This window comes from Mustela lutreola, chromosome 2 (genome assembly GCF_030435805.1).
Source record: "Mustela lutreola isolate mMusLut2 chromosome 2, mMusLut2.pri, whole genome shotgun sequence".
Lineage (NCBI taxonomy): Eukaryota > Metazoa > Chordata > Mammalia > Carnivora > Mustelidae > Mustela > Mustela lutreola.
In genome coordinates, this window is record NC_081291.1 from 212393377 (window position 1) to 212628960 (window position 235584).

A 235584-nucleotide genomic window follows, 5' to 3' on the forward strand; every position below is an offset into this window, starting at 1 on the left:
GCTCATTGTGGTTTTGATTTGTATTTTCCTGATGATGAGTAGGGTTGAGCATCTTTTCATGTGTCTGTGGCCATATGTGCATCTTCTTTGGAAAAATATCTATCCATGTCCTATTCTCATTTTTTAATTTGATTATTTGTGTTTTTTGGTGTTGAGTTTTATGGTTCTTGATATATTTTGGATATTAACACTTATTAGGTAAGATCTGCAAGTATCTTCTCCCACTCAGTAGGTTGTCTTTTTGTTTTGTCGATGGCATCAGCTGTAGAAACATTTTTCTAGATATGTCTCTTTTGGCAAGGAAAACAAAAGCAAAATAAAACTATTGGGACTATACCCAAATAAAAAACTTTTGCACAACAAAGGAAACCATCAACAAAACAAAAAGGACGACCCACTGAATGAAATCAACCTTTTCATTCTTCAGGGAGAGTCCCTGGCTTGGTGTGGAATCTTTGAGATCTAGAAAATTCCACCATGAGATTAGCAGATTTAATAAAATAAATATAATTATATAAATTATTAATCCATTAAATTAATGAAATAAATCAGACTTAGTTAATGTCCATTCTGCCCCATATTCTGCTGAGCTCTACTTAATAATTCATGAAGAGACCATCGGTTTACCCCATATTGTTGGTTCTTACAAAGATAAACTGTGTTTAATAAGGTTGATTATAGGGTTTCTCAGCAGTTCCTAAAGCCAGATGGGTCCATGCAACATGGCATCCAGGATCCATCCTCAGGAAGCTCCCCAGCCTGGCGGAAGCTCCTTCCCTGGGGCTTTCTGCTTCTGCATGCTTGAAGCTATAGCTTTTGATTCCATCTTTTTTTTTTTTTTTTTAATTTTTTGAGGTTTATTTATTTATTTGGTGGGGGAGAGACAGAGGCAGAGAGAGTCCCAGACAAACTAATTTCACATAAAATCTAACTTTCCAGATTCTCTTACAAAAATGATGTGGCAACACTAGATGCTGTATTGCCACAAGGCAAGTGGTGACTGGAACAGATTATTACTACTGTGTTTTTTTTGTTCTTTAAATTCAGTTAATTAACATAGAGTATATTATTCATTTCAGAGGTAGAGTTCAGTGACTTCTCAGCATTGTATAACACCCAGTGCTCATTATACCACTCCTTAATGCCCAAGAATCTCTTATGGTTTATCTCCCTCTCTGATGTCGTCTTGTTTAGTTTTGTCCTCCCTTGCCCTATGACCCTCTGCTTTGTTTCTTAAATTCCACATATAAGTGAGATCATATGATAATTATCTTTCTCTGATTGACTTATTTTGCTTAGCAGGATACCCTCTGGTTCCATCCACGTCATTGCAGATGGCAAGATTTCATTCTTTTTGATGACTAATATTCCATTGTGTGTGTGTACCACATCTTCTTTATCCATGCGTTTGTTGATAGACATCTGGGCTCTTTCCATAGTTTGGCTATTGTGGATGTTGCTGCTATAAACATTGAGATGCAGGTGCCCTTTGGGCTCACTACATTTGTTATCTTTGGGGTAGGTACCTAGGAGTGCAATTGCTGGGTCATGGGATAGCTCTATTTTCAACTTTTTGAGGAGCCTCCCTGCTGTTTTCCAGAGTCGCTGCACCAGCTTGCATTCCTGAACCAACAGAGTAAGAGGGCTCCCCTTTCTCCACATCCTCACCAGAATCTGTCATTTCCTGACTTGTTAATTTTAGCCATTCTGATGGGTGTGAGGTGGTATCTCATTGTGGTTTTGATTTGTATTTCCCTGATGCAGAGTGATGTTGAGCATTTTTTCATGTATCTGTTGGCCATTTGTATGTCTTCTTTGGAGAAATGTCTGTTCATGCCTTCTGCTATTTCCTTTAAAATTTTTTTTTAAAAAGATTTATTTATTTGACAGGGAGAAACACAGCGAGAAAGGGAACACAAGCAGGGAGAGTCGGGGAGGGAGAAGCAGGCTGCCGCTAACCGGGAAGTGTGCCCTGCGGCTGGATCCCAGGACCTTGGGATCGTGACCTGAGCTGAAGGTGCTTAATGACTGAGCCATGTCACTTCTGCCTATTTCCTGATTGGATTATTTGTTCTTTGGTGTTGAGTTTGGTAAGTTCTTTATAGATCTTGGTGATTCCATCTGTTTGGATTCTCTTTGGGAACTTGGTCTTCAAACTCTCAAACTCCTCTTGTACTCTCACGTCTCAGGGAACGGTTACTGTCCGTGCAGAGTTCCAAGGCCTGTATCTTGATGCTTCTAAGGGAAAGCAGTTGGCATTTTCCTTCATTATTTAGATTTCAGTTTGTCAAACCGAAATTATTGCCTTTGGTGACAATAGTAATGAAGTCGATGAAGGAATTAATTGGGCATTTATTCATTCAGTGGATTTCCACTGTAGCCATAGTGATGGTTAATTTCATGGGTCAGCTTGGCTAGGCAATGGTCCCAGTTGTTTAGTCAAACACCAGCCTTGATGTGTTTGTGAAGGTATCTTCAGACTTTGAGTAAGGCCAGTTACCCTGCACAAGGCGAGGGGACCTATCCAATCAGTTGAAGACAATCAGTTGGAAGACCTTAAAAGACTGAGGCCCATAGAAGAGGAGGCAGTTCTGCCTCCAGTCTGACTGCAGACTCAAGACTTAACTCTTGCCTGAGTCTCCAGCCTGCCTTGCATCTTTCAGACTTCCCAGCCCACAGAATCATATGAGCCAATTCCCTAAAATCAATCTCCTAAAATCAATTTAAAGGGACTTCTTAGAATCAATCTCTTAAAGTATATGCATGAGTGCCATGCTTGTGTGTGTGTGTGTGTGTGTAAACATACATACTGTATAGGGGTTCTGTTTCCCTGGAGAACCCTGACTGATACAGCCATTCTGCAGGATAAAAACAGCAGACTCTGCTTTCTCAGGAACTTAATTTTAAAGACTACATAAAGGCTGGAATTTAGTATTGCCAGAATTACCTTCATGAATCTTGGGTTCTCAGTACGGGACCATCTTACACAATATGCTGATGAGTGACATATTAGCTGTCCAAAATAGTCCTCTTCTCTGATACCAGAGATGAGCAAACTGCTGTTCTATGTTTATTTTCAATTGAGCATCAGTTGAAATAATCACTTGAGGATACAGGGCCTTTTTATATCAAAAATAAGTACCTAAACTACATCAAACTGAAAAGCTTCTGCACAGCCAAGGAAATAATCAACAAAGTGTAAAGGCAACCTACTGAATGGGAGAAAATATTTGCAAATCATTATCTGGCAGAGTTCATATCCAAAATATATAAAGAACGCATACAACTCAACAGCGATAAACAATCTGATTTTAAAATGGGTGGAGGGGTGCCTGGGTGGCTCAGAGGGTTAAGCCTCTGCCTTCGGCTTGGGTCATGGTCTCAGGGTCCTGGGATCGAGCCCCGAATTGGGCTCTCTGCTCAGCGGGGAGCCTGCTTCCCCCTCTCTCTCTGCCTGCCTCTCTGCCTACTTCTGATCTCTGTGTGTTAAATAAATAAAAATCTTTAAAAAAATAAATGGGTGGAGGATCTGAACAGACATCTTCCCCAAGAAGATATACAGATGGCCAACAGACACATGAAAGATGCTCAACATCAATGACCATTGGGGAAATGCAAATCAAAACCACAACAAGCTATCATCTCACACCTGTCAGAATGGCTAGTCAAAAAAGACAAGAAATGACAAATGTTGGTGAGGATGTAAAGGTAAGGGTACCCTTGTATACTGTTGGTAGGAATGTAAATTGGTGTAGCCACTGTAGAAAATAAAATGGCAGTTCCTTAAAAAAAAAAATTGAGGGGCGCCAGGCTTGGCTCTCAGTTGGGAGAGTATGCAACTCTTGATCTTGGGGTTACGAATTCAAGTCCCACGTTGGTGATAAAACAGGTATATTTGGGGGTGCCTGGATGGCTCAGTAGGAGGAGCACATGACTTTTGATCTTGGGGTCGTGAATTTGAGCCTTACATTGGATATATAGCTTATTTTAAAATTAAAAATAGCACTACTATATCATGCAGCAATTCCACTTTTGGGTATTTATTCTAAGAAAATGAAAACACTTAATTTGAAAAGATATCTGCACCTGCATGTTCCCTGCAGCATTATTTACAATGGTGAAGACATGGAAACAACCCAAATGTTGATTGACAAATGACCAAAGGTGTGGTACACAGCAAAATCCTGTTATTTGTAACACATGGGTGGACCCTGAGGGCATTAAGCTAAGTGAAATAAGTCAGAGAGAAAGGAAAATACCATATAATCTCACTTATATGTGGAAACTAAAAAAAATAAACAAATAAACAAGCCCATAGATACAGAGAACAGATTTGGTGGCTGCAGGCCAGAGGAGGAATGGGTGAAGAGGAAAAGTATGGTCTTGCGGCTATAAAATAAGTAAGTTCTGGCGATGTAAGGTACAACATGGTGACTACAGTTAATAATACAGAGTTTCATATTTCAAAGTTGTTAAGAGAGTAGATTCTTTAAAGATTCATCACAAAAAAATTTATTAACTAGGTTTGGTGACAGATGTTAACTGGAAATCTAGTGATCATTTCACAATGTATATGAATATGGAATAATTATGTTGTATGCCTGAAACAACTGTAACGTTATATGTCAATTATATACCTCAATAAAACTTTCTCGTTTCAGAGAGAGAACATGCATGTGGGGGGGGGTAGGGGAGAAGAGGGAGAAATAGAGAGAGAGAAAACCTTAAGCAGGCTCCATGCCCAGCACGGAGCCTGACATAGGACTCCATCTCATGACCCTGAGATCATGACCTGAGCCGAAACCAAAAGTCCGACGCTTAACTGACTGAGCCACCCAGGTGCCCCAAGAGTGAAGACATTATTTGAATCTAAAGGAACAAAAATTGATTCCATACCTGCTGTGGGTGAAGTACTGTGATAAAACCAAGGTGAATAAGATGTCGCTGCTCTCTTCACACAACACAGTCTAGCAGGAAAGTTAAGACACGTGTAGTACACAGGCCCACATTTTGGTGTCTAAATCCCATTACCAACTAAGAGGAACCTGGGATTCTTTGACAAAGACCAAACCTCAGGTCTTTGGCAGGGAATGTAGAAGAGGAGTGACATTTCTATCACAGAAAACAAGATCAAAGACCAGTGGTATCCTGTCATGAAAACTTAGAACCAACTTGAAGGAGTGCCCATGGCTCCAAGGTGAGAAAATCTGGGCATCAAAACCAATAAAGCACAACCTGAACATCCACTGATGGGGGATAAACGAAATGTGCTTTATACATGCGACGGAGTATTATTCAGACTTTAAAAGGAAGGAAATTCTGACACCTACTACAACACGGATGAATGTTATGCTAAGTGAAATAAGCCAGTCACAAAAAGACAAATTAAGTGTTAAGTGTGATTTGTAGAGACAGAGGGTGGAATGGTGGATACAATTGCTGGGGGACAGGGATGGGGAGGTCTTATGTCATGGCTACAGAGTTGGAGTTTGTGATGAGAAGGTTCTGGAGATGGATGGTGGCCATGGTTACATAACAGTGTGAATGTACTGAATGCCACAGTGGCGTTTCACTATGGTGTATTTTACCACAATTTTAAAAAAATGAGTGGCGCTTGGCTGGCTCAGTCTGTAGAGCATGTGACTCTTGATCTCAAGACTGTAAGTGCGAGCCCCACATTGGGTGTAGAGATGACTAAAAAATAAACAAATAAATGGATGGATGGATGGATGAATGAATGAATAAATAAAAAGAGATGATTACTTAGAGCCAGGAATGATGTGTCTGGAAATGGATGGTGAGGATTACATAACAATATGAGTGTACTTTACCTCCACTCAAGTGTACACTTAGAAATGGTAAATTTATGCATATTTTACTGCAATTAAAAGGAAAAGAATCCTTAGAACTGATGATCGCCAGGAAAGATGCTCTCTTAATCTAATAAATATATTGTAAGGGTAAAAAAAAAAATAGACCAGTGACCATAACTGATTGAAACAAGGGGATTATACACAAAACTGTGAGCAGAAGGAAAGCGTGCGTGAATGGAAGGCATATGAACTTATGCTCACTTCCACCAGAGGCAAAGATAAGGGAACGCAATTCCAATACGTGTTTTCTCCGTCGCCATGGCCATGGGCAGTTAGCTCCATTCTGACACTATCTACCTGCAGACAGTGTCAGAATAGTGTCAGCTCCCACAGCTTAAGGGCTCAGTCCCACTAGGCTTCCCCTCCCTCTCCCACCACCTTTCAGATGCCAGCTGCAAGTCCAAGCTGTTCCCTGTGCTTCTGGTGATTGGCTATTAATTGGAGGATCCCACAACTCCTTCCTTGGGTTGAATTAACTTGCCAGCAAGGCTCACAGAGCTGAAAGGAACTTTTTACTTACTATATTATTGGTTTATTAAAGAGTGTAATTCAGGAACCGTTGGATGAAAGAGATGCAGAGGGCAAGGTATGAGGGAAGGGGCGTGGAGCTTCCACAACCTCCCCGAGTGCACCGCTGTCCTAGCCCCTCCAGATACTCACCAACCTGGATGCTCTCTGAACCCCATCCTTTTGGGGTTTTATGGAGGCTTCATTACATAGGTAGGATTCATGAAATCACAGGCCGTTGGCAATTGATCCAAACTCTAGCCTCTCTCCCTTCCCCGAAGGTCAGGAGACACAGGACTGAGAGTTTCAGCCTCCAGTCACACGTCTGTTTCCCCAGAAACCAACCACCAACCTTTGGGGCTTCCCCCAAATCCCCACACTGACATAAACTCACATGGGGCCGAGAGGGGCTTGTTCGGAATATCAAGACACCTTATGGCTATTGTTACTTATGAGATTCCCAGGGTTTTAGAAGCTCTGAGCCAGGTGTGGGGACAAAGACCAAATATGTATTTCTTTTCTTTTTTTTTTTTTAAATTTATTTATCTGAGGTGGGGAGGGGTGAAGGAAGAGGGAGAAGCAGACTCCCCACTGAGCATGGGGCCCGGATGCAGGGCTCTGCACCAGAACCCTGGGATCATGAACTGAGCCCAACTGAACCACCCAGGTGCCCCCTAAATACGTATTTCTTATTATAAATTACAACATCACAGACATTTTCAAGGACAAGTCCTACAGTTGAGTGTGTCTGTGGGAGCGGCTGTCCAGGCAGAGCACGCAGCTAAGGGCAGGGCTTGAGAACCAAAGTTGTGTGGCTGAGGAGCAGCACAAGGCCCACTTGGCTGGAAGCAGGAGAGGGTCGTCTGAGAGTGAGAGATGAGGCCAAGAGCTCATCTCTGAATGGGTGGCTAGCGAGGAGTGTGGGACGTGAGTTCCTGTGGGCACTTTGATCTGTGTGGACTTCTGGCTAAACGAAGCCAGTAAGGCTGTGGGGCAGAAAGGAAATGCCATAAACTTAAAAAAATGCAAATACAGTGTCAGTGAAAATGTGAGGCATCAAAAACTCTCACACAGGGGCGCCTGGGTGGCTCAGTGGGTTAAGCCGCTGCCTTCGGCTCAGGTCATGATCTCAGGGTCCTGGGATCGAGTCCCGCATCGGGCTCTCTCTCTGCTTCCTCCTCTCTCTCTCTGCCTGCCTCTCTGCCTACTTGTGATCTCTCTCTGTCAGATAAATAAATAAAATCTTAAAAAAAAACAAAAACAAAAACAAAAAAACTCTCACACAGCTGCCATTGTGTAACCAGGTTCATCCGGTCTGGAGGGAAGTGCCTTGGAACACAGAGAAATTAAGTGTGTGCCTGCCTGCCCATCATGTAGCAAGTTCATGCTTGCACGGGGACACAAAGAAACACAAGAAGGTACATCTTGGTAGCAAAATTCATTAGTCAGGGAAGGAACTGGCTCACGTGATTATGGAGGTTGAGAAGTCCCCGGATCTGCAGTCGGTGAGCTGGAAAACCAGGAGAGTGGATGTAAGTTGTAGTCGGAGGGCAGGAGAAGGTGGACGATCGGACTCACCAAGTCAGGCAGAAGTTCCGTCTTAATTAGTCTTTTTGTTCTGTTCAGGTCTTCAGTGGATGGCACGAGGCCCACCTATATGGGGGAGGACAACCTGCTTTACTCAGTCTACTCATTCAAGTGTTATTCTCCTTAAAAACAACAACACCCTTACAGACACAGAATAATGTTCGACTAAATGTCCAGGTACCCAATGGCCTGGTCAAGCTGAGGCATAAAGTTAACTATCATATGAAGTATGGGTAGCTATACAGGTGCCCAATCCAAGGGGATTTATAATCAAAGTGTAGCAAAGGGAAAGCATAAAGTATACTACTGACCAGCGCACAATGAAATTGTCTCATATCACAATATGGATAAGATGGAAAACTAGAATTATGAGTTAACAAGGTAAAAAACAAAACAAACTTGTTTTTACTGAGACTCTAGAATGAGACCACCGCCCCCCACAAGGAAACCCCCAATCACGAACTCATGATGATATTCAACAAAAAGAGAAAGTTCTTTTGTCCCTAAAATAATGCTTCGTCACCACTGATGGTAGCTATTGCTCCAAATTCTTACTTGGAACATGAATCGTTAAAGGGAAATATGTGGATATTTATCTTGCCTTTCCTACAGAAATTGTATTTCAGGGTGACCAAATAGGCCCGAGTGAGGAGAAAGGCCTCCGCTTTACAGAGGACGCCTGCTAATAAATGTAGAAAAATCACAATATAAAAAGTCACCATTGTGCAAACTTTAACTTTCTTCTGTATGACAAAGAAATTACGGTTCTGGAATATACGGTCCTTTATTTCAAGTTGAGCTGCTATGATGTTTGTATAATGCTTCGGGAAATGATATAAAAGGAAGCATGAAGCAAAAAAGAAAAAAATGGTAATTGTTGGATGTAGGTGATGAGTTCATTAAATCATTCTCTGTACTTTTCTGAATCGTTGGCATTTTTCAGATACGGAAATTAGAGAGAGCCAGTGAGGTTCTTGGGAAGAAGAAATTCAGGGGTTTTGGGAACCATTTTATGTGCAAATGTCACCTCCGAACAGAAACTGGCAGGTGTAATTCTTGCTGACTTATTTATCTTTGCATTAAGCTTGTCTTAGAAAGATTGTTTCCTCAATCCAGTAAGAACACAGAAGTCATAGTTGTTTGAGAGAAATTCCGGGTCATAAAGTGGCGACACCCTTGGTGTTCTATAGCGTACTGGGGACTCCAGGCCAGCGACCAAAAGCCTTCGGTTCCAACCCTGCAGCTTCTCATCTGAGCCTGCCTGTTCTTACTCCAGAGTGGGGATTTGCATCTATTCAACCCCACAAACCTAATTTATAACCGTGTGCAGTGTTCCAGCATGTGGCAGGGAGCTGCTAAGATGAAGAACGTCCCTAAGGGTCTTCCCATCCAGTCAGGAAGACAGGAAAGACACGAGCAAACACAAAGGGAAGGAATCATTTGGTCTGGGGTCATGGAAGAGCAGCAGGTTTTCTCTCCTCTCCCCCCCAAGGCCACATCCTGAGCCACTGAACAAAGCTGTGTTTGGGTAGGGCCAGAAACTGGAGACCAGATGGCAGCAAACTTCCAAGCAGTTTCTTTTATGCTGGTATCTAAACCAGCAAATGCTAGAAAGCCATTGGAGGAAAACCAGGAAGCCTGGTGTTTTCAAAAGGTTATCCTGGGCAAGTAAGGAGGGCCAGCTGGAGAGGAGAGAGGACGGAGGCAAGGGTTGTTAACCTTTTTTGTGCGATGGACTCCTGCTCAGGATAATGTTCCCAAGTGCAGCTATGGTCTGGTTGCTTGTGTCCCCCACAGATTCATCTGTTGAATTCCAAATGCCCAATGTGATGGTAATTAGGAAGCAAGGCCTCTGGGAGTTGCTTATGTCAGGAGAGTGGAACCCCCATGAGTGGGATTAATGCTCTTATAAAAGAGACCAGGCAGAGCTCCCTGACCCTTTGACCACGTGAGGACGTGAGGACGCAGCCAGAAGATGGCCTTCATCAGCATTTGACCTTGCCGAACCCCGATCTCAGACCTGCAGACTCCAGAACCGTAATAAATAAAGATCTGTTGTTCATAAACTACCCAGCCTCTAGAATTTTGTTGCAACAGCCCAAACACATTAAGACAAGTGCATAAAATAAAATACACAGGTTTACAAAGGAAATATTGTTGAAATCCTAACACCAAAATGTATTTAAAATCTGATGTGTAATATAAGTGCCTTCTTTCTTTCTTTTTTTTTTTTTTTTAAGGATTTTATTTATTTATTTGACAGAGAGAGATCACAAGTAGGCAGAGAGGCAGGCAGGGAGAGAGAGAGGAGGAAGCAGGCTCCCTGCTGAGCAGAGAGCCCGATGCGGGACTCGATCCCAGGACCCCGAGATCATGACCTGAGCCGAAGGCAGCGGCTTAACCCACTGAGCCACCCAGGCACCCAAAGTGCCTTCTTTATTAATACACTGAATAGCAAGATCTAGTGGGGAGTCTAATTAAACTGAGGATTTCCAAGGTATAATGAGGGTAAATAATTTTGTGTCAGTTGTAATGCGATATAAAAACATTTGTAATTTCCAATGGCACAGCCACTGGCACTGCTATGCTGTTGTCTCATTCATAATTGAAAAGAATAATGAATTTTACTAAAAGGGTGGTGAAAATATCAACCTAATTGCTTTCCTAGCCAAGTTCTGAATTCTATCCAAGAACCCCTTGGGGAGACCAGCTAAAGACTCCTGAGCTTGAGGCTGTCCCGTTTACTCTGAAAATAGATATCACACTGATGGGCATATTTTTGGGATCTTGCCAAAGTCAGGGGAGACTCCATTTTCTTTACAAAATCCGAGTTCATTAACTGATTTCTTTGGGGCGAGGCAGTTTGGAGAGGGGTATAAACGAAGGCTCTACGTACCTCCGCACAGGTAGTTATTAATTATACAGAGGAGAGAGTACCTTTATCGTGAGAACTATCCCAGACATCATCACGTTGACTACCACATCATGTGTCCAATACTCAAACACTAATAACAGGACAAACTGAAATCACATTACTCCAGACCAAAATGTGGAACCAGAATAAGCTCAAGGAAGCAATCAGATAAGCCCCAACCGAGGGGCCCTCCACAAAACTAGGCACTTGTGCTCTTCGGAAATGTACATGGCATGACAAAGTAAGATGGAGAAGTGCTTCCAGATAGATCATGGGAGAGTAAAGAGATTCAACAATTAAATGTCTTGCTTAATCCTTGACTGGAGCCAAGCCTGAAAAAAAAAGGTTTATAAAGGGTATTACTGGGACAATTAGCAACATGTGAACATGAACAATATATTAAACAATAATACAATAATTTTTTGAATTTGAATCTGAGATTATGTAAGAGAATCTCTTTGTTCTTAGGAGATAGATTCTTGGGGCGCCTGAGTGGCACAGTAGGTTAAGCCTCTGCCTTTGGCTCAGGTCATGATCTCAGGGTCCTGGGATCGAGCCCCACATCGGGCTCCTTGCTCAGCAAGAGCCTGCTTCTCCCTCTCCCTCTGCCTGCAGCTCCCCCTGCTTGTTCGCTCTCTGTCAAATAAATAAAATCTTAAAAAAAAAAAAAAGGAGATAGACTCTGAATTATTTAGGTGCAAAGAGTACAAATTAGTCTCAGTGATTCAGCAAAAATGCCTCTATATTAAATAAACACACAGGTAGACACATACATATATACATGTATATCTAGACACAAACGTACATACATGGAAAGACTGTTCATGAGCAAATGTGACAAAAATGTTAACAATTGGTGAATCTAGATGAAAGCTATAAAGAAGATATATATGGGGGTTGGTGACTAGGATAGTACCCAGAAGTGATATTTCTAGGTCAAAGGTAAATACTGTGTACTTTAGTTAGATGTTGCTCAAGTCCCTTCATCAGGGGATGTACCCTTTTGTATTCCCATCAGACACGTGCGAGTGCCCACTTCCTCACAGCCTCACCACAGAGTAGTTTGTCAAGATTTTGAGTTTTGGTCCTGATGACAGGTGTACTGTGGCTTCAATTCGTGTCTTATGAAGCGCACGGAGCTTGCCTTCTTCCACCAGATTAAGCGGCTCCTAAGACCTTATTTTTTTATTTTTTTAAAGATTTTATTTATTTATTTGACAGGCAGAGATCACAAGTAGGCAGAGAGGCAGGCAGAGAGAGAGGGGGAAGCAGGCTCCCTGCTGAGCAGAGAGCCTGATGCGGGGCTCGATCTCAGACCCCGGGATCATGACCGGAGTCGAAGTCAGAGGCTTTAACCACACTGAGCCACCCAGGTGCCAACCACTCTTTCCTCTCTGTCTAGACAGACACAGTCAGATTGTAGGAATGGGGTCCTCAACGTCGTCACCATATTACCAAATTTGCCTTGACGAGGGAGGGCGTCTGATACATGTGTGCCAGTGGCGCACTGACATGGACCTGGACAACGTGCCCAGCCATTTTGCTTCCATCTCCGTCTGCACAGAAGTCGCCTCTAGAGGGCACACAGACAACACCCTCCCCACTGAGTGAGGAAATGGAGGTTCAAGGAGATGAAGTGGCTTATCCAGGCAGTAAGTGACGAATCCAGGACAGGCGAGCCCATGTTCAGATTCCTAGTAAGTGCCTGTGAAGTTACGGAACAGGTCCCAAGACTATCCTTACTTCTGACACCCATGGCAAGTCCAGGGATCCTCACAACCACCTTAAGAATTCACAAGAAAGACTCTCAGAACTTGCTGGAACCCATTGTAGTCACTGTTATGATTTATTACAGTGAAAGGATATGGATTAAAATCTGCCAAGGGAAGAGACCCATATGGTGGGGCCAGGAGAGCTCCATACACACACAGAGCTGTCCTCTCCTAGTGAAGTCATGGAGAGCATTAACTCTTAGAGATAACGCGTGACAATATGCATGGAGTATTGCCAACCAGGAAAGTTTACTCAAGCCATGGTGTGGAGTGTTTTTATTGGGGCTTGATCTCAAGGGCATGGTCAGCAGCCCGCATGGCTGACCTCAGTCTCTAGTCTATCCAAGGGCTAACCTTATACTGCATGACCAAAGCCCTCGCCACAAATCCCATTGTTGGACTATCTGGCATGGCACAATGTACCCAAGTAAAATCACTCTTATCGGGCAGGACATTCTCAGGGTTTAGAGATCGTCTCCTGGGGGTTGGAGGGCAAAGACCAGATCCCTCTTTGGGCACAGTTCAATCTCTATTGTGCAATGCCCTTTCTTTGTAATCCATTCCAACAAGTGGGGTTACCTGCTCACTGGGACAAGTAATGGAAACTGGGCAGAACAGAAGGGAGGAGTGGCACAGGGGAGCCCAGAAGTGAATTTAATGACGGCCCTCAAGTGCTAGCTTGAGCCCACTTGTCTCTGGGGTCAGGCCCGGCTGGTCACAGTCTCGTTCTCTGATCAGTGCATGCAGGACCCCTAGGTGGCACACATTTTCAGTTTAGGCAGCAAAAAGGGAAAAAAAAAAAAAAAAAAGGAATCCAAAAGATTAACAAACCTCACTCTTCTATCAAATTACATTTCCCGGTGAGGTACTGTTACAGTGGAAATTGGCCTGCAGTTTGTGCAAAAGGTGTAAGTTCACCCTCTTTATTCGCTTTTTAAATTTTAGCCGTGGGAATGTTGTTGACGCTTGGAAAAATAGTCTATCCCCGAATAGGACAAAGTTCGATAGAGAGGAGGGCAAGCCTTACAACAGAGGGGTGGAGAAGAAGGAGGGGCAGGCAGGAGCTTGGAGTGCAGAGAAAAATCCGGTTCACTTCGCCTCAGAGCTTTCCCTAAGAGCCCTGGTGTGTCCCGAAGGAGGGCAGAAGGCCTTCTTTCCAAGCCCATCCCGGATGTTTTCAGGATTTCCATTCTCTTCCAGCCTTCCGTGGATAGGAAGCCACAGTCATGGGCAACTGTTTTATTTCTTCATACCAGACAAAAGCTTGGAAAGACCCAAACCTAACTCCTGGATTACTAAAGCCTTGTTGGGTGCTTATTTTGGGCACAAGACTGAAGTAATGAGAAGACTTGTCATTAGTGATTTTGCTCCCTCGGTGCTCCCTTCCTTTTCTCACATTCCTGCAAAGAAATCAGAAGGTTCCTCCCAGGGATACTTTACTTATTGACAAATATTTACTGAGCATCTATTAATGCCAAGCACTGGTGGGAGTGATGATGGGCAGACACAAGTGACAAAATAAACCAACTAGAAAAATGCCAGCAGGTGGTCATTTTTTTCCAGGAGGAGTGAAACAGTGTTTGGGTGATTTTCCCATGGTCACAAATGGTCTCTTTAAGAGGGTGACATTGAGGGACACCTGCTTGGCTCAGTTGGAAGAGCATGTGACTCTTGATCTTGGGGTTGTGAGGTCAGGCCCCACACTGGGTATAGAGATTACCTAAAATAAATTTTAAGAGAGTTGACACTGAAATAGAGACTTGAAAGACAAGAATGAATCAGCAATTAAGAACTTCTGTGGGAAAAGGAAAGGGAGGCGACCTTTGACTTGATGAAGAAGCCCTGACTTGCCCCAGAAAGCGTGCAAGCAACTAAGGTGAACTGAACTGGCTTAGACGAGACTTCTGAGTGTTTGAAACAGAAGTTTTTCTCCTTTATATGAAAATTAAGAAAGCTACAGTCCTCTCCATGAGGAGGGAAGGCAGGTTACAGAACAGGGCCCTGCTCTACTGAAACCCACCAAAAAGACCCCAGGGTCTTCCTCCAAGACTTGCCGCAGCGGCGACCCTATGATTTTCAGCAGAGTGAAGAGGTCACGAGCAGGGACTCTGGCATCAAAGGGATAAAGCTTTGACCCCTGGGTGTGTGACCTTGGCCAAAAATTTAATAAGATGGAGCCTCTGTTTCCTTGTCTCTAAAAGGGGTATAATGAACCCTGCCACTGAGGGAGGCCAGGAGGGCTTGATGCAATGGTTTGGTACCCAGGACCCCCCAGTGTGAGGCATGGCCATACATCAAGGGTCCCTGGCGTGGCCCAGGAGGATTGCTCAGTGGGATAAGCAGGGTTCCCTTTGGTGACCCAAGGGGAGGGTTAGGAAAGGAGTAAGGAACGGCTTCACTCTGGTGGGCTCTTTTCCAGCAAATTCCTAGTAAAGGACAAAGGACACTATCTCAAGCTGCTGGTTATGTAACTGGCTACGTAACTGCTTAAGGGGAAACCTAACTCTATGGGAAGCTGTGATTGAACAGAATCATTTGTAATTGTTTAAAAACAAACCATTTCCCCACACTAACACAGAAACAGCCAGCATAACAGGCAATGCAGGTGGCTGGCGACCATCTACAGCGTTCTGATTTCCACGGGTTGTCAAGATAAACTAAAAGAAAAGGCGAGAATAAGCCCATCTTTTTTTTTTTTTTTTTAAAGTAAACAGGTAGATATATTTTATTTGTCGAGAGTAAATGTCAATCTATTTCTTTATTTGGGACACAACAGGTCAGAATTCCAGAGCTGGTTGGGTATCCTTGGGCAAGGAGCTTAACACTTGCTACTCAAGGTGTGGTTCTCCTGCCAGCCATAGAGGGTCATCTGGGAGCTTGATGGAAACCTTTAGGCCCTACCCTAGATTTGCTGAATCAGAGCCTGCATTTACTGGAGCTCCAAGTGGTTTTAGGCACCTGAGAGCTGGGGTAGCATTCGTTTTATTGCATACCTGAAACTAACGTAACACTGTATTTTAACTAACTGGAATTATTATTATTGTATTTTTTTTTAATTTTTTAAGATTTTATTTATTTATTTGACAAAGATCACAAGCAGGCAGAGAGGCAGGCAGAGAGAGAGAGGAAGGGAAGCAGGCTCCCCGCTGAGCAGAGAGTCCGATGTGGGACTCGATCCCAGGACCCTGAGATCATGACCTGAGCTGAAGGCAGAGGCCTTAACCCACTGAGCCACCCAGGCGCCCCATTATTATTGTATTTTTAAAGTAAGCTCTACACCCAACGTGGGGCTTGAACTCACAACCGCAAGATCAAGAGTCATAGGGTCTCCCCAATGACCCAACCCCTTAACTAGCTGGAATGAAATGAAAACTTAAAAAGAAAAAAAAAAAATACTGGGGAAGCATTGATTTAACATCTCCAAGTGTCACTCCCCTAAGAGAGGGGCCAAAGTGGCTTTGAAACAAATTAAATATAAATATAACAAGCTTTTTTTATTTTTAATTTGCCAAGTCATTCTCACCAATTTATTCTTGCAAATAAGCTTTCAAATCCTTTGTCAGCATTCCACAAAAACAAAACAAAACATCCAATCACAAAACCAAAACACCACTGGAATTCTCATGAGAACTGCATTAAAAATGTAAAATAATTTGAGAAATGATATCTTTATAATATTTATTCTTCCTATCCAAGAACATGGGCTGTTTCTACATTTATTCGGTCTTTTTATTTTTTATTCAAGTATAAGTTAATATGCAGTGTTATATTAATTTCAGGTGTACAATTCTATAATTATTCAGTGCTCATCATGATGAAAATATGGAACATTGCAAATTTGCATGTCATCCTTGTGTAGGGGTCATACTAATCTTCTCTGTATCGTTCCAATTTTAGTGCTGCCAAAGCAAGCAATAAATTTAATCAGCTTTTTAACAATTAAAAATTAAGTGGGGGTTGCCTACCTGGCTCAGTCTTGGAGCCTGTGACTGTTGATCTCAGGGTTGTAAGTTTGAGCGCCATGTTGGGTGTAGAGATCACTTAACAAAATCTTTTTTTTTTTTCTTTTAATTTCTTTTCAGCATAACAGTATTCATTGTTTTTGCACCACACCCAGTGCTCCATACAATACGTGCCCTCCCTAATACCCACCACCTGGTTCCCCCAACTTCCCACCCCCACCTTCAAAACCCTCAGGTTGTTTTTCAGAGTCCATAGTCTCTCATGGTTCACCTCCCCTTCCAATTTCCCTCAACTCCCTTCTCCTTTCCTTCTCCCCATGTCATCCATGTTATTTGTTATGCTCCACAAATAAGTGAAACCATATGATAATTGACTTTCTCTGCTTGACTTATTTCACTCAGCATAATCTCTTCCAGTCCCGCCCATGTTGCTACAAAAGTTGGGTATTCATCCTTTCTGATGGAGGCATAATACTCCATAGTGTATATGGACCACATCTTCCTTATCCATTCGTCCATTGAAGGGCATCTTGGTTCTTTGCACAGTTTGGCGACCTTGGCCATTGCTGCTATAAACACTGGGGTACAGATGGCCCTTCTTTTCACTACATCTGTATCTTTGGGGTAAATACCCAGTAGTGCAATGGCAGGGTCATAAGGAAGCTCTATTTTTAATTTCTTGAGGAATCTCCACACTGTTTTCCAAAGTGGCTGCACCAACTTGCATTCCCACCAACAGTGTAAGAGGGTTCCCCTTTCTCCACATCCTCTCCAACACATGTTGTTTCCTGTCTTGCCAATTTTGGCCATTCTAACTGGTGTAAGGTGGTATCTCAATGTGATTTTAATTTGAATCTCCCTAATGGCTAGTGATGATGAACATTTTTTCATGTGTCTGATAGCCATTTGTATGTCTTCATTGGACATATAATTGGAGAAGTGTCTGTTCATATCTTCTGCCCATTTTTTGATATGATTGTCTGTTTTGTGTGTGTTGAGTTTGAGGAGTTCTTTATAGATCCTGGATATCAACCTTTTGTCTGTACTGTCATTTGCAAATATCTTCTCCCATTCTGTGGGTTGCCTCTTGTTTTGTTAACTGTTTCCTTTGCTGTGCAGGTTTTGATCTTGATGAAGTCCCAAAAGTTCATTTTTGCTTTTGTTTCCTTTGCCTTTGGCGACCTATCTTAAAAGAAGTTGCTGTGGCTGATATCGAAGAGGTTACTGCCTATGTTCTCCTCTAGGATTCTGATGGATTCCTGTCTCACGTTGAGGTCTTTTATCCATTTCGAGTTTATCTTTGTGTACGGTGTAAGAGAATGGTCGAATTTCATTCTTTTACATATAGCTGTCCAGTATTCCCAGCATCATTTATTGAAGAGACTTTTTTCCACTGTATATTTTTTCCTTTTTCTTTTTTTTTTTTTTTTTTTTTAAGATTTTACTTATTTAAGAGAGAGCACAAACAAGGGAGAGAGGAAGAGGGAGAGGAAAAGCAGACTCTCTGCTGAGCAGGGAGCCCAATGTGGGGCTCGATCCCAGCACCCTGAGATCATGACCTGAGCTGAAGGCAGACACAACAGACTGAGCCACTCAGGTGCCCCAAATTTAAAAAAAAAAAAAAATCTTAAAAAAAAAATTTAAGTGGAACAGAAAGTGAAATGAAAAGCAAAATGTCCCTCCATCCTCCAACCCATCCTCATTCCATAATACCTTCAACTCCTGACCCCCACCAGCCACTCTCTGAACCTCCTCTAGTTTGGCCTGGTACTGGGTCTTTCTCCTTTGCAGGTGGGCAACCACCACACTCTAGGCATTATTTGCCTTGAGTTTGGGTGGGGGGAGGAGTAGAAAATCACACTTCCCTCCCACAAGCCAACATGCTCTTCAAAAACATCCTCACTCTGATCAGGCTGACAGATCCTTCCCTTTCTCCTGTTAAGCTCACAGGAGGGCAGAGCTGCAGGTCAAAACTGGCCCAGCCACCCCTCTTAGCAAGTTATGAGGGGAGAATGAATGTTAGGGTCTTGGGGCATCTGTGTGGCTCAGTCAGTCAAGAGTCTGCCTTTGGCTCAAGTCATGATCTTGGAGTCCTGGGATGGAGCCCTGTGTTGGGCTTCCTGCTGAGCAGGGAGAGTCTGCTTCTCCATCTCCCTCTTCCCCCTGCTCATGCTTCCTCTCTCTTAAATACATAAATAAAACATTAAAAAACAAAAACAAACAAAACCCCAAAGAAAGTTAATCACATGTCACTGCTATTCTTGGTTTGGGGCTTCAGCTGATACTCCCAGACAGGAGTCTGTTAGTCTTCCAAATCTGGCAGTCTGTGGATTGACCCCAGAGACAGATCTGTCTCGATCATTTCATGGTCAGCTCCTTCATTATGACTGACATGATTGAAATAGGACTTCTCTTCACATGGGCCAGTCCAGCTGCTCTAAAGGGAATCGACCAGCATCTTGGGATTCTATGACTACTTAGATACCTTCCATCTTTCTCTAGTTTTAAGAGTCTGGGCATCTTGGCCCAGCCTAAAATTTGAGGTTCTCACCCATCATCTCAATTAATGAACAACAAATATTTTATACTCAGCTACTTTCTTTGTAAAATGATCTAGTACCAATTCCCTGTGTGAGAGAAAGAGAGAGAGAGAGAGAGAGAGAGAGTGTGTGTGTGTGTGTGTGTGTGTGTGTGTGTGTGTTGAGGGCAGGTGCTCCCCACACTGTTCAACAAGTATCTGGACACCAGCTGGGTGTCCTACAGATTGACTCAGTTGTGACAGTATCTACCCAGAGAGAGCATCAGACGCCACAGGGGAAGGCCTCAGTCTTATATGACTGTCTCCCCACCACCCCCAGCCTCAGAAGCCAATCATAAGTCCAGTTTATCACCTGGGCTTCTGACTGACCAGCTATAGACTGAAGGTTCCATTGACCCTCTCCTTGGGCCTGATTAATTTGTTAGAGCAGCTCATAGAACTTAAGAGGAACATGCTACTTACTGGATTTCTGGTTCATTATATGAGGATATAACTCAGAAACAGCCAAGTGGAAGAGACACACAGGGCAAAGCTTGGAGAAAGGGTGTGGAGCTTCCATGCCCTCTCCAGGGCGGCCACTCTCCCTAAATCTTCACATGTTCACCAGCCCACAAGCTCTCTCAACCAGTCCTTTTAGGTTTTTACGGAGACATCACCGGATAGGTTTGATTGATTAAACCACTGGCCACTGGTGATTGATCCAATGTCCAGGACTTCCCCCTAGTGTAGGTCAAGGACTTCTAGTTCTAACCCCCTAATCACATGGCTGGTTCTCAGGCAGCCAGTTCCCATCCTTAGGTGCATCCAAAAGTCACTTCATTAATGCTCTTAACACTTAGGGAATTCTAAGGGCTTAAGGAGCTCTGGGCCAGACTTGAAAGAAGACCAAACATATATTCACTCACAGTATCGTACTTGACGCAAATATCCTTTCCTTAGCAAAACACAGAACTGAGGAACATACGCAGCTTGAATTTTCTTTTGATACCAATTAATTTATTCATCAAATATTTATTAAGGGTTTACTCTGTGGCAATGCTCTGCTGGCACTAGAGAGAGACTTAATGGTGACCAGGTGAAGTCAAAGTCGAAGAAAGGCACCCCTATGAGATGGCTTTCAGTTATTTTTAAAACTGGAGGAAAAAACTCTGAGAACTAATAAGTTTACTTTAGTCTTGTTGAAAGTAAACAGAGGCATATTAAACATTTTTAGACTTTCAGCAAAAATCGACTGGAATCAGACAGCATCCAATCTAGCAGATGGGAGCCCTGAGGAGCTGCACAAAATGGAAGAGTGTTACAGTCAGAAGTGAGCAGGAAGAAGGAAGTTGTACACGACAAAAAAGCGGGTTGGTTACTGCAAGGTCACTTTCCTTTTAGAAGACGAAGGGGGTCTGTCAGGCGGACTGCCTACTAGTGCTGACCTGACTGGTTTAAGAGTCCCTTTCTGGGAGAGCCAAAACTGGAGTTCGGTTAAGTCTTGGTTTGGTGATGTGGGGTATAACATAAGCTCCCTGATTTGGGGCTGGGTGCCTTGTAAGTCCCAGCCAAAGATGAATCTTATAACTTGTAAAAGTTTGCTTAGTAGTATTTATTTTATTGTTTAATAATTTTTTTAATAGTTAAGCATTTTTAAAAAAGATTTTATTTATTTATTTGACATGGAGAGAGAGATCACGAGTAGGCAGAGAGGCAGGCAGAGGGAGAGAGAGGAGGAAGCAGCTCCCCACTAAGCAGAGAGCCCGATGTGAGGCTCGATCCCAGGACCCTGAGATCATGACCCGAGCCGAAGGCAGAGGCTTAACCCATTGAGCCACCCATGTGCCCAATAGTTAGGCATTTTTAAAAGCTATAATAATTTTGGAAAAGTTAACACAGTACGTGAACATGGCAAAGTCAAAAAAAGCTCTAAAGGGGACACGGGTAAAAGTCAGCATCTCCCTCTTCTCCTACCCCATCCCCAGCTCCCTCCCCCAGGGCTGGTAGCTCAAGTTTGGGCTTCAGGCCCCAGTGGGGCCTTCTAGGCAGCTCTCCTTCTTCCTCAGTCCTATCCAAGATCTCTGGACCAGAGGATCTTGGCTTGCTGGACAAAGGGGGCAGGGGAGAAGACAAGTGTCCAGTCCCTGTGTGAGGCCTTGAGTTCTCATATCCAACCAGCTGTTTGGAGTACAGGTACAAGTCACTCATTCTCAAATGCTTACTGATTGCCAGGCACTGATCTGGACATTTGGAAAACACCAGGCAGTACAATAGACAGGAGTCTCTGCACTCATGAGAGCTTACATCCTGACATGGGAGGACAGAGTGAAAAATAAATATCATAAGTAAATTATGCGAATTAGCCATCCCTCCTTGTTGGAGGTGGAGAGCTGGGGAGGGGTGGGTTGATGAGGGCCTGGTGTGAGAGCCAGGGCAAAAAATCCTCCTTCTCGAGACTCTAACTGCAAACTAAAGGGCTTTAAGCTGGGAAGGGCAAGTACCCTTTCTCCTTAATCATCTACAGTGCAAGGACTTTGTGGCCACCACCCACGCCTCTAATTTGAACAAGCGATCCCAAACGTTGTTCTACAGTGCTTTCCTTCAACGACAAAAATGGGACCTCGCAACACAGGGGTTCAGTGAGTCACCCATTTTTTGGCTCCAAGCAGTGCTCTGCACTACCACTTCTGGTCAAGGAGCCATCTCTGGTTTCTAGGAGGCCTTCTTGTAGCCAGTGGGTTGGAGTAGAGAGAGAAGGACGAGCAGAATCCCTGATGAGCGCACAGCCAGACGTGAGGGCTCAACATGGGGACTCGATCCCAGAACCCTGAGATCATGACCTGAGCCAAAGTCTGACGCTTAACCCACTGAGCCACGTGGGCCCCCTGACCTGAGCCATTTTTAAGTACTCAGTTTAGTGGTACCAAGTGCATTCATACTTGAGTAGGCACAACCACCATCCCACTCCAGATCTCTTCTAGTCTTGCAAAACTGAAACTCTGTACCCATTTAGTAACAGCTCTCCCTTCCCCCCACCCCCGGCCCTGGGCACCCCAGGCCCCAGACACCCTACTTTCTGTGTCTACGACTTGACTACTCTAGGTCCCTCCAACAGGTAGAATCATCCAGTATTTGTCATTTTGTGTCTGGCCTATGTCACTCATCAGAATGAGAGGTACCTTCACGGTTCATTCATGTTGTAGCAATTGTACAGGATTTCCTTTCTTCCTTTTTAAGACTGAATAGTATTCCACTGTAACTTACTTATGCCATGTCGTGTTTACCCATGCATCTGTCCATGGAGACCTGGGTTGACTCCAACTTTTGGCTACTGCACATAGAGCCGCTGCTGTCAACATGGGTGTACAGATTGCTGTTCGGGTCCCGTTTTCAGTTCCTCTGTGTATATGCCCAGAGGGGAGTTGCCCTCTTGCTTTCCTTAATTACAGACTAAATGACTCTGTTGCAAGAAAAAGTCAGGATGGACAGGTCATCTGTTGGATGTTTGCCACCAGTTTGATGACCCAGCTGAAGCCCTCTCATTTAAAGAGAGAGAGAGGGATGTGCCTTCTCGCAGGTTCACAGAAAGTCCCACCTACAGACATACTTTCAAACACATCTCGTTTCTGGTGTAACTATTTATGCCCTGCAAGTGAGTGTGTCCAGAAACTGCACCCAGCCCAGAGCCACAATCTTATTAGGTGCTTTCAATGCCCACAGCACAGCTGCATCCAATGATTTCAACACTGAGAAGCTAATACCCCTTCACCGGAGATATATCCTTTCACACAATCCCTTGCCTTAGGTTTCTGTACAAGATCAAGTTCCAATCAAGTGGCAGAACAAAGAAAGGATGGTGGCCTAAAGAAAGAAGCCCTTAAAGTGTCTGAAATGGAGTAAATAAAAAGCAGAACAGCAGCTCAACGCGGAACAGGAAACACCTAGTAATTTGCAGACTTATGGAGACAGTGAACACGTGTAGGTGTGCTCATTTGCACGAATAATTAAGGAAATGGAAATTAAATGAGATTTTAGGGGCTCCTGGGTGGCTCAGTCGTTAAGCGTCTGCCTTTGGCTCAGGTCATGATCCCAGGATCCTAGGATTCAACACCCCCCCACCCCCACCCCCCCCACCCCCCGCTTCGGACTCCCTGCTTAGCGGAAGCCTGCTTCTCCGGATCCCACTCCTCCTGCCCTGTTCCCTCTCTCGCAGCGCACTCTCGCTCTCTGTCAAATAAATAAAATAAAATCTTTAAAATAAATAAGATTTTATTTTTAAGCTCTGATGGGTAGATAAAGACACTGGTCCTACAAAGGTCTGGTGAGGCTCCAGGGAAACAAACACTGAGGGTGGGAATGAAAATAAGAGCAACCTTTTTTGTTTTTTAAAGAAGGGATTTTTCCTTTTTAAAGATTTATTTACGTATGAGGCAAGTGGGTGTCCGAGTTGGTGAAGCGACTGCCTTCAGCTCAAGTCATGATCTCAGGGTCCTGGGATTAAGCCCTGTGTCAGGCTCCCTGCTCAGTGGGGAGCCTGCTTCTCCCTCTCCCTCTGCCTCTGCCCCTCCCTCCTGCTCATGCTGTTCTCTTTCTCTTTTATTTTTTTTTAAAGATTTTATTCATTTATTTGACAGACGGAGATCACAAGTAGGCAGAGAAGCAGGCAGAGAGAGGAGGATGTAGGTTCCCTGCCGAGCAGAGAGCCCGATGTGGGACCTGATCCCAGGACCCCGGGATCATGACCTGAGCCAAGGGCAAAGGCTTTAACCCACTAAGCCACCCAGGCACCCCTCTTTCTCTTTTTCTTAAATAAAATAAATACAAAATCTTTAAAAAATTATTTAAAAAAGGATGATTTATTGGAGAGGGAGAGTGCAGGAACAGGTGGAGGGACAGACTGAGAAGGAGAGAGCGAATCCTAAGGAGACTCCTAAGGGCAGAGCCAGACATGGGGCTCGATCTCACAACCCTGAGATCGTGACCTGAACCGAAATCAAGAGTCGGTTGCTCAACTGACTGAGCCATCGAGGCATCCTGATGCAACCTTTTCCAAGTACAATTTGGCAAAAACCTACGACTCAGCATGTATACCTGCAGGGATTCGTACTTTAGAGACGTTTTGCAAGTCCATGAGACTATGCATGCAAGTCCATAAAAAAATACGCAGCATCTGTTCTACCAGCAAATCATGGGAAACACCAATAAGTCTGTCCAGACGTGTAACGGGTTGACATATTACCCCCAAAGGATAAGGTAAGTCCAAACCATTAGTACCTGTGAACATGACCTTTTTGGAAATAGGGTCTTCACAGATGTAGTTAGTAATGATGGTAACATACTGGATTACAGTGGGCCCTAAATCCAAGGACTGGTGTCCTTATAAGAAGAGAGGACACACAGACATACACACAGGGAAGAAAGCCATGTGACTACACAGGCAGAGATTGGAGTGAAGTAGCCATGAAATGGAAGAGGCAAGGAAGTGTTCTCCCTTAGAACTTTTGGAGGAATCACAACTCAGCTGATACCTTGATTTTAGACCTCTGTCCTCCAAAACTATAGGAGAATAAACTTCTGTTATTTTGACCCACCAGTTTGTGGTGATTTGTTATGGTAGATGTAGGAAATTGATACAAAAGGGATCAAGTCAATAAACGATGGTATACACACATGACTCAGGAAGGGAGCGAGACCCTGAAGCTAGTTCTTATTATGTTCTGGTTTTTGAACTACATGAATATAGTTCCCTTTAAAAAATAAAATAAGAAGTGCCTGGGTGGCTCAGTCATTAGGCATCTGTCTTCGCCTCAGGTCACGATCCCAGGGTTCCGGGATCAGGTTCCTTGCTCCACAAGAAGCCTGCTTCTCCCTCTCCCACTCCCCCAGCTTGTGTTCCCTCTCTCGCTGAGTCTCCCTCTGTCAAACAAATAAACAATGTCTTTAAAAAAAATAAAATATTATGGGGCGCCTGGGTGGCTCAGTGGGTTGAGCCTCCCTGCCTTTGGCCCGGGTCATGATCTCAGGGTCCTGGGATCAAGCCCTGTGTTGGACTCTCTGCTCCGCGCGGGGAGCCTGCTTCCCCCTCTATCTCTGCTTGCCTGTCTGCCTATTTGTGATCTCTCTTTCTCTGTGTCAAATAAATAAATAAAATCTTAAAAAAAAAATAAATAAAATTCAGACAATAAAAATGGTTCTATTTCTTTATAACCTAGTTATTTGAGCTTTATTTATTGTGCTTTATATTTTAAAAAGCTTTATTTGAGAGAGAGAGAGAAGAGAGTGTGTGTATGCGTGTGTGTGCAAGAGCAAGGCGAGGGGCAAAGGGAGAGGGAGAGAGAATCCCAAGCAGACTCCCTGCTGAATGTGGAACCCAGTGTAGGGCTCGAACTTACAGCCCTGAGCTATGACCTGAGCTGAAATCAAGAGTCAGACACTTAACTGAGCTACTCAGAAACCCCAGCTTATTTTTTTTTGCCCTTTAAAGCCAAAGTAATAGTGGACATTTATACTGATTCTTTTTTATAAAATTTTGAGCTAGAAAGAGCTAAGAGATTGCCCAGTGTAGTAGGCAGAATAATGGTTCCCAAAGATGTCCACATATTAATCCCTAGAACCTATGAATATATTAGGTTACGTGTCAAAGGGGAATTTAGGCTGCTTATCAGCTGACCCTAAAACAAAAAAGATGACTCTGGATGAGCCGGATCACTATAATCTTGAAAGGAGGCCCAATGCCATCCCTTTAAAAATCAGAGAGGGGGCGCCTGGGTGGCTCAGTGGGTTGGGCCGCTGCCTTTGGCTCAGGTCGTGATCTCAGGGTCCTGGGATCGAGTCTCGCGTTGGGCTCTCTGCTCGGCAGGGGGCCTGCTTCCCTTCCTCTCTCTCTGCCTGCCTCTCTGCCTACTTGTGATCTCTCTCTGTCAAATAAATAAATAAAATCTTAAAAAAAAAAATCAGAGAGGGAGGCAGGAAAGTCAGTGTCAGAGTGACACGATGTGACAAAGATTCAACTGGCCATTGCTGCCTTTGGCTTTGAACATAGAGGAAGTGGCCAGGAGCCAAGGAAGGCAGGCAGTCTCTAGATACTGGAAAAGGCAAGGAAATGGATTCAGTCAAAGTGACTCAAAAAAGAACATGGATCTGCTGACAACTTGATTTTAGCCCAGTGGGATCCCCATCAGATTTCTGACCTCCAGAAATATAAGAAAGGAAAGGTGTGTTGTTTTAAACCAGTAAGTCTGTGGTAATTTGTGACAGCAGCCTTAGGAAGCAGACATCTTGTTAACTCCTCCTTTTCCAGAGGAAGAAACTGAGATCCAGGAACACCAAAGAGAAGAATCAACACTCAACCCCAGATCTCCTGGGTAATGGTGTTTTCACTATAAAATGTGTTACACAGGGCACCTGGGTGGCTCAGTAGGTTAAAGCCTCTGCCTTCAGCTTGGATTGTGATCCCGGGGTCCTGGGATCAAGCCCCACCTAGGGCTCTCTGCTTGGCGGGGAGCCTGCTTCCCTTCCTCTCTCTCTGCCTGCCTCTGCCTACCTGTGATCTCTGTCTGTCAAATAAATAAATAAAATCTAAAGAAAAAATGTGTTACACAAATAATAAATAAGAAGATAAACATACTTTCAAGTCAAACATGTTTTGTTACAATTGACTTCACTGAAACATTTAAAATATGAATTGTTCTTTGGAAAATTCAGCCTTTTAGCATTTCTGGAATACTTCTCATCTTTTTTTTTAAATTTTTTAAAAAAGATTTTATTTTTAAAATTTATTTTATAAATAAGTAAATAAAATTTTATAATAAATATTTTATTTATTTTTATTTTTTAATAAGGATATTCCATACTCACTCTCAATTTATAAGACCAATTTATAAGACTCAATTTATAAGACCAAGGATATTCCATACTCACTCTCAATTTATAAGACCAATTTATTAAGAACCATTTTTTTCACTCAGTTAATCTGGTTTGACTTATTATCTTCCTTGGTAAAACTGGACTAGTTTCTCACTTCAAGCCGATTCAGGGTTTTCAGTCCCGTGCACATGAAGAGCTCCGCAAGAGGAAAAACCGATCGTGCCACTACGTGTACAGTTAATGCATGTGCAACAGGTTGCTATAAATTTAAATCCCTGTTCACTGTCAAGAGTAATAAAAAGATTGCTTCTAGAATTAATGTGGTTCTGAGCCCTGTTCTCTAAGGCACCGAAAGGTTAACAGAAAGCACATGTTGTAAGAAAACGGTGAAAAAGGAGTCAGAGCAAGTGGCATATGAAGGAAGATTACTGCTATTTTGGGAAGGGGGGGGCACCCGGCTGGCTCAGTCAATGGAGCGTGCAACTCTTGATCTCAGGGTTGTGGGTTCAAACCCTACACTGTGTAGAGATTAATTAAAAATAAAATCTTAAAAAAAAAAGATTACTGTTAGGGTGCCTGGGTGGCTCAGTGGGTTAAAGCCTCTGCTTTCAGCTCAGGTCTTGATCCCGGGGTCCTGGGATCAAGCTCCGCATCGGGTTCTCCGCTCAGTGGGGAGCCTGCTTCCCCGTCTCTTCCTCTGCCTGCCTCTCTGCCTACTTGTGATCTCTGTCAAATAAATAAATAAAATCTTAAAAAAAAATATTACTGTTATTTTTGGACAGTTTGGTAAAACCAAACATTTCCTACAGACCTTAGGTACTCAGTGTGTGTTATGTTTGAATCAAGACTCATGGAATCTTACTGAGTTACTTTAATCGTGGTTAACATGCAAAATTAGAGCAATCAAGCAAGGACAATGATAAGATGTTATTTTAGACTTTAAAACAAATTCCCTGGTATTGTTGAAGGGTGCTGGCCTAGAATTTAGAAAGTCTGGGTTTTACCCTTTCAAGGCTATGACCACCTCCTTGAGTCTTTTTTTTTTTTTTTTTAAGATTTTATTTATTTATTTTTAACAGACAGAGATCACAAATAGGCAGAGAAGCAGGCAGAGAGAGAGGGAGGAAGCAGGCTTCCTGCTGAGCAGAGAGCCCGATGCGGAGCTCGATCCCAGGACCCTGGGATCATGACCTGAGCCGAAGGCAGAGGCTTAACCCACTGAGCCACCCAGGCGCCCCACCTCCTTGAGTCTTAATCCCCAATTTATAAAATGGGAATTATGATATCATCCTGGCCTTCTAACAGGTGCTTGTGAGTACAGCATGGGATAAGGAGCATGAGAGCAATTTGGACTCTTCTCTGGATGCCAAGGAAAAGCCCGGTGCAGGAGGGGCAAGCTAGGAGTAGACACCCACCCCATAAGGGCCACTGGTGCAAATGCCCTCACATGTGGAAATCCTGCCCTCACTGGCAAAAAAAAAGTACAGATCTATGACCAAACAAGCAGTTTCTTGTGAAAGTTCCTGAGCAAGTCAGGTCCTTGCACTGGAAATCCTCCTGCTGCTGCACTGGACTGACTTTGCCGGTAATTACCTGGACCTCCTACTTTACTGCCTGGCTATGGTTTCCTCCTTCGGATGACCTTCCCCTCATATGTTGTGTTAGGATGCTTTAATGGGTGAGCAAAACTCATCTAGAAATGGCTTAACTGATGAAGAAGAGGTATATTGAAGAAGAGTTCTGGAGATGGGTGGTTCCAACTAGTTAATCAACGGGCTAGAAGATGCCATCTTTCAGCCTGGCCCCCCTCAGCTTGTTTTAATCAGTTTAGCTCAGGTCACATTTGCAAGACAGTTGTCGTAGGACATCCAGAAGAAGCTGACCAATTCTTCATTTTGCAGATCTTTTTTATAGAAAGGGAACATTTCCCAGAAGCCTCCACATGCATGCTCCTCGGGTCTCACTGGTCTCAGGCTTACCCCTAAACTCATCACTGACCTACAGAATGGGGTGACCCTGGCTGGTTTAGACAATCAAGATTTCCTATTTCTTCCAGTCACAGGGGAGGACAGACTCTGAAACAAAATCTGGGTGGTTGGGCTGGTGATCAACAGGGCCTGACGGAACTGGAAAATAATTTTTTTTTTTCAGGGGGGTCAGGAGGGGGAGAGGGAGAGAGATTCAGGGCTTGATCTCATGACCTTGACATGATGACCTCAAGAATAGGACGCTTAACCGACTGAGCCACCCAGGCAGCCCTGGAAAATAATCTTTAAAGTTCAGTTCGACTCTGTGTCTATGGTAATTGTCCAGACGTTGAAAAGGAAGGTCCACTATCACTTTCCTTTCCTTAGATAACTAACGGACACCATGAACTTAACTGTATCCGAGATGAAACCACTGCCATTTTCTTTCAGATCTGCTCCACTTGCAGCCTTCGCAACCACCTTAATTAATAACAACCTCATGCATTGGGCCAAAGCTCTGAAATCATGCCGGACCTCTTTCTTCATGTACCCAACATCCTAACCATCAGCAAATCCTACTGATGTTGCCTTCAAAATATATCTAACTTGGGGCCCAGGAAACAGGGATATGGGGGGAAGGCTTGCATAAAACCCAGCTACGCTCCAGCATCAGACTAAGGAGCATGTGGAGGCAGCATCCTTGGCGTGCAACTGGGTGTCCTCACGACGGGTAGTAGCGGAGATGAAACTTCTCCAGGTGGCTCCGCGGACTGTGGATGGGGATAAGGAGCCAGAGCATGTGAAAACTGCAGCTGATACTCTGATTTTGTGGACACACGTGAGCCGATGCTCTGGATATGCCCAGAAATAACTAAGGACACCTGGGGATGAGGCGAAAGGCTGATAACCAATGGAGCTGGTAGGGACTTGTGCCAGGAGGAAAATGCAAACTGTCTTTATTTATAGTGGCTACAGGCTATTCAGGCTCTTCAGGACTACAGGTGGATAACTATAAGTATGTATGATGCAGATGGTGTTGTGAAAACATGAAACTACTGTGTTTTTGTTTCTCTCTGAAATCACATTCCCCAGTAGCCTCCCACCTGCAAGTTTGAGTCATGGGCCTTTTTGTCCCAGAAAAGGAGAGGCTGTTGAGCCCCAGAACGAGGAATTAATTGCTTTAAAAAAAGCTGATTTTCCTGAGGCTGTAGCATGAGGCAACCAGCCATCCTGGTTTGTCTAGCACAGTCCCATCTATGCTTGTGGTCTTAGCATTATTATTATTATTTATTTATTTGACAGACAGAGATTACAAGTAGGCAGAAAGGCAGGCAGAGAAAGAGGAGGAAGCAGGTTCCCTGCCAAGCAGAGAGCTGGATGCCAGGCTCGATCCCAGGACCCCAGGATCATGACCTGAGCCGAAGGCAGAGGCTTTAACCCACTGAGTCACCCAGATGCACCAGGTCTTAGCATTATTTTAAGTTATCAACTGATTTCCCCACCAAAGGTGCCTCAGTTTGGACAGTAAGCTATAGAAGATAATAGTTTGAAAACCTTTTCTTGAGAGAAAAGGATTTTCTAAGTTCGTTAGCATCCATTAACAAATCAAAAGTCAACCCTTATAAAAAGATGATAGAATTTTACTATAAATCAGGGGTAAAAAGAAACCAGCATAGAAGGTAGAAATCAGTGGTTCTTTTTTTTTTTTTTTTTTTTTAAAGATTTATTTATTTATTTAATTAGACAGAGATCACAAGTAGGCAGAGAGGCAGGCAGAGAGAGAGAGAGGAGGAAGCAGACTCCCTGCTGAGCAGAGAGTCTGATGCGGGGCTCCATCCCAAGACCCTGAGATCATGACCTGAGCCAAAGGCAGAGGCTTAACCCACTGAGCCACCCAGGCGCCCGAGATCTTAAAGTGTGAATAGCAGATCAGTAGCAGCAGTTATCTACTGGGAACTTGCTAGAAATGCACATTCTTGGGCCCCATCTCGGACCTGCTGAATCAGAAACTCTGGAGGAAGGGGGCTGAGTCATCTGTGCTTTAACTCTCCAGGGGGTTCTGATTCAGAGAAAGTCTGAGATCCTCTGAGACAGAGCAAGTGGAACACTTTTTCTTCAATATTGTGGGGAGAGGGAAAAGGAGAGCTGGAGAGGAAGCAAGCCACATGGATGAGCCACATGGGTCCTTTCTTTCTCTTTCCCTGGGAGGTTTTTTTTTTTTTTTTTTTTTAAGATTTTATTTATTTGAGGGACAGAATGAGTGAGAGCGAGCAGAGGAGCAAGAGGGAGAGGGAAATGGAGAAGCAGACTCCCCTCTGAGCAGAGAGCCCGATGCGGGACTCGATCCTAGGACCCTGGGATCATGACCTGAGGCGATGGCAGACACTTAACCAACTAAGCCACCCAGGTGTCCCTTCCTGTGAGTTCTGAGGTAGAAACATCTAGATAAAAATAGAAGATCTTAAAAAAAAAAAGAAGATCTTGAGAACTTTAAGAGTGTTCATGGTATGCATATAAGAGTGGAAGAAGATCAAAAGTCTGGGATAGGGCCTGTGGGGAGACATTTCAATATGGTGCCAGGCCAGCACATCCGGGTGTGAAGGGAGAAGTCAGGAGAGGGAAGTCTGAAGAGCTTCACATTGACTATGCCTAGCCATCTACAGCATCCAGAAGATTCTGTGGGCCCAGTGTTAGATTACAAAAAGACCAGGTCAACTGGTAGACCAGCAGAAGATTGAGAACAGTGCAAGAAGTGGGCACTTGGAGACAAGGTAAATGGTCTGAACCACAGTTGACAGTGGTGGGACCAGCCATATCTGGTCATCACCAGTCCAGAACCAGACTGGACCAGGTGCTCTGCAGCAGAAACTTATAAGGACCTTGGTGACATCACATGAGTAAGAGGAGCTCTCCTCCAGTGCTGCCAGTGAGATGCCCTGGGTCCATCCCGGAGTGCAATCACGGGAATGGGAGGAAATGTTGCATCTACCAGTGACATAGGAAACCGTCCACAGTCAAAGGAAGACGGTGTGGAGCACTGTGGTGTTTGGGATAATTACAACCTCCTCTGGAGAGTAACTAGCATTTTTGAGAAAATGACAGAGCAATTTTCTCATAGACTCTGATGAGATTAAGAGCCTCTGTAGACAGTTAGATTTACCTATGCTATCTTGTTATGAATCACCCGAACAGCTAACCATCAGGCTGGCACCGAATAGACAATCATTCACCTGACAGGCCTTTTTGAACCTGAGGCTAACAATATTATTTAGACACATTTACTTCTTTTTTTTTTTTCTTTAAAGATTTATTTATTAGACACAGAGAGATCACAAGTAGGCAGAGAGGCAGGCAGAGGGAGAGGAGGAAACAGGCTCCATACCGAGCAGAAAGCCCAATGTGGGACTCGATCCAAGGACCCTGAGATCATGACCTGAGCCGAACGCAGAGGCTTAACCCACTGAGCCACCCAGGCGCCCTAGACACCTTTACTTCTATCAAAAGTTCCTACCAGGGGTGCCTGCCTGGGTGGCTCAGTGGATTAAAGCCTCTGCCTTTAACTCAGGTCATGATCCCAGGGTCCTGGGATCAAGCCCATGTTGGGCTCTTTGATCAGCGGGGAGTCTGCTCCCCTGCCCACTCCCACCTGGTCTGCCTCTCTGCCTACTTGTGATCTCTGTCAAATAAATACATTCTTTAAAAAAAAAAAAAAGTTCCTACCAAAAAGAAATCTCTTAACTGGCTTTATTCTAGGTCTTGTTCCCCTGCAGCACTTTTTTTTTTTTTTTTTTTAAATAGTCTCCATGCCCACTGTGGGTCTTGAACTCACAATCCTGAGAGCAAGTCAGAGTCTACTGACTGAGCCAGCCAGGTGCCCAACTCTGCAGCAATTTTATGTTATGTTATTTTATTTTTTTTAAAAAGATTTTATTAATTATTTCGACAGACAAAGATCAGAAGCAGGCAGAGAGGCAGGCAGAGAGAGGGAGGAAGCAGGCTCCCCACTGAGCAGAGAGCCTGACTCGCGGGGCTTGATCCCAGGACCCTGAGATCATGACCCGAGCCTAAGGCGGAGGCTTAACCCACTGAGCCACCCAGGTGCCCCTCTGCAGAAATTTTAAATAACATTTTGTGTGTCCTCATAATGAGTTTATGAGAAAGCTGTTCTAGTATCTAAAAGACTCTGAGTTAATCTAAAGCAGTGGTTTTCAGAGTGTGGTCTTTGGACCAGCAGCATTACCTGGGCCCTCACTAAGACGTTAATTCTCCAGCTTCACCCAGGTCTAATGAGTCAGAAATACAAGGGGACAAAGCTGACTTCTGGCTATGGTCAAGTGGAAAGGCGAGCAAATCCTCTCCCCAGAATGCAACTATCATATAAAGCTAGACAAAATTGATAAGAATGACAATTTCAGTGTTCTGGAAACCAACCAAAGGCATAGGACAATTTGAGAAGCATTTATGCTTCAAAACTGCTGAACTGTAAGAATAGTAGAGGTCTGAGGCATCCTGGCCTAGCACTGCTTCCTTCCCCTCCAGCCCAGTGGGTGGTAGAGGTTCTCCCAGGGAAGGACACGTCGTGAGGGCTGGTAGCTATGCCATTGTGGCTGAGGGGGGCTCGCAGGATTTGCCGTAGTGGGTGATGCCCATGGCCAGTGGCACTGTCAGTGGAAGTCATGAAAGCCTTGCCTTTCAGAAAATGCTATAGGAAATCCTTCAGACTGAAAGGAAGTGACACCAGCTGACAACTGGATGCGCAGGGGAGAATGAAAAGCACTGGAAATGGTAAATACGTAGGTTAATATAGAAGACTCTATAAATATATTTGCTTCATTTCTCCTTTTAATTTCTTTACAAGACATAAGATTGTGTCCAACAATACTCATAACACTGTATTGTTGGGTTTACAGCACATATAAATGTAATAACAATAATAATACAAAGGAGAGGGGAGAAAATTGAGCTATACTGCAGTAAAGTTTCTATATTTTACCAGAATTAAATTAGTATTAGTCTCAACTAGATTTTGCTGAGTTAAGATGCTGAAATCTAGGGAGGAACCATTAAGAAAATACATTTTAACACAGTAAGAAAAGTTAACAGGAGAATTTAGATGATATACCCAAAAGTACTTATTTAACACAAAAGAAAGCAATGAATGAGATACAGAGAAACAAAGATGAGAAGAGACAAACAGCAAAATGGAAAATGTAAATCCAAACATATTATGAATTACAGTAAATGTGAATGGCCTAAACATCCCAAATGAAGAGTGGAGAGATTCGGATTGGATACAAAAAGCAAGGTCCAAACATATGTGGTACGCAAGAGACACACTTAGATTCAGAGACAGAACGAGGCTGAAAGTAGAAAGATGAAAAAAGATACACTGTGAAAAAAGCAACCATAAGAAAGTTGCGTGGCCCATGTGGATATTAGCTAAAATAGATGTAAAGACAAGAAATATTACTAGAAACAAAAACAGATGTTTCCTAGTGATAAAAGAGTCCATAGATCAGGAATCTACAAAACCCCATTTGCAAATAAGGTCACATGGGGTTATCTTCAAGTTATGAATTGTGGAGGGGGCACAATTCAAACCACAACAAATCGAAATGTCCAGCAACTTGAGGGGAAAAACAAGTTGTGGTATATCCATATAATAAATTACCACTTAGACATAAAAAGGAATGATCTACTGCTACATGCTACAACACAGATTAAGCTCTAAAAAATACGAAATCAAAGAAGCCAGATGCAAACACTACATATTGTATGGTTCCATTTATAAGAAACACAAAGAAAAGGCAAATTCATAGAGAAAAAGGCAGATCAGTGGTTGCCAAGGGCTTGGGATGGGAGAAGGGATTAAGCAAAAACCAGCAGGAGGAAACTTACTGGGCTAATGGAAATGTTCTAAAACTGCATTTTGGTAATGATGGCCAGCCACCTAAATTTACAAAAAAAAAAAAAAAAAAATCACTTAAGTGTACACTTACAATAGATGAGTTTTTAAAATAGTATATAAATTATATATTAATATGGGCGCCTGGGTGGCTCAGTGGGTTAAGCTGCTGCCTTCGGCTCAGGTCATGATCTCAGGGTCCTGGGATCAAGTCCCGCATGGGGCTCTCTGCTCAGCAGGGAGCCTGCTTCGCCCTCTCTCTCTCTCTGCCTGCCTCTCCATCTACTTGTGATTTCTCTCTGTCAAACAAATAAATAAATAAAATCTTTAAAAAAAAATTATATATTAATAAAAAAATTTCCTTTTTTAACAGTTTCTGAGGGTAGGGACCAGCCATCTGGGTTTTAATAAGCATTCCCCCTAATTCTTATACTAAGTGTGCAAATCACTGGTCTCAAGGACTATTTAAAACCAAATGAACTTGACATAACATCACTGGCACATCCAAGTCATACCTGATTCTTACCCACCCAAAGTAGTAGAGGATCATGAAGATAGTGACATCCCCTAGAGGGCATAAATAACTACATTAGCTTTACCTGAATAGCATGTGCGTTAAATTTGAGACAGAGGCCAGACTTAGATGTGACCCTGAGATTCAGACCCACAGCCAAGTGGACAATTCCACCTTGGCAATTCTAACTCCCTCAGGTACTCCAGATGCACCCTTTCCTGAATGAGGATCTTTATCCCTCTACTTGCTTTTCTTGGTAAATGGCATCACCATCAACCCCGGTGGCCCAAGCCTGAAAAAAGGGAACTACATTTGCCTTCCCCCACCCTCACTTTAGATAGTCACTGAGCTTGCATTGCATTTCAATTATCTTTTTTCCAGTAATGGCCATAGGCCAGGACCTTATCGTGGCTCCCAAATGGGGACTCGCTGCCTTCAGTCTCACCCCACCTCCTGTCAGTCCACACACTCAGATATCCCAGGGATCATTTTTTTTAAAAAAGATTTTATATATTTATTTATTTTAAAGAGAGAGAAAGAGGCGTGCTAACGGGTGGGGGTGGGTGAGTTACGGAGCAGAGGGAGAGAAATAAGCAGACTCTGTGGAACATGGAGCCCCACACAGGGCGAGATCCCACAACCCTGGGATCACGACCTGAGCTGAAATCAAGAGTCCAACACTCAAATGACTGAGCCAGCCAGGCTCCCCAAAACACTGTTAGATTCTTATGTCTTACAGCAACATGATACGCATTTATAGTTCATGTATACATACAATTTGAAGATTTGAATGTAATTGGGCCCAAGCCCAGTGTTTTGTTTTCTTTTTTTTTTTTTTTTTTATGATTTTATTTATTTATTTGACAGACAGAGATCACAAGTAGGCAGCGGAGGGGGTGGGGAAGCAGGCTGCGTGCTGAGCAGAAAACCCGATGAGGGGGCCCAATCCCGGGACCCCGAGATCATGACCCCAGCCGAAGGCAGTGGCTTAACCCACTGAGCCACCCAGGCACCCAGTAAGCCCGTGTTTTCAAAAAAGCTCACAGGTAGTTCTAATGTGCAGCCCAGGTACCTCTGATTTATAGCTGAGGTCTAGAGGAGGATATTCCAGGAAGACACAGTGGGCCAGATGGAGCCAGAGCCCAGGCTAGAACTGCTAAAAATATAACCTATGACAGAGGTTCTGACAAGATTATTAAATATATAGTTAACTTGCAATTACAGTTTGCAAACTTCTAATCACAGACTGTTCACTCCTGCTTACTAACAATTTACATTAATTTTTACCCTTTTCACTTTCCAACTTTTAAGAATGCCTCAGATACTTCATGGTTCTGTGATATAATCTTCCTACAGGGTTTACTGGTAATAGGTGTCAGTTTTGGGGATCTACTGACATCGGGGTTTTAGTATAGGCCGGCAGAACTAGCTAACGCCACTTCTGTTTCTCCTTGGCTTCCTAGTTGTTAGTGCATCTGTTTCTTAGCATTAAAAAAACCCCTCTTTGTACTTTCCTTCTCTTGGATTTTCCCTAGCTCTAGCATTTTCCTATAGTTCACATAAAAATATGCCTTTTTGAGGCTGCCTAGGTGGATCAGTGGGCCGAGCGTCCAACTCTTGATTTCTGCTCAGGTCATGATCTCAGGATCCTGAGATGGAGCCCCACGTTGGCTCCGGGCTCAATGGGGTGTCTGCTTCAGATGCTCTCTGCCCCTCTCCCTCTGCCCCTCCCTCCAATTCTCTCTCTAAAACAAATATATAAATCTTTTTAAAAAATATGTCTTTCATAAGCAAGGGCCGTGGTAATAATCCCTTTGTGGCATGTGATGTAAAGGAGATTAACAGAAAACTATGTATTTACTGAGAGTGATGAAGGTATAAAGAGGAAATTGCCTTGAGTCACAGAAATAAGAATGATTTAGGGAAAGAAAAAGATGAGATAAATGAGAAAAAGTGGAGAAAATGAACCCTGGGCAAAGAGGAGGAGGAAGGGGAAAAGAAAAGAAATGCAAGACTGAACTTCTGGTCTACCTCCTCACTCACACCCTAACTGCAGAAGTCCCCAAACGTTGACTTTCATTCTCAGGAATGCCGGAAACACAGGCCGTAAGCTGCTCAGTCATCCACACAGGCTGCCTGATATCTGAGACATCTATCCCTCCCCATCATTCCCTATAAAATCAAAGCCTCTCTGGATTACCTGGACCCCATTCTGACTGTCAGATTCTGACCACATTCTGGGGCTCAAGACAACCCAGGCTACTTTCGGATTTTTTCGAATTCTTGGGGATAATGACTCAGTAGCATTGGCCTGGTACGACAGTGACTTTTCAAAATCACCTGAGTACCCTGGTCACACCGCAGTTTGAAACACATGAACTCTGGGGGATGAAATTTTGGGGCAGAAACACTCCAAAGCTACCATGGAATCTCAAGGTTAAAATGAATAGGCCTGCCTTAATATTTACCGGACTGGGGCAAGAGCACAAATGGAGGCCCTCACACCATACACTAGATATTTAAATAATATAAACCAAGTTAACAGCCAGATAAAAATACATCCTATCTTCTGTTTTAACAAATATATCTTAATAAAGACCTGCAAGGCAGGTTCAAATATGGCATTCTTGGGCTTCTTTGAGTTCTAGGTAGGAACTTGGTAATAGGAGAAGAGTAGTTCCCTGTCCCTGGTCTTTCCTTTTTTCCCCACTGCAGGTTCCCTGTTGCACCGAGGGGTCAAACTTAGATGTATACCCACGGTGGTACCATCTTTAGCCTGTCTAGGTCCTGGAAATAGGCTGAGGATGCTAAGAAATCGCAAAGTCTTAAGTCTTCAATGAGTGTTCTAGAACAGTAGTTTCAACTGGGGGCAATTTTGCCCCTCAGGGAACATTTGGCAATTTCTGGAGACCTGTCACGGCTTGAGGAGATGGGTGTTAAGGGCCTCTAGTCGGGGGGCGCCTGGGTGGCTCAGTGGGTTAAGCCGCTGCCTTCGGCTCGGGTCATGGTCTCAGGGTCCTGGGATCAAGTCCCACATCAGGCTCTCTGCTCGGCGGGGAGCCTGCTTTCCTCTCTCTCTCTGCCTGCCTCTCTGTCTACTTGTGATCTCTCTCTGTCAAATAAATAAATAAAATCTTAAAAAAAAAAAGAAAAAAAGAGCCTCTAGTGAGTAGAGGTCAGGGATGTGTAGACATCCTACAAGGAAGGCACAGGTCAGCCACCACAGTAGTTAACTGACCCAAAATGTTACAGTGCCACGACTGAGATGTCCTGCTGTAGGTGGACACAAATACTGTTCAAGATCACAAGATACCTTGGAGATACTGTGGGTTCGGCTCCAGACCACTGCAATAAAGTGAATATTGCAATAAAGCAAGCTGGGTGAAATTTTTGGTTTCCCAGTGCATGTAAAAGTTATGTTTACACTACAAAATAGTAAGCGTGCAAGAGCATTCATTATGTCTAGGGGCGGCTGGGTGGCTCAGTGGGTTAAAGTCTCTGCCTTCGGCTCAGGCCCTGATCTCAGGGTCCTAGGATCAAGCCCTGCATCCGGTTCTCTCCTCAGTGGGGAGCCTGCTTCCCCCTCTCTCTCTGCCTGCCTCTCTGCCTACTTGTGATCGCTGTCTGTCAAATAAATAAATAAAATCTTAAAAAAAAAAAAAGAGCATTCATTATGTCTCAAACAATGTATATACCTTAACTTAAAAATACCTTATTGCTAAAAAATGCTAACCATCATCTGAACTATCAGCTAGTTCATAATCACAGACCACAGATCATCATAACAAATATAATGGGTAATAAAAAAGTCTGAAATCCTGCAAGAATTACCAAAAACGTGACACAGAGAAATGAAGTGAGCAAAGGCTGCTGGACATACAGTGCCCGTGGGTACCTGGCTGGCTCAGTCAGTGGAGCAGGTAACTCTTGAGCTCAGGGTTATGAGTTAGAGCCTGGCACTGGGTGTAGAGATTACTTAAAAATAAAATCTTTGGGAAAAAAAAGAAAGAAAAGAAAAATGGTGTCCACAGACTTGCCTGATCAGGGTTGCCACAAACCTTTGGTTCATAAAAAAATATGTTTGCAAAGTGCATTAAAGTGAAGCGCAAAAAATGAGGTATGCCTGTATTTAAATTCCTTAATCCTGTTCTAGGAGGGGTAAGGTTCTGGGCAGGAACACCCTCTTGGCTCCACAGACTCTCCCCCACAGGAGATCGGGCTTAGGGAAGGACAGAACAGGGCCTTCTAAAGTACAGGGCCCAGGGCCAGGGACTCCCTTGCCCCGGTGGTAGGGGCAGCACTGGCAATGATTTTAGAGTATCTCCAGGGTCCTTGAAACCTGTAGGAGACAAAGCCCTTCCACTGAGCAAAACGGGGCTGTCCCGGCTTCAAGGGAGTATCTCAAAGAGGACCAACTCCCTGACCTAGGGCTGCTCTTTGTATCCAGGGGTTGGTCCCTGGGCTGGTCCGCTGGCAAGTTCATACAATGAACTGAAACCAGACTCTCTCACTTCCTGGAACCCAAAGAAACTTAGACCTTGGGCAAAGGCCCTTTGGCTAGCATTTGCACATTTATGCAACTTAGTAGCATATGCCAATTATCTGGAGAATACTAGTAAGTACAAGCAGGAAAATTACAAATATGTGCACTTTCTAGAGGCTGATGGAAAAATGTGGATTGTGTATCTCTGACGCCTTAGAATCAGAGGATGCCTTAGAATCCGAGGGTCTTAAGAAGTAATTGAGAGAAAGTGTAGCCCAGATGAGGCTGAAGCAGCCCCTGTCTTTGTTCCACTCTGGCACTGAATTAGGCCTCAGTATTTTGTCATCCTTACAAGTGAATCCTGCATTAGAGGGAAACAGGGACTGTGGTGCAGAGTTGTCAGGAATTGGGGAGGATCATACCACAAAGCAAACAGCACAGAAATCCCCAGGAGGCAGACGGTTCTTCTCCAGTCTGTCCCTTCTTGGTCCCTGTCCTGGTCTCCCTGTTTCCACTTTTCTTTTCAGGACTCTTTCCCCATCTCTTCTTTGGAGTCAGGTATGTCCAGCTCTTGGCCCCAATTTGCCTGCTTCACTGGGCAAGAGGAACACCTGCGAATCACAGGATCTCAAAATGAGGTCCTGGACCAGCGGCACCGGTGTCACCTGCGAGTGTTAGAAGAGCAAGTTCTGGGTTCCCATCCCGGACCCACCCAGTCAAACACTGCCACCTGCAATGAAACGCGCCCTTTGGGTGAGTCTAACGCCCGCTGCCACGTGAAGGCGAGCTGGGCACTTCCTGCAAACACAGTTCAGCCGCCTTTGCTTGCACTCCCTCAGGCATGCCCTGTGGAGTTGGAAGGCGAAGGCTCTACCCCCTGCCAGGCTCCCCAGCCCCCACGGCTTATCAAACTACTCCCCCAACAAAAGTGCGGGTGTCAGGGGGGAGGGTGGGTGGCATTCCCAAAGCGCTATCGCTGCAAACAAAACGGCCCGTTGTGAAAAAAAATATTCTAAGAGAACTCAGTAAAAGGTGCTGCAGTCTCCTGTACATTTTTCTAGACATTTCTGAGCGCACAGTGCGTAGGTTTATCCTCAAAATGCACACATTTTGGACTGTTGGCTCATTTCATAACATGTTTTTGAAGTATTTCCCTTGGGGCGCCTGGGTGGCTCAGTGGGTTGAGACTGCCTTGGGCTCAGGTCATGATCCCAGGGTCCTGGGATCGAGCCCCCCCATCGGGCTCTCTCTGCTCAGCAGGGAGCCTGTTTCCCTTCCTCTCTCTCTGCCTACTTGTGATCTCTGTCAAATAAATACATAAAATCTTTAAAAAAAAAAAGAGAGAGAAATATCTCCGTTGAAGGCTGAGTGAGCCTGCGGGTCTGGAGGAACGACTGGCGCCCCGTCGAGGCAGTAGAGCCGACAACACACGAGCGAGGTGCGGGAGGCACGGCGCCGGCGCTCCGGTGTTTTCACGGCGGTGGGCCTCGTCCAGCAGGGAAAAGGCGACAAGAACACAGGATTCCGCTCACCAGATTGGTAACGCCGCGCGCCAGGGGCTGAGGAAACTGCAGGGAAGCAAAGGCGGGGCGGGGAGAGGACGCGCCGCTTCCACACCGTCGCCAAGCCCAGAACGCAGGACGACCAACGAAACGCCAAAAAGCGCCGCGCTCGACAGTCCCAGTTCCTGAGGCACAGACGAGACTATGCCCTGACAACCCCTGACGCTTCCACACAAAGTGACGTAGAGTATCAAACGCGTGCCACGTGTACCTCATTTTTCCCCTTTGGCGCACAGAGATCTACGGACTGGAAGAGAAAGGCCGAATTTTTCCACAGTTCCATGTTTCCGGGCGGAGGGAGCCGGCGGCGCGGGACGCAGGGTTCCCCACGCGGCCCCGTGGCCCCGCCCCCGGCCGGTCACTCCTGGCCACTCGCGCGCCGACGCCCCGTGGGGAGCGGGCTGAGCGCGCGGGCGGCGATTGGTTCCAGGCCAGGGTGGGCGGGGCGCGGAGCGCCGGCCTATAAGAGCGCGGCGCGACCACCTCGGTTTGCGTCGGCGTCTCCTGCGGCGTCCTGCGTTGTCCTCGGGGTCCCTGCCGCCCTCGGAGCCCGGACCGGAGCGCTCCCTCGCGAGTCATGGAGATGAAGGCCGTGTGCGTGTTGAAGGGCCAGGGCCCGGTGGAGGGCACCATCCACTTCGTGCAGAAGGCAAGGGCTGGGGCGGAGGCCAGCGGCGAGGCGGTGCCCGCGCACCTGTGCCCCGGAGCGGCGGCCGGCGGGCCCTCGGGCCGCCCTCGTCACGCCCCCGCCGCGCGGGGTTTGCGGGTTCGCGCCGCCCGAGGCCTCTGCCCCGCGGCGGTGTGGCGGCCGAGTGCTGAGTCACCGGGCGGGCCCGGCGGGGGCGGCGGTGCGTGGCGAGGCCTGGGCGGGGGTGCAGGGAAGGAGCCGCGGCTGACCCTAGCGGGCCTGTGGGTAGGGGGAGCTCAGAGAGCGGGCCCGGCGGGGAGCGCGGAGGCTGGCTGGCCCGCGGGCCTGGGCCGCCGCCCCGGCGTCTGTAGGTCGGGCGGAGGAGGTGCTTGAGGCGGCTGTGGCCCTTCCTTGCGGGGTCGTTTTCTGGGTCCTGAGGCTCCAGGATACGGAGTTGCGCAGTCTCGGGCCTGGCCCGCCCTTGACGTCCGGGGCGGGGGTGGGGAGTGCGGCGGGGCCACCTGGGCTCGGTCGCATCCGTAACCCCACTTCGGGGCTTCCTTTCCGCCCAGGGGTCTGCAGCTTGCAGCCTGCGGGCACAGCCGGTGCCGGGGCGGGTGTTGTGCAGCCCCGGAGCTAAGAGGGTGTCCGGTGCACGGTTCGTTCAGAAGGTCCTGAAAAACAAGAATCATGCGACTGACAAGTCCGAGATGAAACCCTTGAGTCCCTGAGGTAGTAATTAGTAAAAGCTTTATTGTGCACACGCCGGGAGATAGTCGGGACCCGGGAGCGCTCAGACCAAACCATGGAATGAGGGGGTGTATTGCCGTGAAGCAGCTTACAGAGTGAGAAGGCAGGGACTGGACTATTTTTCACAGTCATGGGTCGCCACAGTTTTCTTAAATAAGAATAAGAAATTGGTTAGTGTTTACCAAAGACCGGCCTTGGGATGCAAACAGTTTGACCTTTTGCTTAGGATTTTCAGAGGCATAAATAAGAAATGACCCAGGTCAAGTTAGTCTTACAAAATAAGCCAGTTAAGCTATGCTTGTGTGACTAAATTGGTTTTGTCTGATCAGGGAATTTTCAAGGCTGGTCTCGGTTTGTTTTTTGACTTGAACAGGGCAGAGACCTTGTGTGGCCCCTTACAGAAAAGTTTGCTGACCCTTGCTCTGGGTCATGGTCAGGCTGTAAAGGCAGAGAAAATGGCCTTGGACAAAGCTCCTTTTCCACCTGCAAAGCTCCAGAAGCAAGAGAGCTAATGGACTCCCCTGTTGGTTGTTTTCCAGACCTGTGATTTTTTTTGTTGTTGTTGTTTGTTTTTTTAAACCCTGGGTGTATAGTAGGCTTGTTTGGGGAGCTTTTTAAAAAATGTTGATTTCTGGGGCCAACTCCAGATTAGTTTTATCAAAATCTGTTGGGGTGCAGTCTGAGCTTCGCTGTTTTCAAAGTTTCCACAGTAGTACTGATTTGCACCAAGAATTGAGAACTGTTGGTAGAGGGAAGTGGATGGGGTTTTTAGGAGTTGGAAGGCAGGAGATGTGGAGTTCACTTAACTCTGTTGTTGGAGCATTCATTTAACCAAAATCTCTGTAAAGTGGTTTTTGAAATTGCTCTACCAATAGGCCCATTACTGAAATGGTCAAAGAATAAACTATACAAAAGTGCTCATTAATAATATTGCAAAACACATGTTTTACAAGGAACGTGCTTGTGGTAAGACTTGTTCCCCAAATCTTAGTGAGGTTAGGAACTGATGGAAAATTGTCTGTTGTACTTGGCTTGATAATCATAACAGAATGCTTAATACATGAATGAGATTTAATATTTCTTTTAAGACTTTTTTGTTTATTTATTTGACAGAGACAGGGAGAGAGGGAGAAGCAGGTTTCCCGCTGAGCTGGGAGCCCTGATGCTGGGCTCGATCCCAGAACTCTGGGATCCTGACGTGAACTGAAGGCAGATGCTTAATGACTGAGCCACCCAGGTGCTGAGATTTAATCTTTAAAGTGGCATGCAAAAATGTGAGAGGACGGGAAAAGTAATCTTTGAAATTTATGCGAGGGAGCTTGATTTTTTCCTTTAAGTGGTTTCCAAATTTTCTGGAAAAAGGCTTTGTCATTGACTAAAATTTTGCTGTTTTCACTTGCCAGACTTTGTTTCACTCTTCTTCGCTTTGTAATTCTGCCAGTACTAAAAAATCTCAGAAGCCTCTGTGGAATACCTTTCCTTTGGCCTTGGAGAAATGGCATGGGTGTTACCTTCAGAAGTCAAGCTGTGAATCCATACATAACCGAGTTTTTTCCATCTTCCCTGAGTCTCTTGTGGGGCTCCCTCTTTTTCTCAGTTCCAAACTTCATTTTGGTGGTGCTGTTTGTACCTAGTGTAGTTAAGCATTACAGCTCTACGGATATGCAGGAATGTTAAATTGAAAATAAACTGTATTTGTTTGGTGTATAGTGTTTAAAATTTTGGATTCATTTCCAATTTCTAAAAATCAGAAGTTTGACCTATAAGACCAAATTACTAGCTTCTCTTGAAAAAGGGAAGCCACACTGAGCCCTTATTAGGTCAGGACAGCACCCTGCAGGATGAGTTTATGCTTTTTGCTTCCCTGACCTGTTTCAGTCAGTTAAGGTAACTGTCTGGCCCTATAGGGTGGCACCCAGGTCGCTGACTGTTGAAATGCTCATGTGTGCTCTGTGTATTACCCATTAATGGCGACTTGGAAGAACCTGCCCTTTTGTCTCTGTGCTGTCGGTAACACAGTGCATTTGAGGGACTAACGTTCACGTTTTAGTTTTTCCAGAGCTACAGCTTAGAAGAATCCTAGTCTGTTCTCAAAGAAAAGCAAAGAAGGGCAGAAGTTGACATACTACTTTCTTGAGCCACGGAGGCTAACACCTCTTGTAACTGTTGGCCTTGGCTATTTAAAAAAAAAAAAAAAAGACACCATCATGTGTATAACTGTGTGGTATGGATACTACTTGTGTTTTATTTTTGTTCCTAAGATCTCTTAGCTGCAAAAGGTCTTTATTTCTGTATGCAGCCCTGCAGCACTGTTACCTATCACCATTGCTTTCACGGAGATAGCGGTGTGCTGCTGTAGTTTGGTTTTTTTAATTTTTTTTTAAAGATTTTATTTATTTGACAGAGAGAGATTACAAGTAGGTAGAGAGGCAGGCAGAGAGAGAGGAGGAAGCAGGCTTCCCGCTGAGCAGAGAGCCTGATGTGGGGCTTGATCCCAGGATCCTGGGATCACGCCCTGAGCCAAAGGCAGAGGCTTTAACCCACTGAGCCACCCAGGCGCCCCTGCTGTAGTGTTTTTAACTGCCCTTTCTTTTCGGTCTCAAGTGGGGAGGTGGTTTTCTAGGTTTGAGGGCCTAAAATGACTTTAGGAAACAGTAACTTGGCTTAGACCAGAATCAGTCTCCCGGGAAAGTGGGATAGGATATTTTCTGGCTATTAATAAAAAATAGCTATGCTGGAGACAGGTAAATACCCCTAGTGAGAGAGTGGAGAACCGGGATCCTAGGGTAACCTGTTGGACGTTTCCAGGGTGTCTTTTTCTTTTCTTTTTTTTTGGGTGGCGAATCTGAATGCTTGCTGTATGGAAGAGTGTGTGCATGAAGAAAATGACGTGTTGTCATGTGCTGCCAACATTTGGGTCAACAAGTTTGATACATACTCATATATTCAGCAGGTGCAAATGTATTCAAAAAAGTATTTACAAAAGTCATGAACTTATTCATATAAATAGCTATATTCTGTGTGGATATGGTGTCCGTTGTAAGAGAGTCAAACCCTACAACATCCACAAATCCACCATTTTAGTGCTCACTTGCCATTCAGCTAAGTGCGTTTTCTTGGCTATTAATTGTGATGCTGGCTGTAGGGCTCCTGGGCTGTCTGTGAGTGTTAGAACAAGGTCACATCTCCCTTGTGTTGGTCCCCAGCCTTAGAACAGTTAAATAGCTTGCTAGAAATTGGTGGGCCTGCGATTTGGACAGATCTTTTGACTCCCATGTCCGTGTTCCTTCCACTTCCCTGTGATTGGTAAAGATTATTCAACTCTTTTCTTTGTTCAGAAGCACTTGCTCTCTCAAACTTTTTGCACTTTTCTTTGACTAAAGGGAAAGGGGCCCGTTGAGGTGTCAGGAACCATTACAGGATTGACTGAAGGCGAGCATGGATTCCACGTCCATCAGTTTGGAGATAATACACAAGGTGGGTGTTGTTTTGATCTAGTGGCTACTTGTTTCAGCTAGTAAGATAAGTGAGACTGGGTAGAGCTACCCCTAAACATTAAAAACCCTCAACATGCAGAGAAAAAAAGTCAATAGGATTACTATGGTCAGCCTTAGGGAAATGACCCGCAAAACTGATTCTTAAGTGTGGAAAGGAAGGGGAAGAAGTTGATTTTTTTTTTTTTTTTAAGATTTTTATTTATTTATTTGACAGAGATCACAAGTAGGCAGAGAGGCAGGCAGAGAGAGAGGAGGAAGCAGGCTCCCTGCTGAGCAGAGAGCCCAATGTGGGACTCGATCCCAGGACCCTGAGATCATCACCTGAGCTGAAGGTAGAGGCTTTAACCCACTGAGCCACCCAGGCACCCCAAGAAGTTGATTTTTTTTTTTAAGATTTTATTTATTTGACACAAAGAGATCACAAGTAGGCAGAGAGGGGGAAGCAGGCTTCCTGCTGAACAGAGAGCCCGACTTGGGGCTTGATCCCAGGACCCCGCATCATGACCTGAGCTGAAGGCTTTAACACACTGAGCCACCCAGGTGCCCCAAGTTGTTGATTTTTTTTTTTTTAAATCATGATTATACCTTGATTATGAGAGCTTCAAGTATTTTTTTTTTTTTAAGATGTATTTGTTTATTTGACAGAGATCGCAAGTAGGCAGACACGCAGGCAGAGAGAGAGAGGAGGAAGCAGGCTCCCTGCCAAGCAGAGAGCCCGATGTGGGACTCGATCCCAGGGCCCTGAGATCATGACCTGAGCCACCCAGATGCCCTCAGGTATTTTTTAAGAAAACAAAAAATTAAGCTACTCTTACCTTCCATAGTAATCTCAGGCCTTTGTGAGCTGGGTTGAGGGTGGGTGCTGCCAGCACCGGGTCTGCGTTTATTGGCATTACCTGTAAGAGTAGCTTGTACCTCCAACACAAGAACCTTAGTAGGACAGAAGTAAGATACAGTCTGAACAAATAGTGTAAACTGTTGGTGTTTTTGTTTGAGTTTCGTTTTCTCACTTTGGGATTAGAAGCAAGTTAACAAAAGCTTATATGCATTTAGTCATCTTTTACCATATTCGAGTAATGTGAACTCAGTGTTTACTTTTTATGATGAGAACTTGATTTATTCGTCTTGCTGGATTTGTTTTTCTGTTCTGTAATTTGGTTCCTATAAAAATTGTGATTTAATGACCAGCTTTGAGCCAGTTCGACAATTAAAATTCCTCAGGTTGCTTTTTTTTTTAAACCACTTTGTGTTGGGTGGCATTTGCCCTGTGTCTTTGATTTACCGTGCTACTTCCTGTGACCTGTGTGTCTTCTCTCTGGGGATGCTGGGTAGAAGCTGTAAGCCATGGAAACTCCGTCACCTGCCAAGTGAAGAAAGCCTGTCACTAACGAGCCTTCTGCATTGATGATGTCGTCTGTGAGATTGGCTTTCCGTGAGGCACAGGAGCGCCATTTTCACAGACTATTCTGAATGGCACTCTGTGGAGTTCTGTGAGGCAACAGCCTGGGCTCGTAGCTCTAAGGTGCCGTGTCCAGTCTGCTTGCCCCAAGTAAAGGGCACTGACACAGTGGTTGCTGGTTGTATGTTGCTGGGGTGGTCAGCTTCTTGTAGGTATGGTATGCCACCTCACAAACAGGATCCTAATCATGGGATTTTAATAATAGAAGAACCATGATGATCACGTCCTGCCCTGTTGTTTTACAGGGCAGTGAGGAGATCAAAGCCCAGAGAAGGATATTACCTTTAATGGTGTTACAGAGTAGTTAGAACTTGTTTCTACTGCTCGCCTATTTTGTTTATACTGAGGTGTTGCTTTCTCTCTTTATGAACCTAGAAGTCATGATGTAGGTCAGCATTTTCTGTATTTGAGGTTTTAGCAATGACCAGTTTCTTTTTAGAATTTGTTTTGAAATTCTGATTCCTAATTTGGCTACCTTTTTGTTTTTGGTAAATAGGCTGTACCAGTGCAGGTCCTCACTTTAATCCTCTATCCAAAAATCACGGTGGGCCGAAAGACCAAGAGAGGTGAGTGACGAAGTGCTTTAACTCTTAACTAAAATTTTGGCGATGGCTTGTTGGGGTCAGGACGGGTATCTACTTGCAGATTGCATGCTGACATCACTGAGTAGGCCTTCCCACCTCTGCTCTTGAATTTGTTGCCCCCACCAAGTAACCCCTTTGCCCCAGGTACTAGAGCAGCTTACTCTCTGGGCTGAGGAATTGACACATGGGGACTTGATTTGGTTTTGTAGCATTTATTGAATATAGAACTGATACAAGTGCCAGAGGGAACTAATACAGGAAATGTCATGAGTAACAGTACGTCAACCACCAGCAACATAAACCATCATTGTGAAACATAGGAAGCCTTGTAGGTAAAAATTTGATACTGAAAATTCAGTGAGTCCATTTGCATGTGTGTTTCCTGAGAGCCTTTCAGGAAAATATTAAATTTAAGGACAGGGCTGAATTTATTTTTATAACAGGCCTGAGGCATAGCATTCTTAGCCAGGCCAAGAATTAACAGGTGTAACTCAGTAACTTCAAGTTTCCCCTTCAGTACTTTACCTCTGAAATCAGAGATGTGTCCCCATCCCGCAGTTCTGCCCATAGCATTACCTTGTAGATTGGAAGCTTTGAAGAGCAGCGTGTCTAGAATGTCAGTTGTTTCTAGTTTGTATGTCCCAAAATTCTGTCGATCTGGAAGAGTGGGTCCTGTTTGATACATACCATACCTACCCTTATGTATGACTCAGTCATTAACTTAATTCACCAACTAGCCTGATGTTAAATGGAAGTCAGCCCCAGTTCCTGATGACTCTTTCCCTGTTAGGCATGTTGGAGACCTGGGCAATGTGACTGCTGGCAAGGATGGCGTGGCCATTGTGTCTATGGAAGATTCTCTGATCTCACTCTCAGGAGACTATTCCATCATTGGCCGCACAATGGTGGTGAGTTTTTGTATGCTAGGATGTGCATACCATTTCTTCTAATACACAGACATGTATCTTTCCATGGATTCATGATTATTATTCCTGGTTTCTAAGGATCCACACACATTGTACCTTCAGTCCAGATTAAGAAAAGCAATTACTTTGATGATCACAGTGAAGGTGAATTAGGTTGATGTAGGTTGGTTGTGACACTGTTCTGCAGAGATGTGGTAATTAAGTAGGTTTCATTTGGTCGTACTAGATCTGTATCGTGGAGAAACAGTAGTTGTCACCGTCTGGTTTTAAAATGGCCGGATTTTCCTGCCGTGATTGAGTGTCCCCCTTGTAGTTCCACAGAACATTTCGTGACGTCCAAATGAGACAGACCTCAGTATTGGTATTTGTTCATATTTGCAGGTCACCACCATTTGTTAAACTTGTGGGAAGCGATTGCCCTGAGTTACCCATGGGAGCTGCATCTGGTTCTCGTAGTCCCCAAGTGGCGTGGACTCTGTGTTGCCTGCCCCAGAGGACAGTTAACCTTCTGTAGTCCTTTCCTTCCGGGTGACCCTAGAGTTTTCTTCAGCTATGGTTGTGAAGCAGAAAAATCATTGATCAATGTTTGAGGAGCCAATTTTAAAATACTATTGTTTAAATAGTTGAAGATACTTATTTACAGACTGGTAGTTCATGAGGCACGTTTTTGGGTTTTTTAAAATTCACTTTCCTTTTCCTTTTTTTTTTTTTTCTTCTAAAGTGTTTATTATGAAAGAAGGTTATTAACTCAGGCTACTAAAATTTCTCGTGGAGGATTCAAACTGGCACATGGCAGCTTGTAACACTTGTCCCGGGTTTTTAGTATTTCATTTAGAGATAGCAACACTTACCTAGTGTTTACAATGAACTTAGTCTCTATCACAAAGAAAAAGCTTTGAATAGTAGTTTCTGTTGTTTACCACTAGATTAAACATTAGTGTATTTCCATGCTAGGATTATTTTAACATGGTCTTTTCTAGTATTAAGTGGTTCTTAAAAATCTTTTGGGTATTGTTGGGAATAGGTGGTAATTACTTGATTGTGCTATGTTAATGTTCTCAAAACTTTTTAAAGGTCCATGAGAAACAAGATGACTTGGGCAGAGGTGGCAATGAAGAGAGTACAAAGACGGGAAACGCCGGGAGTCGTTTGGCTTGTGGTGTCATTGGGATCGCCAAGTAAACATTCCCTAGGATGTGATCTGAGTCCTGGTAGCTCCTCTGTTACCTTGCTAGTTGTAGAAATTTAACTTGATAAACATTAAACACTGTAACCTTAAGAGTGTAATTTGTGTGACTTTTTAATTGCTTTAAAAAGTACCTGTAATGAGAACTGATTTATGATCACTTGGAAGATTTATATAATTTTATAAAACTCCTATTCAGTTAAAATGTCTGTTTCAACAATCTCTGTATTTTGCCAGGCTTAATAATCATATGTGGGTATTAAACTTAATTGTGTGAATTTCTTCAATTCTCATTCAAGCCCGCAATAAATACACCATATGGCACTGCATCTTGAACCTGTTCAAGTATCCAAATTGAAACTCTACTAATAATTAGCTCTTGATACTCCTACAGAGCGCTCGAATGGAACAGTTAGTAATGTGTTGACAGATACGACCTGTTTCATAGAGGTTGCTTTTCAAAGTGTTTAGAATGATGGAAGAGGGTTTAAATTTCTAGCAGCTGGTCTTTTAGCTAACACCTCAATTTGAATCTTGGTTGGACAGCTATCCTTTGTCAGCTTCAGGGAAATTAAGGTGGTTTCCCTGGTTAGCTACTTAGCATTTTGATTCAAAAAGTATTTTAAGTTTATTTTAAAAAGTAAATGTTATGGTTTGAGAAAGCCCTTTGATAACTTTTAGTGAAACTGTGAATAGTAAGCCTCAGCTAAGAGTAAATTTATCTACCTGCCAAAATGGCACATATTCCACGTTTCATACACCTACAAACATTTATTTAGTTTATAATAAAAGTAGAGGTTGACACAGTCTGCTTTCAAATTAGCCATTTAAAATACCGTAGCATTTTAAGATGGGACCAAGGAAATGTTTGAATGTGGGTTATGGGTACTTAAGAATTTACGCATCCAATTAGTAAGTTTAGGTGTAGTTCTCCTGTTGTAAATATTTAACTATGTACCCATGAAAAACTACTTTTAAATGAAATGTTAACCTAATTGAGGTTTTGGACTCTGGATTACAGTTATCAATTGGTAATTGTAGAGTATTTCTGATAGGGAAATCAGAAATAAGGTACAGTTCTGATTGATCATAAATATATGCTATACTTTTACCAAATGTAGGATATTGGTTAGGAGAAGAAAAGCCAATTTGGAAAAGGACAATTTTGTAGTGTTCTCAGTTTTAAAATTGGTGATAAAAAGAACAGAAGTGGTTAAAATCACTGTCAGAATTTAGAAACCGTAACGGATTTCACTAATAGACTGCTTGGTGGTATGTGTGTGGGATAAGACTGAAATATAGGGCCTGGCTTGTGAGCCTCAAGTGTGATCATTACCACGTAGTACTTCAGGGGAGGGGTGTTGTCATGTGGAAATAGGATGGTTCCAATACTTAAAATTGGAAATAGGGGTTTTAAGTCTTTGAAATCTGAACACTAAATCAGATGTACTATTTCTTTCCAGAAGCAGTTTCAGTTAGGACTTTTAAACCTCTCAGGTGGGCCAACATCAAACGGAGGACAAGTCTTATAATTCAGGTGCAGATAACAGCCTGATTTTCTCTCATTTTCTCAAGCCAGGAACACATGAACAGTGTCCTAGATACATTCTCCCTGTCGAAACAGAGATCTTGCTGCAAAGCACTATTTAAAAACCAGAGTAATAAAGCAGCTTTACCTGGGGATGAGGGCAAAGAAAAAGCTACCTGCTCAGCACACTAGAACTAGGACAGTTTAAAAGGTAATTTAAGGGAAAAAAGCCTCAACAAGGCCATAAACACTTGGGATTGTGTAACAACAGGTCTCTTCCTTGGCACTGGGGAAAGCAGTTTTATGGAACCGCTTTTCTGTATTATTTTAGATACAGGTTTGATTTGGCTTTGGACGTCTCCTCGTAATAGTTCTTGGATAAACTACATCTACTTTTCTAGTTATCCCAACAATTTTAAGCAAAAGAGAAAATACTTTATATGTTCTTATATGTGACAAAAAGTTCAGTCTACCTCTGCCCAGCAGGGGAGTTTAACAAATGGTAAAGAAAGGCAACAGTCAAGGCTTATAAGGAAACAATAGGTTGCATTTAAGTCCTTAAACATAGAAGACAGAAAGCTTTTAGGTTGCAAATGTTAACCTTGATTTTTTTTTTTTTACCCTTCTGAAAAATTTAATGGGACGGTAAGGAAACGCTCAAACTTACTTCTAGTAAGTAATATCCAGGCAATCAGATAATTCTATAGTACAATCGGGTCTTTGGGATCCAGTTTTTCCCCCAGCAAAATTTCTCTTTTTACAAGTTAATTAGGGCAACATTTACCATAAAGCCAATGGCAAAAAAGAAAACCTTGATTGAACTGAACTAACAAGCTTTTCAGTTAACATGAAAACAACCCTTTAAACCTTATGATTGAAATGTTATAATTCAAAAATAGTACAAATGAAAGTGAGAATAACTACATAAAGATGTCTATTTCCATCAAATAAACAAGTCTAATTTAGACTCCAGTACAGTATTAACAGCTCAAACTTTGATGGTGAACAATCCTTTTCCACCTTAATGCAGTGTAGGAAGAATAGCACACATTAAAGTTTGTTATGAAAATAGAGTTTATTAAAAACATCCCTATTGTTTTGAGGAGCTTTCACCGTTACCTTGTCTTAAATTAAAAAAAAAAAAAATAGAGAGCACTTCTAATTACGATTTGTAAACTTTTTAAAGTCAAAACTTTTAAAAAGTTACAGCAAAAAGGGTAATATTTATTCATATTTTCAGTATTTTTTGTTATTTTGTGGCTATTTTTAAATAGAAGGGAAGCAATCAAATTGCTTACAATTCCCCACCAACTACTGCGGGGCTGCGGTATAGCAGGAGCAATATAATACAGCATCTGTACACCTCAAGCTCTACACTCCGGAAGTGTCACGGTCACATTCCACAAATGCCAGTCTCTAACGAGGAGCCTCTGCTGCTGAGCCAGAATCCTTTTCGGGTTCAACGGATGAGGTAGCCTCAGCAGGTAGCTCTTCAGAAGGTTTTACAACGGCAGACTCAGACTCCCCCTTACCAAGTTCTGAAACAGTGTCTACGGTTCCCACTTGGCTAATGGGAGGTTCAGCGGTTTTGTTACCACCTGCCCTGTCTGTCACCTCGGGCTTCTCCTTTCCTCGGTTTTCTTCCTTATCTCTACGAGACTCTCTATCTCTAGAATCTCTCTCTCTGTCTCGATGCCCACTAGAGCGTCTATTTCTCTCTTCCAAGTCTCTGTGCCTGTCCCGGTCAGGGCTCCTTCTTCCCCACTCTCTCCTTTCACGGTTACTATTATCTCTATCATCATTACGGCTCCCATACCGTTCCCGGTCATTTTCCACCCTATTTCCAAAAGATCTTCTTCCAAACCTCTCTTGGTCTCTACCTGAATTGAACTGCTGCCTGTTATCATTTCTAAACGGCTGTGGTTGTTGCTGTGCAGGCGGTGGCTGCTGCTGCGGCGGCGGCTGCTGCTGCTGCTGCTGCTGCGCGGGTGGAGGCTGCTGGGGCTGCGGCTGCGGCGGTGGGGGCTGCTGCGGCTGGGGTTGCTGCTGCCTTCCATCTCTGTCTTCAGGACCCCCTGGGCCTGGCCCTGGGCCCCCGAGCCCTGGCATTCCGCCAGGCCGAACAAAGGGGCCATGTGGTGGAAAGGGGCCTTTCATTCCATGAGGTGGCGGCATTCCAAAGCCCCCCGGTCCTGGAGGGGGACCTCGGTGCATCATATGCGGCGGCATGGGACGAGGTGGCATCAAAGGGAACCTCTGTAAGTGAGGTGGAGGCATTCCTGGAGGGCGCTGAAGTGGGATCAGGCCAGGTCGGGCACCGAGAAGACCAGTGGATGGTGCCTGGAGCCCAATTACAGGACCAGGTGCAACTCCTTGAGTACCTAAGAGAAAGTAAAAATAAAAATTATGTAAAGCAATGCAGAAGATGGCATTTAATTTTCACCTGTTTCCTGTGGAGCTTCAATCAAAATGAAGTTCAATCCAGAATCTTCCAGTTTTGCGTGGTTTGCCAGCCAAGTCTACCCTGTGAGAAACTCAATGTGAGGGTCTGCCCAGTCACAACCACGGGATGCAGTCTTACAGATACTACATTATATATATATATGCTATGGAGATACTACAGGTCTATATAACCAGTGTACAGGTGATTAGGGTCTCATACTGGTAGAGGTCAAAATCAGCTGGAAAAGGAAATTGCAGTCTACCCATTTTGGAAAGTCTCCTATAGTCTTCACCAGCAGCTGTTTTGGCGAAAATACTTAAAACACTCAAAATACTTAAAACGTTTGAGAAATACAATGTACTAGGCCTAATGAGAAAGCGCTGAACTATCTGAGCCAACTAAAGGCCAGCTCAGGTGTACTTTTAGGAAATTTTACGTTTTAAACAGCTCAGGTGTACTTTTAGGAAATTTTACGTTTTAAAGTCAATACTAGAAACAAATGGGGGTCACGGGCCCAGAAAATCCACTGAAGAGAGAGGGCTCTGATTCCTTGTCGTTAGGATGCCTTACTATATGGTACAGTAATGCTTATAAAGACTGACAGACCAGCGGAGAGTTCATTTTACAGGTTCTTGCTAGGCCCCAGTGATGAAGTATGCTCAAAGTTCAGCCATTCTTCATCTACTCATTCTTCCTAAGGCAACAAGATGGATGAAGTTGGTGCTGTTGACAGCGCTGAGGACTTACTGGTTTTATTTCCCATTTACATGAGGCTTTGCTCATGTTTTGGTGTTAAGTCATACAAATTCAACAATCCATCATTTAGAATGATCTGGCAAGCAGTATGCATGTCTCAGTTCACCACTTAATAACAGAAAGGCATCATCTATTTCTTTGCAAATATCAACATCACAAGGCAAATATACTATATGACCAATGGGAGTTAACTCCTGTTACTGTAACACTAACACTGGAAATTGTTCCAGAGGTTAGAATATGTACTATTTCCTCATGTACCTCATTTGCCTTTGAGCAAATTATGGGTTAGGACTCTTGATCAGCAATGGTTCACAGAAATGTTTGGGTGACACAGGTAAAAAAAACTCAAGAGCAAACCCCATACTTTAAGTATTCCCCACGCCCCCCAACATCAGTTTGAACCACTTCCTTCCTCCAATGTGGTTCTGGCTCAGCAAACATTTAACAAGTACTGCTCCCTCCCAAATTTTTTGTATGAGTTTCTAACTTCAGTTTCTGCTCCTCGCAATATGTGGTCCGATAGAATTCTGTCAGACTTAAGGACTAAACAGAGTAGAACTGAAAATACATATACAGCGATTTATAACTTTCAACATGAAAACTCACCAGCTTTGGTATTTACTTAGACACACCTTCTTTCACATGCTTAAAAAGAAGTATGTTTGGTGAAATATAATCTCACTTAGGAATGACCTTGGACGTGTGCCCCAGAAATGAGATAATACCTGCCTCTTGTTGAGATTAAATGGGATAAAATACACATAGTTAAATATGCTGAAATTACTATATCTATTTTGACAGGTGATAAATATTCTAACATTAAATATTTAACTTCATTAAAATGAGTGCGTTCTTCATTTCTGATTTGGATCTTATTAACCTCTCGTGGTTCCCCAATAGCCACCACAATTTAAAGTCAATCACTTTGGCAGTTGGGAAAAATGTGAACGCAGTGAGCTTCCACATGTCGGGTCTAAAAGTAAAATACTCTAAATACCACAGTAAAAAGGTAGAATTTATGAAATGGACAAACGAGGCAAAGACCTTGTCTCTTCACACACTCTTCAGACTCGCCTTGAAACCCCAATGAACATATACAGAACCTATCCTCCGTTTCAGATCTAAATGAATTCACAATGGCCAACATTATTCCTATCACTTAGTAAACACTGTGGTATGCCCAACAGCAGGGCAACAAAAGCACCTAAGATACGTCCTTTCTCTCACTTTTAAAAGAAATTAGTCCCTACATTTGTGGACCATAACTCAACATAAAATGTATGTACCCAAGTTACTGCCCTTTTCATAGAGATACCACACAGAGATACACTCAAACTACTTTCCCACCAGCCTTTAAAATGACCACTGTTTTACTCTGTTAGAGAGTTCAGTGCGGCACATTAGAGTACCTCTCTTTAAGCTCCAGAGGCCAATGCCAAAATTTTAAATATCACTAGAAAAATGGGAAACGGGTTCAGAGCATCTTATTATAACAAAAGAATCTGGTTCAGATGAATCTTTAAGAGGCAACAGGGACAATGGAAAGGTCCTATTTCCTGGTTTACGTAAGACTGGCTTCCTCAACTACCAAGCTGACAGTGGCCAAAGGATGCAAGGCCACCTCAGCCTTGTACAGAACAGATAAACTGGCAATAATACTCTTTAAAAATATAAACCTGTTTCCAGGAACACATCTCCTTTATAACATGCATTTGAGTAAACAGATTGATTTAATATGGTTAACATTTATAGTAATCATATATTTAAACTTCAACATACAATATTTTTATAAAAGCAAAAATATCGCCTAATTCATTGATTCTGTAGGTGTGGCTGTTTGTATTTGCCTAAAATACTACAAACTCAAATCCCTTCTCTCATTTGTAAATAAGTAGATTTCCATTTAATCCTTCATGGACAAACATTTACATTCCCCTGACAGAATATTCCCATAGTCCTAAATGTTGACCTTCAGGCCACAGAAGTGGTAAAATTATGGATTATTATTCTTTTTTTGCTGTCAACATGTGTTGCTTTTATAATCAAAATTATAGTTAACTAAAAATATACCAGGTGGCATAAACCATTGACAAGCATGCTAGCTGAATTTCATTTTTATTTAGGAAAGCTGACATTATACATACATCAGCAGACAATGTAGTCAGTTAGTCTGGTCTAAAGGGCCTTCAAAGCAATCGTTCATTATGTCATGGAAGGATTTCATGCAATACCACTGACAAGTTTTCTAGTTACAGATTAAAAAAATAATAATTCACATATATTGAACACTTGAGCTTTACATTATTGACTCATTTCAAGTGCTAGAGACATAAAGATAAGTGAAACATTGTCCTTTCCTTCAAACAGGATATAGCCTAAGTAGAAGGAAACATGCCGGCTTTAGGAAGAGATGGCACAAGCTAGGACAGGGGCAAAGGCGGGCCTGCTGACGCTTGTGTGTACGAATCTGAGTGTGAGGCTTAGGGTGTCTGAGCAGGGCCCAACAGCAAGGACATCACCAGTCAGGAGAACTGCAACCGTGTGTCTTCTGACGAGAGAGAAGACAGATCTGCAAGATGAGGTTTATTACTGGAGCAGCAGGCAAGAATCTGTGTGAATACAACTACCATCCAATGGAAAGAGGTTCAGGAGGCCGAGCAGGCTGGCTGGGGCAATTCAGAAGTGTGAGACGCCACAAGAGAAAAGCCGGACTTTGGCTTCAAGTGATGGGGCAATGACCAAGGCATGATTCGCAAAGATGATCCCATGTTCATTTTTTAAAGAGCTTTCTAGCAAGCAGTGTAGAGGAGAGCCAGGAGCGGAAAGACAGCAGAGAGCAGGTGGACTCTTATCCCCAGAATCCAGGGGACAGAAAGAGAGAGACTGAACCCAGATAGGGAGGACAGAGAGGAAGAGCACAGCTCTCTGGTCTGAAGGAGTAGACAGAAGCATCACGCAGTGCAAGAATTTAGGAAGAGAAGCTGTTTTGGGGGAGAGAGAGGACAAATTTCCACTGAGCTAGAGGAGACTGGGTTAGACCTGGTGGGTGTGTGCAGAAGAAACTGGTGTGCATATCTAGAGCTCCTAAGAGAAGTCCCAGTGTCACCCTCAGTTCAGGTGAGGAAAAGGAAGAGTTCAGACCTGAGGAGAGACTACCTTAAAGTCTCCAAAATTTTAATACAGCAGACTTTAATGCAGGAAAAGGGACAGCCCCAAACGTCTATATTCAAATTTGAGAAGTGTTAAGAAAGACACTTGAGTTCAACTCAAAATAACCAAGACTTAACTGTGAATATTCCTGTGAGTCAAAAACCAGACATTTCACAGTTAAAAAGTCAGTCAAGATTAAAGGGGAGGTACACTGCTATCTTAGAGCAAAGCTGTCCAGAATTATGTGACTTAAAGAACAGGTGTTAAAAGGCTAAAGGAGCAGCGAGGAAGAGGAAGCTGGTATCACGGGTGGAATCCAACGTGGACCTTGAAATCCCAGAACATAAACAAGGGACACAAACAGTAACTTTCTGCCCTATAGGCAGCTTTCTGCTAAGGACTGTAGGGGGACAGGGAGGACAAGGAGACACACATAAAATTACTAGAAGTTTGAATGAAGTGCTGAGTGATCCAAATGCATCAGTTAGCTGGATGCTTTGGAAGAGGATGAAAATTCAAGGGGGGTCCTTTAAGGAAAGCAAGGACTTGCTAGGCGAAAAGGGGAGGGAGGAAAAGGATGAGAGGGAAACATCTAGAAAGGCAAGGCAGTTCTACCTCTTTGCCAACAATCTCGTCCATCTTACCAAAACCACCGCTTCTTTCAAGTCCTGGACCTTTCGTTATAAATACCTGTATTACTTCCAAATTCTCATCTGCAAGCACCCCACTCCCCGAGCCCCTTCTCGGAGTAATTGTTGATGTCACGAGGGTTAGGCCCCCACAGTGCCCTTCACTGTCTTTACCTTTCCCTCCTTAACTTGCCTCAGAGTCCATGGTACCCCCTCACCACAGCTGGCTTGGAAAAACCTTGACTCGATGGTTCTGAATGCAACTTCTACCTAATCTGTACCCCGACAGGGCTGGGGGGGGCATCCCACCCCCAAGACGTCAACTGGTCTCATTTTAAGTGGACAATTAAAACCATAAGTGCTTCCTTAATGGGTTAGTGATCCTCATTTTCCTAGTCTGTTTTCATTCTCACTTCCCATGATACCTAATTCACCTGTTCCTCCTTAATTCTGCTTATTCTTAGGAGGCTTTATAACAAATTCAGTGAGATAAAATACACACTGTTTATAATTCACTTACATACAAGTGTTTCTAACTCAATGGTTTGTAGTATATTCAGAGCTGGAAAACTGTCACAATCAACTTCAGGATATTTTCATCACCTCAAAAAACCCACTCTTACCACCCCCATTTCTGGTGCCCCACCCCCTGCCCCCTGGCAACCGCATACTCCAGTTTGTGTCTCTATAGATTTGCCTATTCTGGACATTTTCTATAAATGGAATCAAACAATATGCGATCCTCTGGGACTGGCTCCTTTCACTTAGTTTATCTTGTTAAGATTCATCTATCTTGTAGCATGTTTAAGGGCTTCATTTTTTAAAAAATTACCAAGTACTATTCCACTATATGGTTTATAATGGAAACCATTATAATGAAAACCATATATTGTATATATGTACCGGGGTTTATCATGAAAAAAATAAAGGTCGTTGGAAGACTTTTTCATTACCTACCTACCACCACATCTACCGATTTACCTGTATCCGTATTACTCCTGAGAACATTATGCTCCAAGGGCTAAGCTCTTTATTTGAACCCTGAACCCATGCATGTCCTCAGCAAACACCTCTTCTTTCTTCTACCAAAAACTTCCCCTCTGCTGATTTTCCAATAAAGATGCTTTAGTTTCATCCACCTTTTAGAAATTTAAAAAAAAAAAAAAAAAAAAAAAAAAAAAAAAAAAAGCCTTCCATTTCCTTGCATCTCCTTCTAACCATCACCCCATTTCACTGTTCCTCTAGGTAACACATATCCTCAGTGATGTCCAGAATGACTGCACCCATTCCTTCAGCTCATTCTCTCCTGACCCTTCGTAATTGGGCTTTTTGGATCCATCATTCCAAGAAAACCACATTTCTAAGGTTATCCAGGAGCCTTCATTTTGCTAAATCCAGGCAGCAACCTTCAGTGTCCTTCCCAGACCCAGCAACACAACCGACAGTTGATCCCTCCCGCCTTCCTAGTAACTGTCCTTGGCTTCCAGAATACCCACTCTACTTTGCCTGCTAGCCCATTGGCTGCACCTTCCCTAACCTCTGCTGAACAGAACAGTACAGAACAGTGGTTAAAACCACAGGTGTTGGGAGCAATGCTAGCTTCAGCTCTGAACCCACCGCTTGCAGCTGTTGACTTGGCCAGGCTACTTCCTTCCTTTTTACGCTTCAGCCTCCTTATCTATAAAATGGGGTAACTGCACCTACCGCTTAGGGCTATAAGGCTCAAATGACTGATACATACAAACTCCTCAGAAGAGTTCCTGGCATACAGAACTGTGTCTGCCTTAGTTCTCAGTACCGTATTCTTAAGCACTAGGTACTAAGTATTTCCTGGGCTCATCCCTCTAGGTCTCTACATGCCCTCAAGTCCTCTCACAGGCTCCTGTGGCCTTGCCGATGTGTTTGCAGACGATGCCTGAAATCACATCTCGAGACATTATTCACCAAGTTGTTTACTTACCATCTGCACGTCAATTTCAAAGTTAAAATACCCACCATTTTACCTTGATATCCTCTCTGCGAACCCACTCCTCCTCGACATACGTTCACCTCAGGAACAGAAATCATACCCTACTGAGTGCTCAGGTCAGAGACTCGTTCCTGACTCCCTCCTCTCACATCTCGTATTCAATAAGGCAACAAGGAAGCCCTCTATTCAAAATCAATTCTGGGTCCAACCAATTCATTTCCTTCACTACCACCCCCGATGCAAGTGGTCAGCCTGCATCTCATCGACTGCAACAGCATCTGGTGTCTTCTTTCCACTCTGAACAACTCCTGTAGTCTGCTTTCTCTGAAACAGCTGTTACCTTTATAAAACACACATCGGATTAGGACCACAACATTCCCCATTGCGCTCATAAGCAGGCCCTTGACAGCCTTCTCTGAACTGAGAGCCTGCTGCTCTTTCCTTTGTTCACCCGCTCCAGCCACACTAGTGTGCTGGAGTCCCTCAAATAAGCCATATTCATTCTCAATCCTAGCCTCCTTTTGGCCTTCTACATGAAATGTCTTTTCTCTAGGTCTATGCCTCTTCCCCACCATTTCTCTATATATTACCTTCTTAGATGCCCTCCTCAGCTGTCCCATTTAAAAGGAGCACATCGCTGGAGCGCCTGGGTGGCTCAGCGGGTTAAAGCCTCTGCCTTCAGCTCAGGTCATGATCTCACGGTCCCGAGATCGAGCCCCGCATCAGGCTCTCTGCTCAGCAGGGAGCCTGCTTCCTCCTCTCTCTGCCTACTTGTGATCTATCTAATAAATAAAATCTTAAAATAAAAGAGCACATCGCATGTGACACTCTTCCAATGCCTAAGTGTTCTCTACTTCACTCTTCACAGGATTAACTCCATGTGAAACTATTACTTTTATCAGAATAGAAGTTCTACAAAGACGGGCTTTTGTCTTGTTCATTCAGGTATCTCTAGTATCCAGAAGGGTGCCTGGCACACTGTAAGTACTGAAGAAATACATGTTGAATGTACGAATGAATGGTGGTGGCAGAGTCGTGATGACCAAATTCATCAGCAGATGAATTCTCTCTTGGGGTGCAAGAGAGAAGCTCTAAGTCCAGGTTTCTCCCCCAGGGTACAGAATATCTTTCCGCTGTTCACCTACAAAGATCTGAAATTTATTTTCAGAAAGGCTGCAATTTTCTTTCACAACCTCCTTTTCTGTTCCTAGTTGTGGTTCCACCTTTTTTGATCTGATCCCAATAAAATGAATGTCACTGTGGCATTTGCATGAATCTAGAATGAAACTTTCCACACAAGAAAAAAAATTATCAACCACCCACCAATACCACCAATCCCTAGGTTTGATAAAAAATTATCAACCTCCCACCAATACCAAAAATCCCTAGGCATGTGCATGTGTATATATATAATTTTTTAAAAAAATCACTAAATGTCTTTTTTTCATTCCAAACCTTCAGAAAATGGGAATACTGGCACAACCCACATATGTCTTTCTTTTGCTCAGATTTACCATTTAGTAACATTTACAGCGCAACTATTTTGAAAACACTCCCAGGCAATTCTTATAGCAGTTACTATGTTGGGAGCTGAGGAGAACAAAAGAGTAAGGAGCTAGTTTTCAAAGAAAGAGAAAACACATTTTAGACAGCATTATACCAGTATCAAATCGTGCCTAGAATGTTAACAAGAGATCTTTAAGAGAAATCGGAGTTTTCAGTAATACATAATGCAGGTGTACCGAGAGGGGGATCTATTTTTAGTATAGGGGTACATTATGTTTTGATAAAGTCCAATACATGAAAACCAGAATTTCAAATGAAGAGAAATCAGATTATCTAAAAGTGAATGCATGGCTTTTTGCAAAATAATGTACAATAGGCTCTGGTCCATGTCCCATAGTTCATTTATAGTCACTTTCTAGAATTTGCACACAAATTGCTCTTTTAGTATAACTGGCAAAGCAAAACAGCTCTGACTTGGAGTTAAGAGTTGCAACGTTCAATGTTAGCTGGAAAAAAATCTTACCTGCAATTCTTCATAGCAACATCACTGTCTACTAAAATCAGTTCAGAGCCCAGAGTATATGCCCCTCCCATCTTCCTCAAACCCAAAGTGATGTATGTCCGAAGATTTAAATTTAAGAGTCACCCGTTAGGCCCTTTAGGCTGGAGTTCTACAGCCCAGGAAGCACAGAGGGACATGGAGACAAAGTGATAAACAGCTTTCAGATTTTTGTACAAGACCTTCCCTGTTATGTTTCATTCAAGTACTTCACCTACTGAGAAAATACCGTGTATTCATGCATCAACTCATATCCAAGGCAAGTATTTGTTGTGGATTAATAGCTATTAAGCATCTGCTGTATCCACTGAACAATGTTATATACTAAACCCAAGGTAGGGGACCAGAATGTGGGAACCATTTCTACTATGTAACACTAGTGAAATAATTACCAATGTAATATTTAGAGTACCAATTCCAGTATTTTAAAGCTTTCAAAGAGAACACATTATAGGATAAAGTCAACAGGCTTTTTGGGGGTACCAAATCAAACACCTCATAGATCCCTCTAGCTTGTAATTTAAAATAACCAAATATAGCAAAGTTCACAGTAAGAAAAAAACCATTAAAACATAAAAGTTGTATTAAAAATTAAATATTATCATAAAAAAATGACTCTAGGATTTCTTCAGGTTTTCTTTGAACGTTATTCACACTAGATTGGTGCTCTAATGTTCTAATTTAAATGTTAAAAATTACTAATATAAAAATAATTAAAATTCTGGGCAGAGAAATCCAAGCTAAGTGAAATCACATAAACCAAATATGAATTTTAAAGTAATCACTGAATGTGATGGTAAAACTATTCATCTTCTAGGCAGTTTTAAGGATCTTAACAATTGCATGAAAGCAAACACAGTTATTTATGTATATAATTCACAAACCAAGTCTGTACACTTAATTTCTTGAAGCATCCAAATTTGGGAACATCAACTCAAATACTTATTGAGTTTATGCAGGGATGTGTAGAAACCAAGTATGAAGGGCATCATACCACTGTCTAGCAATTCAGCCTGGAGGCCACCAATATGTGACTTCTGCTTTAGATCTTTGGTAACCAAAATTATCAGTAAGTAGGAAGCAATCTTAGAAATACCCATTTCTTACTTACAAATTTCACCATCATCTATAGCAGTGTGACAAAACTAGGGAGAATTTGCATATTAGCAATTAATTAAAGTAAATGTATCTGACAAGAGAAAAGGCTTTAATTTTCCACCAAAGGAAAGAGTTCAAGTTAGCGTAATTTTTCCTTGAAAAGATATTTTGGATATACTGGTAACACAGTAGAGATATGTAACACAAACAAACATTTTTTTTGTGTATTTTTTTTATTGTCTGGAACACCAAAGTAACCCAAATTTCACATTTACAATGAACTTTTTAATAAAAAATATGCTATACATATTAAGGGATACATGTTATACAAGTTTTTGAAAAGTAAACACATACACTTAATACAGTAAAGAGAATAGACTGTATTGCTATCATTAATATTCCCTTTCACCTAAATGATCAACCACCTCTACCAATAGCTTTTATGAAACCACCGTCCTAACTAGCTATTTTGGGGTGTGAGGTACGAAGAATGGATTTCTTTAAAATTAAGTGATAATGAATTATTACTGTGCATCATATAACTTCATATTTTCAGAATGTCACTAAAATAATATAATCAGAATCTCTACAAGATGGAGATTTAGTTCTCTACAAATTTGGTAGTGTGGGGTACCTAAGCCCAACTCAAGAAACAGGTAGTTAGTTACCACTTCCAAACTAACACCCACACTTAAATTTGATCACTCAGAAAATTCTTTAAGCCAATCCTTGCAGCACTGCACTGCCTCCTCTCCGTATAATCAGGCCTTACTACTGAATTTTGGGAGATGTGATGAACAGTTGTTTGGCCCATGCTATTTTAAAAATACTATTGCCATGTTTCAGATATTAAGATCCAAGAACTCAGTTAAGTCCCAAGGATAAGTTCAGCTTCCCTTGTAAGAAAACTACCTGTGTATCATTAATGAGACTATACATGTATCATATTATGCTATTTCAACGAAATACCACTATGGCCAACTCTTTCCCTCAGTAGGCCAAGTGATGGAACTTGAAAATGTGTGAACTTATGACCCAGTCTAATCCACCAGGAAAATATGAGGCAACTGTGTCAAAGTGCATTTTTTTCTAAAAAGCCTGTTTCCTTTGCCAACAAACAGAACAGTTCAAAACTAACTATAGCTAAAGTAATATAATTTTAGAATTACAAAGTAGAGATCTTGTCTAGGTATTTTAAGTATCTCCTAGGACACTCCTTACCTGTAATAAGCCCCCACCATTCACAGATGGCCTACCCTGTGGCAGGCCCCACATGTCAGTCGTTTTATATACACAAGCCCATTGAATCACCACAACGCCTGGTGTGTCATTTTTATTCCTCCCCCACCTTTTTTTAAAAACAACAACAACAAAAAACAAAACAGATGAAGAAACTGGAGTTTCATATCACCTTAGAGGCTTAAAGTTTCCTGGTACAGCACAGCATTTCTTTTTATTATAAGAGAAAACATTAGAGCACCAAGAAGAAAGTTGAAAGCATCTTAGTTCTAATATTCTACTACTTGGGTCAACATCAACAATATCCCAACCTAATTAGCAACCCTTCAGGGCTACAGTATTACATGTGATTACTGCATTTCTTTATCAGAATGATGGAACTATGATTCCTCTTTTGGATGAATTCTCCTTTATTTGCATATGTGACCTTTCTCTTAAAGGCCAAAATTTATAGGATATTCTGTTCAAGATTTCTAATTGATGGAACATGAAAGGCTTTCTTTCTCTTAACTGGAACTAAACTACTGCATTTCAGTTAAAAGTACTTATTTTAAGAAAACAGTTTTCATTTTTATGTTATTTCACATTTTGATCTTTCCAGATTTGGAACAGCCTTCAATTTTTTTTTTTATTATTTTTTTAAGATTTTATTTATTTATTTGACAGAGAGAAATCACAAGTAGTCAGAGAGGCAGGCAGAGAGAGAGAGGGAAGCAGGCTCCCTGCTGAGCAGAGAGCCCGATGCGGGACTCGATCCCAGGACCCCGAGATCATGACCTGAGCCGAAGGCAGCGGCTTAACCCACTGAGCCACCCAGGCGCCCCTAGCCTTCAATTTCTTAATTTTGTTTGGAAAGTTACAAAGATCATCATCAGAGGTAAAGTATAAACAGCCCTACCTTGAAAAACCATCCACTTAATCAAATCCTCAAGTAACAAATGTCCCTCTCTCATGGAGTTTCTATTCTAGTATGTATTTGGGAGGGAGAAGAAGGGAAAAGACATACAAAGGCGTGTCAGGCAATGATAAATGCTGAAAAATGTAATTATTTTTCTAGCATTGCCTAACTTACTAAGTTTGTTTTTCAAGCTCACCAACTTTTGATCTGTGCTTTAGTTTGTTTCACACGTTGGATGCAGAGTTTAAATTAGGCACCTCAGTAGTGATAAGATAAAGGGCAGAGTCTTCAAGACCTTAATGTTAAATCAGAGGCAGTCTACTTAGTCTTCAAGGTTGTTTGAAAGTAGTGGTTATTAAACTCTTGGGGATGAAGAAAGCTTTCATTTAGTGGATTTACTAACGCCAGAAAAAAAGCACAAATGCATGTCACTTTGTAAATAGTCTCAGGTGGCCTAATATCCACGGATGCTAGTCTCGGAAATTTCATTACAAAGAGAATTCACAGTCAGTGTGAGGTGGAGGAAAGGGGTAGATCCGAAAATACTATCCAACTCAGATTCTGTGATTCTTATGCAACCATCTTATTACAAATATGAAAAATAAAATGCATAACAAAACTGAGATCCAAAGATTTTAAGGCATCCTGGCTCCCAGAACAATGTTCCTTCTACTACATGATTTTCATTATGGTGTAGACCTTGTAAGCAACTTCCTCATTAAACAAACTATTTGCCATCATTATGATGACTATTGCTGCATTACTGGTGACAAAATTTTAATCCTAAATGCTCTTTTACCATTACCCAGTATGTATACTAAAGGAGTTGAAAAATCAAGTTTATTTTCAGACTAAGCTCAGTCTTAGAGAAGGCAGAAGACAGCATGCTATTTGAAAACAAATTGATTTTTATTATAAATGTAGTATATGCACCAAGTAAAAAGTTCCAACAGCACTGAAAGGTGTAGGTGAAAAGTAAAAAAACTAATGTTTTTTTACTTTTGTAAAAAAGTAAACTAATGTTCCACAGGCCTACATTTCAAAGGCACCTAAGGTGCTCTCTCCTTAAAAAAAAAACTATGAGTATGAAAGCTCATATGTGCGCATACATTTACTTCTGAAAAATGCAATGGGGTTATAGGACTACGATGTTATAATACTAAGGAGGAATTAACTACCCATTAGGAGAATCAAGTGTTAATTATACTTGGCAAAACCAAGACACAACAATGTATTAATTTAGAAGATGGTCACTATAACAAGTATATGAAATAATCATTTATAACTCAAGCAAGCAAGGGTAAATAAAGCCTCTTAAAGATGGAAACAATCTAAATCATACTTCCCTTGATTGCAGTAGTAAAACTGTGGGTAAAGGGTACAACAGATAAACTAGCCAGAGGAAACTGAGGGGTGAGAAGACACTGTCCCAGGCTGTGCAACTGTCACTCAGACAATAAAGCCATTTTATTACAATGTATGAAAGGTAATTTCTTTGATAGCCAACAGAGATGATCACAGCCCAGGATTTTATAAAAACTGGTCCAGACAGGAAAAAATTCCGGGTTGTCAAAATGCTATCTCTTACAACGCTGGATGTCTGGCGTTACATCAGTCACGGACTCTGTACCAATTCCGTCTCACAGAGATTAGTTAACCTTCCTACACCACATTACAATGTACAAATCCACACTTTCATTCAGGACAACAAACATGATTTCATCTTTGAGGTTTGTCTCTTGGGCTACTCTTGGTAAAGACCAAGTGTACATATTTAAAAGGAAGATCTTCCTCAAAGAAAAGTACGAGTCTCAGAAAACATTTCACCAAAATTAGCATTGTTTAAAAAAAAAAAAAAAAAAGTAAGACACCTAACTTGGGTGGGGCAAAAAAAAACTAATGATAAAAAAATTAACTTACCAAGAAGTGAAACAGGCTGGGTTACAGGAGGGGTGGGCAGATTCGTGGGTGCAGCAGGTGGCACGGCAGAGCCATACATTTTCACACTGTCACCAGACTCGGCATTTCCTCTAGCCCCAGACACCACTGTTGGAATGGGATTTCCAATAGATAAGTCTTTTGTAGTGTCTTCATTTATACCAGCGATAGTAGCTAAGGAATATAATTACATCAACATGTGAAGCTGAATAATTATCTCCCCAGTCAACATTCTTTTGCCATACTATAGACCCTATTACTGGTCCATTCTCCCTCCTACTCCCAACTCCAAGAGGACGAGTGAACACAAAGGAAAAACATGCTTACAGTTTGGGATGCTTATTGGAGGAGTGTGAGGAGGAGGAATGGACACTGGTGGAGTTATAGGAGGTGGGGGTCCAGGAGGAAGAAAACCTAGAATAAGAAAAATAATGTCAACTTACGTTGTGTCACCTTACTTTGGGCTCTAAAAAGAATGTCTTTTTAAACAACTCAGTGTACCTGGTGGTAAATGCATCGGATTAAATCCTGGGCGCAAAAATGGTGGAGGAGGTGGTGGAGGAGGAACACCAGGACCAAAACCCGGAGGGGGAATGCCCAAGGGAGGCGTGAAAGTGGGTGGCTGGAGAGCACCAACTACAGGAGGACCCGGCTGATGTGGTGGGACCTAAAAACAAAGAAAGAAGAATGAAGCCACATATCTAGCCACCTTCCCATCCATATAGTTAAGTAGAGATGAAGAAAAGATCTTGTTGAAAAAGCTATTTCTAAACTTATGCTTATTGTGTGAACAAATTTACCTAATGACAGGTGGTAATTAGTACCTACTATAAACAACACTTCAAATTTTTGTTCACTACTCTATGACAGCAAATTCACATTTTGTCTCACGAGTATCTATTAGTGTTCTGATAGAATATGACATGTTCCATCGATAGGTAAGCGTGAGAAATACAAGTCTAAGAAAAGATACCTGGTAATTTACAGGGATTAAGATCCCAGGTTCTGGAGTCAAACTGCCTGTCCCCTCTCCACTTCTAACTAGCTCTATGATCCCGAGTAAGCTATTTACAATCTCTAGACATCAGTTTACTTATCTGTAAAATGAAAAAATGCCAACCTCACATAGTTAAGGGGATTAAAGAGGTAATACATGTTTAAGAGCTAGTGCCTGTCACTTTACAATACACCCAACAAATGTTAGCTATTATTTAAAAAAAAAAGTATGAACAACTTTAACAGATTAGTCAGGTTTCTTTAAATGAGTGGTGATATACACTGCCTCTTTTTTGTTTTGTTTTCTTTCTTTCTTTATTTTATTTTCAGTGTAACAGTATTCATTGTTTTGCACCACACCCAGTACTCCATGCAATTAGTGCCCTCCTTAATACTACTTTGGGTAATCCCATTTGGTTTCTGTTTTTTGTTTTTTTTTAAATTTATTTTTTATTTTCAGCATAACAGTATTCATTATTTTTGCACCACACCCAGTGCTCCATGCAATCCGTGCCCTCTCTAATACCCACCACCTGGTACCCCGACCTCCCACCCCCTACCCCTTCAAAACCCTCAGGTTGTTTTTCAGAGTCCATAGTCTCTCATGGTTCACCTCCCCTTCCAATTTCCCTCAACTCCCTTCTCCTCTCTAACTCCCCTTGTCCTCCATGCTATTTGTTATGCTCCACAAATAAGTGAAACCATATGATAATTGACTTTCTCTGCTTGACTTATTTCACTCAGCATAATCTCTTCCAGTCCCGTCTATGTTGCTACAAAAGTTGGGTATTCATCCTTTCTGATGGAGGCATAATACTCCATAGTGTATTTGGACCACATCTTCCTTATCCATTCGTCCATTGAAGGGCATCTTGGTTCTTTATACAGTTTGGTGATCGTGGCCATTGCTGCTATAAACATTGAGGTACAGCTGGCCCTTCTTTTCACGACATCTGTATCTTTGGGGTAAATACCCAAGAGTGCAATGGCAGGGTCATAGGGAAGTTCTATTTTTAATTTCTTGAAGAATCTCCACACTGTCCTCCAAAGTGGCTGCACCAACTTGCATTCCCACCAACAGTGTAAGAGGGTTCCCCTTTCTCCACATCCTCTCCAACACATGTTGTTTCCTGTCTTGCTAATTTTGGCCATTCTAACTGGTGTAAGGTGTTATCTCAATGTGGTTTTAATTTGAATCTCCCTGAGGGCTAGTGATGATGAACATTTTTTCATGTGTCTGATAGCCATTTGTATGACTTCACTGGAGAAGTGTCTGTCCATATCTTCTGCCCATTTTTTGATATGATTGTCTGTTTTGTGTGTGTTGAGTTTGAGGAGCTCATTATAGATCCTGGATATCAACCTTTTGTCTGTACTGTCATTTGCAAATATCTTCTCCCATTCCGTAGGTTGCCTCTTTGTTTTCCTGTTTCCTTTGCTTTGATGAAGTCCCAAAAGTTCATCTTCGTTTTCTGACTCTTATTTTAGAACCTGTGCTGGATGTGCATATCCAAAAAACCAGCTAAAGAGTTTGCCAATTTAACCCATGTACAAAATATCACAGCTAAGTATGTATCAAAGCATGTAATGTTCTCCTTAGGGAGGGAAAATAAAAAGGCTAGGTACTTGAAGGGAGGAGCAAGATGGCAGAGGAGTAGGAAATCTAAATTCTGTCTGGTCCCAGGAATTCAGCTAAATAGTTACCAAACCATTCTGAATACCTACAGACTCAACAGGAGATCAAAGGAAAGAATACCAGCAATTCTATGAACAGAAAAGCAATTACTTTCTGGAAGGCAGGATGTGTGGAGAAGTGAATCCAAGGCGACATTTGGGAAGAAAAGACCATGGGGGTGGGGGGATGAAGCCTCTGTCAACCAGCTACTGGCAAGTGACAGAAGAGTGGAGCATAAAATTGGAACTTTTAGAAGTCTGCTCCACTGAGGGATGTTGCTCCAGTGGCTAAGGGGTTGGAGGGGTGGGAGGGATGGAACCCTCGCTGGGATCATGTAGTCCAGGACCCTGAGGGTCACAGAAAGAGCGGGGGTGCCTGAGTGTGGCAGAGCCCCTAAGTATTGAAGTGGGGAAGCAGCTGCAGAGATGGACCTAAGAAGGGGGCTCTCAGCTCAGGGTTCCCATAAACCATGATCTGATGCACAGTCTGGCTACTGCTCTTCGAGCAGGGACCCAACAAGTGGGGAGACTCCCCTTCCTTCCCCAGGAAGAGCGGCATGGGAGCACACTGCAGGAATCTGATGGGTTTAGAAACCCTAAATGGGGTCATATGCCAGAGACAGAAATGCTGAATCACAAGCCTGGTCAAAGGAGTGGGGCCCCGAGCCCTTGGCTCCTTTGGGGCCAGAGACTGGGAGGCCGTCATTTGCATTCTCATCCTCCAAAGCTATATGGAAAGCTTTCAGGGAACAAAAGCTACTGAGAGCAAACAGGAGTAGATTACTTAGCTAGGCCCCTCAGCCTCAAGCAAAGACACTTAAGAATCACTGCAACAGGCCCCTCCCCCAGAAGATCAGCAAAAATATCCAGCCAAGACCAAGTTTATCGATCAATGAAAACTAAAACTCCAGCACTAGGGGAATACAGCATATAGAATCATGGTTCCCCCCCCGCCCATGATTCTTTAGTCTTTCAAATTAATTTTTAAAATTTTATTGTTAAAAATTTTTTCTTCTTTTTCAACCAACACCTTATCAATTCCTTTTTAAGAATTTTTTAGTTTTCGGGCGCCTGGGTGGCTCAGTGGGTTAGCCGCTGCCTTCGGCTCAGGTCATGATCTCAGGGTCCTGGGATCGAGTCCCGCATCGGGCACTCTGCTCGGCAGGGAGCCCGCTTCCTTCTCTCTCTGCCTGCCTCTCTGCCTACTTTCTCTCTCTCTCTGTCAAATAAATAAATAAATAAAATCTTTAAAAAAAAAAAAAAAAGAATTTTTTAGTTTTCACTTTTACTGTCCTATTCTATCCCTTCATTGTATTTAACCTTATTTTTGGTATATATGAAAGTTTTTTCTTTCTTTAAAATTTTGGGATACAGTTTCTTCCAACAGACCAAAATACACTCTAAATGTAGTGTATGGCTTTGTTCTAGTCTCCTGCCTGATCACATTCTCTTTCTTTAAAAAAAAAATTTTTTTTAAAAAACCAATTTCTTACGAATTCCTTTTTTTAAATCTTTTTAAATTTTCATCTTTACAATCATATTCTGTCCCTTCATTGTATTTACCCTTATTTTTGTATATATATAAATTCCTCTTTCTTTAAAATTTTGGGAGGTAGTTTCTCCTAAAAGACCAAAATACACCCAAATTCTAGAGTGTGGCTCTGGTCCATTCACCAGCCTGATGATATTCTTTTTTTTTTTTAAACTGGGCAGTTTCTTTTCTTTCTTTCTTTTTCTTTTTTTTAAAAGATTTTATTTATTTATCTGACAGAGAGAGAGATCACAGGCAGGCAAAGAGGCAGGCACAGAGAGAGGAGGAAGCAGGCTCTCTGCAGAGCAGAGAGCATGATGTGGGGCTCAATCTCAGGACCCCGGGATTATGACCTGAGCCGAGGCAGAGGCTTTAACCCACTGAGCCACCCAGGTGCCCCCAGCCTGATCCTAATTTTCTTTTTTAAAAATTCCCTTTTCTTTTCGTTGCCACCCACGCTCCCGCCCCCGATTTTGGGCCTCTTCTGATTTGTTTAGTGTATATTTTTTCTAGGGTCACTGTTACACTTTTTGCATTTTCTTCTCTCATTCATCTGTTCTTCTCTGGACAAAATGGAAAAACTTACCTCAAAAAAAGAACAAGAGACAGTACTGACTGCCACAGACCAAATAAGAAGTGGGAACTACAATTCAGAATGACAATTATAAAGATACTAGCTGGGCTTGAAAAAAGCATAGCAAATACTAGAGAATCCCTTTCTGGAGAAATAAGAAAACTAAAATCTACCAAATCGAAATCCAAAGGCTATTAATGATGTGTAATCAAAAAAGGAGGCTCTAACTGCTAAGATAAATGAGGCAGAAGAATTAGTGATATAAAAGACTAAACGATGGAGAATAAAGTTGAGAAAAAGATAAATGGCTACTGGATCACAAGGGGAGAATCTGAGAGATAAATAATACCGTAAGATTAAACAATATTAGAATAACTGGGATCCCAGAAGAAGAAAGAGAGAGAGGGGAAGAGGGTAGGCATCAGAATCCAGGAGACACAGAGAATCCCCCACCAAAACAGGTCAACACCCCGACATCTAATAGTAAAATTTACAAGTCTCAGAGACAAAGAGAAAATCAAAAGTAGCTCAGCAGAAGATGTCTGTAACCAACAATGGTAGAAACATTAGATTGGCAGCAGACCTATACACAGAGACCCGGTAAGCCAGAAAGGACTGGCATGATATATTCAGAGTCCTAAACAAGAAAAACATGCAGCCAAAAACACTATATCCAGCTAGGCTGTCACTGAAAATCGAAGGAGAGATAAAAAGCCTCCTCAACAAACAAAAACTAAAAGAACTTGCAAATACTAAACCAACCCTACAGTAAATACTGGAAGGGAACTTCTAAGCAAAGAGAGAGCCTAAAAGTAAGATAGACCAGAAAGGAACAGAGACAATATACACTAAAAGTCACCTTACAGGCAATACAATGGCACTAAATTCATACCTTTCAACAGGTACCATGAACGTGAATGAGCTAAATGCCCCAATCAAAAGAAACAGTGTTAGACTGGATAAAACAAGACCTGGCAATATGCTGTCTGCCAGAGACTCATTTTAGACCCAAAGACACCTCCAGATTTAAAGTGAGGGGGTGGGAAGCCATTTACCATGTTAATGGACATCAAAAGAAAGCTGAGGTGGCAATCCTTGTATTAGATGAATTAGATTTTAAATCAAAGAGCATAATAAAGAGATGAAAAAGAACACTATGTCATAATTAAAGGGTCTATCAACAAGAAGATCTAAAAATTTTAAATATCTATGCCCTTAACAAGGGAGCAGCCAATTATAAAACCCAACTAATAACAGAATCAAAAAAACACATCAACAATAATACAATAATAGTAGGGGACTTTAACACCCCCCCCCCACTGAAATGGACAGATCATCCAAGCAGAAGATCAACAAGAAAATAAATGTTTTATTTTTATTTATTTTTAAAAGATTTTATTTCTTTATTTGACAAACAGATCACAAGTAGGCAGAGAGGCAGGCAGGAAACAGGCTCCCTGCTGAGCAGAGAGCCTGATGCGGGGGCTCAATCCCAGGACCCTGGGATCATGGCCCGAGCCAAAGGCAGAGGTTTAACCCACTGAACTACCCAGGTGCCCCGGAAATAAATGTTATAAATGATACACTGGACAAGATGGATTTCTGATATATTCAGAACATTCCACTCCCAAAGGAAGAGAATAAACATTTTTCTCTTGTGCACGTGGAACATTCTCCAGAATAGATCATATACTGGGTCACAAATCAGGTCTCAATTGGTACCAAAAGACTGGAATCATTCCCTGCATATTCTAAGGCCACAATACTTTGAAACTAGAGCTCAATTACAAGAGAAAAGGTGGAAAGAACTCAAATACATGGACGCTAATGAGCATCCTACTAAAGAATGAATGGGTCAACCAGGAAATTAAGAAAGAATTAAAAAAAAAAAAACAAAAAACAAAAAACAAGGAAACAAATGAAAGTGGAAACACAACTGTTCAAAATCTTTGGGAGGCAGCAAAGGTGGTCCTAAGAGGAAAGTATATAGTAATACAAACCTTACTCAAGAAACAAGGTCTCAAATACACAACAAACCCTACACCTAAAGGAGCCGGAGAAAGAACAGCAAGTAAAGCGTAAAACCAACAGGAGAAATAAAAAAGACGAGAGCAGAAATCAATGAAATAGAAACCAAAGTAACAGTAGAACAGATTGACAAAACTAGGAGGTGGTTCTTTAAAAGAATTAGGAAGATTGATAAACTGCTGGCCAGACTTATCAAAAACAAAAGACAAAAGACCCAAATTAATAAAATCATGAATGAAAGAGGAGATCACAACCAACACGGAAGAAATACAAACAATTATAAGAACATGTAATGAGCAACTAATGCCAACAAATTAGACAATCTGGAAGAAATGAATACATTCCTAGAGATATATAAACTACCAAAACTGAACCAGGAAGAAATAGAAAACCTGAACAGACCCATAACCAATAAGGAGATTGAAGCAGTCATCAAAAATCTCAATAAACAAGAGCCCAGGGCCAGATGGCTTCCCAGGGGAATTCTACCAAACATTTATAGAAGAATTAATACCTATTCTCCCAAAACTGTTCCAAAATATAGAAATGGAAGGACGACTTCCAAACTAATGAGGCCAACAAAACACTGAACCCAAAACCAAAAAAGACCCTATCAAAAAGGAGAATTACAGACAATATCCCTGATGAATATGGATGCAAAAATTCTCACCAAAATACTAGCCAACAGGACCCAACAGTACATTAAAAGGATAAGTCACCACAACAAAGTGGGATTTTTTTCCTGGGCTACAAGGTTGGTTCAACATTCACGGCAATCAATTAATGTGATACAATACATTATAAAATAAAAAGAACCATATGATACTCTCAGTAGATGCAGAAAAAGCATTTGACAAAGTACAGCATCCTCTTATCAAAACTCTTCACAGTGTAGGGAGAGGGTACATACCTCAATATCATAAAAGCCATCTATGAAAAATCCTCAGCAAGTATCATTCTCATTGGGGAAAAACTGAGCTTTTCCCCTAAGTCAGGAACACAGCAAGGATGTCCACCATCACCACTGCTATTCAACATAGTACGAGAAGTCCTAGCCTAGGCAATCAGACAACAAAAAGAAATAAAAGGCATCCTAACAGGCAAAGATGAAGTCAAACTCTCACTCTTTGCTGATGATATACTTTATGCGAAAAACCCAAAAGACTCCACCGCAAAACTGCTAGAACTCATACAGGAATTCAGTAAAGTGTCAGGATAGAAAATCAACACACAGAAATCAGTTGCCATTTCTATATACCAATAAGACAGAGAAATTAAAGGAGTCAATCCCATTTACAATTGCACCCCAAACCGTAAGATACCTAGGGATAAATCTAACCAAAGAGGCAAATAATCTGTACTCAGAAAACTACAGAATACTCATAAAAGAAATTGAGGAAAACACAAAGGAAGGGAAAAATGTTCCATGCTCACGGATTGGAAGAACAAATATTGTGAAAACATCTATGCCACCTAGAGCAATCTATTACACATTTAAGGCAATTGCTATCAAAACACCATCAACTTTTTTCAAAGAAATGGAACAAATAATCCTAAAACTTATATGAAATCAGAAAAGACTCTGAATAGCCAGAGGAATGTTGAGAAAGAAAGCCAAAGCTGGGGGCATCACGATTCTGGACTTCAAGCTCTATTACAAAGCTGTGATCATCAAGACAGCATGGTACTGTCACAAAAACAGACACATAGATCAATGGAACAAAACAGAGAATTCAGAAATGGACCCACAACAATATGCTCAACTAATCTTCGACAAAACAGGAAAGAATATCTAATGGGAAAAAGAAAGTCTCTTCAACAAATGGTGTTGGGAAAATTGGACAGCCACATGCAGAAGAATGAAACTGGACCATTTCCTTACACCACACACAAAAATAGACTCAAAATGGATGAAAGACCTAAATTTGAGACAGGAATCCATCAAAATCCTTGAGAACACAGGCAGCAACCTCCTAGACCTCAGCAACTTCTTCCTAGAAACACTGCTTAAGGCAAGGCCAGCAAGGGCAAAAATGCAATATTGGAACTACATCAAGATAAAAAGCTTCTGCACAGCAGAGGAAACAGTCAACAAAACACAAAAGACAGCCAACAAAATGGGAGAAAATATTTGTAAATGATGTATCAGATAAAGGGTTAGTATTCAAAATCTTTAAGGAACTTAGCCAAACTCAACACCCAAGGAACAAATAATCCAATCAAGAAATAGGCAGAATACACGAACAGACACATTTTAAAAAAAAGATTTTATTTATTTGAAAGACAGAGATCACAAGCAGGCAGAGAGGCAGGCAGAGAGAGGGGGGAAGCAGACTCCCCGATGAGCTGGGACCCCGATGCGGGGCTCGATCCCAGGACCCCAAGATCATGACCCGAGCCGAAGGCAGAGTCTTTAGCCCACTGAGCCACCCAGGCACCCCACAGACAGACATTTTTGTAAAGAAGACATCCAAATGTCCAACAGACACATGAAAAAGTGCTCAACATCACTCAGCATCAGGGAAATACAAAGCCACCGTGCGATACCACCTCACACCAATCAGAATGACTAAAATTAGTTAGGTCAGAAAATGACAGGTGCTGGTGAGGATGCAGAGAAAGGGGAACTCTCATACTGTTGGTGGGAATGCAAGCTGGTGTAGTCACTCTGGAAAACAGTATGGAAGTTCCTCAAAAAGTTGAATATAGAGCTACGCTATGATCCAGGAATTGCAATACTGGTATTTACCCTTGAAGTACAAATGTAGTGATCTAAGGGCACATGTGCACCCCAACATTAATAGCGGCAATGTCCACAATAGCCGAACTATGGAAAGAGCCTAGATGTCCAGCAAAACAAATGAACAGATAAAGAAGATGTGGTGTGTATATACATACATACACACACTCACACGCACACACACAGGAATGTTATGTAGCCATCAAAACCCACCCCCCCAAATTTTGCCATTTGTGAGGAGGTAGATGGAACTAGAGGGTATTATGTATGCTAAGCGAGTAAGTCAATCAGACAAAGATAATTATCATATGATCTCACTGACAGAAGGAATTTGAGAACAAGACAGAGGATCATAGGGGAAGGGAGGGAAAAATGAGAAAAAACAAAAACAGAGAGGGAGACAAACCATGAGACACTCAATCTCAGGAAACAATCTGAGGGTTACCAGAGGGGAGAGGGGTGAGAGGAATAGGGTGGCTGGGTGACGGACTTTGGGAAGGGTATGCGCTATGATGAGCACTGTGAATTGTGTTAAGACTAACGAATCATAGACCTGTATCGCTGAAACAAATAATATATTATATGTTAATTTAAAAAAAAAAGGCTAGGTGGTAGTTTTTTGATAGTTCAGATTTATCTGACTTAATGTGAACAACTGAAAAAGGCACAGGAAACACGCTGAGTAGTTAATATACATTATGTCATTTAATTCTCAAAACAACTCTGACCTAGGAAGAACACCAGAGCCAAAGCCAAGAAAGGGAATTTGCACACTTACAGATAGGAAATGAAAGCTTAAATTAGGTGCCTTGCCCAAAGTTACATTGTGAAGAACAAATAATGGAGCTGGAATCCAAACTACGTTCTGTTAGAATCCAGATTCTCTCCTCTGAAGTAATGCACTGAGTGACCAGGCAGCAGACATTTAAGAATATGCTTTCATTTTAAGTGGACCTCAATTTATTAAATAACTGATCCATTGAAAAATGTCACGATAGCACCACACAAAATGAAAATTGAGAAACCCTCTTTCCCTCAAAACAGCTTGTTGGGATATATACTTTAAGTTCCCTCAGATCATGAAGTCTCCAAAGAATAAAGATCCAATAAAGGAAGACAAGAGGAAACAGAATGTAAAATGCTTTTAGGTTTGGATCTCAAGCCTGAAACATTATAAAGACATTTAATAATCTAGACAGGTGTCAGGCAATATGAATTTACTTTGATTTTGTTGGTGTTTATGGAGAATGTATTAGAGTTTATAAAAAGTAGGTCCGACTTACCAAAATAGGAGTATGAACATCTATGGATTCATTCATGTCTTTGAACACTAATCTAGACATACATCTAAATAAATGAGATTTAGAAAGGTTTATCTTTCAGACACAAGTTTAAGCAATGCTCCAAATATTCTTACCTGTGGAGGTGGCACTGTTATAGGTGCGGGGACAGGAATAGGAGGGACAGGCACTGGTAAAGGTTTAGGTATGGGTGATACTGGTTCTGTATGTGAAGTTTCTGCCCCTCCATTTTGAGCAACTTCATTTTCATGCTTCTTGGGGATTCCTTTCCAATCTATAAGAATTAAAGAAATTTAACAATATAAGTTTGCCATTTTCAGTTTATAGCTTTAAATATAGAAATCATTTTTAAAATGTTGATTATACAAAAAACCCAGCAGTATGATTATTAAGGAAATGCCTATGCTAATCTTATAAATATTAAGCGAATAAACAATAACAAACATGCAAAAGAATGCCAATTGTGTCTCAGACACAGTTCTAAGTAATATGTATTAATTCAGTGAATTCTCATAACCACCTGTAAGTAGGCCCCATTATTATTCCCATTTTATAAATGAGAAAAACAATTTGGAAATTAAGGAAAACAAGGTCAAATACTGCTAAATGGCAGAGGCGGGATTCAACATACACACATTTGGCTATACGGTCTATGTTCTTGACCATAATAGCGTACTGTCTGGAGTAAAGGTCCCAGGAGGGAGGAGCAAGATTCTTTCTACCCGGACCAGAATGCCTGGCACACAGTCATGCCCTGATACCTATTTGCCTGAACAGAAACCTAGCTCTACCCTCAAGTGAAGGCACCATACACTGTGGGAAACAAGGTCAAGGTATGGGAATGGCCCAACGTGGTTTCACCTCTTTTTGGCTTTCAAACCAACTCTATTTGCTTCAAACTCCTTTAATCACTCGCTCCTATTTTGCCACAGCACCCTGTACTCCACCTTGTCCAACTATCTAGCAATCTCCAGCTCATGCCCACATCTGAGGCTATTTCACCCAGTGTAATCCTATTGTTAACCTGGCATTTTTAATGCTCATCGCACAGGTAATTCTACCTCCTTGTCTTATATGTTTATTACGACTGTTTCTCTGGACATTTAAATGTTCTCAAAGAAATTATTATAAAGCACTGGATTAAAACATAATACCAGTAATGTTCAGTTTAAGACTCATTTGATCCATTAGATTTTCACAGTGAAAAATTCCATTTTGATCTACTTACACTGTAATTAATAATTTAACCCCACAATGAGTATTATTTCATTTATGTCTGAATCTGTCCCACTAAACAGAAGTTGCCTTAAGAGTAAAGATCACATCTGTCTTATCTACCACTTTTTCCTCAGTTTATTATGGATTAACACATATAGGGTACTTGAAAAATCTCAAAAATCAGTTCCTACTGTGAAAAAACATTTTTCATATGTACAGTCAAGAAAACAGATGAATTTTAAAAGAAATTAAATACTGTTTTACCTGGATTAAGTGTATCACTGTCCAACATTCCTCCTTCACAAAAACTCTCCAGTTCTTCAGGCTTGACTTTGTCCCACGGAATATAAGTAACACCCAGTTCTACATCCCAATACTGCTTATAATCTGCCTTTATTCCTTTGTTTAAAGCCCACGCAATCTGTATCACCATTAGTCAAAGTATAAAAAGAAAGAAAAGGAAAAGAAGGTCAATTTTGAGGATTAACTGTTTCTCGAATTTCTAGTCACTCAGACTTGGGGGCAAAAGGGAAATAATCTGGCCTTGCTATCCCCAGATTTCAATTTGATGGCAGGAAACTGGTTAACCTTTTCTCCCACTTTATGCAAATTTAACTGGCATTGCCTCCTTATCCACTCTTTGAACCACTCACTTCTCAATTCAGCCAACATAAAACTCAGAGAAAAGGAAAACAATGTTTAGCAGGGAAGGCTGAATGAAGTTCCTTGCACAGGGACCACTTTCAAAGTCTTGGGTACCTTGGAATTATTCCACATTAGACAAAATCCTTTTGCAGTGCAGTCAAAGGGTAGACTGTTATGACACTAAGGAAATGCTGACTCTGGCCCCTTACAGGAAGAATATCCATGTACCTACATCTTTTCCTCTTTGTTGAATTTTTTTTTTTTTTAAAGATTTTTGTTTATGTATTTGACAGAGATCACAAGTAGGCAGAGAGAGAGTCTCTAGAGAGAGAGAGGGAAGCAGGCTTCCTACTGAGCAGAGAGTCCGATGAGGGGCTCGATCCCAGGATGCTGGAATCATGACTGAGCCGAAGGCAGAGGCTTTAACCCACCAAGCCACCCAGGTGCCCAGACTATTGATTATTTTTAATAGTCAGTATTCTAAGGATGAGATAGCAAACTTTAAAAATGTGTAAAATTCAGAGGCACCTGGATAGCTCATTTGGAAGACCATGTAAATCTTGATCTTGGGGTCTTAAGTTCGAGCCCCATGTTGGGTATCAAGGTTACTAGAATAAAACTTTTTTTTTTTTTTTTTTTTAAAGATTTTATTTGTCAGAGAGAGAAAAAACAGAAGCGGGGGAGTGGCAGCAGAGGGAGAAGCAGGCTCCCCACCAAGGAAGGAGCCCAATGTGGGACCTGGGCCAAAGGCAGACATTTAACAGACTGAAGGCCACCCAGGTGCTCAAAATAAGTAAAAATTAAAAAAAAAATTTTTTTAAATGTATAATATTTAGAAAAATATTTTAAAAATGTATAAAATCCAAAATATCTTGAATGACAAAATGAAATTATATTTAAAGCACCAATTAATTAAAAATACCTTGATGAATTCCACATGAACCTAACATTTAAAATGTTATGTTAATATTTAGGAGATAAGCTATATATAGGAAATGCTTCAGTGTCCAAAATTAGTTTTTAAAAAGCCAAGTAATGTTATGTGTTAAAATTTTTAAAAAATGAACTACAAGGTATAAAAACTGTACCTTTATGGATTTCTGGTTTACTTTATAGTTTCCTCGGCTCAGTTTCTGCAGGGCACGATAGGCATCTTGCCTATGAACCATAACAATATAGGCACAACCTCTGGGAGGAATCATCTGCTCCAAAATATTTAATAAAATAAAATAAAAGAGCAACAAAATTAAATAAATACTAAATAACCAATTCCAACAACCCCAACTCCCCTGACCCCTACCCATCCCATGAAGCCAGGTTCTATAATCTGAGATTAAGGTATCATAAACTGGCAATTCAAGTTTGGTCTCAGCTGCCAGTTTATAATGAACTTATAGTTCTCCAAGCTTTGTTAATATAGATTTTTGTAGAAAAGGGTTTCAAATTAAACTTGGCTTATCTAAGAACTGTGGTTAAATGCAGAGAGTGCTAAACTGGACTTAACACTTAACACTAGCCACATCCACAAAGCTGGGCAAATTTTAACTTGGGTCTCAGGTCCTTAATTTCCTATGACATTAATCACACCTGTCCATCATTACATAATTTAATAAACACTCACATTAATTGATTCAATTGGACCGAACTCTTCTAAGAGACTGGCAACATCTTGTTGAGTAGTCCTTTTGTCCAGCTGTCCCACCCAGAGTGTAGTACTACAAACTTAAAATAAAATTATCATCATAAAAATACACGTATTTTCATAATGAGCAGCACTGTACTTTTTTACAATAAAAAGAAAATCGTTATAAAAAGATGCACAAGTCACATGATACTGTAAGATTAAGTAACAAATCCCATACACATCCAAAAATACCCTAGAAAACTGTGGTAGTACTTCCAGAAATGGAATAGGATAGCTGAACAACGTAAGAGTTGAAAAAAATCTGGCCCTTTTGTGGACAGGTCTAAACTGGGGCCAGAGATACAATAACTGGTCCAAGGCCACCCTTGGCAAGTGAGTAGCAGAAGACCCAATCCTAACTCTCTCGATCAACAAACAGTCCACCTGTCTCTTCCTGACTGTTGAGTATACACGAATGGTTTTTCTCTTATGTTGTATCCTAGGTAATATCTCCCAATCAGAAGCTCTACATATGCCCTACTTGTAGTATAAATAAAAATTTCAATAGTAACTACAAACTTCTACCATAAATGTGTCCAGCATACCTTATTAAACATATTTTAAATACATGATGAAATTCAAGAGATAATGCAAGCTAATACATTCTGTAAACTGTAAAACCTCTCCATGTATAGAAGCACTAGTTCATTGGCTTGTATTTCATACATTAAATTCAAGACATGCTATCACTTTATTCTTCATCACTATTAGCTGGGTTCACTCCTTACTGCTGCTTTACAGCTAGTTTATTTTTTTATTGTGTTATATCAGTCACCATACAGTACATCATTAGTTTTTGATGCAGTGTTCCAAGATTCATTGTTTATGTATAACACCCAGTGCTCCATGCAATCTGTGCCCTCAATACCCACCACTGGGCTCATCCATCTCCCTACCCCACTCCCCACTAAAACCCTCAGTTTGTTTCCCAGAGTCCACAGTCTCTCATGGTTCTCTCCCCCTCCGATTCCCCCTCGCTTCACTTTTCCCTTCTTTCTCCTAATGTCCTCTGTGTTATTCCTTATGTTTAACACATCAAAGCAAAGTCAAGGGTGTATGCCAAAGCACAAACAAAAAAGAGAAAATAAAGCATGTCACTATAATAATATGTCGAAAATAAAATATGTCGCTAATAGTTATGAAACATTTTATACCCAAGATACACAAAAAATAATGCAAGAAGTCTGAATGTAAGTTGATTTACCACTCGCAGTTTCTGGTTTGATTTGGGGAAGGCCTTTTTGTCGGCGTTCTCTTTCTTTTTCTCTGTCTCGCCTTTCTTGGGACCGAGATCTAGGAGAATGTCGGCGTCTATCTCTGGACCGAGATCGAGAACGTCGATGGCGGGACCTTCGAGATCTAGAGCCAGATCGAGATCGCCTTCTTTTTGGTGACCTAACATTTTCATGAGGGGGAGAATGGATAGAATACAGAGAAAGAACTGAAAACGTAAGTAGGTATTAATCTGAAAAAGAAAAAATATAACTAGGTAGTTTAATCTTTAGACATGTAATAATTCAAAAGCAGAGAATTCATTTTTAAAAAGTTTAATATGTTGCAAGTTAGAAAGCATGCACATATTTTAAATCAGATAAATAAGGCTGCTAGCTTATAAAAAATTCTCTCATCTTTGGTAACTTGATACTATACTAAATTATGTGCCTGGGAGTGTAAGAAGCTGTCATCACTGAGACAGACTGCTGCTACTGGTATCTATCTTCTCAGTTAACTTCTTTTCTGCAGCAAATAAAAATGTTATCTGTTTATAGTATTGTTTATTACCGTTCCACTTTTGTTGGCTGATCAACTTGTAAAGGAACTGTGAATACAGAATACAGAATTCCTATCATTCTATGCATATATGCATGTAGGCACTGGAGCAACTCCAGGGGAAAAGCACGGGTAAGATGACAGGTCTTAGTTTTCACATCACTACTTCTGCTCCCACTCTACACAGACATACAAATACACTAACTGTTACTTTATTAATGTTGTATATCTAAAAATAATCCAGTTTGATTTTAATTTGTCTCCTAAGACACATAGGATTGGAAAAATATTTTCTATCGATTACCTGGATGCTGACCTAGATCTTGACTTTCTGTTATCAGACATGTGCCGCTTAACCTCTTGAATACAAGGCTGTTCGACTTCCATTTCCTTTAAAAACCAATAAAAACAAAAAGAACTAAAACAACCACCCATCATTAAATTATAAAGGCAAGAAGACAAAATCTAAAAAATGCTAAATTACAAATCCTTTGCCTCGACAGTTTTATTCTGGTTGAATACTTGACACCACATTACTAGTTTAATAATGACTGTCCATCAGTGAGAGAAAAAAATTTTTGTATGGTTTACAAGATTAGAAGAAACACTTCTCTACTTCTGGAAATTCATATAGGTTACATAGAATTTTATTAAACCATTGATTACAGTGGTAAACTAGGCATTCTAGTTAAGCATTCTGGACTCTGACTCAATCCTCACAGAATTCTACGGAAATTGGTTATTACTATGTCCACTTTCCAGATGAAAAGCTTTAGGCACAGAAAGGGTGAATATGTGCCCAAAGAAGTCTTTCTTCACATTCAAAAATGAAGATAACAAAGCAAACAGGCAGGAATCTGCACATAAGTCAAAGCAACCACAAAGATAACCAATCGGAGAATAAAGTTTTACCTGATGTGCCTTCTGTGTTAGTGGTTCACTCTGTGCCTGAAAAGAAGCTTGGAAAGGCTGTTGCACAGGTGGAGTTGGAGGAATCACAGACTGAGCCATGGGAGGAAATGGAGGTGTAGGAAGAAGGCCAAATCCTGGCATCTGTCCATTAGGAGGAAGTGGAACCTTTTTTTTTTAAAGAAAGCACGTGAGTAGATTTTAAGTAAAAGCTACCAAAAATAATTTGGAAAGTCCTTAGTTACTCGATGTAAAACTAAAATATCTTCAGGCAATTTTGATCAAGCAAAAACCGTGTAGTGACATACAATAACGATTAACAATTTCCCTAAGTGTAGTATTTATCTGAAGAATTTACATCACGTATATAGGTTAAAAATTCTAGAACTCATTTTTAAAATTATGAATACAAAGGCTTGACTTCATATATTTAAAGACATAATTTCATTTATAAGAGGAACAATGTGACTGAATAAACTTAAAATTCAGAGAGGTACTGTACTGCAATCTGTCTCCCTTCCACCTCAAAGGCAATTAAGTCAATTGAGAGGGAGAGTAGCTATAGCACTGATGTACAGGTTCACTTTTAAAAAATTTACTCCAAGGGGAATTTCAATAAACATCCCTACTTTTAGGGTTCAAAAAGATCATATTATTAATGAGAGTAAACCACAACATAACGTATGTCTGCATGTGCCATTCCAATATGGACAATATTAAAAGTATAATTATAGGGGCTCCTGGGTGGTTCAGTTGGTTTCAGTTGGTTAAGTATCTGCTTTTGGCTTAGGTCATGATCCCACAGTTCTAGGATCAAGGCCCACATCAGGTTTCCTGCTCAGTGGCAAGTCTGCTTCTCCTTCTCCCTCCTCTCTGCTTGTGCTCTCTTGCTCTCTCAAAATAATAAAATCTTTTAAAAAGCACAGTATCAATTTCCTACTAGCAAATTACAGAATGGATCAAACACGATACACATAAGAACATGAACATACTCTTCAGAGTATTTCTCAGAACCCTTTCTAAACCAAGGATACGAAGTAGTACTTCCCAAGGCTGGTTATAAAACAGAATCTGTACATTAAAAAAAAATAAATACAGATTCTTTAGATTTGACTTTAGCATTAGATCCCTACCTCTGTCATTTAGCTGTGCAGTCAAGTTTAGGAAACTCTGAATAAAGGATTTGCTAAAATAAACCCAATAGCAAACCCCTACGAACTTCTTGCAATTTTCCAGAGTTCCTTTCACTGCAGATTTCAAACTACACTCCTGAATGTGGAGAGCTAAAAACCCTCTAAAGCATCTCAAACATCTAACTCCCAAAAAAGATCCTCACAAGGGAAAAAGCTACACCATTAAGCAGGTCAGGTACCTAAAACAGAGCTATAATCTCTCTCTAAATGGTTTTAACAAAACTACCTGTTATTAAATTATAAGCATGTAATATTTAGTATGCTTGTTTTAATTAAAGTTTTTTATAAATAATAACTCAAGTCAATCTCCTGCACAACAGCTCTGACTGTGGCTGCAGTACTACTTAGCCAAGCACACAGCTAACTAACAGTGGGCTGGGAGGGGTAATCCGTATGCTCTAATGAACAGATCCTCACATATTAAAACTCAGTGGCAAGAAAAATGTGTATACCTGATGATGCACTGGGTCCTGCTGCATCGTCATCATTCGAGGCTGAAACTGATCCATAGTCTGATGCTGTGTGTATGCTGGCTGCTGCATGCCATCTCCAGGAAACCCACTAAAAAAATAGGAGCTATCTTCATTTTGTCCATTCAAAAACACGTAAGATTCTAAGCCACATTTATACTCAGAGACATTAAGAATGCTGTTCAGGAGTCATTAATAATTTACATCTTGGGGGTGGGAGGTTGGGGTACCAGGTGGTGGGTATTATAGAGGGCACGGATTGCATGGAGCACTGGGTGTGGTGAAAAAATAATGAATACTGTTATGCTGAAAATGAATTTAATTAAAAAAAATTAACATCTTACTGAATCATGTACTTGCCTACATTAATTTACACATCGAGCATTATTCCCAATGTAAACGCCATTTTTAACTATAAATCTGATAGCATCTCCTCCCCATTCAAAAGAAAACCCAAGTATCATTTTAAAAAACAATGACTATATGAAAAATGACTTTGCTACTGAAGTTATAGTTGACCCTTGAAAACATGGGTTTCAATTATGTGAGTCCACTTACAGTTTTTGGCTACAGAACAGTACTGTAAACATATTTTCCTGTTTTTCCTCTAGCTTACTTTATTCGAAGAACACAGTATGTGTACAGGTTTGGCTTCCAGTGAAGAGTAGGCTATGTAAAGTTTTGGGGGGAGGCAAGTTATAATGCAGACTTTAGACTCTGGGCAGGTTGGCACCCCTACCTAATCACCATGCTGTGCCAACGATCAACTGCACTTGTCTTATGCCTGATTACGATTCCCAACTCTACCCATGGAGGAGCGTAGGAAAGAACTTACAAGGGTGCCTGTGGAGGGGAAGCGGCAGGTGCGGGGGCCGGCGTGGTAGCGGAGGGTGCGGGAGGCGCAACAGCCATGGCAGGTGGAGCGGCGGCAGCGGTGGCACCATCTTCCTTCTTGGATTCCTCCACAGCCTCTGGCTCATCATCATAATCAAATCTATCGAGTAGCTTCTGGAATAGGTACATCAATATTCCATTTTAAAATTGGGATTGGAAAAAAAAATAATAAAGTTGGGCTGGGATACACTAGACAAAAGACTTGATAAAAAACAACAGATATCTCCTATCACCTATGATCTCAGCACAGTAATGTACTATCTCATGTTTCCACTCGCCCCTTAGCACCCTGGTTCACAGACAAACCAATGCCACACAAATGTCATCTGAAAAAGAATTTTTTTTTTAAAGATTTTATTTATTTATTTGACAGAGATCACAAGTAGGCAGAGAGGCAGACAGAGAGAGAGGGAAGCAGACTCCCTGCCAAGCAAAGAGCCCGATGTAGGACTCAATCCCAGGATCCTGAGATCATGACCTGAGCCGAAGGCAGTGGCTTAACCTACTGAGCCACCCAGGCGCCCCAAGATTTTATTTATTTATTTGACAGGCAGAGATCACAAGTAGGCAGAGAGAGAGGGAGAAGCAGGCTCCCTGCTGAGCAGAGAGCCCGATGCGGGGCTTGATCCCAGGACCTTGGGACCACGACCTGAGCCGAAGGCAGAGGCTTCAACCCACTCAGCCATCCAGGCACCCCTGAAAAATAATTTTTTACTGTTTTTCTTCACCAATTATAAATGCAGTGTTTTCTGATTATTTTCTATACACTTATTTTATAGTTAATTTAGCAATATAAATATTAAAATATTCACACACTAAAAACGTTTAGAACTTTGCACACATGAAAATGGGTGTACATTTTCAGTTAACTGTAAAATGTACTGAGACCGTCTTATCCAACCACTATAAATCCGTAAAGAAAAATGTCCACATGCTGCTTGCTCAAAAACACACTAATATGACAAAGGAAAAAGAGAATGGCACAGACACGACCATGAAGAATTTACTTCCTGGGCACCAACTTCTTCCTTAAAACTTCAGAGCTCATGTCAGAGTACCAGAAACATGGAAGGAAGGAAGGAAGGAAACAAGCAAGCTAGCTCAACACGTCACAAGATCACATGTCTAGAAGAGCCATTTAAAAATAAGATGACATTTGTTCAGAAAGGAAGGAAGGTAACATCACAAACACCTACTCCTACCACCATCTACTGTTTACATATCTATGTATGATACTTCATCCATCACAAGAGGCCTGCAATGTACACATAGCTTAGATATAATTTCTTCTTTTTATAGACAAGGAATCTAAGACCCAGGTGATTAAGAAACATTACTCAGACCACAGAGCCACCAAATAGTAGAACTAGGATGTGGACACTGCTCTTTTTGACTTCAAATCTCCCAATCTCTGGCATTCAAACAAGCAGTCTTTTCCCTCAAGCTGTGCCCATTCTGGTCATGGATTTTCAACCTCAAATTCCTAAACTTGTGTTGTTCTGTGGTAAGTTCTGCCTAGAAATTATGGTTCTAGTTTACTGGATAAGAGATTTCTGAATTGGGAAAGGAAGTCCCCTTCTTGGATAACATTGTTTCTTTGTAATGCCAGGCCATGTCATTAAAAGTTCTTACAGTGGGCGCCTGGGTGGCTCGGTTGGTTAAGCGGTTAACGTCTGCCTTTGGCTCAAGTCATGATCCCATTGGGCCCCACATCAGGCTCCCTGCTCAGCGGAGAGCCTGCTTCTCCCTCTGTCTCCCTCTGCCTCCTGCTCTGCCTACTTGTGCATGCTCTCTGTCAAATAAATAAATAAAATCTTAAAAAAAAATTCTTATAGTAACTGAGTGATCGAATTACAACCCAGACACCTTGTTGTCTTACACACATTAGCATATCATCTAACCCTCAAAGCAGCAAAGCCTACACACTGCCGTCACTTTTACAGTGCTGCACAATGAATACTTAAGTGACTCAGCATCAAGACAGAGTCAATGATGGGAGTCAAAATTAAAACTCAGGTCTAGACTATCTACAAAAAACAAAACTTCTGGTCTTTACTGTTTTTCACACATAGATATGTTCTTCAAAGTTTTAAGATTTAAAGCTATTGCTTTGAAAATGATTTGAAAAAATTAAAACTAAGATTCAAAGACATTTTTGTTGCTTTTTAGGAAAGTGAAGATCTGTGAAGCAGCTGAAGCTGTTCTACTAGCTTAAAACAGACCTTTTAGTCAATGGAAAATCACAGAATTTCTTTTTCTGAACTTCATGTAACTGACAAACACTGACCAGCCAAACCACTTGACAAACAAAGGACTCCATCAGCATTACTATTATTCAGTATTTTTTGAAATCCCAGCCACCAGTACAATAAGAAAAAGAAATAGGCATACATATTGAAGAGGAGAAGTCAAATTTAGCACCTACCCAGAAATCTGAGAACCAACTAAAAAACTAAGTGTTTAGTATTATGAACATTTAAAAGATAAAAGAAACAAACAGGAAAAATGACTAAACATCTTAGAAATAAATGATGTAATAAATGTAAAAGACTTGTATGAAAACGGATTTTAATAAATGGATATTCTGTGTAAAGCTCTTGGTACTTCTTAAATTAACTTATAAATTCTAAAATTTATGTTAAAGTTCATCTTGAAAAGTATGATGTGATGGTTAATTTTATCAATTCCATGCCCAGTTGTTAGATCAAATATTCATCTAAATGTTCCTGTGAAGGTCTTTTAAAAATGTGATTAGTATTTAAATTAATAGAATTTGAATAAAGAAATACCCTCCATAATATGGGTGGGCCTCAACCACTCAGTGAAGGCTTTAGAAGTAAGAACTTTGGTTTCCCCAAGAAGGAATTCTCAAGACAGCAACATAAAAACCTTGCTCTGTAGAATTCAGACTCAGAACTGCAACATTAACTCTTGCCTAAATTTCCAGCCTGCCTTCTGCCCTACAAATTTCAAATTTGCCAGCCTCCGCAACTGTGTCAAACAATTCCTTACAAATTAACCAATCTGTCCCTCTCTCACTTTGCATGTGTGTGGGTATGAGTGTAATACTTGGAAATGAAATAATCTAGTACAGAAGCTGCAAGTAGTTAAACTGTTATGATGCAGAAATAATATTAGGAGGACACAACAGAGTTCAAATGCCCAGAAACAGACACAGAAACAAATGAGAATTCAATGTATGACAAAAATAGGGAGGGAGAATTGGCTACTTCCAAAAAGTTCAAGATACAACTATCTTGAACCATATTCTAAAATAGGTTCCAGATGGAAGGAAGAGACAAACATAAAACTACGAAAAGAAAATATAAAATTAAAAAAATATATGTGAGTGGAGAGTTTTCCTAAACTCTGAAAAAACATACACAAACCTGTTCCAAGCAGGTAATTGCTTCCCTTTTCACTTTAGAACTTCCTGTATTGTGTTCTTTTCCCTATAAGCATGCACTCTTTTTCGACTTCAAATTTTATCCAAACTTCTTTTAGTGAGTTTGTTCATAAATCATGAAGATATAATGACAACTAGTATTTACCAAATGGATTCTTAATTTGGACTACCAGCAATAAAATTATGTCTTAAAATTAAAATCTGGAAAGAATAAAACATTTTACAGGTGATTAAGCTAAAAGATTTCACTTAGTTCTAGGGTTTTCAAACATTTAATATTTTTGGCGGTGAGACCAAAAAAATGAAATTTTATATAGTCATAAACTCAATAAACAGACAAGACATAAAACAGGTAAGACAGAGTTGTCTGGGCTGACATTTCCGCAGGAAGCTCTGAGCTCTATGAATCCAGCACATCTCTATCCTTAGTTGCAGCTCCTTAAACATGCCTCCAACAGAGCAGCTGGAAGACACTGAATCAAGGAAACTCTCAAGTTATATACGGTAAGTTCTAAGAGCAAAAAGCAAAAGGCAACCTCAGTCTCTGTCAACAGGGGAATGGCTAAACTGTGAGGTGCACGTGTAATGAATACTCACAGTAGGCATTCAGTAAAAATGTAGACCTAAATCTAAACCTTCAAAATGACAAGAGAATTAAGATCAAGACAAGTTAAAAACTGTGTGCGTATATATTTATATATTATGCATAAAACATGCATATATTATATATTATAATATACATACATACTATGACCCAATAAAGAAAAACCTATCCACAGGAAATTAGTTCAGAAGAGACATACAGCAAAAACTTACAGTAGTTATCTCTAAGTACAGGGGTTAATGGTGAAAGTTCTCCTGTTGACTTTCCTACTTCCAATTTACTTAAAATTTTTGCACTGAGTATATAGTACACACTTACAGCCAGGAAAAATAATCAGTGTTTTGCTGTCAAGGAGGGGTGGAAATCCTTTAAGCCACAAAACAACAAAATGAACAATCCAGAGGGAAAGAGAGAAGTAACTTCCATATGCTAAATTGAGTGGTATGAACAGTCAAGGTGGGTTATGTAAGAGAAGAAAGCCTACCTTGTCAAATGCAGTTTTTTGCTCAGGTGGGGGGAAAACAGCTTTTTGTTCAGGCGGCTGTGCAGGAGCGGTCTTTAACTGAGCTGTGATAGCCTGGACCTGAGCCATCACGGCATTGTCAATGGCCGGCGACTGCGGTTTTGGAGGCTGTTGAAAAGTCTGAAGGATCTGCTGAAGCTTAAAGAATGGGAGAACTGATAAACCACATAACAAAGTATAATCACAGTATCAAAGGTTGATTTACTGGAAAAAAAAATCTTAAAGGTAACTCAAAACAGCACAGGTACAAAGTAAACTGGAAAAAGAATACACCTTTTAGTAAAGGTTAAGTCTGTTGTAAATACCAGGGACACAATGTGTGTCATTTAAGGTTAAACATGTATGCTGATACCCCAACAGGCAGAAAACAACAGTCAAAAAGAGAAAATACACTGAACTGTGAACAAGGTGAAGAAATGTTTCTAGGAAAATGTAAAAAGTATCTCCAACCCAAAAAGAATTTTGAAGTCAGTCTGAAATGCTAGAACCATGAGCAACAATACCAACCAGCCAGCAGTTCTGAAGTTCTCTCCGCAGGGCTCTGCTACTGCTCAGCACACAGCTCCCTTATTTCTCACCTGCCCCTCACTGCCCATTATCCCTATGCTGTTACCTGCCTTGTAAATGCTTTTCTAGGTGAAAAGGAGAAATATTTCCTCCCTTGAACATGTTCATTAGTTAGGAATGGAAAATAAAAACTGAAAATAGTACCTAACTGCATGGAATTTAATCTTGAGATGGTAGTTTACCTGTTGACCTTGAGTTGTCTGAAACAGTTGGGCCACAGCAGCAAAAGCATCAGAGCTAGGCAGCTGTGGTACAGTTGGTACAGAGTTTGTAGTGGCTTGGGGCGGTTCAGAAGAAACTTTAACTGGAGGTGGAGGTGAACCTAAAAAAGAAAAGGCCATGAAGACCGGCAAAAACTTTTATCTTCAAATTTTCCTTTTTAAACTCCATTAGCTTTTTTACTGAACACTGCATTTAGTTTAACATACAGGAAAAATAAAGATCATGGTACTAGATCTGTACTATAGCAAATACATGAAAGAGCTTATTTTTATTAGAAATAAGAACTGTGAAAAGAAAACCATTCCTTCCAAGATGTAAATTTAAAAGTCTTTGTTATGGAAAAATTCCACCAATATAATCAGACCACAAACTTCTCATGTACAAGTTATACAAGTATTTTTCTAAGTTGACAGATATACTTGGCCATACCTTCATTATTAGTAACATTTTCTGCTACTGGGGCGGCATTACTGGTTCCTGCAGCCATGTCCAAAAGAGGCTGAATAATTTCAATTTTGAATACTCCATTTTTTTGCCAAAGGTTCAGCACACGAACTATTTTACTCTGTTACGTGCAATAAAACATGAATATACAATAAATATTTTCACAAATAATGTATTATACCTCTAAAAAAGAAAGAAATCTCTAAGCTAATAATTCCATACTAAGTCTGTTTCCTAAATAAAAAAAATTTATCTTTAGAATTACCACCTGGTTAAAACTACCCTAATCAGCCTTTCTTCAGTAGTATAAACTAAAAAGCAAGGGGGAAAAAGAAACAGAAAAAAATATAAGCTAGATAATAAAAACAAACATGATAAAAAATCTACCTCAGGCTTTCATTGTATTTATGATTACAAAGAAATACCGTCACTGACAAAAAGAAGTAATTATCTTAGAAAAGTAAATGAAGTGAAGAAGAATTTCTTCAGGATGATTTTAACCGTTAAAATATTTAAGAAAATGGCCTTTAACCGATAGCTAAGTCATTTTATGGCCCAGTAAATATAATGGCAATCGAGAGAAGATGTGCTATTCATGGGAAAAATAACTCTTATGTCCTACTCAGGAAATGATTTTTTTGTCTTGTATATTTTTTTCCATTAAGAACATTCGTCTAAGAATATAAATAGAGAATCCACAACACCCAAATTTATACAGTGTTCACTGTAAATGTCTTCGTTCTTCTGAGTGGATTTAGCAGTGTATTTCTCCCACCTGCTGGGAGTCCAGTTATCATGTCTATAATATTCTTTCTTCTACCCTTTTTATAGTACATAGTAAAGTCAGCTGTAAAAATGAGGAATTAAATACTGTAGTCTGATTGCTAATGAATACCATTTATGCTCCAGCCTCTCAAAATGCTAGGAAAAGCCATCAATTATTGGTCCCTTCTTTCTGCAATAAGCAACAATATGAGATAAATACTGACTTTTTCTATGGCAGAATTTATCACTGAACTACAAGTCAATCTTTCCAACTCCCTTTTCAACAGTACAACATTCCAGAAGAATTTCACAAGAAAATACATAAACATGAGATGGCCACAAGAGAAAACACTGGGTTTTATTTCAAGTTCACATATAATTCTCTTTCAAATATATAATATACATTTTCATACATTTAAATATAGAAATAATACAAGTTTTAATTTAAAAATTATTAACTATACCTTATCTTCAGATGGACAAAGATATAAATATTGGAATGTGGCGGTTATGTTTTTAGAGAATCTTGGTCCAAAAACATCTTTATCAGTTCCAAACTGATGACGAGACTGTCGCACAATTGAGTCAATTACATATAATCCTGGAACCTTGTATTCTGGTTTACACTACAAAGATAAAGATGCAAAGTTAATACAAGAAAAGCAAAATCACAATTTGATGCCCAATAATCTCTCTTTTATGTGGATAAACTCTGTGTATCCAATGACTGTTTCTATTTAGAAACTGTTTGAGTGTTTGGTTCTTTTACTGGCTAGCTTGTCAAATTTCCCACAGGCCTGTACAGAACTACCAATTCTCCTGACTCTCCAGATCCCCAATATTTTACTTTCCTCTGATCCCTCTCTCCCCCGACAATTTCCCAAAATCAACATTACTTTTACCAATCCCTAAGCCACTTCCACACAAATCCACTTATGATACTTTCTACTCCCAATTCATCCTGCTTAAAAAAATAATTTCTACCTCTTAAAGTTATCAAAAAGATAGTTTTAGTTACATCAATTTTAAATCTACTCAAGTATAGTACCAGAGAAAAGAAATACTGAAAGGAGAGATCACATTTTTCGCCCACCAAATTAATAAGAAGAAAGGAGAAACAGACACATATATATTTCTGGTGGTACAACCTTTATGGATGATGATTTAGCAATAAAAGCAAAGCCTTATTTGATCCTACAATTCTACATCTAGAAATTTATCAAAAGGAAAACCATTAAGATGTGGCTAATTTTTTCCTTAAGGCCAGCCCCTGAAGTTGAAATGTCCAAAAGGAACTAGCTGAGTAAATTGTGGAAACAATCATGCAATGGAGTACTTTTTGCAGACATTTTATGATAAATTCAGTGGGAAAGCAGCTATTGATGTCACCAGTTTCTTTTATGAATGTACGTGTACAGAATTAAAAAAGGAGTAGGTCCAAATATAAATATCATAGTAATTTGGGGTGGTGGCAAATAGGTAATTTTAATTTTTTTCCATTTTACTTATTGGTACTTTGATTTGCTACTATAAAAACTTCTCCTGATCATTTTTTTGGTCTGTTGGGACTCTAACTCCTAACTCTCAGTTATTATTCAAAGGCCATGGATTAAAGACAATGCCACGCACATTTACTGGTTTGTACTACAAAACACAGCTCCAGGTTTTGGGGAGGGGAGGGGAAGACAGAGAGGTTTATTAAGTCTCTGTTCTCAGTCCTCCTCTGGTGAGATAGATGTATGCTAACTGCATGGTTATAAAACCAGATACAACTGTAGAAGTGAAAAATGATTTAATTATGATAGGAGCAGGAAAAAGTTGGAAAATTTTACAAACTGATTTCATTTGAACTACTTCAAGATGAGTTAAAGGTCAACGAAGTAAACAGGGCAAATGGCACAGGAGGCGTATCAGACTCAGAGAAGAGTCATGCTGAGTACACAGGAAACTTGTTGAGTGCCCACCTTATACTAATTAATAAACAGCACTGCTATACATTTTCGGTTAAAAAACAAACTCACGCGATTAATAAGAACACCCAGTGACAACTTTTTTGGTAGAGTGGCTTTAGAAGCAAGCAACCAAATTACAATTTACAAAGTAAATTACAAATACTGATCATAACTAAAATGAAGTAATAAGGAAATGGATAGTTACCTTTTTGATGAACTTTTCTACTATTTGAACTACATGCTTATAAAGCTGAAAAGAATTAAAAGAAAATTATTGTGCAGTTTACATATTTCTACATATTCAGTAATATAATTAGAAAATACTTCAAACCTTAAAATTTGCACAATGTGAATTCTCAAAATACTGAATGAACCATGACAAATAATCCCTAATCAGTAAGTGAACATTCATGAATCAGAAGAGAATCAATCAAAACAGAAACTACAAAAATACCCCCAAAAGGTCCTTTTATTAAAGATTTTTAATCAATAAACCTTAATAAGGCAGTGTATTCAGGCAACTCTGAGCCTGATAAGAACAGTAGAACTGGAACTAAATAATGCAGTTTCTAAAGTGAGTCAGCTACTTAGGTGTGATCTTGAGGAAAGCATTTAACTTCGTGGAGACTGAGTTGTTTTTTTTTTAAAGTAAGTATGAGGCTAATACTCAGGTGATTTATGGCAAGAATTAACTAAAACAAAGAAAATATCCTTTCATTCTACTCTCTACTTCTATTCAACTTTCTGACACACACACAACAGCAAATACATGAGGCAACAGATGTGCTAATTAGCTTGACTGTGTTAATCATTTCATAATGTGTATCAAACCATCATTTAAAAAAATAATGTATTTAAACAAATATTTTAAAATAAATTTGATTTTGTCAATTATACGTCAATAAAGTTGGAAAAAATATAAATGAGAGATACTAAAACAACAAAAAAGGAAAAAAGCAGATTTTGAAATAATGTATTACATTTCAAATATATTGTACTGTATTATCACGTGTCTTCAGCAAAAGCTAGTTACTTCTTTGATTCACACCTAAACTTAGAGGATGAATTCTCACGTTTAAAAGTATTTTCAAAATTTCAAAAACATTTTTTGAATTAAATATATTTTATTCTTACCTTAATAGCTTTAATAGCAGCTTTAGTGATAAGAATCATCTTGGCTCGAGAGATGGGAGGTTTCATATCCATAAGTGAAAAGAGCTTAAAAAACAAAAATAATTTAGAAATTAGAAGTTAGAGGTCAATTCCTCCCACTTCTGCAAAGATAATATAATTTATTAATCAAAAGAATAACTTTTGGAACTAAGCTGAACAATTCAGCTCGTAAAGAAAATCCAAGCACTTTCCTATATCCCTGCATCGCTACCAAGAAAATACAATGGAAAAGATACTAAAAAGAGCAAGAAAGAAAAAAAACCACCTAGAAAATTTTACTGGAGAACTCAGAAATAATTTGAATGGAAACATACCAGGGGTTTCTGAGACTGGCAATAGTATGACTCAATATTTAATGCAAACCTCATTGAGATTTTGGAGAACTTCAAATAATTCTAAGGTTCATTTGGAGAAAGATGTATTAAATTAGGCAAGAAATTGAAAATGCTGGAATTCACAATTTCTTGATTTAGTCAGGCATAAAAACAGCACCATATTTACCAAATCTCATGACAGTAAATCCAACAATAAGGTGCTCCCCATGAGATTCAACCACACATGCACACTTTTCCCCCCAATATTTAAATCAAAACAAGACATAATCAGAGACCACAGAGAGTTACAAAGATAAAATCCTGACATTAAGAAGCTTGTATCTAGCTTCTTAAATTCTTTTGTTTGTTTCTGTTTTGGTTTAAAAAAAAAATTTATTTATTTGAAAGAGGCCATGCTCACATACTCACAGGGTGGGGGACACAGAGGGAGAGGAAACCAGCAGACTCCCCACTGAGCAGAAAGCCCATGTAGGGGGCTCCACGCCAGGACCCTAGGATCAGGACCTGAGCCTAAACCAAGAGTCAGCTTAACCAACTGAGCCACCCGGGTGCCCATTTGCATTTTGTTTAATCATGGGCACACACTCACCCTAGGACTTCTATAAAGATAATCTGTGGGATTTTTTTTTTTTTTTAAAGTAGGCTCCACCCTCAATATGGAGCCCAACACAGTGTGGCTTGAACTCACCACCCTGAGATCCAGACCTAGCTGAGATCAAGAGTCAGATGCTTAACCAAAGGAGTCAACAAAGGCACTCCTAAAAAGATACTGTGAAATAATTAAGTTTCAGGGCTATATATGAATCATATTTCCAAACAATGTTGATACTCCACATATGTAATCTCTAAGACACAGATCTTTACTAGATCACTAAGAAGTTAACCTAAAGTACAAAAGTCTCTTTTTGTAAGGTAAACAGCCCTATTTGGCAATATACCCCCAAAATTCAGAAAATTTTCACAGCTTTTCACACAACTATAGACACAACGGGACTACAGATAACAGTAACAGTAATATTAGAAAAGGCATGGAATGCCAGAGATAATCAATACAAGAATTAGATACTCTGGTTTAAGCAGAGAAAAGTAGAATTCTTTCGTAAGTAATATTAAGATTTTAAAAATTGGGGAAAACATCGATAGTAAACAAAGGAATTAGTTTTAAAAAATGTTATTCTCTGAAGAGGGTCACAGTTCTTTATTATTTCTTTACCAAGGTAATAAAAGTTATCCTTGAGAATGCTCATTAACAGAAAACAATTAGAAAGGAGACAGTAATCTTTGAGACTAATATAAAATGATGGGAAATGAAAAAACAATTTAAAATATTAAAATTTAAATACAAATTCTAAAAATATAAACACTGCATAAGATATATAGTATGCATTTTTATAAAGGATATTTTCTTACCATTTATAAGTCATAAAATTTATTAAGGCAATTGTTATTACTGCTGTTCTATTTTCTTCTCTGTAACTTAATGTAGAAAAAAGGGATGCAAAAAAGTTTATACATGATCTTTAGGAATGAACAACAGTGAGAACTACTTCTCTGGTCATTAAAAGCTTAGAGAATCATATTTTCATGAAACCTAAGCAAAAAGTACTCATTTGATGTATCAAATAGCACTCCTTGATTACTTCAGCAGTGAGCAACTTGCCTTATTAAAAAACCTCAGCCAACTGAGCACACAAGACAGACCAATGTACCATCGCATAAAATACTCCATAGTCTCTATTTAAATTACAACTTGTTAAAAAATAAAAATACAGACTATATCATACAGCACTATAACCATTCATGCAAAACACCAGCAAGAGAACCCTCAAGTGCTATTATCAAAGAGCCAGTAAAAAGGATGTTAATTATTTCATGAAGAAGGATGACTTGGTAAGAGAGGAGGGAACCAGCATCTGAGGGCCTATGACGTATAAGGATGAATTAAATTTAGTGGTGTATAATTTTATTTAATCATGTTAACAACTGGAGGAAGGAGGGTGGGGGTAGGCTAAATGGGTGATGGGTATTAAAGAGGGCATTTGCTGGGATGAGCACTGGGTGCGGTATGGAAGTGTGGAATCATTAAATTCTACACCTGAAACCAATTTTACCATATATGTTAATTAACCAGAATTTATATAAAAAGTTGAGAGGAAAAAAAATCCATATTAACAACTAACACAGATTCTCTTCTACCTGTTTAAGATGATACTCAAAAGGGTTACTTACACATCTGTTTCGGATGATGCCCAGGGAATGGGTTTGAATTATAATTTGTAGATTTTATAGCTCACAATCCACCCCCCCTTTAAAAGATTTTATTTATTTATTTGACAGAGAGAGTGAGCACAAGCAAGGGGAGTGGCAGACAGAGGGAGAGGGAGAAGTAGGCTCCCAGAGGACCAGGGAACCCAACAAGGGCCTGGATTCCAAGACCCTGGGATCATAACCTGAGGCAGCCACTTAACTAACTGAGCCACACAGCTGCCCCTATAGCTCACAATTCCTAATAGCACATTTATACCCTTAATACAATGCTGCTTTTAGATTAAATATATATGAGACCATTATGATGGGGAATACAGACAAAAACATGAAGCAGGCATCTGTGCCTGCCTATCTATCTATCTATCTATCTATCTATCTATTGACTCAGGGATAATGACTAAACATATTCAATTTATACTGAAGTTCAGGCAGACATGAGAATATGGCTCTTGAACACAGAAATGGTCCAGTCTAGAAAATGAAAAGTCACAGAGTCAAGACCATGAGTGTGGGTGAGAAGAAATTTGTGGTAAGAAAGCCAAGAAAGAACACATAAGCTAGGATGTATCAAAATGTCACTGTGGTATAGACAAAGGGGTTGCACAAATGAATAATATCAGGATAAATACCAGAAATTAAAGGCATTTGCCATGTCAAATGTGGTCAGAGGTGCATGGTTTGACTATTAGGTGGCTGAACAGATACTAGGATACTAGTTTTTGAAAGTGATTTCAAAGGCCAACTGGTAAAGAAGCAGGAGGTTAGAAGGTAGAAATGCAGTTTTGGGTAATTTTTCATTAATTTAACAAATTTCTGAGCTCTCAGGAAGTGTCAAACTCAGCGAGTGGTACGTAGAGGAGGCAGAGCCATGTTTCAGTGCTTTACAGATGACCGCCCTTGAAATATCTCTTACTTGTAAGCACTACGATGCTTCTGTCACATTTAAGTTTCTTTTTAGACGGTCTTTGCTTTCCTTTACAAATGACTTTTTTAGATCTTAAAGCCAAAAATCTGTATTTGATATAACTTATAAAGAAAAACACTACTGCAGGCAGAGAGAGAAGTTTCAAAACCAGAGGCTGAAAAAAATTACCTTTTAAAGCTCAATGAATGTTACTCATACTTTACTGACTTCTTTGAAGCATAAATTCATCAGTTTCTACCTTTTGCAAGGCAAAAAGTTTCGCTGATATCTAGATCAATACCTTCCTTGGATATAGAGACCCAGAAATTATGCTGAAATTGATATACCTTACTGTAACTATGTGCACTGACACTACCTATTTAAATAGAAACACTAATTGCTTTTGTGGTAGATTATTATAATCCCACATGAGAACACTGAGGCATAAAAGTTCAAGAATCTGCTCAAAATCATAATTCAGGTGGTAAATTTAATCTGTGGTCTACCACTACCCAAAGCTCAAGTTCTTTCCAATAACTGCCTAACAATAAAGAAATTATTTCATTAATACTACAATACATTATCCTAGAGGAATAAATAGCACACAGATATTAAAGATGATAGACTATACAACTAAGTTTTTAAATGTTATATAAAATATACACATATATATGCAATTATGTGTGTGTGTGTGTACACATGAAGACCCAAATAAGAAAGTATACCAATATTTAACTGTTATGGAGGGACCGGACCCAAATATTTTTTTAGTAACAAAAAATAAGTGAACAGAGATAAAGTGCTATGTCCAGCGAAGCAGTAAGTTAGAGGTAATGTACTAAGTTCTTAATTGGATCTAGAGCAAAACTGAAATTTAATAATCTTAGATAAGAAAGAGTTAATTGACATGTTGGCTGAGAAATCTCTCAGAAGTATACAACCTTGTGGTGGTGATCTAAGAAGACTCAGATTATAGTTCCTGAATTTTTTCCCCCCACAGGTATACTCACTTTATTTATTTATTATTCATTATTTTCATTTTTCATTAAAAGTTAACATATAATGTACAATTTGTTTCAGGGGTACAGGTCTGTGATTCATCAGTCTCACACAATTCACAGCACTACTGTAGCACATACCTTCCCCAAAGTCCATCACCCAATTACCCGCCCCCCTTCAGCAACCCTCCGTTTATTTCTTGAGATTAAGAGTCTCTTATTGTTTGTCTCCTTTTCTGATTTCATCTTGTCTCATTTTTCCCTCTCTTCCCCTATGATCTTCTGTCTTGTTTCTCAAATTCCTCCTATCAGTGAGATCATCAGCATAATAGCATTTAGTTCTATCCCCATCCTTGCAAATGGCAAGATCTCGGTGTTTTTAATGGCTGCATGAGATTCCATTGTATACATATACACCACATCTTCTTTATCCATTCATCTGTTGATGGACATCTAGACTTTTTCTATAGTTTGGCTATTATGGACACTCCTACTATAAACTCTGGGGTGCAGGTGTCCCTGTCACGACAGATCACGACATTTGTATCTTTGGGGTAAATACCCAGTAGTGCAATTGCTGGGTCCTAGGGTTATAGTTCCTGAATTTTTAAAAACACTAAATTTCTGTTAAAGTAATGATAAGAACAAGATCAATAATCAACTGTCTGGGAAATCCGGACTCCCCATCTGCTAGGAATGAGAAGTTGTTTCTTTGTTGTTTCTTCATCTGTAAAATGAGAATTATTAAGGCAAGTTTAATACAAACAACACTAATGCAGCACCTAGCACAAAGTACCCAACAGACGTCACCTATTACTACCACCACACATAATTTTGTTGAAAGGAGAAAAAATCCTGGAAATAATCAAGATGAGTGTTTTTTCAAACTGTGGGCTAAGATACATTAGAATATAAAAATGAGTTTAATGGGTGACAGAAATTTTTAGTGGAATAGAGTATAAAAAGATAAACAGAATTGTATACAGCAAGGTAAGTATTACTTAGTGAAATTTCTCAGTTTTGTGTGTGGGTATGTATGCAAAAACACCTATGTAATATTATAAATCTTACTACAAGGGTGACAGTCAAAGGCAATGACTCAGAGAAAAAGTCTTTTGTCTTAGAAATGAGGGAAAATAAAGCCCCAAACTAAGTGCTGTCAACTTTCAATAATGAAGAGAGTCCTTAAGCCATTAACATATTTCTTATGAACAATCTGTGGGGAAAAAAGCAGCACCGTCAACTTAAAAAAAATTTTCATATTTTTCAATCAAGTTTAGAATACACAGCATATAGAGAGTAGAAAGAGGGATAAAGATAATTTGGGCTCTTGTTATTTCTGACCAACATCCAATCTCAGCCAACAAACCTCAAGAAAATAACCCACTGGCTTCATATAGAAGCATGAGAACCATAAACTTTAATATAATTCCAACAAACTCTACTAGTGGAAAAAAAAAAAATCAGATACATGGGTACTCTGGAAAGAGTCAGAACAACCTGGTTTTGATTTTGGGTCCAGCAATGTAAACAATTCTGGGGAAATTAGATATTCTATAGAATGCAGTGTCCTCATATGTAAAAAGGTATGGCAGTTACCTACTGCAGAGGCTTCAATGAGAACTGAGTGAGTTTTTGCAGATGAATGACTAGTGTATCATCTGCGAGTGCTCAGTATCACTTAAGAGCTGCACTCTCCCTACTACTACAGCCTCTAGTCACCACTTGTGTCATCTGTCAATGAAAGCAAGTATGTCAAGGCAGCCAAAGAAACCCATGCAATTCTAATACAAAATAGAGAAAGCGTAGGCAGAAAAAGGTGCAAGACCCACATGGAAGGCATTAGTAGAAAAAAGTACTTGCCAGCAATAGAGGTGTTTGGCTTTTTCCTGTCACAAGCAAAATAACTACAGAAAGTAATAAATGTGAACACAGTCTTGCTACGGGATATATAGAGACGCCTGATACACAAAGCAGTCTAAAAATTATGAAGAATCATTCATCGCAATCCCTTATACCAATAAGGAATAGTTTCAAGAGAAGGTAAAGAATGAGACTATTTGGCCTGTGACACATGCTGAATTCAGTTTGAGGTAGTCAAAGTCGTAACATGATACTCTGCTATTTACTAACACTATAAACTCTAACAAGTTTAGTTAACCTCTCTAAACTTCAAGGATCTTCTGAATATGAAAACGGGGATTAACAGCATACATTTTATCTCCTAAGGCTATTAGGATTAAATGAGATAACAGACACAAATCTCAGCCTAGTACCTAACATATAAGTGACTCACTAAATAAAGCTATACAATGCCCTGAGAATCTCTACACACACTTTTTGTTATGGCTTACTGTAGTATCTTTTTTGTAATACATCTACTATTCAAACACTGCACTTAAGAGAAATCTTCTCTACAATGGCAATACCATAGTCTCAAAGACTCTTAAAGCCATATAGCACTTTAATATCTAACCCGGTACATAAACTGAATTTGTAACTACTTTTATAAAGTACTTTTATAACTTTTATAACGTATCTGCAGCCAAGTGTCATATGGCTTAAAACTCTTAACTAATCAGCTCCAATAGTTACAGGGGCCTCCTGTGTACTAACCCCCAATCTCCTTTCTGATACCTTCTCTCTCCTGTTCCAATTCTGGTTAGTGAGCTCTCTTGCAGGATAAAATATTTAAAGCTGACTAAACATGTTTCCCACTGAAGTATCTTCTTCAACTATTAGTGAGATGGTACTTCTACTGATATGGCTAATTCCTTTTAAGTATGATATCCCCAAATGGACATCGTCCATATGTATTACTGTGTTAATGGAATCCAGTGGATTGCTTTTTTTTTTAAGTTTGCTATTTCTGCAGTAACACATTACCACAAAATTAGCAGCTTAAAAACAACACAAATTCATCTTATGGTTTTGGAGGTCAGAATTTCCCTAGTCTGAATGCAAGGCGTTGGCAGGGCTACTATATTCCTTCTGGAGATTCTAGGGCAGAATGTATTCCCTGGCTTTTCCAAGCCAAGGGTGCCAACATTCCTTCGGCTCATGGTCTGTCTCTTCCTCCATCTTCAAAACCAAGATGGTAGCATCTTCTCCTCCCTGACTTGAGGATTGTGATTCTGCTGTCACATCACTTTCTTGACTCTACTCCCTCTCTTGTATAATGACCCTTGGGATTACATTGTGCTCATCTAGATAATTCAGGACAATTAACCCATTCCAAGATCCTTAACCCCATCAGATCTGCAAAGTAAGGCAATATAATAAGGTTCTAGAATTCTAAAGTGGATGGGGGAGGAATTTTCTTTCCTAAAAAGATTAATTTGAGAGAGAAAGACCACATGTGGGCAGGACGGGGCAGAGGAAGAGGGAGAGAGAAACTTTCGTTGATTTTGCTGAGCTCGGAACCCAGACACAGGGCTAGACCTCAACTGAGATCATGACCTGAGCCAAAACCAAGAGTTAGGTGCTTAACTGACTGTGCCACCCAGGGACCCCAGAACATATTTAAAAAAACAACAAAAAAAATAGTTTATGTGTTTTTGTTAACCCACATCTATAACAAACCAAAACCCTCAAACTGTTTTCAATGGAATCTCTATCAAAACTAGATCTTCACGTTGACTTTGTTGTTTTCTGACAGTCCTTTCAATCTACTTAGATCATCTGGAAATAATTTTCTGCTACTTGATGAAGCAGCGACTCCAATCAGCTTATAAATTTCATGAACTTTCATGAATGTGCTTTATATTATTTCTTCCAACTCAATGGTTTTTTAAAAATTAGTAAGAACAGGACCTACTTGGGGGATGACCCAAGTTGGACACTGGGTCATCAGTGTCTGTCAGCTAAAATCGACTTAACAATACTCTTATCCTGCCTTTATTTTTCTAACGTATTCATGATGAAATCAAGACACATATCTTTCTGAAATACTTAGTTTATAGTCCTCACTAGGTAAAACACACATCACAAAAAAGTTTAATTTGGTCTGCTATGAATTGTTAGTGAACCTGTTCTGGCTCTGAGTATTTTAGAAATTTCTAGTAACAGAACCAGCAAAGATAAAAGCTATTGGCACTGAGTCTTTGATTTCTGGAGTATACCTTTTCCTGTTCTTTGAAATAGAGTTATCAAAGCAGTGAAAAGAATTAGAAGACCATATTAGCCTAAATAATTCTACTAGTACCTAATCCCTCAATGTTTCCTTTAGGAATCTTCCAATGGAATGCTTACCTCTAACTTTTTCCCCCTGAACTTTAAAAAATGTGCCTTCCTCAAATTTATTTTATAATGATTCATACTGATTATATATGCAGTATCCTTCCTTGCTATTATCTTCTCCAAGATGACAAATTCTGCCTTAAACTGGCGTTATTAATACTTATTTACAAACTTTGAAGAAAAGATATGAATCCTTCTAAAAGGAAGTATGTACACTTAAAGTGACAAGCTGATAGTCAAATCTCCCTCCTAATAGATGCAGGTATCAAAGCATTTAATTCTAATCTTTCTTCCTCTTTCATTCATTTGACTCAATATAATCACTTTCTTCTGCAAAGATGCTTTGTTCATCTAATTACAGCTGGAAGACCACCCCATAAAATACTGCTGGAACAATTAGGAAAGGGATAGTTAACAGCTCCTTTTACATGGCATTTCACTTTATGCCTTAAGTACACTGTATCAAAAGTCTGTTCAAACTAATACTTTCTTGGGGCGCCTGGGTGGCTCAGTGGGTTAAAGTTTCTGCCTTCTGCTCAGGTCATGATCTTAGGGTCCTGGGATCGAGCCCCGCATCAGGCTCTCTGCTCAGCAGGGACCCTGCTTCCCTGTCTCTCTCTGCTTGCCTCTCTGCCGACTTGTGATCTCTGTCAAATAAATAAATAAAATCTTTAATCTAATACTTTCTTAGTACTGGGCAATTCGACATGATGGGTTGACAGGTACAGAGAGTTGCAAACCAATCACATGTACAATGCCATTCTACCAACGATGCCGTTTTACCTGAAAGTAGAACATATGCAAACAGTAAGACGGTGAAACTGAAAAATATGTAGAGGAAAGTAACTCAATTAACAAAGGATACTGCAACAGCCAATTAATAAACATAGAAAAAAAGCTAAACTTTACCAATAATCAAAGAAGCACAAAGTAAAACAATGAGACACAATTCTTCAGCTGTCTACTGGCATGAATGTGGCTTGGCATCAAGCAAACAGAGCCCTCTGCTGATGAGACCTAATTGGGGAGTTTTAATTTCAGGAAGAAATTTAAAATTTAAAGCTATGTATCAAGAACTGAAAAAAAAAAATTTCTTATCTTTTAAGCCAACAATACCACTTCTAGAAATTTATCTAAAACAATAATACATGCTCCAATCTTCCATAATGACTATTTTAAAATCAGAAAATAACTTACTAAAAATTTTGATCTGGTAACCGTATAAAAATTTCCAAACACAAGTGGAGGGGGAAAAAGACTAAAACACCCTAAAATATTAATGGTATTCAGTGGGATGGTAGTTTCTTTTTTCCTAATTTAAGTTTATATAGCTTGCATTAATTTTGAAGGGGAAGAGATTAAAATCTATTGATTTTCAAAATCAGACAAAAATGCACTTCCCAACTTCTGATTATAAGTATAATAAAATAATATACAGAACCATCATTATCAGATATAGCTTATTCATGGACTGAACCTTGTCAACCTTGAGTTATCAAAATTTTTCAAAATTATTAAAACATTTTTAAAAATAAATTTAAAATTTTGCCCCTTTAAATATTTATAATACCTGATGCCCTTGTGGATATAAAACTCAAATTTGAGAAATCACTATCTTTGTATTTTGTTGATCTCTGCACACTAAAGAAAGTATCCCTTTAGTTACTGACATACTTTACTGCCAAGCAAATTCTATTTACTTTCCATAGAGTCAGAAGCCCTTTGAAACCCCAATGGTAGCCAATTTTCAACCTGCTTAGAGGAAGGTATAGAGAGACAAGACAGTCTGGCATTAACACAAACTATTCCTAAGATGGAGCAAATTTACAAGGCCATTGAAACAAAAAGTCAGGAAAAAGAAACCATGGTCTCCCTGCTCCTACTAAGCAATCTTTCATTTGACTTAAACACTAGAAAATCGTTCCATTTATTTCTCCACAAAATTCACTTTTCAGATTTCTAAAGATCCCTAAACCAGATATTTTCTTTCCTTCTTTTTTAAAAAATTAATGTATAATGTATTATTTGCGTCAGGGGTCTGTGAATCATCAGTCTTACACAATTCACAGCACTTACCACAGCACATACCCTCCCCAATGTCCATCACCCAGCCACCCCATCCCTCCCCCCTACCCACAGCAACTCTCAGTTTGTTTCCTGAGACTGAGTCTTTTACGTTTGTCTCCCTCCCAATCCCATCTTGTTTCATTCCCCCCCCAACCCCGCCTCTCAAGTTCCTTGTATCAGAGATCATATGATAATTGTCTTTCTCTGATTGACTTATTTTGCTTAGCATAATACCCTCTAGATCCACCTACGTCGTCGTAAATGGCAAGATTTGGGGTTTTTTCTTTTTCTTTTTTATCCTAACCAGATATTTTTACAAGCAACACAGCTGCACAGAATATTCTCAAGTTCAAAAAAAATTTTCATAATTTTCCTATATCTTTACCTTACTATATCCTCCTACAAACTCTCCAAGTTTTAGTTCCAGAATTTGGAGTAATGCTTTACAAAATACACACCTATAAGTGCAAATAAAAACTGTGAATATTAACTATGAAACTATTTTTGAGTTGACTACTTATTATTTCTGTGCGCATTAAGGAAAGAGAGTATGGGTGTGCCTGGGTGGCTCAGTGGGGAGCCTGCTTCCCCCCTCTCTTTCTGCCTGCCTCTCTGCCTACTTGTGATCTGTCAAATAAATAAATAAAATCTTAAAAAAAAAAAAGAAAGAAAAGAGAATATGGCAGGGGCATCTGGGTAGCACAGTTGGTTGAGTGTCCAATTCGCTTTCAGCTCCAGCCATGATCTCAGGGTCTTGAACCCGCTCTGCCCTCAGTGCAGAGTCCACCTGGGACTCTGTCTCCCTCTCTATCTCCCTCTCCCTCTCTAAAATAAATGAATAAATCTTAAAGAAAAAAGAAAGAAAACAGAGCATGGCTATCAGTTTAAACATCCTCTGCATTATTCCACACTTTTTAATTATATCACCAAGCCCTATTTGTCACCCTTTGCTGCTGGCAGAACTAATTGTCTAAGTAGTTAATTTCTCACAACTTACTCTGTAAAGTATGCCCTTAATTAATTCTTCACTTAAGAGTAACTCTGCTAGAATTTCCAAGAATCTATCCTTTACCCCCCAATTTTTTTTCAAGTAATCTCTACACCAACCTGGTGCTACACCCCACCCAGGATCCAGAGTCTCATGCTCAACTGACCCAGCCAACAACCAAGAGCCCCTCACTCAAATTTCCCACTTTAGAACCAAGGCTGTGTCTCTTTAGCAGGGCTTTTAACCCATTCAGCTCCAGCTCAGGACAACAGGTCATTTTTTTAGTCCTTAGCTACATTTTGGTTCACTGAACTCCAATCAATCCTCCACTTCTTTTCACTTGATCAAGAAATAGGCCAGAAGGTGATTTTAAGAAATGGCAAATATTTTCTCTATGTCATTGTTCTACTAGCAGATTCCAGATTGCAAAATTACTTTTACTGTGCCTCACACTAGTGAACTTTGTGTAGTCCCCCACCCCCAAATTGTCTTCAAACAGTTTTGTGAGGGGTGCCTGGGTGGCTCAGTAGTTCAAGTGTCCATGCTCAGCTGGGATCATGATCCCAGGGTTCTGGGATTGAGCCTCACAAGGGATTTCTTGCTCAGCTGGGAGCCTGTTCTCCCTCTCCCTCTGCCCCTGCTCTCTCTTCTCACTCTCTCATATAAATCAAATCTTTGGGGGGGGGGGGGGATTTTTATTTATTTATTTATTTATTTTTTGGTGAATTAAATAATTTTCTCCTAGACTTCAACTGAAGAAATAAAATTAGTTCCTGGATATAAAATCATTTGATTCAGAAGAAAAAAAGAAAAATTATCCCATATTTAATGTATTTCATTTATAACCAGTTCTCTCCACAAAGTTGTGATGAATGGATTTATGCACAAGTATGGGACTAAAAATGAAAATGTTAAAATTTATAAAATCCTCAATTTAAAATTTTAATTGTGAATATAAATTAGTAAAAGAAATATAAATGCCTAGAAGTGCATTTAAGTTTTAAATATGGAGTATCTATGCATGACTCAAAAACTTATCAAACTTCATTATTCTTAAACTTCTACAAATCCTTCCAGAAGTATACATTATAGTATAATGTAAAAAAGTTGTTAGTGAGCCCTCTCCCCTCATAAACACTCCAGCAGACAAAGAGCCACTGCTTAAAAATCTCCAGCGCAACCATGTGGGGCTATGGACTGGGCTCAGATGGGTACTTAAAAATACTCAGAAAAGTCTCAGAACTGCCGTATTACCTGGTGTGACCTTGGTCAATTCACACCACCTCTTCTATTTCCCTAACTTCAAAATGAAAAGAATGGAAAGACACACCTATAAAAAATACTCTTAGCCCATTAGCTGGCATCTGGCTGGTAGTTAAGGAGCAAATGCAGGATTCCTTTCCTATCCTTCCCCTGGACTGTCCCCACTGGATTACTTCTTAAAATAGCATGTAAAAACTAAAGATATCCTATAAAACAAACTTAGAACTCAAGATCAACAAAATAATTTACAGAGCCACTCAGCAGCTACTAGGGACTGTTTTCAATGGAAAGAAAATCAGATCAAGCAACAAAATAATGGAAATCATGTGCTAAAAACTAATGTTTTCCTATTCATATACCATAAAACTCACCCCTTTAAAGTATGCAATTCAGTGTTGTTGTTGCTTTTTTACTATATTCAGAGTTGGGCAGCCATCAGCATTATTTTGTTTTGGCATACTTTGATCCCCTCCAAAAAATTCTATACCCATTCCTCCCTCCCACCAACCAATAATCTACTGTCTCTATGAATTTGCCCATTTTTGGTATTAATCAATAATTAGAGCCTTTATAAAGATTTGAACATATCTCCAATGAACCCCAAACCTGGCTCTCCTTTCCAAAGTAACTTATCATTCAGCATTTCTTAATTAAGGTGAATAAGGTGATATATGGCCACTGAAGTCTGAAGAGTATTTTATGCTTCCTAAAGGCTTAAAGGACTTATTACTGTAAATTCCATATTATAGGCTTCCTTTAAGCAGCATATAATTCCACTTCAGCTAAAACTCAGCTCTGACAAAGTCAAAAGGAGGGAAGAAAGTAGAATACTCATGAAGAAATGCATAAAGATATCTTAAAAACACTGCAGAGGGAGATTGAGAGACTACAGAGTTGGTCCACTATTGCTAACAGCACCGACAATGGGACAATGGGAGAAACTAACACAGGTCAAGCAGTCAGTGGGTAAATTGTCTCTGAAGACTCTAAGCACAGTAATAAAACTGACTGAAATCATTCTGTCATCACTGAGCACTAGCAATTCTAAATAATATCAGGTATAAAATATTCCTTCTCCAAACACATGTTGATTGAGATGTTTAGGTTTCAATCTATTGCTGTGGTTACTGTTAAGTTTCAACAATATGTAAGCATCAAATTTATACATTTTTACTACATGTCCTTTACTAAGCCGTCTACTCTAAGTGGGAATTCATTAGGAAATCCCCCAGTTATGTGGTCAGTGCCCCAAAAATGCAGATTCGCCCTACCTGTTCATTTGGAGAGTCACTACAAAGAGATTTAGTGTACACAGCCTGCACTCAGGCTCAGTTTGTTTCTCCAATCCTATGGTTCCCATATACGAGTGTGTATGTAGTTAAAGAGTACATTCAAAATACGATAGCTGAATGCAATTCTCCTTTCTGAGATCTTTTTTTCTGGTATAAATATTTACAAACAGCCAGTATCAGCCTTGAACAAAGGTATAGCGGAATACAGAGCTTGAAGATCCATGAATAAAAATCACGGAGAATGCCATTACTACTCAACAAAATGTAAGGAAGCAGACATTTACAGATAATTTAAAGAATGTTTAACTATAAGAAATCTATACTCAATTTTTTGGTGGAAACATTTCAGTGAATTTTTAATTTTTGGGGGGCTGAGGAGATATTTGAAAATCACTACAATCAATGTGGAAGAAAGACATTCGAGATTTCTAGAATTTATTGTGAAGTGGTTTTTTCCCCTAAATTTCTAACCAAAGATAACTTATGTTTAAGACTCCTTAACTAGTGTATGTCTGTTGCTTTACTTACAACTTTTCATAATTAAAACCAATAAAAGTGTTCTTCAATTACAGGTGAAGACTGATCAAACGGGCTATAACGGTCTATGAACACAAATATGTTGAAGATCACCTTGACAGTCACCGATAAATACGTAGAAGGTAATGATTGAAAAGAAACTGGAATATCCTAGTAAGTCATTATGACAGACCGTATGTAGGCAAATTTTTCTATTTTTCCCCCCCAAAAAAAAAGTATCAATGCAATTTAAAAATATTAACCTTTCCCACTGTAATATATATTTGCAATGGGCATAAAGTTCAGGTTTTTCTTGGCCATTCTCATGATTGTTTCTGGAATAAATTTTGTTGTAGAAAAGGGATCTATTAAAAAGAAAAACTGTGCTCTGGATGTCACCTATGCAAGGCGTGCCACTGCTCTACAGTCTCTCCCAACTAGGACTACTGACCCACATGGGTTTATACCAAAATCACCAATTATCCAAACACAAATGATAACTTTCAGAAGAACTTGGATGGCTCTCTACTTTTCATTAAGCCCTGCTGTCACCAATACCCACCCACCCCCCACCCTGTGACTCCATCTAAACCTTAGCTTCTTAATTCTTAACTTCACTGTAGAGTTACATTGGATTTCTTGCAGAATTCATTAGAAGTCAATACAATGTGTTTCACTGAAATATCAAAGTTTCTATACTTATGCCTTCACAAGCACCAGTAAGGAGCTTTAGATATACAGCAATGAAATGTAATCAATAAACCATGCAAATATTTAATAGGACAAAGGTGACCAGGGTATAATAAAATTATAATACTGTTTGTGAAATCTTAACAGTTTTCCAAAAAAAATCATGGTAGTACACTGTTAGTCACATGTGGTATTAACAAAGAAATGTAGACATGTCTCTTCAAGTCTAAACTTTCAACAGATCATTTAAAGGCCTAGTCCTACCAAACTCTACTTTTTCTTGTTCCATAGGAACAGAGTATTAATCAACCAATGTTACCAAAAATTTGAACCAATAATGGGTACACCGCTTATTCTATATAGCCAATAATGTAGTGTAGCTTGTTTTTAGCTCATCATTAAAGATGTATGCTGTTGCTCTGAAGTATGCTTAAAAAAAAAAAAAATCTGGCATATTATCTCAACAAATGTTATGAATAATACTAAGGTTCATCATGTTTGTAACAACTTTTTTCCTACCATGTTACTAAAATATATTTAAAACAAGATTTCAATGTGTGCAGAAGTTACCTGGAATGCTGAAGTAAGTTATATTCACTTAGGTTCCATGGCAGAGAACCTACAATTTTTATCTGGCAAAAAAAAACCCTACCCCAATACCAACTACCATCTGTTAATTTTCTGCCACGTAGTTTTAAGTTCTGAATTGTTTCACAAGATTTATAAGCCAACTTTTCTAGGATTCCAATTTTTCTCTGAAGTTCCTTATCATGCATCCATGTAATTTTTTCTGAAACATAATACTAAATGAAAGGCCAGACTTCTAGGGTAGGAGACATTTTCAAAAAGAACATCAGTGATAAATGCTGCAACAGAAAGCTCTGAAGAGCCAGCGTTATTACACTCACCGTAAGGCCAGACCTCTACCGTTGTTGGAGATGAGCAATTCTCTGAGAGTCAAGAAAAAGCAGAGGAATACCACAAGAACTTTTAATATCTAAAACTCCTGTGGTAGCAGCGTAACATGATCAAATGAGTCAAGGAAAAAAACCTCCAGTTTTACTTCAACTGTGGCCTGGTCCTCTACGTCTCCTCCACACAGTAAGAATCTTGTGTCAACTCTTTATCCACTGCTTTAGACAAACCTCTCCAAGGAGGGAATGATCAAAAACAAGTGAAGACGAACATTAACAGATAAAGAAAAAAAATACTTAAAGTATCTTCATATGATTTAAATTCTGGAAGATAATCATACGTAGAAATCAGTAGGTAAAACATACAACAGTTCATACACAAAAATTTCCAGTGGGAAAACAAAGGGGTGGCAACTCCCCACTGAGATGTGGAACACAACTCCTCCTTCAGGATAACGTGGTGGTTCAAGACTGACAACCCAGTGGTTAAGTGCATCAATGTAAATTCATACATAAAATATTCATAAAACTTAATTAGTCTGAGTTTAAAGATAAAAATGAATGCCAAAGTTCTCGTATTTTCTTCTTGCATTTCCAACACAGTATTAACCCTAACCTCAGGAACTCAGCGCTGTAGTTCTCTAACAATAGTCTGCGGATCCCTGGGGGTCTGAGTTCCTTTCAGTGGTCTGTGAGGTAAAAACCGTTTTCATTTTAATACTAAAACATTTCTTGCCCCCTTCATTCATTTTCTCACAAGTGTACAGCAAAGTTTTCCAGAGGCTACCTGATGTGTCTAATTGGAAGAGACTGAATAAAGAAGTACATATGAGAATCCAGGTTTATAAACCAAAGTTTAAATGAGATTTGCAAAATGTAAAACAATGTCACTTCTCATTTTCTGGGGGAAACACTTTTTCATTTAAAATGGTAAATATATGTTAAAATATAATGGGTTTGTTATTACAATAAATGCATTTCTCAGACTAAATTTCTAAAATGATAAATATCCCAAAGATATATGATATATATATGTACGATATCAGCCACAGATACAAAAGCTCTCTGTAGTCCTGAGAACAGCTGTCCCAGAGAAACTCTTGTACAATACAGACATGTTTGAGAAAGTTTACTGCAGTGTTTGTCAGCAACAACTGAGAAGCAACTTGAATGTTCATCAACTGGGGAGCCAGATACATAAAACATGGTTTATTCAAATGACAGCACACTACCCAGCATTAGAATGAGATCTTAATATTAACAATGTCTGAGGGGAAAAACCCCACAAATATGTACAATATACCACTTACAGATATCAAAATACAGATTATGTATTACTTATGTACCACAGATTGATACTAAAATTCATTCTGATTGCATCTGCAGGAGCAAAGTATTTTAAGTTTAAATTAAAAACACTTATAACAGTAACAACTGTCCATTCTTGTTATATCATCTCTGCACTTTTTTATATTTTAATTAAGTCTTTTTTAAAAAAAAAGATTTTATTTTAGAGAGAGCCTGCACAGGTGCCTGCGCTAGTGGGGGGAGGAGCACAGGGAAAGGGAGAATTTCAAGCAGACTCCATGTTGAGCTTTGAGCCCAATGTGCTTGATTTCAGGACCCTGAGCCAAAATCAAGAGTCTGGTGTTTATCCGACTGAGCCACCCAGCTGCCCCTAATTAAAAGTCTTAAAATCACAGATGATGCTCCCCTCCCAAAATACACTCTTTCTTGGGATTAGAGAGATTGGTTAAAGGCTAAAAATGAAATCAATGTATTAAAAAATCCAATCTATAACTTTTATTCATTAAACGAGCTTACAAAATACCAAACTCTTCACACTGAGGAGTATATAAACACAGGAGAAAACAATTAAGTATTAGCTATAATTGGTCACTCATTTTTTTACAACATTTTTTAACAACACTTAACAAACTGCCTCACCATAAAAGTCCTCTGTTTAATGGGTGTCTTTAATAACTTCATTCTTTTTATCTTCCTTCCTGTATCAGAAATACGGACCTCTTTTACCTGTGCTGATCTGTACCGTTCCTTTTATCCACAACTGTGTTCTAAGCAAGCCCTCTTATTTTTAAACTGTACTACTCTACACTTTCCCTCCCCCAACATGCTCAAACTTCTACTCCCATCTGAGATCAGGGCTTCAACATTACTTATTAAGCTAAGATCACATATATGCTATATAAACATACAAATGGCCTAGCATAAGTGTCTACTACACTGTTAACTGTACTTCTTTCCCTTCATTCTTGAAGCAACTTTGTCCTTAAATCCCTCAGAACCAAACTTCTAAAAAAGACTTCATTTGTGATCTTTATTTCCTTACCTCCTTTAACACCATTCAACCTTATTTCAGATCCCATTACTCTCAAATTCTAGTAGCTTTTAAAAGTCTTTTCTTTTTACATTTTTTGTTAATTCTTTTTATCAATATATAATGTATTATTTGCCCCAGGGGTACAGGTCGCTTTTTCCCTAAGTCTTAACTTCTAACCACTCCCCCGGTATTATACAAAATATTATCTTTAGGCAACAATTAAGATGAGGAGATGTGCATTCAAATCCCAGCTCTACCATTAGCTAACAATATGCCCCTGGGCCAATTATTATTTAACTTCTTTGAAAATCAGTTACCTCATCTATAAGTGGATGTCTATGCAAGGTTGTGAGACTATCAGATATGTATTTATAAAATGCCTGATACACCAGAGATGCTTAGTAAATATTAATTCCTTTTCTCACCCTGGCACCCCCCCCCCCTCAATTTTCTCCAGGGTACATCTGAAAGTGACTCCCAGATGTCTTCCTCAATTTCTTGGTTGCTTCCGAGTTTGAGTCCTACATGCCCAACTAACTGCTTGCCAAAAATTTCCACATGACTTTTCCACTCAATCTCAAACTCAACCTGTTCAAAACCCAAACATATTTCCTCTTCCACTAAATATGCTTTTGATGACTCCTTGACTTGTGTAAGTAGCATCACCACTTTCCCAGCGCCCAAAATGTGGGGGTAAGAGGTGCTTATAACCCTTTCAGATGGCAGGTGCATGGACTCCTCTGGTCCATATCCTTCCCCTCCTCTCCCTGCCACTACAGATGTGCCAAGTTCAGATTTTACTCTACCTCCGTCCTCAAAATGCCCATCTCCCTCAAATCTCTGCCTTCTACAATATATATACAATTCAAGCAGTTTTCTTAATTATATCACCTCACTACTTAAAATCTTCAGCTTACCCAGAGCCTAAAAGTGGAACTTAAACACATAAGACAGACATGAAACTTGTCAGGCCCCAAATTACTTAACCACCTTTACTTTCCAGTAGCACTTGGAATCAAACTACTATTCACTTTCTACACCTTCTGAAATCCTAAAACTGACTCCACCTTTTCTTCCCAAGTCTTTGCTGATCCCACCATAGTCAACCTTTTTAAGGGCCCCAAAGGAAGCTATTCTATCACATGTTAAAATTATTTGCATAAGTCTTGTGTCCTCTATTCCATCAGGCTCCTAAGAGACAGAGATCCTTGGTAGCTCCACAGTATTCAGGACACAGCTTTGTAGCGGAGCACATACTTAAAAGTTTATAAAACTAAGTTAAGACTTGGGAGATTTGAGGTTACAGGAAAACTAACCAATAACATTTCATGAGTGGGGAGAAATAACTGAGAAGTACTGCAAGTCAAACAGCACAAGAGGATGAATTTTAATTTCTCCAGAAAGTTTCTTCAGAAGAAAGTTAAAACTGGCAACACTCACCTAACATAACGTAATTTGGAGTTCATAAAGAGTAGGAATGGAAATAAAAATTTGAGCAGAAAGGTGAAAAATGACAGGAAAATTCTCATCTTGTACATTTTAAAAAGGTTAAAACACCATTTTCCTTTTTTGAGAAGTCACTGCTACACCTTATTTTGGTTTTTCAGAGTAAAAACTTCTGCTCACACTTTTCCAGAGCATAAGATATTTTGCTTAATGTCAACTTCCACTTTGTTTAACTCAGAATCAAATACTTCCGATTAAAAATCCCCTTCTTCGTTCATCTTGGAAAAGAAATGTATGTATAATCTTTAAAAAACTGCCGTACCATTGGTAAAATTCTCATGCATTCAACCATTATTTGCCTCCTATGTTGAAGGGAGGAGGAAAGAACAAAGCTCCCTGCCCTCAAAGAGCCAACATTCCAGTGAATTTTGCCTTCAGGAAACCAAGTCAACTTCCAAACCTGAAATCTTTGGAGCATTATCACAAATTCTCTAGCCATCAAACATTAGCAAATATTATCTCGTTATTCTGAAAATCATCCCACTGTCCAACGCCAGTCGCTATTTCAATTAAGACATTTTATGCACTCATCGGTTGAAGACAAATCATTTCTAGGATAATGTGTAAGGCAATAAAAGATCCTACATGCAGTGTTACTGGAGGATCCCATATTACCGCTATTACGGCACTGCAAATCTAAAGGAAAATTATCGCACGTCAATTCTGTTACAAGTGAAATTACAAAATCTTATTGTGAGATACAAGTTTTTAACGCCGTATCAAGACGTCTAGAGCTACAGAACTACATCTGACTTTTTCAATGTTGGGTTTATCTCGAGTGTTTGGAAAAGGAAAATAATCCAATTCAACACATGACAACAGTTTCCATTCCGTACCTGCATTTTAAATGGTCAAGTCCCCTCCACCCAAGTCATTCTGAAGAAGACGTGTGGACTCTATGCCCCAAAAAGAGCACCTGGAATGACTTGAGATCAAACTACAGCGCTTTAGGGCGGCAGGCAGCTTTGTTCCTGGTTTTGGGAGGTTTTCACATGTAAATGTTCCTCTAGAAGGGAGCCGCGAATTAACTACCGCGGAAGAAGTGCGAGGGTGGGGGACTGGAGGCCAAAGCCGACTTTCTACCGGACCGAGGCGGACCAAGTACTCCTCTCCCATTCAACTTTTTAGGTGTCACGCTGGGGCCACGGAGTCCATTAAGAGGATTGCGTTCATGACTGGAAGTGATAAAGAGCCACCCCTCTTCATTTGGGAACCCCATTTCCTAAGTGTGTGCATCCCGGGAGAAGAGGATGAACACCCTCTCCAACTCCTCCTCCCCGACCCGGGATCAGAGTCCAGCCGCCGCCGAGACTCGGCCTGAGCAACAGGAGAGCCGAGGCCGCCGCTCCGCCAGCCCAGCGACCGGCAGATGCTCCCGCTCCCCCGCCCCCAACCCCACACGCCCGCCCGCGCTTCTTTCTTAGCCCCTTGCTGGCTCCCGGCACTGCGAAGCCAGTAACGGGGCTGGGAGCAGACAGCGAGAGAGCCTGGACCTGAAAGAGGGCGAAGTTAGAGGTAGCAGCGCCGAAGCGGGCTGGGGGAGGCCGGAAGGGGCGAGGGGAGCAGCCCGAGGTCGCCGCCCGGGGGTGGGCGATGGGGGAGGGGTATAGGGTCGGTTCCCGTGGCCGCCGCGACCTCTCCCGGACCACAGGCCGCTCCGCGCAGGCCCCGCCGCCCCGGAACCCGGGCAGGAAGCGTCCCCACCCCGACCAAAGCTTTAAATCTCCGGCGGCGGGAGAAACGGAGCCCCGGCTCCCGCGGCAGGCCCGGCACCCCCCAGCCCGGAGCACTCCTCACCTCCTGGTTGAAGGCGTTGACGGCGTCCATGTTCGCGCTGCGGCGGCGGCTGCTCCGGGCCCGCCGGTCACATAGACCTCGCGCCGCGGCGGAGCGGGGCCGGGGAACCGGCCGGGCCTGAGGGGCGGTGGGAAGCGACGAGCGGCGGAGCTAGAGGCCGGGCAGGAAGAGGCTGCGGCCGAGGCGGCGGGGCGGGCGGCAGAGGCGGAGGGTGGCGGGCCCCCTCTCAGTCCCGTTCGGAGGATGAGGAAAAGGAGGCGGCGGCGGCGCTGGGCTCCAACATGTCCGTTTGGCGGTGGCGGCTGCGCTCTGCGTCTCGCTGACACGGCCCCCCGCGCCCTCACGCACTAGCCCACACTGGCCCGACCGGCGAGCGGGCGGGCCTCTCTCTCCCTCTCGCCAGCGGGATGGCGGCAGCGGCCCGAGTCCACGCCGCGCGGGGCACCCTGGGACGGCTCGGGCCTCCCAGCGCTTCCTGTGCCCGGCTCCCGCCCCGCCCCGCCCCGCCTCAGGCGTGCTGGCCCCGCCCCCGTCCCGCCCCCGTCCCGCGCGCCGGGCGCCCGACTGCTGGCGCGTGACGCCGGGACGCCCGGCGCTTTCCCGCCGGCGGTGGCGGCTGGCCCGGGAGACAGCGGGGCAGTGAGGCTGGGCCCCGGCGAGGGCTCTGGGGAGCGCGGGGCCGCGGAGTCGGGAGGCTGGCACGGAAAGGGCCCGCGCACACGCGCGCCCCTGCCCGACGCGGCGTTCCCCGGTGCGTTTTTGTGCGATTCTGCCCAAGCAGGCCCTGCACCCGGCCCGGGCGGGAGGGCGGGCACGGACCCACTTGCTCTCCGCTGCCTGGAACAAAGGGCGCAGGGTTTAACCTCAGCCCGCTGAGCGTGCATTTGCTGGCGCCCGTGCAGCCTCTTCCTGTGCAGCCCTGCCTGCTCTAACTTCGAGAGTGAAGCCCTGAGAAGGACGTGCAGGCAGTGGGTACTCGAAGGAACCCCGGTGAAGCCCTCTGTCGCGGGATTCGCTAACCCTTGCTGCAGATTACCCCAAACGTTTCCTTTTTGGTGGAAGCCCTTTGCCCCGGTTCACGTGCCTCCAGTACCAACTGTGTGCTGGCTGGCGACTCTGCTAGGTTCTGGGGATATGGAAGTAAAAGGCAATCTTTCTGCCGGCAGACCACTCAGTTTAGTGGGGAGGAAAGATAAATGAGCAGATAAGACCTAACGCATGATAAATGTTAAGGACGGAGACCCAGGGGAACAAAGAAGAAAGATACCCATCCGACTAGACGTCCAGGAAGGCTTCTCAGAGGAAGTGGCCCCCAGGGTAAATCTGGAAGAAGCAGCAGCTGTTGGAGAAGAAGCTGTGGAGTGATTGAGCCTGATGAGTACTTTGCCATCCCCTTCCCCTGAGGAGGACCCGCGGAACTTAGGGGCTGGGGTGGACTCAGAGGGAGTGACTGAGACTAGGTACTGAAGATCCTCTGTAGGCTTACAAGGAGTTTGGATTTTGTCCCTGAGGCAGTGGGGAGACAGACAGGTTTTAAGGGGAGGGTGGTGTCATGCCCTGTGCTCTTTCAGAACGAAGGTGTAGCAGCAAGAGTGAGGTCAGGGAAAGCATGGCTCTAAGCCCCAGGGGATACCGGGGACTTAAGGCAACAGAGTGGAGCAGGAAAGACAAGGTCAGATTTTTAGGAAGTAGAATGAACTGCCTGGGACAGAATGACAGATTGAGGAACAGGGAGTTGTCAAGGAGCCTGCTCAAGGTTCTGGTTGGATGAGAGCTGTGTGTGGTGGATTTGTAAGTCAATTTGGGGACTATGGGGAGGAAGGAATGGGTTTGAGTGAAGGTAGAATGATGGTAAACACTTGTAGATTCTTTACCATGTGCTGGAGTCTATGCAATACACAATTCCGTGTTATTTAATCTCTGTAACAGGCTTCTGTTTGAGGTGGCTATCAGTAATGCCTTGTTTCATAGTTGAGGAAGTGAGGCCCGATTCTATTAACATGCCCAGAGCCACAAGAGTTCCTTCTGGGGCTGGTGGAGTTCGAGGTGCCCCAGGGGCACATCAGTGAAGATGTCTAGGAGGCAGTTGGGTAAACACCTGTGGAGCCTGGAGAGCTGGCTGAGAGCAAGCGGAGACCTGGGAGTCATTAGCGCACAGCCAGGGGTGGGAAGATCTAAAATAGGGAAAGCAGGCGGGGAACAGAGGTCTGGAAGGGGGAAGAAGCTGGGAGAAGAAGCTGAGAAAGAAGAGACCAGGAGACCAGGTCAGCCCTGCCTCGTGCTAAAGATGGCAGGTGGCAAGACACGGACTGGAAAGTACCTGACAGCATCTAGGATCCCAGGAGGGAACGCTGGCAGGAGTGGGTGCCGACAGAAGCCAGACTGACGTGCATCCAAGAGGGGAAGGCAAAAGGAGATATTTCACGGACACTTGGCTGTGAAGGCAGGTTGTAACGGCATCAAGAGAAAGCTGCAGGACGAAGGAAGGGTACGCCTGTGTCTTTTATTTTTTTATTTACTTTTTAATAGTTTTTTTTATTATGTTCATCACCATACAGTACATCATTCGTTTCTGATGTCATGTTCCATGATTCGTTGTTTGCATATAACACCCAGTGCTCCATGCAATCCCTGCGCTCTTTAATGCCCATCACTGGGCTCACCCATCCCCCTCACCTGCTCCCCCTCTGAAACCATCACTTGGTTTCCCTGAGTCCATAGTCTTCCATGGTTTGTCTCCCCCTCTGATTTTCCCCACTTCATTTTCCCCTTCCTTCTCCTAATGTCCTCCATGCTATTCCTTATGTTTTACAAATAAGTGAAACTATATGTTAATTGTCTGTCTCTGTTTGACTTATTTCACTTAGCATAATCCCCTCCAGTTCCATACACATCGATGCAAATGGTGGGTATCCATCCTTTCTGATGGCTGAGTAATATTCCATTGCATATATGGATCACATCTTTATCCATTCGGCTGCTGAAGGGCATCTCGCCTCCTTTCATAGTTTGACTATTGTGGCCATTGCTGCTATGAACATTGGGGTACAGATGGCCCTTCTTTTCACTACATCTGTATCTTTGGGGCAAATACCGATAGTGCAGTTGCTGGGTTATAGCGTAGCTCTATTTTTAATTTTTTGAGGAACCTCCGCACTGTTTTCCAAAGTGGCTATACCACTTTGCATTCCCACCGACAGTGTAAGAGGGTTCCCCTTTCTCCACAGCCTCTCCAACACTTGTTTCTTGCCTTGTCGATTTTTGCCTGTGTCTTTTAAAATGAGAGAAACGTAGTCTTAATTATTTGCTGCAGGAACAAACAAAATTGATCCCAAATATTCTTTTTTGACAGAAATCACAAGTAGGCAGAGAGGCAGGCAGAGAGAGAGAGGGAAGCCGACTTCTGGCTGAGCAGAGAGCCCGATGCGGAGCTCAATCTCAGGAGCCTGAGATCATGACCTGAACCGGACGGAGGCAGAGGCTTAATCCACTAAGCCACCCAGGCACCCTGATCCCAAATATTCTTTTCAGGCCCACCCATTATCTACTTCATATTACTACCTGTTTCTCTCTCATTTGAGCTACTATTACCATTTCTTTAAACCCATTTTGCTTCCATAAGAGTTGTCATTTGTAGGACTATCAACATTGCATTAGAAGATGAAGTTCTTGGGGCACTTGGTGGCTCAGTTGGTTAATCGTCTGCCTTCGGCTCAGTTCATGATCCCAGCCAGGGTCCTGGTGTGGGGCTTCCTGCTCAGCGGGAAACCAGCTTCTCCCTTTCCTTCTGCAGCTTCCTCTGCTTGTGCCCTCTCTGTCTCTCTGTGTGTATGTGTGTGTCAAATAAATAAATCAAATCTTTAAAAAAGTTGTTTTGAGATCCAATGCATTGTGGCGATTGGGCCCTAGAATGACTGTTGGATTGAGGGCCTGACAGAGAACATTTTCTGTGCACCATCCTACTGAGATTTGAATGCATAAGGGGGAAGATTTGGTTTCTATGATTCTCGTGCTTGAGGTAAAGAATTTAGATTTAGGGGCGCCTGGGTGGCTCAGTGATTAAAGCCTCTGCCTTCGGCTCAGGTCATGATCCCAGGGTCCTGGGATCGAGCCCCGCATTGGGCTCTCTGCTCAGCTGGGAGCCTGCCTCCTCCTCTCTCTCTCTCTCTGCCTCCCTCTCTGCCTGCTTGTGATCTGTCTGTCAAATAAATAAATAAAAATCTTAAAAAAAAAAAAAAAGAATTTAGATTTAGAAGGTTCATTGCTGGATGGGGTTGTTCATGTTTACGTTGCTCATGTTCGGGAAGTCTTTTAAACAAGTTGTTTGGGGAACTTGCGTTATCAGCGAGATCGTGGGTGCCTTGGCGGTATTTTCTCCCATTTTTCTCTTTGGAAGATGGCAACTCCTCTCTGCTTGGGGACACGTGGCAGCCATTCTTACAGCTGTGAGTGGATTTCTTTCTTGATCTGCTCAGGCAGACAAGTCAAATCTTCCAACAGGAAATTGTTGGCAAATGACAAAAACTCAGGAGGGCTATCCTTTGTGAGCAGACCTTGATACAGTAGGAATGCAGCCTATGAAGAAGATGGTTGGAGGATGATACGTGCATGCAACAGATCAAACTCAGCAAGACAATTTGATCGACTTGCAAACTTGCCTTGTCTCAGAGAACATAGATTTAAGCGGATTCATGTGTTCTTAATGTGGGTGTGAAAATAATTCTGAAAAGCCATTCCAAACAAACTCGTATTTTTTAAAGAGCAGGTAAAATCAATATTCAGAGGAAGGAAAAGATGGCATTCAGTAAGTAATAATTCTGGTTAATTCTGTGTCCTTCACATGTCAACTTGTTCTTCTCTTGAAAGGAATGCTGGCCACAGTCCATAGGTATAGAGAATACAGAAAGCATCTCCTGAAGAGCCTAGGAAAACATTTATAGATAAGAATTCAAGAGGGGCGGCTAGGTGTCTCAGTGGGTTAAGCCTCTGTCTTCGGCTCAGGTCTTGGTCCCAGGGTCCTGGGATCAAGCTCTGCATCAGACTCCCTGCTCAGTGGAGAGCTGGCTTCTCCCTCTGCCTGCTGCTCCCCCTGCTTGAGCTTTCTCTGTCTCTCTCTCTTTCAAATGAATAAATAAAATCTTTAAAAAAAAAAAAAAGAATTCAAGAGAAAATAGGTTCTTTCTAATGCTTTATTCCATATGCTATCTGGAGCGAGTATAAATTAATTACATTGTAAGAGACTTTTCTTCTTGGTCTGCTTCTCTTCTCTGGCTAGCCTCCTCCCCTTCCTGAGATTTCATCTGATACCTATGCAATCCCTCTCCCTCCCCACATAGGGACTGGAAATCTCTCAGTTTATGGCTGCATTTCCTGTTGGAAAATTCCACATGGATGTCCCCCTCTGTCCCTAAGGTACCCACCTGATTCCTTTTCATGTCAATCTCTGTCTCCATGCCTGTAGGATGCCAAATTAGTGGAACAGATTATGAGGAAAACAAGAACTAGAAGGAGGAAGAGCTTAGTAGCGGTTGGGACAATGGGATTTTAGGGAATCTTCATTTCCTTCTTAATTTTTCAGCATTTTTTAGACTCCCAACAGAAGGCATGTATTACTTTTGTAATCAGAAGGAGTGAGCTCCTTTAAAAAGGAACTACAGAAGAGTGTGCAGCAAACCTATAATGTTTGGACTGACAATCTTAGCTATGATAGTAAACATAGCATAAGAGTAATCTATTAATCAGGGTTTTCTAGAGAAACAGAACTATTAGACTAAACACACACACACACAGAATATATATATATATATTCTAATGTGTCTAATTTTAATATAATTTAGGATTATATATAAATATATAATTTTTATCTTTAATAATATATAACTATAATACATAATTATGTATACTTAATAATTATAATATATAATTTATAATAATCTAATTCTCTTGTTCTATGTGCTTTCTGTATATTGGGATTATATATATATTTAAAATATTTATATATTCTAATCTCTGTCTCTGTCTCTCTCTCTCTATATATATATACCCTTTGTGTGTGTGTGTGTGTATAGAATCTGCCATCTGCAAGCTGGAGAATCAAGAAAGCTTGCAGCCCCGGACCAAGGCCTGAAAACCAGGGAAGCCAGTGGTATAAATTACAATCCAAGGGCAGGAGAAAATGAGCTGAGGTGTCCAAGCTCCAGCACTAAGGCAGGAGAAAAGGAGCTAATTCCTCCTTTTTGCACCTTTTGTTCTAGTCAGGCCATCAACAGATCTGGAAGATGCCCGCCCGTACTGGAGAGGGCAATCCACTCTACCAATTCCATCAGTCCAAACGCTGATCTCCTCCAGGAACACCTTCACAGGCACATCCAGAAGTAACATTTAACATGGTCATTCTGTGGCCCAGGCAAGTTGACACATAAAATCAACCATCACAAGTAACTGATAAAGGAAGACAGTTTTTTTTTTTTCTTTGTTATTTCCTTTCTGACTTAAGATTGTTATCTAAGATATCTTTTCCAAAATTGAAAGTTATGAAAATCAAGTCTTGGCTGAAGTGAAATGAACCACCCCAGTCTAACATTTGCCCATGCATTTCATTCATTCATTCATGAAATAAATATGACTGCTTCTATGATGGGCACTGTGCTAGGTGTTTAGGAGACCATGGTAAACAAAAGCAGAAGTTCTTTTCTCCTGGAACTACTCCCCTAGAGTGTAACACCTGGCCCCGAGGTTGAGTGTTTTTACATATGCATATTGGTGGTCATTTGTTCACAATCATGTCTTGTGAAAATAAAGACAGTTTATTTATATTTCCCAACCACTGTTTATGTCTTTTATGTGCTTTTCTTGCTGCACTCACCAGTCCTCCAGCAAAATGTTGAATAAAAGTAGTGAGAGTATCTTGTGTCTGATCTTAGAGGCAAACATTCTTTCCCCATTACCTAGGTCATTGTCTATAGGTTTTCCATAGATGCCCTATAACAGGTGGAGGAAGTTCCCTTCTATTAGTTTCTTGAGAGGTTGTTTCATTTTGTTTTTATTTTATTATTTTTTTTAATTTTAAAAGATTTATTTGTTTTAGAGAGAGGGAGCACACAAGCAGTGGGAAGAGCAGAGGGAGAGAGAAAGAATCCTAGAGCAGGGATGCCTGGGTGGCTCAGTGGGTTGGGCCTATACCTTCGGATCAGGTCATGATCTCGGGGTTCTGGGATTGAGCCCCGCAGTGGGCTCTCTGCTCAGTGGGGAGCCTGCTTCCCCCACCCTTTCTGCCTGCCTCTCTGCCTACTTGTGATCTCTGTCTGTCAAATAAATAAATAAAATCTTAAAAAAAAAAAGAGAATCCTTGAGCAGACTCCCTGCTGAGTGTGGAGCCTGCCCCAGGGGGTTCATCCCAGGACCTTGAGATCATGCCCTGAGCTGAATTCAATTTGTAGAGATTCTGTCAAGAATATTTCCTTCTACGTTTATGAGTGATACTGGTCTGTAGTTTCCCTTGTACTGGTTCTGATGTCTGAGGAGCCTGTCTTCATCAAATGAGTTGAGAGCAGTTTCCTTCTTTCTCCATTTTCTGAGTTTGTGTAGAATCCGTATTATGTCTTCATTAAGATTTTGTTAGAATTCACCAGTGAACCCATCTGGGCCTAATGCTTTATTTTTGAGAAGGTTTTATATTCATAACTTAATTTTTTAAATTGATACAGGGCTCTTCAAATGTTCTTTCTACTTGTTGGGTCAGTTTTGATAATTAGTATCTTTTGAGAAATCTGTCTGCTTAAAGGTTGATAACTTACTGTCATACAGTTTTTTATGCTAGTCTCTTATTGCCCTTTTATTTTTTAATTAAAAAAATTTTTTTAAAGATTTTATTTATTTATTTGACAGAGAGGGAGAGAACAAGCAGGGGAAGGGACAGAGGGAGAGCAGGCTGATGGAGGGCTTGATCCCAGGGCTATAGGATCATGACCTGAGCCAAAGGCAGACACTTAACCGACTGAGCCACCCAGGCAACCCTCTTATTGTCCTTTTAATGTCTGTAGTGATGTCTCCTTTTTCATTCCTGATGTTGGTAATTTGTGTGTTCTTTTTAAAATTTTCTTATTCAGTGTAGTTAGAAGTTTGTTTTGTTGATCTTTTCAAAGAAACAACTTTTGATTTTATTTTTATTTATTTATTTTTAAGATTTTATTTAGTTATTTGACATACAGAGAGAGATCACAAGTAGGCAGAGAGATAGGTAGAGAGAGAGGGAGAAGTAGGCTCCCTGCTAAGCAGAGAGCCCAATGCAGGACTTGATCCCAGGACCCTGAGATCATAACCTGAACCGAAGGCAGAGGCTTAACCCACTGAGCCACCCAGGCTCCCCCAACTTTTGATTTTATTTTATTTTTTTTTTAATTTTAAAGATTTTATTTATTTATTTATTTGACAGACAGAGATCACAAGGAGGCAGAGAGGCAGGGAGAAAAGGGGAGGAAGCAGGCTCCCAGCTGAGCAGAGAGCCTGATGTGGAGCTCGATCCCAGGACCCCGGGATCATGACCTGAGCCGAAGGCAGAGGCTTTAACCCACTGAGCCACCCAGGCGCCCCCGACTTTTGATTTTATTGATTGATCCTACTTTGTGTATGCTTTCTGATTCATTTTCACTAGTACCTTATTTATTTTATTCCTTCTGCTTGCTTTGTATTTAATTTACTTTTCTAGTTTCTTAAGTTTGGAGGTCTAGATCACCAATTTGAGGTGTTTTTTTCTTTTGTAATTTAAGCATTTTACACCTTAAATTTCCCTCTCAAAACTTAATATGTTGTGCTTTTCATTTCCATTTACTTCAAAATATCTTGCAATTTCCTTTATGATTTCTTCTTTTATCCCACATTTTTTTAGAAATGTATTATTTAAAAAATAACTTTAAGTCTAAAAAGTATTTTAAATATCTTTAAAAAAATCTTTCTGTTATTCATTTATAATTTTATTCCACTGTAGCCAGAGATCAGACTTTGTGTGATTTCAATCCTTTTGACTTTTTTGAGACTTGTCTTATTCCTCAGCCTATGGTCTATCTGGATGATTGTTCCATGTACACTTAAAAATAATGTTTATTCTGCTGTTGTTGGATGGAGTGTTCTATCAATGTCAATTGGGTCCGGGTAGTTGATAGTATTGTTTAAGTATTTATCTCTTCATTTTCTGTTTACTTATTCTTGGTCACTGAGAGAGGAGATTTGGTATCTTTTCCTGTGATTATGGATTTGTCTATTTCTCTTTTCTTTTTCAAAAATGTATTTTATCTTTATTTATTTATTTATTTACTTATTTTGAGAGAGGGAGAGTACATGAGTAAGCACCAGTGCAGTGGGGGCAGGGGCAGAGGCAGAGGGAGAGAGAGAATCTTAAGCAGGCTCCATGGCCAAGGCAGAGCCTGACATGGGGCTCAATGTCAAGACCCTGAGATCATGACCTGAGCCTAAATCAAGGGTTGGTCACTCATCCAACTGAGCCACCCTGGTGCCCCTTCTATTTCTCTTTTCAGTTCTGTCAGTAGTTTCTTTCATGTGTTTTGGATCTTTGTTATTCAGTTAGTGCAAATTTAGGGTTATTATTTTCCCTTGATGAATTGACCTGTTTCCTTAGGAAAATTTCCTTTTTTGTCTGGTAATAGACCTTACCCTGAAATCTGTTTCATCTGATATTGATATAACCTCTCTGGTCTTAGGGTTTGTATTTGCATGACATATATTTTCCATCCTTTTACTTTTTTTTTTTTTTTTAAGGTTTTATTTATTATTTGACAGACAGAGATCACAAGTAGGCAGAGAGGCAAGCAGAGAGAAAGGGGGAAGCAGGCTCCCTGCTGAGCAGAGAGCCTGAGGGAAGAGGGGCTCAATCCCAGGACCCTGAGATCATGACCTGAGCAGAGGCCTAACCCTCTGAGCCCCCCAGGAGCCCCCCCATCTTTTTACTTTTAACCTGTGTCCTCTCCCATCCTTGTGCTTAATGTTTTATATTTTATTTCTACATATGTTACATAAACTCACAATATATTGTGGTTTATATTAGTATATTAGTATTATTATTATATATATTATATATATATATATTATATATTATATTAGTATTGTTTTGTTTCCCGTATGTTTTCCAGTTTTCTGTTTTTGTTTGTTTGTTTGTTTTATGGTGGAAGGGTAATCCTGGACCTTGTTACTACCTCATGATTAGAAGTTTAGAAGTTTCTAGAAGTTTTCAATTTTTATGGAGTGAAATTTGTTAATTTTTTCTTTTGTGGTTCTTTGTATTCTGCCTAAGAAACTTTTGCCTGCCTTGAAATCATGAAGATATCCTTCATGTTTCCTTTTGGAAGATTTATTTGAAGTTTTAGTGCTCATATTGAGTCTATGGTCCATTTTAAATTAATATGTAAGATAGGGTTCAAATTTCATTTTTTAAAAAAGTTCCTTTGTCCCCATTTACTGTAAAGCTTTCTTTCCTCTATTGAGTTGCATTGGCACCTTTGTCAAGAATTAAATGGCTGCATATGTAGGGTTGTATTTCTGAAATCATAATTCTATTCCTTTGATCAATACCACACTTGATTACTAATACTTATACTTAAAGTTTTGAAATCCAGAAGTGTACGTCCTCCAATTTTTTTATTCAAGTTTATCTTGACTATTCTAGTTCCTTTGCCTTTCCGTATATATTTTAGCTTACACTTGTCAATTTTGGAGAAAAAACAAAATCCGCTGGTATTTTAATGGACATATTTGATTCTCAATTAGTCTTCAGGCCCATGAATCTCAGGTGAGCCCACTGTGGAATCCAGCAATCATACTACCTTTCCTCATATAAAGAAAGTAATCTATTCCAGAGTTCTCCTTACTTTTTCTTCTTCTTCTTCTTCTTCTTCTTCTTTTTTTTTTTTTTTAAGATTTTTATTTGTTTATTTGACAGACAGAAATCACAAGTAGGCAGAGAGGCAGGCAGAGAGAGAGGGGGAAGCAGGCTCCCTGCTGAGCAGAGAGCCCAATGCGGGGCTCGATCCCAGGACCCTGGATCATGACTTGAGCCGAAGGTAGAGGCTTTAACCCACTGAACCACCCAGATGCCCCTCCTTACTTCTTATGGACCAGAACTGAGCTACATGTTCATCCCTAAACAAAGTAAAAGAAGAACGGAATTGTCTTTTTAAAACCAAACCAGGATTTGTTGGCTAAAATATGGGTGCCTTTCCTTCAGTCCAACAGATATTTGCCCACATGTGAGCAAATAAATTGTCAGCAAGGCAGCCTCAAGGGAGAGGAAGGAAGCAAAAGTATGGCTCTTGAGTGGGCAAGACTGACTCCCATGCAATAGATTGACATCCTATGTGTGTGAATATGCGTTTATGATTGTATAAGCATGCAGAAAATGTGGACAGGTGGATACCCAGGGGTTGGCACATGCGACATCACAGTGGGGAAGGGGTAGCCTTAAAGCAGGTGAAAGTAGGCGGGGAGACAAGCAAAAATAGGGGAAAAAAATAACTCGTGGGGCCCCTGGGTGGCTCAGTGGGTTAGAGCCTCTGCCTTCGGCTCAGGTCATGATCCCAGGGTCCTGGGATTGAGCCCCGAGTCAGACTCTCTGCTCTGTGGTGAGCCTGCTTCCTCCTCTCTCTCTGCCTGCCTCTCTGCCTACTTGTGATCTCTGTCAAATAAATAAAATCTTAAAAAAAAAATCTTAAAATACATAGATCACATGTATGCATTTATTTAAAATTCTGTACATATGTGACTACATTTATCATTTGGGAGATTAGAAAAAGGGACACCGGGGTGACTCAGTCGGTTAAGCATCTGCCCAGAACAGGACCCCAAGAGCTGGTTCTCTAAAGGTTCGTTATTTGCCGAGAGGTCTTGAGTTTCCCTGGAACCATCGGGTCTTTTATTTGGGTTCTCCTCTCGGCATCTGCCGTGGGCTCTGCTGCAACCCAGTGTGCGGGGGACACTCAGCCCTTACTGGATCCCCCAAATCACAAGTGTTAAACAGCTGAGTGTTGCTTGTCCTGCAGCCGGGAACAGCCCCGGGCTTTCTCGTTCTCAAAGTTCAGAGTCAGTTGGGTCCCTCTTGGGGTCGGTGGTGCATGTAAATTGATTATGCAGCTCTGGAATCCTGTAGAAGCGCACAAACATTGCGTCTGATTCCTCGTGACAGGACATGCAAGGGACAGCAGCCTCCCACTCATTTTGGAGACAGAGAGCCCTACGTGCCCTGGGTTGTCGGAAACACTCTCCCATTTCTGCCCCAAATCCACTGCAACTTGGTGAGACTTACCTTCCAGCCTTTGAGATGAACTTTCTTACCCAGGCCGCCCGCATGTCTGCTCCCTCAGCTCCTGGAGTCTCTCAGCTTGAGATCCCGTGAGATGACCGACCCAGGGCCCGTGGACCAAATTCAGGCAGAGCACTGGACAGGGAGCAAGACTCAGGTAAGACCGTAGAGGTGTAACTGTTGGCTTTGCCAGGTAAAGCAAACAGAAAAACAAATAAACAACTTGCTTTTGGTGTTCTTAGTGTTGGGCAGAGAAAACATGCCTTTGGCAAACCCACAGGTGCCTACCATGTCCCAGGGGCTTTGTATATTTGCTTTCGTCCACTGAAGGCACCTGGAACAGCAGATGTAACTGGTTAAGTTTATGATGATCCATTGTCATTCTCCAAGACCCGTCTGGTTTTCTTCACCGGCCGAACTAGAGAGTTGAATGGGAATGTGGTAGCAGTCATCACCTCTGGATGTCTCAGTCTTTTAAAGTTTGAAATTCTACGAGATCTGTGCTGTCAGTTGTGATGTGCTGTTTAACGTAAGGAGAGCACCATGCGCTTACATCAGGCCATTCCTACCTAACGGCTCTTACTTCATTGGGTAGAGAGCTGATGTGGGGATTTGCTCTTCCTTCTGTGTGTCCCTTCTATTTACACTTTCATGAACTGAGGATATAAACACAGATCTGGAGGCTCCTTGAGCCTTTTGAAGGTAAACTTAAGTCAAAAATCATTTTACTACCTTTTTCCCTGTAAATTTCCTCTCTGACTGGAGTACAACAGTGGCCTTCTGGGTCCGCGGGAATTAGCATTAGTCATAGACCAGTTTCCATGAATCCTCCAAAGATCTAGGTATTTCCTTTTCGGTGGCACACATCTGTCCTGATTAATGACGGTATCTGTTTTGGAGGAAGATCAGGATGAAGATTTACAATACATATTTGTGATCTTTTTGCTGTATTCTTCAGCAAGAGTTTCTGGTATTTCCTTCATTCAAGAGGTTCTGCGTCTGTGAATTTATTCAAGCCCAGGATTTGAGAATCTCTGTTGTAGTACTCAGATCATACCTCTCTTCCTCAGACCTGAGTGAGCTCCTTATGATTTTGGTCCTAGAGATTCTGTGGTCAATTAGCCATGGTGGAAGATCCCTGCAAGACAGACCATTCTGATTCTACTTGGGCCACTTTTTCCCGATTTTCTAAGGGTGGCTTTGGGTGAAGGGGGGCATTAAGCTCGTCAAGCCTGGGTCACTTGCCCACATCCTAGCTGCAAAAGCACCTGGGGAGTCATAGATCTGTTTTTCAGTTTCAGTTGTGGGAAGTAGAGTCTGCTTTCCACCAGGATTTATAATCTGGGGAAATAAATCCAGATTTTTATCCCAAACATAAGAAGAAGGTTCAGAGCTTGCTCAACCAAGGACAATGACAAATGTTTTCCCTAATCTATTTCACCCCTCTATTATTTAACAACAATGAGGCTTAGAAGATTAATCCCGGCTCTAGATGTACCCCATGCTTTATCCAAGCCAAGTTTAATAATGTAACCTTTCTTGATTTGTTCAGAAACTCAGACCTGAGCCACATAGGACATTCCTCTGACCTCAAAGGCTGGTTTGTATATTGGCATCAGACACATTTTGATCTAATCAGATGCACAATGATGGGTTCTGGGGGATTTTGAGGGAAAAGTTTCTCATGCTCCAGAGAACTAGAAAAGATAGTAGTATCTTCTTAATGGGATGCCTGCAACCATATTGATACCCGCCTGAATAGGAAGCTGCCATTGGGTGGTAAGCAGAACCAAGATTGTCCAAGAACAGTTGAACTGAATCTGCTGGATGAAACCAGTCCTGAAGCCCATACTACTCCTGGTCTTGGGGTTTTGAAAGCCAATCCATTTCCTAATTGTTTAAGCCAGTTGAGTTGGGTTTTCTGTTCTCAGTGATTGAAAATACCCAAATTGATCCAGTATAGAATCTTCTACGTTTATGACTCCTCATGGCCTGGTCCAGAATTGATATTCTTTTATAATAATCACTATTGCCCTGCAAGGTGAGGGTGGCTGAAATCTGGACTAAGAGGGCATTATAACAAATGTGAATATTGATATGAAAGGAAGTAAATATTGACTGAAGGAAGATTGAGATGTATAGTTTTTATAATGAAAGAGATATGCTTTAGTTACCCAAAATTTATAGAGTATTGACAATTCAGTTCCAAGTAATATAAATAAATGAGGCACCCTTAAGCATTTAAAAGACACTATGAAAGTAAAATAAGAAACCTATTTCTGCTTTGCCATACTTTCTCTCCCACTGAGCTACCTTATTATTATGAGTCATTGGAAAGAGTCCAGGGAACTGATTTGTAATATGACCTTAAGCAGGTGAATTTGGTCCTTTAAATCCTAGATTTCTAGTCTGCAAAAACAATTGCTAGTATCAAATTAATTCATATAGGTGAAAAGTTGTGATAGAGCCCAGGGCAGTGAAAAGGCAGGTTTTATGGTTGTCTGGATCGTGGAGGGCTGATAGGTCCCATTGTTCATCTGTGAATGTTAGTTCTAGTGTACGTACTTCATTTCCTATTTTGCTTGCTGATTTGTATATTTGAAAAAGGTAGCAAGCCTATTGGTGTGTGTCTTTATACCCTGGTGCTTCCTAGTTGATACCTCTCTATATTTTTGCTAGATAATGGAAGATTGATAATAACTAACATTTTGTGGAGGTAAACAGAAGGTAGGAAGCACTTTTTTTTTTTTTTTAAGATTTTTTATTTGTTTCACACAGAGAGAGAGATCACAAGTAGGCAGAGAGGCAGGCAGAGAGAGAGAGGGGGAAGCAGGCTCCCTGCTGAGCAGAGAGCCCAATGCGGGGCTCCATCCCAGGACCCTAGGATCATGACCTGAGCCGAAGGCAGAGGCCTTAACTCACTGGGCCACCCAGGTGCCACTAGGAAGCACTTTCAAGTGCCTAATCGCATTTGAGCAGTGCAGGAACTCTGTACAGTCGGGAGGGAGGGCAGTGTTCTGATCAAAACTTTCTGAGGAGAAAACTGGTACTCGGAAAAGTGTGCAGACCAGTTTGGGCAGTTTCTGGGGAAAGGAGAATTTTAATCCTGTCTTCTGATAACATTTCTATGATGTTTAGCTATGTGACCTTAGGCAAGGGACTCAGCCTCTTCCTGCCTTAGTTTCCCGATCTGGGAAAGGCCCACTGCAGGTTTTTATAAATAAAGTTTTATTGGAACACAACCAGTTCAGTTCATTTGCATATCACCAGTGGCAGCTTTCAAGTTACAGTGAGAGTTGGGTAGCTCAGTAGGGACAGTATAGTTCAGAAGGCCTAAAATAGTTATTATCTGACCCTTTACATAAAATATTTGCTGACCACTGTTTTAGATGCAAACTTTTTAGAGACACACTTAAAGTCTTTGAGAGAGGAAATCTCACATATTCTAAGTTCAAAAAAAGTAAGTTCAAAAAGGAAAAGTATTTCCTTTTTGTTCCTTTTGGATTACGAATATTAATGATTCCCACAAAACTTCACCCACCTTTCCTATATCCCAGATAAGGGGCAATTACTATTATTATTATCCTTATCACCAATCTGTTATTATTATATCAAGTACAGATTGTCATTGCCCGCTCATGCCCACCAAGAAGCTTGTGGAGTCAGCTCTTCTATATTTGGGGAGGCCCATTCCCCTCCTTAAACATGTCTTAGGATCAGAGACTCTCCCTTGAGATCAAAGGAGTGATTCATCTCTCCCTGAGATCAGATCAAAGCCCGAGTGGGGGCCCAGGTCTCCCCACCCCTCATCTCACTCCTACTTCCTGCAGCAGAACAGCCCCCAAGTTTGATGCCAGGCTACACCAGTCAGCTTTCTGCTCTCTCGTGATTGCAGCCATCCCCTTCATCTTGGGTGTTGGTCTTCTAAGTCTGTGCTTAGAAGAGCTTCAAGAAGAATTGGGATGGATCAGGTCAAATCCCTTCGGGTTTTTCCCCTGGGAAAATAGTTCGGGGCATGTGACACGTGTCTCTTACATAAACAGACCCACTCCAAGTGCCTGGCATGTGGCTTTATCATTGTGTATTTTTAATGTTCCAGTGTTTCATGATTTAAAATGACCTATCAGATCAGATGATGATCTGCGGGGAAAATCATCCCACCCTGGTCCTTTGAGTCGAGTTGCTTTTCACAGATCATTTTCAGCAATTTGTCTTTAAAGCTTCTTGAAATTATCTTAGTACTCTACAGAACCTGCCACTCTGAGAATCTGTCTCCCCTAGACATAATTCCTGTCATTCTGTAATGCAATGACATCGCTTCGTAAATCTTTAATGTATGTTACTATCCAGATTGACACATTTTGTACTTCTTATCTGTGACATTTTCATTGACTTCTTTTGCAAAGTGACATTATTGCCGTCCTAGCCTGGGTAAGATTTAATACCGGATCTTTCTTCCAACCATCTATCAGAATTATTCATAACTCCTTCTTTTTCCCCTTCCCCCCATGCAAACTCTAAATTCAAAGATTTTTCTTTTTAACTTATTTCCTTGGGTATTTTTCTCTGATCACTACTTCGGTAAAGAAATAGTAGTACTTAAAGAACGGTAGCTGTCCCAATCCCTGTCTGCATTCTGATTTATTGAGATAGTTTATGGGCTTTTATACCAAACTTCTAGGGAAGTGTCCAGATATACTGCTAATGATAAAGGCCATTGTTTTGTTTTATTATTTTTCTAATAAACATTATTTATAATGTCCCTATTAGAAGCATTATAAATTGTTTCCAAGGTGCCTCTATTTAAAGTTTAAGATTTATGGAACTTTAAAACTTTAAAGCCCATGTGTAAAAAAGACTATAGTGTATTTTTCTTTTTTTAAGATTTTAATTATTTATTTGACAGAGAGAGAAAGAGCACAAGCAGGGGGAGTGGCAGGTAGAGAGAGAGAGGGAGAAACAGGCTCCCTGCTGAGCAGAGAGCCTAACTTGGGGCTTGATCCCAGGACCCTGGGATCATGACCTGAGCTGAAGGCAGCCACTTAAGGGACTGAACCACATCACCAAGATGCTCCTATAACGTATTTTTCATATCTTGAGGGTGCTGATCTTCAATTTTCACAACAAATTGTTAAACTTGAAATACTAATTTATTTCCTAATCTAAAGGCAGTGGAGACCCAGCTCTGAATAGCACAAAGTCCCTACCCTCATAGAGTTCATAATTTCACGTGAGGGTCTGACAAGTTTAAAAAAAATTAGCAAAAGGGGAAGGACTAAAGAAGCTACTGTTCTGGATGAGTTCTATAGGTTTTGCTGGAGCATATGTGGTGGCATCATCAGGGAGGGCTTCTTGAAGAGGTAAACCAGGTCCTAAAGGAAGCAGAGGATGTAGTTGGGTTGGGACAGGTATCCTAGGATAAAGGAACAGGTTGTGCAAAGTAAAGTAACTCTGTTTGGATTATCTCCAGCAGGTCCACATAAACACAGACCAACTAATTCTGCAGTCCTATGTGCTTCAGGAAAAGCTGGACCAAACCAAAGTGCTAACACACTTTCTCTGGGGTAGGTAGAAAGGTCTAGAACAGGATGAAGGGCCAAGAAAGGGAACAAGGACCTCTGACATAAAAAAGCAAGTGTAGTGGCAGATAAAAGAAGTTTAGAGCAATAAATTATAATTATGTAGGTAATTCTTTAGAATAACCCTTCTTTATGGTCCCTATCTTGATTCTTAACTTGGCAATCATATATTTTTTTTCTGATTCTCTTACAGTTCTATCAAGAAGGACTCTTAGGGTATAGGTCTACAGACTGAAGGAAAAAGACCAAGGAGAACATTTCTTCCTTTCTTTTTTTGGGTTAAGTCTAATTTTAGGAAGCAGCGAAATAGATACTTAATAAAAATGGATATTTCTAAGCAGATCACGTGGGTGCATGCGTGTGTGTGTGTGTGTGTGTGTGAGAAACTTTTTTTCTCCTGGTCTCATGCAATGTCGAAAAAATTGAGTGTGCAAATGGAGGCTTTTTTCTTTCAGTGGTATTGTTTTTATATCTAAAACTCACCTGTGAAAAGTTGGTTTCTACTCTCACTCCCAGAACCAGGGACTGGCTTAAAGACACTGTAATGTAGTGATCTAAGCAAAGACTCTGAAGCCAGGCTTCCTGGGTTCAAATCCTGACACTACCACCTATTAAACCTATAAATTGAGGGACATTTGTCGTCTGTAAAATAAGGGTAATAGTAATAGTGCCAACCTCATGAGAGGTTTTCTTTTTTTAAGATTTATTTACTTGATATATGTAGAGAGAGTGCACAGGCACTCACGTGCACAAGTGGGGAAGGGGCAGAGGGAGAGGGACAAGTAGACTTCCCACTGAGCAAGGAACCCCACACGGGGCTCGAACCCAGGACCCTGGGATCATGATTTGAGCCAAGGGCAGACACTTAACCAACTGAGCCACCCAGGAGCTTCCTTGTGAGAGCTGTTATGAGGATCTACGAGGGGACATAGAGGTTCAGAAGAGTACCTGGAACATCATGGGCACAAACCTGAGTGTCGGCCAGCCCCGTCTATCAGGTGGCATCCAGGGCATCAGATGCCATCCAGGTGGCATCCGGATGCCCCGAGAAGTGCGTCTTCAGTGCTCTCTCTCTTCCTTCTGTCTTCCTCACTGTGCAGTGTCTCCCCCCCACCCCCATCCTCACCCCAGTCAGCTCCCGGGGCTCTGACTTTGCTTGCTCAGAGGGATGGTGATCTGGTCAGGGTCAGTCACTGGTAGCAATTAAATATACAGTTGGCCCTACAACTTGGGGGTTAGAGGTGCTGACCCCCACACAAATCCATGCATAGCTTTTGACTCCCTCCAAACTTAACTACTCATGGCGCATTGTTGGCCAGAAGCCTGACTGAGGACATAAACAGGGGAGTAACATGTAGTTTGTATTATATGAATTATATACTGCATCCTTCCAATAAAGCAAGCTGGAGGAAATCCTAAGAAAGTACACTTAAAGTACTATATTATATTTATAAAAAAAAAATATCTGTGTATAAGTGGACCCATGCAGTTCAAACCCATGTCGTTCAAGGGTCAACTGTATTGTTTTTACAGTCTGATTCCTTATTCCTAATTGAATTTGATTAAGAATAAGAAAACCTGGGATCTGTTCCCCATCATGGCTTTCTAGCTGTGTGTCTTTAGGAAAATCTGAAAATTCTATGACCCTCGGGGTTCTCATTCTCAGAGTTGAGATGACAATACTTGACCTGATCTCACCTCGTCATTGTGAGGCCACAATAGGGCTCATGGAACTCTTCTGTAAACTGTAAAGGGCAAACGAGACTGCTTCTGTTAATGCAAAGAAAAGAAAAAAGATTAATAGTATTAGTTTTTCCCGCCCTTCATGTAACATCTAGTAACTGGGGTACAGTGTTGAATGGGAGTCTCATCTTATCTCTGACTTTCATGTTGAATTTCAGCAAATTGTCTTTAAAGCATCTGTTAATACAATCATACTGTCTTTCTACTTTCTTAACACTGAAACATCTATTCCTAGAATGACCATTTTGTGTTATCCCTTTAATACACTTCTGGATATGGAATTTTGCATCTTTGTTTTTAAGTAAATGTACACGTATGTGTTTGGATAGAGAGATAGAAAGAGACAAAAGCATGTACCAGGGTTCTGTATTATATTGAAACCATAAAATGATTTAGGCTTTATGTTTTTTCCTAGGCTCTGAGATAGTTTATATAGAATTAGCTTTTCACTAAAGGTCTGGTAGAATCTGCCTTCTGAAAAGCCCTCTGGACCTGATGCTTATTTATTTATTTATTTATTTATTTATATTTAAGTAGGCTCCACACCCAGTGTGGAGCCCAACATGGGGCTTGCACTCCCAACCCTCAGATCAAGACCTGAGCTGAGATCAAGAGTCAGATGCTTAACTGACTCAGTCACCCAGGCCCCCCTCTTATGGTTAAGGTACTATTCAAGTTTCCTACTTTTGCTTGAATGAATCTATAAAGATTCATTAAATATTCTCCTAGGGAATTAGTCACTTCATCTACTGATTTTCAAAAGGCTTGCCATAAAGGTTCTTACAATTTTTATAATCTTGTAATTTACATTCTTACAATTTTTGACTTAAGATTTTGTCCTTTTTCTTTCTTTTGACAGATATGACAAAGATTTGTCTTTGACCAATCCATTCAAAGAACCAGTTTAACTCATCATCAACCCTAACCCTAACCCTAACCATCATTAACCCTAACCCTAACCCTAACCCTAACCCTTTTTGTGTTCTATTTTTATTAATTTCTACTTTTAGCTTCCTTGATTTCTCCCTTTATTTTCTCTCTCCCCCTTCCCATCTCTGTGCTCAGCTTCTTGAGTTGAAAGCTTGGTTGACTCATATATTTTTAACCCTTCTGGTTTTCCACCCTAAGCATTTAAGGTTATCTACTTTTCTGAATGCTGACTCAGGATAGTCCATGGGCTTTGATATGTATGCAGTGCTCCTAATACGGTTCTTTTTTTTTTTTTTTTTAAGATTTTATTTATTTATTTGATAGACAGATCACAAGTAGGCAGAGAGGCAGAGAGAGAGAGAGGAGGAAGCAGGCTCCCTGCTCAGCAGAGAGCCCGATGCAGGGCTCGATCCCAGGATCCTGGGATTATGACCTGAGCTGAAGGCAGAGGCTTTAACCCACTGAGCCACCCAGGTACCCCTCCTAATGTGGTTCTAAACAGCTTGTCATTTCTGGTTTTGGTTTCTTTCAAGCCTATGACTCATGAGTCATGTAAAATACCCAAGAGAATAGATTTTTGTTGGTTACCCTCTTGTTCTTATTTTGCAGTGTTATTCCATTATACCTCATGAGTATGTACTGTTAGAGCTTTCCTTCTGTGAGTGCCTTTGTGACCTAATACACCAGGAGAATGTCTCATGAGAGTTGGAAACTGTATAATCTGTGTTGGATGCAAAGTTATTTCTCTCCATATATCTATTAGGTCATAATTGTCCATTTTATTAGCCAGGACTTCTGGAGCCTTATTCCTTTCTGTGATATTTCTGTGATCAGCCAATTTCTGAGAGCTTGTTTAAAGTCACTACTTATGACTTACTTCCCTTAGCATTATACTTTCTAGCTCTGTCCATGTTGTTGCAAATGGCAAGATTTCATTCTTTTTTATGGTTGAATAATATTTTATATATATAATCTCACCTCTTATATAATCAACATTATATATATATATATATATCCACATTATATATAACATTATTATTACATATAGTATAGATACAATATAACATTATTATATATAATCAACATCATATATATATATATATTTCACATTTTCTTTATCTCTATATATAAACAGCATGTTATTATATCTATCTATCTATCTCACCTCTCCCATATCCCTTCATCGATGGGTGGGCGCTTGGGCTGCTTCCCTAGTTTGGCTATGGTAAATAATGTTGTTACAAGCATAGAGGTTCATATATCCTTTTTGTTTGTTTGGTTGGTTTTTTTTTAAAGATTTTATTTATTTATTTGACAGACAGAGATCACAAGTAGGCAGAGAGGCAGGCAGAGAGAGAGGAGGAAGCAGCCTCCTTGCCAAGCAGGGAACCCAGTGCGGGGCTTGATCCCAGGACCCTGAGATCGTGACCCAAGCCGAAGACAGAGGCTTTAACCCACTGAGCCACCCCTGTGCCCCGTGAGGTTCATATGTCCTTTTGAATTAATGTTTTCATATTCTTTGGGTAAATACCCAGTACTGTGATTACTGGATCGTAGGGTAGTTCTATTTTTAACTTTTTGAGGCATCTCCATGCTGTTTTCTTAAGATTTAAAAAATTTTATTTGTTTTTGTTGTTGTTGTTTCAAGTTTTTATTTAAATTCCAATTCCAATTAGTTGAAGTGTATGTAATAGTAGTTTCACTCCATACTGTTTTCCACTGTGGCTATGAGATAAGTCTGTTGGAGAAAGACAAATACCATATGATTTCACTCACATGTGGAGTTTGAGAAACAAAACAAATGAGCAAAGGAAAAATAAACAGAGATTCCAGCCAAGAAATAGACTCTTCACTCTAGAGAACAAACTGGTGGTCACTAGAGGGGCGGTGGGGGCGGGGGTGGGTGAAACAGGTGGCAGGGATCAAGGAGTGCACTTGTCCTGATGAGCACTGGGTGATGTGTGGAATTGCTGAATCACTCTATTGTACACCTGGAATTAATATAACACTGTATGTTAACTATATTGGAATTAAAATAAAAACTTAATTTAAAAAATTGTCACCATTGTGAGAACTCCTCGGTGTCGGCTTACATTTCTATCAAGGTTTGCTTTATGCATTTTGAGGCAAAGACTTTTGGTACATAAAGGTTTGTGACATATTTGGTAGGTCGTACTTTTGTAATTATGATATATTCCTTTTAGCCCTCTTCATTTCGAATTTTACTTGCTGTGAAATGAATAGTGTCAATATGCATTTGGCATACTTTTCTCCATCTCTTTCCGTGTCTTTGTATCTAACTTCCCTGAGTTGTTTTCATTAAGTGTTATGATTACTGGTATGGTCAGCCTCCTTTCTGGCTGCAGCAGAAGTGAGTATTCGACCACCAAAAATTCATGATCCTTGCTCCATAGTGCAGATGGTGGCTGCCCAGTCAAGGACGTTGTCCAGGTACAGTCATGTGATTAGTTCTGAGCAGTGGAATGTGAGTAGCAGTGATGGGAATCACCCAGGACTATCATTTTCTCTGCTTCGATTGGATGCTCACTTAGTGGGAGATGATTTTGCAGGTAAGTGGAAGTAACAGAGAGGAGGAAGGTGCTTCCTTTTGTTGATTAATTCTGAGCCCTCCAAGAGCCAGGGCGGACCAGGGGTATCTGAGTTATTGCTATAGTCTGAATAGTCATGTCTCCTAAAATTCATATGTTGAAGTCGTAATCCTCGAGGTGGTGGTATTAGAAGATGGGGCTTGGGGGCATGATTAGATCATAGAAATTACTGCCTTTATAAAAGAGGCCCCAGAGAGCTGCCTTGCCCCTTCTGCCACATGAGGACCCAGCAAGAAGATGGCTGCCTGTCAACCAGGAAACGGGTTCTCACCAGACACTGAATCCGCCAGCACCTTGATCTTGGACCTCCCAGCCTCTCCAAGTATAAGAAATAAGTTTCTACTGTTTATGAGACACTCAAAAAATTGTATTTTGCAGCTTAATCAGACTAAGGCAGCCATGTTGGTGATGCAAATGACCTGCTTGACATTTGTCATAGATAACCTAAGTTTGTCATGTATGATTTAAGTTATAACTTCAGCTTCCCAAGGCCCAGAGCTATCTGCAACCTAGTTTGCCATGGTCTCCCTAAAACTCAGCTTTGGTAAACACTTCATTAATACGTATTGTATGAAGAAATGAAGTTCTGGCCATCTTCCCCTGAGCATTTGCTTTCTGGTGACCCCCACAACGGATTCTTTTGACAAGTGAATCTCTGCTTAAACAAAGCTGGGCCGACATCTTTCTCAACAAGAAACCAGGCCGATGAATGTGGGAGGGACACCACAGGAAAAGAGTCTCCCATCTGTGTCTTCCAGTGCTGTGTTGGGCAATGGGTATCTGGGAAGTCTGCAAAATGAGATCCTTCCTTCCTTCCTTCCTTCCCCTGTACCTTGTCAAAGGAATTCAGCAGCCTAAGGTCGAAGGCTCTTTTGCTTGATTTGGGGAAGTCATTTAATTGTGCTAAGCCTCAGTCCCCTCGTTTGTAGAATGAGGATATGACAATACTGACTTCCAGCTGCTGTCAGGGTCGTCGCAAAGAGCAAATGAGAGAATGACGCGGACGTCAGCGTTTTGCAAACTACCGAACTAACTCTACGACGATCGGTGATCTTATGGAAACTTGGAGAGGCTTGCATCAGACTTCAGCCTTGCTCAGTTTGAGGACATGACTTCTCACAGGCAACCTCTCCATTATTCAGAGTAGAATTAATGCTCTCGGTCCCATGAGAGGCTATCTTCTTCCTGTATTTCCTTCTATTTTCGGCATTCAACTTTCTCCTCGGCATTGTTTGTAGGTGGGCAAATCTTAACCGGGTTTCTGTTCCTCAAATCAGTTACTTAATTTGCACTAGGGGGAAGGGTGGCCCAAGCGGATTTTATTACCACCCAGCCTTTCATAAATCTTTACAGAGAGAAGCTTTGGTTGGTTGTCACGAGCCCGGGATGGAGCTGAGCCCCCACTTGGCAGCCTTGTGACCTTGGTGAGTTTCTCACCTCCCTGCATCTCAAGCTCCCCATCTATGAAGCGTTGGGTGAGGCTCTTTCCCTAAGGGCCAGAAGCCTTGCTGGAAGGCTTCAGAGTGGCAAAAAGTCCCGAGCAGAGGTAAACACCTGCTGTAAATGCCTGTACCTCGGCAACGGGGCCCATGGCGAAATCTTTATTTAGTTGTGTTTGGATAATTTTCTCTTCTCTTTTTGCTTGAGTGCTTCCTACTCCAAATATTTGTTTTTTAATAGCTACCCCCCCTTTTGCTCTACTGATGCAGGTGAGATGCAAATGTACCTTTTGTGACTTCCTTGCTGTGGCCTGCCTGGGCCCCAGATTGGCAGATATGAGGCAGAACCGTTGTCTGAGCTGGAGCGGGCAGGGTTTGGGGGCAGGAAGTGTGAGTCAACACACGAGGAAACCAGGGCAAACAGCTGGAATGGAAAGCAGGGGTAGAGAATCTGAAGCTGGCAGGAGTTTCCTTCAGAGATCTCTGGCTCTGGGACTCCAGGGTGAGGAGAGCTGGCCTGAGTGTGGTCATGCTAGTGGTACATTAAAAAAAAGATGGGGGGCATCTGGGTGGCTCAGTCAGTTAAGCGGCTACCTCCGGCTCAGGTCATGATCCCAGGGTCCTAGGATCAAGTCCCACGTTGGGCTCCTTGCTCAGCAGGGAGCCTGCTTCTCCCTCTGTTTGCCACTCTCCCTGCTTGTGCTCTCTCCCCCCTCTCTGACAAATAAAGAAAATAAAATATAAAAAAAAAATCGGTGTTATTCCACTGCTTAAAACTATTCAGTGGATTACCATCTCACTTACAAACAAAAGAATCTGAAAATTCCTGTCCTTTAGCTGACAAAGGCTCTATGGCCCAAGCTTGGCTATTTCTTTTTATTTTCTACCACTTTTCCTGCTCCCTGTGGGCCACAACACTAATTTCTTAGCATCCCTTACCACGGTCCTGCCTCAGGACCTTTGCACTTGCTGTTCCCTTTGCCTGAAACGTTCTCCTCCTTTATCCAAGCAGCGATGTCACCTTCTCAGAGGCCTTCCCTGACCACCCACACTGAAGGAGCCTGCCTCACACTCCAAGCTTTCTTTATCCCCCTTGTTCAGATTATTTTTCTTGGTAACCCTTACCACCACGTGACCTTATCTCACAAAAGGGGCTGCTTGATGTCCATCACCTCCGCTAGCATATGAGCATCTCTAGGACTAGGGGTGTTGCGAAGTTCTCCATAGTGTCCCCAGCATGTAGTTCAGCACCTGACATAATTGTAGAAGGAATGAGTGCATGAGGGAATGAATGAATGAGTGGAGAGATGGATGGGTGAAGGCTTAGTAGAATTGTATGGTTTGGGACCTGCTGGTTCTTCAGACTTTCCTTCCGTCATCTTGGTTTTTGGCTTCTTGATTCCACACCTGTCTAAGTTCTACTCTCCTTCTCTTCTTCTTCCTTCTCCTCCTCCCCTTCCTCCCCCTCCTCCTCCTCCTCCTCCTTTTTTTGCTTAACCACAGTTTCAGTGAGAAATGTCTCTGCCCTATTCCTGGTTCCATGGCCTCTGGCTGGTCAGGCAGAGGCCTTGAGGAGACCTCAAGGAGGTCTCCTCAATAGAGCAGAGAAATGGAGGCTCAGGACCCAGGGGCAGAGTTCCTTCCAGAAGATGCTGTAGCTAAAGGCCGGCCGCACCCCTGCAGAAGAGCACCCATCACGTGCGGGTGTTACCGGGGCCTTGCTGGTGTGGTCCTAAGTATCAGGGCAGGACATCAACTGATTGGACTCCTCAACAAGCCCGCTGCCCCGGGACTGGGTCAAGGCTTCGCACACAGTGGGCCAGGCACCTAGGACCGGTGGAGAGGACTTGGTGCCAGAGCTGGGAGGCCTCGGGCTGGATCCTGGCCCTCGCTTTTTACTACAGAGCTTACAAAGGTGTGACCCTCGTGGATCAGCTGCCATAGGCTCTTGTCTTCAGATAAAACAGTCTAAGCAACCAATGACTGTGATTTGTTTCCATTTGTTTCTCAAACACCTGAAAATCCATAATCATCTGTCAGGAAATTTAAAAGTTGCACGGAGCACTAGGTGTGGTGCATAAACAATGAATCTTGGAACACTGAAAAAATAAAATAAAATAAAAAGTTGCATTCTCCACAGGGGGGGAAAGTATTTTTTTCCACTCTACATTATATTTCTGAGAGCTGGCCACCCCCCTCCCTAAGCTAATTAATACTGTCTTTCCGTGGCTGTAGGGAATTTTATCCTACGGATATAACACGTTCTATTGATCTATTCCTTTACTGATGTTTTGCTGTTTAGATTGGCTTTTGGATAGACCAACCCCTGCTGCAGCAGACCTCATGGTCCAGCCGTCCTCGTGCCTGTGGGAGAGAAGGTCCTGTAATCGCATCCCTCGGGATTCGTGTTTGCTCCGCAGTTCGCAAATGAGAGGCTCGCTGCTGCTCCAAACATGCCAGTGAGGCTGCGTGAGAACAGCTACTTGCACCAGCCGTCTGTGTTTGGGCTCCCAGTGATGAAGATGAAGCCACGGCCTTTGTGCAAGGCGGGTGGTGCCGTGGGGAGTGGGAGCCGGGGAAGATGGCCAGGCTTGAATGGAGACATGTGACCTCTCGGGAAACTGGCTTGCCTCCCCCGGGGTTTTCCTGTTTAGTTCTGCAGAAGGCAAAGGAAACCCATGGTTTGGGAAAAGTCCTGTTGATATAAAACCAACCAGTTTATTTTTATTTATTTTTTAAGAGATCTTATTTAGGGGCACCTGGGTGGCTCAGTGGTTTAAGGCTGCTGCCTTCAGCTCAGGTCATGATCTCAGGGTCCTGGGATCGAGCCCCGCATCAGGCTCTCTGCTCAGCAGGGAGTCTGCTTCCCTTCTCTCTCTGCCTGCCTCTCTGCCTACTTGTGATCTCTGTCTGTCAAATAAATAAATACAAATATTTAAAAAAAGAAAAAGGATATGTCCATTAAAAAAAAAAAAGATCTTATTTATTTATTTGACACAGAGAGACTGAGCAAGCACAGGCAGGGGGAGCCAGAAAGAGAGAGGGAGACACAGAAGCCCCGCTGAGCAGGGAGCCCATCCTCAGGGGTTGTTGTCTGGGCTCGACCCTGGGATCATGACCTGAGCCAAAGGCAGATGCTTAACAGACAGAGCCACCCAGACATCCCAAAACCAAGCAGTTTAAAATTTAGTTGAGATTCAGACTAGCTGGGAAGCACCATTAATCGTGTTCAACCTGCTTCCACCTAATGTGTGCATAACCTGTTCTTACTTAACAGCACCATTCAACATTTATATCTGGTTTTATAGGTGCCAAGAGCCCTTTACCATTAATTATGCCACATAGTAATTCTGCTGTCTAGATAGTGATGCCCGATTTATGCTCGAGGAGGGTGAGGTTCGAAGATGCAAAGGACCTTGCCTGGGGCCAGAGTCTTTTTTTTTTTTTTTTTTTTTAAGATTTTATTTATTTATTTGACAGAGAGAGATCAGAAGTAGGCAGAGAGGCAGAGAGAGAGAGAGAGAGAGAGAGGAGGAAGCAGGCTCCCTGCTGAGCAGAGAGCCCGATACGGGGCTCGATCTCAGGACCCTGAGATCATGACCTGAGCTGAAGGCAGCGGCTTAACCCACTGAGCCACCCAGGTGCCCCGGGGCCAGAGTCTTTTAGCAGAGCTGGGGACATACGTTAGAATTTTAGTTTTTAACTATGTATTTGATTTTTCTGGAGATTTTATTTATTTATTTGACACAGAGAGAGAGATCACAAGTAGGTAGAGAGGCAGGCAGAGAGAGAGAAGGGGAAGCAATCTCCCTGCTGAGCAGAGAGCCCGACGCGGGGCTTGATCCCAGGACCCTGGGATCATGACCTGAGCTAAAGGCAGAGGCTTTAACCCACTGAGCCACCCAGGTGCCCCTGTATTTGATTTTCTGTAAGCCATGCAGACTTCTAGGTCCATTCTAAGGTTCATGAACATATTGGTGGATACCAACTCATACATAAGAGAGACCGTAGGGGTTCTGCCCCGAAAGAAACCTATTCCTTGCTAGGTCCACAGGTCTGTGCAGGGATGCACCTGTTGATGTCTTCTGCACCTTTTTTTTTTTTTTTTTAAGTAAGCTCTATGCCCAGTGTGGAGCCCAATGCAGCGCTTGAACTCACGACCCCGAGATCAAGACCAGGGCTGAGATCAAGAGTCAGACACAACCAACTGAGCCACCCAGGTGCCCCGATGTCCTCTGCTCTCTTACCCATTTTAGTTGTCTTGGGGTTTCTCTGTCACTGGCGAACAGATCTTCCTTATCATAGCTTTTGCTAGGTCAGTACTTATCGCTCCAAAGTTTCCAGGGTAAGTGATGTGAAGAAGGGAATTTGGATATGTAAATTGGGGGCCAGTGAATTTGATCATTTCAGAAAACAATTTGGTAGGTCCTCGAAAAGCTGGAGGTATACTGCCATCTACTATCTCTTGCATGGGTGTGACAGGTGACATGCCCTTGGCAGCATTTTTGTTAGAGCTGGGAAAAAAAAAAAAAAAATAAGGAATCACTCTAAATGTTCACTAACCAGAGAATGGATAGAAAAGTATGGAAAGTGGTCAGGGAATATGGCGCTAAAGATCCGTGAAAATGAATGAACTAGAGCCAAGGCCTCACCATGAGTGAATCTCTGGAACATAAAGTCGAATAAGAAACGTTAGACGCAGAAAAAGCAGCACAGTCTGATTGCATCTAGATAATGTTCAGAAAGCAGCAGACCACCTGGCGTATGTAGAGGAACACACAAATGTGAGCCCACTAGGAAGTAAATCCTAGAAACACAAGTGCCCGAATCAGCCTGGTGCTTCCCTCTGGGGAGATGGGAAGGAGACCGGTGGGGGAGGGGACTACGAGGGTTTGTAGTGCATTGGTGATGGTCAGTTCCTTTAGCTGGGTCATTGGTCCTTAAGGGGCATCGACTACATACATACACATGCCTACATATATCCTTTGTTTTGAATGAAATATTTTGTCATAGAAAAATATAGAATCTACCTCTTTTTTTTTTTTTTAAGATTTTATTTATTTATTTGACAGAGAGAAATCCCAAGTAGATGGAGAGACAGGCAGAGAGAGAGAGAGGGAAGCAGGCTCCCTGCTGAGCAGAGAGCCCGATGCAGGACTTGATCCCAAGACCCTGAGATCACGACCCGAGCCAAAGGCAGCGTCTTAACCCACTGAGCCACCCAGGGGCCCCTAGAATCTACCTCTTTAAAAAAAGATTTATTTATTTAATTGAGAGAGAGAAAGAGAGTGAGCATGAGCAGGAGGGACAGAAGGTGATGGAGAGAAGTAGATTCTGCTAAGTGCAGGAGCCTGATGTGGGGGCTCGATCCCATGACTCTGAGATCAGGGCCTGAGCTGAAATCAAGAGTCAGATGCTTAACCAACTGAGCCACCCAGGCACCCCTATGACCAATGCAGGGTTAGGGGTACCGGTCCCCTGCACAGTTGAAAATCCAGTATAAGGTTTTTTTTGGGGGGAGGGGTAAACATTTATGTGAGAGAAATTTCATGAGTGTGGAGGGGGGCAGGCAGAGGGAGAGACTCTCGGGCAGACTTCTTGTATAGTGTGGAGCCCAGAGTGGGGTTTGGCTCTCGGTTGGATCTTACAACCCTGAGATCATGCATGACCTGAGCAGAAACTAAGAGTCAGACGTCCAACTATGAGGCCACCCAGGTACTCCCATCCAGTATAACTTTTGACTCCCCTAAGGTGTAACAACTAATAGCCTAATGTTGACCAAAAGATCCATGGATAGCAAAAACAGTTGACTAACACATATTTTGTGCAGTCTCTGGTTATATACTGTTTTCCTCCAATAAAGTAAGCCAGAGGGAAGAGATGGTCATTCAGAAAATCCTAAGGAAGAGAACACTTTCATAGTACTATTTTGTTATTTATCGAAAAAAAATCTGTGTATAAGTGGACCTGTGCAGTTCATACCTGTGTTGTTCGAAGGTCAGCTGTACAAAAAAATAAACTTTTATGGGACTTCATCTGTCACGTAGCACTTACGCTGCTCCGTTCGACTTAAAGACCCTTCACCGTCTGGCCTCCAGCTCTGTAATGTTCGTGGACAATAACATCACTTTGTGCCAGGAACTGCCCTAAGTGCTTTATATTTATTGTATTACTAGACCCCATCCTAACAACAGCTTATCTATCTGTCACGTGTGAGCAAAAGGCCCTGTTCAAGTTCATGTGGCCTGTAGGTGGGAGAGGTGGTCCTTGAACCTAGATGGTCTGATGTAAGCGTCTAAACATTACTCATTTCCTGCCTAGCTTTCCCCTGACCTCCCGCGGTGCCATTCATCTCACTATTTCATGCACATTCCCAGCTTTCCCGCACTCGCCTTCCCATAGCTGGGACTCTGATTCCAATGGTCTTTCCCAAGTACATACCATGCAACTCTAGGACCATGAAACCTGCTGTTAAAAAAAAGAAAGTATGTGTGCCATGTTCAAGTAAACCAAGCAAATGCTGAAGAGTAGAACCCACCGCAGAGAATTACAATGGTTCTCAGCTATCAGACGATCTAAGATGCCCTGGAGTAAAGAAACCTGATTAATTTCGGCAATTGCCAAACTTATTTGACCCCAGCACCTTTTCCCGCCAGTCACGATATTTGCTATTTCACTGAATCAGTGCTCCAAGGAACCCGCTCTGGGAAATACCTGATGAGGGTGTAGCTATTCTTCCCTCCTGTTTAGGTAGTTTCTCTGAAACTCCAGTCCTTCTGGCTTGTATGGAGCACTTAGTGCTGGTTTATAATCTGATGTACGTAAATCCAGTCTGGTCTAAGGAGGGCCAGCCTTTTATTCCTTAGTGGCTTGAGAAATTCTTGACAGGCAGGGAGGAAGTCTGGGGCTCTTTCTCTGCCTCTCTCGGTTGCCAACTGCGGCTACAGTGCTGGGCGCTATGTGAGTTCTCAAAACACGGGGACAGAAGGTGGTGATCTGAGCATCAGAGGAAGAATACCGAGGGCTTTCCTGCAGGAATTGGGCGTTTGGAGTCTTGTGTTCAGGGGTCTCTGGTTGTATCCAGTCTTGTTAGAAATAGTATAGAGAACACAGCAGATGCCTGTTTATCAAGCTGGGACCAGGGGACAGATGGCAGTAAGGTTCCTCAGTGATGGTCTACTGGGTTATGGGTGGATTGATCCTGCATTGTGTGGAACTTTCCAGAATATTGCAGGATGCCTAGCATCCCTGGTTCCCGCCCCCAAATGTCAGTCATTGCACCTGCCAAAAGTGCTCTCACGCATTTTCAGATACCCCCGTGTTGTGTACTGCTCTCAGCTGCCACTCAGATATCTCTCGTCCACGGTTAGCGTGGGTCCTAAGCCGAGGGGCCGGTGTGAGCCCGGGTCTGTAAGCCAGTTGGCATTAGCCATAAGGAGACGGAGTGTATAGAGGCAGGCCTGAGAAGTACAAAATACTTTGGTGGTTGTTTTATTATCAATAAAAATGGAACTTCTTTTCCAGATCTTCCGTGTCATAGTTCATGTAGGGTTGCCTCCGTTCCCCCAGACGTCTCTTCTCTCTTTTCCTTCCTTCCTCTCCATTTTATTCTGTTTTCTTCTTTCCGTGATCACCAGCTTTGCCGAAAGTCACCAGCCCTGGTGATGATTTTCTTTCATGATGTTCGGAAGAGCCACCTACGTGGCCATCCTTTGTCCTGCTCCTTCCCTCCTCTGAACACCCTACACTCGCCTTCCAAAGCCTCCTTTAAAGCTCACCCCCGCTCATGCAGCTCACCAACCACTTAGTGAGCCTTCTGGGGTCCCCACGTGGCAGGTGCTGAAGAGCCGCAGCCAGCCGTCCTGGGACAGTCCTCCAGCTTTATGTCCCCGCTCTACCGGCTAGGATTCTCTCGGTTTCGGGGTATTCGCTCCATCCTCACGCTTGTTTGGGCCACCGCTGTGTCATTAAGGACCAGTTCAGTCCCCTCCCTTTTATGCCTCTACCTCCTTGTAGGAGCCGTTCAGCTGCGCTTGTCTCCATGAATGGGTACGGCATACTGGGAAATATGACAAGATTTCACAACAATTTTTAAACCATCCCATTATTGAAGGTCGGTTTCAAACATAAAAGCGCTTTGTTTCTTGTTCAATGTTTCTTTTCTTGAACCTTAAACTGTCAGGTTCTCTAATATGGAGCTATTATCGGTGATGATGAATTAATCCATGCCAAAAAGCGTTGATGGTCCGCCTGTGGGATTTCTAGCCCAAGAACATTTGATAAAAAAGAGAACTTTGCTGCAATCAGCTGAAAAAAATCTCAGCGGATGGATAGGGGCGCCTGCGTGGCTTCACTGCCTTCAGCTCAGGTCATGATCCCAGCATTCTGGGATCGAATTCCCCCTGCTTCTCTCTCTGACTCCCCCTGCTTGTGCGCGCGCGCTCTCTCTCTGACAAATAAATAAAATCTTTAAAAAAAAAAAAAAAATCTAAGCAGATGGATAAACCCAGTCTGAACAGCAGAGGGCTCTTATGTACATAACAAAAATTCGAACTGCTTTTGAACAGCCCCACAAGCCCAGGTGTACAAAGCTTATGTCATCTTCTGTGTGCTTCTGCAGGTGTACGTTTCAACAGGTGTGATTCCTGCGCTCCTGGCCGCCATCGCCCACGTCTTTCTGTTTCCTTGTGGCCTTGAAAGGAGCAAAATGGGGGCAGAGACAGCCTGTGGGGAAGTGTTGCAGCAACTCTAAGGAGATACACAAGCGAAATGTGGTTATTAATCAGTTCAACGAGAAATAATAACGACCTCATGAGATTGCTGGGAAATTGAGGAGTCAGGTGCCCTGTGAGCCATGAGATGCGGCACAGCCGTACCATGATGCCCCCTTGCAGGGACATGCTCTGCCCTTCCTCTCTAGAATTTCAGCCTGTCTGCATCCCTAATGCCCTGCGTGGAGTTCCTCCCCAATGCGGAATAGGCATTTCGTAATTAATGAAACTGAGACCGAACGCTCGATCCACTCCCTACCCCGTTTCTGACAACGCAGAACGAAACAAACCCAATCACGCCAGCCCTGGTTTTCCTTACTTCCGTAAGTGGCCCCAGTATTCACCCAGCTGCTCAGGCCAAAAATCCAATCCTTGATTCTGCTTTTCCTGTTGCTCTAATCTAAAGGAGGTCCTGCCTACTCTCCTGCTGAGACTCTCCCCGCCCTCTCTGCTTCCAGTCTAGCAGGAGTCCCTGCGCTGGCTGGTCTGGACTTCCACCAGGAGCCTCCTTCATGGTCTCCCTGGTCCCTCTCTCGTTCTTTTCAGCTTATTCCTCAAATGCAGCAAGTGTTTTTCTTTTAAATCACATCAGTTCCACTCCCCTGCTTAATCCCCTACTTTCCCTTACAGACTTCTTCACTGTGCGCGAACACAAAAGCCAAGACCCTTCCCTGGCTTTGTAGGACCCACCTGGTCACACCTTTCCTGCCTCTGCAGACTCATCTTTCCTACACTCCTTCCTACATCCCACGACACCGCTTTCTTTCCATGCTGTGGCCACTGTGCACGCGGGCTCCCCATCCTCTCATGGCTGTCTCCTTTGATGCATCTGATTCTCAGCTTAAATACCATCTCCTCCAGGAAGCCACCCCTGATCCCCTCAATCAAACATGGTGAGCCACTCCCTCTTTTTCAAACCCACCCTACTTCAACTCTGTGAAATACTCACCATTAGCTGATTATCACTTACAAAGCACAGCACGTCCTTAATAAAGCATGCATATTCAAATCCCAACTCCTGACGTAATTCTATTAATTCTATTAACCGTATCCACGCAAAAGCATATGCTTTTTTGTAACTGAGATGTCATCCACAAATCCTTCCCATTGTCATCTGCTCAGAGATGCAGTGATTTCAGAATCTGGGGGAGAATCCAGGCGAAATATGGCTACAAATGAGTTACTTAGGGAAGCTAGCGGGTGCTGGCAGTGACGTCACCAATGTTGAGCAGAAATATACCTGGTATCATTCATGTATTCATCCCTTTAGTTACTTATCAGCAAACACTTTCTGAGCATCTCTGCCCTGCCAGTTGCTGAGGAAGTCATGATAAGTAAAATCAGGGCCAGTCTCCCTGCACTGGCTTCTCCTTCCTCCCAACCCTGTCCCCTCTTCCTTTTGTTAAAGCTCAGGATGTGAAAACATAAAATCCTCTAAGCCTATTCCTAAATGCATGTTTTGGTTTTAGGGGGAGGCTGCTGCAGATATTACTAGATGGATGAAATGACCATGGCAGTGATCTCCGGGGACAGTTGAACCAATGCGTGGTCTTGGGGAAGTGCTATAACCAGCCATTTAAGGAGTGAATCCAAGAGAGTCTGAGAAGAATTAATCAAGGCCATACATGCCACTGGCAGTCTCCTGGGAAATTCACGAGGCGCATAAGCCTCGTGCCTGCAACTCCCCCCCACCTTCAGACATCCTATTCCTGACTCAAGTGTATCTGCTTTCTAGCCAGCTGCTAGAGACAACTACAGCGACTCGCTCCCCCCACACCTCTTTTCCAGTGCCACTCCTCTGTTCCCACCTTCAGGGAGAACTCCCAACTATTTGGAGTAATGTTTGATGCACATGTGTGAATGACGGAGAGCCTTCACTTACCAGGTTGTACTTTTCCTTTGAAAGAGAATCTTAATGAAACTCCAAATAGAACTCTTGTTCCTATTTAGGAAAATTTGTTTGTCAATATGTTAGAGCAGGGTGTTGGTGGCCTCTCCATTTCTTTCTTGGCTGTGTTACTTTGGGCAAACAGCATAGCCTTTCTGTGCTTCACTTTCCTCACATTTAAGTAGGGATCATAAAAGTAACTGCCCCGTAGATTAAATTAAGGAATGCATGTAAAGCATTTGTAGTAAAGCCAGGCATAGGGAAGGGTTACATATGTATTACATATGTCTGCCGCCAACATCACCACTACCACCACCACATCATCTCCACCGTCATCATCATCACCATCACCATTACCACCACCTTCACCACCATCACCACCACCACTATCACCACCATCTCTATCAACTTCACTATCACCACCATTACCACCACCATCACCATCATCACAGCCACCATTACCACCATCATTGTCATCACTACCACCACCACATCACCATCACCACCACCATCATCATCATCACCATCACTACCACCATTTCCACCACTGACATCATCACCATCACCACCACAATCACATCACCTCCACCACCACCATCATCACCATTACCACCACCATCACCATCTTCACCATCACCACCATCATCAGCTCCACCATCACCACCGCCATCACCTCCACCATCACCATCATCACCGCCCCCCCAGCGCTGCCACCATCACCACAACCATCATCACCACCACCATCACCATCATCTGTATCACTACCACCATCATTATCATGACTACCACCTCCACCACCACCATTATCACCTCCGCCACCACCGCTGTCAGCCACAACCACCATCATCATCATCACTGTCATGCCCACTAGCAACCACAGCATTATTATTTTTCCTCCATTATCAGGAGGTCTCGGGGCGGCAACCTGACTCTGCTCCTTTTCCCTCAGTCAATTCAATCCCAGACGAGTTTGCTGCTTGCTAATGTCACCAGAGGGCAGACTATGCATAGAAGGAAAACATGGTCAAAGTTAATAAATACAAGAATTTTATTCAATTCTTGAATTTGGGAGCTTCCTGTGTGTAAATTCCTCCAGACTGCTCCACAAACCATACTCTATGTGTCTCCTAAGCAGTTCCATTTTTAAAAAATTTCTTTGTCACAGGAAGTCTCTCTCAATCAGTGAAATATATTTTGAGTATTTGAGTATTTGAACCCAATGTTTTCCTCTTTGCTCTAAACTCTGAAACATTTTGTGAAATGTGGGAAAATAAAGCTTGGTATGTCCATTGCATTTTCTTTTTTACTGCTAGAAAGCTTTTTTTATTTTAGGCTTCAGTCATAGGAGAAAGATGTCTGGAGTAAGAGGGTTTACATTTCTAGGCACAGGTGGCCCATGGGCCATCCTTCCCTCCTCTCTTGCCCGTGGAAGACACTGCTGATGGATTGTTCTGTTCTTCCTTACTGACTTCAAAGGTCACATTAAATGCTTTCTCAACACAGCCCTCCAGCCACTTCCAGTGGCACTTGAGATAAAACCAATATGGCATCCCTGAGATGTTCTACTTCACACTTCTCTCATCACTCCCCATTCCAAGTACAGGATTGGGCCTCTTGTTTTAAGGAACATATTCATGCAGTAATGCTTAATCGGGCAGTTCCACTGGAGTATTTTGGAAGTCTGTGAAGAATGTTTTGTTTTTTTTTTTTTTTAAGATTTAATTTATTTATTTGACAGAGAGAGACACAGTGAGAAAGGGAACACACGCCGGGGAGAGGGGGAGGAAGCCTGATGTGGGACTTGATCCCAGAACTCTGGGATCATGACTTGAGCCATAGGCAGCCGCTTAATGACTGAGTCACCCAGGTGCCCTGTGAAGCGTGTTTTTCGGTGGTGTTGATTTTTTTTGTCCTGTTTTCAACTCTTCCAGTTTTTGTGGGGTTTTTTTGTGGTAAAATATACACACCATGCAATTTACTATTTTGCCATTGTTCAGTGACAGTTCAGTGGCATTCCCATTGTTGAGCTTTCCCCAAAACTTTTCATCATCTCAAACTGAAGCTTTGTATCCATGACACATTAACTCCCTGTTCTACTTCCACAGCCCTTGGTAATCACCATTTGATTTTATGTTTCTATGAATGTGACTACGTTTAGACAACTCACGTAAGTGGAATTATATAGTATTTGCCCCTCTGTGAATGGCTTATTTCCCTTAGTATAATCTCTTTAAGGTTTACCCATGTTGTAGCATGTGTCAGAATTTCCTTCCTTTCTAAGCCTGAACAATATTCCAGTGTATGTATGTAGCTTATTTTTTTATCCATTCATCTGTTGGTGGACACTTGGGTTCTTTCTACTTTCTGGTTATTATTAATGATGCTGCTATAAACATGACTGTACAAGGATCTGAGACTCTACTTTCAATTCTTTTGGGTATATACTCAGAAGTAAAATTGCTGGAAATACGGTACTTCCATGTTTAGTATTTTTTGTTTGTTTGTTTTAAAGAGCAGGAATGCGCATGAGTATGTGGGAAGGTGGGGGGCAAGGGGCAGAGGAGAGAGAGAAAGAATGTTAAGTAGGCCCCATACTCTCTGCAGAGCCTAACACAGGGCTCCATCTCATGGCCCTGAGATCATGACCTGAGCCAAAATCAAGAGTAGGACGCTTAACTACCGAATCACCCACGCATCCCACCATGTTTAATTTTTTTAAGGAACCACCTTATTGTTTTCCATAGCGACGATACCATTCTGCATGGGTTCCAATGTCTTCAGATCTTTGTAGGACAGGTTTTGCAGTCAGAGTAATTACAGGTGGGAGCCTGGATGGCTAGTCATCCCAGTGTGTGGAGTTTTCTCGCACAATGAAGAGGTGGCCCCCGGCCTGCCTTACTTTTGAGTGTCTTGTTGGTCATTCATGTAAGTGAAACATGCATTGATAGTGATCTAATCCTCGACCCACGCTCCACTCTCTATTTTATTATTTTTATAAACTTTTAATATATAATGAACCCCGTTGGGTAACAACCATATACATTGAAACAACATGGTATTCCGTTTTCTGGGAACGTTGCTAAGGGCAAAGGTGCTCATGGGATTTGAGTTGCCAATGCAACACCCCCATTTTAGTCTGAAGTTGTAATTGTCCTGTTGCTGGAGTTTTCCAGGGAAGGCAAGGACATGATACCCACTGATGTCTTCTATTGTAGTCACACACGAGCATTTACATGCATGTGGTTTGGCCGTGCTATGTATGGATTTCATTTCAGAACAGTAAGGTAGATGACTCAAATATTTGGTGTAAAGATGGTCCACTGCTATGGACAAAGGGTTGCTTTTCTTATCTCTGTGGAAGAGGAGGTTGGAGGCTGCAGCGGACTCATATGCTGAAACCTAACCCCAGTGGAATGACATTAGGAGGTGGGGCCTTTGGGAAGTGATGAGTCACAAGGGTGAAGCCCCCTTGAGTGGAATTAGTGCCCTTATAAAAGACACCCCAGAGATCTCTCCCTCTCCTGGCCATATGAGGTTATAATGAAAAGATCTCTCTCTAGGAAGCAGACACTGAATTGGCCCTCACCTTCGTCTTGGACTTCCAGCCTCCGGTACTGTGAGAAATAAATTTCTGTTGTTTATAAGCCACCTAGCTTATGGTATTTTGTCATAGCAGCCTGAATGGGCCGAGACAGAGGCATGATTCGGTGTCCTTGTGTGAAAAGTAGAGCTGGGGTGGGGTGCGTACAGGTGAGTGTGTGTGTTTAGTGTTCAATATTTTTTCGAATAGTGGCCACTGATTTAGTCTGACCCACTAGCACTCTTTTCAAGTGCACACATTGTCAAAAGCACAGATTTAAAAATAAATATTTTATTTACTTATTTTATTTATTTGAGAGAGGGAGAGCGAGAGAGAGCATGAGTGGAGGGGAGCAGCAGAGGGGAAGGGAGAAGCAGGCCCCCCTTGAGCAGGGAGCCTGATGCGGGGCTCGATCCCAGGACCCCGAGATCATGACCTGAGCTGAAGGCAGATACCTAGCTGAATGAGCCACCCAGGCGACCCCAAAAAGCACAGATTTTTTAGAATGATGTCACCTGGGAGAGCCATCGCTCTGGTTCAGGTACCAGGGAGGAGCCACTGATGTCCATGCGGTTGAAGGCACCTGTGGGCCCTATTTTTACCATTATCTGGCTCTGCACTCAGCGTGGAGTCTGCTTTCTCCCTTCCTCTTCCTCTGCCCCTCCCCACCATGATCACGTGCTCTTTTTTTCTCTCAAATAAATAAATATTTTTAAAAATAAAATGAAATAATCTATTTATATGCATATATTTTTGCTTGGAAAACATTTTATACATTTAGACAGATTCCCACAGTGTCACTGGTGATAGGAAGAAGACCCAAACACATGCCTGGAGAGCAGTTTCTCCCCCCAGTAGTTCACAACTCACAAAGTTTGAACCAAATCATGCTTTCTTCATTTGAAGCCAGCCATTAGCTAATCCACATTTACTGCACGCCCACGGGGTACGGCACATTTTTCTAGGTGTGGGGGTGAATAAAAATAAATAGAAGCTCAACTCATGCCTTGAAGGAGCTTTTTAATTTCTGGGGGACACGGAACATTCCCAGTGAATGAAAACTCACTAATATTGAGGAAGCGTTTCAAGCAGGGTTTCGAGGCCAGCGACCTAACTTACTTTGTGGAGAGTGACATATTTTGTAATTAAGTGACCACAAAATAGCAGGATAAGCTGGGACTTGCCCCTAAGCCTCTTGACTCCCTGCCCAGTATTTTTCCCATCGGATCAGCTGCCACCGACCCCAGTAAGCGCCACTACCTACAGTACAAAATTGTACACTAGATGCCTCAGGGAGTTTTGAGGCAAGAAAACAAAATCAGATGTTGGTATCAGGAAGAGCATTTCCAGTGAGTCTTGGAGGAGGGGAGAGACACTGACCGAAAGGAAAGGAACAGAGGGGCGTCTGGGTGGCTCAGTTAGTTAAGCTTCTGCCTTGGGCTCAGATCGTGATCTCAGGGTCCTGGGATCAAGCCCTGTGTCTGGTTCCCTGCTCCATGGGGAACCTGCTTCTCCCTCTCCCTCTGCCTGAAGCTCCCCCTGCTTTTCCCTGCACAAGCATGTGCTTGCTCTCTCTGACAAATAAATAAATAAAGCCTTTTAAAAAAAGGAAGGAAAGGATCAGGGAGAGTAGTTTTCCGGCCTGGCTATCCTCATGGTCTGAGGGTTTTCTACGTCCAGTGGGAGGGAGATGGGCAAGGCCTGGGAAGGAGAGATTCTCCAGTGGGAGAAGGCAGGGCTGCGTGGAGTCACCACTGGACTGTGACGAGGGAGGCCACGGGTGAGTCTGGCTGAAGTTGGGGTTGTCAGAAGCTCCCCTCACATTCCATGGCTAGTTTCATTGTAAATTCTTTGTTTGTACAGTCAGGAGAGTTAAAGTTTTTTCTTGGGAATGATAAAAAGTCCGTAGATATTACCCCATACAGCCCTGGACTGTTGAATGAATTAGTTCTTTTTCTTTTTTTTAAAGATTTTATTTATTTATTTGACAGAGAGAGATCAAAAGCAGGCAGAGAGGCAGGCAGAGAGAGAGGAGGAAGCAGGCTCCCTGCTGAGCAGAGAGCCTGATGTGGGGCTCGATCCCAGGACCCTGAGACCATGACCTGAGCCCAAGGCGGAGGCTTTAACTCACTGAGCCACCTAGGAACCCTGAATGAATTAGTTCTTAAAGGCATGTGAGTGCGTGTGTAGGTCTGAGTGAGTGTGCATGTGTGTATGTGAATGTGTGTGACAGTACATGAGTGTGTGTTTTGGTGGACTGAGTGTACGTGTGTGAGTGTGTGTGTCTGGGAAGTGAGTGTTGCTGTATATGTGAGGGTGTGTTTGGGGAGCGAGTGTACATGTGTGAGGGTGTGCATCTGGAGAGTGAGGGTGCATGTGTGTGAGTCTGTGAACGTGTGAGAGAGTATGTGTCAGTGTACGTGTGTGAGTGTACCTGAGTGTGTGTGTCAGAGAGTATGGCTGAGCAAGGGTATGTGCAGGAGTGTGGCCACAGGAGTATGTGAGGCTGTGTGTGAAACAGTGTAAGGGATTGTATGTGAGAGTGAGTGTATGTGTTCCACATTGGCCCCTGAGGTTACTGCATTGGTTTCCTGTTGCTGTTGTCGCAAAATTACCACACGTTTAGTGGCTTGAGACACTACAGATCATTATCTTCTTTTTTTTTTTTTTTAGAATTTATTTATTTATTTGATAGAGAGAGATCACAAGTAGGCAGAGAGGCAGGCAGAGAGAGAGGAGGAAGCAGGCTCCCCGCTGAGCAGAGAGCCCGATGCGGGACTCGATCCCAGGACCCTGGGATCATGACCTGAGCCGAAGGCAGTGGCTTAACCCACTGAGCCACTTAGGCGCCCAGATCATTATCTTCTATTTCTGAAGGTCAGAGATTCCAAATGGGTCGCACTGGGTTCAAATCACGGTGTCAGCAGGGCTCTGCTCCTTCTGGAGGCCCTGGGAGGAAATCTGTTTCTTCCCTCTTCCAGTTTCTAGAAGCTGTCCACGTTCTTGGCTTGTGGCCTTTTGCCATCTCCAAAGCCAGCGATGGCAGGTGGAGTCCTCACCTTAGACCTTAGACCGCCCACCCTCCTCTTCTGTCACCCCCTTCCACTTGTAAGAATCCCTGTCATTCTCCTGGCTAATCCAGTATCCTTTATCTTCAGGTCAGCTGGTGAGGAATCTTAATTCTAAATGCAACCTCAATTCCTCTTTCCCCTGAAACCTAACATATTCACAGGTTCCAGGGACTTAGAAGGGGGACAATTTCCTACCACAGTTGCCATCATAATCACTAGACAAGCTTTCATAAGGTCTCCAATTGTCCTGGTGCCCTGGAGGGTCAGCAGGAGGCCAGCTGGAGAAGCAGGTGCATGTCGCGAAAGTGCTGCAGGTGATTCGAATTCAGCCCCATTCCCACTGAGAGCCCCTGTGTGAGGTGCGACCCTGCGGCAGACTTTGCCTTTCCCCAAATAGCAGTGATGGGAAGGACTTTTGTGATCACCTGTCTAACCCCCTAGTTTTTATTCATAAGGAAACGGAGAGCCAGGCTGGTGGACTGCCTTCTCCAAAGGCTCCAAGCTGGTGGGGTCAGAGAGAGATCGCTAGCAAGAACTTCGCAGCTCCATCCGCTGCCCTCCGTACCCCCATGCTCATCATTTTCCCCAAGATCATTGCCCTGCATTTTCTAACCCAAAGGGATGTGGCTTTTTGACCTTCGGAAGGTGTTTAATTCTCTTGACTAACAGAGTATATCTGTCTCTGTGTGCGTGTGTCTTGAAAGCAATTACAATAATTGGATAAGATGCTTACATGGTTTTGCTGCATTTGCTGCCTGGGGCACATAATGAGACGAGGAGGTGAAAGCCTACATAAATGCGCCTGGCGTTCAATCTGGAGTGCCACGGTATCAAGAAGATGCGGATAAATTGGCAGAGGTTCAGGAGAGATCAGCTAAAATGATGAAAAGAGGGAAGATGGAAGCAGCTAAGCAAGGAATGCTTCACTAAGTAGTCAGTCAGCTGGAAGAAAGCAGGCTCCGGGACTTCTGTGAATGTCTTCAAGCTACGGCAGAGAGGGAACATAATTACTTTAGCATTTTGGCAGGTCTAAAAAGATGCTCTGTGTGTAGATACCAATAAAGAAGACTGCTTTGTGCCAACGTTAAGGGCATTGAATCATTTTTGCCTTAACCTGTGGTCGACCTCATCTTGTGGACATTCTTGATTTCACGTTGGCTGATTGCTAGGGTGACCAGTTGTCCTGGATTTCCAGAGACTAAGATTTTCCTAGGAGGCTGGACTGTCAGTGCTAAGACCAGAATGGTCCTGGGTGCTATGAACAGGACAATTTGCCTCCCCACAGACTGTACTGATTGTCTCAGTGCATATGAGAGTCATAATCTAGGCTCACCTGTCTACCCTTCTGAAGACACGGGGATTCTAGAAGGTTACCAGAAGTCCTGTTTGCACGAGGACTTCAAGTCTGCTTGGAGAAATGGGAAGATCCGTGGGACTCATGGTCGAGCCTCAGAATCCCTAATTGAGCAATTCTGCTCAAATCAGGGGAGCAAAACCTGACCACCTTGGGTTGAATAACCTCTGGCCCAGTAGGAAAGATTGAGGCTACCGTTTAGAGCCCTGGAAATGTATAACCACTGAGGTAGGACAGCACCAGTATGGAGGGCCCTGAGAAGTGTTTGGATGCTAGCACAGGTAAGAGGAGGGATGGCTAGGCACTTTTCAGTAGCAAGAACTGTAGGCATCAAGCCAGGTCATCAGATAATGGGGTAAAACAAGAGTGAAAGAAAGAACAAAAACAGCAAATGCCAGAAAGGGAGGACATTTGGTGGAAACTTAGAAGCACAGTAGTAGGACTTGGTGAGCCTTTTTTTAAGCCAAATACAATCCCTATTTTTACCCAAGTTGTCAGAGTCTAAAAGTCCTATTTTTCCAGGTGCTCTGGGACCCTGGAATTGCATGAACCTCTGTAAGGATTGGCCAAAGGGGCCTAGCAGAGGCAAGGATCAGCATTGAGACAGGTGGCTGAAATGTGAAAACGAAAAGAAGGGAGAAAGACAGGTTAATTCAAGGCCATCGAGTCATGGGCCTTGGGACTGAGACCTGGGTCAGGTTATAGAATGGGCATTTGATGATCAGTCTCACACGTGCTGAATCAGTTAGTATTTTCAGCTGTGTGCAAGACAGAATGACTGGTGGATTTAAGCAGAAAAGGAATTTGTGGCAAGTTAAAGCAGGTATATCTCATGGAAACTTCTGGAGACTTCAAGAACTAGGCCTGGAGCCAGAAAATGAAGATGGGGGTAGGGTGCCTACAACTACACCACACAGGGGAGAGTGTGGAACTACAGCCTGCCCAGAAGCGTGGCTCCTGTGGCTGACCTAAGACCTCTATGCCTTCAGTCACCGCTCCTTTGGTACTTCTGCTGCTGCTCCCACCTCAACCTTCCTGCCAGGGCAACACACACATCTAGAACTCGCTGCCATTCTAGCCTCAGGGAAGCAGTTATTCCTCGTTGGAGGAATCAGCATGGCTGATGTAACCCTAGGATCTGCACAAGACAGTCTCACTCTCTGACAACATTCTAGATGTGGTTTCAAAGGACTTTATTCCAATGCCTGGTTGGCCAAGAAGGGCATGAACATAAGTAGCAGGTGGATATTTTCCTCTTAAAACAGTAGTAGGATGTCTACTCCCAGTTGGGAACCACAGCAGCCCCTAGTTATTTCAAACAGGTTGAAAGATATTGTATGATTTCTGGGGAAGAAGAGCTTCTTGACAACCAAAAATCACTGAAATTCTATGTGACTCCTTCCTTCGGCTCTCTCTCAGCCCTTAATTGACTTAGGCTTCTTATTTTTCCAGAAGAGCAAGGGGTGTCATTACAAGTCTTCATTTAATGGACTCCCCAGTTCAATGGACATTTCTATAACCTCCAAAACACACACAAGTCAATGCTCAGGGCAAGCTACATGTTCACAGCTGGTTGACCACTCTCTCGCCCACTTGCTGATTTATCTACTGTGCCTACTGAGTCTCATGTGTTAGCTTTGGAGCCTTTTTATGCTGGTTGTACTATTACTGTAATTAATTAGTCTAATTAAATATTATGTTACCATCTTTTTAAAAAAGATTTATTTATTTGAGAAAGAGAGAGAGAACGAGTGGGGAGCGGGGCAGAGGGAAAAGGAGAGAATCTCAAGAAGACTCCACACTGAGCACAGAGCCCAGCACAGGGCTTGATCCCACAACACTGAGATCATGACCTGAGCTGAAACCGAGAGTCAGATGCCCAACTGACTGAGCCACCTAGGTGTCCTGTCATGCGTCTTTAAAATAATAATAATAATAAAAAAAAAATATATATATATATATATTTTTTTTTAAGGTTTTTAAAATTTAATTTTATTTTTTCAGTGTTCCAAGACTCATTGTTTATGCACCACACCCAGTGCTCCATGCAATATGTGCCCTCCTTAATACCCACCATCAGGCTCACCCAACCCCCCCACCTGCCTCCCCTCCAAAACCCTCAGCTTGTTTCTCAGGGTCTACAGTCTCTCATGGTTCATCTCCCCCTCTGATTTCCCCCAGTTTACTTCTCCTCTCCTTCTCCTAATGTCCTCCATGTTATTCCTTATGCTCTACAAGGAAGTGAAACCATATGATAATTGACTTGCTCTGCTTATTTCACTCAGCATAATCTCCTCCAGTCCCATCCATGTTGATACAAAAGTTGGGTATTCTTCCTTTCTGATGGAAGCATAATATTCCATTGTATATATGGGCCATATCTTCTTTATCCATTCGTCTGTTCAAGGGCATCTTGGCTCTTTCCACAGTTTGGCAGTTGTGGCCATTGCTGCTAAGACATACAGATGGCTAACAGACACACGAAAAAAAGTTTATCATCATTAGCCATCAGGGAAATTCAAATCAAAACCACATTGAGATACCACCTTATACCAGTTAGAATGACCAAAATCAACAAGACAGTAAATGACAAATGTTGGAGAGGATGTGGAGAAAGGGGAACCCTCTTACACTGTTGGTGGGAATGCAAGTTGGTGCAACCACTTTGGAAAACGGTGTGGAGATTCCTTAAGAAATTAAAAATAGAGCTTCCTATGACCCTGCAATTGCACTACTGGGTATTTACCCCAAAGATACAGATGTCATGAAAAGAAGGGCCATATGTACCTCAATGTTATTATTATACATTTTTTAAGATTTTTAAAATTTATTTGACACAGAGAGAGCACACAAGCAGGCAGAGGGAAAAGCAGGCTCCCTGCTGATCAAAGAACCTGATGTGGGACTCGATCCCAGAACCCTGGGATCATAACCTGAGCCAAAGACAGACACCTAACTGACTGAGCCACCCATGCATCATCTTTTTAAAAACAAATTGAATACTTGCAATGTGCCAGCCTCTGTTCTTCATGCCCAGAATAAACTGGTGAACAAAGCAACAAAGATTTCTTGTTTCATGTAACTCACATTCTGTGCAAAAAGATATAACCTACTCTTGGAGTTATGTCTCTGAGAACTGAGTTGCGTACTGCCATGAGACTCAATGAATGTGAGTTGCTTAAAAGTTTTGCTTAATTTGATATGGCTGCGACAACTGTAAGGAGATTTGAAAAACGATTGCAAGGATCTGGAAGGATTCCACACTCAGAACACTTCACCAGTATCTTTATAGTTTCGTTCTATTTTAAAGAAGTCAAAACTAGAAATGTATGGACGTGATTTATACAAGAAAAATAATGAAGCCATCCAGTCAGCAAACCCATACCCAAGAAAGGCTTTAGGCATTCATCAAAAAAATAGAGGAAGGAACGGACAGTTACATATTTTAAAGTAAACTGAAGTGCTTAAGTGTTTTCCTTTTTAATGTGGATTTTCACTGTAAGTGGTCTTTTTTGATCAGCAACCCACAGCTAGTCCCACCTGGGTTCAATTAAGGAGTTTCAACTCTTGTTTCTCAAGGGCTGGTGGAATCAAGCACCATCCGGGGAGCTGCAGTCCTGAATCCAAAGTTTGAGGAAGAGGCTCTGGAAATCTGTATTACATAAAACTTATAGGGACTGACTGAGAAAGGTTGGCCACTGAGGGCTATCTTACTAATCAGGGCAAAACCCCTAGGTCCTTCTTAGTCTGGACCTTCAGCCTTGACGATCAGGGCTCAAGTCACCATCTGATGGGAAATCTCATCCTGTCTTTAGAGGGGAAAAACTTTTAGGGGTCTTATTTTGAACTGTGTCAAAGCAGAGACCTAGTATTAAAAGAGATGAAGTCAACGGGCAATTCTTGGTGCCCAGATTAAGCATACCGAGGGGATTAATAGAAGACCCTTGACTTGAGTAGTTTATTATCTTGGGACAGACTTAGTCTATATCAGTGGGTTATATTGCTAAACAGTGTACAATATGATTAAGAGCCAAATCACATGCTACCGATCCTGTAGGGCTATGAGAGACTCAGGGTGGCCGATGGTCTCCGATAGCCCAGGATTAAGGGGTTTCCTTACATGTAGCACTTTCAGTGCTGAAATGGAGACAGCCCCAGGCCAACCGGGAGATCTGGTCCCTAAAGAGAAGGATCCGAAGGATCCCTTTGCTGGCAAGCACAGCTGGGGAAGGCTTTGCAGAGGAGAAAGGTAGCTGAGTGGTGTTGGAGACTAGAAGAATGCATGATAGCCCCGATCTGGGTGGGGGGTAGGGAGAGGGAGAAAGCTCTTGCAGATGCATGGACGGCTCAGAGGTCCCAGTGCTGTTGGTTTAAATCCGGGTATTTTAGACCCAGTGTGTGGTTAGCAATTACCTGGCGTGTTGCCACAAGAGGTGTGACATGTTGCTACAAGAGGGGATCTGCAAAGCTCAAGTGTTAACAGTTCCTATGTGCACCCACCTCCGAGTTCAGGTTAATTAGCTCATGTCTGCAGAAGCTTCGAGTGTGTGCAGCACACCCCGAAAACCCGATATTATTAGCTGGTTAGCACCAGCTAAAAAAAAAAAATTAAAAAAAAATTAAAAACGTAAAATTTAAAAATTAAAAAATCAAAATTAAAAAAAAATGAAAAATTAAAAAAAAATCACATTTCTGCTGCTCCATCATCCGTTATTTCTTCTCAGTTCCTTGGAAAGAGCTGGACGCCTGCGGGTTTCAGCACGAGGCTCTCACTGGAACAACAGGGGCCGCAGGGCCTGACGCTGGGGGCAGTGGGACCACACAGCAGCCCGGGGCCCAGACCGGTTAGCGGTTGGCTGGTGGGTCCGTTTCTGAAGTAGGTGGTCGCCCTCCTCTTAGAGCGCTTTGCATTCCTCCTCCCCACCTCTTCTCTGGTTGTTGGCCTCTCCGCAGATCTCTCTCTGCAGGTGCCATCAGCCTTGTCTATACCAGAGCTGCAACATCACAGACCATAAGATGTTCTAGCCACAGATATGATGTATCTTAATGAGAGCTGGGCTCATGTGGCAGGTACAGCAAAAACACTGAACCACGGGCCTCTCTCCACACTGAGCTCAGGCCAGTAGCTCCCACCCTCCTGGGTGTCCAGGCAAAAGCGCTCTGATGAAGGCTGAACTCTCAGAAGTACATATATGTGTATATGTGCATGTGGTATGTATGTGAGTGTGTGTGTTTTCTGTGTGTGTGTCATATGTCGTCCATGTGTGGGGTGAGTGGGTGTATATGTGGCTGGGTGTGTGTGTGTGTGGGGGAAGGGTGTATGTCGTATGTGTGAGTGTGTATGCATGTGTGTGAAGGTTGTGTGTGCATGTCCGTGTCCGTGTCCGTGTCTGTGTGTGCACACACGAGCATGCACACAGCCTTCTTGGGGGATCCGTGGGAGTCGGTGGTGAACGAGCACGCCAGCTCCCGAATGTGGGTGCAGAGACGTTCCCCTGCTCCTCATTCTGGTGAGAGGGTGAGTGACAGCGCAGGGAGAGGCGGGCAGGGGAAGTCAGCAGGAGCAGAGCCCAGGCGGGCGAGAGGATACCCATATCCAAGCCTGGGCTCCAGCGCCGTCATTGTCCCTCTCCTGGGCAGAGTTAGGGCAGCAGGATTTACAGGTGGATTTCGGCAGGGACAATAACCAGCCTCAGGCAGCCTGGAAGTCTGTGGATCTCCTGGATACAGTTAGCCAGGCCATTGTTGCTAAGCAGTCAGTACAATACCTGCCTTCTTGGTAACCGCCCTTGGCTAGGATTTCATGAATGGTCGGGTCTCACTCCCGTGAGCGGTCCTGCTGGCTTCCAGATCTTTTTTGGGTAATTCCACACTTTGGCCAGCCCACCACACAGGGTGGCCGGAGTGAGGAGTCTGCAAAGCCGATTTGATTTGCTTCAGATGTTTTGTAAAGCCCAGAAGTCAGGGCTACTCCTGCAGGATGGCTGTTAAGAGGTCTTGAAAAATCCACGCGGTGGTAGAATGCACACTGGGCGCTTTCTACGCGACCGTGGAGAAAAGAATAAAGTCTTATTGAACGGAGCAATGGTTTTAAAACCCGGAGACACAGCCTGGGAAGCAGAGAAGCCAAGAACATGGACGTGCTTTCATTGTCATAAGCCCCAGAATCCAAATACCGCTGCCTTGTTGGGATTGCAGACCCCTGGGCTTTCTGTCCCAACAGGCTTAGGCAGGTGCAGCCTGTTCCCTAGGCAGGTGCAGCCTGTTCCCTAGCAGGCAGGCATCCAACATATTCTGAAGAAAAGGAAGCCCTGGGGGCTGCCTGGGGGGCTCAACTGGTTAAGGTTCTACCTTTGCTCAGGTCCTGATCCTGGGCCTGGCATCGGGTCCCAGTCCTGGAGTTGGGCTCCCTGCTCAGCTCTACTTTTCCTCTCCCCTGCTCCTGTGTTCTCTCTCTCTCTCAAATAAATAAATAAAATCTTAAAAAAAAAAAAAAAGGAATGAAAGAGAGAAAAGGAAGTACTACGTTTATAGGGGTTAGGTGCTGTCTAAAGGTGACATCAGGAGTGCCTGGGTGGTTTAGTTAAGCGTCTGCCTTTGGCTCAGGTCATGGTCTCAGGGTCCTGGGATCGAGCCCCACATCAGGCTCTGCGCTCGGCAGGAGGCCTCCTTCTCAAGCTCTCACTCCCTCTGCTTGTGTTCCTGCTCTTGCTTTCTCTGTCAAATAAGTAAATAAAATCTTTAGAAAAAATAAATAAAGTTGACATCATTCTCCTCTTTCATATTGGGTCTTTTAAAACACCACATCAAACGCCTACGAGACGCGTGACCCACGACCCGAGTCTGTAGGATGACACAGAGACATTCGAAGCCACCTTTTCAGATGGGAGAGTGAGTGCCACCTCCCGACAGGACTTCAAACAAGTTGGCCTCTGGCCACTGGCTCTCTCGGGCTGGAAACACGGTGGGGTCTCTTGATCTCTCTGATCTGCAGGGACACTCCTTAGCACTGGTAACCGTCTGACTGTGACTCACTGGTAACCGACTGACTGGGACTCCTTTCTTCTCTCTGCCTTTCATTCTTTTGTCTCCAGAGAAAAATCATGCTTCTGGCAGTCACCAAAGTTCACTCCCGCTTTCCCAACAGTCATTTCAGCAGGAGGAACTTCACGTTGTGGTATTCCTTGTAAATAGGACTTAGCATTTACGTCAGAGCTGGGGCAAAGAACTTTCCGCGAGGACAGATACGTTCTCTGTCTGCGCCATCCAATACCGTAGCCACTACATGGGCCCTTGAGCCCTTCAAATGCGATTTCCGTGACAGAAGAACCTTTTATGTAATTTCAATTGATTGAAATTTACCTCGCTCCCAGGGACTGTGGGCTACACTACGAACCAGCGCCCTTACAGAGCTGATCTGTATACCTCCTGGGCTTTCCACCTCCTTGGGACCCTTCAAATCCAAGTTCAGTATTTTTATTTTTAATTTTTTTTGACCATAAGTGATCCAGGCATGCTTCAGCACCCTTCTCTAGGCTCCTTGACGTGAGAGGAAGTAAGGAAACACTCAGCTCCTTGCCCTGTAATTTCTGCAGCTCTCAGACTCTTTCACGCAGAGGGTGGGGGGGGGGGGTGTGCTGGGCAAGGCTTACTGAAATGTCAGGAGTGTGGTGAGGAAATTTCAGTTCTTTGCCAAGCATTTTGTTTGTTGACGTGACAGGTTTCTTTTTCTTTTCTTTCTTTCTTTTTTTTTTCCTGCATCCGTGGAAGGAGAGCCATGGCTGACCCCGAAACGGGGAGCCTGAAGTCTCAGGTGGGTGATATTTTTCATTTCAGCTTATATATGTTCGAACTCATCTGAGCGACTAGAGTTAGGTAAGCGTGAAGGTATTGCATTATGAACGTCTTAGGAGACAGCCTGTGGAAATTGCAGTTACATAACCCAAGAAGAATCCGAAGAGTCCCGGGTTTGCACGAAGGAAGGCAGCTCGGGCTGGAGCGACGTCTCCAGCCGAAGAAGCATCACGGCTCCAGGACAGAATGATCTGCGATCGGGGAGGTGCTGGCAAGGAGCCGGCTCGAGGGAGATGATTGGCAAGGCTGGATTTGCTCAAAGAGGCTCCTGGGAAAAGAAAGGGACGAGGAATTTCCAGGGAGGAAAAAAGTAAGTTTCACTCTTTTTAGCAAAAGTCCAAGGCAATCGTTGGGCCCTGGAAGGAGAAAGGGGGTGGACAGATGATGGCGCGCACCTGGAAAAGGTCTGCGGTCCAGAGGCAGCTCATCAGTGTCAGGAGAACAAGACAAACAGGGCCGGGCTGTCGACGACGGGGTGTCGCGCAGACACCACGGGAGGGAACAGCAGCCAGGTCTGGGGAAGAGTCCTTGGTTACAACCGTGGAAAGCGTCCCCTTCATTTAACAGCCGTCCAGCCCTTTGAATCTGCTCAGGCTGCTGTAACCAGATGCCACAGCCTGGCCGGTTTACACAACAGTTGTGTATTTTTCCCACAGTCCTGGAGGCTGGGCGCTGGCTGATTGGGTTGCTAGCGACAGCTCTCTTCTGGCTTGTAGGTAGGTCCCTTCTGGCTGTGTCCTCACGGGGCAGGGTAGGGCGAGCGAAGGAGGGAGCGGAGAGATGGAGAGGGAAGGGGAGGAGCAAGAAGTGCAAGGGAGTGAAGGGGAGGGGGAGGGGAAAGAGAGAAGGAGGGAGAGAGGAAGAGGACTCTCCATCCTCCCCTTATAAGGGAAGACCAAAGTGGTACCCTCATGACCTCATCTGACCCTCATGACCTCCCAAAGGCCCCACCTCCTAATATGGGGCTTAGCACTTCAACATATGAATTTGGAGGGAAAGACAAATAGTAAGTACATAATATCAGCTAGTCAACAAATATTTATTGAGCACCTACTAAGTGCTACAATCGTATTGAATGAAACACTGTCTCTACCTCAAGGAACTCAGTGCAAACACACACCACCTAAAGGTCTAAGTGTTCTAGTAGAGAACATGCTGCGAGTGCACAGAGAATGAGGACAGGCTCGGCCTGGGAGGGTATGGGTTAGGGTTATGTGACCTTTGAGGGACTTTTTTTTTCCTTTTCCATTCCCTTTTCCTTTCTTTCTTTCCTTCCCTCCTTCCTTCATCTTTCTTTCTCTTTCTTTCTTTCTTCTTTCATACTTCACTCATCCAATCAAAAAAGTTTATCCAGTGTCTATAAGTACAAAGTCCTATTCTACTGCCCAAGGTTATGATGCTCAATGAGTCAGACAAAAATACTTGACTTTTGGTGATTACATTCTAGAGGAATAAGATAATAAATAATAAGCAACTAGGTAAACTATTACACAGTTTATCATGTTATTATTTCTTTGCCTCAGGTTTATTTTTAAAAAGATTTATTACTGAAGTAGAGTTAACATGTGATGTTCAGGTGCACAACATAGTAATTCAACAATTGTGTACATTACAAGCATCTCTTGAAGGACGAGGGAGGCACAGAGAGGGTGATTCCCAGACAGCTGATAGTCTGCCAAGTCAGGGAGGTGGTCGAGGCACAGTGCGTTCTGATGTTTATGCTGGTGTGTTGCGTCATGAGATTAGGAATGATGGCACGGGCTAGGACAGGTCAGCAGGAGACAACAGCAGAGAGGCAGGTTGGGTTTGGAAGAAGATCCAGATATGCCGTGCTAAGGATTCTGAACCTGATCCCATGGGAAATGCAGAGTCTGAGAGCTAGAGCCGAGTTTTAAACAGGATCTATGGGCAGATGTCTGTGTAGGGCACTAATGGACACTGCATTAGTCGGCAAGGGTGGCCATGACAAAGTACTCCAGGCTGGGGCGCCTGGGTGGCTCAGTGTGTTAAGCTGCTGCCTTCGGCTCAGGTCATGATCTCAGGGTCCTGGGATCGAGTCCCGCATCGGGCTCTCTGCTCAGCAGGGAGCCTGCTTCCTCCTCTTTCTCTCTGTCTGCCTCTCTGTCCACTTGTGATCTCTCTCTGTCAAATAAATAAATAGAATCTTAAAAAAAAAAAAAAAAAGTACTCCAGGCTGGGTGACTGAAACCACAGACATTTATTTTCTTACTGTCCTGGAGGCTAGAAGTCCAAGATCAAGGTGTTGGCAGGTTCAGTCTCTTCTGAGGCCTCCCTCCTTAGTTAGTAGATGGCCGTCTTCTCCCAGTGTCTTCACACGGTCTTCCCTCCAGTGTGTGTGCATGTCTGTGTCCAGATTTCCTCTTCTAGTGAAGACACCCGTCCTATTGGATTAGGGCCCCCTCTAATGACCTCATTAAAAACCTTATCTCCAAATACAGTTCCATTCTGAGGTACCATAGGTTAAGGCTTCAATATATGGCATGGGGCACAATTCAGCCCGTAACAGGTGTCTGTGCTGAAGGTAGTCTGATAACAGACTGGTAAGTAGTGAACCAGTTTAAACTCTTACATACAAATCCACTTAAGTGATGGTAGAGACCTGATGGAGGGGTGGGGACAGAGAGGAGGTGGTAGACTGGGGAGGCATTTGAGAGGAGGGTTGATGGGTAAAAGTAAGGTGGAGAATTTACTAGAAGGGAGAAGTTTGGAGCCCTTAACTTGGCATTCCCATCTCATGTCAATCAATATTTGACACTCAAATGGGTCTGGATGGAAGCTGGTGTGTTCTGGATATAACAGATCCCCCAACCTCAGGGGTCCCAAGGTAGAAGTCTGACAGTTTTTGTCATCATTTCTTATCCCAGAACTTCATCCTGTTAATACATTCTGCTTCTCTATGTGCACAAGGGCTGGAACTACACCTTCATCAGGGCCAAATCCAGGGACCGGTAATATTTCCTCATGTCCCAAAGAAGTGGTTGGTGACAGCTCTCAATTTTGGAAACAGAGTTTTCTAGAAAAAATCATTGGAGGGACCTAGATGCAATGGGAGTAATCCTTTGTTTCCTCTTAAACCCCATCCTTTCTACGTTGTATGTTCTCAGCATTACGGAGACAATTCCTTTACGACATTACTTATATGATCTACTAGTTTTGGACCCATGCCAGAGGAAACCAGACCAGAGAGGTCCCCAGCTTTGTTGAGAAATAGCTTCCAAGCCCGAGCAGCTTCTAAAGTGGAACTTCTAAAGTTTTCCCTTTGAGCCATTGCCCTAGAGTTGAACTCTTCTGCCTTTTCCTCCCCAGAACTCTGTCATGTTGCTGGGCTACCACCATGGTGGTCTTCCTCCAAACCATCGCCAGGCTCCTGGAGCATGGTGACACTAAGCACCAGGGGAGAGGACAGAAGGCAATGAGGGGGAGTATGGCAGGGTTCCTGCTTCCAGGAGCATATGGTCTCATGAGAGAAAAGACAAGCATAGGATGTTGAAATGGGACTCGTGTCTCCATTTTGGCTGAAGCTCCAAGTCAACAGATATACAAAAAAGACATCACAAAGTGAGGCATGTGGTTTCCCAGGCAGGACTGCAAAGGGCGTCGTTGGAGGCCAGCTTTGAGGCCCCTGCTGACCACCAGCTGTAGCTGATATAAAACACTTGAGAGGGGCACCTGGGTGGCTCAGTGGGTTAAGTGTCTGTCTCTTGATCTCAGCTTAGGTCTTGATCTCAGGGTCATGTGTTCAAGCCCTACGTTGGGCTCCATGCTGGGCATGGAACCTACTTCAAACAAAACCAAAACATTGGAGGGGCTGAGAGAGGGGCTGGAGGTTAGCTAGAAGACTGCTTTGAGAGAAATAGGCATTGCACTGAGTCTTCTCCTTCCATGCAGGGGGGTGGGAGGGTGACTTCAAAAGCACCTTTTGTAGGGAATGTCAGGTATTCCCAGGAACTTGGGGACCTCAGGGCACCAGAGTCGGATTCTCATGGGCAAGAGGCTGGCTGAGGCCACAGGGAAGAGGGCTGTGTGCCCAAGCTTGCAATGACCGAAGGCCAAAGACGCATGTTCCCAGTGGACCCGAGGTGAGTGTGTGACAGAGCCCTGGGCCTCTCTGAACACAGCTCTCTGAGAAGAGCAAGAGCACAGAGAAGCTAGAGGCGTTGCTAGGTGACCAGGGGCTAAGGGAGGGCTTTTAAGTGACCATCTGGATGGGACTCTACTGCCTGAGTTACAGGCATGACGGGTGGGAAATATCCCCAGTTTGGGGGAGAGGGAGTAGAGGGAGGCTCAGAGAAGGAGTTGGCTTCACACAGGAACGTGGCCAATGGCTGTTTCCTCTGCCCTCCTCCCTGATTCTAACCTTGGCAAGGTCCACAGTGCAGCCCGCAAGGTGAGAGAAAGAGAGAAGAAACCAACCACATGGTTCCAGGGGCCTGCCAGAGGAGGCCTAAACCAATGGGGAAGGACTTTACTGTTAAATGGAGATTGGACTATGATGTTGGCTGGATGTTGTGAATGTATTATCTGAGAGAAGCAGGAGGCCATAGGGCCTGCCTGAGATTCGTACAGGGGTAGGGAAAGAGCCAGTCCCTCCAGCAGGTTGAACCCATTCAAGCATGGTGTTCTGATTGTACCTAGTGAGCTCCCTGCTTCCCAGTATTGGTACTAGACACACATCATGATGATCTTGCCAGAACAACATGCGTGTCTCTTGTTCCCTCAGCGCTCACTCATGGGACACCTACTATGTGTGGGATTCAGCTGACTCTGGGGAGCAAGAGAGAACCAACCAGACAGGGCCTTGACCCTTTACAGAACTGACAGCCCAGTGGGGGAGGTCCTAGACCCTATGAAGTGAACACACACAGTTCATATTGAGAATTTGGCAAGGGGAGAATCACGAGGGAGTGGAGTAGGAAAGAGGAAAGCCTTCCTGGAAGAGAGAGGACAGGGTTGGGTCCTGCAGAAGCCTTCAGCCTCCAGGGTTGGCAGCAATGGCCAGCAAAGCTCTCCAGATGGAGTGACCAGTGCTTGGGCACATCACGGGAGAAGAGTGGCCCAATTTTGTGACAGCTCAGAATGTGCAAATGGTCAAATGAGTGAGTCTGTTTTATGAACTAGAATACAATAGCTAAATGTGTAGGGACAGAAAATAGATTGGTTATTGCCTAGGGTGCAAGGGGGTGCTAACGAGCACAGGGGTTCTTGCTGGGGGATAAAATTTTCGAAAATTTGATTGAGATGATGGTTACCTTAAATACATGAAACCTACCGAAACCATTGAATTAGACACTTGAAATGGGTGAATTGTATGGTATGTGAATTCTATCTCCAAAAAGCTGTTAAAAAAAAGAAGCTAGTCACGGCATAATAAATATGGATGGTACAATCTGTAGAGAATTCAGAATCCGGCAACCCTAGACAGCATGTCATTTAAGAATAAGTGGCAGAACTATAAAGAAATCAGGTGAATACAGTCCATAATATTGCAATAATTCTTTGTGGTGACCGATGATAATTAGACTTAATGTGGGGATGCTATAGGATATTGTATATCAGTTGTACTTCAGTAATAAAGAAAAAAATCAAGGGAATGATCCTACAAATGTCAGGGAGAGTATTCGTTCTTGGAGGCAGAAGGGAAACAGGTAAATGGGGGGCCACAGATATCACTGGCCATCTATCACACGCGGCATAACTGAGTCTTACTGCAACTGGTGTTTTCACAGGCACGATCTTTATAAAAATAATTGTACGTCTCTTAGGAACAATCTTTTGAATGTATGACATGTTTTAAAATAAAGAAAGAAAAAAGGAAGGATGAGGAAGCCAAATGAGAGACAGAACCAAACGTTACCTGACACTCAGGGTCCAGAGTCCAGCGCACCAGGTGAGACATCGCACTTAACGAAGGAGATGATGGGGAGTCAGTGAAGGTGCTTGAGGAGGCAGCAGAGGGGATCGGAGGGGTAGTTTAGGAAGGTATTCAAGATCTGTGAGCAGGGAATGCCTGGGGTGGGGAGAAGCCCCCCCGGAAGTGACCACAGGGTCTGAGCATGCGCGGTGAGCCAGTGGAGGGTGGAGGGGTGGGGCCATGGGAATAGTGTGAGGACCACCGTGCAGGTGATGGGAGAGTCAGGGATGAAGGGTGTGGGGGACGGTGAATGACAACATCATGGGCAGAGACAGGGAGTCAGGGAGGAGGAGCTGGAAGGAAGGAAAAGAAGATGAACGGTTTAGCTTTGGACATGCATGAAGTATAAGAAACGACTTTATTATAAAATGAGGCATCTCAGGAGATAGCAATTATAACTCTTGGGAAATTGTAGGTTCCCTGGTAATTACGGGGTCTTTCCAAGTTCAGTTTGGGCCAGGTTCCTTGAGGAACTTGCCTGTCCTTTGTAGTTCCAGCCCTCTCCGCATCTCACGCTGATCCCCGCTCCTACTTCCCAAGATGCAGAACAAGATGAATCCTGTTGGTTTAGCCTGCGGGCTTGGCAGTGCTGATTTGAGAAGATGCTTTTTTGCTTCCCAGCTCTGAAATCTCTCCCTGAATAAATTCTTCTTGGATGTCCCAACTCCCTGCTGCCCTGGGAACCTTATCTGGCATAGCTTGTGAGAAGAGCAGAAATGAAGATCCCCAGAGGAAAAGTCTCCTAAGGCTTCCTAAGGAAGGAAGAACAGGCTCATCCAGTTCCAGGTGGGAGGAGCAGGTGTGCCGATGACAGACAGCGTGAGTGAAGCTGACAGGGAGGGTCCCAAGAGGAAGCCAAAGGCCAGATTGTACAAGCCGTTTGGACTTGATCATTTACCCCAAGGGTAACCAAAGCTACTGAAGGTTTTGAAGTAGGGAAGTGATATGATCAGTTTCTACTTGTGTCTAATGAGCATTTACTATGTGCCAGGAATCTTTCAGTCTTTTCATATACACCATCTAATTTAATCTTTTCAGGGGCTCTGTGGGGCTGGATATGAACCATCTATCCAATCATCCATCCACCCGTCCATCCACCCATCCAACCATCCATCCGTCCATCTGTCCGTTTATCCATCCATCCATCCATCCATCCATCCATGTATCCATCCATCCAACATTTTTTTAAAAACTGAAGACAGGATGTGAAGGCAATCTGGCTGTGACATCTGTCACCCAATTGATTGCCAGGAGTTGGCTGATCTGGTTGGCAAGGCAGGTGTCTCCTTCCTCTCTCATCACTCCATGTGTGTCCCTCCTGAAGCTGTGCACTCAGTCGAAGAGGATGACTTTCCCCCATAAAGGAGGACTGTTCTTCGGTCGAGGGTATACCAGTAGCTGCGCTCCTCTGCTAGAACCTCCAGACAAGCTCTCACGGTCCGTTTGTAGGAGAACGTAGGGCAGTCAAGCTTCTAGGATGCCAGATACATCCAGATGAGGTGCTGCAGGTGTCAGTATGCCTTTCTTTTAAAAAATAAGTTAACAATATTAATAAAAAAATTAAAAATTGAAGACAGCTTTGTGCTAGCTGTTGTACTCATGTTCTTTGAACAGATGAGGATATTGAAGGGTCCTCACTCTTAAAAGGCCAAATCAATTCCTGAAAGACTGCAACTAAAAGGGGCTTGGCCAGAATTCACATCTGGGAAAACAGACTCCAGGGCCTGGGCTTTTCCCCCTGCAGGTCCTGGGTGAGTCTTAAAAGTAAGGTTACCTGGGGTCTTAAAATATGAATTGATCTTCAGCAAGAGGAGGCGGTTGGTGAGGTCACTATAAGTGAGATGAATAGAATAAAAGACACATGTGTGGGGGCACCTGGGTGGTTCAGTCATTAAGCATCTGCCTTTGGTTCAGATCATGATCCCAGGGTCCTGGGATCGAGCCCTGAATCGGGCTCCCTGCTCTGTGGGAGGCTTGCTTCTCCCTCTCCCACTCCCTCAGCTTGTGTTTTCTCTCTCTCTGTGTCTCTCTCTGTCAAATAAATAAATAAATCTTAAAAAAAAAAAAAAAGACACATGTGTGAATGAGTTTGGTAGACCTGGTACAGTTTCTCTGCTTTCTTTCTTGCTAACAGAACTCTGGTTTTGGGGGTAGAGAAAGCAAAGTGTGGGGGAACCACATTGTATCCAGTTTCTAGGGACGACTTGTGATTGGTTTTAAGCCAATCATGGCTAAGATAATACTGTTGGGCAGAGACTCACTTTTGTCGCCCCCTTTGCAGCTAGTTGGGAGACATGTGACTGAGTTTTGGTCAGTGAAACAAAGAAGAGGTCTGCTGAAGCCTTGTGAAAAATAGTTTTGATTACCCTGATGGAAAGCAAGAACATCAGCTCTCTTTCTGGCTGCCTTAGTGCATCCTTACTTTGAAAGCAGCCATGGTTCCTGGAGCTGTGGCAGCCATTTTGTGACAAAAAGCCAACAGTGGGTGGCAGGATGCAAAGAGCTGGGTTCTTAATACGCTTGAGGAGCTAACCTAATGGCAGCAAAGCCTTCCCTCCAGACTTCTTAATAAGTGAAAAAAAAAAAAATCCCGAGGAGTTGCCATTTTTTTCCATTACCTGTAGTTGACCACGTGCTAACTAAATGGTAAGCACAGTGAGGAGCAGGCAGGAAGGTAAGAACTTATTTGGAGTGCAGGGCGATGTAAGGGCACCAATGGGAATGTGGTTTTGTTTTCTAATTATTTTATATGTTGTAAATCTTGAAGACAGACTCATTTTTTCTTTCCTGTTTTTATTTTTTCCCACATGTACTCACCCAGCTTCCCCTCCTTTCCTTTAGCCCACACCGAGCCCACATGTGCCACGACTACTGGCTTGGAATGAAGGGGATTCCCCCTTGTTGATCCTCACTGTATCTTTGTCAAGCTATCAAAAAATTTCCAGGGCACAGGGCAGAGAACAAAACTCTTTCATTGTACTCATGAAAACTTTTACAGATGCTTTGCTTATTATTTTGTTTGGTGCCACAAGGGAAGCAGATCATTTAGAAACTTACATGGTCCTTTGAGAAGAAAAAAGACCTCAAGCAAAAAAAAAAAAAAAAAAAAAAAAAAAGTCATAAAAGAATTTGGAGGGGAGAGAAGGGCAGTTGTAAAAATAAAATGACAGAGACAATGGAAGAAAAGGAAAGAAAAGAGACAAAGGAGTCTTTTGTCTCACTGGCATTTTAATGCCCTCACAAGTTAGCCTCAGCAAAGCCTCCATGACCCCTTACCCCCACCCAACACACACTTTCTGCCTAAATCCCAGCAGTGGACTGATGTCTCTTCTATCACTGAAGACATATATCTGAGATACCTAATGCAAATAGCCCCATGGCAGCACTGTTAACTACCTTGCAAATAGCCATTACCCCAACTTCCCTTATTCCAAGTGAACATAATCCCACTTTTTAATTACCTTCCAAAGTGTGGCAGTGCTATTCAGATAAGGATGGCCTTGCAGTGGCTCAGACCCAGAGCCACTGCAAGGAATCTTGTTTTCCCGCCCCAGGGACTGGTTTGTGAATGGGCTTGTTTGTGAATGGGCTTGACACGGTTGTGGCCATTGAGATGAGAGGGGAAGTGGTAGGGATCTTATGGGGAATTTTCCTTAGCTTTTAGAAAAGCTGGGCATTTTTTTTTTTTTTTTCAGCTTCTGGTGTGGATATGTGAAGAGGGGATGCCTGGAACTATGGCAGCCTTTTTAGGATCATTGGAAGAGCCCACTCAAAGGATAAGGCAGCATATTAGGAATTGAACAAAGAAAAACAAAAATAGTCTGGGCTCTTGGTTTTGTTTAGCCTCCATATTAACTGAATCTGGAAATAGTCCTTTTTTGAACTTACTTATTATTTTTAGACAGACTTATCAGAAGAAAGACTGAAGTAAGATGAATATGGAGCATCCTGTGGTACCAGAGAATAAGGAAGTGCTTAACTGCTGCCCCCATAAGGATGTGTCCAAGGGACACAGCTGAAAGACCTTCCAGTGGCCAAAACTGGGACAATTCGAGCAACAAAATAATTGAAGTGTACTGGATTATAACCCAGGGTATAAAATAAATATCCGTGAGTCCATACTAATATAAAAAAGTATGCAAATCAATGAGTAAGAATAGAAGACTCTCCTGTGCAGAAAAATTCCAATTAATTCGTGTAGATACTATATCTTCAAGAAGGAGGAGCCTAACTGCCCACTCCCTAAGTGTGGAATGCACATAGTGACTTCCTTTTAAAGAGTATACTATGGAAAGTGGGGAGAAAAGGATCACTCACAGTGGAGAGTCCTAAAAACATGACCCTAGCCAGGGATCAGGGTCAACATCAACAGTGGTAAGTCGTATTGATATGTTCTCCTGATAGAGTATGATGAGAATGGCATTTTATCTCTCTAAACTCTTATCTCTGGCCTTCCTTCCCCAAACCTGTAACCTCTTTCTAATCATGAGACAAACGTCAGACAAACACGAATTGAGGTATGTTCTAAAAAATTCTTCGTTATTACTCCTTAAAACGATCAAAATCATCAAAAACAAGGAAAATCTGAGAAACTGTCATGGCAAAAGGAGTCCAAGGGGAAATGGTGACTAAACATAATGTGGGATCCTGGATGGGATCCTGGAACAGGAAGAGGATATGAGGTAAAAACAAAGAAAATCTGAATAAAGTATGGACTTTAGTTAATAATAATGTATCAACATTCGTTCATAAATCGTGACAAATTTACCATACTAATGTGAGATGTTAATAATAGGGAAAGTGGGTGGAGGTACTCAGGAATTCTCTGTTCTATCTTCACAAATTTTCTGTAAACCTGAAACTATTTTAAAATTCAAAGTTGATTTAAAAAAAGATTGAGACCAATATTAAGAATGAGAAAGATCCCAATCATTACAGATTCTGCAGATATTATAAGGATAACATCATGAATAACTTAATGCCAATTCATTCGACAACCTAGATGAAAAGGACACAATTGTTAAAGACACAAACCACTATAGCTCACCCAGGAAGAAACTTAATATAACTTAGATAACTTAAATAGCCCATGGCTATTAAGGAAATTTAATATTTAGTTTAAAACTTTTCTATAGAGAGAACATCAGGCTCATTTAACTTCATTGGGAAATTCTATCAAATATTTAAGGAAAAACTATTACCAATTCTACACGAAAATCTTCCAAAGAATTAAAGAGAGAGGAACATTCCCCAACTCATTCTGTAAGTCTAGCATTACTCTGATATCAAAACCAGTAAAAGATATTATAAGGAAACTATTCCCCCCAATACTTCACGAACATGAATTCAAAAATGCTGAACAAAATTTTAGCAAACTGAATCCAACAATATGTAAAGGGGGTAATAGATCATGACTAAATGGGGTTTTTCCTAGGAACTCAAGTTTGATTTGACATTTCAGTGTCAGTTCATGTAATTTATATTAACAAATTAGTAAAATAACAATGAAATAAAGAAAGTGAATAATAATATACATTAACAGAATAAAAAAAGAAAAACCATATGACCATCTCAATAAATGCAGAAAAAGCATTGAGAAAATTCAACAGCCATTCCTGATAAAACTCTCAGCAACTAGAAATAAAAAGGAAGTCCTTCAACCTTTGATAACAGCACCTGTGAAATTCCACAGCTAACACAATATTAACAGGAAGGAGAATGCTTCCCTCCTAAGATCCGGAATGAGACAAAGATGCCTACCACTCTATCCAACATTGTACTGGAGGTTCTATATAGTGCAATAAGGCAAGAAAAAGAAATACATTTAAATTGTTAGGGAAGAAGTAAATCTGGTTTTATTTACAGATGACATGATCATCTTTGTGTAAAACTATATGAAATCTATAGAAAAGATACCACAACAATAAGTGAGATTAGCAAGATTGCAGGATCAATACATAAGACCAATATATAAACTCAATAGAATTTCTATGTATTAGTGATAAAAAAAAATCAGAAATTGAAGATGTTTAAATATACCAATGACAAGACCATAACAAATATGAAATACTTGGAAGTCTAAAGGTAGGAAAGACCTGTCACTGAAAAACGATGTAACATTGTTGAAATAAATGAAAGAAGACCTAAGCAGATGGGAAATATACCAAGTTGATGAATTGGAAGACTCAGTATTGTTAGAATGTTAATGATCTCCAAAGTAATCTACAGATTTAGTGTAATACATTCAAAATCCCACCAGGCTATTTTGAGAATAGCAATTGATTAAACTATTTATAAAAATCCACATGGAAGTGCAAAGAACCCAAAATAACAGCTTCAAAAAATCTGCACTGTTGGAGGACTTACACCACCTCAATTCAAACTAATTATAAAGTTACAGTAACCAAGATACAGTGTGTTACTAACTAAAAACTAGACTAACATAGAAACAGAATAGACTGGAAAGTTCATAAATAGAGCATTTATATGTGTTCTCTCTATATATATAGACAACCGATTTTGGACAAAGTTACAAAGGCATTCAGTGGAAGGGAAAGCATAGTCTTTTCAACAGGTGGTGCTAGAGTAATTAAGTAAATAAGTTAAAAAATTAACTTCAGTCAGTATTATCAGGTACAAAAACAACTCAAAATAGGTCATAGACCTAAAAGTAATACAACTTTTAGAATAAAACATATTTTTGTGATGAATCTTTGTGACTCTGAGTTAGGTGGAAATTTGTTAGATACAACAAAAAGCATGATCCATAAGGGGAAAAAATTGTCAAGATACACTTCATTGAAATTAAGTACTTTTTAGTCTCTTCAGCAAATGGTGTTGGGAAAACTGGATATCCACATGCAAATGCAAGAAGCTGAACTCTTACACCACACACAAAAATCAACCCAAAATGGATTAAAAAATTAGCAATAAGATCCAAAATTGTAAAACTCCCAGACAAAAACAGGGGAGGATGCCCGGGTAGCTCAGTCAGTTAAACGTCTGCCTTCTGTTCAGGTCATGATCCTAGGGTCCTGCGATCGAGTCCCATGTCAGGCTCCCTGCTCGGCGGGGAGCCTGCTTCTCCTTCTGCCTGCTTATCCCCCTGTTTGTGCGCTCTCTCTCTCTCTCGCAAATACAATGAATAAAATCTTAAAAAAAGAATTGTTAAAACTGGGGAGAATCTTCAAGATGCAGGTATTGGCAACAATTTCATCAATATGGCACCCAAAGCACAGGTAATAAAAATAAGTGAGACTACATCAAACTAAAAAGTTTCCATGCAGCAAAAGGAACAAGCAACAGGATGAAAAGGCAGCCTATGGAGTGGGAACAAACATTTGCAAACCTTATATCTGATAGGTGCTTAATCTCCATGTATAAGGAACTGCTAGAACTGAACGGTAAAACAACTAATCACTCAATTGAAAAATAGGCTGATGGAACTGGAAGGACTATGTTAAGTGAAATAAGTCGAGCAGAGAAAGACAATTAGCATATGGTTTCACTTATATGTGGAGCATAAGGAATAGCACGTAGGACCATAGGGAAAGGGAGGGAAAGCTGAAGTGGGGGGGGGGATCAGAGAGGGAGACAAACCATAAGAGACTCTGGACTCCAGGAAACAAACTGAGAGTTTCAGAGGGGGAGGGGAGGAGGAGGATGGGGTAGCTGGGTGATGGGTATTAAGGAGAGCACGTGTTGTGATGCGCACTGGGTGTTATATGCAACTATTGAATCACTGAGCACCGCGTCAAAAACTAATGATGAAATATATGGTGGCTAACTGAACATAATAAAAAGAAAATGGGCTGAGGACTTGCACAGATGATTTTCTAAAGAAGACATACAAATGACCAACAGGTATATGATAAAGTACTCAATGTCATTAATTATCAGGGAAAAACAAATCAAAACCACAGGAGATACCACCCCATACCTGTTGGTATATAATAAGATTAATAGAATGGCTATTATGTTTGTATGTATATATGTATATATATAATGTATGCATGTGTGTGTATTATATAAAACCAAACCAAAAGATGACAAATTGGAATCCTTGCACACTGGCAGGGGAATGCAAAATAGGGCAACTGCTATGGAAAACAGCATGGAGTTTCCCCCAAAAATTGAAAGTAGAAGTGCCATATGATCTAACAATCCCACTTCTGGGTTTTTTCCCCAAAGAACTGAAATCAGGATCTCTGAGAGGTAATAGCATGCCTATGTTCACTGCAGCACTATTCACAATAGTCTAGCTGTGGAAACAACTGAGTCCAATAGATGAATGATACAGAAAATGTGGCATATACTTACAACGAAATACTATCCAGCCTTTAAGAAGGATATTCTGCAAGATGTGACAACATGGATGATCGAGGACATTATATTAAGTGAAAGAGGCCAGGCACAGAAAGATAAATAACACAAATCCACATATATGAGATATCGAAAATAGTCAAACTCAAAAAATCAAAGAGTGGAATGGTGGTTATCAGGGGCTGGGGAGAAGGAAAAATGGGGAGATACTAAGCAAGGGGCAGGAAGATTCAGTCAAGCAAGATGAGTAAGTTTTAGAGATCTGCTCTATAACATTGTGCTTATGGTCAACGACAATGCATTATACACTTAAAAATTTGTTTAAAGTGTAGATCTTACATTAAGTATTCTTACCACATTAAATTTAAAAAATAATGAAATTTTGCTCTTTATAAAGAGCATTCCTATAAGAGAATGAAAAGATAAGAGATATGATGTTTTCAAATCATATCTCAAATAAAGTTCTTGTATACAAAATATATACGAAATGTCAAATTCAATAGTAAGAAAATGATCTATTTTTTTAAATTGGCCAAAAAAATCGAACAGATACTTCAACCCAGAAGATATATGGATGGCAGATAAACACATTAGAAGATACTCAGTATCATTAGTCATCAAGCAAGTCCAAATTAAAACCACACTGAGATATTAATACATATTTATCACAATGGTAACATGTGTGAGTTGCTAAGTAATTATGTGAGTGATAGAAGCCAGACAAAAAAGTACACACTGTATGATTCTAATTTTTATAAAATTTTAGAAAAAGCAAATTTATCTGCAGTAGCAGGAAACTTTTTAATAGGTTGAGTAGGGTGGGGGGAAGTAAAAGGGAGGGATCACAAAGATGCAAAAGGAAACTTCTGGAGGTGATGGATATATTCATTATCCATTATCACTTGTGGTGATGGTCTCATTCATGTATACATATGTCAACACTAATCAAATTGTGCACTTTATATGTAGCTTACTATACCACAATTATAACTCAATAAATCTTCTCTTTAGGAAATAATCACAGATATTTAGAAAATAATCCTTAAGAAATAATCAACCATAAAAATGTATTTATAAAGATGTTCATTGCAGAAATATTTACAGTAGCATAAAAATTCAGAGGTGGTTTCAATGTCCAATCATAGGAAGATGTAAATTTTTCTTCTACATTACAAAAATAAGTATTACACATTTATATAATGTGAGTTTTGTGATGGAATTTTACTGACATGAGGAAAGGCATGCAATATGTTAATGAAGAAAAGCAGAATACAAAACCTTGAAATGTAATCACAATTTAACTACCCTCTCCCCCTCACACCCACTTGTAGATAAAATTCCTGAAGGAGATGTACCAAAATTGTCTCTGGGTAGTGATATTACAGATATTTTTGCTCTTTTATTTTTATTTTACCTCCATATTTCCCAAGCTTTTTATAATAACCACAATTAACTTTTTTTTTTTTTTTTTTTTTTTTTACCCAGAAAATAATATCTTTTCAAAGACAAAGCATTACCCAGATTGGTGGAAAGATTGATGGATTAATCATCAGCTACAAGATGTCGGCTCCTGTGTGTTGCCGGTCGCCTGCCTGTGCCCACACATTTGTTTGTTGTGGTTTATTTTTGGTTACAACTATTTATTCCCTCCCTGTAGGTGGAGTATATCCACAGACTCAGCCAAGCGTTTGTTTTGGTCAATGGAATGTGAGCGAACATAATGGTGGTCACATCAGAGCAGAAGCTTTAAATGCTGTTCTGTGATTTGCCTTGGCCACTTGGGCTGCTGCTCTCTGCCAGAGAACAGTGTGAGGAAGAGGGGCTGTTCCTTCATTCTGGGTTCCAGAGTGGAGGGTTCCATGGGGAGCAGACCTGAAATCATCCTGTCATCTGGAGCAAAGCCAGAGCTGCCCAACAGCCCTCATATAATGAGCCAAGAAAAAAAGGTTCATTGCTGGAAGCCTCTGAGATTTGGGGATTGTTTGTTACCCAGCAAAAGCTGACCAGTACTGATTGCCCATTATGGATTCTAAGCTCTCAGATGGCAAGGACCAAAGTGTAGCAAAGCACACTTTATTTTTTTTTTTTTTTTTTTTTTTTTTTTTTTTTTTTTTAATTTTTTATTTTTTATAAACATATATTTTTTATATACATATATTTTTATCCCCAGGTCTGTGAATCACCAGGTTTACACACTTCACAGCACTCACCAAATCACATACCCTCCCCAATGTCCATAATCCCACCCCCTTCTCCCCAACCCCCTCCCCCCGGCAACCCTCAGTTTGTTTTGTGAGATTAAGAGTCACTTATGGTTTGTCTCCCTCCCAATCCCATCTTGTTTCATTTATTCTTCTACCCACTTAAGCCTCCATGTTGCATCACCACTTCCTCATATCAGGGAGATCATATGATAGTTGTCTTTCTCTGCTTGACTTATTTCGCTAAGCATGATACGCTCTAGTTCCATCCATGTTGTTGCAAATGGCAAGATTTCATTTCTTTTGATGGCTGCATAGTATTCCATTGTGTATATATACCACATCTTCTTGATCCATTCATCTGTTGATGGACATCTAGGTTCTTTCCATAGTTTGGCTATTGTGGACATTGCTGCTATAAACATTCGGGTGCATGTGTCCCTTTGGATCACTACATTTGTATCTTTAGGGTAAATACCCAATAGTGCAATTGCTGGGTCATAGGGCAGTTCTATTTTCAACATTTTGAGGAACCTCCATGCTGTTTTCCAGAGTGGCTGCACCAGCTTGCATTCCCACCAACAGTGTAGGAGGGTTCCCCTTTCTCCGCATCCTCGCCAGCATCTGTCATTTCCTGACTTGTTGATTTTAGCCATTCTGACTGGTGTGAGGTGATATCTCATTGTGGTTTTGATTTGTATTTCCCTGATGCCGAGTGATATGGAGCACTTTTTCATGTGTCTGTTCGCCATCTGGATGTCTTCTTTGCAGAAATGTCTGTTCATGTCTTCTGCCCATTTCTTGATTGGATTATTTGTTCTTTGGGTGTTGAGTTTGCTAAGTTCTTTATAGATTCTGGACACTAGTCCTTTATCTGATATGTCGTTCGCAAATATCTTCTCCCATTCTGTCAGTTGTCTTTTGATTTTGTTAACTGTTTCCTTTGCTGTGCAAAAGCTTTTGATCTTGATGAAATCCCAGTAGTTCATTTTTTCCCTTGCTTCCCTTGCCTTTTGCGTTGTTCCTAGGAAGATGTTGCTGCGGCAGAGGTCGAAGAGGTTGCTGCCCGTGTTCTCCTCAAGGATTTTGATGGATTCCTTTCGTACATTGAGGTCCTTCATCCATTTTGAGTCTATTTTTGTGTGTGGTGTAAGGAAATGGTCCAATTTCATTTTTCTGCATGTGGCTGTCCAATTTTCCCAGCACCATTTATTGAAAAGGCTGTCTTTTTTCCATTGGACATTCTTTCCTGCTTTGTCGAAGATTAGTTGACCATAGAGTTGAGGGTCTATTTCTGGGCTCTCTATTCTGTTCCATTGATCTATGTGTCTGTTTTTGTGCCAGTACCATGCTGTCTTGATGATGACAGCTTTGTAATAGAGCTTGAAGTCCGGAATTGTGATGCCACCAACGTTGGCTTTCTTTTTCAATATCCCTTTGGCTATTCGAGGTCTTTTCTGGTTCCATATAAATTTTAGAATTATTTGTTCCATTTCTTTGAAAAAGATGGATGGTACTTTGATAGGAATTGCATTAAATGTGTAGATTGCTTTAGGTAGCATAGACATTTTCACAATATTTATTCTTCCAATCCAGGAGCATGGAACATTTTTCCATTTCTTTGTGTCTTCCTCAATTTCTTTCATGAGTACTTTATAGTTTTCTGAGTATAGATTCTGTGTCTCTTTGGTTAGGTTTATTCCTAGGTATCTTATGGTTTTGGATGCAATTGTAAATGGGATTGACTCCTTAATATCTCTTTCTTCTGTCTTGCTGTTGGTGTAGAGAAATGCAACTGATTTCTGTGCATTGATTTTATATCCTGACACTTTACTGAATTCCTGTATAAGTTCTAGCAGTTTTGGAGTGGAGTCTTTTGGGTTTTCCACATATAGTATCATATCATCTGCGAAGAGTGATAATTTGACTTCTTCTTTGCCGATTTGGATGCCTTTAATTTCCTTTTGTTGTCTGATTGCTGAGGCTAGGACCTCTAGTACGATGTTGAATAGCAGTGGTGATAATGGACATCCCTGCCGTGTTCCTGACCTTAGCGGAAAAGCTTTCAGTTTTTCTCCATTGAGAATGATATTTGCGGTGGGTTTTTCATAGATGGCTTTGATGATATTGAGGTATGTGCCCTCTATCCCTACACTTTGAAGAGTTTTGATCAGGAAGGGATGTTGTACTTTGTCAAATGCTTTTTCAGCATCTATTGAGAGTATCATATGGTTCTTGTTCTTACTTTTATTGATGTGTTGTATCACATTGACTGATTTGCGGATGTTGAACCAACCTTGCAGCCCTGGAATAAATCCCACTTGGTCGTGGTGAATAATCTTTTTAATGTACTGTTGAATCCGATTGGCTAGTATTTTGTTGAGTATTTTCGCATCTGTGTTCATCAAGGATATCGGTCTATAGCTCTCTTTTTTGGTGGGATCCTTGTCTGGTTTTGGGATCAAGGTGATGCTGGCCTCATAAAATGAGTTTGGAAGTTTTCCTTCCATTTCTATTTTTTGGAACAGTTTCAGGAGAATAGGAATTAGTTCTTCTTTAAATGTTTGGTAGAATTCCCCCGGGAAGCCGTCTGGCCCTGGGCTTTTGTTTGTTTGGAGATTTTTAATGACTGTTTCAATCTCCTTACTGGTTATGGGTCTGTTCAGGCTTTCTATTTCTTCATGGTTCAGTTGTGGTAGTTTATATGTTTCTAGGAATGCATCCATTTCTTCCAGATTGTCAAATTTATTGCCGTAGAGTTGCTCATAGTATGTTCTTATAATAGTTTGTATTTCCTTGGTGTTAGTTGTGATCTCTCCTCTTTCATTCATGATTTTATTTATTTGGGTCCTTTCTCTTTTCTTTTTGATAAGTCGGGCCAGGGGTTTATCAATTTTATTAATTCTTTCAAAGAACCAGCTCCTAGTTTCGTTGATTTGTTCTATTGTTTTTTTGGTTTCTATTTCATTGATTTCTGCTCTGATCTTTATGATTTCTCTTCTCCTGCTGGGCTTAGGGTTTCTTTCTTGTTCTTTCTCCAGCTCCTTTAGGTGTAGGGTTAGGTTGTGTACCTGAGACCTTTCTTGTTTCTTGAGAAAGGCTTGTACCGCTATATATTTTCCTCTCAGGACTGCCTTTGTTGTGTCCCACAGATTTTGAACCGTTGTATTTTCATTATCATTTGTTTCCATGATTTTTTTCAATTCTTCTTTAATTTCCCGGTTGACCCATTCATTCTTTAGAAGGATACTGTTTAGTCTCCATGTATTTGGGTTCTTTCCAAACTTCCTTTTGTGGTTGAGTTCTAGCTTTAGAGCATTGTGGTCTGAAAATATGCAGGGAATGATCCCAATCTTTTGATACCGGTTGAGTCCTGATTTAGGACCGAGGATGTGATCTATTCTGGAGAATGTTCCATGTGCACTAGAGAAGAATGTGTATTCTGTTGCTTTGGGATGAAATATTCTGAATATATCTGTGATGTCCATCTGGTCCAGTGTGTCATTTAAGGCCTTTATTTCCTTGCTGATCTTTTGCTTGGATGACCTGTCCATTTCAGTGAGGGGAATATTAAAGTCCCCTACTATTATTGTATTGTTGTTTATGTGTTTCTTTGATTTTGTTATTAATTGGTTTATATAGTTGGCTGCTCCCACGTTGGGGGCATAGATATTTAAAATTGTTAAATCTTCTTGTTGGACAGACCCTTTGAGTATGATATAGTGTCCTTCCTCATCTCTTATTACAGTCTTTGGCTTAAAATCTAATTGATCTGATATAAGGATTGCCACTCCTGCTTTCTTCTGATGTCCATTAGCATGGTAAATTCTTTTCCACCCCCTCACTTTAAATCTGGAGGTGTCTTCGGGCTTAAAATGTGTTTCTTGGAGGCAACATATAGATGGGTTTTGTTTTTTTATCCATTCTGATACCCTGTGTCTTTTGACAGGGGCATTTAGCCCATTCACATTCAGGGTAACTATTGAGAGATATGAATTTAGTGCCATTGTATTGCCTGTAAGGTGACTGTTACTGTATATGGTCTCTGTTCCTTTCTGATCTACCACTTGTAGGCTCTCTCTTTGCTTAGAGGACCCCTTTCAATATTTCCTGTAGAGCTGGTTTGGTATTTGCAAATTCTTTCAGTTGTTGTTTGTCCTGGAAGCTTTTAATCTCTCCTTCTATTTTCAATGATAGCCTAGCTGGATATAGTATTCTTGGCTGCATGTTTTTCTCGTTTAGTGCTCTGAAAATATCATGCCAGCTCTTTCTGGCCTGCCAGGTCTCTGTGGATAAGTCAGCTGCCAATCTAATATTTTTACCATTGTATGTTACAGACTTCTTTTCCCGGGCTGCTTTCAGGATTTTCTCTTTGTCATTGAGACTTGTAAATTTTACTATTATGTGACGGGGTGTGGGCCTATTCTTATTTATTTTGAGGGGCATTCTCTGAACCTCCTGAATTTTGATGCTTGTTCCCTTTGCCATATTGGGGAAATTCTCCCCAATAATTCTCTCCAGTATACCTTCTGCTCCCCTCTCACTTTCTTCTTCTTCTGGAATCCCAATTATTCTAATGTTGTTTCGTCTTATGGTGTCACTTATTTCTCGAATTCTCCCCTCATGGTCCAGTAGCTGTTTGTCCCTCTTTTGATCAGCTTCTTTATTCTCTGTCATTTGGTCTTCTATATCACTAATTCTTTCTTCTGCCTCATTTATCCTAGCAGTGAGAGCCTCCATTTTTGATTGCACCTCATTAATAGCTTTTTTGATTTCAACTTGGTTAGATTTTAGTTCTTTTATTTCTCCAGAAAGGGCTTTTATATCTCTCGAGAGGGTTTCTCTAATATCTTCCATGCCTTTTTCGAGCCCGGCTAGAACCTTGAGAATTGTCATTCTGAACTCTAGATCTGACATATTACCGATGTCTGTATTGATTAGGTCCCTAGCCTTCGGTACTGCCTCTTGTTCTTTTTTTTGTGGTGAATTTTTACGTCTTGTCATTTTGTCCAGAGAAGAGTAAATGAAGGGGCAGGTAAAATACTAAAAGGGTGGCAACAACCCCAGGAAAATATGCTTTAGCCAAATTAGAAGAGATCCAAAATCGTGAGTGGGGAGAAAGGGGATAAAAAGAGGTTCAAAAAGGAAGAAAGAAAAAAGAAAAAAAAAAAAAAAAAAAAAGAAAAGAATTTTTTTTAAAAAAGAAAACACCTAAGAAAAATGTAAAAAAATATATATATATATTAGATAAACTAGTAAAAAATCGTTAAAAAAGAAAAAGGTAACAGTTAAAAAAAAAAAAAATTTTACCCGAAGGCGAGAAAAAAAAAAAATGAAAAAGAAAAAATTAAATTAACTGCAAGACTAAAAAAAATCACAGGAAAAAAGCCATGAGTTCCGTGCTTGGCTTTCTCCTCCTCTGGAATTCTGCTGCTCTCCTTGGTATTGAAACCGCACTCCTTGGTAGGTGAACTTGGTCTCGGCTGGATTTCTTGTTGATCTTCTGGGGGAGGGGCCTGTTGTAGTGATTCTCAAGTGTCTTTGCCCCAGGCGGAATTACACCGCCCTTACCCGGGGCCGGGGTGAGTAATCCGCTCGGGTTTGCTTTCAGGAGCTTTTGTTCCCTGAGCGCTTTCCGTAGAGTTCCAGAGGACGGGAATACAAATGGCGGCCTCCTGGTCTCCGGCCCGGAGGAGCCGAGAGCCCAGGGCCCCACTCCTCAGTGCGCCCTCAGAGAACAGCGCCCAGTTACTCCCGTCTGCCTGACCTCCGGCCGCGCTCCGAGCTCACCGAGCCTGCGACCGGTTCAAGGTAACACGGAGCTGCGAGCTTACTGTCGGCTCTGTCTCTGTAGCCGGCTTTCCCGTTCCAATACCCGCAAGCTCTGCGACACTCAGACACCCCCGATCCTTCTGTGACCCTGCGGGACCTGAGGCCACGCTGACCCCGCGTGGGCTTCGCCCCGGTTTAGCCTCTGGAGCGATGTCCCTCCGCGGAACAGACTTTTAAAAGTCCTGATTTTGTGCGCGGTTGCTCCGCCGCTTGCCGGGAGCCGGCCCCTCCCCCCGGGGTCTATCTTCCCGTCGCTTTGGATTCACTTCTCCGCCGGTCCTACCTTTCAGAAAGTGGTTGTTTTTCTGTTTCCAGAATTGCTGTTCTTCTTCTCTTCGATCTGCCGATGGATTTTCAGGTGTTTGCAATCTTTAGATAAGCTATCTAGCTGATCTCCGGCTAGCTGAAGCAGTCTCAGCTTGCTACTTCTCCGCCATCTTGACTCCTCCCGCAAAGCACACTTTAGTGGTGTGTATCACCAAATCTAGAATTGAAGTCAACAGCCTTTTCTTTCTTTCTTTCTTTCTTTCTTTTTTTAAAGATTTTATTTATTTATTTGACAGAGAGAGCACAAGTAGACAGAGAGACAGGCAGAGAGAGAGAGAGAGAGAGAGGAAAGCAGGCTCTCCACTCAGCAGAGAGCCTGATGCGGGACTCGATCCCAGGACCCTGAGATCATGACCTGAGCCGAAGGCAGTGGCTTAACCCACTGAGCCACCCAGGCGCCCCAACAGCCTTTTCTGCCCTAAATTCCACGTTGTGGGGTGGAGGCGTATGGAAGGGGGTGGGGGCTTAGATGTGGAGTAAGGGAATGCCTGACCAGGCTGCTAAAGGTGGGGAAAAAAAAAGAGAAGAAAGAAGTAAAAAAGAAAACTCTGGAACCAGAGTAGTGGGATGAGAGAATGGAGTGAGACTGTGGGGAGGGAAAGAAGCAGGTGAGAAAGATGAAGAGGGAGGGATGTGTATAGTCAAGAAGCCGCACAGATGATACGTTGTTGCAGTGCTGTTGGTGGGGGCAGCCAGTTGCCAGGCTCCTGGAGAATGCGGGAGTAAATCGCTATGTCCTACACCTGAAACTTAAAAAAAGGAAAAAAAAAAAAAGTGGAGCATGGTTTTCATCTCAGTCCCCATAGGTGGTATCCTTCCTGCTCTTAAAAATGGTGCTGGTGTGATCTCTTCCTCAAATGCACCTTTCACCTAATTTCCTTAACAAGAAAGTGGAAAATGGCCCATGTTGGGTTTGATAGAAGTACCTGCTGTCCTAGCTGCTCAGGACCCTCCAAGGGCCCATGTTCCTTTTGTATCTGAAGGAGGGCATCCCTTCAGGTGTTCTCGTGTAGTGATTCTTTCTGGGCACTTGCCTCTGATTTTTCCTTTTTCTCTTAACCTGCCTGTCTCCAACCTCCAGGTCAACTCTTTTCCCTTCCGTGTGCTAATTTCTCCCAGGAAATGTACTAACATCTTCAACTTTGTGCACAGCCCCTTTTTTCCCACGTTGGAAAGCAGGATCATTCGATGCCCTTGGCCCAAGAAATTTCACTGAACATTGAGATGTAGGTGGAGAGAATTTAAATTCATATTTAATAACCAGCTTGCCTTTTTTATACTTAAACTTTTTTTTCAAAAGAAAAAAAATCTAATTATGCATAAGAGAAATTCACTTAGAATTAATTCACTAAGAATTAAATTGAAAAAAGGTAAGGATGTTAACAATCTCTTTTAAAAAATAATTCAAATTAGAAACACTAATTATAGGAACTCCTTTATATAACATGAAACACAGTTCTCTGAGGCAGGGGGAAGAGGGCTGGCTATAAAGCAGATTCACGAAGAACAGTATCTGATTTCTGGGAGAATTTGTGTGAGTGAGGCATAAAATTTCACCTGAGAAGGGACTGCCCAGTTCTGTGGATACACAGTGTGATTGTTTCTGGGGAGACCGAAGGATATAATATGACACACATTTGATTCTGGGATTAAGACCCATGGGTTTAGCATCTTGGGCTTCCAAAGTCAGGAAGGAAAGAAGCAGGAATGCTTGACTAGTCCCTTACAGATCAGGAACACACAGTGAGTGAGTGATACAGCTGGGATTTCTGACTGGGTGTGTCCTGCCCAAGATTTTGCTTTTTGTTCTTCCCTGATCTCTCTGAAGACAGGCAGGAATCTCATGAGGATTTGGGGGTTGCTGCTTTCTGGCACCTTATCAAGGTCATCTTGGCCAATCACCAGATAGAAGGGTAAAGATGAGGCATTGAACACTGTTTTTCAAACCATGGATGGTGTTCCATTCTCAGACTGGAATTCAAATTTTAGAGCATCTCTATATGAATTTTTAAATGAACAGAAGAGAAAATACTAGGCTTCATTGGATGCATGCAGAGGGAGTGTTATGGGCTGAACTGAACCCTCCCTCTCCCCCTAATTTAAATGCTGAAGTTCTCAGCACCACTACCTCAGAACATGACTGTATTTGGAGACAGGGTCTTGAAAGACATAATTTAGGTCGAATGTCATCATCAGAATGGGCCCTAATCCAGTATGACTGCTGTCCCTATAAGAAGGGATTAGGACACACACAGAGAAGGAAGACCATGTGAGGACACAGGGAGAAGGAAGTCATCTACACACCAAGGAACGAGGCTTTGGAAGAAGCCAAACTTGCCTACACTTTGATCTGAACTTCTGGCTTTAAGAACTGTGAGAAAACATCTGTTGAAACCCTAGTCTGTGGGACTTTGTTATGGCAGCTCTAGCAAATTAATACAAGGGGTAAGTATTATTCTGTGGACTTTTAATTTCAATTATACACACACACACACACACACACACACACGCACACTATTACTCTAGAATTATAGACTAAAATTACTGACAAACCCTGGGTTACAATGAGGCCACCAGATTTCCGTATTCAGGAAGCAAGCCTTACACCCCATCTGTAGGTGTGGAGGTTAGGACAGTGGTGATGGGACACTGACCCTTTCAGCCAGAGCAAGCAAAGTCTACCTGTGGCATCTTTTGTGGCAAGAAAGAGGAGCCTTTGACTTGGCAGAAGGAAACTCCTCTTCTGTAGGTGAAATCCAAGGTTTCTCTTTTATCAGGGCAAAAATAATGTGTTAGAACAAAGCAACACTGTCTAAGTGGAAACTATTTTTATGTATATATGTATGTATTTTTTAGAGCAAGCAGCTCATTACCTAGTGAGTTCAGCCATTTGGAGTTTACCCAGGAGCAGAGAAGAAAGTCAGAAAGTTTACAAGTCAGTAAGCCTCCATGTCATAAAAATCCATGACCTGAAGTTCACCAGCTGTATTCACAGGAAAGCTCTTCTGGCCCTCATACAATTTCTTTATTCTCATTTTAGACCTTAGCAGTTGAAAAAGGAGTGTTACTTTAAAACGTTTTGCATGATACCATATTTATTGGCCCAAGTCAGGGGTGGATTTTCTCCTTAGGTCAAGCCTAACTTTGGGTGCTGGGGTAAATATGTCAGGACATCTAGAAGCCCAGAATTCTCCAAGAGTCATTTTTGTTTCTCTTTATTTTCTATCTAAAAAATATGATATGATTTGTAGATACAATCATGCAGATTTCTGCTGTGTTGGCAAGATGATTTACTTTTCGCATGGGTCTGAGCAGACAAGATCACGCTCCCAACTTGTAAGGAGCCTGCTGTTGGAGTCCACTTAGAAGGAGGACCAAGTGCTGGGCCTTTCTGGGACCTCTAGCTTGGGGAAAATTTGACTGACAGCAACAGGGTCCAGTCACATTCCCATTACCTGATTGGGCCGGCTCAAGAGACTTGCCCCATTCTGTTTTTTGAAACCGATTTCTCTCAAAAGCTTCACAAGCATACATGTGTTTCATTTGTTGCAATACTGTGAAATTTACATTTCCGCAGGAAGTACACCAGCTTTCATTTCTTGGATACAACACTTAGTGGTATTAATTTAATTTGGCTTTTTTCCCCCAGAAAGAAAGATAAAAATTATAAATGGTGAGGATGAGTAGTGCCAGGCTTTTAAAGGGGGGAATTCAACCAAGGCCTCCCAAGACTCATCAACCAGCATTCTAGGATCTTAGTTAATACGATTCAAATTAGGCATATTTCACTCAAGCCCAGCAGTCTGGTTCCTAGTTTATGGCAAACTGGAGACGGCAAATTGGAAAGACAGGTGTGCTGACAAGAGTAAAGATGACAGCTAACAGATTAATAAGATCATGACAACCAAAACATTAGAGCCAGACTTGGGAATTTGGGAAGACTTTTGGTGAAGGAACAACCCACCCAGCATACCTTAGTAGCTCCCCGAGGGCATGGCTGATTCAGCTCAGAATGTCACCCTTGAGTAATCAAGAAGACAAATGCTGATGTCATCAATTAATGACAAACAGTCTCTCCCTAAGAGAACTTTAACCAAGCTCCTCTGAACCCCTTTCTTGATGACACCACCACATTGGTCCTGTCCTTTCCAGGTCTGCAAAGCCAAGTTGTAGCAAGAATCCTGCTAAGTTGGTTTAGAGAGAATCCCTCCACTCTTGATTCCTTGGTCATCTTCAATATCTGATCAAATTCCTCATCCCCTACCCTTGACACCTGCTTACTCTGGCCAGCCTTCAGCAAGAATCCTCCCACCTTTATTATTATTATTACTATTACTTATTTGACAGACAGAGATCACAAGTAGGCAGAGAGGCAGGCAGAGAGAGGAGGAAGCAGGCTCCCAGCCGAGGAGAGAGCCTGATGCAGGGCTCCATCCTAGGACTCCGGGACCACAACCCGAGCCGAAGGCAGAGGCCCTAACCCACTGAGGCACCCAGGTGCGCCGAGAACCCTCCTACCTTTGACATCTCTTCTTTTTTTTTGGGGGGGGTATTATTTTTAATTAATTTATTTTTTTCAGCGTAACAGTATTCATTGTTTTTTGCACCACACCCAGTGCTCCATGCAATCCGTGCCCTCTCTAATACCCACCACCTGGTTCCCCCAACCTCCCACGCCCCCACCCCTTCTTCATGATAACGTTAACTCTTCTTGATAACTTTCCACCCACTGGCCATCTCACCTTGCCTCTTGGCCATCAGTTCCCACCCATTCTTGTATTAGGAATTGAACCCCATCTTTCTCCCCTATTGGGATTGTCTTGACGCCTAGTACAATAGTCCTAAATAAAGTCTTCCTTGGTGTTTTAACAAATGTCAGAATACTTTCTTCTTTCTTCTTTGAGAAGAGGAACCTGTCTCAGAGACTTGAATGTAGATGTTTGCCAGGCTGGTTCCAGGAACTTTAGGCACTAGCTCCTACCCCACTTCTGAGGAGCACAAATCTGAGAGAGGGGGGCTAAGATGACTCTATTTTGAGCTGGTTTATACCAAAGGCAGGGATGTATAAGTTTTTTACTGACAAGAGTTCCCAGGTGAACCCCAGCCCATGATCACTTGGCAAGTGTCTTGTCATGGAGTGGGGCTGTATCCCCAGAGTTAGGGATGAGTTTTTCTAATTGTCACAGAGGTACCATCAGTTCACTAAACTGTGTATCTATGGGGCTCATCCTCCCTAAGGGTCATGTTTAAACACTTGTCAGAGGTGTGGTTTGGAAAAGTCTGAATGAAGATTTGGGTTGGATAACAGGGCAAAAGATAAATTTGCCCAAACACATTCAGTAGCAAATTGGCTATGGAAAGAAAAGGTTGAGTCACCATGTAATGCCAGTGGTTCTCAAACATCAGTGTGCACCAGAATCACTGGGGGGGGGGTAGATTCCCAGGAACCCCCCTACCACCAGTGATTGGACTCACTGGGATCTGAGAGGCAGGCAGAGAGAGAGAGAGGAGGAAGCAGGCTCCCTGCTGAGCACAGAGCCCGATGCGGGACTCGATCCCAGGACCCTGAGATCATGACCTGAGCTGAAGGCAGCAGCTTAACCCATTGAGCCACCCAGGCGCTCCTGGGATCTGTGTTTTAAATATGTGCTTATATGATTCTGGACCCCACACTTTCAGGGTCATCATTTGGGAAGCTTGCATAATCTGCTTAAGGAAGGAACTGATTTTTAGTTTATAGAAGGTCCTTACTTTAGATTTTGGTTGTCAAAGGCAAAACCTTTGAATAGAGTCTGGAAGAAGACATGATCAAATATAGTGTAGTGCTTGTCATTATGCATAATCAAGTAGCAGGAATCTAGAAATTGTTGGATGCCTGTGAAGGAGGAGATGCTAAGAAGATGAAGAGAGGAGAGACCTAGCAACTTGGTAGGGAGCCAAGGCTTGAGGAGAAGATGGGCTCAGCAAAGTTCCCAGGGATGGGAATAAACAAGAAACTTTCTGGAATGGTAATGTTGGATATTTGAATTTGCTTACTATTATGAGTTATGATCTCTTTCTTTTGCCCTGGAACTCTCAGTAGGTCTGTCTTCCAAACTGGTCTTGTGCCATTAGTTATTTATGGATAAAGAAGAGGCCCAGCCTAGGAACCAATGTGGAAACAGACCTGAGGACTTTAGTTAGGACGCAGGAATAGGCAGAGAAGCTGGCCATAGTATGTCCCAATTCAGAGGGGGTGAGCCATGAATCCCGTTTCTCCCTGAAGGCCCTAAAGCAGGTCTTAAGATTAAGTACCTCGATCAGTAAAGAAAAATTTAAGGCATGGAGCACCCCCCATATATGTATATTTTAAATTAATTAATTAATTAATATTTATTATTTATTTTAAATATGCGTTTATATTACTACACTACTGATGTTACAAAACACATGTCAAAATCGAGGTTAAAAAAAGAAGGGATGGGACATCAACACGGGAGTTCTAACAATTTATGCTTGTGTCCCAGGGGGCTGGGCTGAGTAACCCCTGGAGCATGTGGGTTTCATCTTGGAAAGCCTGACCTTAAGGAAGGTGACCCTTTAAGCAGAGGAAGGATGCCTTTGCTGCTCTGTGGACAGGACCTGTTTAGTTAGCAGACACTAGGACTATAGGTGAACTCTCACCTATATTATAGGTGAAGGGTATGGAAGGAAATAAGGTCTACGCTCAGGCCAAAGGATGGTGCCGTATGTATCTCTCAGACTTTGTTCTGTAGCACTTCCATCAGTCCACGGAAGAATACTTCCATCACACCACTTGTAATCACTAATTAAAAGGGAGGAAAACCCCTCGAATTCCTAAGGGCACCAATCTTAAGACATTCAATTCTTGGCTGCTTAGCATGTGCTTTGGGGCTTTTGACCAGAAATCTCTGGGTTCTGGGGCACCCGGGTGGCTCAGTCATTAAATGTCTGCCTTTGCCTCAGGTCATGATCCCAGGGTCTTGGGATCAAGCCCCACATTGAGCTCCCTGCTTGTCAAAGGCCTGCTACTCCTTCTCCCACTTCCCCTGCTTGTTTTCCCTCTCTTGCTGTCTCATTCTGTCAAATAAATAAATAAAAACTTAAGAAGAAAAAAAAAATAAATCTCTGGGTTCTTATAGAGACAAGAGCAGTTTGGTTATGGTCCCCTTCACCGGGACTTTGGGCCCTAGCTTTTACTTTTCTTTAATTTTTTTATTGTGGTAAAGTTCGTATAACATAAAATACGCCTTTTTAATAACCACTGTAAAGTGGCATTAAGCACATTCACAATGTTGTACAACCATCACTATGTCTGGTTCCAAAACTTTTCATCATCCCAAACAGAAGCTTCATAACTATTAAGCAATAAGTCTCCTTTCTCTCCTTCCTCCGGTCATTAGGAACTTTGAATCTACTCTCTCTCTCTATGGAGTTGCCTACTCTAGGTTACTGCATACAAGTGGAATCATACAGTATTTGTCCATTTGTGGACATTTCACTAAGAATGATGTTTTCGAGGTTCCGGTATGTTGTAGCATGTTCTAGAATTTTCTTCCTTTTTATGGCTCAGTAATATCCCATTGTATGGACAGACTGTATTTTGTCCATCCGTTCATCTGTTGATGAACACTTGGGTTATTTCCACCTTTTGGACTATTGTGAATAATTGCACAATGAATACGAGTGTACATGTATCTGTTTGAATGTCTGTTTTAAGTTCTTTTAGGTGTAAGAATAGAATTGCTGGGTCATGCTGGGTCATATGACAATTCTATGTTTAGTTTTTTGAGAAAGTACTAATTTGTTTTCCACAATGGCCCCACCATTGTACATTCCGAATAGTAAGTATGAGGCTTGCAATTTCTCCACATCTTTGCCAATATACTTTTTATTTCCACTAAAAATTATTATAGTCATTCAATTAGGTATGAAGTAGTATCTCATTGTAATTTCTATTTGCATTTCCTAATGACTAATGACGTTGAGCATCCTTTCATGCCCTTATTGGCCATTTGTATCTTCTTTAGAGAAATGTCTATGCAAGGCCCTTTGTCCTTTAAAAAAAAATGGATTGTTTGTTGTTGTTGAACATAGGTGTTCTATATATATTTTGATATTAAACCTTTATCAGGTAGATAACTTGCAAATATTTTCTCCCATTTTGTAGGTTGTCTTTTGTCTTTTGATGGATAAAATGTTTTCATTTTAGTCAAGTCCGGTTTTTGTTTTCTTTAATGGCTTGTACTTTGGTGTCATGACTAAGAATCCATTGCAAATCCAAGGTCAGGAAGATTTGGCCCTATGTTTTCTTCCAAGGATTTTACGGTTTTAGCTCTTATATTTAGATCACTGTTTCATTCTGAGTTAATTTTGTATATGGTGTAAGGATCCAACTTTATTCCTTTGCATGTGGGAATCCAGTGGTCCCAGAACCATGTGTTGAAGAGATTGCTCTTTTTCCCATTGAATGGTCTTGGAATCTTGGACCCTTTGCCAAAAATCAATGATTGATATATATATCGTCATATATATACATGTATGTATATATATCCCCCCACCTGGACTCTCAGTTCTACTCCGTTGGTTGATCTCTATGTCTATCCTTATGCCAATCCCACACTGTTGGATTACCTTAGCTTTGTAGGTGAAGTTTTGGAATTGGGAAGTCTGAGTCTTCTGGCTTTGTTTTTTTTTTTTTTTTCCAAGATTGTTGGGCTCTTCAGAGCCCCTAGTAATTCCATATAAATTCAAGGACTAGATTCTCCATATTTTTTTTTTTAAAGGTTGTTGGAATTACAACGGGGTTGTGTTAAATTTGTACATCACTGTGGATCTAGCTCTTGCTTTTCTCCTGGACTCTTAGGACCATCAAGAAGCCTTCTCACCTCATTCCTGAGGGGCTAAACTTGAAACTTCTTAGCCAGAAGGCTTGTAACTGCCCAGCACTCTGTCCATGGGGAGTTTGAAGCAGTTAGCCAGTCAGAACATTCAGTGCTTATCTTTTCTCCCAGTACTGACTGAGTGCATCCTTCAAAACACCAACACATCTCTCTCTCCATTTGTTCCAGCCTGGAGATTACACTTTAGAACCCACTGTCTTAGTAGGCTGATGAATCATCACCCAATTGAGGAACTGAAATTGAACCAGCTGGATGTTTTGAGGCTAATTGGGAAGCACTGAACTAACTCTTAGCTTTCCAGTAACTCTTCCCCTCCTGTAAATGTATTTTCGTACTTTTGTAGTTAAATATATTCTGTAATTCATATATGTATTGACTAGGAATGCATTCAGCTGCATGTAACAGAGAGGGAATATTCCCATACAATAAGATGTCTGAAGGTAGGTGTTTCCTGGCAGGAGTTCAGGAACTCAGAGATTTCTAGGCTAGCATCTTTGTAGTTCTTTTTGCTTCTCTCTTATGATCTCAGGATGGCTTCGCCACTCCAAATATCACGCCCACTTCATAATAGGAAAGGGTGGGAGGGGCACCCCAGAGCTTATATTAAGACAGATGCTTTCCTAGAAGCTCACAGAAATCTCCCCATTATATTTTGTTCTTTAGAATTGTGTCTCATGGCTATGTGTAGTTGCAAAGGAGATGAGAATTTAGGGAACAGGATTGTCATGACTGTCGGCCAATCCTGATCCATTGCTTGGAGCTGGGCCCATTACTTTCCTAAACAAAATTGGGATTCTGTGGGCGAGGACTAAGAAGAAATAGGATGTCAGGATATACTAGTAGATGCATATACATATTTATACATATTCTTTTATTATATGTTTCCCTAAGACTTTCTATGTCTTGTGGACTTGTTCTCATCTCTGATATTCTAAGACTACCAGAAGTCATCTTCTCTTTATTTTCCTTTTGGACCTACATAGTGGTTTGGACACATAGTGAGTACCCAATAAATATGGGGTGATCTCACCAACAGACAGACCAGAAAGTTGACTTCTTCACCTTCTGTTGATCAAAGTCTGATTAGGTTAGTGTAGAGAAGTAGGGCATGGCCATTCTATCGGGCTATAAACAGATCTGAGTAGGGTTACAGGCTCTGTGTCTTTAAAACCTCAGTTCACACCATCCATGATATGCTTCCTAATTGTATCCTTTAAATGTTAAAACACTCTTTTCTTGCCCTTTAGGAAAAAATGCCATGTTTCAAAAAGCATCTCATCAATGATTCAATCAAAGAAATGTCTTAATGAGAACATAAATAGAAAAAAATTCCCCAACATTGTATTTGGGTAGATTTCAACAGCTAATTTATATTTAAAATATGAATATAAATCAAAAGGCTAAATACTGGAAAGTCAAAAATATTCCACATTTGACATTAAAGTCAGGGAATTGATCACATTTGCTGAGTGTAGCTTATAAAAAGTGCTAATTTATGGTGAAGTAATTAAACAGGGAGACAGATGGAGAATCAAATGAGTTTTCCCCACATCCAAATTTGCATACTGTTTCTGACGGTGCATACTCTCATTGCTCTATAAGGTGGGCTCCAGTATTGGAAGAGCATGAAGAGCTATTTATGTCAGTTTTGTTCAAACATCCCCAAAGAAAGAAAAGGGGAATTATACAGAACTGCAGACAGAGATGAAATACAGAGCTCAGTTAGAGATGTCCTCTCTTGGTCCTTATTCATTCCTTTTGGTTCCATTTCATGGTGAAAAGAACAGGCCACTGTGGAATAATGCAACACTCTCTTTTCTCCATTGTGTAGTAGAAAATGTGCTGGTCTAGGAAATGGAAGATTATTTAATTTCAGTTTTGGCAGTAGCCAGCTATGTGACATTGGGCAACTCTCTCGTTGAGTTCAAGAACCATTGCCTTATTAGACGTTGAGTTTAGTGTTGGCTAGACAATCTCTAAACAGTATTGAATAGTGAAGAAAGCAAGGGCTCTTTTGATCTTGGATCAACCACATGCTAGCTGAGGAATCTTAGACCAATGACTTTAACCACCACTGTGTGCTCCAGTTTCTTATCTGACTAGATCATCTCTAAGCAGTATAGAATGTTGGAGAAAGCAAGGGTTCCTTTGATCTTGGATTAACCACATACTACTTGAGGTATCATCAACAAATTGCTTTAACCACCACTGTGTGCTCTAGTTCATTATCAGCAAAATGGGGCTGTTGGGTGGTTTCATGCAAAACCCTTCGAGAGTGCCTGACCTATAATAAGTACCCCTCAAAGTTAGGTGTTTAGTATCTCTAAGACTGTCTCCTACACTAAGATTCCATGAGTCCATATATCTGTCTATTCTCTGAGTCTGTGAAGGAAGGTAATTTAATGATAGCCACGCCAGCCTGCTCCCACCCTGTATCAGACTTAGCAATTTCTGGAAACCACTACCAGAGCTTATTTAACTATCTGAACTTTATTTACCCTGCTCTTGATGGCACAGTACCACCAGAGAGAAAGATTGCAAGCTCTCCCAGTTCAGACCAGTGCTCATACCCACCAGAATTGTGCTCAGAGTGGCCAGTGGAGCTTGCAGAAGGAAACCTTAACTGTCTTCTCCATCTTCCCTGCCCTTTCCCTCACACTTGGCAGAAAGGATCTGGGTGTCTACGTCCCTGGAATAGCATGAAGTGCAACTCTGTGATCTAGACTTGGGCTGTCAGATGCCTCCCCTCAACCCACACACACTCCAACACAGAGGGTGCCTAGGAGAGAAGCAAATCCTTCCTTGATGTTTGCAGAGATCACTTTGCAGACAGTGATGATCAGAGTGAGCAGAAGCCAGTTGGTTTTACCATCCATTTCACTTTCATTCTTGTGTGGTAGTCCATTGATAGGGATGACAGAAGTACCAATGTCTTTAAAACAAAGTTCTAGAAGATGTCCATGGTGGACATCACTGTCCGGCAACCCGTTTGTCTTGCTTTCCTAAAGTTATCTTCACTTTTTTTTTAAAAAAAAAAAGATGTAGCTTTTTTTTTTTTTTAAGATTTTATTTATTTATTTGACAGACAGAGATCACAAGTAGGAAGAGAGGCAGAGGCAGACAGAGAGAGAGAGAGAGGGAGAAACAGGCTCCCGATGGAGGGCTTGATCTCTGGACCCTGAGATCATGACCTGAGCTGAAGACAGAGGTTTAACCCACTGAGCCACCCAAGTACCCCTTCACTTACTTCCTGATGTCTTACTGAGATAGCAGATCAAGTGGTCCTGCCCTTCCCTGCCCAATCCAGGTCCAATCCAGGCAACTTGGTTCTCCTCTGACTTTAAATCCTATGCAAAATGATAAGAATGGGTGCTGGGAATCCTTCATTGGTCTCTCCAGTTCCACTCTCTAGCCATCCATTTGCCCAATGTCTCAGAAAGTTGATCTTCACAGCCTACATCAGTGGACGTCCTTGACTTCTGTATTCCATCTAGGTTTGGCCGGTGGAATGCACTAGCAGGAGGTCAGTGGGTGGAAGAAGAGTGAACTTGGGATTCTTTTTCACCTTCCTCCCTCCCTGCCAGGCACTGTGGTTTGGCTGTTCCTCTCTACGAAGGCCTCCGTTCCATAGAGCAGCCCCAGAGATTAATCATTTCCTTCCAGTTTAGTAGCAGCACAGAGTGGCAGTCCTGATGATCACTCTTAAAAAAAAAAAAAAAAGTGTCAACGTGAGTTCAAAACTGGTCCGGAAGCTCTGCAATTGTTGTTGTTTTGTTTTTAAACATCAGAACTAATTTATAACCTCTTTCTTTTCTTTGTTTTATAGTCAAAGCATTATCATATTTAGGGTTGTCTCTTTCCCCATTTAGACCTTAAAGTCTTTTTTTTTTTAATAATTGCGATATAATTATCACAAAATTCACCCTTTAAAGAATACAATTCTGTAGATTAAGTCCTATTTCCAGAATTGTGCAATGATCTCCACTATCTAATTTCCAAACATTCTGTCATCCCATCAAAAAGAATCATACCCCTTAAACAGTCCCTCCCCATTCTTTCCTTCCCCCCAGCCACTGGCAACCACGAATCGGTTTTCCTCCCTCCCTCGCTCGCTCCTGCCTTCTTTCCTTCCTTCCTCTTTTCTTTCTTTCTTTATAAGATTTTATTTTTTATTTGATAGAGAGACAGAGAGAGAGAAAAAGAGCACAAGCCGGGGGGATGGGGTAGGGGAGAGAAGCAGATTCCTTGCTGAGCAGGAAGCCCGATATGGGGCTCCATCCCAGGACCCTGGGATCATGACCTGAGCTAAAGGCAAATGCTTAACTGACTGAGCCACCCAGTAGGTGCCCCATGAATTGATTTTCTGTCTATCAGTGTGCCTAATTTGGACATTTCATGTAAACTGAATCATACAATAAGTGGTGTTTGTGACTGGCTTCATTCACATGGTGCAATATTTTCAGTGTTCATCTGTGTTGGTAACACATATCAGTATGTCTTTCCTTTTTATGGCCAAATAATATCCAATTGTAGGCATATCCTGCATTTTTCGAATCCTTTCTTTGGATGATGGGTATTTTATTTATTTTCACTTCTCAGTTACTATGAATGAATGGTGCTATGAGTATTCAGGCACTAACTCTTGTCTGAACATGAGCTTTCAGTTCTTTTGGGTATATACCTAGGAATGGAATGACTAGATCGTATGGTAATTCTGGCTTGGCTTTTTGAGGAATCATCAAACTGTTTTCCAAAATGGCTGCACCATTTTACATTCCCACCAGCAACATGTGAGGGTTCCAGTTTCTCCACATCCTCATCAAGACTTGTTATTGTCTATCTTTTGATTATAGTCATCTGAGTAGGTGTATCTCATTGTGGTTTTGATTTACATTTTTCTAATGACTACTGCTCTTGAACATCTTTTCACGTGTGTATTAGTCATTTGTATGTCTATATGTTTATGTTTTTATTGGGAGAAACATCTCTTCAAATGGTTTGCCCATATTTTAACTGAGCTTATTTATTTTTATTGTTGAGTTATAAGAGTTTTTTTTAATTTTAGGTACAAAACCCTTATTAGATATATGAATTGCAAATATTTTCTTCCATCTTGTGGCTTGTCTTTTCACTTTCTTGAGTGGTTGTTCTTTGAGAAACAATAGCTTTTAATTTTGATGAACTCCAATTTATCTATTTTTTTCTTGGATTGCTTATGCTTTTAGTGTTGTATCTAAGATAAGATCTTGTATCCTAAGATCCTAGGAAATTCTTACTCACTTTATATTCCATATTTCTACTCTTCCATGAAATTCTGAGGAGCTATATTAGATATTCTGACTTCATTTTCCAAATCTCCTTATTTTTAATATTTATTTATTTATTTATTTGAGAGAGACAGAGAGAGAAAGCATGAATGAGAGGGAGAGGGAGAAAAAGACTCCCCGCTGAGCAGGAAGCCTGATGTGGGGCTCAATCCCAGGACCCTGAGATCATGATCTGAGCTGAAGGCTGGTGTTTAACTGACTGAGCCACTCAGGTTCCCCTTTTTTCCAAATCTCATAACAACCTTCTGTTTTTCTTTCTGTTTAACATTCTGAGCAATTCTTTCACATCTATCTTCTATTTCCTCAAGTCTTTTTTCAGCAGCATCTGATCTGTTGCTTTTCTATTGAGATTTAATGTCACTGAATATATTTTGCATTTCTAGAATTTCTACTTGTCTTCTTCTCAAATCTACTCATTTTCTTTTTTAATTATTTGTTTGCTTCTTAGGTTTTCATTTCTCCCGTTTAATTCTTTACTTGTTTTTAGCCTACTTAATTCGTATTATTTTCCAGATTGTTGATTATCTATCTATTTATTTTTACATATTTTATTTATTTATTTGACAGAGATCACAAGCAGGCAGAGAGAGAGGAGGAAGCAGGCTCCCTGCTGAGCAGAGAGCCAGATGTGGGGCTCGATCCCAGGACCCTGAGATTATGACCTGAGCTGAAGGCAGAGGCTTTAATCCACTGAGCCACTCAGTCACCCCAGATTGTTGATTTTTTAAATCTTCAACTTTTAGGGTCCTCTAATCCTCTTGTTTCTTTTGTCTCACGATACCTGGAGGTCGTATATGTATACGCATGTGTGTGCATAAAATACATATTTGTAAGTTCATCTTTAGCCAGGCTTCTGTTTTGTGGAAGTCTACAGAGGTTTCCTTGCAGAGCATCTGAGAGAGCATATTTCATTTTCTTCTGCCATGTTTTCTTTTTCTAGCCCAGAACGAATTTTTATATTAATTTCCAGCATTGATGTTTCCTGGCCTCTACAATTACCATAAATTAAAATCTCAGATGCATGAGGCAATGACCTAAGGTTTTTACTTCTTTTTATTTTTGACCCAGAGACCAAGCAGAAAACAGACGAGCTTTCTGTCTAAGCTACTGGCTGGACTGATGGATGAAGTCTTTCTGGTCTACCCTTTGGCTGACACTACAGCTATTTGCCAATCCCGCTGCATATAAGGGGTTTGGCTCCCCACTCTTCATCCTGTCCCAGACCTCAGCACCTAGCCCCACATGAACACTGAAATCCACGTCCCTTCATTATTTGGACCAACAACTACCTTCCATTCTGTTAGAGCGTCTGTTCCCTGGGCAGTTTTCAGCTCTGTCTCCCATGTGGCCCACTGGGATTTCTACTTTCTTGTCAGTACAACTATATATTTGTAAGAGTTTTTTTTTTTTTTTTTTTAAACTATGTTTTAAAAAGGCGGCATATCTCGGATTTCACTGAGGGAGGTTTGTGTTATTTTGGCTTGCCATCTTGTCCCTCTCCATCCCTGTTTTGTTTTGTTTTTTAAAGATTTTATTTATTTATTTGATAGGCAGAGATTACAAGTAGGCAGAGAGAGAGAGAGGAGGAAGCGGGCTCCCCACCGAGCAGAGAGCCCGACGCGGGGCTCGATCCCAGGACCCTGGGATCATGACCTGAGCCGAAGGCAGAGGCTTTAACCCACTGAGCCACCCAGGAGCCCCCATCCCTGTTTTTAAAACCTTTTTGCTAACAGACCACTGTTACTGGAATAATCTAAGTGTTAAGCTTACCATGTCTAGCAGGCTACACTGATGGGAAGAGAGAGAGATAATAAGGAGGAGAATTCTTGTTACAGTGAAGGTATCATTTGAGCTGGTTCACTAGGGCTTATTGGTGCTTTAGTCTTCTCAAACAAAGAGTCCAAACACCGGGGGCTGACTTATTGTTCTAGGATTAATTACTTGATGGATGAATTACTAGATCTTTTGTCTTCATTCCTCTTCTCTATTTGTTAACATCTCTACTGTTGGCTGGACCATGGAAAAAGCAGTCATTGGAAACATTTAACAAAACTATTTAATAACAGGGTGCCTGGGTGGCTCAGTGGGTTAAGCCGCTGCCTTCAGCTCAGGTCATGATCTCAGGGTCCTGGGATTGAGTCCCGCATCGGGCTCTCTGCTCAGCGGGGAGCCTGCTTCCTCCTCTCTCTCTCTCTGTCTGCCTCTCTGCCCACTTGTGATCTCTCTCTGTCAAATAAATAAATAGAATCTTAAAAAAAAAAACTATTTAATAACAATCATTACCATTAAGAAATTATTTTATTTTATTTTAATTCCAGTGTAGTTAACATACAGCATTGTATTAGTTTCAGGTCCATCATCAAGATCTTTTTTTTTTTTGAAGATTTATTTATTTGAGAGAGAGAGAGAGAGAGAGAGCAAGCACACAAGCAGGGGGGAGGGGCAGAGGGAGAGGAAGAGATCCTCAAGCGGGCTCCCACCTCCTCCTGAGGCTGGAGTCTGATGCGGGGCTTGATCTCACAACCCTGAGAACATGACCTGGGTTGAACTCACAGGCACCCAGTCATGAAGATCTTTTATGGAACCGTAATTGGAAAGACACAGGAACAACAGGCCAAAATAGGATGTGAATCTTCACCATCTCTGCTCTTGTCCTCTCCGTCTGTACATGTGAATTTGATAAGTGAACCCAAAACCTCCGACAGGACTCTTCTATTACTATGGGAACTTTACACTCTGTTCTACAGAACTATGGCATTCTCCAGAGAGTCCTTAAAGAATCCTGGAGGAAATAATCTATCTGTTTATTTATTCTACAAATATTCACTGAGGGTTGGCCAGATGTCTGGCACTGAGTTGAGTATGGTCTTTGGGGAGATAGAACCGCCAAGTTTCTGGCCTTCACTCTTTCAGTCAGAGCAGCCCTGCTGTATCTGTTTTATAGTTGGCGTTCTGGGGAAGGAGGTTCTGCTGTTCAAAGAAAGTTCGAAATCTTCTGTGACTGACTGAGTACACTTATTTAAAAGAAGTTTCTATTAAGCAGCGCTATTTTGGGACCATGGCCTCATAGTTATATGTATAAATAAACCGTACATCTAGCACAATGACGAGCACATTGTAGGTGTGTGTGTTAATTCGGGGTGGCTATCTTCCGCTGGCATGAAAAAGTGACCCCAAACACAAAAGGTTTATTACTTGTTGACGTTATATGTCCCTTGCACATCTGTGGCTCGTTTTCACATGTCATCCTACTTTGAGACTCAAGGTGACACAGCAGCCTCTGTCTGGAACTTTGCTGGCCCATGGCAGGGGGGAAGGAACATGGCAGAGCTTAACACTGGCTCTGAGAGCTTCTGCCTGGAGACCACACTTACCACCGCTATGGTCTTCCCACTGGTTGAAACAAATTATACAACTTTGCCTTATGTCATTGGCACAAGGAAATATAATCTTCCTGTAGGGAGGGGCAGCAAATATTTGAGAGTGATAATGCAAAGTGCCATGGTACTCAGTAAATATTTGTTGATTAAACAACTCTATGCAATAAATAATCAATCAGGTACCAATGTATTCTCAAATCCCAGCCACAGAAGTCAGTCTCTCTGAGTAGAAGTCCACGACTGTGTGCTTTTGTGAATCGTGAGAAGAGCTGAAATTAGGTTAAAAATCATCTCGAGACTTTCATGACCACAACACAGTCAGAGCTACTCTTCCACACTAAGGTAACAAAACTGTAACATCCATTCCCCCAATGAGACAACCCTTCTGTAAATATTAGAGGGAAAAAGGCCAGGGACTTCTTAGGATTAAGAAGAAATTTGCATCAGCAGAAGGTCAGTCTGTAAGCCCCAAGGAGTTGAAGAGCTTAGTTCGAGAGCCAGATTGTATAAACCAGGGCTTAAAAAGTAATCTGGAGGCATCCTATGTAAAACAAATTGTCCGCCAAGAGGAAGCCTCAAAGGGCGGCAAAATATGAAGGAATGAAATGGTTTCCAGATGACCATGAGCATTTTCTTGATTGAACCAAGACCAATTTATGAAATCATGTTTTCTGCGAATCTATGATTTTCCACTTTCATGCAAAAATATGAAGGAAAGCATCCAGAAAATTTCGATGTCGCCTGGATAACACAGAGGAAGCACGCTTCTCTGTGCGAAGAGTACGTGAAGGAAAGCTATGGTTGGGCTCAGGAGTGAAAGTGATTGAAATCTGTCTCACGTTATCTTTAGCAAAAGGGACTAACAGTGGTTCTCAAAGCTGAGGAATGCAGAGATGGATTTGGCCTTAGGTACGGCTGGGTGCAGGAGTCCGTGCAATGATGTGTGGTCTTTGTCTCTGTCTCCCTGTCGTCCTTGGTGCTGTTTGGCTTTATTCCGCAGGCTGGGTCCATCCATCCAGGTTTTCCGCACCTGGGCCTTGATCTTTGCACAACTTACGCGCCTTGGCTGAGCATTCCAACATTTCTAGAGCTACTTGCAGCAGAATCAGGTCTCAGCCTGCTGGCCTGTGTCTGTCTTTCCTTTGCAGCTGATATGGGCCTTTTTGTGAGCTCCCACCAAAGCCCTCTGGCTTTTGCCATCTGCTATCTGCTGCGGGTGACCAGCTATCTGTTTCCTATTCTCCTTCTGTGGGGACACCAGCATGACTTAGCACCACCCAGGCACCTACCCTGCTCTTGCTGTAGGCTTTGTCCCCCTATTTTTTAAAGATTTTATTTACTTGTTTGGTGGGAGAGGGAGAATTTTTTTTTTTTAAGATTTTATTTATTCACTTGAGAGAGAGAGAGAGAAAGAGAACGAGCAGTGAAAGAAGCAGGTTGAGCAAGGAGCCCGATGTGGGGCTTGATCCGACAATCCTGGGATAATGACCTGAGCCAAAGGTAGATGCTTAACTGACTGAGCCACCCAGGGTGTCCCTTTCTGCAGCACTCTTGACCTTCAGGCTTTCCTGGTTGAGGGAAACACCAGCCTGCTGTGTCTCTCCAGCTGTCGGAGATATAGAGCAAGCTCTTAGAGTGGTCCCAGGGGAGGCCCTTTCCTTAGCCTTGGCGGGAGGCACAAGCTCCCCATCACCCTTGTAGGGGAGAGAGACTCCAGACTTACCAAACTCCTCTCAGAAAATCCTCCTCTAGCTGCAATCTTTTTTTTTTTTTTAATTTATTTTTAATTTATTTTCAGCATAACAGTATTCATTATTTTTGCACCACACCCAGTGCTCCATGCAATCTGGGCCCTCTATAACACCCACCACCTGGTACCCCAACCTCCCACCCCCTGCCCCTTCAAAACCCTCAGGTTGTTTTTCAGAGTCCATAGTCTCTCATGGTTCACCTCCCCTTCCAATTTCCTCCAACTCCCTTCTCCTCTCTAACTCCCCATGTCCTCCATGCTATTTGTTATGCTCCACAAATAAGTGAAACCATATGATAATTGACTTTCTCTGCTTGACTTATTTCACTCAGCATAATCTCTTCCAGTCCCGTCCATGTTGCTACAAAAGTTGGGTATTCGTCCTTTCTGATGGAGGCATAATACTCCATAGTGTATATGGACCACATCTTCCTTATCCATTTGTCTGCTGAAGGGCATCTTGGTTCTTTATACAGTTTGGTGACCGTGGCCATTGCTGCTATGAACATTGAGGTACAGCTGGCCCTTCTTTTCACAACATCTGTATCTTCAGGGTAAATACCCAGGAGTGCAATTGCAGGGTCATAGGGAAGTTCTATTTTTAATTTCTTGAGGAATCTCCACACTGTCCTCCAAAGTGGCTGCACCAACTTGCATTCCCACCAACAGTGGAAGAGGGTTCCCCTTTTTCCACATCCTCTCCAACACATGTTGTTTCCTGTCTTGCTAATTTTGGCCATTCTAACTGGTGTAAGGTGATATCTCAATGTGGTTTTAATTTGAATCTCCCTGAGGGCTAGTGATGATGAACATTTTTTCATGTGTCTGATAGCCATTTGTATGTCTTCATTGGAGAAGTGTCTGTTCATGTCTTCTGCTGCGATCTTACTCCTTCACACATCCTATCCTGTAGAGAGGACAAGGGTCACAACCCCATCTTGAGTCACCCTTCTGCCAACCCTTCATGGCGTTCCCACGTGGTGCAGGAGATGTGACATCTGCTTTCTTGAAGACCCTGTCACAATAAGACAAAACAGCTCCACTGTCACTTCCTGTCCCCTATTTATGGTTGAGGATTTAATATCTGACACAGTGGGTATTTAAATCAGAAGGGGAAAGAGCAGCCATTCAAGAAACGGTCATGGGACACACGGTTATCACCTACAGGGAAAAATTAAATCCGTCTTCAACACCATTAATACGAATAAATTGTGTCAGGCTTAAAGCCCTGGTTTTAAAGTATTAGCTGGAAATGGAGGCTAATACGTTCATCCTCAGCACTCTTAAGAGACAAAAAGCAAAACCCACATACACACACACGCACATACACACACGCGCGCACGCACACACACGCACACACAGACACCCACACACGGTTTGACCACATCTGTGGAGGCTGGGAAAATATGCCTCACAGACCCCCAATTACGGGGATCCTGACCAACCCAGGGCCGCATTGTTGAGCTCTGAAAAATCCATCATAAATGGAGCTGATGCCACCCTTCCCAAGGGCTGCTCTGGGGGAAGTGACAGAGCACAGAGGGGACACTAAGACAGCCAGTTCCTGGGAGCAGAGCTGGCTTCCTGGGCACAAGACCTATGCCATCCCCTGGGACCCCACACTCAGAAGGGTCCTGTGCTTGGTTAACCATCCCACTGTTAACAACTTTCAACAACGACAACAACAACAAAAAGAGAACGCCTACGAGAGCTGGCTGCTCTTCCCCTCCAAGGCTGCCTGGACACCCCACCCCCCGCATTCCCCGCCCTCCTTGGGGCATCTTGAAGGGCTCTGCCTGGCTCCTTACCCCCTGCATCCCCACTGGGTGTGGACATCAGGAGGCCCAGCCAGAGCTGAGAGTGGCTGAGAGGGACGGGGAGGGCATGGCCTCCCCCAGCTGCCTCTTGGATGGGGGCTGTTGGCCGAAGGGTCGCTGGTCTCCGCCTGTGGCCGCCTCCTGATGACGCCCCTTGGAGCCCAGGGCCAAGAGCTGTGCCACCTTCCCGAGCCCGGTGGGGACGTCCCTTCCTCGAAGCCCTCCCGCCTCCCTGCCCACACTCCTTGTATTGTCTGTTCTCCCTTCGCGGACTCACCTTCCATTCTCCATCCCGGTGTGCCAGCTGTTTCTAACGGGAAGGAACCTCCGCGTGACACACTTTGATATTTTAGAAGATGATATTTATCCCTTGTTTCCCCTAATCCAAACTGTAATTTATACTACGGGCACAAAACTTGGAAGTGGGAGCCCAGGGCAGAAATGCAGGAGGGCTTGTCCTGGCTCTTCTTCCTTTCTGGGCGCTACCCCCAGTTCCTAGGGGATTCCGACTTGGCTCGGAGCTCCAAATGCATCCATGTGCTGACCCCCCAATTTACATCCTCCTCTAGTTCTTCTCTTCTGAGCTCGGGGTTTGCATGTCTAAAAGCCTATTGACATCCACCCGGCGTCTGATGGAGCTCCCGATCTCTGCACCCCACAGTCCAGGCTACCCTCCCCCATGACACTCTGCTCTCTTCACCAGGCTGGCCTGTGTGGTGGTCAGGCACCCCCCCCACCCCCCCACCCCCTCACCCCTGGCTGCCAGAGCCCCACACGTGGTCACGGTTGACCATGCTCCACCTCTCCCCAGACCCCCCTCCCTGTCTACATGGAATCTATCACCAAATCCCGTCAGCCCAACTGCCAGGGTAGACATCAAATCTGTCCCCCTCTCCTTGCTCTGTGGCCATGCCCCTCACCTAAGGGACCTTTATCGCTCATCTGCATGAAAGTCTTTTTCGGGTCTTCCAGCTTCTGTCCTTTTCCAAAAAGTCAGACTTGCATGTATAGGTTTTAATCCTGAGTCAATGTATTTGTATACATGTGTGCAGTGGGGATTTAATTTTATTCTCTTAGGTGATAACCGTATGTCCCAGGAGCATTTCTTGAATGGCTGGTCTCCTGGGTCCCAGCATAAAAATCGTCGCTCTCACTGGTGTTAGAACCAAGTTCAAACTACTTCCCGTGAGCTGTAAGCGGAGCCGCTGGGCACAGCCGGGTGGGTTGAGTCCTGCTGCGTGGTCAACGGGGCGGGCTGGCTGACGTCCAGTCTCGTCTCAGCTTTGGGTCCTGCTTCAGGGTGGACCTCCGCTCCGAGGTCGGGGTGCCTTTCTCTAATTTGTGCCCGGTGCCCTGGCTGCCATGTCTTAATGGCTCAGCCTCTTCTGCTCTCTCTCCGGCCTCATCTCTCACTGCTCTGCCCCTTGTTTCCAGGGCTCCTGCCCCAGTGCTCCTGCCCTAGTGCTCATTCCTACCTCCGTGCTAGGGCAGCTGTGGGTCTCTTCATCTTGACTGCTCTTCACAGGACTTACTCATTCTCAGTCTTTGGGTGTTGGTCCAGAAATTGCCTCCTCTGAGGTCTCCCCTAACCACCTAATAAAGTGACCGTCCTAGTGTGCACACTTACTCCACACACCTGCTTCGTGATTCCATCAATATTTAATAAATGCCCACCACGTGCTAGGCATGGTCTATGTTGAAACAGTGAATCCAACAGACAAGAATTGCTGCCCACATGCATGTTCCTTTGTAGTGGTTAAGAGTCAAACAGCAGATGTGACAGTTAATTTTGTGTCACTTTGGTGAGGCCGTGATGCCCCAATTTTTGATCAATCACCAGTTTAGATGTTGCTGGGATAATATTTTTCAGACATGATTGGCATGGACATCTGTAGGCTTTCAGTAAAGCAGAGGATACCTCTCTTGTTGGTGGGCCTTGTCTAATCAGTTGAAGAACTTAAAAGAAAAGACTAACCTCCGCCTGGGGAGAAGTATTTCTGCCTCCAACCTGCCTTAAGACTTCAGGCAGGCATTGACTCTTCCCTGGGTCTCCAGCCTGCTGCAGATATTGGACATGCCACACCTCCACAATTATGTGAGTCAATTATTATTTTTTTTAAAGATTTATTCATTTATTTGATAGAGAAAGAGAGAGGGGCAGAGACAGGCTGATCAGGGGAGGAGCAGAGGGAAAGGGAGAGAGAATCCCCAAGCAGACTCCCCACCGTGGGGCTCAATCCCAGGCCTTGAGATCATGACCTAAGCCCAAATCAAGAGTTGGATATCCAACCAACTGAGCCACCTAGGTGCCCCATGTGAGCCAATTCCTTAAAATAAACCTCTTTCTCTCTCTCTCTCTGTCTCTCTCTGTCACACACACACACACACACACACACACACACACACACATTGTATTTGTTCTGTTTCTCTGGAGAATCCTGATGAATACAACAGACAAGATAAATCAGAAAAATAAATGATCTAGGACACAGATAGTAATAAATGCAATGGAGAACCCCCTCATCTTCTCCGCTTCCTTCTCTGCAAGGATCTGTAACTGTCTCTTTGATGTCTTTCTTGTTGCCTACCTTGTCTATTAGAGTATCGTTCACGGTTACGTGCTGTTCTGGTTATCTCTGCTGTTGAATGGACCAAGTGGATTATAACAGTACCCACTTGATTGTGCTCACACATTCTGTGAGTGAGGAATTTGGGAAAAGCACATGGGGATGAGTGTTCTCTGCTCTAGCAAGTGTTAGACTCAGTTGGCAAGACTCAGGGCTGGGGGCTGAAAGGGCAGAGGCTCAGGAGACATTTCTCAGGGGGCTTCTTCATTCATCCGCCTAGTCCCTGGGCTGGGAGAATAGGTCCAACTGAAACTTTGCCAGCAGCACCTACACATGGTTTCCCATGTGACCTGGGTGTCTCCTAGTATGGTAACTAGGAGGGGGTTTTCTCCTTCTTTCCTTCCTTCCTTCCTTCTTTCCTTCCATCCTTTCCCTCTTTCTCTCTTTTTTACAGATTTTATTTATTTATTTGAGAGAGAGAGAGAGCATGAGTGGAGGGAAGGGGTGAGGGAAAAGCAGACTCCCCGCGGAGCAGGGAGCCCAACACTGGGCTTGATCCCACAACCCTGGGATCTGGACCTGAGCCAAAGTCAGACGCTTAATGGACTGAGCCACCGAGGCACCCCGAGAACGAGTTTCTAAGGGCAGTCTTCGGACAGTTTGGATTCAGAGAGAACCAGAGAGAAGTGCCTTGGCCTGTTACAACCTAATTTCCAAACTCACAGCATGCCACCTCTGCTGTATTCCAGAGGGGGAAGCAGTCTTCAGTCCAGATTCAACCGGAGGGGACACAGATCTCTCCATCAGAAAAGATTTAAAAAATGGATTAAAAAATGTGGCATGTACACAACGGAATGGTATTCAGCCATTTAAAAAAAAAAAAAGGAAATTCTGCCATCTGGGGACAACATGAATGGACCTCATGAGCATGATGCTAGGTGAAATAAACCAGATGGAGAAAGAAAATACTCTATCTCATTTATTATGGAATCAGAAAAAAATCCAAACTCATCCAAAAAGAGAATTGATCGGTGACCGTTGCCAGGGGTTTAGGGTTGGAGAAAATGGGGGTTTGTGGTCAAAGCACACAAACTTCTAGTTCTAAGAGAACTGAAAAGAAATATCGGGAGGCTTTTTGAAGAGATCTGGGGACCTCATGTGCATCATGATGAAGAGAGTTCACAATACTGTACCGTATACTTGAAAGTTGCTAAAAAAGGAGTGCTTGGGTGGCTCAGTTGGTTAAGTGACTGTCTTCTGCTCAGGTCATGATCCCAGGGTCCTGGGATCGAGTCCCACATCGGGCTCCCTGCTCAGCAGAGAGCCTGCTTCTCCCTCTCCCTCTGCCTGCTGCTCCCCTGCTTGTGCATTCGCTCACTCTCTCTCTCTGCCAAATAAAACTTAAAAAAAAAAAAAGTTGCTAAAAGAATCCATCTTAAGGGTTCTCAACACACACACACACACACACACACACACACACACACACACACACTCTCAAGGTAACCGTTTGATGATGGAGGTATTAAGCAACCTTATTGTGGTCATTATTTCACTATTATATGTATACCAAATCATCACATTGTACACCTTAAACTTGCACAATGTTATATGTCCAGTCTACCAACAAAGCTGGAAAATTTTCAGGTGATGTTTTCAGACTCTCTCACGTGCTTGGCACCTAACTCAGTTCCTAGCACATAGAGGATGCTCAACAAATGGTTGTTGACTACACACACAGAAAAGCCCAAGCCAAACAAAGTAAATGTTACTTATTCTCCTCCCTAGAGACAGCCACTATTAAAATATGATTCCATTATATTTTCAGCAAATGGACTATAACGGCACATGTTCTTTTTGCTTGATTGCTTCTGTAAATACCATTGACATTATAATATTTTCCACTTAATAGTATGACTTTCCCATGGCCACAAATTTTCTTCTACCTCACTATAAGGCTTTGTAGTTAGCTGCACATTTTGGGGGGTACTGTATTTTATTGATTTGATCTGCCAATGTGAGGCAAATGGATTTTTCCCAGTATTTTGTGATTAGTAAATACTGCAATGAATGTATTTGTTGCGGGGCTTTGAACTTTTCTAGGAAATCTTTTAAGGATAAATTCCTAGAAGTAAAATTCCTGGGTCAAAAGGCATGTATGTTTCCGAGATCTCTGACATATATTCATACAATATGATTTTCTCATTTCTGAGGAATCAAAACTGAACATTCAACAAAAGTCATGTTGGATGTTTTGAAATAAACTTATTTTCTTCAGAACAATAAAGCATAAATGTGTTTTCATCTATTCTAAATGTTTATCTTTATGGCTTTTGCTTTTATTACAGTTGGTATTGCAATAAATTCAGAAGTGCTTCTGAAAAGAAATATCAGGAGGCTTTCTAAAAATATCACATCTTTGCAAAAATGTTCAGATTTAAGATGGAGTGTGTCCCAAGCAATTCAATCCCACTGCAAACCAATTCATCTCACTTCTAAGGAGCAAAGAAAATTGCGTGGTGAGAGGCGTGACTGTAGCACATTACCCATAACGGCAAACTTGCTTGAACAAGACCCGAGAGTCTAGATGTACACGAAGAGAAAATTCACATTTTTAGCTTCATGATGGTGGTATGATGCCATACCATGATGGTGGTGTGACTGAACCTGGTAGTAGTCCATGAGTTTTAATCTTATCAGAGATCATCCAGTTTCTTGCATTTGTGCACACATTTAATTATATTAATGGTGGGTGTTATACTGATGCATAGTCTAATTTTTATAGTCTCACTAAAGTTGCAGAGTAAAGAAGCATGCTTCCAAATATTGTATCATACCATATGTCATATATCATATCACACAACTGTACCTGCATTTACGATTTGTGATCTATGTGTAATCAAGCTTTCCTTAAACTTATATTTTAAATTCTACATGCTTAAAATTTGCACATTCTATGAATTGGTTCATTTCACAATATGTCAAATTTAGCTTGGCTAGTGTGGTGCCTGACTTCTTTAATGTACCTAGAAGATGGCCTCTAATACGTACATCTATATATTTCTATATCTATCTGTCTCCTTTAGAGCAAATGCTATTAGTGGATAAAATACTAAAGGGTCCAAGTTTTATATTAAAAATAAAATGATTTATAGTAATTTTCTTTTTCCTAAGTTCTAATGAAATGTAATTAACATATAACATTGTATTAATTTAAGGTGTACAATGTAACAATTTGACATATGTATATATTGTGAAATGGTTACTACGATGAGTCTGGTTAATATCCAGTACTTCATATACATAGCGTGACTTTTTTTTCTAGGGATGAGAAGTCTTAAGAGCTACTGTCTCAGCAACTTTCAAATATACAATATAGTCCTGTTAACTATTTTGTACTTTTGATCATGTTTGTACTTTTGATCATCTTCAGCCATCTCCTGCTGACTCTCTCCCTGCCTCTGACAACTACCAATCTCTTTGCTTTTATGAATTTGTTTGTTTGTTTTTTAGATCTCACATAAGTGCATCATATAGTATTTGTCTTTCTCTGACTTATTTCACTTAGCATAATGCCCTCAGGGTCCATCCATGTTGTCCCAAATGGCAGGATTTCCTTCTTCTTTTTATGGTGAATAATATAATATATTATTATATAATGTGTTATATAATATGTAATCTCATTATTTATTCATTCATCTGTTGGTGGACACTTAGGTTGTTCCCATGTCTTAGATATTATAGATAATGCTGCAATGAACATGGGAACACAAATATCTCTTAAGATAGTTGGTTTCACTTCCTTCAGAAGTAGAGCCAGGAGGAGATTTGCTGGATCATAGGGTGGTTCTAGTTTTCATCTTTTGAGGTACCACCATACTGTTTTCCAGGGTGGCTACACAAGTTTACATTCCCACCAACAGCATGCAAGGCTCCTTTTTCTCCACATCTTTACCCATATTCATTATCGATGAGTGATGCTGGGCTTCGTTTCACCTACCTGTTGGCCATTTGCATATCTTCTTTGGAAAAAAAAAAGTCTGTTCAGTTCCTCTGCCCATTTTCAAGTCAGTTGTGTTTTTTTGTTGTGTTTTGTTTTGCTATTCAGTTGTATGAGTTCTTTCCATATTTTGTATATTAGCCCCTTGTCTGTTATATTATTTGCAAATATTTTCTCCCATTCTTTAGGTTGCCTTTTTGTTTTGTTGATGGTTTCCTTTGCTGTATAAAACCTTTTTTTTTTTAGAATGATGTAGTCCTATTTATCTATTATTGCCCTTGTTGCCTTTGCTTTTGGTGTCAAATCCAAAAATCATTGCCAAGACCTTTGTCAAGGACCTTACTGCCTATCTTTTCTTCTCGGATTTTTATGGTTTCTTATCTTCAAGTCTTTGATCCATCTTGAGTCGATTTTTGTGTATGGTGTAAGATCGTGGTCTGGTTGCCTTTTTGTGTGTAGCTATACAGCTTACCCAACACCATTTATTGAAGAAGCTATCCTTTCGCCATTGTATATCCTCTCCTTTTTCATAAATTAATTGATCATATATGTAAGGGTTTATGTCTGGGCTCTATTTTGTTCCACAGATCTATGTGTCCATTTTTATGCAAATACCATACTGTTTTGATTGCTATAGTTATGCAATATACTTTGAAATCTGAGTACATGATTCTTCTAGCTTTTTTCTTCTTTGTCAAGATTGCTTTACCTATTTAGAGTCTTTTTGCAGTTCCATACAAATTTTAGAATTGTTTTTTCCATTTTTGTGAAAATTACCCTTGGAATTTTGAAAGGGTTTATATTGAATCTGTAGATTGTGTGTTAATAATTTTAACAATACTAATTCTTCCAACTCATGAATGTGGAATATCTTTCCATTTATTTATGTCTTCTTCAATTTCTTTCATCAATATCTTTTTTTTAAAACCAACTTTTGTCGCTCCCGCCAGCAAGAACAACCTGGAGACACGGAGTGACAAGCTTGCGAATCTTTATTGTTCTCCCCTTACCGGGATCTTTACCCCTATTTATATCCCCTCTCCTCCCATCAGCAGACTGTACATGTGAAAGGAAGCCTGATCAACACTTAGCATGATAAAAAGCACGCAGTGTCCTGGGCTACCTGTTCTGGGCATAGCCAATCATCTTTCAGGTGGTGCGCAGGTCCTCTGTCTGGCGGCAGGAGCAAGCGCCATGTTGCGTATTATGTACATAGCTGCCCCCGACAAACTTTGTGATTTTTTTATTGATGAGCAACAACTTCCATACTCTTAGAGATCACTAAACTGTGTATAATTAGAGATGAAGCATTATGGAGGATCAGACAGTAGAATTAAACAGAGCAACTTAGGGAAATATCAATCTTCATTATTTTGCCCATTTTTCATTACATGTATGCAGAAGCATGAATGCAGTTTGAAATCTTTTAATGGCAATAAAGTTTGCAATCACCCATCTATGTGGATCTTTCATCAGTACCTTAGGGTTTCCAGTATACAAATCTTTCACCTCTGGTTAAATTGATTTCTAAATATATATTTTTTTATATGTAGTTGTAAATGGGATTGTTTTCTTAATTTCTCTTTCTGACAGTTTGTTGTTAGTGTATAAAAACATAACTGATTTGTGTACGTTAATTCTGCATCCTTGACTTTATTGAACTTTTTGAGTTCTAAAGTTTTTGGTGGAGCCTTTAGAGTTTTCCACATATAATATATCATCTATATATAATCATCTGCAAATAAAGTTTTGTTCTTCTTTCCTGCTTTAGATGCCTTCTATTTCTTTTTTCCTTTCCTCTCTCTCTCTCTCTCTCTCTTTCTTTCTTTCCTCCTTTCTCTCTCTCTCTCTCTCTCTCTCTCTCTCTTCCTTCTTTCTTTCTTCTTTCTTTCTTTCTTTCTTTCTTTCTTTCTTTCTTTCTTTCTTTCTTTCTTTCTTGTTTATTGCTCTGTCTAGTACTATGGTGAGTGGAGGTTTTTGTCTTGCTCCTGATCTTAAAGTAAAAGCTTTCAGTTTTTCACTGTTGAGTGTGATGTCAGCTGTGGGCTTGTCATACATAGTCTTTATTATGTAGAGATATGTTCCCTCTATCCCCGGTTTGTCAGAAGCTTTTATCACGAAAAGATGTTGAATTGTGTCAAATGCTTTTTCTGCATTCATCGAGATGATCTACAGTCATTTTCTTTGGCAGGATTATTGCAGTAGCAGATGATTCTTTTGTACCTGGGTTCTTTTTCAGTGACACTGTCACTGTTCCTGATGCCAGCCTTGAATAGATAGCACTGAGATCTTCATTGAGTAGGGGTTTCCTGCTATGTCTTTCTAAGATCTTGCCCTTTAAACGTGTCCTCTTTCTGTGTCAGTTATGTGATTTTTGGCATCATGAAGAACCCTTTGACATAGTTTGAGTGTTGGTTTAGCTACAGCTTTCCATGCCTGAGTTTGTTACTATGGGCTCAAATCTTGCTTTCTCATTTTCCTCACCAGTACCTGAGGGAAATTGGCACTTTCTCCCAGTTACTTCTCTGGGCTCTGGGAAGAAGGTGAAAATCTTTGCACGAACGGGGTATAAATTGAGTTGAAAAGGTAAAATAACTATGAGTGAGGGGTTTTTTTTTGAGTCACTAAATTCTACCACTGGAACTAATAAAAATATATTATTTAGCTAGCATAAATACATAAATAAGATTAATAGAAAAGATTTGAAAGCATAAGAATAGAGACAAAAATAGATGCATTCTTTTTGTCCGTTAGTAAAGTCATTAATAAAATAGGTCAGTGAAAGATGAAATAAAAAATAAAAAATAAACAACTTTTTTTCAGATCAATTCAAATTAGTTCACTTACGTTCATTCAACAGTTTCATTCAACTTTTTTTTTTTTTTTTTAAGTCAGACCAAGCAAATTTCTGTAATACCAAGGTATATGTCCTTTGTATCAGGGAGGACTTTGGGACCAGAATAATTCAAGGAGTATGCATTTGAAACAGGTGTCCTAGCTGGGTGAGGTCAGCAAGGTTTCTGGGATGTTTGAGCTCTGAGGGATAACCTTGGACACTTAGGAATGTTCGTATTACTTCCTGTCATTTTTATAGGATTCAGAAGGTCCTTGGCAAAGAAATTTCCCTACGTAGTGATAATGGCTTATATCCATAACTCATGATTCCGTGAAACCCTGGAATTGAGCACGTTTCCTGCCCCCTGTGAAGAGTTCCACATGTTTCCAAGGTCCCCACACCACATTTCAGGCCCATGTCATAGTTGTCTGATCCTACTTACAGTTTGTAAAAATTATGAAAAATATTTCCAAAATATCTTTATGCTTTTTTTAAAAAAAGACTTTATTTATTTGCTTGACAGAGATGTAGGAGAGAGCACAAGTAGACAGAGAGGCAGACAGAGAGAGAGGGAGAAGCAGGCTCCCCACTGAGCAGGGAGAATGATGCAGGGCTTGATCCCAAAACCTTGGGATCATGACCTTAACTGAAGGCAGGCACTTGCCTACTGAGCCACCCAGGCGCCCCCAAAATAACTTTATTTTTAATTATAATTTCAGGAAGCCCAGAAACTTATGGATGGCATAAATAAATTGAAATAGAAATACTCCACTGTCTCAACTCCTGAATGACAGCTCCTTCTCACATTTCTTTTTCCTGAGGATGAAATGGGGGGAGAACACCCAGTGTTTCCTCTCAGCCTATTTCCATTGAGTTTTTGCTTTATTCTTGGTGCTGGGGTATTTCTTCCCTGAAATATCTTCAGCCTTCTCTTAGAGGCAAATGCACACCATCGGTAAGTCACCAAAGCTTTATTTTATGTCTATTTCCAATAGTACTGTTTACTGTATCACCGAAAAGCTGTAATTTTGACTTTAAGCAAGGTAGACCTTTCAAGGTAGACCTTGAAATCTTTAATACATTTTTTGCTACAAGTCTGGACTCAGAACTGGCTATTGTGCATTTAGACTTGTTTCTATGTTATAAGCATCAACGTGCCTATTTTCATGGCTTCTCTTTTGAGATTGGTTGATATGTTGAATTTTATGCTTTTGGTCTAAAAACGGCATGTAGTTTCCAGATTTCTCTTATTTTTCATGTCCATCTTGGCACTGGAGCTCATTTATCTTTACTGTTGTAGTTTCATCTCCCTATTAAGGCTTAGAGCCTCTCCCTCTTGCTTGAGGATAACACAGAGCCTTGGTCTAATCTCCCCTCCTGGCCAAGAGGCCAAAAACTAGGGGATAAGTCACAGCATAACAAAGCCAGTGAAGTGCTGGTCTGAATATGGGAGCAATGTGATCATATGTTGAAGAAGCTGTAGGACCTAGCCAACATGTGCTGGCAGAAGCCAAACAAGAATGGAAAGAACTGGATTTGCAGGTGCTGGAACAGAAAATTGGATAAGGAAGATCTCATCAATTTGGGAACACTGTCCTGGGATACTGGGTCGAACAAGCTGGGAAATGTTTTTGTTTTTGTTTTTGTTTTTGATCTGACATCAAAGGCATAGACAACAAAAGTACAAATAGGGAGATGGGATGCCTCAAACAAAAGCTTCTACAAAGCAAAGGAAACAATTAACAAAATGAAAAATCCACCTACGGAATGGGAGAAAATATGGTTCATGTATCCAATAAGGGGTTAATTTTTGCAACATAAGAAACTCATGCAACCCAACAGCAAGGAAACAGATCATCTGATTTGAAAATCAGTGCCTAGGTGGTGCCTAGGTGGCTCAGTCGGTTGAGCATCTGAGTCTTAGTTTCAGCTCAGGTCATGATCTCAGGATGGTGAGATCAAGCCCTGCATCAGGCTCTGGGCTCAGCACAGAGTCTGCTCAAGATTCTCTCTCCCTCTCCCTCTGTTCCTCTTCCTGCTTGTGCATGAGCTCTCTCTCTCTTTCTCAAATAAATAAATAAATAAATATTTTAAGAAATGAGCAAAGGACCTGAATAGACATTTCTCAAAAGAAGATGTACAAATAGCTAAGAGGTACATGAAAAAGCGTTCAGTTTCACTCATCATCAGGGAAATGCAACTTGAAATCACAATGAGATACCATCTCACCCCTGTTAGAATGGCTATTTTCAGTAAAACAAAAGCTAACAATTGTTGGGGAGGATGTGGAGAAAAGGGAACCTCGTGCAGTGTTTGTAGGAATGCAAATTGGTGCAGCTGTGATGGAAAACAGTATGGGGGCTCCTCAAAAAATAAAAAAAATGAACAGAAGTACCTTATGATCCAGCAATACCACTTCTGGTTATGTATCTGAAGGAAATGAAATGACTATCTTGAAGAGATATCTGCCCTCCCATGTTCATTTCAACAATACTCACAATAACCAAGATATGGAAACAACCCAGGGATGAATTCAGAAAGAGAAGTGCATATAGGCAGCGGAATTTATCTAGCCATAAACAAAAAGGAAATCCCGGCATTTGCAACAATATAGGTGAACGTGGAAGACATTATTTTAAGGAAAATAAGCTAGAGGCAGAAAGACAAATATTGCATGTTGTCATTTACTTATAAATCTAAAATTTAGATTTTGAAATCTAAAATTGCCTATCTCGTAGACACAGAGAGTGGAATGTAGTTACCAGGGGCTGGGGAGGGGCATATGAGGAGAAGTTGGTCAAAGGGTACAAAATTTTGTTTACACCGTATAAATAAGTTCCAGAGATCTGACGGCCACGATGTAATGAGAGTTAACAATGTTGTATTGTAGACTTGAAATTTGCTAAAAGGGAAGATCTTAACTACACATGTACAGAGACAAGTATGTGTGGTGATGGGTGTGTTCGTTAACTTGATTGTCCTTAACACTTCAGAGTTCAATATATAAAACCATCAAGTGGTAGTCCTTAAATAGATGCAATTTTAAATTGTTAATTAAAACAACAAAATAGGAGGAAAAGATATTAAGGCTCCCACCTTTCCCTTTCTTAAATATCACTGCATTTGGGGGAAGCCAGCTGTCTTGGCAGGAGGAGAGTTGAACTGCCCTTTGGAGAGGTCCTATGTGACCAGGGGCCGAAGCCTCCTGCCAGACACCACATGAACTTTTCAGCCGTGCATCTCAGGACTGGATTTTCCAGCCCCAATCAAGCCTTCAGCTGACTGTGGCCCCAGCCCACATCTTGTCTACAACCTAAAGAGAAATCCTGGTCTGGAATCTCCCATGTAAATCACTCTCAGATTCCTTCTCCACAGAAACTCTACAAGATCAGGAGTGTTTATTGTTGTTTTAAGCTACTAAGTTTGGGGGGCAGTTTGTTACACAGTAGTATATAGTTAATACAGGGAAATGCCCAAATATTTCAATGACTCTTTAGGTCTGAATTGCTATCCAGACACTTAGATCCTCATCGTGGGTCCTTCCTCTGTTAGAGTGGAGGCATATGGGAGTAAGATAATAAATGGGGTCTTGGGGCACCTGGGTGGCTCAGTGGGTTAAGCCTCTGCCCTCAGCTCAGGTCATGATCCCAGTATCCTGGGATCGAGCCCTGCATTGGGCTCTCTGCTCGGCTGGGAGCCTGCTTCGTCCTCTCTCTCTCTCTCTCTCTGCCTCACTGCTGGCTTGTGATCTCTGTCTGTCAAATAAATAAATAAAATCTTAAAATAAATAAATAATAAATAAATAAATAGATAGATAGATAAATAAATAAATGGAGTCTTGACCCACATCCAGTGCGTTGTGGGTTCACCATATCCATGGACTCATGTGGTGATGCTTCCAGTTTCCACATGTACAATTGGAATGGGTGTATGTAGTAACTGCCACAACCACTACCTTGATTATTTGGCTTGTGGGGTAAAAGGTCTTGTAGCGGGAAAGGCCAAGACAGCTGGGCATCCCAAGAAGAACAGAAGAACACAAGAGATTAGTTCCATCCTGAAGGACTTAAAGGATGCAGGTACAATGGCCCCAGCATATCTCATTTCATTCATGAGCCTGGCCCCGGCAGGAGCCACTAGATCCCGGACCATGACAGTGGCTCGCTGCAGACCTAGCCAGAAGTAGCACAAATCAGTGATACTATGTCTGGTTTGACATAGTCGATGTCTGACAAAGTAGATGAGTGTAGTCTTCAATGCATGGTATGTGGCCCTTGGTCTGGTGAATGTATTCTTTTCCATCACTATGGGAAAGGACAAAAAAACCCCACAATTTTCATTCATTTAGAACAGATAATCATATCTATTTATTGTTTTCCTTCGGGTTAAGTTAACTGTCTCATTTTCTGTCATATATAGTCTGAACAGGACTCCCTGAAGAGGACTATAGCAATGCCTCCTGCTGATCCCATAGAAGCAAGAAGTAGCAAGTGTAGTGGGAGCATTGACGAGTCATGTGAGCTCCGGATCATGGAAAATAAACTTGTTTCAGAGGACTGCTACATCACTGTACGAATCCAGAGGTCTGAGGATGGCTGCAATGAGCCCTCCATGAAAAAGGACACATGACTGCCTCTCCCATCTCCCACCACAAAGAAGGAAGCACAGTGTTTGTAGGTCCTATAATTCCTGGAGGTGGCGTTTTCCATGCCTGGGAATATTCTTCCAACCCATAGACTGGGTTACACGAAAGGCTGCCCACTGCCAGGCCCAGTGGAAGGATCTGGAGGAGATCCAGAATATAGAGCCAGTGTGTGGTCTTGCTTGGGCCATTGGAGCCAGCAGATCCTAGGTTCCTAGGGACATTAGTCCCTAGGCTAAGATCCTAGGAAAAGACCACTGTGGGCAGCTTATAGTAGGTCCCAGTCGGAGAATCCTAGAGTAGATTGGCCATGCCATTGTAGTGGGGGAATTTCACATCCTTTAGAAAAGAGCTCATGGGGCATTGCTCCTGGACCCCAGTAGAGAGAGAGCATCTGGACCTGGGACCCCCAGTGACCATGCCTCCAGAGCTGCTCATCACAGGTTGGGTTCTGTCCGAGTCATTAGATTAGAAGACCACCTGCGATCAGCAGCCTCCATGGCTGGGTAGACATGAGGTCTCCAGAAGCGACTGTGAGCAGGGGGAGGGGAGGGCCGGCACAAGCCCGACGCAAGCTACGTGAGCACGCAGCTTGCGTCGGGCTTGTGACGTTCACGTAACGTGAACGCTGCTCAGACCTCTGTAACCTGCACCACTGTCTCCACCACCAGCTCACACCCGTGGCTACACTGGGAAGCGAGAGCCCCTTAAGACATACTGACGTTGGAGGAAAAAACACGAACTTGGTTCTTGGAAGGTGTGTGTGTGGGTACACACCAGAAATAGACTGTGACTGCGCTCCTGCTGCCCACGGATTGGCCTTAAAGACCACAGTGAAGGGAATTCCTTTGAATGGGTGGGGCTTTCGTGGTGCCCCTGGTTATCTCCCTGGTCTAGATGGAGGGTATGACGCACAGACCCCTGGGCAGTATCACATGACTGGGTCAGGCGATCAGAGGCCTGGTGTGGGGGGGACTGGAAGGTCAGGATTAAGGGTGGGCTGAGGTAGGGGCACGTGGATGGACCTAAGACAGTGGGCACAAAGCCTAGAGGTATTTACAGTCACGCCCATGATGACTAGCAAACTACCCCCTTGAAGGAAGAGGCTTTAGACGACCCCATCACTTCAACTGTATTTATTTTATTTATTCATTTATAAATTCATTGTATTCTAATCTACCTCCCAGACACTTTGCATGTTGGTTTAAGACAACAATAACCAAGATCCATGGTCTCCTTCACTTACATCTGTCACCTTCACTTACATCTGCCTTATTTTATCTTTGCCACCTGTCCCGTGAGCTATTCCCTTTAGAGATGCAGAAAAACTGATGATCGCAGGTGGTAAGTGTCCTGCTCGAGGTCACAGAGCCAGCTGGTGAGGAAGGTTCTGGTTTCCACAGTAGCGTTCTGTCTGGGTTTGCCCTGGGCCGCCTCCCCTTGCCCTGGAGCGAAAGCGGAGCTGAGTCAACCAGCAGGGGGCGCCCGCCTCTTCTCGGCCGCAATCAGCCTTCGGGGAAAGTCCCCACAGGTGGCTGGGGACTCCGCTGGCTTCCCGACTGCCCTTCCTCTCACCGCCTCCCCACCCGCTGGTCACAGTTGAGAGTTGTCCCACTGAGTGTGCTCCCTCTCCAGGTCCCGCTGCAGACCCGGTGATGTCACCGGCTTCTGCCCCGACCCCAGCAAGAAATGGACAGGCAGTAGCATCCGTAAATGGAGGCCATACATTTTAAGCCTTTAGTGCTAATAATAGCCTTTCCTTTCCTGCCATAATACAAATGTGGAGCTTGGTATGGAGGTTTATCTTTGTGGCATGAATATTGATTTTTTTTTTCAAATATGTCTTTATGATGCATGTTTTCTCCAGCAGAACTCTTTACACACACACCCCCGCCCCAATTTTCTCATGTATTATGGTCTCCTCTTCTGCAGCGGGAGACCCTGTGAATTAAGAATTCATTCAACCACAACAGATTTGTATGGAGTTCTTCCTAAGTGCATACGAGCACTTTAGAAAAAGCCCAGCCCTGAGGGAGCCTCCATCCTATAGGAAGGAAGGCCGAAAGCAAGCAAAATAAACAAGGGAGACATGGGTTTTGTCACGTGGTGTTAAGGGCCACGGAGAAAACTCAAGCAGAGAAGGGCAAATAGGGGTTTGGGGGAAATTTGCATTGCAAATGAGGAGGTCAGACTTAGGTTTTCCAGCAAGTGACACTCCAGCAAAGACCCACAGATGGTGAGAGAGCCGGCTCTGCAGGTGTTTGGAAGAAAGATATTCCAGGGAGCTGATGAGGGGCAGGGCCCACTGTGGGCGCAGAGTGCAGGCCAGCGTGGTGGGGGTAGCGAGAACAGAGAAACTGAGGTCAGAGAAGTGGAGAGACCAGGGAAGGAGTATGGGTCCCTCATAGGGCAGGATGCTTCGTAGGTCATGGGAAGGATGTTGCGTTGACTTGACATGATCTGGGAAAAGCCCCTTCCCAATGAGAAATTCATGCAAGAAGAACTGGTCCCGAGGATTATGTTGTGAGGGCCTTTTCCTATAGGACAGTTGACCTTCCATTCCTTCTCAGTAGCCTCTGTCCAGAATTTGGAGGGAAGGGGCAAACCTCAAAATGTGGAGTCCGGAAGCCTTGGGCTCCCCTACCGCTGGGAGGTGAGGGATACCGTTTTTTGTACTGAAACAGCCGGGACATTTGGCTCTTGAGGACTGATGGGAAACATTCATGGTAACAGCCTGGCTCTTGAAGGGCCAGCTATCAGCCTTTTGCTCAAATTCCGGTCCCAAACATCAGCTCAGAGGTGCTGGGGAGCTGTCACAAGAGGGTGGGCTTGGTGCTACGGCCCACGCTCCATCACGCTCCAGGAGTCCGGGGCTCTCCCCTTTCTTGCTGGAGTTATGGGAGGTCCCAGAGGTGTTGCTGAGCAGATGTGCACAGGGGTTGGGAGACAGAAAATTCCTTGCTTCTTGGACCTGAAATTCTAGAGGGACCGAGAGACAGTAAACACATAAGCTAGATGAATGGCACGAGGAAACGCTGACCTGGAATGGGGGTGGGTGGGTGGGGAGAGGGTGGCTTTCTGATGCAGACGCAGAGCCCTGAGCGAAGTGAGTGACACACCAGTCCAAGTTCTAGAAGCCACGTGTTGCCGGTGCAGGGAGCAGCAAGGGCCAAGGTTCTGATGTGGAAAAGAGCTCAGTGGCTTGAAGGAAGAGTGCGAGGGAGGCACAGCTGGTCTCGGGGGCCAGGCGCCGAAGAGGGAGGCACCACCAGGATGAGTCACTTGGGATATCTTTTCGTGGTGGTGGCCTGCGAAAGGGTTTGGGGTGGCAAAGCGATGTGAACTGAATCCCATTTTTAAGACATGGTTTTGGCTTGGGCGTGGAAGCTACACGACTCTGGATTCAGGGAAGAGATCCAACCTGGAGAAAAGACTTTGAGTTCTTCCGTAACAGGGACAACTGTGCTGGTGGAATTCTGGGGCATTCTCCAAGGACTTCCCTCGGTGTTGTGATGAGAGTATCAAAAGAGGTGTTGATAAAGGTCACCTTCTGCCTCTAAGTGCCAGGCACCAGGCTGAATGCCTCGTGTACAGCATCTCATTTAATCTTCATGCTTCCTTAACATCCCAGCTCTACAGATGAAGAAAACCAAGGCACAGAGGGGTGGTGAGTCACGATTCATTTTCAGAGAAGTACTTCACTGTGGGGTGTTGGCGGAAGAGCCTGCTCACCAGCACCACACCAGGCTGCTTCCACACACGCCTTTCCTTCAGAGGAATGCTTCTCTCCTCAGCCTCACACTGTGACTGACACTCAACATCGGGGGGTTCGTGAAGGAAGAGTGGGGCCTTGAACTCTGGGGACCTGGGTGCAAACGCTGCCTCAAGTATATATTGGAAGCCTGGCTTGGGAAGAATGATCGAGAACAGAGTTCACAAAATGTCTTCCAGGCAGCATGGATCCACTCCTGCCTGCTGTCTTCGCTTTGCTCTCCGCGTCCCTTGCCCAAGTCACCAGCCAGCTTCTGCCTGCCTCACCCCCTCTAGCCAACTTTCATTTCCTGCCCGTGCCAGCCTGATTACTTCTAATTGTCTTTGACTGCTTCCAGCTGGGTCTCTGAGCTGGCTGTTCTGTGGGAGCAAAGAGACAGTCGCCTGCCATCTGGAGGGAGGAGATGCGGCAGGAAGATGGCAAGGAAGGGAGCGGTGGGGACAAGTCAACGGACAAAGCTTTCCAGCCCGCTGGAGCTGGTCATGTTTCTTAAAGGGTTAACTCATCCAAAAGAGACAACGGCGACTCTGGCAAGACAGGAAGTTTGATTTGTTGACTCCCCACCCCCCTCAACCAAGGCAACCAACAATATAACTGCAAAGGCTTTTGGAAACTTATTAGACATGTTCTTCCCCAAGACAGATGGAGTCTCTCAGTCAGGAGCCATCAAACTCTACTCACTGGAGAATCAGCGAGCCGCTTACTTTCATTCATTTGCTGAGCAAGTCTTGGGCACTCAGTTAGGTGCCCTGGGGCAAGTAAAATGTAAGATAAGACACAGCCCCTGTTTTTAGGGAGTGTAACAGAGAAGAAAGACCCTCATGGTAAGGAATGCAGGGCATAAGGAGAATGTGAAATCAATGACCTAGAGTAAGGGAGGGAAGCAGTGATGAGCCTCCTGCAGCTGTCTGATGGGGGGGGCATCGTGGGAAAGGGGACATCTGCACTGGGCAGAGATGGGGGGGGAGGCAGCGGACTGGGGGGTAGGTGTGGCGTAAGCAAAGGTGCAAAAGCCCGATCCTCGATGAAGACAAGTGCCAAAGAGATCCCACAGGAGGATGAGAAATCTATAGAGAATTCAGAGTAAATCTTGGATGCTGGACTATTGCTTTTCAACCAGATGTTTTCTGCATATCTATTATGAGGGCAGTAGATTGTTTTGGGTACTAATTTGTCTTACATAAAGGAATTCCTTCTCAAACCAGATCATTTCAGAGAATAGGACCTGTAGTTCAAACACCGGTTCCTAAACCCAGGCAAGCATAGGGTTTGGACTTCTCTTTGGCATCCATCCCAGCTGATGGAATTAGCAGTGAACTTGAATCAAACCCAGGCATCAAAGGTTGAAAAAGATTTAATAGGCCTGGATTTTCTCTCTTCTTCACCCCTTTTCTGACCTCTACCTTGAGAGGATAATTAAAAGGAAAGAAAAGTCTCTATTTTACTGTAAACATATTTCACCATTTTTGTGCCTGAAGCTGAATTTATTATTATTATTATTATTATTTTTTTTTTTTTTGGCCATGAAGAAACTTTGATGAACCGGCTCTGAAATTTGCCTTATACCATAAAAAAGGAACTTCCAAATTTTCATGCAGAGACAGTGGCCTAAATTTTTTTTTTTTTAAACATCACATTCTCTTGGGTGCCTGGGTGGCTCAGTTGGTTAGGCACCTGCCTTTGGCTCAGGGCATGATCCCGGACGCCAGGGATCGAGTCCCCTGTTGGGCTCCCTGCTCAGCGGGTAGCCTGCTTCTCCCTGCTCCTGTCTTCTCTCACTATCTCTGTCTCACTCTCCAATAAATAAATTACATCTTTAAAAAAAAAATGAAAACCTCACACTCTATTAAAACAACATTGGGGAAATTCCAAAATCTTTCCTGAAAGAAGATTCAGAATGATTATGATCCCAAAGGGAGTCCGTACTTCTTCACCAGACATTTGTTGACCGTTTTACTTTGCAGGACACCAGGGCTGGTCATACAGCTCCCCCGTTCCCTCCACCCCATGTTACTGTCCTCAACTCTGATTGTTGAATCAGACACGTTAAAGTGATTGGACAGGCCTTGCAGAAATTGTGCGGGTGGGGTGTGGGCATAGTCTCAAAGCACAGCAAGAAAAACATTTGAAAAACATGTAATGTTGGCAGGTGCCTGGGAGGGCATAGTGGGTAAAAGTGTTCCACTCTTAGTTTCAGCTCAGGTATGATCTTTGATTGTAGGATAGAGCCCCTGGTCAGCTCACCCCTCAGCCAGAAGCCTGCTTGAAACTCTCTCTCCCTCTGCTCCTCCCCTCTGTGCTCTCTCTCTCTCTAAAAATAAATAAATAAATCATGGGGCCTCTGGGTGCCTCCGTGGTTTAAAGCCCTTGCCTTTGGCTCAGGTCATGATCACAGACAGGGTCCTGGGACTGAGCCCGGCATGGGGTCTCTGCTCCGAGGGGAACCTGCTTCCTCCTCTCTCTTTGCCTACTTGTGATCTCTGTCAAATAAATAAATAAATAAAATCTTAGGGGAAAACATCGTAAAAAAAAATGTAATTCTGGAAAATGTAGACAATAAGACTGACAGAAAACACAAGCTTAGTCGTTAAGGAAGCTAGTGCCTTCTAACTTCTGAGTAACAGACTATAGCATATTTAACATTTGATCTATTCAAGAGAGGCGTTTCTCTGGGTCGCTTTTCCGATGGATCAGAGAGCCCCCACCTGGATTGATGAAGGCGGTGTCCCCCCCCCCCCCCCCCATCTCAGAGCGCTGACGGGGATCTCGCCACACTCGTTCACCGAGGGGTCCATAAAGAAGGAACTAGGTTAGGACCGAATTTTCCTTCCAACTCTGATGTCGCACCCGGGGTTAAGTTTGCATTAAACGCTGACGCCTTTTATCTAGCCGCTCAACAGGTAGTGTTTGGTAAATGCTTCCCCTTACTTACTCCCCCCTTCCCCCCCACCCCAAGCTCCTGCCTCCCGAGATTCCTCGTTTGGGTTCGGGAAGGCGTTGCGGACGCAGGAGAAAACCGGAGCCGTCAGGACAGCCGCACTTGTTTATGAGGGATGAGCACGGTCACGGCGCGCTCGGAACAAAAGCCTTGAGGAGCCGGGGTGGCGGGGGGGGGGGGGGGGGGGCGCCGATCCAGCTCCTCCGGCCGTCGCCGGCCGCGTTTCGGTGGAAAGCAAAGGTGTAAACCTACACGCAGAGGCAGCCGGCGCCCGGGTTCCTCCGTCGCCGCCGCCACTACTATTGTTGCGGCTGCTCCTCCTCTCACACGGCAATCGGG

The 235584-nt window shown here is 42.2% G+C and overlaps 2 protein-coding genes, 2 long non-coding RNA genes and 1 other non-coding gene across 9 annotated transcripts; 2 read left to right on the forward strand and 3 right to left on the reverse strand.

The window, feature by feature from the left end:
* Window positions 1–7674: 7674 nt before the first annotated feature.
* Window positions 7675–41824, reverse strand: LOC131825305 (uncharacterized). Of its 2 annotated transcripts, XR_009351195.1 has the most exons (4): window positions 41642–41824; window positions 40291–40533; window positions 34865–34916; window positions 7675–8033 (listed from the first exon to the last, which is right to left on the reverse strand). It is a non-coding gene; the product is annotated as an uncharacterized LOC131825305 (long non-coding RNA). The 2 variants fall into 2 exon arrangements; XR_009351194.1 differs by lacking the exon at window positions 7675–8033 and having other exon boundaries at window positions 33734–34916.
* LOC131826167 (U6 spliceosomal RNA) lies at window positions 16468–16577 on the reverse strand. Its single transcript, XR_009351460.1, has one exon. It is a non-coding gene; the product is annotated as a U6 spliceosomal RNA (small nuclear RNA).
* Window positions 41825–41894: 70 nt separating the features above from the next.
* SOD1 (superoxide dismutase 1) lies at window positions 41895–50729 on the forward strand. Its single transcript, XM_059164582.1, has 5 exons — window positions 41895–42079; window positions 46192–46285; window positions 48261–48330; window positions 49139–49256; window positions 50349–50729. The coding sequence occupies exons 1-5, from the start codon at window positions 42008–42010 to the stop codon at window positions 50454–50456; spliced, it is 462 nt and encodes a 153-aa protein (XP_059020565.1). The 5' UTR covers window positions 41895–42007; the 3' UTR covers window positions 50457–50729.
* On the reverse strand, window positions 48545–120036 carry SCAF4 (SR-related CTD associated factor 4). Of its 3 annotated transcripts, XM_059164581.1 has the most exons (21): window positions 119578–120036; window positions 97421–97504; window positions 96492–96536; window positions 94799–94960; window positions 93555–93690; window positions 93086–93225; window positions 92298–92474; window positions 87745–87917; window positions 86892–87000; window positions 85250–85414; window positions 84642–84727; window positions 83772–83962; window positions 82505–82605; window positions 81972–82085; window positions 80503–80659; window positions 79137–79294; window positions 68678–68843; window positions 68504–68590; window positions 68159–68350; window positions 53869–54369; window positions 48545–49824 (listed from the first exon to the last, which is right to left on the reverse strand). In XM_059164581.1, the coding sequence occupies exons 1-21, from the start codon at window positions 119605–119607 to the stop codon at window positions 49775–49777; spliced, it is 3024 nt and encodes a 1007-aa protein (XP_059020564.1). In that variant the 5' UTR covers window positions 119608–120036; the 3' UTR covers window positions 48545–49774. The 3 variants fall into 3 exon arrangements, with proteins under 3 accessions (XP_059020564.1, XP_059020562.1, XP_059020561.1); XM_059164579.1 differs by lacking the exon at window positions 48545–49824 and having other exon boundaries at window positions 53045–54369; window positions 68159–68284; window positions 119578–120035; XM_059164578.1 differs by lacking the exon at window positions 48545–49824 and having other exon boundaries at window positions 53045–54369; window positions 119578–120035.
* On the forward strand, window positions 119062–150219 carry LOC131825304 (uncharacterized). Of its 2 annotated transcripts, none has more exons than XR_009351193.1 (3): window positions 119062–119295; window positions 131921–132041; window positions 146487–150219. It is a non-coding gene; the product is annotated as an uncharacterized LOC131825304 (long non-coding RNA). The 2 variants fall into 2 exon arrangements; XR_009351192.1 differs by having other exon boundaries at window positions 119064–119295; window positions 131946–132041.
* The last annotated feature ends 85365 nt before the right edge of the window (window positions 150220–235584 follow it).

What these genes read in the sequence shown, in the direction of transcription:
- SOD1 (XM_059164582.1), top strand. Translation starts at nt 42,008, where the DNA reads ATGGAGATGAAGGCCGTGTGCGTGTTGAAGGGCCAGGGCCCGGTGGAG. An exon ending in CCATCCACTTCGTGCAGAAG is followed by an intron (nt 42,080 to 46,191) that starts GCAAGGGCTGGG and finishes CTTTGACTAAAG; the next exon opens with GGAAAGGGGCCCGTTGAGGT. An exon ending in GTTTGGAGATAATACACAAG is followed by an intron (nt 46,286 to 48,260) that starts GTGGGTGTTGTT and finishes TTTGGTAAATAG; the next exon opens with GCTGTACCAGTGCAGGTCCT.
- SCAF4 (XM_059164578.1), bottom strand. Translation starts at nt 119,607, where the DNA reads ATGGACGCCGTCAACGCCTTCAACCAGGAG. An exon ending in CAGTGATACACTTAATCCAG is followed by an intron (nt 79,295 to 80,502) that starts GTAAAACAGTAT and finishes TAATTCTTATAG; the next exon opens with ATTGGAAAGGAATCCCCAAG. An exon ending in TCCAATAAGCATCCCAAACT is followed by an intron (nt 68,351 to 68,503) that starts GTAAGCATGTTT and finishes TATATTCCTTAG; the next exon opens with CTACTATCGCTGGTATAAAT.